This window comes from Centroberyx gerrardi, chromosome 17 (genome assembly GCF_048128805.1).
Source record: "Centroberyx gerrardi isolate f3 chromosome 17, fCenGer3.hap1.cur.20231027, whole genome shotgun sequence".
In the NCBI taxonomy this organism is placed as follows: Eukaryota; Metazoa; Chordata; class Actinopteri; order Beryciformes; family Berycidae; genus Centroberyx; species Centroberyx gerrardi.
The window spans coordinates 16825118-17107050 of record NC_136013.1 but is presented as its reverse complement, the minus strand read 5'-3'; the positions used below and the strand labels follow the sequence as shown (position 1 = coordinate 17107050).

Sequence of the window (281933 nt, the reverse complement as noted above, 5' to 3'; positions counted from 1 at the left end):
TCTCATAAAAACAGAACAATTCTGAAATATATAAAGACCATGCCTTTCAATATACATGTCCTTGCCTTAATGTCTGCGATTAAATGGGACCGCACGGCTCGCAAATGAGTACACTGAGTAATTCTCTGTATGCATTGATTTTCTGTCTTTGCCTCCCTCCCTCTCTTCCTCCTCTCCACCCCTCCCTCTCTGAAGGAAGCCTCGCCTGAGCCTGTACGAGCCCCTGTACGTGAGGCGCTACCGGAGCCTGGAGCTGCCCAGCTTCTCCACCCCCCACCAGGGGAAGGGAGGGTACTGGTGGAGCCCCCAGAGGTACCAGGGGGTGGGCTCCACCTGGAGGGACACACGCCGACGGCGGGTGGTCTTCCCCGGGAACACCGGCTTCTCCGACGTGCCCTCCAGCCTGAGCGCGGGCTACTGCCACCTCCACCCCACCTTGGTGTGAGTGGACAATATAGAAAGAGAGAGGGTTGGGTTGTGGATGGGGTGGATATGTATGTGTGTGTGTGTGTGTGTGTGTGTGTGTGTGTGCGCTCCCACCCATGCCACAGTCTGTGTGTTCCTGCTCTTGAGGAGCCTCTTGGAAAGTAGAAGTTGGTTGTCAGCACTCTGAGAGAAGGAGATGACAGACTGGTTAGGGCTCAGTCACCACTCAGCCGGCTTATCAAGACAGAGGAGAGGCCAGGCATGGAGCCACAGTCTCCTCACTCTGTCACCCTGCTTGTATGTCACCAAGGCCACACTGTCACACGGGGGCCATTAGGCCTGTCAGGAAGCATGTAAGCGTAGGGCAGCATGTAAGGGTCACTCCTCATCTGTGACCACCTCCTGTCAGAAGGTGTCCAACTGGCTTATAGTATGTTCCAAACAGGAGTAGTAATATCGCTAAAAGTAGCAATATTGTAATGTAAAAATACTCCAGTAAAAGTAAAAGTCCTGCATTCAAAATAGTACTTAAGTAAAAGTACAGAAGTATTATCAGTAAAATGTACTTAAGTATCAAAACCAAAAGTATTCATTCTGGAGAACGGTCCCTTTCAGAGTGTTAAATTATTGATGCATTAACCTGTAAGAGGAAGTATTTTAATGTTGCAAGTCTAACTGCTCCATGTACTGGTGTAGTTTAAACTCTAACTATGCAACATATTTTATGAGCTTATCATATGTTTTGCATGTAAAATCTTATTCTGCAAAGTAACTACAGCCGTCAGATAAATGTAGTGGAGTAAAAACTACAATATTTCCCACTGAAATGTAATGCAGACTGGAGGGAAATATGGTAATAATATGCTGATGAGGAGCACAAGATTTCTTCCTACTACCGCTACAGTTCTAGCCACCATCAGTGCCCTTACACACACACACACACGCATGCATGAACACATACACACATGGGCAAGCATGAACACACACAGCCCTACCATAACCAAAGCGTACGTCCCCCCTATGCTCTCTGACTCCCACCCCTTCAATCCATCACATCACAGTATCCACTTCACCACTCTCCCCCAGTCCTCCTCTGTCACCACCACCACTATTCCCAGTCCCACTACCCCCAACACCAACCCCCATATACTGTATATATACGCTCTCTACCCCTCCAGCCAGCCTGCTCCACACCCCACACTCTCCACACACACACACACACCCCCCACTCCCCCCAGGGGTTGATATCCCCGAGCACACTGACCTAAATGGATGGGCTCGGTAATGGCCGCCACTCCCCAGTGCATCATGTTGTCACAGCTGTAGAATGGTAAGTGACCGTCGGGGCATTTTCGCAGTATACTCACTCGGTTCCTTAACGGGATCTGATTTTTGCCACTCTGTCAATCGAGTTCGATCGGTATAAAAGCGAGGGAGGAAAGGAGGCAGGGGGATGAACGAGTGGGACGAGCTGGTGAGTCCTATAGGGAGGGAAATTAAAACAACTGAGGTGAAGACCCAAGCACTGAGAGCCATTTCCCCCCCGCCGGCTGCAAGCAGCCTCTCCACTGGGAAAAGGAGACAGAGAGAGAGAGTTAGAGATCGAGATTAAGAGAGGAAGAGTGAGAAAGAGAGATGGACCTATAGAGAGAGAAGGGGAGGAAAGTGATGGGACACAATGGAAACTCAGGAGTGTTTAGAAAGGAAAGGAGAAAGATCAAGAGAGACACTTAAGAGCAAAGAGCGAAGGATGGAAAGCGATGGTTTTGAATGAAAGGGAGAAAGATGGATGGTCAGGAGCAAAAAGAGAGAGAGTGAAAAAAAAAGGAGAGAAGTGGAAAGAGAGAAAAAGCCAGGGGGCTAATGGGCCCCATGGCCAATCAATCCTGAGTGATGGCCACTTTAGAGTGGGCCAGTCTGACAGATGGAGACCATCCCTCTGCTTTAGCTCTCCCCTGACTCCGCAGCTCCTAACTCACCGCACTGGAGCACAGCACCCAACCCGCTGACCCCCAGAGCGCATCTGACATCACACACTCACACACACAACATGCACACACATTAGGTCCAGGGATTGACTGCTACTGCTGTCTGTCACATCAGTAAATCCATTTATCATATGAAAAACGGCCATGTCAAGGGTTCATACAGCACGTGGCCACTGTTATTCCTGACATGGATGAGTTTGAATGAGTGCAGCATCAGTTGTAGATTGATTCTCCATAAGCATTGATTGGACTAAATGAGCGCTGGGATCGATTGCTCTGGGTTTGCTGGGTGGAGGGGGGTGAATGAGAGTCACTGCTCAGGAGACCACATGCTACTCTTAGCCACTTGTTCCCACTGAGTTGAGAGAGGGAAAAACTGTTCCATTAAAGTCAGTAGATTACTGTATAAATCAGTGATGGGCCAACACAAGAAACAAGTACAGATTTTGCACAGCACTGTACAGCCACAGTACAGATAGATAGCTATGCATGTACTGATAGTAGGCTAGATAGTCCCACAGATAGTGATGATGTCTTTCTGAATACACAAAGAGGACTGTAGGAGCTGTGTAAAAATGTGGTTTACAATGAAATTATCACAATTGTTAATTAGTTATTGCTCAATAAAAAACAGATATGATTTGTAATGTTTGAAAACAGTTTTCTCATGTGCTGTAAACTGTGATGAAGTTTGATAGCACACAGGTGTAGAGGAGTGAAGTGTCCTACCACTGACTGAGTAAACATGCATTGCAACAATAGTGGCAATGTAATAATGTGAAATTTAACAAACAATTCACAACACAGCTTACATTGTAATCTTCCTGTATTCTCCAAAGCACCAAAAGCACCGGCCTGACATTTAGAATTAGAGCTTGTTTACAACCTTGCACTAAAACCAAGCCAAGGTCCAAAAGAGGGCCAAACAAGAAACCAGTGTCATAAATTGCTCTGCACTGCCCCTGTTAAAAAAGATTAAAGGGAAGACATTGCGATTCGGTGACAGGCTGGTTGGACAGGGGGTGGATGGAGGGCTGCTATCAGCAGGGGGGGAGAGGAGAAGGACAGCGGTGAGGTTTCCACTGACAGATAGATACTCAGCAGACAGCCTCTTTCTGCCCACACTATCAGCAGGGATGCTGCCACTGTGTCATGCTCACACATGCAGACACACACACACACACACACACACACACACACACACACACACACAACCTCTTGTTAAGCTGCAGCGTTAACAGCTGCAAGACTCAAGTTGTTACTGTGCGCTTGTTTGCTGCTGCATCGCCCGTGTGCGCTCATCTCTGTACACATGCATGTGTCACTCATATACATGTTTTCTTTGTGCGTACTAAACCAACGCTTCACACAATCCAATGCATTGTCCATTATGACTCTTGCAAATCCTCTTGCTAGTGAACAGCTCTGTTTTCCCACCCAGCTGCCATGTCAACAGTCCGCCAGGCAGGCAGGCAGTCAGTCAGTGGTTTAGTGGGGCTGCGACGCAATTCTTCCAGCAGACCTCGCTAGGTCTTAGATCCTTCACTTCCTGAGCCATGGAAAAGGGTCAAAGCACAAGACACAGATGGCAGAACCCGGGCTGAGCTTTGGAGAAATCCAACTCTGCTCAGGGGTGGAGAGACAGAAGGTCGAAAAGGCAGAGAGAGGGGAAAAAGAAATGGATCTGGCTGGAAGTGAGGGAGGAAATCGAGCAGGGACAGGCCATTTGTTTCCACAACCCAGCACACACAGACTGGAACACATCGATTCGGATTAGGCCAGAAACCGTATCACGTTATAGGTCATGAGGTATTCTTGCAAAGCTTCATTCATTTTCATACCTATTCATAATGTCCAGAGTCGAGTTTTAGCGGTGTTGACTTTGCAGTGACGTGTGCTGGCAAGATTACAAGTGCCTCAAAGATTGGATTTTTTTTTTCTTTCCTCGGGAGTCCACAGCACCTTAGAGAAAAGCAGCTTTTAATCCGTTGACATTTTGAAAAGTAAAGTCTGGTCCTTTGGTGCTGTGAGAAAATCACCTACTGGGCTTGGTAATTGAATGGCGCTGTTCCGCTATCATTATCCCAGCTCACCTCTGAGAGGCTGACGTGCTCAATAATGAAGTCTTTGGTAATTAAGTTAGCTGATTAGAGAGCTGATATATAATTAAATTCAGAAGGAATAGTTGTAAAGATTGTCTCTGTTTCACTGTTAGCCCTTTTGGCTCTTAGAAGAGACGAGAAATCTGTATTCCTGGCTCTTACAGTCAAAGAGATCAGATGAAATCTAGAAACCTATATTCACTCTCACCTGATGGAGGTAGCAGAGTTTCAACACAGCTACCTGAAGGCCAATTTTTTAGTGCAGAATCTCATTCAAATCAACTGTGTAATTGTGAAAATACTCCAAATCCATTCAGGAAATTTGTAACACCTTTCCTCAGGGAAATGGTGCAAGTTTATATTGAACAAGGCATTCAGACTCCAAGACATGAGCTGGTCATTAAGAATTGAAAATCAGATAAGTGGAGTGTTGATGCCGGACCCACCCCTTGTCGACACGCCCTCTCCCTCGATGCGCGGAGCGTCCGGTGAAAGGCGATCCCCGGCGGCAGAAGGCGGCGTGTTGAACAGGTGACAACACAGCCCCCCGTCCCTCCCTCAGACAGCCAGCCAGGCTCAGTTTACTGTAGAAAGTCACACAGCAGATGGTGTCCAAGGAAGTGAATTAGCTCCGAGAGGCCGTGTCCACACACACCAGATGGGGGTAGAAGAAGAGACAAAGAAACCCGGGGAGGAAAACAATGACATTAAGACAAAACAGCCAAGGTGGAAGGAGGGGAGCGGGGCTTCGCGTGGGCTCATTTGTTTGTTTGCTTGTGTGTGTGTGTGTGTGTGTGTGTGTGTGTGTTTGTGTCTTTGTTGACATGGCCCAATGTAAGCCTTGGCCAAGTTCATGGGCCTCTCAAGCGTGATTATGCCCACTGATCCATTAATAGGCCAGATCTCACATGTAACGCTGCTTACTTTGATGAACATTTTGTACAACAGTAAATATTATACGAAACAACATCATTCAAATGTGATAATTGTGTTTTTTTTCTTTTTTAAAAGGTGGAGATATCGCTGGCAAAAACTGAGGGAGAGGGTGCCTCAGGTGCTGAAGAGGAGAGAGTAAGAGCCTGTGAAATACAGCTTTCCTAAAAGAAATAACAGTAGTGTAATCCTTGGCCTGTTTCTAATATGGTCTCTCTTTCTGTTTTCGTCTTTCTCTGTCTGTCTTTCAGTATCTTTCTTTAGTAAGCGAGGTTCCTTCGACCCTCACAGCGAAGCCTGACACTTCACATGTACATACTATATGGGTGACAAATCGCTCTTTTGAAAACATAAATGACTGGTCCAATTTGCATAGGAGCAAGAGGGGAAACAGCCATATTTTGGTCAAGGCAATCTCCCAATGTCAGTGGTTCAAGAATGGCCTGTGGAATGTTAATAAGAGGAAAAAAAGGGGAAACACGACTTAAATGCCACACAGATGTGGCCTATCGGTGATGCAATCTGGCAAGGAAATGAGTTGTCGCACTTCAGCCGCAGTATTGTGTTGGAAGCTGTTAACTTTATGAAACGGTGTATCGACTGTACATACGGCGTTTGTAATTATAAATGTCAGAATAAAGTTGTGCTGTAACCCGACTCTGAACATGTCCCATGCTATCTTGTTTTTCAATCTCTCTCTCTCTCCGTCCACGCCCCTCCACAGCCCATCTGGCTGTGATTATTGGCCGTGGCCTAATCCAGCACCTTGTCCCTTTTGACACAATGGGGAAGGCCAACTTTCTGTTGTTTCACACTCGCCCTTCTTCCTCTACCCTTTTTCTTCTCCCTGTCTTTCTCTCTCTCTGTCTCTCTCTCTGTCTCCTTCTTTCTCTCCCTTTTCCTCTGTTCCTTTTCCCTCTTTGCCTGACTGCCGCTGCATCTGTCACTAGCCGAGCGGCAAGCGCCTGTGTGGCACTCTGCCAACGCTGACAGCTGGCAGAGAAAGGGAGGAGGGAGAGAGAGAGAGAGAAAGAAATTAACCGTGGGGGAGAGAGGGAGAAGAGAAAGAAAGAGAGGGGCAAGGGGGTGCGGTCGATGAATATCAGAAGTCAAAAATTCCAATATCTCTCCTACTGCACACAACATCACAAAAGTGGCAAAGGAAATCAATGATGGTGCAGCAGATAAACAACATAAAGGACTGACAGAAAAAACCTGCAGGTGGGAGGGAACCTTTTGTCCTTTTACTTTGGAAGGGTAACTTTTATTGCGCTTATTTTCTCTTTTTCTAAATATTTGTTTCTTTCGCCTCGGGCGATATTGCAACTGGTTTGAAGAAGTTCTGGGGCCTTCTGTCCCTCTGTTCTCTCCCAGTCGCCGCCGCTGTTGGCCGGCGGCCACGTTTGGCGACGGACGGTCCGCTCGGGAAGAGAGAGCTCTGACTCGACTATTCTATTTTATTGACCTTTGTTTGTTTACAGGAGGAAATAAATAAGCGGCCGATGGATTTTGTGTCGAGCCGAGAGGCAGCAGAGGGACCGTTAAGGCTGGAACTCAGCTCATCGTTACAAAGAGGGAGGGGTCGGGGGGTGGAGGTTGGTCTGTCAGTTAGATGTGACCGGGAGAAGTCCCAGGATGCACTGCTTCACTCAACAGTGTGCCTGCTGAAAGACAGACTGCAGGCCAGGGTGGGCTCACAGCACTTTAGGGTGGTCCCAAAAAAACAACACACACAATAAACACAATTACATAGTAGCGATGTTTTGATGATGGTGAGCCGCACTCTGCTTACGTTAGCTAATGTTGCAAAGAGTCTGTCGCCACCTTAAATCTCAACAACTGTGAGAAAATATGAGAGACTACTTTGGGTTTGTATGAAGTGGAGAGGCCCAGCGTGCCAAAAGCCCTTCAAAGGGGACCGACTAGTAAATCGCCCACTCTCCTGATGCATCATCATTCTTGTGTTGGTTTTTAATCCTGCGTGCAGCATGGAGTGAACGCACTGGGCCACCGGCCTTATAAATATCTACAGTGTGTTTATTTGGCAGCATAACGCGTTTCTTTCACCTCTCCGCCCGCGGTGCAAAAACAACAGTGGCATGTTTATAATGTATACATTCCGATATACGACAGCCCCAGCGGAAAAATATTTCTTATTTCACAGCCTGGAATCTCAAGAATCACAAGGGTCCTTACTCTGACAACAGAGACGAGGACCACAGAGGGGATTTGGGGGAGGGACGAACCAAAAAAAAAAACGCAGCATTCCAGGAATGAAGAAGGCTTGTTATCCGCCTTTTAGACTGTGTAATGACAGAATGTGTGACAATGAAAACAAATATGATTCTAGATAGATTAGATGAGATTTATTGGAAAATTAAAAAGCTGAGAACAGAACCGTAGGATTAATGCACGGTGCAAAACCTGCGAGGATGAAAAAAACAGAAAAGCCTAGATTTAATTTCCACTGTGGTCTTCTAACATACAAGAATACTCAGAGACTGCAAAAAATGCCCCTAAAATTTGTTAGGTGGTTTGTTAGGTGGTTCACACACACACTCTCTCACTCTCACACTAAGGAATGAGCTTTTCGTAGTAAGTCTGATTAAAGGAAGAGGGGGGCAGAGGGTGAGAGAGGGAGTAAATTCTCCATTTTTCCATCTGGAGAATGTATGTCAGTGGGCTGCACTATCTGCCTGGCCCAGATCTCTCTCTCTCTCTTTCTCTCTTTCTCTCTCTCTCTCTCTCTCTCTCTCTCCCTCTCTCTCTCTCTCTCTCTTTGCTCAGCCTTTGTGAGTGGGACTGAACCAGTGCAGTGTAAAGTACAGTAGTTTGTTGCCAGTGCAGCCAATTCATATTCAGAGAGTGTACTATGCTCTCTCATACAGCACACACTGCACACTCCTATTGACTGGGTAATAGAAGTAGTCAGACAAATTGAAGAGAGGGCTATTTGGGCAGCGCACATTCACTTCATTTAAATCACAATCACACTGCAGTTACCTCTTTTTTCATATACTCAAATGCCATGAGGGAATTGCATTGTGGGTTACATGAAGATATGGCATGACGTAAATGCTGCTAGATTTCAAAGCCAGACCAGATTCTGTGCACGAACATTTGATTTTGTATTCAATTTCACAAGGCATTCATAGAGTTCTTTGAACAGGCTCCAAAAATGGTGTACAAATAAACCGAAAAAAGAAATTATTAGACATCAGGTGGTGTATCGACACCGGAGACAGTGGAGACATTCATCCGCTCAAACAGGAGCGTGGATTCAGAGGCATGCCGAGCATGAAGGGGTGGAACGCCGCTCCTCGTTAGCTCGAATTATCCGAGCGTCTACGCGATCAATAAGACCTTGGAATGTATTTCCTGGATAGGTAATGGAATTTCAAACTTTTTAGATTATGAACAGCGCTTAGGGGAATATCCCCTGGCACAAACACAATTATATGCACCCCCTCACACGCCAAATTGAATTAGAGCTTAAATTAATCAGTTATTTACCTCATCCTGCATAACCCTGAGCAAGAGGGCAAAGACAAGACAGAGCAGTCATTTCAACATTACAGCCCAGGTCCGTCAGATATAATGGCTTGGCATGGCCAGTTTCCATACAGTTTAACCCCTTATCTATGCAACGGTCGATTTCCATGCTACTGTGTGGCCTATGTGAGATAAAGAGAGAGTGATAGGAGAGGAGAGGAGAGGAGAGGCGAGGAGAGATGGGGAGAGGAGGGGTGCTTGTATGTCTGAAAACTTTGCTCGTCTTCAGTTTCCTGTGTTGTGGTCCCAGTGCCCACAGCTGTAGGGGAAGTCAGAATAAACACAGGGGGTGTGGGGGGTTACAGACACTTGTTTGTGAGTGTGAGCGCATACGCGGCCTGTTTCTCCACCACCCTGCTGGGGCTTGCTCTATTTCCTGGTTGCAGGTGCTGCAGTGAGATCACTTCCTGCCCCCCCACCCCCCCCACCCCTCTGTGCGAATCCGTGGGCTCCAGCCTTTTCCTGCCCACAGGGAAGAGGAAACCATATGGAAACAGGATGAGCATCCCGGGCGGGAGGGGTCAGAGAGGGCTGGGAGAGGTGGAGAGCGAGGGAAGAGGCGGGTGATGACCCTGGAAATAGGGAGAGGACCACGGATGCAGCATATCAGGAGTTGTTTGCCTTCTTGAGGGCAGATAGTGATTATTTTGAGAGCCGTGTACAATCAACTATAAGATTAGGCGCTCAGGAGAGACGCTCATTCCATTCTTGTTTTTCAGAGGGGAACAGCATAACCTGTCTGAAGTTCACCTCTATTCTGAACCCATCATTCCATCCAATATGAAGGTACTTATTGATATGAAACAGGGTGGCATGACCGTATCTTTTAAATTGCTCAATAAACCCTCTGAATTGAGAAAGCTTGACAGCTAGGCAACTGCTGCCTAGCTGTCAAGCTGTCCTTCTAAATGGCCATAAATGAGGGGCAGGCTTTGGTACCGTGGCCCAAGAAATAGTGAGTGCAGGATGCGTAATGGTCAAAAGTCACGGATGATGATGTAGCGGGCCGTCCTGTCTGTTTCCTGTCTTCAACTCTGTCATATTTCCTCTAACTGACAAGGAACTTCCCCTTTCACCTCAAAACGCCCTGTCACTCATGAAGAAAATCCTAAAAAAATGCAGCACGAGACAGATGTTATTTGTGCATACTCATATGTAGTCATACATACAGTCTGACACACACAGGCCGATTCATTACCCAACACCATGGGCCAGGTGAGGGGCAAGCCTAGGCAGACACCTCTCTCTTCTGACACTTCCGCTACACTTCTCTCCATCTGTCTTCCCCCCTTCAGGGTAAATCAGACTCTCGTGGAAAACATTTCACGCTGTCATCCTTACTGTTTTACTTCAGTGAGGGTCTGTTTGTGAGTGTTGATGTACAAGGATGTAGCTTCATATTTTTTTTTTTTACAAGGATATGTCTCCACCACCGATGGAGGATATATCTGTCCTTGTTCCCTGTAATAGGCGGTCAGGGTTAGGGTTAGAGCTCCCGCATGCAATATAACTTGGAAAGGGCCCTTGTGATAGGAGATTTTTTATTATTATTATGATCCACTGCTGTGTTTGCACAGTAAAATGTGTTTCTGGAATAATCCTATTAGGGGTCACCTTCACACGGCTGTCTATGTGTGTGTGTGAGTAAGACAGAGAGAGAGAAAGAGAGAGAGAGAGAGAGAGAGATGGAAATAGCTGAAAAGATGAGCCATAAAGACAATGTTATCTGTGTCTTCCCGGGAACTCTCTCTCTCCTTTACGGCCTATCTCAGGTCCATCTGAAGATGACGAGGATAGATCCCGTAGGTCGCAGGATGATCCCAATCCTATTTTTGTGAGCTCCAAAACCTCCCACAGAGATCCCGGCTTAAACCCAGCTGACCTGTGACCTTTCCATATCCTGCCAGAGGTTTTCGCGCGTTAAGGGTTTTAAACGTACGGCCGACAAACAGATCTTCATCCGCTTGGCTCGCAGGTTATGCTATGTTTGTGTGTGTCTGTGTGCATCCTCAAGATTTATGAATGATGTGGCGGGCCGGTCTGGCTGGGCTTCCTGACTCACTGGCGTGTGTGTCGTTGGGACGTCCTGTCAAAAGATATGCGACTTCCTGTCCTCGCGCAGCTGGGCTCAAAGCGCTCTGTGAAAAACACCCTTCGCTATGGGGAATGCTCGGCTAAACTGCTGTGAATATGGTTGCGTTGTACATTCCTCTCTTATCAGCGGCTGGAATCGATGTGGCATGCTTTGCGACAGGCGTTGGGAAATGGGGTGAAAAGATGGGACTGCAACATGCTGCATTCCATGTGTCCAGATCGATGGATGAACTAGAGTGGAGCTCTTCTGTGGGAGCAATGAAAATTCCCCTCTTTTTCCGAATGCTGACGCCCCCCCTTGGTTTTTCCTCGTGTTGGAAAAAGGCCCGGAGGTACATGAGGAGCGAGACATACGGGAGTCCTTTAAACACTCTCAGCCGGCATTCTTATCGGCGCGTGTCATCAGCCTCCTCAAGCATGCCAGGAATGTAAAGAAAGAGAGAGAGAGAGAGAGAGAACGATGGAGATGGCCTAGACAACTCAATCTGGGAAACAGCTCAATTTGTCGGAGCATAATGAAATCATGAGAGCTTGTTTGCCGCCGCCTCGTCGCCTGTATCAATTCTCTGCTGAACAACAATTAGGCCGGGGTGTTGCCGGCCTGGGATCGACTGAAAGGCGTGTTGTTTTGGGCCTCAGTGTCAGTTTGGTCACGCCTTAATCTAAACAGTGCATTGACCCCTCGCCCCTTGATTCACAGTTTTGCCCTTAGGAAACCCTGTAGCTCCCTCTGGGAGAACATAGAGAGAAATCAGATAAAAACAAATCTCAACATTTCATTTCAGCCAAGTCAGTGTGTGTGTGTATTTGTATGTGTGTGTGTGTGTGTGTGTGTGTGTGTGTGTGTGTGTGTGTGTGTGTGTGTGTGTGTGTGTGTGTGGTAAGATGACTTGTGATAGCCACGTAATTTCCATTGTGAAAGAATGTGGTCCAATCATTTGTAGATTGTAGATAGCTGACATACTCATACAAAAAACTCATACCCAGACTATCTTGTGTTAATGTAAAAAATATATTTTCTACAATTTCTTACTGGTAGTGGACCTCATTCAGTTTGTCACAGATTATGGATGGGGAATCCAACCAATATTATCTTTTAGTCTGATTGCTGAGAACTACTACTGGTACACGCTGCCTGGCCTATTTCACAGACAGCCATTCCCATCCCTTCAAGCACACCCGTTCTCCTTATTTATGGGGTCCTAATTGGTGGATGGCTGCCTTTAGGAGTCAGTCGGGATGCGATGGGGCCACGGTCAAGAAACCCTCTCCTCTGAACTCTCCTGGGGGTGGCTTAACGGGCCAGGATCAGGCACTGGTCAGCCAGTTAGTCCCCGGGACGGCTGTGTGTCGCAGGGCCATTAACACTTCTGCAAAAATGGCCGGTTTATACGAGGTGTCAAACCTGGTGGGGCAACACGCTGAGAAGGCGCTTCTAAACTAAAGGGAAAACGCACAAAATGTGGCCAAACTGAGACGGTATGCTGCTTTAGGCTTTTGGGCATAGTCTACCCTACTAGACTAGTGTGAATCATGAAGCCTGAGAAATGCTGAGCTGATGAATCTACTGCCCAGGTGTTGGACTGTGTTGTTAGTCACAAATGGGGGCTCATTGGTTATGAAAGGATTTCCTCTTTCCTCCCAGGAGCCATGGGAGGAAGCACTATGTCCAACATTAACTGCGTATCCCCATCCTTCATATCTGCCACTTCATGGACTTCCCACTTATCTGGGTGGTTAATTTCTTTTGTCATTGAGGATAAATGGCCCGCTATCAGTGTTTGGTCTGGAGAGTCCCATTAGTTAGTGACTCAACTTCAGCACATGAGCCACTATTACCCAATATCCTCCAGTCCTGGCTCCAGGAGATCGAGAGGCACTGTTGTAAATTCCTGGAGAGTTTATCAGCCTGACACTCACCGACTCTCTTTCTCTCTCTCTCTCTCTCTCTCTCTCTCTCTCTCATTCTTTCACATATGTGTCAGCCCCCCATGTCTCTGGGGCAGGAGGTAAAAACATGTGAGGGCGCTTCCTGTGGGATGAGCGTCCCGGCATCCTGCTCACGCTCAGTCGCCCAGCGGGGCACCATGGCTTCCTGTATGACCCGGGGGCAGTGGGAGCATTTCGGGGAGGCGGAGGAGGAACCAATAGTAGCTGACAGCTGAGCAGTAAAACCATGAACATCCTCTAAAGAATGACCAGCACTGCAAGTCCCGGGCTTGCCTGAATGCAGGTCCTCATTGTGATATGATGAAGTGATCATTCGCAAAGCCCCAGAGATGCTCAGACTGAAATTAATGAGTTTTCAGTGCCTCCTCATTCAGATCCGTGTGGGTGATTAGTAAGTTCATTTGCATTCAGCATCAGTTCCAGTGCTTTTGTCCCACTTTGTAGCTGCCATGGAGCTACTTAAACACTGACTGGAAATGCTTCCAACTGGAGAAAAACATAAAGCCTTGCAGCAATTAGCAATGTAATAACTGCCCGATAATGTAATAGCTTGACAAAATGAAATATAATGTCCCTCTGAATGGGTTGAAAATGTAATGAAAAACAATTCATATAATAAATTCCAGGATAATGTAATAAACGATTAACGAGTGTTACTTCATAAGGGGTGTAACATTTAACTGATGATGTAATAACATTGACTAATAATGTAATAACTCATAAGGATAAGAAGAATGCGATAACTAGTTATTACATTATTAGTCAAGATTGTTATTACATCATCTATTGAAAATATGCTTATGATGTAACGAGTAAAGTTAATGCAATAATATGATGTTATATCATCCAGGATAATATAATAATAGTTATATTACATTTTTGGCCCATTTAGAGAGATATTTTTATTACATTTTGACATTATCAGCTGCTACAAGGCCAATTAAAACAGCAGTGAGCGGCAGGCACAGCGCTCCTCTTCACCTCTGTGACTAAGCGTTCAAGGTAAACAGAGCGACGACTGCTGTTTCTGTTGTTTCACTCGAGCAGCGTCTACTGACACTCCAAAACAAAGAAAGAATGCAGTTACAACAGTACAGTATAATTACGACACGCAGACAACAGGCATCCTCTCTTCTCCATTGTGAAAGCAAGCCTCTATGAAGCGAGTCAAGATTACAGATTTCCATTCCGAGCGAGGAAGTTCTTCAAAGATGACACTTATTTTAGCTTCGACACAAACATGAAAAAGAATGCGGTCAGGCACGCACATGCCCGCTGTGAAAATTGGCACCCCAAAAGCGGTGGATTGAGGATTGTTTGCAGTACATTGTTATCAGTGTGTGTATGTGGTGTGGCGTGTTTGTGTGTGTTTGCATGCGTGTGTAAACAGTACCTAACCCATAGCTGTCATAGCTCAGATTCCTCTGGCTCTCCATGTTTACAAATAGCAGATAGAGATTCTCTTCTCTGCGTTTCTCTCCATCCTGAGCTGAAGCCCAAGGAATGTTGGGGTTTAAATAGAGAGTTTAAACCGGGGGACGACGCCTCTCGTCTGAGTCGAGGTCAGTGAGTTTGATCCATGGCTGCCAAACTTATTTCTCCAGGTGTTTGGTCCAGTTGAGGATCGCATTCATGCAGGACTCAGTCACTATCTTATTCCTCCCCTCACTCACACACACACACACACTCACACACATTCTCTCTTTCTCCCCTAATCCCCCTTCTCAGTGTCCTTCTTCTCTTTTTGTCTTTTTTTGTAGCTCTTTCACTCCCATCCTTTGTCTGTCAACAAGGGAAGAGGATAGTATTTGAGCCGGAGCTCACGTGCCAAAGATAAAACACACAATCAAAAAGATTCCACAGAAACTCATGCACATGTATGTGCAGAGTCCAAGACATACAGGAACTTCAAATATTAAACCCCCTCTCCCTCCCTCCCTCCCTCCCTCTCTGCATCAGATATGCAGGTCTAGATCCCAGTTAGGGATCAGAGCAAAGAAAAGGATGGAAAGAATACAGAGAAAAAAGCATTCTCATTCAGTGCTGAATGTTTCTTCCTATTCTCTTTTCTAACGGAATACTGATCAGAAATGCTTACTGGGACTTATGGATGAAAGAACAACAACAACATCTATGGAATAGCATTATCTTATTTACAAAACATGAGCGAGTGCACATTTCTAAACCATTTGTGACTGAACATTACTTAACAAACTGAATTACTGTTATGTGACAGTCAGCACAGCACATATGGTCCCTTTTGAAATGTGCACTCACAGGATGCACTGCTATGATATATGGGCCTACATGGCAAAGACACAACACATGGAAGAGGATCTGGAACGTCCTGTACGGAAAATATGGTGGAAACATGTTCACGCATACGCATATTGATAGCAATGTATTGCACAAGCACATAGAAGACTGCATGTCAAGAAATTATTGATTCAATCTTGTTTCTTATATATCTTGTTATATCCAATTCTCTTGTTTTCAATAAAAATGTCCAAATGGTTTCCAAAGTTGGACCGTTCAACAGCGACAGCTGAGGACTCTTGTTTGCCAAGCTGTAGTTTTTAGAAAGCCTAATATCAGTAATACAGTATGTTTTATCCATACTGTTACACCAAGGTTTTTGGTGAATGGAAACCTGGCATGGATACAAAACTTTGACCCATGTGTTTGTTGCCTTTTAACATACAGGTGACATCACAGTCCACACAACTCATGACCCAGTGGCAACCAATCTTCAAACAGGTTTATGATGCTTATAACTGTGTTTTCCTAAATGTAGGGTTGGTTTACAAGGCTGAGGTTGGCCTGCATGTGTATCCCTGGTGTCAGAGAGGGACAGTGTGGTGTTGGGTATCGGTCCTCCTCAAGGGCCAAAGTTGAGCTTGCAGTGGGGGCCTGAAGGGACTCGGGGTCCTTGGAGGGGTGGGGTGGGGTTGGGGGGGACCCTGTCAGGGCTTATTAAAAGGATCACATTCCCTTCTGAAGACCCGGGGGACTGGCTGCTTCCTGTGGCCGTGCGGCCAGCGCCCAGCCCCATAAAGACGAGACCAAACAGATGGGCCCAGCGGAGTCCAGAGAATTGAGTACTTCCTCTGAAACCGTAGCTCTTCTTCTGCCCCACCTCCTCCTCCTCCTCTTCTGCACCCCGCTTACACAGGCTCCCCTCCCTCTGTCTGTGTTTACACTTGTCCCATATGCCATCTTTCATTTTCTCTACACTCGCGCACTCCTTTTTCGTTTTGCTTCTCGCTCCTTTGCTTCGCGGGGGCTCCTATTAGTGTACACAGCTATTTGTTTTTTGCGCCGCTCACTTGCATTCAACCCCCTCTGTCTTTCCCTCTTTCTCCCCCTCTCTTCCATGTGATTTCATGCCTTCCGTACTCTAACCCTCAGCTATTTTTTTCTTTAAAGCTCCCTCTTCATTTCCTTTGAACGTGCTCCAGGTCCATCTCACATGTTCGCTTGTGTTCTTGCTGAGGTACAGCATTCCCTCTCAGCTGTGACGAGACACAGCCTTGTGTCTCTTCAGCCTCTGAGATGAGACAGTTGTTGGACGGAGGTGTCAGATCTCTCCGTATGAACATCTGGAGAATGTTAATGTAATCAACGCAAATCAGATTCCTCTAACAGCCATTGGCAGGAGTTCAGGGCTTCGGGGGGAGAGATGGGACTGGGAGAAACAGAGCAGTGGAAAGGGAGGGGTGGCGGTGCAGTAGAGAGAGAGGAAATGGTCGCTGGTTCGTGTCCCATGGAGATCTAGATGGACATGCTGTTAATGGGGTGACACATTCCCTTTCTTTTACTGATGCCGTGCTATTTTGTCAAACCGTTCTGCTCATGCACCCAGCCTGAGAGATTAAAGAGGAAACACTTTAGATGGTGAGAAAATGGGGCCCATTACACAGTCGCAAAAGAAATCCCAACCCGTGAGATATATGATCGCACACCCTAGCGGGAGAGAGGGGTTCAGGGTCACACTGTGTGCGAGAGTGTGATTAGTGTGGCTGTTGAATGGCTGAACGTGAGAGTGAGCCATTTGTAATGGTAACCTTTGACCTCTCAGTGCAGGGCTGTTGTAACTACGTTTCCTCTCCCCTGGGTATGTGTGTGTGTGTGTGTGTGTGTGTGTGTGTGTGTGTGCTCTCACTGGGGTATCGGACGTATTTCCTGGTGCAGAATCTCCCTGAGTCCCAGTGGAGTGAGTGACTGGGAAAATAATGATAATGCAGGAGCAATGAGGTCAGCCAGCCGGAGTATGGCCACAATCTCTCTCTCTCTCTCTCTCTCTCTCTATCTCTCTCTCTCTCTCTCCTGACCCAGATTGCAGTAACGGCCAAAGCAGACCCTGGTACCCCCCCACCCCCAGTCTACATCGACAGAGTGCGGCCCCCAGGCCTGCGTGTGAGCCTCAGCTACACACACACACATGCCCACACACACACACAAGCTACTCTCTCTACACATGCCTACTGGGTTTGTCATTGTGAAACTGTCACAGAATACTACTCCACTGTCCGTGAGTAACTATAACCGTTGATGGCATGTGCACATGCTGCTACAGTGTGTTTTCTTTGCCCTGTGCTTGTTGGCCCTACTGCATGTAGAAATGTAAAAACATGCAGCAGTGCAGTGTGTTTTTTGCTTTGCATTACTTGTATTATAATGTTTGTGAATATCTGTGTTGTCTGTATGTGTGAGTATATATAGACACATACAAAAACATATAGTATGTAAGAGTCACGTCTCAGTCGTACCAACTGCGGCTGTTTATTGTCTTTTGTGTAACCTCCTAGACGTCTTCCTCAATGCAGAAAAAAAAGAGACTTGAAAGGAAGGAAGGGAGACGAAAGAAGAATCAAGCCAAGGGAAGGATGTGAAGGACAGGAAGAGGTAAAGAAAGATACTGGAGGAAAGCCTGTAAAAGGTATTTATACCCTTCTATTGAGCCAGCAAAAGGATAGACGAGGAGGCAGACAAACAAGCGTGTGTAAATCCACTTGCCAAGATACAGGCAGAGAAATAAAGGCAGGTGGCCGAGCCAGACGGTACGCAATCAAAAGTGAAGATTGAAAATCCGAGGGTGAAATTTCGAGATAGTTGGAGGGGCCTCTGTGATTTGAACCAAGGCCAGGCATCATGTAACAGATGTCAGCACCAAGGACCAGGTAAAGTGTGTCTGACACGGTCTGGACAGGGTGGGTTAAGGCCGATATTGGGAGCTGGGCATTTGGGTGGAACGTGATGGAGGTCTTAACTCCACTGAGTACAGCCCAGCAGGTGGGGAGGGTCAAACTATCACCTTTCTGCCCCCGAGTTCTCCCACAGCTGCCACCTCCATCCCAGACAATTACTGTCAAAAGGCCCCGCTATATACCCCACATACTGATCTCTCTCTCTCTCTCTCTCTCTCTCTCTCTCTCTCTCTCTCTCTCTCTCTCTCACTCATACACACATCAAAAACACACCCAGGCCTACAGCACACCAACAGGGGGTTGAAAGATGTTGGTTCAGGCCTGGAGTGGCCATAAAGGATCATTTCACAGGAATCGCCACACACACACATCCCTTCTCAAACCCACAGACTTCCACCAGCCCTCTTCCTCATACAGTAATCTGAGAGAGTTTTTGTGTGGTCCCAGAATTGACTGAGGGACAGTTGTGTGGCTCTTGCGGCGGGCCAGATTAACGCAGGCATGCTGTGTGGCATTCTGTGTTGGCACAAGGCACTTAACCTACTTCTATGAAAGCATTAAGACTCAGTCCTGTTAGAGTGTAAGCCTGTAGCCAGGAAGCCATGGAGCGTTTGATTTGATGGCCTGCTTAATGAAATTCAGCGCTTCTATCTGTATAATAACATAATGTCAACCCCGGTTTTCATAGATGGAGACGCCAAGGTGTGGTAAGACTTGACTGATGAGCAGAGGCCAATTGTAATGGCCCATAAACTTAGCGCGGGGCAGGGTAATCAGCTTAGAAGTTCACGGCAGCTCCTAAGGGTTAGATGGCGGGGCGCGCGGTAAAACCTCGATGCATTATGAAATAAACAGCTCAGGCCAGCCCCTAACAGAGTAATGTTATTGAGTTATCCCTTAACTGGCTCAGCCAAATCCGCCTGCTGCACTTTGCTTAATGTACAACAGCTGGTGGCAGCTGGGGCCTGAGGCCGCCATGATGGATGTGATGTCACTTGGAAACTCCCACCCACCCTGACCTCCTGCGATTCCTCAGCTGCTCCAGGAGAGTGGTGAGTGTGGTGGATGAGCAGTGAGCGCCTGTGGGATGCAGATCTTCCTTCCTTGGTCTGCCACAAGCGCAGCGGAGAGTAATTTATCCCCGCAAAACCTGTCTCTTTTCACAGGAGAAGACGCACTGTTGCTAGCATACGAAAAATCATCCCTTCGCTATAGTTAATCATATCTGTCCTATATATAGTGTAGCCTTCGCCTTCCCTCCATCCCTCCATCCCTCCCGCCTTCTCACTCTGTTTTCAACCAGCTCCACTGTGAAACACACTCAAAGCGAGTCTTCATATTAGTATGCAACAGAGCGCAGCATGTTTAAAATGGGATCGTGCTGACTCTGTCTCTCACTGCCAATATGTCTGACCATGTGTTCTGACATTCTAGCTGACTTCATCTTCAGCTTGAGTGCACAGCCGTGGGGGACGGTTGGAGGAGTTGGACTGAGGGTCGGTGACGGAGGTGCGATGCTTATTGTGCCTGTACGTATTGTATTTGTGCTTTGTGGGCGGTTGGGGTCTATTTTCTCCCCGTCTACAGACGGCTATCGGACGTGAGGTTCCTCAGGTTCAAACCCCTCCATTCATGCGATCCCCGAGCCGAATGAATTCCATCGCTGTTGTCATGGCATTGTCATGGCAACCGCTTAGATCCCTGTCATTGTTGCCACTGCTCAGTCAACAGGGAAAGAGAGAGCAAGACAGAAAGAGAGAGAGAGAGAGAGAGAAAAGCAATGTAAGGGAAGGGGGAGGGTGAGAGGGAAAGACATAGAAAAGCGTGAGAGACGGAGAGGAATGGAGACAGGGAGAGATTTAGAGTGAGGGGCAGAATGACAGGGAATATTTCACATCATGATTTGACCATAGAAAATGAAAATAATTGAGGAAAGCTGCGAGCACCGACCGAAACGAGTGTTTCCAGTGACCCAGGGCTTTACACAGATCCAGTTCTGTTAACTGGCAGAGACTAGACCCACCATGGCTGTCCCCCTGCTCTCCTGCAGGGATGCTGGAAATGAGCTGTGATGTACAGCAGGTACATGCTTTATTAATGGACATGACTATTTTGGGACTCCATATGAGGCGCTGGCGTTTTGCCTAAGAGGGTGAAAAAATGTACAGATCACATACTTCACACTGAGTATGGAGCATAGCTTGGAGCATAGGATTTACTCAATGTCTGTTCAGTCTCAGTCAAATTTCTTCTACCTATCTCTCTGCTCTCTCTCCCTTTCGCTAGTCTCTCTGCTACAGAAACGCACCAACACACACGCAGGATAGATGCAAATTTTGCCATTCCCCAAATACACACTGTTTCCTCTCTCTTGCACAACTGCTCCTTCTTACTCACACAATGTCCCACTCTAACACACATGTGCACACATACATCCAGTCTCGCTTTCTCTGTCTGTTTCTCTCTTTCTGTCTCATTCTCTGTTTCTCTCTCTCTCACACACACACACACGCACAGCAACACATGAACACACACACACACACTCACACATGCATATTTCAGTCTGCCTCTGACGCGAGCGCACCACTCTGCCTTCCCCTTAGACTGGGAGCTACAAGATTAATCCATTTGCACGGCAGCAGAGAGGAGAGAGGAGAGACCAGGGGGACAAACAGAGAGAGGTTGGGTGTGTGTGTGTGTGTGTGTGTGTGTGTGTGTGTGGTTGAGGAACAGAGTAATGAGCTGTTAGTTATAATTTCACGGAGACCCCAGTCTGTATCTTGTACATTTAGACGGACAGACAGATATACAGTGTGGCAGATATACAAAAGGAGTCATGGCACTCAGAGAAATATGGTAATAACACATTCCTATGGCCCACAGGCCTGAGGCCCAACATCTAGTGTCATCATACATCTCACTCACCAAGAATGTGGCTCTCATAAACAAAATGATTAACAAGCTCCACTGGGTCAACAATATATGCACGGACTGAAAAGAAAGACATTGTTATTTGTTTTTGTGTTTGTACAGAGTGACATGACTGCCACTCTTTGATGTATCAGCAGAAGATATGCAATATGTAGTGATGCAAGCTGATGAAAAAGTGATGGGGGATTCAGCAAGGGTGGGTGGCTGACAAGAGCTGTCTTCTTCTATATGAGGATGTATCTGAGCCTCTGGGAGGTGGAGAACACATTTCGCGAAAGGGTTACACCGGCTGGTTCCCCCGGAGAAAGACAGCAGTCGATTGGGCAAGTGATTGTGTGGATCACTGTAAAGCTGCTGTGTCTGTTCGCAAACCTCCACGCATTCAAAGACACCAGTGGTCAAACATGTAGTTCGTTCATTTGAAATTCTTCAAGTTATGGACTGGGTTTCATCACCGCTGTGTCATTACTGTCCTCACTGTCTGTGCAGAGCTGGCTGTGCACTTGCTGGAGAGACTCGGGCCAAAGCAGAGATGGGTATCTTTCCACTACACTGCTCCGCTCTCATCCGTTACCCTCATCTGAAAGGTGCGTCTTCATATTGATTTCTTCCGCCCGCCCAAAGCTTGGTGAACAGCTGCGTGGTTGGACAGCCGCATTACTCATCCTGGACACTCAGCAGATATCAATAATCAGCCGTTTCCCTCTTCTCTATTTGGAATAACAAGGCCATACATCAGCCCCAACAGTCACAAGAATGCTGCCACACTGCTTGAGGCTCCAAACACTTTCAGCCCTTATAAGGTGATTCAGACTCCTCACTCATCTTCAGTCATCTTCGTGTCCTCCTCTCCTGGAGATGGAGGGGGAGATGAGTCTATAAGTTTTGACCTTAGATACATGCTCACTGCCTCCCAGCAGTGAGAGCTCCTGCTCCTCTGTGCCGTGTTTATGTTCAGCTCTGAATACCAAGGCATTCAGCTCATTAAGACTTACTGCTCTGCCTATAGCTGAGGCATTGTTGCCCTGAAACAACCTCTTGTTTTACTGTGACACAGCACTTTGGAAACACACACACATGTGACATGCTCATCGATCAAATTCAAGACTGTGTCCCTGAATAACCTTGAGTATGTCTGTGTGAGTGCATATGTGCAAGTGTGTGTGTGTGAGTGTAGCAGAAATAACACACACACACTGGTGTGTAGCAGGTAGCTGTGTTACCTTGGAGCAGTGCGGGACCTTCTGAAGGTAAAGTGTTTGATGACAGCGCAGAAGCCGAGATAAAGCCGGTCACAGCACCTCGCTTCTAGTCGTTAATTACTACAGATCACCCTGACCTTGAGGAGACCAGGGTCACTCGGCCCATTAGGAGGGACAACTTGCCTCTGCCCAGGCAACTTTCCCATGACACCCCCATAAATCTCCCTAAACGAATCTCCCTAAACGAATCTCCTGAACGCTCTGCACAGAGCATAAAACCAGACAGGACAGTTAAATAAGACACAACGCCCTTTCAAGCTGTTTATTACCTGCCCATCTACCACCGCTGATTGAACTCTTTAGCCAGTGTGTGGACATGCGCACATGTGTCTGTATGTGAGCATACGTACATACATGTGCGTGTTTCCTACAAGTTCAGCAGACCCGGGCTAATATAAGTGATTTTCTATGATTCTGGTCCACAATGGGAAAAATAGTGTGTGGAGAAATACATTTTCATCAGCCTGGGTCAATTTTCCTTTCCCTGGCCACTGTCAGACAGCTGGAATGTAAGAGTAAGGTGGTTCTGGTTACCTCCATGCTTACAAGTTGGGGGGAAAATTGGATACCCTGGAATGTTTGGGAATGAGCCCCTCTTGGGCAAATTGTTAAGCAGAGGAAAATGGAGCTCCCCCATAACTAGCCACATCAACATCCATCATACGCTGCAGGGACAAATCACGACACCAAATAGCCTTGATAGTTCAACATTCTTTGCTTTCCAGAATGAATCCACCATTATCCCAGAGGCACTCAACACCAGCAGGCCTCAGAAATCAGGCCACAATGGACAGTGATCAAATTGCTCCTGTTGTGCATGCACCATATCAGTCCGGTCCTCTCCCCATGGCACACGTCATGTGATTATGTTACACATCCATAGGCCTAAATCCTCCAATGACATCAATAAAGAACGGCCAGTCTCATCATATTATGGCCTTCTTTATATATCAAAATCATTGTCATTGGGTTCAAGCAGATTATCTCCCACACCAGTCCTGGATGGTGCCTGATCGGCTTATGGGTGCGTGGCCATGGGCTGAGTATGTTATAGAGGTCCACTAGAGGTCCACTGATCACAGCTCGCACAACCTCCTAAGGCCTGAGCTCTCTACTCCACATGACCGACCCACCAACTAATGCCCTTGGCCCCAATACTGTGCCTGCAGTCACCCCATTGCTCCTGATGGCAGCCCCTCCATTGGTTTCTGTGGACGGATACGTAGTCTTCTAACTGCTTTCCCATCGATCTTCAGTCCCAGCACATCACTAACCCATGATAACCTTGTTGGTAAACCCCAAGGGGAAGACTCACAAAGGAACCGACGCCGTCTCCCTTTGCAACTGACGAATGGCTTTTGCTTCCCCCAACCGTTCTTGGAGCAGGTGTCTTTCATATTGTACCTGTCAGCGGGAGATATATTCATCCCGTTTTGTTTTTAATGTATCTCTGTCAGGGCTGTATCTCAGGCTCTGACAAGGAGTGAATGTACGAGGGAACAATACGGGCAGTAACAGTAAATCCCGGGCTGACCTGACTGCACCCATTCCCTGATGAGCCACAAACGTAAATAACTGCCTATACCTCCCTCCACCCTTACCTCACTCTGCCACCACCCTCCCTCCCCATTCTCTGTTTCAACCAATCAATCTCTAATCAATCACTTGCAATCACTGTCAGACGGTAGCCAGTAGTATTATGAGCTAACCAGACCCAGGCTAGAGGTTAATGCAAGCTGAACTGGGCAGGTTGGTCAAGCTGCCATAGATCAATGCTAGCTGTCTCAGCAGACCAGCGGAGATGAGGTCAATGCTACACTGCAAACACTGTCAGGCTCTAAATTAGCCAGGGCAGAATCACCAGCCACCTCATGAGATCAATTAAAGCATTTATGAGCAGGCGGTAATCATTGCTGGCATAATGGCGACAGAAAGCTAGCCATAGTCGCCTAATGGAAGTCAATGCAAGCTAGGTTGCCAGCAGTCTTGGTGAGTGCAATGCTACTGATAATGTGATAATAAAGCTGCGAAGGCTGGCGAGGCTGGCAAGCAGAGGTCAATGCTAGCTTGCTGGGTGAGATTTTGACAAGCCGCGGCTACTGTCTTGCAGCCTCATAGTCATTAATCTAACGAGGAGAGGGAGCCGAGCCTTGCGCCCTCCAGGCTGGAGACTCCTAACCTCATTTGCATGACTGACATCTGAGGTCTCCAGGCGATCGCCCAGCCCACAGATACAGCAAAGACATTTAACACAGGGGAGGAGAGGGGATGCAAATACCAAGACTTTGTCAGATTGAGACCGAGCTGATATGCCACCTTTAGCCTCAGCAGCTTTAGCCTTATAATATTTCAAATCAGCTGCTACAATCGAGTTACATGTCTCCATCGTGCCACTTTTGAACTGAGAATATCTCTTGAGAGTGAAGTTTAAATAACCCGAGGCCAACCCCCCACCCCACTTCTTCTTCTGAATTATTTAATAAATCACAAAGATATTCATGCCACATTGAAGACCCACTGCTGGTTCTGAGGGAGCTGCTTTTATGTAACCATGTTTTGATAAACTGGAGGAGGACAAGAGAGGGAATTGGGGGCAAGAGATAGAGGGGGTGGGTTATAAATAGGTCACTCACAAACAAGCTCAACACACTGCCATGATGCTCCATGACAACCCAGCTGCAATGGCAGATGGATAAAATGGAAAACTGGAGCAAAATGACAACCAAATAATGAATCACGGCAAAGCTGAGCGAACTACAGTGTCCCCTTTGAAATGTTTCCAAAATGTTGAAATGTTGACTTAATGTCATCTTGTGTTGTGGGGTAGTGAGTAGGGAGACCATCCTTTAGTTGGAGGACCTGGATTCGTGTCAGCAAGCATCTGCCCTGCTGAAGTGCCCTTGAGCAAGACACTGAATCCCTACCAGCTGAATCTCTTGTAGCTGACCCTCCGATCTGACCTCCCTGTGGAGGGGAGAGAGTGACACCAGAAGAATAAATGATCACATTATTATTATTACAAATGTCTGTGCACACGAGTTAACAGCCTTATTTAAGCAGGCGTGTTAAAAAGCCTAATTAAACCACCCATGTGTCTGCTCTGCACCTTTATGTTTGTGTGGTTGAATGCAATTCAGTCTGATGAAACTGTGAATGCAGGGTCAACAACAGAAGTGGCCTGGTTGTCTTTTTTCAGTGCGATAAGAGTGTGTAGAGTCAATGAATCCATCCCACACACGGTTCATTAGTACACAATGGCCAAGTATTGACTCTAGACATTTATCGGCTTTTTCGCTGGGGGGCTTTCTCTCTTCTCTATCGTCTGTATTCTGCCCTCCATTCTGGTGAGGGGTTGTTGGTGGTGGTGGTGGTGGTGGTGGTGGTGGCGGGGGTGGGGTGGGGGGTCGGGGGGGTGAGAGATTGAATTAGAGGAGGGCAGGCATTCAGTAAATAGTCAAGGTTTGACTTCTCACCACTGTGCTCTGAGAAAGAGAGAGACAGAGAAAGAGACTGGATTACACTCTGACAGCTGGGAAGAGCTTGGCCATAGTTTAAGCTGCAGACATTATAAGAACTAGACCCCCCCCACCCCCCCACCCCACCCCACTCACACACACACAGAGTCATTATACGCATACAAACACACCCTGACACACTTGCAGACAGTCAGACACATGCAGAGGATCTGTGGCATGAGTGCACGCAAACCCAAAATCACAACAATGTCTCTGACTAGCACAACAGCTGAACAGTCTGTGTTGGCTTCCCTTTAAAAATACATACAAGGGAAATCCTCTGATCTCAGTATCAATACAATTTCAGCAACACTTAACAATGGCCTTGTTCCAGAGGGCACAATAATACACAATGAGATGTATGAGGGAGATTTTCATACCTACAGAGAATTACTGTGTATTTACAACACTTCTCCATGGGTAAATACACTGGAATAAGTATCACCACTATTCATTTTCCAGTTAGCTTGATATGGTATTAGCCCAAAAAGAAGGAACGACAACATGACCTCAGTGACATTAAGCTCATTATGTCTAGACCAGAACAAAATGCCATCAAACATCCTATTCTTCTCCGCTCCTCGATAGAGATAGAGATCACTGCTGAATTAAGATACGTGGGGTGTCTCTGGAGTCTTTCATTTCAAGATGAGGCAGGGATTTTGGCTCGACAAGAGTGATATTTGATGTCTGAGTCATGTAAACAGACTGGTGGATAACCCTAGAAGCTCTCTCTCTTTCTCTCTCTCGCTCTCTCTCGCTCTCCCCTCCCCCCAGCCCGCGCCGGACCCCCCGCTGAGGCACAGCAGGCCTGCCAGGTCATACTTAACACCATCCCCAGCCTCTCCACAAACCTCCCTCTCTCCTCTCTCCCCATCCCCCTTCTCCCATCCCCCAATTCCCCATGCAGCCCAATACCTAAAATCTGCATTACAATGAAGTTGGAGGGGGGGAGGATGCTCAGCGAATCAGAGAGAGGAAAAAACGGACGGGGGGCTCAGAGAGAGTGATGATCTCACAGATCTGCCGAAAAAAGCTAGCAGATAACACAGAACTGAGCTAATGAGTATGTATGTGTGTGTGTGTGTGTGTGTGTGTGTGTGTGTGTGTGTGTGTGGTGGGTGGGGGAGTGCATGCATTTGCGTGTGATTGCATGCAAGCAGTTGCTCCTGAATATATATGTCTGGCTGGAATGTGTGCATTTTAAACAAACGACAGTTATGTTGCCGGCTATTTCTGAGCAGGCGGACATGGGCGTGTTGGTCTTATATCTTCCATTCCTTTTCATGATATGCAGGAATGCTAAGCTGTCATGAAATATAGCCCATTATGGTTTATTGCTCTGCTTTTAACAGTAGGGAGTGTGTCTGGGTGTCTGTGCATCGACTCCCAGAGCCAGGGCACACTGATCTCTGCCTTTCACAGTGCATGAAGAAGAGAAGCTTTGTATCTTTTGATGGAAAGTAACACACCAATTTGATAAATAGTAGAATCGAAATGACTTGACTTCTCTATATTGACTGGTATCTTATTTCAGAGGTGCTTACGCTATTCTGTGCTAAGGACCCTCGGATTTAAAAGCATTTTACCAGTAACAGTACAATCCTCTTATTGCCTTACACCTCAGGTAACCCTACCTGGAACATGGAGTCAGACCACACGGATCTACGTCTGCTCTGTCTAGGTTTATATTTCCATTCCCATCCTCCCCTATCTCAATCCCAGCATCTCTCTCGCTACGGTGTGTGTGGGAGGAAGAGAAAGACGGCGAGAAAGCGCGGGAGGGATGAAGAGGGAGAGCGGAGGAGGAAGAGCAGGCTGTGATAATGATGAATGAGATGATGGCACACTGACCCAGTAACGCCGCAGTGCCGCTGCCAGTGGGGATGAGCTGCCCTACTACTGTACGCCCCTGTCTGACACATACGCACACACACACATGCGTACACATCAACTCTACCCATCCCAGCCCCCATTCTCCCTCTCTCTCTCTCTCTCTCTCTCTCTCTTTCGCTTGCAGATTCTCCTCAGCACTTCGCCCTCTCCCTTTACCTCTCTCACCATCTGTTTTATCTCTTGCTGCTTCACAAGCAGCACAAAGGAGTGAGCTTCATGCTATTGGGTTCATACTTGGCCCCGATGTTATGACAACAGATGCAAACAAGTCACAGTAGGTTGGATTTGCATATAATGGCCCAAGCCTCGATACCTGGGGGTAAGAGAGAGAGAGAGAGAGAGAGAGAGAGAGAGAGAGCCACGGCAAAACATAGATGACTGAAACAGAGGCAGTAAAAGAGATATGTTGTGATGAAGCTAACAGAGAAAGAAAAGAGAAGGGAAGGAAGATAGACAGGCAGACAGTCAGCCCGTAGCCTGATGGGGAAGCGGAGGGGGTAAAGGTTAAGAGGAAACCACAGTCGATTTCCCTGTGGTCACAGCGTTCTGGGAGAGAGAGAGAGAGAGAGAGAGAGAGAGAGAGGAGAGTCTCTGCTGTGTATAGGATGGGAGTCACAGCCATCTCAAATAAACAAGCCCAGCACGATAAGGCAAACAAAACAGAGCGCCAAGTCCATATCCTCTTCCACCCCGTCCCCCCTTGACCGGCTTCTCACCAAACCACGTCTCCTCGTAACATGGACGGCAGCCGGTTACACTGATAGATGCAGTAGTTGCCATGGTAACCGGCTCTGTGGCATGTCTGCGCACACACAGCGATGCGGGGTGGGGTATGTCGCGTCGCGGGGACGAGTGTGTCTGCCACCTTAGGCAAAGAGAGACGGAGATGGAGAGACACAGAGAGGGAGGGAGGGACATGAGGAATATCCACACGTACCAATGTGATTGCCATCAGTTTCCCTCCATCTTTGGGGGGGTGGTGTTGTGTTTCCAAGCCCCCCCATGCAAGACTATTTTATCAATGAGGCAAGAAGCATGTCAGCACAGGCCTCTGTGGGGTTGGCGCATGCCTGGCTGAACATTGGACATCCAGCTAGCATCCCATCCTCCTCCTCCTCCTCCTCCTCCTCCTCTGAGAGCCACTGCCAGAGCCGTGGCAGACAGATACGTCTCTACAAGCCCCCGGCCAAGATGGCTGCCATGTGCAGCTTTGTGGTTGCCTGCTGGTGAGGGCCTTTTCGCAGTCAATAAGCCAGTTGATCGAATTAATTAGCATTACAAAGGGCTTTCTTTTAAGTCAACGCACCCCTATTCATGCCAGTGAAGATGGCTGCTTTGCACCTGATTCTCCTTGTAATTAGATGCTTGGCAATTCAAATGCTCTGTTTGTGCCAGACTGAATCAAATATGTAAAATCAGACTCACATCTCAGCATATACAAACAAAACTTCTATGGTAGATTTATGATGAATTACAATGAAATGTATTAGTTTCTACATATTCCACAGCTTGGATAATGCTTTTCTCATTCCCTATTATAAAAGCTGTTTTATAAGAGTGCGCCTCACAGGATGGGATTCCAATAGCTACTGTGGTATTTGGCCATTAGCTGTGCAGAACTGCGAGAAATTTGTAGTCATCTATGTCTCACAAAACCATGGGAAAGGGAGACAGGAAACAGCCTGCTCTCTGTTGTTTTTGTGATTCTGTATGCATGAATTGTTGACAAAGTGTGGAACCCTGGGAAATTACATATTCATCGAGCTGATATGCTCAAGTAATCTGTTCAAGGTGACTGTCAAAAAGATAACTTTCCTCCTCCCTCCAGCAAAAGGAACCTCAGAGACATCTTTCTGATTCCTGCTTCATTCCTCCTCTCCCCCCTTTCCTTTCTCTCGCTCTCTCTCCTCCTCTACTTGTGATGCTCATCAGTTGGCTTGCCGAGAGAGAGACAATGGAGGCTTTTAGCGGATTTGAGAGCTCATCCTGTGTCAGGGCATGAAATATGGGCAACCACACAAGCAGTGGCATTGACGGGCTCCGAAAAAAGGGTGTGAAGAGAAGAAGAAGCGGCATGTTAAACGTGACAGAAATAAGTAGGCAGGTCGGGGCCAGAGGAAGTCCTCCAGCCACAGTCTCATTTTTCTCACAAGGAAATCGGGCCTTGTCATTGTGTGTGTGTGTGTGTGTGTGTGTGTGTGTGTGTGTATATGTGTGTGTGTGTGTGGTAAAGAAATGGTAAAGCTTTCATTCTCAGTGTTCATTCAACTTTTCTCTGGAACATTTTCAATGGTAGGCCACTGGGGCCAAAAATCAACGCAGCTACAAGTCTTTCTGATGCCATGACATAACATGCATCTAGGGACAATTCTCGCAATTCAGTCTCTTAGCACTGCACTTTAATGTCATACCATTTGCCCACTAAAACTGGATCCAACACAAACCTTAGGTCACAAACCTGGGCCAGAATGTGAACTTCTCAGCTGGGGCTAATTGTGGCACGGCTTCCACGCTGTGAAAGACATCTCTTTTCTTTCTTCATCTACAGACCAGAAACATCCCTTTGATATCTGACATGAGGGGAAAATGTATAGGCCCCGGCAAATTGAGGACCCGATTCAGACGTCCCACATCAGAAAGCAGCGAGGAATTCCAGAGGCATGATTGTGGTATGCATGAGTTTTACACTGGATGATGAGATGGGAGGAGGAGGGGGTGGGCGGATTAAAAGGGGAGTGGGCGACTTCCAAACATCTTTCAAGCATTTGTTCTCTCTCTTTTCTCAGTTTGGGAGAATGTATGGAGTGGTGGTGGTGGTGGTTGAGGGGGGGGGGGGGGTAAAGATTTTTAACCCCTGAGGGTGTATTCCACTCTGGGAAGCTCAGCCCAGTGAATGGAGAGAGATCATTCTCTGGGTGGCGTATGCATGCCACACATACCATGGCTGTGAGTATGTGTGTGTGTGTGTGTGTGTGTGGGAGGGGGGTTGTGGGGGGGGCTGTGTGCCATCAGATTGGTTGTGTGGGAGAGAGAGAGTGAGAAAGGCAGAGAGACATATGGACCCACAAAGGGGTTTTCATTTTAACAAGGAGCCTCAGAAGCATCTATGGGACTTTTAACAAGAGGAAATCATAAATTCCACTTAATGAAGTCCTATAAACATGACAAGCACAGAGAGGGCCTTTCTGTTAACATGGATTCATCTCTGGGACACACTTGTGGATGAGGGCCTTGTTGATGGGAAAGAACAGATAATTTGGTTGAGGTTGCCAGAATTAAGAGTAATGGCTTGAAAATGGGGCAGCTGGCATTGTATTTCCATGTGCAAGCCCTCCAGGCTCTGACACGGAGGCATCCATCTCCGTGTCACATAGGTGACCCGGTCCACAACCGGCTGGGCCGCGGCCAGAAGTCCGCTGGCTCTCATAACTCGACTTGAAACACATCACCCCTGACCCCTCCGAAACTCAGAAGAGACCGTGAGCTTTGCACTCGCTGAAAATGCAATGTCATGGCCGTGATCGTGGGATTCGGATGTCTGGCCAAGAGACCCCATGACTGGCCGACAGACTGATTCACTGTCTTTCTGTCTCCGTTAGTGACAAAGCAGCCCCAGTGCCATCATAAGGTCTCCACTGACTGCTACACCATGCTACGTGTTATGTAATGAGTTCACTCTTGGAAAAGCAGGAGCAGTCATTCAAAATCTGGCAATTAAAATTCCTGGCTGCTCGTTCAAGTATTGTTTTTCTCCACAGAACGATCTGATCAACAAGATCATCTGAGGATTTGTTTCAGTCGAATAGGATCTTATGAATGGTGCGATGAACCGGATGATTATTTTGACATGAATTATACTTTTATGTTTGTATGAAAGAGTTGTCATTAACTTCAAAACGAAGCCGGTGCTGGTCTGAAACAAAGGAGCGAAGGATGTCATCTGCTCAGAAAGCTGGCAATCATGAACTTGGAATGATTGACCCTAAAGAAAAAATACTATTAAATAACTATAATATTCACATAGGGCTTTACAATGTGTCTGTGGTACTCATGGGTGAGTTTATAGTGACCTTATTGTACTTTGTGGTTAGGGTTAACTTTATAGCCCATTAAATATACTATAAAGTTTTGTTGTGATATTTGTACGGTATCCTTCTACATTTTACTGTATAAGACAACCGTAGTTCTTTATCATGAGGATAGTTTCTGTGTCCTGTATGATAACTACTCCTTCATTCAATATTTGCAACAAGTGCTGTCCAAGTTAAGGAGCAAAAAAGACATACATTTTCACAATATTCCTAACATATGAAACAGGGGGGAAAGTCTCGCTGAGCGCTGAGTTGAGTGGGTGTCTGTTGCAGTGACAGGGGGCGAGGGAGGCCCAACCCACGGCAGCAGATTGGACAAATGCTGACTGTCACGCCCATAGGTGGAGACTGTGGTCGATTTTGAGGCGCGGTTGAAATACTCACAGTTGTACCCCAGACATCCTTTAATTTGAGCTCAGCCACCGTGAGGTTCGCTCTCACAAAAGGGGGATCTTCTCGCTTTCCAAACCTAGGGAAAAAAAGGGGGTCCGTCCGGATTTTTTCCTCTTTGGCAAGATCTACCTATCCCTGAGCTGGATTTTTAAATCTCAAAACTCCTTGAGGTTTTTCTTTTTAGATTTTATTTTTTTGTTCAGAAAACCTAAAGGAAAACATGGGAGCCCAGTTGTCCAAGGGTGGAGTAGCTGTTGAGGGGAAAGCCGCCGCCGCCGACCCTGCTGCTGCCAAAGCCAATGGCCAGGTAAGTAGGCCTACCTAACATCTCAGGGATCCACATGGCACCCAACGCCCACTTCCAGCATGGGTGCCACGGTAGATCTCAGGGCAGCGATAGAAACCGAGTTAATCCTCTTTGTATATAAACTAAACGCAGCGCAAATACCAGCCTCAATTAACAAACCACCTGTTTCTTATGGAAGGTTGTCGAATTGAATTAAAACGGGCTTGCTAAAAACCAGGGGACATCTAGACTAACCGGCGAGTGGCTCCTAGCCCATCGGTGGTCGTCCCCACACAGCCGTGCACCAGACCTCCCTTTGTTAATTCCGTCTGACGGTCGCACAAGTGAATGTATATGCAGGATTTATGCAAAAACGGCAGATCGGGGTCTGCAATCGTTAATTCGGGCGTGTTTTCTCTCATGGGTTTACTGTAGCGGGGCAGTTAATCGCTCGCACGTCGAACAAAAGATGCGAGGCGAACGGTGCAAAGGATGCAAATGCGCTCTGCTGGAGGCGCATTCTGCGGAGTTGCAAACAAAGCGAGGACAGGCGCCAGTACAAATCCCTCTGGCTCCAACTCATACAGCTGGTACATTCACACATTTTCACCAATAATTGGATGATTTCGGTTTAAAAAAAAAGTGTAAATGCATGGCGTGTTTTGATGATCGACGCGTAATTATTCAATTAATGAATTGGGTTGCGAGTTTAGTTGACGGCTTGTTTCAGCCTGATCCCAAATCAGATGATGCCCATTCAGAGACGATCGTGAACTTGCATTCTCGGATAAAATAATTTGATTCAAACAGTCACTCCCTTATCACTGTGCTTGCAGTTGTTTTATTGGACATGATTAGGATGTCCAATAAGGCGATATTGGTTAGATTAACATGACTGTGGCTTTGTCAGTGATTGGAAACGGTGTTTGCTCCACTGCGACCAGACATGAAGTGCATGTTGAGAGCAGCGGTAGATATGAACTGCAGCACTTGCATGAGAGCAGCAACCAGGTTTCTCGGGGATTCCTTTGTTCCCAAACTGCTTGGTGGACTGACATCTTCATGCACCACTACTGCCCCCATGTGTTTGGAAAGAGTCACGCAAACAGCTGTTGAATTCCCCAGTCTTGAACATTACCCAGGCAAGCATCTTTCCTCAAATACAACATGGAGCAACTGTTGGGCTAATGCTAATCAGTCATATGCCACAAGTCAAATAACACATTTCTTCAAAGCAGTATGGTTTCATCTTCACTCAGTCCATCTGAATAGGTCAGCGGTTGCCCTTGCCACAGGCAACATGTTTATTTGAGCCACTTTCATTATCTTGATGCTAATGAGTTCTCTTTTTCACAGGAGAATGGACATGTCAAAACCAACGGCGATGTCTCGGCCAAGCCTGATGGAGATGCGGCCGCCACAGACGGAAACGGGACAGCCGAGCCAGCCAAGGAGGGCGAGACCGGCGCCGGAGACGCCATAGAGCCCGCTCCCGCAGCTGAGGGCGAGGCCGCCAAAGCGGAGGGCGAGGCGGCCAAGGACGGCAAGAAGAAGAAGAAGTTCTCCCTGAAGAACTCCTTCAAGTTCAAGGGCATCTCGCTGAAGAAGAGCAAGAAGGCCAGCGAGGAGGGCAAGGAGGAGGCCACCTCCCCCACGGCGGAGGACAAGCCTGAGGAGAACGGCCACGCGGCCAAGGAAACCAAAGAGGAGACGCCGGCTGCCGAGGCCAAAGAGGAGGAGGAGGCGGCCGCGGCCCCCGAGGGAGAGGCCAAGGCAGCCGAGGAGGCCCCCGCCACAGAGGCGGCCCCCGCCGAGGAGGCCGCCGCCGCCGCCCCGGCCGAGGACACGACACCCGCAGCCTCCGAGGGCGAGGCCAAGGCAGAGTGACTGCACCCCGTCACGGCACCTGAACTGACTTTCCAAGATTAAAGTATATAAATATATATATGAGAGACTCGTGCCACGTTCTTAAAGTTATAAACAAAACTACAAAAGAAGACAAAGAAGGATATATCACGTTTGCTGATTCAACCACCAGTTCACTGCCTTTTATTAGTTCTTCGACAGACGGAATCTCACCGGGCCCTCTCATGATGAAAGTGTCGGCGTGTGTCGCCCCCTCATGGTACACACAGGGACTGGCGTGTGGCGAAGGTAATGGATTGGATGTGGAGCGAATCAGGAATACTGACTTATTTTCCCAATTCATGGAGAAGCATCCTTGTAACAGCGTGGCAGCCCTATAACATTTTATTTTTCTTTCTCATCTTTTTGGGATCTAAAAATCGACAACGGTTATGGAGCGGGGCAGACCATCTCCTTCACTCGAAATGACTGTTATATGGACACATAAACCTTTCAAATGATCTTATTAATTTTTAGAATTCTACATTCCTATGTTTTACCCCCAAATTTCAAGTATTTTGTGCTGTATAGAAAAGTGAAATTCAAGGAGGGGAGGCGGAAAGAGCTATGTCTTTGTTCGTGCATTTTGATTCTTTTCTGGCTAAAACCACATTCAAGCTTTGAGTCTTGCAGTGTTCACATTTCAGAGTTTATGATGCAGGGGTTGGGATTGTGTACAAAATGTGAGCTTTTTATCTGCAAATTGTCTCTGTAAATATGTTTTGGCCAATATTTTTGGTTCTCTTTATTTTGCTATCGTTTAAAGATGTTAATGGTTTTATTGTAACTTTTAATAAGGGTAAATAAATGTTTGATCCCCTCTGTCTGTGTTTCGCCTTGTGATTTGCACCTCAAGACACACTGCTACAAGACGGGCGGGTGTTGGAAAGGACAGATTTAAAGTGTAACATCCCTCAGCACTTTGGTTGGGGCCAGCCGAAGTATCTTCTCATAGATTACATCATTTTTACACATGAACTTGAGCATATTTGTGCACCTTTCTTATATATATATGTAGGTAATATTGAAATCAGCCCCGAATTAGTTGAAATATATATATATTTTTTCCCCCTAAGAAGTATACACAACATAGTTTCCACATCACTGCAACAGCCAGATGATGGGGAAATCGCTGAGCCAGTTAAAACAATATGACTTGTTGCTTCCGAAGGCACTTTAGACACAGAAACCAACATAGGAAATGAAACCTAAATTAAGTGGAGCATTAACTATTCAGGTTGCAAGGGCCTGAGTCATATTTTTAGTTTTCTCTGTTCTGCTTCTGCATGGTGTAATATCACAAGATGGCAACACCTGCACTAATATCCTGGAGAAAATTAATTCTGAACTGATTTTCTTGACAATTCTTGCAGCTGGAAGTAACAGTTTCTCCAGCACAACAAAGTGGGATTTGTCATAGTAGGATCTCTGTCTCATTTTTTCTAATATAATGGACACAAGCTATTGGAGCATATTTGACACTGAGTCATTAAAGGCCACTCTTGTCCTATTGAAAACAGAATAAATTCTTTGTCAGGCATTTTAAACAGTATCTGCAACAGTATCTTAATGTGAAGCTGGTTGACTATGATGGTCTGTGGCTCCCTCTGGTGGAAAGACAACACATTGTATGTGTGGCTCCTGGCCATTCCAGGTCAGGAGTGTGGGCCTGTTTTCAACCATTTTTTAGTAGGACGTAACACTTAAACAAGAAAGTTTCAAGAGATACCAAATGAACGATTGGTTGAAAAGGCAGCCTTGTATCCTTGTCCAAGATCTTGTATTATTTAGTGCCTTGAAGTATTTGAGCTTTGGTACAATAGCCTCTATGCACTAAAGGATTTGTTGGCTGATTGCTTCTGTTGAAATCAGGCTTGCATGAACTCTGAAAGATGATTATTTCTGTGAACTGATCACATTTTTGCAAACAAAGCCTTTTTCTTCAAAGTTGCAAAACCTGTGGGTCTTGCAGAATGTACTGGACGAAAAGTTTAATGATCTCTTAGCATATGTACTGTAGGCTTTTTAGTTGTATTTTTTTCAGGTAAATTCCACTCATTTGTAATACTTTTAGGCTACACCTACATCTGATATCAAATGATTTAATAATGATCAAGAGCTATAGCTCAGATGAATATATCTTGTTTTTAAGGAGCAGTCGGGGGGGGGGGGGGGGGGGGGGGTCGTTGTCATTTTTCACCGTATGTTGCAACAAATGTCTTACCATGCATGTTAGTGTAGTGTCCTGTGCCTGCTGGCCACAGCACCGACCAGAAGACCGACTGTCCATTGGGATGAATGGATAAAGTGCTCCTCTGGCGCCCCCTAGTGTCCAGATGTTGTGACTTAGTTTCATTTCCCAGGAAACGATACTCTGAAACAGCTCTTCAAACCCAAAACTGTCGTCATGGATCTGGGTGCGTATTTGACAAATAGCCTATGTATAGGCCTATATGTGTTTCTTAATGTTCCTTCTTACTGTTTAATGTTTGTCATCACAGCGTGTGTTTGATGGGCCAGCTGAAAATGTAATTGTAAACGGATTAGATGCTCATTTTGTTTTCCTCTTCCTCTTGTGTTTTTAGTAACCGCCGTCGCGACTGCAGCAGGTGCAGGTAAGGCACTACGAAAATCCTTCAGGAATCAGTTGACATCATCTGTGTTTAGTTTTCAACAAATTTTAACCCACTTTGATGTTTAAAAGGACTTTACGGAGCCCCTAAAGTCCCGAAAGGTGATATTTTTTTATCTTGTGCGCACAAGTTAATTATCTTGTGGGAACAAGTTATTATCTTGTGCGCACAAGATAATAACTTGTTCCCACAAGATAAAAAAATATCACCTTGTGCGCACAAGTTATTATCTTGTGCGCACAAGATAATAACTTGTTCCTACAAGATAATTAACTTGTGCGCACAAAATAACAAAAAAAACACTTTTCGGAACTTTAGGGGCTCCGTAGGACTTAAACATTTAAATCTTTCCATATTAAAATTTTCAATTTTGCGTACATCTACCGTGTTGCTCTCGCCCCTCTCCAGTAGGTGCCGTGGCCCTGGCCCCTGTCGCCCTGGGGGCCATAGGTTTCACCTCAGCTGGAATAGCAGCAGGCTCGTACGCTGCCGGCATGATGTCGACTGCTGCGATTGCTAACGGAGGAGGAGTGGCAGCAGGGGGTGTGGTGGCTGTTTTGCAATCAGCAGGTAAAAGCAATAGCTGAAAATGTTCCACATATTTTATCCAGTTGTGTCATCAGTTATATCATAGTGGTGAGACGATGAAACCAATGGAATGATAATTAAAGGGGCACTATGATCTTCATAGGAGGTTATTGGGATTGGGAGTGTCTTCAGGTTGGCAAGTTTTTGTTCCAAAACAGAGGACGGGCTGGAAAGATGAGTTTTGAAAACCAGAAATCTCAGCACCTGGCGAAGCAATCATTGAGACATTGGCATTGATTAACAACACTACTATCAGCCCCATGCACATATATCATGGTCATTTTAGGCCATTGGGGCTGCAAAAATCTTACTTATTGCACCTTTAATTTACCAGTTGGTAATCAAGAGAATGATCTTCTGAACATACTTTGTCCCAGTTGTGTAATGTTATCCGACGACTGGTGGAAGGACTGCCTCAAACAGGATGTGATGCTGTATTTACGCTCTGCTGACACTCTCCTGCCCTGTTGAGGATCCTAACCTCTGTGTAATCTCACTGTAGGTATGGCGGGTCTGTCAACAGCTGCCACTGCAGCTGTGGCCAGTGTTGGAGGAGCTGTGGGAGCTGTGCTGGCTGAGTCCACTTAACCCATGAAGGAATGAGATGAACATTTACATAATGCCAAATGAAGAAGGCAGTTACAAATGATGTTAGTTCAGTTACTAAAGCAGATTTCAGGAAGTTTGAAAGTTACCTTGTGTGATAAATCTGAGTAACCTGAGTTGAATTTTGTTTTTATTTCTTTGCTAAACATTCAGCCTAAAATGTCCTTCCAAGAACCCAGTTTGATGACACAAAAATGATGGCAATGTGGAAGGTTCAGCGCAGGTATCATTTCCGGACGCTGATTGGCCCTAAAGCATAGTCATTTTGACACCATGTAATCTGAGGGCAATTAAAATTGCATTTTGTTTTCTTGCACTTGCAAGGTTGAACACTTCTACCTTATTCTACTGTGTCAAATTTGAAGAAAATCGAATTAAAATGCATTTGAAAAGCTGTTTCTTGGTTTATTAATACATTATGACCAACCAGGTCGCTGCATTCAAACACTGTTGGGCTGAAGTGTCTGTGATACAAAACATAAAAATAGAAATATTAGAAGTGATTTTTCATTAGTGATAATGAGGGGAGGCTTTAACTAACCCAGCATGTCCCCAGTCCATGTGCACAGCAGCATGCGGTCTATGTATGGCCAAAAGAAGTCTATGAAGATTCCAGAAGATGATGTTGTGTTTTGCTGTCACAGCTAGGACTTTAAACCCCACTACATCACATCTGTATCTGCTACTTTCCAGTCAGTCCTAGCATGATTGGATGGATGGCTGTTGTGAATGGGAAAGAGAAACCATTTTTGAAAACCTTTTTTGAAAAAAAAAAAAAATATATATATATATATATATAAATTGTTAAACTAATGATCCACAACTTTTTCATACAAATAAATGTCGATCCAGTTCATGAAAGCTTTGATACTTGCTGTTCTCATCATGGTCTAAATTACAAGTTCACAAGTGTCTGTGTATCTATGCTCATGTGTGTGTGCGTGTGTGTGTATGTATGTGTGTTTTCCAGTCCAGCTAAATATATTGATGTGAATGATTGTATTTATAGGCTACAAAGGAATGCCCAAAAGTTTGTAGGAACAGTGATGGTCATTTGTTGCCACCTAGTGGTTGAATCAGATTCACTGCAGACAGAGTAGTGACAGACTCCTTTACCTTCACGCGACTTATTTTCTACTCAAATACTGTTACTCTGACTTGAGTAAAATGTATATAATTAGCAGTACTTCATCATAAATAAAATATTCCACAACTCTGTCCACCAGTAAATGCTAACAAAATGAAAAATCTAAGTTAGTGCAAACACTTTTATTGAAGCACAGATAAGCACTCACATTCAGCTCTATGGGCAATTTAGAGTCTCGAATCTACCTGCACGTTTTTGGAATGTGGGAGGAAACCGGAGCGCCCGGAGGAAAACCACACAAACACAGGGAGAACATGCAAACTCCAGACAACAGTGTTAACCACTGAGCCACCCTGCCGCCCCTATTGCATTCATCTTGAAAAAGAAAATTCTCCAGATTTTCTTGTGATGACGAGATCTTCAGTAGTTATGAGAACTTTTCTCTGTGTTCAGAAAAGGATCAAAAGGTTGAAGTTGGTTTCTCATTAGCAGCTTCTCATTTAGAAGTGAAGGGAATCAATTTAAGGGCAATAGGGTATTGGTTCCAGCTTGGTCCGATAAAGTTTTCTATCTCAAATCAGGGGCCTATAATGGTGCTGTGAACAATCTGACAGAGGCCTTTTAAGGGTTAAATGTTTTTAAGGGGAAAAGGATGTCTGCTCTCCTAGGAGATAGACTTGGACAATGCAGATTTCGTGCTGTTCTGGACAGATGAAAATCTGCATTCCAATTAATTTAACATTGTCAAAGTTATGCCATATTGCGCTCACAATTGCACCACCAATATGTCAGATGTCCTGTGTTATAGACCTGCCACTTTCTGAGGGTTCAAGGTATGTCACTGCCCCATCTGTAGGATCGCCCTGCCAGGATTTTGATGTTGTAGTCTTGGAAATGCATGTGCAATGGAGTGCTGAGAGTCTGCAGGTTTTCATTCCAACCAAAGACCACAGCAGCTGATTTCACTGATCAGCTCCTCCTCTCTGCTTGAACGTGTGTTAATCAGTGAAATCACCTTCTGTATCCTTTGGTTGGAATGAAAAACCTGCAGACTCTTGGCTCTCTGTGGCGCATGCTTGGCTATCCCTGAGCAAAAATGAGGCCCTGGCCTTAGTGAAACACATGATGTTGCCTGGGTCTGATGCACCGAACCAATGCTGATATCCAGAACAACATTATCAAACATTCTGTGGCTGCTATCTTGAGGAGTACCAGTCAATGGACCATTCAAGAGTGCTGATTTGATTACATATGGCCATGGCTGCCATTAGATATAAAGAGTCCATACTACTGATTGTTCCTTTAATAACAATGATGGCTGGTCATCAGCAGGTGTGACTGAACAAAAGAAATGGAGGTGACAAATTAGCTATGAAATCTAAATGACAAATTAAAAAAAATAGAATAAATAAAGCAGCAAATGTGCAAAGTAGCAAAACAATTGTAGATGTTTTTTGGTCCTGGTTGAACACATCATGCAGTTTGGGAGCCTCTGCCTCCTTGCTTGACGAACAGAAACACTCCTAGAACAGAAACAGAAAGACTTTTAGGTAGTTTCCCAAGATGAATTAGGTTACATGATCCATTATGTTTTTAAGAGCAATCAGGACTATATCAGGTTAGAAATTATATGTTCTGTAGTTTTTTGTGATCGTTTTTTTGCAATTATACTGATGTCTCATCTCAGAAATGGCATGTTTGTGTCTTGTGCCTGCTGGCCGCAGCAGCAGCCAGATGTGACTTTCATTTTGTGACTTTAATTTCTCAAGAAGTGATACTCTGCCCTTAATAAAGCCAGATTCATTCCGAATTGCCAGAATACCAGAAAATAAGACTTCCTGTTTGGGTGTTTAGCCTTCAAAATAAAAGCCCCAGATTTTAAATGTGCAGAAATACCGTTTTAAACCAGTTCATTTGTACGTAATCGACAAATCCAGTGAGAACCCAGATTCATATTTGATGCCATGTGTCACACTCTGACTCTGAGTGAGGGTAGTGAGCCGAAAGGCAGAGTGAAAAAAAGATGGTAACAAAAAATACTAGTATAGGGAAAAACCTCAAGACAAACATGGCAAGCAGAGATGTGGTTGTTAAGTGAGTTCCCATTTATTCTGGTCGACCACAACAAATCCAAAATAGTGTTTCACCTCCTCCAATGTGACAAAAAACAAGCAATGCTTACATATAATACACAGACTCCTGCAAAGAGACAGTAACCATAGTCATCAAGGTTCACACTGCACAGCAGCTTTTACCTGATTGCCGCTTTGGGCTAGATGCAGCCAATAAGCTCCTCCTTTCGACAATAATTACCCTTCTTCAGCAATTAATTAAATACAAAATACATTTCCAAACAGTCATAAATGAGACTTAATTAGTTGCTACAGTGCAGGTATTACCACCTGCCTAAACACCCCCCCTCACAGGCACTACAAAGTGCAGCTTGAGGGCCCACTGGGGTCTTTTCTACAACCAGACCAGCAAGTACTGTAGTAAGAACAATTAGACAGAACAGTTGTCGTCCTCTTTCTTTAAACATTTCACCTTTAAGCATTTCACCTGATTTTATGGCACAGGAGACTGAACCTAGACTAGACCTAGTGTGTGCACCCACTAGCCGAGCTTTAGCAAGTTACCTGGCTGTAGGCTACTGTGAATTAGCTGTGTTTGTCATGAATGGTTGCAGTGTTAGGGTAATAATCTGCCACATCATGATAATAAAAAATGCCATAAAATTAACTATAAAGGCTGCATATATTACACTGTGCAGAATACACACAGAAGACTGACTAAAGTGGGCTGTACCAGTTCACCTTTCATTACTGCATATAGGTTCTATGGCAACAGACCTGTACTTTCACAACACATAACATTTAGGCCCAAACTATTTATAACCAGATCACAAGTGTCCTGTGCCTGCTGGCCACAACACCGGAAGACCGACTTTCCATTGGGATGAATGGATAAAGTGCTCCTCTGGCGCCCTCTAGTGTCCAGATGCTGTGACTTAGTTTCGTTTCCCAAGAAGAGATTCTGCACTTCTCTATAAAGCCCCACCTCAGATACAGCTCATCACAAGAGAGACTGATCCCAGAGGAAGACGGACCAGACCAGAGCTAAACTGACATGGGACTGTGTGAGTATAGCCTAATTGTTCCTTTAACAAAAAATATAGATTTATTTGACAGATAACATTTCTATGAGCATATGACCATTGCCGAATGGATGCAAAAATTGGTTGAGATTCAAGATGGGCACCGGGGAGGTAGGCCTATGATGCTGTCAGATGAAAACCTTCTGCCACCAGCTTGTTGTCTGACATGATTTCATATTTAAATAAACCGATGTAAGCAACAGTTTGTTCATTTTTATATAGCCTACATAGTATGTTTATGAGTAGTCTCGCTATTAAAAGAAATAGATTGCTTCGCTAGCAAACTGCGCAGCTTTTCTGGGACTGAATTTTGTTTATGTTGGTACAAACAATATTAGAAAATTAAATACACCGCATTCATGCGTGTAACTGCGGTCAGGAACAGGAACAATAGAGATTAACTGAATAACAACCCCTTGTGTAATATTGCTTAAACATAACCAGTTGTGGCTGCAGATTTGCAAGTTCAGGCTTGACGTTTTGTTTTCCTCTTGTGTTTAGTAACTGCTGTCGCGCTCACAGCAGCAGGAGCAGGTAAGGCTTTATAGGAAAATCCTTCAGGAATCAGTTGTCATCTGTGTTTAACATCTTTGAACCCACTTTGACGTCAAAGTCTTTAAACATTTGTTTTCATCTTTGAATATTAAATGGTAATGCATAATGGCCTGATCAGTGACAACTACCGTGTTGCTCTCGCCCCTCTCCAGGAGGTGCGGTGGTCCTGGTCCCGGTCGCCCTGGGGGCCATAGGTTTCACCTCAGTCGGAATAGCAGCAGGCTCGTACGCTGCCGGCATGATGTCGACTGCTGCGATTGCTAACGGAGGAGGAGTGGCAGCAGGGGGTGCGGTTGCTATCCTGCAATCAGCAGGTAAAAAGCAATAACTAGGAGGCAATCACATCAACGTGTAAGCAGAGCTTGATTTAGAGGTCTCTGATTGGCCGTCTCACCAAGTTCACTGCGCCTGTGTTGCGCTCTGTGATTGGCTAAGACGAGCATCGCTCAGCAGCAGCTAAACTTGTTATTGTCCTCCGTTATGCTCTAAGTTGTAAGGATTTGTGGTTGTGAACTCGGATCATTATCTCCTCCCATTTTGTCCCTATTCTCAATGACTCATTTTAGGAAGTCTAATGCAGAAGCAGGATTTGTTGTCTAGCCTGTGACTGTTTTGTCTCTTGTAAAATAAGGAAGGGCAAGTTGAGGAGGATGTTTTTGATTCTGCCCTTTGATTCTGTTATCCAAGGACGGGTGGAAAGAGTACCTCAACCAGGTTGTGATGCTTCATGCTCTGTTGAGGATCCTAACCTCTGTGTAATCTTACTCCAGGTATGGCGGGTCTGTCAACAGCTGCCACTGCAGCTGTGGGCAGCGCTGGAGGAGCTGTGGGAGCTGTGCTGGCTGCACTCATCTGAGACCAAATATTAACCCATGAAGGAATGAGACCAACATTTACATTATGCCAAATGAAGAAGACAATTACAAATTATGTTGGTTCACTTACTAAAGCAGCCTAAAATCTCCTTCAGAGTAGTCAGTTTTATGACACAAAGTATCATTTTCAGGATGCTGATTGGTCCTGATGCATCGTAATTTTGACACTATCTGAGGGAAATTAAAATGGCATTTTGTTTTTTTGCACTTTACGCTAAGAACACTATTGCATTCGGCCAATTTTAAGAAAATCAAATTAAAATGCATTTGAAAAGCAGTTTCTTGGTTCATTCATATTTTATGACCTACCAGGTCGCTGCACTCAGACACTATAGGGCTGGATTTTCGATGTGATAGAAGACAGTCAGGCTTTTCCACTGGAGCCGCTTTTGTAGCTTTGTAATCCACTTTGCCGACTGGAGGACCAGTCAAATATTACATCACCAGCAAAGGTGCTGTAATTTTTCAACTGATCATTTACATTGGCTGCAAAATATCCTTCTAATGACTATCTGTATTTGCATGGATATGTCGATGAAATGTATTTAAATTATTTTTCTTCACCAGACCGTTTTCCCATTTAGGGGAAAAGTTTCCACATTTGTCCTCCAGTTTCTCTAAAAGTACTTGTTTGTATTTATGGTATTCTACATTGAAGCCATCAGGAACAATGAACTGAAAGCACCTATCGCTGCCCCATGGTTTCAGTGTACAATGCTAGCAATAACAAGCCAGAATATTGACCTTATAACAATGTGACTTCATCTTGTGAGATCATTTTTACAATGTCAACCGTAAACAAAACAATTACATTAACCAACAAAATCAAGACACATTGAGGAAAAGATTTTTAATTGCCAAGGCACAATTGGCAGTGTTGGTGATGACTGTGAAAGAAAGTGGGTGAAGCCAATGATAAAAAAAAAGGAACATGTCCATTTAGACTTTTATTATTATTATTATAAACTTTATTTATAGCACTTTTGAAAACAAAATTACAAAGTGCTTTATAGAAGCATTAAAAGAGAGGACCAAAGATAGCAGAAACAGCATAAGAAGACCACAACAAGCAAGAAAACACCTGAATAAAAATTTAAGATAAAGATATAGGACAAGGAGCAGAAGAGAGCCCTCTAGGATCAAAAATTAAAGAAAAGACACAGCTCAAAAAATAACAAAACACAAAATGAGGAATTTCAACAGGACATTATGCACATTATGGCCTTAGTTTCTCTGGCAGGACATTCCAAAACAGTATTCATATTATATTTCACAGAAAGCATAGCTCCTGCGAAGTGTCAGAAATATGAGTTTGATAAGGGTGGGCATAACATGCAGACATTAAGCAAGTGCTACTTCTCACATGAGCGCATGCCTCACGCCTTATCAAAAGCAGCCAAACTGCACCATGGTTCAGTGCCAAGAGGTCTTTTCCTTATTGCTCCCCAATTTTCCAAGAGAAACAGAATCATGTATAATAAAATTAATGTAATCATGCAATTTAATGTATTACATCAACAGGTCTTATAAAAATTTCAACCCATTTAGAAGGACATTTCCAACAGTTATTACATTATCAGTTGCTACATGCCTTAACTACATGTCCCTTTATTCTCCAGTCTTCTGCACAGACTGGGGCTTTGCAGTAATGTCCAGGCTACTTTGGTGTTGAAGAACCTTCGGTAACGCTTTATTTTACAGCCCGCTAATTACGTTGTAATTATGGGGTACTAATAAAATAACAATGCTGTAGTTACAGGGTAACAAAACAAGAAGTCCAGGAATTAAGGGGTAACAATTATGTAATTATGAGAGATTTATGAGGTAGGCTAATTATGGTGTAACTATTTTCGTAATTACCGCATACTTAAAAAATAATTACAGGATACAATAACGCAATTAGGGGGACAAAACAAATGTTATCGGTGCCTGTTCCCTGTAGTTATGGAGTAAGTACAAGGTGTGCAGGCTGTAAAATAAAGCAGTGCTTGTTCCCCTCTTGTTCACAGTAATTATAGGGTAAATACAAGGTTGCCTCACAGTAAATACAGTTCAACAGAAAATCACATATGTCCATCTTACTAATCAATGTTAGGAGAGGAGACCCTAGACCAGTTGTTTGGTGACATTTCTGTAACAATATAGCATACACAAAAAATATGGAACATCAACACACAGTAACAGACTTAATTGAACATACAAGAACTTTATTGAATTTAATATACAATATGTTGAGATTAAATATCAAATATGTCAATTTTATAATATATGATGTAATAAAATGTAAAATAAAAACCTTCATAATCCTTTTATAAAACAATTTAGGGTCTAAATTTGGCTTTTAGGGGGAGAAGCTTCTGCCTTTTCTTCAGGTCTTCCATCTTCTCTTGCAGTTCAGGGCAGCCTGGACAAAAGTCCTCAGCTGAGCACATAGTCCTTCAATGTTGTCCCAGCCATGAACTTAGGGACCGCAAAATCCTCCCCCTCCGAAGCTAGTGCCACCTGTAAACCACACAGTTATTAAATGATATGGCATTACAATCATCCCTCAAAAGAAAAAAAAACGTTTGAATTGTCACGAAATAAAATTCATTAAATGTTCCCTTTTAGGACTGGATGGTCAATTTATTTGATCAATTTTTAATAGTTAATATAAAAATGGGGAGTAGTGAATAAACAAAAATGTGACTACAACTGATGTAGGACAGCTGTCAGACACACAAGTGCCATTGCATGTTCTCAACAACATCACAGTAGTGATGCGCAGAGGTGGTAGAAGTACACAAATTCCCTACTCAAGTAAAAGTGCAAATACTCATCTAAAAATATACTCTGGTAGAAGTTGAAGTACCATTTCAAATCCTTTACTCAAGTCTAAGTATAAAAGTACATGGTCTTAAATTTACTTAAAGTATAAAAGTAAAAGTTGTTCTATAAAAAAGTCATTTCTAATGAACTAAACTGGTTCTCTATTCAGCGTTCCTCTGAATCCCAGATGAGAAAGAGTCTGCAGCTCAAATCACTAACGTTAATTCTAGCAGCTGAATTCACTATGTTAATTCTCTCTCTCTTGTTGCTTCTCTCTTCTTCGTGTTGCTTCTCTCTCTGTCCCTTTCCTTCCTTTGTGGTGGCACTTTGCTGAACAAGCAGCCAATCACATCTGGCTCTTGATCAGCTGCTTCCGGGATGGAAGCTGTCTGATGCACAAAATACATTTTTTTTAGAAAATCAGTTGATGATTTCCAAAGAGTAACGAGTCTGTTTTGAAAATGTAGTGAGTAGAAAGTACAGATTTTTCTTTTGAAATGTAGTGAGTAAAAGTAAAAAGTCTTCAGTGAAAGACAGATACTTGAAAATCTTACTTAAGTACAGTAATGAAGTATTTTTACTTTGTTACATCCCACCTCTGGTGATGCGTAAGATTAACTAGATAACGTTTGCTAGCTTGATATTCTATGCAGCCAGCTTGCTATCGTAGCAAATGTTGGCTTACCCTAATAATCAAAAATGTAATTTTCGGAGAACAGCCATATCCTTTGTTCTTCTTTGCACATTCACTGTGAGCAAATTCCTCTATGAACCGACTAATGTCGCCACTTGGGAGAGCTGGAAGATCATTAAGACGTTAAGTTGTAAAACACCTTGTTTCCATTTTGAAGAGGACTGGTCCGGACCAGATCCGATGTTACCTGGTTATGACATCACTTCCTGTTAGCGTATCACAGTGTGAAAAGGCTCATTGGGGTCATTTAGATCCCATTATGTAAGCTGCAGATTCCAGACACAATGCATGTCATAACTCATCAATCTTTATTTTCTATAGATTCTGAGCATCATACATACATATGTACATACATACATACATACATACGTACATATTTTTCCACATGTTCGGTAAATACCGATGTCCATTAGCTGACATTAGTTCTCTGACAAGAGGGGAACAAGCACTGCTTTATTTTACAGCCTGCACACCTTGTACTTTCTCCATAACTAGAGGGAACAGGCACCAGTAACATTTGTTTTGTCCCCCGTAATTATGTTATTGTACCCTGTAATTATTTTTTAAGTATGTGGTAATTACGAAAATAGTTACACCATAACTACCTTATAAGTCTCTCATAATTACAAAATTGTTACCCCTTAATTCCTAGACTTCCTGGACTAGTTTTGTTACCCTTAACTACAACATTGTTATTTTATTAGTACCCCATAATTACAAACTAGTTACACCGTAATTAGCGGGATGTAAAATAAAGCGTTACCGAACCTTCTTTGTCCTGGGCAACTCTCTAAGCTATCCCATAGGGCACGTGACACGCCACCACCCCCAACTCCACAGCCTGCTTGACATGACTCTTATTATCATCAAAGAAGATGTGGGGCCTGATCTTCTCCAGCATGGGGCCCTTGGGAGCCCCCGCCAGAAAGAGAGCCTTATCAGTCTCCAGATCCCATGACTGCAGAGTTTTTAGCGCTCTGAAACCCGAACTGCCTGCATTGCGGGCCGTCACCAGGTAGGTCAGAATGGGGCAGTCCATGCGCCGGCCTTTGCTGTAAAACTTCTTCTGTAGCTTCCTTAAAGCCTCCAGGAAGCCCTTCAATGGCCCCTGGAGAAAGAAGGCAGGGAAAAGGAGAGTTAGCCAGGACTCTCTACAGTCTACATTTAGTAACACCTGAATTCTGGCTTGTAACATATTAAGATCAAGAGCATAAAATGTTGCAGTATGTTTCAGTTAAAAATTGTGATTGCCAAAAGGAGTTTTATTTCAAAACTTCAATTGAAACTTGAACTTGAACATGAATAATGTGTGATGTAAGCTGACATAAGGGTTGAATTAATCTTCATGCCTGCACCATAGCTTCAGCGAAGGCATTGAGAATGTGTTTTAAACCAGAGTATACAGATGACCATTACCTTGTATTCTATAGGCAGAGTTTGTACAGTTTTTTTGGATGTATGCGCTACATTTTCATTATCAATATGGTACTGAATATACTGAATATATTGCTGTGCACATACGTGGTTCAGTGGCTGGTTCTTGTGTTCGTCCTCGTGCTCTAAGAACTTGTCCAGTCCGTGAGCCTTGAAGACGCGCTCAGACTCATCAGAGAAGAGAACAGCATCGCCGTCAAAGACAACACACAGCTGGGTCTCCGACACTTCCTTCATCTTCTCCAGGGTGAACATGGTGGCTGCTGCTATACCTGATGCACAGACATTAGTTCACACACACATGTTGTCATGTTGTCACGCACAATTATAGAGATTACACCTTTGTAGCTTCATAAATAATTCAAGTTTTCCAGAAACTGCTCAAGTTTCTCTGTTTAAATTATTAGCGTTGCAAATCGGTTATGTATCAGCTCCATATTAATGTTATTACAGCACATTCCACAGACTATGATAAACATTTGCCTCCTTAGTGTTGAAATGGTGTAATATAGTCTCTTAAGTGATATGTGGCTTCTCTCACTACACTGACCTTCCTCCAGGGCTTCTTGAACTTTGACTGGGTCAGCAGACAGGTACAGGTTGGTGTGGTAGGCCTTTAAGAAGCCTATGGGACTGTTTCCCCCAGTCATACAGAAGCGCTCAATGAACAGTTCTGCAAGAGGAAGAATAAAAAGCTCAGTGAACTATTGATGTGGATAAAATGTTAGGCTCTGTGTTACAGCAGATACTAATGCTGACACAGAGATACATGAGAGACAACTGATTTATCTCACACTGCTGTGAATTAATCATATAGAAACAAAAACATCAGCAATGAGATTTTGTTTGTATTTGTCACTGTGGTTGTTATGTGAAACCGAGTGGTATGATGAGGGAATAGTTTATAGTGTTGATATATGTTCTTGTCATACTTTTGGCTCTATAAAATCAGAGTAGCACACTACCCGGCTGCGTAGGGCCCCGCGGCTGCTAGGGGGCCCCGTTGTGCCACCGTTCTGTGTTTGTTTTTGTTTTGTTTTTAGCATAGACTGTAAAAAAAGATCGCCGCCATGGTGACATTTTTTGGAGCCTGTGCAGCTAGAGTGAGCCTGAGGTTCGTCCACAGAGCCGCAGCGTCGCCTGCTATTGGCTCGTAATCGCCAACCTGTCGATCACTAGACAGGCGACCTGTCAATCACAAGGAAAACAACCCCATTTTATAATCGTTATATCCCGTTAATGACGCAATTATCCTGAAAATCGCCATATGGACACACAGAAGAAGTGAAATTAGCTATTGACACCATAACCTCTTGTCGAAAAAATTTATTGACTTGACTGAATTTGGGTTGTGGTCCCATTGACTTGCATGGAGTTGAGTCTTGACTTTCATTCTGTGTTAAGATTATTGTGAAATTCAAACACTAAATATAGTTTTGAAGCTCGTAAAGGTATGGTGACAAGCCAGCCCAGAGGGAAACTACTAGCTAGTGCAGGGCCAAAAAGAACGTACAAATCTTTTGAATCATTCTCAAGCTCGAAACATACCAAGTCTGTAGTAGTACATACTGGTTCCTCTCACTTCGAGTTTCCATCAAAGCTCATTGAACAAGTCCGGCTAGTTGCCTTTCTCCCCACCCGCTCTCTCTCAAGCCTATGCACTGAGACAAGTGGCTACATGCTGCAGTGAGCCACAGTACCACTGTCAATGATCGCCGTGTACCTTTACAAAGACTTCGCACTTTCAAACTGGCTCTTTGAGGAAGTAGTACATTGTTGAGCGAGCCGTTCATTACTTACGTAACCCGTATACTGAATACTGGAACTCGACTCAACATGGCAGCGGTACTGAATGCTGGAGTTGCCTGCAAATCACACTGTGCCTGCGGTATTTACCACAAAAGAACTACTATTCTTTGTAGGGACGATTGATAGACATGTTTCCACTGAAAAAACAAATAATATTGTTTGTGTTAGTATGACAACCTAGTGTATTTTCTTGTATTGAGCAGTTGTATTGAGTCGTGTGCCGACTTGTGGTTTTCCCCTCGGGGCTTGCCGTACTGCTTTGTTGAATGACTCGTTCATGTGCCAGTATACTGAAAACTGCTGCTCGTCTCGGACAGTTTGCAGATACTGTGTCTGCGGTGTTTGGCGAGGCTCGCGGCTGCAGTTTTCAGCTTGGTTTTTAGTTTTGCATATTGGTGTAAGTAATCTTTCAATATTATTGCAAATAATCTTAAATAAAAGTGTACTTTTGTAGTTTACAAATTACTTTCTTAATAACAAACACACACACCAATTAGAAAATTACTATTATAGTGTTTCTTTCAACATATAAAATAGACAAGCAGAACCAGTAAAACTAAAAATAAAACACTTTGCATGACTTCGTAGGTTATTATTTAAAAGTGGTATGATAAAATAATGAAATAAATAAAATTTTAATGGATTCGGCATGTGCTGTCGCCATGCATGTATTACATTGACTCCCTAACAATACTAGCAAATTAGCATGCCCTGCCCTCTGCTGGGCTAAAGGGTGTGCAGCATGTAATGACAGTAAATGCGATAAGGGACACAGGACATTGACCGGAAGTTATGAAGAAGGTTAGAACAAGGTATGTCATGCTGTTAGATCTTGGTTGACGACACCCCCAGACAGCTCAACAGTAAGTTCTGGTATCCCATAACCACCCTCTACACACCCAGTCTCAACACTGATCTGAACCTAGTAAATGAGTAAAGTATCTACACTTACGCTTACACATAGTTCAATTCCTAACCTTGTTATTGTCCTCAACAACAGGCTAATGAAACAGCTGACCCTACTGGCTTGAAACGACTTACTCAGCAGTTCAGAATTCAAAGTGTATCAACAAATATCGGGTAAAACACGGCTGAAAAGCCCCCTCAGTAGTTCAGAAATTGAATTGTATCAGCGAAAGTAATTTTAAGTAAATCTCACGAAAGTTGTTATTTAATTAAGTGGAATCCAAATCATTGACGTGTGTGTTTGTGTCTCTGTGCATGCGTGTTTGCATGTGTGTGCTGATATTGTTGCTGACTTTGTCTACCATCCCTGAGGCTGTCTGCATTTCTGTGTATAAGCCACTCACTGTGATGTTTAATGGTGTTGATCAGCCTTTGGTCGTGTGATTCATTCTGATGGTTGTTGGTCATGAGCACGACATCAAAGAGCTCCTCGCTCTCGGGGTAAAGCTCCCTCAGCTGAGTATTCACCGCCTCCAGAGCCTGGGAACACGACCAAACACATCTGTGTTACAAGAAAGGTACTGACAATACTCAATCACTGTGCGTTGGGGTTGGAAGTGTGTGTGTGTGTGAATTAGTGTTTGTGTGTGTGCATCTATGAGGCTCTGTCATGTGTGTGTGTCTGTGTGTGAGTTAGTGTTTGTGTTAGTGTTTAGGGCTCATTATTCATTCACTGCCAAGCCTGGGAACACAACATAACACATATTGTGTTAAAAAAAAGGACTGACAATATTGAATCGCTCTGCATTGGGTTTGAAAATGTGTGTATGCATCTGTGTGTGTTTGTGAAATTTCTTTGTGTGTGTGTGTGTGTGTGAGTTAGTGTGTTTTTCTGTGTGTGTGTGTGTGTGTGTGTGTGTGCATGTGCCTGTGTATGTTTCCCAGCCTCTCTCTCCACAGTGTCTGACCTTGACAAAAGAGAAGGCCGGGCCGGGGCTGAAAGGCTCAGCCTCATGCTCCACCTGGTACTTGATGTACTCCTCCATGCCCTGCTGCTCGTAGATCTGCTGCTCCTTCTCCATGTTGAAGAGCACGCGTGACGACACTGCAATGGTGATGGCATTCTCTGGCTTGGGCTGGAGGATGAGAGGATAGAAATGCCTCATATTCTAACCCACATCCAACTTTGGAGTGACTACACAAACTCAATGCAGGCACAGATCAAGGGCGGATATTTCATTTCACTGTTGGGGGGGACAATAAACAGAAAAATTTCTCAAGAGCAATTCCTGAAGGGGACACCAAAGGTGCCGCCAAAAGTACTGTTGTATTAAATGTATATAGAGGTCCATTATGAAACATTTCCATAAGCACTTCATTCCTTTCTTATGAAGATTTTATCAAATTGCCTTTGATATTACTGGGGTCTTTCTACTTACTTGGCGTTTCGGTGCACTGAAAAATGATTGGATGTCTGTTTTTCTTTTCTCTGCCATTTTAACTGACCTGGCTGGCTGATAAATACACACACACACACACACACACACACACACACACACACACACACACACACAGCATGCAGGTTATTTACAGTAGTAGGTGAGATGCAACACCCATTAACTGAACTAAAGCTAATATATGCCTAATTAGATTTAGTTTTCCCGAAAAAGCAGATCTTTAATGTTTTGCTGTCAATGTGTAAAAGTCCAGAACACTATGAAGCCTGCCAGAAACTTACTTCAGGGTCTTTTTTAAGAATTAAGTCTTCATTTATTTCCAAAATTATAAACAAAATTACATAGTGGCAGCCATTTTACATGCAGTAAGAAAAAAAGAATATACTTAGAACCTAATTACGTAGGGTAAGTTAATCTTAAATAGCCTATTATATTATAGAAATATTACTGTTACCATCTACAAAAGATAATTTTGGTATGAAAACCCGCATTTTAATTTAACCAACTATCCTGTATCATAAATACATGTCTGGCATTTGTAACAAACCAAACCGCTTGAAAATCGGTCGAAAATTCAGTGAGTTATGATGATTTTAATTGTGGACAGACCTCCTGCCTCCATACACATACATGCATTAGGAGACGCGGCTGCTCCGTACCAACACGCTGACGCACAAGATTCAACCGCGAGGTAACGGAACAAAATGTAGTCTGGTTACAATTGTGAATGTGTTTTATTCTATTGAGTGGTAGAAGTAAAGAAAAATGTCTGACACATCCTTTGTTTTAAGTTAACCTTTGCGAAGCAGCTACTTACTGGAGGTCTGCCACCACTGACACACTTCCAGAGATGCGTCTATAATTAGCACAAGTGCTTTCAATGCATATTATTATATTATTTAAAATCATATAGTTATGTTTACAATGATATATTGAGGGGGACAACTCTCTGTTTTTCCCAGGAAGGGGGGGTCCGGACCCCCCTGCCCCCCCCCCGTAATTTCCGCCCATGGCACAGATGGAGCGATCCCCCCAAGGCCTTTAGCCATGAATCCGGCAAGCTGACTGTATGACCATGTGACTGTATCAACAAGTAGATAATGCATTAAAATTCCTATCATAGGTATTCAAATTTTCCTCTATTTATATACTTTACAAAGTATATAGGCCCTTGGTTTGGTATGGGCGGGAGTCCCTTCCCTTCAGGTCACTAACCCAACCTTAGCTCCTGTAGGCCTAGAAGCCGGAAAAGGGATATTCCCTGAGTTCCCCCAAGAGAGAAGGTTAGTAGTTTTAAGTTTGCTAGATTTATGACCTATCTTTGTATCTAGACTTTATTTTAGCCAACCAAGTTTAAAATACAGGCCACCCTGGCGAGAGCAAACTATTACCCCTGAAAAAGTGTCTGCAGGCTTACTGTTAAATCACAAGTCTCCACCCCACCTGCATCATCACATAGACTGCCACTCCTGACTAGCCACAGGTACCATTGTGTGTGTGGCGGTCGCAACGCGTGCGCGTCGCGACCGCATCGGCCTCGCGTTTGCGTCTGCCGCGCGCCCCCATTGAAATGAATGGATTTGAGCGCGCAAAAGGCGCGGCATGTGAACCGGCCCACAGCCATCATGATCACTGATCAGTGAAAAAGATAAAAAAAGAAAACTATTCACTGTATGGGTCACCACGGCTCAGCATGCGCTACGGCGCTACTGCGGGTCCCCCTTTCACCCCTCCCCTCCTCCTTCGCCCTCTCTCTCTCTCTCTCTCTCTCTCTCTCTCTCTCTCTCTCTCCCTTCTCTAGCTGTAGCGTGCATGCGTCCGTGGGCTTAGGGGGGGTAAACCAGATTTGGGATTCTGACGGCAGCGCAATGAGCGTACATGCGCAGAGTCAGATCAGCCCCTGCTATAGATAAAAATTTGAACTTAATCATCAATTTGAGTGGGGGGGACAATTTTGCCTACTTTGAACATTGGGGGGGACGCGTCCCCCGTCCTCCCCGCCGATTACGCCTATGACAGACCCACACACCAGAATGACTGACACCTGTTAAGTCTTTGGAGGCCTAGACAGCAGCCTACAGGCCAAAGTTATTATTAAAATAATCTGTATAACAGTTCTTGAATTGTCTTATCCCATTCTGATCAATTGTCCTATTACAATGGTGCAATTTGAGATCTTCTTGTTTCATAATTAATAGTCTATTGGTCATAAGTATGTTGAAATGTATAAGTTCAGCAAGTTTTAATTAATTCAAAATGAATCTATACTGCATTCTCTTAGAAACTGACAGACATTTCAAGCTGAAACCTTGGTAAGATGAATAATTATTTAGAGGCCCTTGCTAATTTCTTCTGGTTTTAAAAATAATAAAACAAACAATTCATACCAGGATCATTTGTGCCACACTTACCGCTGAGACACCTCCCTGCATCTTGCAAGTGACTGAAGTTGTAGATGTATCTGTGTTGGTGTTTTGATGCATCCTCGCCGAACTGGCAGATAAGAAAGGCCCAGTGAGGTGACTATTATATACTATTACTATAGTGAGGACTATTAAAATGAGCTGAATCAAGAGCCCTCTATACTTGGTTTCCATTTGAGTCAGTAGTTAATCCTTGGCAGATTCCTCACTCAGCTCTTTTTGCGTCTCTGTGTCTGTCTTTCTCTGTGTGTGTTCTTCTCTCACTCTGATTGACACACTCTCATCTTTTTATTGACTGCCATTCTGTATCTTCCCCCTTTTCAGTGTCCACTTAGAGAGCAGCAGCATTGCATGTGATGTAATGTATGAGGAATGTGTTGTAATTTTTCAACTGTTCATTTACATTGGCTGAAAAATACCCCTGTTATGACTATTTGTATTTGAACTGATATCTTGACATTTTGAAATATATTTAAGTTATTTTTCTTCACCAGACAATTTTCCCATTTAGGGGAAAAGTTTCCACATTTGTCCTCCAGTTTCTCTAAAATTACTTGTTTGTATTTATGGTATTCTACATTGAAGCCATCAGGAACAATTAACTGAAAGCATCTATCACTGCCGCTTGGTTTCAGTGTACAATGCTAGCAATAACAACCCAGAATATTAACCCTATAACAATGTGACTTCATCTTCCAAGACCATTTTTACAATGTCAACCGTAAACAAAAAAATTACATGAACCAACAAAATCAAGACACATCTAGGAAAAGATTTTTAATTGCCAAGGCACAAATTTAGTGTGTTTGAGGATGAGTGTGAGTGACGAGAGAGAGAAAGACAGAATGTGTCCATTACAGTCAAAGTGTCATGTGGAGTCACAGATGAAAGCAAGCAGGTGAAGCCAATGATAAAAAACGGAAAAAACTAAGTGCTTAACAGCAGTGGTTCTCACAGTGGGGTCCATGACACATGGCCAGGGGGTCCGCAAAATAACTGATAAAACCTAAATAATTGATAAAATTGTGCTACGTCATTAAAAAGTGCATATCTGCATGTGGGGACCACTTGCGCCACACTGTGCAATAAAACAAGCGTACCTTTAAGCCAATTACTCCCACCAATATTTTCAAAAGAATGTTCAGTAACGTTTTGACATGCAGTAGCCTAAAACCAGACATGTGACCATTGTGCGTCTGTTGTGGTGGCGTCGCCCAGACAGCAATGTTGTGCAAACACCTGAACAGTGTGTCATTAAAACTGATGCATGTCTTGATCAGAAAGCAAAAGCTATGATATGAATCATCACTCCTAAATCTGAGGCTTATTAATTTTTACTCGAGGGCAAATATCTCGAGCAAAAGAAAAGACAAAAGCATACATTAACATTAAACCCACAAACATACTGTATGACTATTGCATTAAATGAGATAACAGTTGGCTGTAAGCTTTCTACAGAGAATTTAAATGTCTGTGGCGATTCAAAGCATATATTTGTTTCTGTTGAGTATTTCATTTTTGTTTAGTAGCCTCTTTGATGTTTTTGCACAATATCACATAACTTAATCCGTTATTAGGAAACCAAGTCAACAAACACTTCAACAGCTTTCATACTGACAGCGTCACAGTGGCTTTAAAGCCCCTATGTGTAGAATTTGTATATGATTATATCATCCTCAAATTAATTTTGATACCATAAAAGTTTGTCAGTAGAAAAATGAGACCATCGTGGAGAAAATTGGTTTAGTCTATGTGTTGCTTTCAGTCTGTTCGTTCTCTGTCCCCGGACTGCGGCCACTGCTACTATGCTATGTAACCTAACCTAGAAAGTTCGCCTCACTTGTAGGTACACAGCCGGCTGCCAACAGAGAGTGGGGGTACAGAAGGGAAAGAAACCATAGCGACTTTAAGTGTGATTTATACTCGGTTCTTAAAGGGTTTCAGACGTTACAGTGAGCAGACCATGACGTTCCTCCTGTCCAGTGTGTGTGCAGGTTGTAATCGCGTCTTTTAGTCCACATTTGGTGTCTGGTTCCAACATCCTGTGTCGGTTCATGTGTCCTGCCTTCTACCAGCTTGATCGGCCGTAATCGCCACATTTAATACAACTCCTTACTCCGATTGCGTTACTTGATTTGTGTTTAGTCTAGTTCGTTAGAGGTAGCATTTTCCATTAGCTGCAGCTCGTAGCATCAGAATAGTAAATATTGGATAGGCTATGTTCACAATGACAGCGATCTCCCAAACACCTGTTAACTTGAATTCTCACAATAGCAAACTACTTCATAGTACAATGCTGTGATTAGGAATAATATAGGAACTAATGTTTGAGCTACTATCTGCAGCAGTATTTTGTTTACATATTTTAGCTGTATGGAGCGAGGTATCACAAACGCCGCTAAGAGGTTGCAAAGACGTTTGCGACAGTGTCGTTTTTTGGCACTACCACTAGGAGTCGCCAAAAGCAACAATTTTCAAATCCTACACATAGGGGCTTTAAGATACACTTAACTAACGTGGGCGCGCTCTCGCTTTAAGTGCTGCTTTGAGAAAAGCACGTAGGTAATGAACGATCCTTCGTAGGATCACACTTAAAAACACTCTTTACCTCTAAGAGCGATCGTTATTGGGAAACGAGGTCATGAAAATTTTAAGATAAAGATAGGACAGGGAGCAGGAGAGAGTCCTCTAGGATCAAGAATGAAAGAGAAGACACATAGCACATAAAACATAAAATATAAAACAAGAAGAATTCAACAGAACATTATCCATAATAATGATAATAATAATAATAATTACTTTATGTAGCACTTGTCAAAACAGAGTTAAAGAAAACTAATAATAGTATGGAAAGAATACATGACAAAGTAAAATACATACAAAGTTCAAAAGCAACAGAAAATGGGGAAAAAAAAGTCTTCATGTGCTGAGGGAACCCTGAAACAAGAAACAAAACACAAAATTTGGGTGTCGGCAATTGCTGCAACTGGAGTGGTGAGCTTTTGGAGAAGGGACAGGGCGGGGAAAAAACATTTTCAAAAGAATGTTCAGTAACGTTTTGACATGCAGTAGCCTAAAGCCAGACATGGAGGCTATTGTGCGTACACCTGAACAGTGTGTCATTAAAACTGACGGCTGTCTTGAACAGAAAGCAAAAGCCATGATATGAATCATCACTCCTAAATGAAACGAAACGAAACAGGACAGACAAACCACGTCTTTATTTTGTCACATGCAACCATCAACGCATGCACACACGTGCACGGTGGCCGGCACACACACACACACACACACACGCTTCGGAATGGCGCCGTGAAATTTGTCCTCCGCGTTTCTCCCATCCTGGCTCGTCCTTCCTCCACGGGGCAAGCCAGGAGCGGTGGGCAGCTTACAGCGCCTGGGGACCAACTTCTTTTTGACCATCGCTGGTCAGGCGGCGATCTTCTTGCATGTTTTTAGTGGGGGGTTCTTATTGATGCTATTAGAGGGAACCCCAAGTGAGCACGAGCATGCAAACTCCACACAGAAAGGCCCCTTTTTACGAGATAACCCACCTGGGCACTAGGCACCGAAAGAACATGCGGGAATCGAACCCAAGACCTTCTTGCTGTGAGACAGCGCTACCACTGCGCCACCATGCCACTAAATCTGAGGGTTATTAATTTTTACTCAAGGGCAAGTATCTCAAGCAAAAGAAAAGACAAAAGCATACATTAACATTAAACCCACAAACATACTGTATGACTATTGCATTAAATGAGATAAGAGTTGGCTGTAAGCTTGCTACAGACAATTTAAATAATGTCTCTGTGGCGATTCAAAGCATATTTGTTTCTGTTGAGTATTTCATTTTTGTTTAGTAGCCTCTTTGATGCATTTGCACAATATCACATAACTTAATCCGTTATTATGAAACCAAGTCAACAAACACCTTTCATACGTCACAGCGGCTTTAACATACACTTAACTAACGTGGGCGCGCTCCCGCTCTAAGTGCTGCTTTGAGAAACACACGTAGGTAATGAACGAACCTTCGTAGGATCACACTTAAAAACACTCTTTACCTCTAAGAGCGATCATTATTGGGAAACGAGCCCGATCGATCTCCTCAGGCAGGTCATTCTAGAGTCTAGGGAGTCTAGGCGAGAACATAGCAGAGGGATACATGCCTCCGCTATGTTCTCGTGGCAGAGGGATACATGCCTCCGCTATGTTCTCTTCTATCAATAAAAATGCTATTTGGCGAAATTATGCTTTCATTCAAATGAAATGGAAGTAAAAATCCAAACGCTACAAACTCGTCCCAGCTGCATCCAATCTTGGTGAGTAGTTTATATTCTGGTTTTCATGGCGGTCAAGTGCCAAATAACCTGCATGTTAAAACTAAGTGGAATATTGCTTTAAATGGTGCAGTCTTAAATCAGCATACTTGTTTAAACCTAATTGGAATTATAATAGGGATGCGATCTAATGAGCGCATGTTATGCTGTGTAGATGACTGTGTCACTTTGATCTTGGAGCCGGTTCCAGAGAGAGTCTCGGTGGAGCCATTCTGTGCGCAAAATGATAAGATGTTTTTCCTAGGTCTTAAATTCGTGCGCAATCAACAGATGATACCGGCCACCGCCTCTTGATAAATCTCCTCCTTTCCACACTCGCTGAGCTTGGCTTCTCAGGATCTGCTCTCTGCTGGTCTGAGTCCTACCTCTCAGGGAGATCCTTTAGAGCAGGGGTCTTCAACCTTTTTCAGCCCAAGGACCCCTTGGTCGATAGAGAAACAGAGCAGGGACCCCCTAGATTTAAAAAACATAAAATTGTGTTGCATTTTAAGCCTGGCCTATAATAACATATTTATAATCCCTTATTAACCTATTTATATACTCAGTTATTATGCTTACGTTTGCTAAAACGTTTATACATCATTATTATTGATGATTATTATTATTATGATTATTATTGATGAGGCTTATAATTTTTTTATTTTTTTTTTACAATGAAACATTTAGCTTAACTTTAGCTTCAGGATGACACATAGGCCTGCCTCAGTGAGATGACTGACCCTGGTGAGTGGCACACAGCTTGTCTATTCTGGGGGAGATGGAGGTTGTCAGGCAGAGCATCATATCATCCTCAGGCTGCAGTCTTGAACGGTATTTACTCTTCAGGTAGGTGAGGGAGGAGAATCCACTTTCACAAAGATAAGTTGTTGCAAAAGGCAAAAGGCTCACCATTGCCTTTGCTGTCAGCTGGTGGAAGGCTTTCTGGCAATAGATCCAGAACTGGATGAGAGGCCTTGACTCATACACATTCTTGTGCGTACTGTCTGTGGATAGGTCGATCAGCTGATCTTCCTCCGAGGCTGTCAAGTTCGAGCCGTCCGATGAATTGTATCCATGTCTTGTCCCTTCTCCAGGACTCAGCCTCAGAAAAGTATTTTTCAAATTGACTTTCGAGTGCCTCCAAGTGTCCAACAATTGCACGTTTCACGTCAGGCGAGAGCACCGCAGAATCAGCCAACTCCTCCATTGACGGAAACATGGAAATGTTACCTCCCCTGATTCGCTCTCTCCATCTTTTTGTTTTCTTCAGAAAGCCTTCCATCTTGTCATACAGCTGAATGGCATGTGTATTGCGGCCCTGAATAGAACTGTTCAGTCTGTTCAACTCTGAGAAAACGTCCGCCAGATATGCCAGTTTAGTGACCCAGACATTGTCATTGAAATTGAAATTGCAGCCAGCTCCGCGCGGTTTTGACCAACTAAAAACTCGTGGATAGCTGTGCGTAACTCAAACACGCGTGCCAATACTGATCCACAAGAAAGCCATCTGACCTCAGAATGGTAAAGGAGCGCATTGTGTTCCTCTCCCGTAGCATCGCAGAGAGAAGCAAAGAGACGCGTTTGCAAGGCACTCTTCTTAATAAAATTGACAGCCTTCACAACAGTGTCCATAACGTCAGCAAATTCAGCACTCATTTCTTTGGCAGCGAGAGATTCTCTGTGTAACATGCAATGAGTCCACAGAACGTGTGGGGCGACTTTTTTGACAAGCGCAATCAGTCCACTTTTTTGACCAGTCATAGCTCGCGCACCGTCAGTACAAATCGCAACACATTTTGCCCAGATTATGTCATTTTCTCTGAAAAAGTAATCAATCACTTTGAAAATTTCAGAACTTGTTGTGCGTTCAGGAAGCTTCTTACAAAACAAAAATTCCTCACACATTTCATTTTGGTCAACAAAACGCACAAATGCCAAGAGCTGTGCGTCTTTGGACATGTCCACAGATTCATCCAACTGTAATGCAAACGCCTCCGCCAATTTTAGTTTCTCGATTAATTGCACCCTCACATCAGATGCCATTTCACCAATTCGCCGAGCAATCATTGTGTCTGACAACGGGATAGTCTTCAGTTTATTTACATATTCATCATTCCCAAACATTGTCTTGCACATATCACTGGCCGCGGGCAATATCAAATCTTCTGCAATTGTATATGGTTTTTTACATTGAGCAATGCAAAGAGCAACTTGATATGAGGCTTTCAAAGCAAGCTCTCCAACTTTCGCTGATTTTCTCATCATTGTCTGTTGGCATTGGAGAGAGTTCAGACGAGTCTGAAAGTATTCCAGTGTTTTATCTTGCAAGTGGCCGTGATTCTTCTCCAAGTGTTGCTGCAGCTTTGATGGCTTCATGCTTTCGTTTGAGAGCGTCGCCGAACAAACAACACACACCGGCAATTCAATCCCTTCGGTTTCTTTGAAGGTAAATCCAAACTTTAGGTAGGTTTCTGAATATTTTCAGGACTTCTCTCTTTTGCGTTTACCCTCTGCCGCTGGGGCAGGTTCACCTGTGGTCTCGGACGAGGTGGAAGGAGTAACGGTAGGATCCCGAGCTCGAGGCCTAGTTACTGTTACAAAGCGATCCATTCTACTTCACATATTAACCTAGTAGTAGGCTAGTTATTAATTATTTTAGCACCGAACTGCGTTTTAGCCAACACTTAGCTTGCTAGCAAGCCAGCTATTTTTTTTCAATGGCTGTTGGTCACGTGTTAGGCTTTGCATCACGCACCGTAGTTGCATGGGAATCATTCATTTTGTAAATCGTTTTTGTCAAAAGTAGCTTATTATTGTCTATTAATGCTTGGAGTTTACTCAATATTATTATTTTTGTCTAAAATACATTTTTAAATTTTTCACATAAATTATTTTAACCAAAATTGGCGGACCCCGTGCAGTACCTCCGCGGACCCCCGGTTGAAGACCACTGCTTTAGAGTGTCTTGGAGGGGGGAAGTGTCTAAATACCACTGCTTGTCCACAGGGGTACCTCAAGGGTCAGTGCTTTGACCTCTTCTCTTTTCAATATACACCACCTCACTTGGTGCAGTCATCTGCTCACATGGCTTCTCATACCATTCATATGCTGACGACACCCAGCTCTTCCTATCGTTCCCGCCAGAAGACCCCACAGTCTCGGCACGGATATCGGCATGCCTCGCCGATATCTCGGCATGGATGAAGGAACACCACCTTCAGCTTAACCTGTCAAAGACTGAGCTCCTTGTCATCCCAGCCAGTCCCTCTGTACAACAACAGATCAGTATCCGGCTCGAATCAGCTCAGCTCATTCCTGCAAAGTCTGCCAGAAACTTTGGTGTCATGACTGATGACCAACTAACCTTGAAGTAGCATGTGGCTTCTGTTGCTCGGTCATGTCGATTTGCCCTGTACAACATCAGGAAGATCAGACCCTACCTGTCTGAACATGCAGCACAACTCCTAGTACAGGCCCTTGTAATATCACGCCTTGACTACTGCAACTCCTTACTGGCAGGGCTCCCGGCATGTACGCTCAAACCTCTGCAGATGATCCAGAACGCGGCGACGCGTCTGGTCTTCAACCAGCCCAAAACAGCACATGCCACTTAAGTCCTTGATGCTCGCCTACAAAGCAACAACCAGAACAGCTCCCATCTACCTGAACTCCCTCATTCAGGTCTACGTCCCTCCCGCTCACTACGCTCTGCCAAGGAGTGGCGCCTGGTGCTGCCACCACAACAAGGCCCTAAGTCTCTATCCAGACTCTTCTCTTCTGTGGTTCCTCGGTGGTGGAACGAGTTACCAAACTCCATTCAATCCGCAGAGTCCCTCTCAATCTTTAAGAAAAGGCTAAAGACCCAGCTCTTTGGTGAACATCTTCTCACCTGATGGACTGTGTAATCCCAAAAAAAACTCTATCTGCCTCTATGCACTCTATGCATTGCCTCTATGCACTGCCTCGTAGCACCTATGTCCTGTTGGACCAGAACTTAGCTTTATGGCACTTACTCTCGTTGTTCTCTCCTGAATAGATCCTTGCTTGTGTTGTATTAAAATCTCATATGTACATCGCTTTGGATAAAAGTGTCTGCCAAATGGGAAATTGTAAATTGTAAATCACGTCCACTGCCAGTTTCCATAAATCCCTCCCTTTATTTTGCACATCAGCCTTGGAATACCCACAAACGCATATCCAATTAGACCAAAGCGCAAAAATATATATATATATATATTTCAGGCGCAAATGTAAGGCTGGGACACATTACGTTTTTGAAGCCCAATTTGGCAACGATTTGAGATCAGGCAGAGTTGCGGGTAGGCCAGGGTAGTCGCGCTGTTTAGTCGCACCTGTAATCGTTATGTGTGTGGAAGTGAAAGATTCAAATCTCTCTCTTATGATTCCAATCGGCAACGTCACGATTAGATCAAATATGTTTGATTTTATCGGAGCTCGTCTTTGCATGATCATGTGGTTTGAGATCGTCAAAGACTCAAATCTTAACGGCAAGTTTCAATCGCCAATGAAAACGGAGATTGCGACAGACAAAGCAAGAGGGAAAAAATACGGCAGTGCAAACACAAGATCCAACGTGCATGATGGCTGAGCCGGGAAAGAAAAAGAAACCTGAATGTGTTCTCAGTCTTTTTTCCATGCAAATCGCAGCACAAACCACAGTTGCTGCAAGCCGTATGGGCTGCATGTTTGTTTTGGTATCAAAATATCGCGGAAAAATGCATTCTCGCGAGTGCAAGTGTACGACGAAAAATTACATTCTCGCGAGAGAACTGCAGCCGCTTATTCTCAGTCTTTTGTATAGAGAGCCTAAGTCCCTCCCCTTCCGCTGTCCCCCATGGGACCTTATTTCGGAAAAAATATGTACGGTAGTCAACGGCGAGAGACAAATAATTGTTTGATCCCGTTTGAATTGTGCCATGACTTACACATATGATGTTTTGTCAATTTAAAAGATAATTTTGCAAGTCAAGAAAGTCGCAGTTTGTTGTAAAACAGTACAGTAACGTTTAGTTTTGTGTGAAACCGCTCAGTGAACTACATCTCTCGTCTCGCACAATATACGTCACCAACACCAACATGGAACGAAACATAGGAAACACACACAGGCATCGCGTTAACGTTAGCCCCCACTGTACTAAAACTATCCTAAACCAGTTTAAATCCATTCTTACTGTCTACCTTCCAGGTTGTGTATAATACTCCTGCTATCTGAGAGGGACTTAGCTTCAGCGGCTCTGGGTAGCTTGTGGAGAGAGGAAGTTACGTCACTTGCGCGACTTTTGGGTGTGTAGTCTTTCTAATTACGTATTTTTACAGTCTTATAGTTCAACAGTTTTACCACAAACTGCGACTTTCTTGACTTGCAAAATTATCATTTAAATTGACAAAACATCATATGTGTAATTCATGGCACAATTCAAACGGGATCAAACAATTATTTGTCTCTCGCCGTTGACTACCGTACATATTTTTTCCGAAATAAGGTCCCATGGTGGTCCACCGGAAGGGGAGGGACTTAGGCTCTCTATACGGTCTATGGTCTTTTGATTTGTGCTCCTCAAAGACAGCCGTTGTTGTGTGTGTGCATCACAAGAGACTGGAAATCTGCAACGTTTAGTTGTTAAATGTGCGCTGTTCAATCTTTTCATTGTCGTTAATGATTGGACAAATCTTTTAATGTTTCCCCAGCTTTAGTAGATCAGATAACAAGGATTTAGCACCCGCAATGCATTTTTCACTGGCGCAAACCTTTAGTAGATCCGGGCTATATGTATATATGGCTGACACCATGTACTTGCAAATCTCAATTTATTGAGACGTTTCGGTCATTGACCTTTTTGAAAGCAGCAAACATGGAAATTATATCACCAGTAGGCTACATATAGGTTAGGTCGTCATTGACAACAGGTGCAGGACAGTTGACAATCAACATAATAAATTAGCCTATCAACATTACACATTACATCAATAAATAGATCAGCTTTTTTCACATTAATACATCACATTAATAATTAAAAATCCATTAGTATAATAAGAGATAAAGTTTAAACCTCTATCTATACAAAACGGCCTACATTGAGAAAATATATGTAAATACATATAGTACAAAAAATAGAATAAATAAAGCAACTTCAGTTACTGGAAATGCAAAGTGTGATGCAGACATAGGCTATATATATATATATTTACAATAGTCAAGACGAGATGTGATAACAGCATGAATGACAGTTTCAAGGTTCTTAAAGGATTAAAATGAACTAATTTTAGAAAGCCTCCTAAGTTGTAGAAAACAAGACTGCACAACTTGGAAAAAAAGCCTGCTCATAAAAATTTGAGAAGTGATTTAAAAGGTAATGGGACTATTGATTTGGCTACAATGTTCACTATTCATGCACTTCTCAAGAGCTATGTTTCTGATTAAATACTGTTTCTAGGTAACAACAGAAAGATATTAAAATCAGTGCAAAGCTCCAAAAGAGATCTGTCCATTTGGACATTTTGTCTTTTCAAAAACTGGATTAACCGGATTCAGCTAATGGTATCATTATAATTTATGTGTTAGAGATGTTATGCTAACATTTTGTATTTCTGTATTACATACTGGACTCGTTTGCCAAGTTTGTCTGCCTGCATGTTGGTCTCTGTCTCCCCCTGCTGTAAGGAGGAGCATGCACACTGTGTGGGGCCTGGACAATGGTTGGCCACTATTTATGAATTACATCCTATTTTAATTACTTTATTTACTCTTGGGCTCGGCCAGAGTTCATTCTTGGCTACTTGCTAATTCCCCACTTTAATGTGCAGTTGTCTATTGCTTGTTTATTGTTATACCTGCAACATTCCTCAATTTTTTTTGGGGGGGAAAGACAGGGGACAGTGGAGACCAGTGAAATGTTTTAAATATAGTCATTTTTCAGTCCTGAAAGAGAGCAATCACATTGTATAACAGTTCACAGTATGTATTTATTCATTTGGCCTACATTTTCCCAGAATTGGTTCTCTGAGCAAGCTTGGTCTTGTTCAACAATAATCTGCTTCACACTCATTCAGTTACACAATAGTGCAGCAGTAGCAATAACAACATCAAATATACCTAAATAACAAAATAAAGACAGACAGAGACAGAGAGACAGACAGACAACAGTGCATTCAAAGCAGTGGCATTATCCAGTGGCTTCATCTTCCATAACCCTAAAGTAGTTCCTGAAGTTTCAAGGCTTTCTGCTGCAGGCTATTCTACACTAAAGACTAAACATCATAAAGGCGTTTTTTTTTTTGCATTGTATACTATGTTCCAAAGACGTGTATTGTGTCAATGTTTAATCAGATATGATGCATAAAAAAGAATCTGCCAAAAATGTGTCATATTGTCTCAGTAATCAGAAAAAATGCCCTTATTTGTCTCCAGATTGTGTTCCATTTCCCACAACACCTTAAATTTGCAATGTTAAAATACATATGAAGACAATAATCAATCAACCATATCTACTATATCAACAAGAAAGACATACAATTAACACATACCACCTACATGCCAGACTGACAAATGAAAAGTTAATAAAGGATTAACATGCGGTATCAACATCAAATTAGATAAAGGCACCAGTTCCAAAAACTCTTAGACAAAGCACAGTGACATAGTGAAATTAAATAATTCTTAGTGGTGATTCTGTATCTAAATATAAAGTGATTGATTGCTAAGCAGCAGTATTGTATCCTCTCACAACACATCGAGGCTGCATTCAAAGTCACCTGCCAACAAGAGTTCTGAAGTAACTTTATAATAATTGATTATCTAATAATTTACATTTCCTAAGGAATCTGACATCTAATTAAATATCTTTTAGAATTTATAGAATTTCTTTTTTAAATTACAAATATTCAGTTCTGTCCGATTTTCGAGTTAATAATATATAGGTGGTTGGTGTGATGTCATTTCCCTCCACAAACGGAAATTTAAAGCACAGACAATATTGCTGCCTTGTAGCAACTGATAATGTAATAACTTGTTAAAATGTAATAAAATGTCCCTCTATATGGGTTGAAAATATAATAAAACCCATTAATGTAATTAATTGCTGAATAATGTAGAACCTCACATTATTACACTAAGCAGCAATATTGACTAATAATACAATAACTTGTAAGAATAAAATGTAATAACTTGAGTTGTTAGTAAATGTTATTATTGCATCATCAGTTAAAAATATATTATAACAAGTAGTAATCACCGGTTAATGTAATAATGCAATTTAATTTATTACATCAACAGGTTTTATTACATTTTCAACCCATTTAGAAGGACATTGTATTACATTTTGAAGTTATTACATTTTCCAGCAGTTATTGCATAATCAGTTGCTGCATGCCTTAGTTAAATGTCCCTTTATGCTCCAGTCTTCTGCACAGACTGGGGCTTTGCAGTAATGTCCAGGCTACTTGGGTGTTGAAGAACCTTCTTTGTCCTTAATTTGCTTCTTCTGGGCAGCTCTCTGAGCTATCCCATAGGGCACGTGACACGCCACCGTCCCCAACTCCGCTGCCCCTGCGACATGAAACATCTGATCATCAAAGAAGATGTGGGGCCTGATCTTCTCCAGCATGGGGCCCTTGGGAGCCCCCGCCAGAAAGAGAGCCTCATCGATCTCCAGACCCCACGACCGCAGAGTTTTTAGCGCTCGGGTCCCCGAACTGGCCGCACTGCGGGCCGTCACCAGGTAGGTCCGAATGGGGCAGTCCATGCGCTGGCCTTTGCCGTAAAACTTCTTCTGTAGCTTTCCTAAAGCCTCCAGGAAGCCCTTCAATGGCCCCTGGAGAAAGAAGGCAGGGAAAAGGAGAGTTACCCAGGACTCTCTACAGTCTACATTTAGTAACACTTGAATTCTGGTTTATAACTTATTAAGATCAATATATTTATTAGAATCTAGGAACTTCAAATTTGCAGAATTTGAACTGCCATAAATACATGTCATATTCCACATGTGAAAACCCTCATGTGAATTCAAAGCACATGTGCTTTTTGGACACATGTTGGGGGAGATATATCAGTTTTCAAATGTGAACTTTTTTCCAGGTTGTATTCTGTCATCACGTGACAGTTTTTACTTCAGATGTGAAAATTTCAATTCATAGGTGAGGTGTTTTTTCCACATGTGGACTTTTTTCCACTTAATTTCACATGTAAAAAGACATAATTCACAGGTGAAAATGACATTTTCACGTGGGAAAAATGAAAACCAATATGTGTCCAAAAAGCACATGTGCTTTGAATTCACACTTGGGTTTTCACATGTGACTTTTTTGTAAGGGGAATAATGTGTGATATAAGCTGACATAAGGATTGAATTAGTCTTCATGCCTGCGCCATAGCTCAAGAGAGAGCTCATAGAGTTCAAGACAAGCATTACCCTGCATTCTATGCAGAGTTTGAACAGCTTATTTTGATGTATGCACTACATTTTCATTATCAATACAGTACTGAATATACTAAATATATTGCTGTGCACATACATGGTCCAGAGGCTTGTTCTCGTGTGCCTTCTCGTGCTCAAAGAACTTGTCCAGTCCGTGAGCCTTGAAGATGCGTTCAGACTCATCAGAGAAGAGAACAGCATCGCCGTCAAAGGCAACACGCAGCTGGGTCTCCGACACTTCCTTCATCTTCTCCGGGGTGAACATGGTGGCTGCTGCTATACCTGATGCACAGACATTAGTTCACATTCTCCATTTTATGTTACTACAGCACATTCCACAGACTATGATAGATATTTGCCTTCTTTGTGTAGAAATGGTGTAATGTAGTTTCAAAGTAACATGTGGCTTCTCTTTGTTTGCACTGACCTTCCTCCAGGGCTTCTCGAACTTTGACTGGGTCAGCAGACAGGTACAGGTTGGTGTGGTAGGCCTTTAAGTAGCCTATGGAACTGTTTCCCCCAGTCATACAGAAGCGCTCAATGAACAGTTCTGCAAGAGGAAGAATAAAAAGCTCAGTGAACTATTGATGTGGGTAAAACTTCATGTTTTGTGTTACAGACAGAGATACATGAGAGACAACTGATTTATCTCACACTGCTGTGAATTAATCATATAGAAACATAAACATCAGGAATGATGGGAGTTTGTATATGTGTTACTGTTGTGATGAAACTGAAAATGTTATGATAATGTATTGTTAAAAGCAGTTGTTTGCAGCACTCAAATGTAAGGTAGCAGTTCCAGCATAGTCTGAGAATAGCTGGCAGTGATGGGCTCATTACTCAAAAAAGTTTGAGAGGACGGCAACAAATTATGCAGAAAACATTATGGATAACTTCAATCTGACGTTTAGAAGGGGGTGAAAACAAAAGTAGCTACCTATTTTTACATTGGTAATTGAAATAGTAATTTGCAAGTGTGCCACCACCAAACACTGATAGCTGGTGGCAAGAGTCTCTGCAGCTAGGTGAGAGAGCCAGATGTAGACTCAGAGAAAAGGAGGCAGAGCAGGAAAAAGGAGAGCGAACCGAGAGTGACATGAAAGGAAAGAGCCTGAGAACCCAACACCACTAACACCAGCAGCAGTCCCTGTTCAGCCACAGGGAGGAGAGTGACCCCTTTAACTGAGTGGGAATCTGAAGTAGCTCAGGACTTAAGAGAGGAAACAAACAAAACCGCTTGAGCTGAATAAACCAGGACCACAGGAGGAGTTATTAGATTACCCTCCAGTTCCTTTCCCTTCTCTTTTCTCTCTGTCTCTCTCTTTATCTCTCTTCTTCACACACACACACGCACACACACACTGAGCCAGCAGAGGATGTGAGTCTGTGATGTCTTGAGCAGACATCATGTACGCTCATGTTTCTGTGTGTCCTGGAGAGGGGAAACAGGGTCATAAAGTCACTTGCAGTGTGGGAATGGAGAGGGCCAGCTGTGCGGAGCGGCTAGAGCATCAACAGGGCAACTGCACATCACTAGAACCCAGCCCACCCTCAGTGTGTGTGTGTGTGTGTGTGTGTGTGCACCCATGGGCACCCTAGCTTGTATGTTAGAGGAAAGAAGGGTTGGTTAGAGCAAGTATGTCATGCTGTCAGATGAATGAGACCCACAACACCCCTAGACGGCTCAACAGTAAGTTCTGGTATCCCATAACCACACCGCCCTACACACCCAGTCTCAACACTGATCTGAACCTAGTAAATGAGTAGTATCTACACATGGTTCAATTCCTAACCTTGTTATTGTCAACAACAGGCTAATGAAACCGCTGACCCTACTGGATTGAAACAGCCCACTGAGCAGGTTAGAATTTGAATTTTATCAACAATTAAAGGGTAAAGCACGGTTGATCCTCCTGGCTCAAAAAAGCCCCCCTCACTAGTTCAGAAATTGAATTGTGTCAACAATCTTAGGCTAAAGGGACGGCTGACTTGAGATTTGCTCTGCTTCCTTATGTTTGTCTTCCATAATTCTGTTCTATGATTGATTGTTGATCAGTTAGATCTAGTTAGGCTCATTCTCTGTAAAGTCCTTTGAGACATACTTGTGATAAAGAGCTATATAAATAAATGAACTTGAACTAGAAATTGAATTGTATTAGATTGTTATTTAGTTAAGTGGATTCCAAACCAGCCATTGGCATGTGCATGTGTTTGTGTGTCTGTGTCTGTGTCTGTGTGTGTGTGTGTGTGTGTGTGTGTGTCTGTGTCTGTGTGTATGTGTGTGTTTACATATGTGCGAGGTTGTCAGGATCTGTGTGTATCAGTCACTCACGGTGATGATTGATGGTGTTGATGAGTCTTAGGCCGACGTACGCGTGGTTGTTGGTCATGAGCACGACATCAAAGAGCTCCTCGCTCTCGGGGTAAAGCTCCCTCAGCTGAGTATTCACCGCCTCCAGAGCCTGGGAACACGACCAAACACATCTGTGTTACAAGAAAGGTACTGACAATACTCAATCACTGTGCGTTGGGGTTGGAAGTGTGTGTGTGTGTGTGTGTGTGTGTGTGTGTGTAGTGTTTGTGTGTGTGTGCATCTATGTGGCTCTGTCATGTGTGTATCTGTGTGTCTGTGCCCATGTGTGAGTTAGTGTTTGTGTTGGTGTTTAGTGTTCATTATTCATTCACCGCCTCCAGAGCCTGGGAACACGACCCAACACATACTGTGATAAAAAAAGCTTTTTTCAAAGGACAATATAGAATCGCGTGTAGAAGGTGTGTGTGAGTTACTGCTTCACTGCAAAGCGTGGGAACACAACATAACACATATTGTGTTAAAAAAAGGACTGACAATATTGAATCGCTCTGCATTGGGTTTGAAAATGTGTGTATGCATCTGTGTGTTTGTGAAATTTCTTTGTGTGTGTGTGTGTGAGTGAGTTAGTGTGTTTTTCTGTGTGTGTGTGTGTGTGTGTGTGTGTGTGTGTGTGTGTGTGTGTGTGCATGTGCCTGTGTATGTTTCCCAGCCTCTCTCTCCACAGTGTCTGACCTTGACAAAAGAGAAGGCCGGGCCGGGGCTGAAAGGCTCAGCCTCATGCTCCACCTGGTACTTGATGTACTCCTCCATGCCCTGCTGCTCGTAGATCTGCTGCTCCTTCTCCATGTTGAAGAGCACGCGTGACGACACTGCAATGGTGATGGCATTCTCTGGCTTGGGCTGGAGGATGAGAGGATAGAAATGTCTCATATTCTAACCCACATCCAACTTTGGAGTGACTTCTTATACACAAACTCAATGCAGGCACAGATGGAGCGATCCCCCCAAGGCCTTTAGCCGTAAATCTGGCTAGCTGACTGTGTGGTGGTGTGACTCTATCAACAAGTAGAAGTCAAATTGGTGGCCAATTCAGACAAAGCAGTGAGCTGTTATGAGTAGATAATGCATTAAAGGGGCCCTATTATAGGAATTCAAATTTTCCTCTATTTATATACTTGTATGTTCAAAGATGTTTAGTGTACACATTGTTAAAATTTGATTTTGTTTGAGTGGTCAAATATAAGTTAATGCATTTCCAAAAATCCATCCAGGCAGTTTCAGACTAGCGCAGCAAACAACTGGACTTTGTCTTGATTGGCTCCCCTCATTAAAGAATTGCAAAAATTCTTCCAGCAGTGCTTTCAGCGCTCATGACCTAATACAGGGAGCTGACCTCTTTTCATCAGCCAGCGCTGTGGGCACTTCACCTGCTGTCAGAGTTGAACATTTGTTTTACTTTGGCTGAAGTACACAGCTCATCAATGTCACTTTGAGTTCCACCAACCAATCAGGTTGAAGGGTGGGTGGGATAACATCACAAGCAGAAAGGACGGCAACACAAAACGACGACAAAAAAACAACAAAGATGGAGCGACTCATTATGCTAGTAACAGAAAATCCATGTGTATATATAAGAAGTTCAGACTACTTATGGGAGTCTCGGAGGAGTAAGTTACTATTGGCAAGTAACATTAATAACCATAAACGGCCCCATTTCGCATCTTGTTAGCGTACGTTAAAATACACTATGTATTTTTTTTGTGCGTAGTGCAAAAAATACAATAAAAATTAAAAAGCTCTGCAACGAAAACAAACTATAAGCCAGCCAGCAACACAGCATCAACACTGCTGCTTCTGCATGTCGTGTATTGCAGCAAAAGCACGTCTCCTCCAGCGCTCACCACCTCTCTGAGCACCTGGTGCTACTCAAGCGCTCACTGCCAGTGCTAGCAGTGCAAGAGGTCAGTGGTGGACACAGCCCCTTAGTCTTCACATTCATTCAATAAATACTTTTTTAACTAAACTATATCATGAAGAACATATTATGACAGTGTGATATGAAATACTTTCCTCTGCAAGAGACTGATAAAAGACAGTGCAGACCCACATACCAGCATGACTGACACCTGTTAAGTCTTTGGAGGCCTGGACAGCAGCCCATACAGACCAAATCTATTATTTCTCCCCAAAAGAATAATTTATATAACAGTTCTTGAATTGTTTGATAAGATTGTAACCAATTGTCCTATTAAAATGGTGCTATTTGAGAATTTTCTTGTTTCATAGTGTGTTGGTCATGAGTGTGTTGACCTGTACATAGGTCTATGAGTTCAGCAAGATTTTGCTTCAAAAGTAATCTATATTGCATTCTCTTAAAAACTGACAGACATTTCAAGCTGAAAAAAAAGCTGAATAATTATTTACAGGCCCTGGCTAATTATTTAAAAGTAATAATAAAACAAACAATTCATACCAGGATCATTTGTGCCACACTTACAACTGAGACACCTCCCTGCATCTTGCAAGTGACTGAAGTTGTAGATGTATCTGTGTTGGTATTTTGATGCGTCCTCTCCGAACTCGCAATAAGAAAAGCCAAGTGAGGCTACTGAGCCTTTACAGAGGACTATCCAAGTGATCTGAAACTAGAGTCCTCTATACTTGGTTTCCAGCTGACACCGCATCCCGCTGATCCTCCATGATCTCATTGTCCTGTTTCATTTCCAATAAATCACCTCGTCACTTTCTTTTCGTTTAACCGAAAGCTTAAAATGCTGCAAGCTGCATGCTGTAAACCTACCCGAAATAACCCTCCAGCGTTTACCAGGCCTTGACTTTGATAAAGTTGAGTGGTCAGTGTGTCTGTCTTCTCTCATCTGTTGTTCAGTGACATCAGTCTTGGCCACTGTGATTATGCAGCCTCAAGTAGTGAACACAAGCCTGACTTGACAGGCTTTTAAGTGTTGATCCACGGCCAGCCAAACATGATTCAGTTCCACAATTGCTGCAATATTCAGTGATGATGAGAAGATGCATTTAGAATGAAATTAGTCCAAGAAAGGAAAAATATGACAAATACCTTGCATAATGGAATAAGTACCCTTCCTAATATTTAAAAAGATGGAAAATCCTTACCAGTACTGACCAATATATGTGCTGTGAGCTGTCTTTCACACTGTCAACACACCAATTCAGGCACTTTACTAAGCAGAAAGAAACTTTCAAAATTATGGCACAGGCTTTTTTAAGGATGCTCCATAAGGTCGTAAGTATACTCACCGATTTTGGTTTCCTAGTGGGGGTGGAGGGCTTCAGCACCGTCCTGCCATCTTCCCATGGGGCTCGAGTGGTGCTGCCATTTCTGGCCAAGTCCTGTCCTGTGACGGTCCGAGTTTGACAGTTAAGACTCATCTTACCTCTTCTGCTCACTCTCCTCACTCTCTTAGGTACACACTGTTGTAGTACCCTGTTGGCTCTTTTTTATAGTCTCTCTCTCTCTCTCTCTCTCTCTCTCTCTCTCTCCCTCTGGCAGGTAGTACCAGCAGAGTTCTTGCTCACTCTCACTCATTCACAAATTAAATTCAGCCCTGGCGCACTCAGGAGACGAGATCAGGACGACTGCCACTGCAGAGCCACTCTGCAGCCAAATGCTCAGAGCGGGGGAGGAAGTGAGACGTTGTAGAATGGGGGAGGGATGGAGAGAGAGGGAGAGAGATTCAGAGAGAAAAATCGAGATGCAAGGTGTTGACATGCGCCGTTAATTCTTGCTCTTTGCATGGGCTAATCCCCGGCGTCACGCGTTAAGATTCCTCGCTCAGTTCTTCTTGCATCTCTGTGTCTGTCTTTCTCTGTGTGTGTTCCTCTCTCACTCTGATTCACACACACACTCTCATCTTTTTATTGACTTCAAGCCATTCTGCATCCTCCCCCTTTTTAACCCTTTCAGTGTCCACTTCCCTGAAGCAGCAGCATTGCATGTGATTTAATGTATGTGACAACTGGTTGTTTATGCACCCTACTGGGCAGGAGCATGCCTGTGTGTCAAGGCACCCATGCAAGTGGTCAAACATGCTGACCCAATCTTGCAGGAGGAGCACCGCTGTGTCATGATGCTTGTAATGAATTCATGCATCAACACTTTTAAACAGGGGCAGAGTTTGATATTTGTCCTCATAGAAGCAAAGCCTGTTTCAGCCCGTGTTAGGTCACCAAAACTGAAGATGGCAATTCAGGTACATTTTTATCCCATATGTTATCTCCACTCCCTGTCGATGAGTTCACTGCCACTGGTTTTGATGGTCTTCCTGCTTAGTAGCGTGGGAAATGGAGTCCCTCCTGGGTCATTTGCTCCCCCTGTGCATTTAATGATGATTTCTTCTTGCATCTCTACATCCAAACCCCTGCAGGATCCTTCCATGGATCGAATTACAGAGCAGCAGCCACAGTTGCCAGGCAACGGCAGAGGACTCAGACTGGTCGGGACGCCCACACCTAGGTTCTGATTGGCTGCGGTGAATCCAGACTGTATATATAGCCCTCCAAATATGGTATCAATCAGAAAGACAGACAGGTGATGCAGGGAACAAAGATGAAAGTGCATGTTTTGCTTTGAACAGCAAAAATGAATTATGGCTGATATCAGGGATGGCTTTTGTCACAACAAACAGGCAGTTATCATCTAGAACTGGTTTATGGCAGGGAGATATTGAGATATTGACTCAACCAACGAACAAAAGGATAATAGAGACACACAGCCTCAGGGGCACATGCTGGATACAGCTACCTGCACTACTGCCATCATCTTTTTATGCCTGTAAGCATTACAAAGTTATCAAATCCTACCATTTTACAGTCTCTTGACTGCAGAGAATGGCAAGTAAAAGTTAACATTGCAAACATCATGACAGACCAATAAAACTACCAAAACAGTTGTTTAAATTTGGTTCTCCGACATTCAGAATAGGAGTTACTACCTACTACTCGCCCCTCTCAGCATGTAGTGTTGCTCCATCAAGCCCCTGTACTGGACATGCACTCACACCAGAATGATATCACATTACAAAACATATCGCAAATGACTGTATACATTGTCCCCCAACGCATCCCTGTAGCAGTAGCGGTCGATTAAACCAATCTGTCCAGTACTCCTACAGACAGCACACATGAAACCAACAGTGCAAAGTGCCATTTGCCATCGTGGCCATATAAACAGCAGGATAATGTGTCATGCTGTGACCCCTCTCCTCCAGGCTCCCCAGGCACCAGACGCAGAGAGCTTTCATCGATTGGCTGGGGACAAGCTGTAGGCTTGAGTGTCTTTTATTGTCTGGAATCTGAGCAGCTGCAGATGCATGGAACCTATCTGCTTTCTTCAGTGTTCATGTGTGGATATGTCGACCATATCATTCAATATTAAACATGCAAACTCATTAGTGTGCTCAAATAATGGTGTATGTATAAGAATGAGCATTGAACAAACTTGAATCCTGTAGATTTCTGCAAAATGTTTAGATTCATTTGGTAAAACACTGGAAAATTAAGTTGCTTTTTTTACTTAGTCTCTCAATAATATGGTAGGGTTGAAAACTAAAGCAGTCGTTTCTTGCATTTCACGCTCACAGCCACTAGAGCGTAGTAGAGGATAAGTAAGCCCTTCACCTCCTGGTGTGAGTACTTCACTGCTTCATTCATTCCTCGAGGCCTTTTAAACAAAGAGGATGTGAAAGAGAAGCAGAGCTCGTATGAGAGAGGAAGTTGATCTGAGAACTGAGTGTTCTGCTTCTTTAAATACTGTAACTTCGAAAGTGTGGCATAGGTATCACCCTTAAAAAGTCACTGCAATATTCCAATAACATCTGTAAATGGACTTATAGTGTGTCTGTGATACTCAGTAATGAGTTATCGTGATCCTGTTTCCTATGGTATCACTATAATATTCCTAATATTCCCAGAGTTTATTATAGGATGACTATGGTTCTATTTCATAAGGGAAAGGATGATAAAATGTGACAATACATATAAAGCTTCACCTGAAGAACACTGCATATCATTCAGCCACACTTTTGTCCCTTGTATTGAAAAATCTGAAAGAAAAAAAACACATTAACATCAACATTTTTTTTTTATTGAAAGCATTTTTCTTGTGCCTGTTGTAGGAAGTGCAGACTGTATCTGTGGAACATCAGTGATACATTCACCACTTATCTGGCGAAGCCCTTAGCCCAGAGAAGTGAAGCAGTTTGCCTCTGCCTTTGTGTTCTGCTTGCCAGTCTGAAGCTCTGAGGGGGTTAACAGGACATGGAGACAGTTGGGCCGCACCCACTGAGCTGATTTGAATAACGCCGGCATTTGGCGCGAGGCTCTGAGGAGCCAGCCTTTCTTCATACCGGCTGTAGCTCCTCCTCCCCCCCCCCCCCCCCCCCCCCCCCAATGCACCCTGGAGTGGCGGGAAATGCTAGAGAGAGAGAGAGAGAAAGAGAGAGAAAGAGAGGGAGAGACTGCATTGACTTGAAGGAGCTTTTGCACACCTACTCTCTACCTGCTGTCACTGGGTTGCCCTGGAAACGTGCCAGACATAGTGTACCTAGCTGGGAGGAAGAAGGGGAGAGAAAGAGAGAGCAAGGAAGAAGAAAAGGCAAGATACCAGCAGCGGCCCCAACACACACACACACACACACACACCCACCCCCCCTCCCTGTTTTGGCGCGAGACGGATAGAGAGATAATGCTCTCTCAGTGGTAGACTGTGGGTGGGGACAAAAGCAGGCATGAGTGGAGTGGGCCAGAACAAAGAGGGTAGCAGCCCGGACAACCCCCTCCACCCCTCCCCACCACCACCACCACCACACACACACCCCACCCACCCCCACCCACCCGGCCCCACCCCCGCTCAACGCACACTCACAAGCACACAGCCTGAAGGGTAGAAGCAAGGCGGATGACTATTATAACCTTAATCAGTCCTTCAAAGCGACCAGCCAGGCTTGTCTGCCACCACCAGCCTCTTTGTTCTTACTGGGATTTTTCTGGGTTTTGGCTTGGCCTTCCTCATCCTGCATACACGCACAACAAACACACACACACACACATACAGTATATCCTCCTTTTATCATACACAAGTGTTGGCTTCCTTTTTCTTGCTTTATCAATGTCAAGATAAGAGCTGGCGATCATCCACTGCCAAGGTAAAGGACTCCTATAAAGGTCATTTGCTGAAGTGGCGTCCCAGACATTTTATAGCATCCACACCGCACTCAAGTGGCATAATTGGATTTCTTGTTATTGGCTTTCAAAGAGGCAATGATCTCGATTCAGCCTTCCCAAATCTTTAGTGTGAGTGGGTGGCAGCGGACCTAGAACCAACATCCTTTCTAGGGGCGAAATTCAACCTCAGAGAGCGAGAGAACAGAGCCGCGGTTCCCTGCACTTCCTGCCTCCAGTGGGCCAACACAAAACACAAAAACAGGAAGTCTGTGCTGCCTGTGTGCTTCCTAGGCCTTATAACAGCGTCGTTCTCTCTCTCTCTCACACACACACACATAGTGGGGAAGAGGAAAGGAGGGCATTGATTATTACATAAGCACCACAGTAGTGGTCACTCAGGCCCTGACGGCAACAGCAGCCACATTCAGACGCGGGCTGAAAAGAGAGAATTGTGACCATGCTGCTCACTGGGGCAGGACAAAGAGAGGCTGGTCCGAGCGCACAGAGGCATCTACACACTATACATTCCCCATCTGATAACGGACAATCTGATAAGACACACACGCACTGTGTGGGGCTGTGTATGTGAGTGTGTGCGCGCATTTGCGGGGAAGCATTTAAATGCGTATTGACGCACATTCACGCTCCATGTGCACTCACACACTGCGGTAATTAGTCGATGAATTGGCTTTTGATATGTGTTGGGGGGGGGGGGGGGGGTGGTCGGGTAGGCGGTGGGGGGGGAGGTGATTAGTGAAGGCCTGACCAAGGCTTCATGAAGAGACAAAGAGCAGAAGCACTAAAGTGGTGATCCTGGAGGGGTTATGGTGTGTGTGTGGGGTAGAGAGAGAGGGGGGGGGACTATGGTGTCTGCAGGGGGTTAAAGGGGACTGGGACGGGGGAGGGGTAAATACCCCTCTGAGTAGCTTGGGGGGCAGTGGGAGGTGGGGGTTGGTGGCGAGGGTCCTCAATGGGACTAAATTCAAAAGATGCAGCAAGTGTCCCAACTTCAACTGAAGCAACCTTATACTGCGGAGCCCCGGGCCGAACAATGGAACATCTGCTGACTGACAAAGCAGGCAGTTCACAGCGAGACCAATGGCTGCGTCTTACACTGCTACTCAGTGGCATAAAGAAGCCTCCAACAGCAGCAACAGGTTCCAACAACTTTTCTGAGAACATATAAAGCTCGGCACTACAACTCGCTGCGTTTGGCACTTCCGAACGGATTGCTTTACCTCCATTTGAAAGCATAACAAAAAGTATTTTCATGTTTCAGACTTCAGATGTTTCAGATACGTCGATTCCATGAGTGTTAATATTCACGCACAAACCATCTCACACTCTCTCACCCGTTCTGTGTGTGTGTGTATGTGTGTGTGTGTGTGTGTGTGTGTGTGTGTTGGGTTGCCAGGGTGAGGGTAGCACAGCAGCTGTCAGTGTTGAGGCCCTTTCCCCCCTCTCTCCTCCTGTAGCCCTGCTTATCCATTAACCAGTACCATGGTTACATCACTGCAGCTAAAGCCTCCTCTGACGTCTCCAGTGGTAGAAGACCCTATAGGAACGGATTACTCATGCACTCACTTCCACAGAGCCCAACACTAAATGGGGGGGGGGGGTTGTTGCCAGTCGCCTGTCTTAATTGCCTTCCTTAACCTCGTCTCATGTTTGGTGCTGGCTATGTGTCAGGTAAAAAAAAAAGCGAGTTGTTTACCCAGCAGCTGTTAAACTGTTTGTCTTCAGCATGACTGTGTTGTAAACTCGGGTCAGAGAGTTTAGGGCTAGCCACTAGCAGCTCACATGTTGTGATGGCTTGAAGACCTTTTGATGGGTTCATTATAATCAGAGCTGTAGTGTGTCTGGGCCCAGATGGCAGCGGTGTTTACACTAACGGGATTAGGATTAGCTCCAGATTAGACAGGCGAGCTGAAAGGCCTGCTCCACCGACACGACATGGCCGCCTGGCCCCACGCTAACTCGCCCAAATTCGTCTCAGATCCTACTAACCCATAATGGACAGAATAGCTGTCTGTCAAGTAGGCCTGGTGTAATGGAGGTGTTCGTTGAAAGTGTGGAAAGGGATGACTCAAGACAAAACATAACAAATATCTTGTAAATGTTTGTGTTGCACAACAGGTGCACAGGAACTGGTGAGGCTTCATGTGTTTATTTTGTTTTATGGCAGAACAATGTGGTGGATTGGCTGAGCTTTAAAGCAAAACACTGGTATGACACAAGTCAGCCGGGGCCAGATGTAGACGGAGAGAGGAACATATACAGCGTGTTCCAACTGAATCATCGCTGTTATGTAACACTGGCCTTAGGATGGGGAGGGAGAGAGACAGACAGAGAGAGAGAGACAGAGAGAGAGAGAGAGAGAGAGAGAGAGACTGAGCTGAGGAGACTGACCTACATCAGCAAATGGCAGAGATAAGTACCTGAGGGAAGGGCAAGAGCCAGCAGACCGTTTCTAAGGGGGACTGGGTTCAGGGAAGAGGGGATGTAGAAATGAAGAGAGAGATAATAGGAAAAACAGGGAAACGAGAAAATAGTAGGAAAGACACAGAGAGACAGGAAGACAGTGAGTAAAAGAATGTGTTTGCTATCCCAGCATGCGTATGTGCATTTGTGTGTGTGTGTGTGTGTGTGTGTGTGTGTGTGTGACTGTAGGCCCATGGCCTCATTAGGATCAGATGGACAGTAGCTGCCACAGGCCCGGCTGAGTTCCAGTGACACAACCGGGATGGAATGTGGGTCAGTGGGCAGAGAGATGGAGGACTGCAATCAGGGAAAGTTTCTGCGAGTGTTTGTGCGTGCATGTCTTCCCGCTTGTGTTCTCCCCTCCTTCCTTGACCGTCAGGCGCTTGAAAATAGAATAAGGGGAAGGGTGTGTGTTGAAGAGCATTGAGTAAGAAGAGGATCACAGTGAGTTCACTTCTCCTCTCTCCAGCTCACTACAATTCCCTCCGACGGGACGTGTAGCCACCAAAAAGGAATCTGTTCGCACAACGCTCAACCTGAATGAAGTCTCCTAATGGGAGATTATTCAATTCTACTACAGCTCATTCTCATCCCTTAAACAGGAGATCATAAGCTTATCATAAGATAAGCCTGTCTCTGTTCAACCTATATTATACGTGCTATATTCATCCTCATGTCAGCCGCATGTAGGTCAGAGATAAGCAGCCAGTTCAACCATGCTCTTAGAATCACAAACCAGTGCAGTGTGTTTGTGGTCCGTTTCCTCTTCTGCCTCACTATGTAAACACGCAATGTATACACGCCATACAAACCAGGCCAGTCAGAGCACAACCAGTTAACATGGCGGAAATATTGCTCAATGTTTCTGCGCTTGGGAAAAAAAAAAAAGTGCAGAGGTAAGAGATTCATCACAGCGACAGCTAGGGATGGTCCAGTTGCGAAAGTTTGCCCTCTCTCTTTCCAAGAACAGAGATGCACTTGTTCATACGTTGCTCAATTATGAGACTGAGCTGTGGTTGAGATATGTTGCAATTATCACACCGGCTTTTCTAGCTTTCATTTGATCATCTCGTCGGCAGTTTATTAGCAAGAAATGCCAGAGTGATGAGTAAGATCAGAGATAAGACGCGCTCATCTGCTTGTTTGTTGCCGTGATGTTCGGAGGTTGAGTCATGCTAGGGCGATGCGGTATGTGGTTGAGGTAAATCAAATGCACATTGGACACACATAAATAGGCTGGATTATACTAGGTCATTCTTTGGTCACAGGAATATCTCTGACTATTGCATTCCTCAATCTACTACTGGCTGCTTGTGATTTGGTGTTCTTCGAATTCAATCAGGATAAGAGTGACAGTAAAATGCCCCCCAAAAAAATGTAATACAGTGCATGAGGGAGGCTAACACACCTGAACACATTAATCTGGCTGTTCTGAGGGTGTCAACGCCGGATTCCCTCTGAGCTGGAATTACACTCTTGACCCTTGGACAAAAGAGCAGATGTACTGTACATGCGTAGCCTTGCAGGGGCCTCTACTCTCTGATCTCACCGTCTACACCCAGTTACGCAGCTCTGTTCTCCCTGTTAAACACAATTTAACTCAATTAACCCATCAATCATGTTAGCAAGTTATTCAATCGAAGAATTTCCCAGGCAGCCAACAGATGCATTCCCTATTGTATCTAGGTTAAAGTGAGCTATAGGGGTCTTTTTACTACAATGTCAACTCCACTGTGTGGCTCATAGTGTCACAGCGAGGAGATGTATATCACTGTGTATGCACAGAGAGGCAAGAAAAGACTGCTGAGTGCAGTGATGGAAAATACTTATGAAGGGAGACGGAAGGAGAGAGTGTGTGAGGAGGATATATAAATCAGAGAGGGGCTGCCCTCTATAACTCCACCCAGCCGAATCATCAATTCTCCACAGCCCCACCCTGATCACACACATCACACACTTCTGTCTGGCCACCAGTATAGCTCTCACATGCTTTCTCGCACCCTGGGAATATACAGAGCTTGATGACACAGCTATGCACGGATCTCCACTTATGCACACCGGATACATATAGGGGAGAGCAACATGTTGCAGCAGTTTGGGACTAAAAAGGCCCTACTTTATCATGGAAAATAAATGCAGCGCGCAGATGTGAGAGAATGAAACACACATGGGTCTAACGGCAGACACCAGCCACCCACATTCCCAACATGTGTGTGAAAGTGATCGCACATGCAGTTTCAGAGGTTGGTCCGTGTGGGCGTGGTGTGAGCCGGGGAGCAGAAAATCTGGTCAGGCGAGTCTGTGGAGTTTAACCGTCAGGGGCCTCTAACAGAAAAGAGCAGCCCACAGGACAAAGAGATCCTCTTACCTCATCGTTTCCTTCAGGAAAAGATCCCATTTTCAGAAATAGGGAGCACCAGAGGGTACACTTAACCCCTGAGTAAGTTCCCAGGTCATGGTCAGTATTAGCACACATGCAGTTAGCCACTTACGTTATACCATATCACTATTGACATGTGAAAACCTGATAACTCCAATTTTGAAGTTCATGTTTTAACTTCAATTGAACAATGATGCTCTTCTCTTTTCAAAACCTCACTGGATAAACTCAAACCTGTATGGTGGTCAAGCTGAAAATAGGGCTGTTCACTTCCCTTTCAGTTCCTGAAAGGTTGGCATTTTGGAGATACAAACTTTTCACCCGACAGCAGCAATATTCTCATTTGCGTCTCCATAACCAAACTGTGGATTGAATACTTTGCATATTTGTGGTGGATGGTTGCAATGTCCTGATGCCAATTTAGCAAGCAGCAACAATGCTAACCGTACACCTCTTAGAGAAAGTCATTGAACCTCTAGTATTAAGTTGATTACTTCAGATGAATTCAGTGGTTGGTAGGTTACAGGAAATATGTCAGGCAGGTTGCTGCTCCTATCTGATCCAAGGCCTAATATCTGATTGTATTGTGCTTTCACTTCCTGATATAGTATAGGAACTGTCATGTCACCACACCAGCTGCAGCTGATGGCAATCTCAGGAGCTATCTTGCAGTTTACTGTCACTAGACTTTATCATGAGTCTCAGTCAAGCCTGTATTACCTGATATGTTGGATGCACTGCGCTCAGTTTACCAGGGGAAAATGTAGGCCTTGGAGCATTCAGTGTTGCAGAAATATTATAGAGATCATGTCATAGAATGCACCAAAATTAATATTGTTATGTTGAATAGATTCATGCAAAAGGTTTCTATCATCTACCCTTCTATTGTTTGTGATTCATTCAATTCCATTAACTGAGCCTCCTGAGACCAAAAGCAGATTTTGTAAGGGAATTACTCTACTGTGCCAGAAAATGGTGCCCTTAGGGCTGAAATGGGGCCCACGCAAGAGTGAATACAGGCAGGTGAAACACCAACCAGTCCCAGCCGTAACAAAGGCCTGTGAGGTGTGGGACGGTTGCAGTTCAGGGTGTGCCTGGCTAGTCTATCAGGCTGGTCTTGAATGAAATTGTTGTTTCAGTTTATTTTTCAAATGACTGGAGCTCATGTCTTAGTCAGCTAGGCTTGCTGAGACTGGTCGTTGAGGTCATCAATACGCATAACATTACTCACTGATTTATATGAGAAATTATTGCAAATGATGTACGTTGCATTGTACATCTAGGCCTACATATTGCATTTAGTTCACTTTTATCCAGAGTAATGTCCACTGAGGGAGCAGATTGGGGCTCAATGCCTTGCTCCAGGACTGAACTCATAGTGGTGCAAAGCCAGTGTGAGTATATACTGTGCATGTTGGTAAAGGTGACCACAGTAGGAATGAAACTCATAAATATGGCAGTGTCAGTGCGTTGCCCACCATAGGGTTATGAATGAGGGAGGAGACCGGAACTGAAACAGGGAACTCTTAATCTGCAGTCAAATGCTCTCCCACTTAGCTTTCATCACCAGGAGTTTCTAAAAAGGTCAAAACTCCAGCAACACTTGTAGTATATAGAACAACTTTATTGTTAGACCAACGCGTTTCGGCTTGTGGCCTTGGATGACCCTGATGAAGGCCACAAGCCGAAAAGCATTGGTCTAACAATAAAGTTGTTCTATATACTACAAGTGTTGCTGGAGTTTTGACCTTTTTAGACCTTTTTCCCTTCTCCATGCACCTTGGAAGTAGGTGAAGTTGTGCCAGAAACCCCTACTCTGCATCACCAGGAGTTTCTCTCAGAACATTCCTGGAAGACAGTTTAAACTGGCCCCAGAGCATCTGCTTATGAGCCTTACAGTTGGGCTATCCCAAATAAAACTCAATCCAGTCGCTCTTTGCTAGAACTCATCGCTACACCAATGGCGGCAGGGTGCTAACTAGCCTCGAGATGGCTTGCTAAGTGCCCTCTCGTCGCGCGAATGGCTCTCAGGGGGACAACAGCAAGACCAGCTGTGTGTAAGGGGGACTGACTGGCCACGCAACACCCACCAATTACATTACATGGACCACAAAGCTATAGATTACAGAACAAAGATCCAGGTCGGTAGCAGGTACATCACAAAACAAATACAAGCCCAGGGGGGACAAACACAGACCAGCAGTAAAGTGAACAGGGACAAATGGGTCTGTATTTAAGACCAAGTTGGTCCAATGATGTAAAAATCATTGACAGATTTTCACTTTTACATGCAATTCAGCGAAGACCTTTTTTACAGCCACTTTATATGAGGCATGTAGTGTGAAGCAGTGATACTCACTGACTGCATACCTGTCCTGATAGCGCTGTACTGAACTCAGCTCAAAGCAGCAGTTCACACAACCCCTCTCTCCGAACCCAGGGGACTGTTCTAAAGATACCGATTGTGTGGTGTGTGTGTGTGTGTGTGTGTGTGTGTGTGTGTCAGTGTAACCTAGTTCAGAGCACATCAGGTGCCCAGCATGCAGCAGCCACTGCAGAGGGGAGGATCCTCAGAGGTATCACACACACTTCAAGGGCAAGTCTCAAGGACAAGCTCACTCTAACCTACTGTACACCTACTGTAAGCGCACAAGATGTACTTATTTTACACACTGCCTGCTGAAGAATGACACAGAGAGAAATAAACCAATTGGCTTATTTTTATGACCTGCCCTCATTTTCAGTTGATGCATGTGATAGTAGCTCGCGTCTCTTGAGAAGCACTACCAAGTCAGCATATGTTCCAAAAGATCTTATTCACACTATCAGTGTGAGGCATGATAAACCAGTGCCATCTGATACTTCAACCACTGACATTTAAATCAGAGGTTGCATCACCATGTGAGTTTTCCCCAAGTTACCATAGAAACAGATAGAAATTGTGCTCATGATTTTGAGGCGAGTACAAATAATTTTGATGGCAAGGTCAAAATGTTCTGAGACAGATGAATAGTTATATCCCTGAGAAATCTTTTATAAAGCTGACACTATATGGTGGAGGAATACAGCAAGTTGTGACTTATTAACTGTGTGTTGCATTGTTAATAATTCTTCTCTTCATTTAGGTAAAAAACAAAGATACACAACGCCAGGATTGTATGCAAATATGGTATCAAAATTTAATGTTGCTGGCAATGTGAGCATGCATCAAAATCAAACCAAGGAGAAAAGCATTGAAAATATCATCACAAAGTGACGTGTGAATATAAAGTACAGTAGTGCTACTTTATCTTTTTTATATTTTTTTTACCCATTTTTATATTTTCTTAACAAAATAGAGGCTCCTCGGTGCCTGGTGGCTTTTTATACAGAAGAGCAAAGTTCAATGACAAGCTTTGATTTTGACTCCTTCACCAGGAGTAATAAGCTATTATTTACAGAACAATTTGTACAACAAAACAATCAGTCATGAAAAACATTAACAAGGGATGACTCACTCATTCTTATATACACAGCAAGGCCTTTACACTTTTACTCCAATGCAAGTGTGCAATGACGAAATGCCAAGACATTTCATTGATAAAACCAAGTTTCACGTGTTCATCCTGTAGGCTACATAGATATTCACTACCACACTCGTAAACTATTAAGAAGACATTTTTGAAAACAGGTTCTTTCATCGCCCATCAAAACATACCAGGAAACACCTTGGTCATAGCTATATGTGTCTATTCCATTACCAACTTTTAAAAAAAAACTGTGCAAAGAGAAAACACGAAATACAGCACACAGAGCTCTAACTTCCAGCCTCCCCCAGAATGGGTTCACAGGCCAGCAAAGAGTCAACTCATAGGAAGCCCATAGCAATATGAATGAGGCATTGATTCAAAATGAAATCCATTGCTCTTTACATGAGGCATGTTATCATATAAAGTCCATAGCTTTTCAAAAGTGACAGGTAACTTGAGATTTAAGTCTTTGACTATGAATGAGGCAGTTTATTCTGGAACCACACTTGTTTGGGTCTCAAGAGCGTTTCAGGTCGGCTAGCCGGCGGAGAAGTTGCTGCTGTCGGGCTTTGAGGCGTTTCCTCTCCTGGATCTGCTGCTTCTCCCTGGTGTGCAGCTGCACGAGGTACTCTGTCGCCTGGGTCAGGATGGCCACTTTCGGAGTCTTGGCCGACTCCACCAGACCAGGGATCTCGTCCCGCAGCGCCAGGAAGCGGGAGCGCAGGTCATTCCTCCTCTTCCTCTCCAGGAAGTTGTGGTTCCGCCTGCGGTCAGTGTCCTCTGTGTCGGAGCTCTGGGGAGTGTCTGAGGAGGAGGAAGAGGAGGACTGGGAGACGCGCCCGGAGGAGTCCGGGCAGGTACGCTTGCTCTGAGGTTCTTCCTCGTGTTCATCCTCTTCATCGTCCTCATCCTCGGGTTCTGGCTCGCTGTCCGGGGAGCGGGCGGCGTAGTTGTGCTGTTGCCGGTGGACAGACATGTGGAAGCGTTTGGGGCAGGGGTCGGCGCGGACCGTGATGGTCACCGGCTTTCGGCCGCTCACCAGCCGCGCCCGATTCTGCTTGCTCTCCACTGTGACCACGTCGATTTCCTCCTCATCATCTGTGATGACACAGAGAAAGACAACCGTACACCCATCAATACACATAGCAAAAGGTTTCCCCAGTTGCACAGATGGCAAGTATGGTTGAGTCTCAGTGGCTTCTTTTACATAATGCTTCATACAAGACCAAAAGCTTTAAGGTTCACATGCAGGTACATTAAGAAAGAGCAAACACTTAAGTGTCACTGTGTCAAGAAAAATCTAAATTTGACTGAAATTGGGTATCTTGCATTCCACAGTCAAGTATGCAAATGAACATTCCTCAGCCTGAGGAGGGCAGAGCAGAGGCTGAGGTGTTAACAGAACAGCAGTGGTCATCCATGTCAATGCTTGCAGGAATTCAGGCTTTTGTGAGTGAGCACTGAGCATATTCATCAACAATTTAAATGAGGAGATCTGCGGGCAGCAGGCTCTCCCTAATTTGGGAAGTCTGAAAGAGTTTCTCTCACGGTCTGCCGCTGTGTGTGTAAAAGTAATAAATCATCAGGACTCCCATCACCCCGCCCCTCTACCGCACTCTAATTGTAATGCAAAGCCAGTGGAAGATATTGTAAGAGGGGAAACTCAAGCAAAACCGATGGGGGCGCGGTTTTTGAAAGAATGCCGGTAGTAGCAAAGCATTCAGAACAAGCATGTGGCCAGGTATACTAGCAAAATGAGGATACAATTCTAGCACAAATGACTGCATTGCACATGATAACCCCTCTGCACCAGAGACCAGACCAGTTATGCAACACCATACTTTGGACTCAGAAAAAAAAGGTTGCGCTTTGCAGCGCAGCTCTCCAAATTACGCATTGTTAGAGGGCAATATAATCCCGAGGCAGGGGCAGGGTGGGGTAATTTAGAGCATGGTCGCTTCCTTACCAGAGGAATCGGAGCGAGACTCGGAGCCAGACGACGCCGGCTTCCTGCAGCTGTTGGCCGGGATGGTGAGAACAGCCGCGGGGTCGACGCAGTCTGTCGCCGAGGTGGCCAGTGGTGCACCGGGTGAGACGCACTGCGCTTTGCTCGGTCTCACGGAGATCTGGGCCACCGGAGAGACACCGGTCTGGGCTGCAGTTGACAGTCTCCCATTGACCTTCTCCAGCTGCTTGCTGGCAGAGAAACTACTCCACATGCAGTCCTGGATGATGATGGAGCTGAGGTTGCCAAACAGCTCCTCAGTGTCGTTAATGAACTGACCCTCGCACTCCTCGTCCTGACCGAGGACCTTGGACAGCCAGCTGAGCTTGTCTCCCGGGGAAAGGTGCACGGCGGCACCGCTCAGTGTCCGGGTGGGAGACATGGGAGGGGTGGGTAGCAGCTCGAACTTTTTCCAAATGTCCTCGCTTGGTGCGGTTGACTTGTAGAAATCTTCCTCCGTGTCGAAGTCGTCGAAAAAATAGTGCTGATAACAGTCGAACTCCATCTTCCTGCTAATATGATCCTCTAGTGTTTATTCCAAGAATTGATAAAGGAGCAGAATGACACCAATAGCCTCAGCAGAAGGGTCCTCACACAAGCTGAAGGGACAAATTGCAGTAATTAGCAAACATGATCTTTTTGAAAGCATTTAACGTCACTTTCCAGCAGACATATGATCATATTTCAAATATCCACCTAATGGGCTATTAGGATATCACATCCCTCTAATAGCCTACTTTCTACAAATGGGACCACATTAATAATTGATTGCATCTTGCGGATGCTCGCTGTGCACTGATGGACTCAAACTGTCCAGGCACACAAGGTTATTACATAATCTAGTTATATATGGGCTACAGTTTTATTGCAATACAAGTTCTTTATGTAAAGGGAAACGTTTCATGGGGTATTTTCAGACGTAGTTTTATAGGAGTAGCCTATCCGGCGTAAAAGTAACATTCGGCTATATGTCCTGAAATGTAGGCTGTGCTTTGTTCCACATGCATCGCAAAGAGCAGACATCTGAGCCGGGTAGAGACAAAAGTGCACTGCTTCGCATTCACGTTGTACAAATGGGCACGGCTGTTAGTCGGCTAGACTGGCCCCTATTTCCTCCTTTGAAACTTTGATAGATCGCCAGAATAAAACTACTCACCGGGTCCGACTCTCCACACAATCCCAATGCGCAACTCAGGGCATGGAAAATCCCTCCGTGTAAGAGCAAACTCCACAGTGTGAGATGAGAGGAAACGGATAAAGCTGTCCCGAGTTGGAGCTGGAGATGAGGGCGTCACTTGGGAGAGAGAGATGTTGGATTTCGACGCAGTGAGTCTACTTCTTCAATCCAGCAAAAGCGCCGCCAGGGCTCAAACAACAGGCAATAGGTCCGCCCCGCAATCTGTAATAGAAAGCCACACAGTGCGTTTTTCGCGCCAGTGAGATATCCTGTTATAAGGTGATAAAGTGCAGGGAGGAGCCTCGGAAATATCTGCAGCGGTAGATCCGGGTAAGCCCTTTCATTTGCATAAAAGGCGGGGGAAGGTGCTCGGCCACGCCCAGCCTCAGAGCCATTTATGGTCATGACTGAAAATATTATTATTAGGGTTAGTAGGGTTAGTTAGTAATTTTCTCAGTAAGAGAACCTCCTCATATAATAATAATAGTAATAATAATAATGATAATGATAATAGGATAATGATGATTATGATTATAAAATTATCCATATTATTATTCATAGTACTCCTACTACTACTAGTACAACCGTAGTAGTAGTGGTAGTAGTAGTAAGGAAATTAATTAATTCATCATTCAAATTCACAGTGTCCCTGGAGCTGGTGGGGATTTAGTGTCTTGCTCAAAGACACTTCAGCAGTGTGGATGCTTGCTGACGGGACCTAAAATCTTTCTAACCACTAGGATTTTTATTTTTTAAAAGAAATCTCTCAGGAGTAAAATTCTAGGGCTAACAATGTAACTCAGTTTGTCCCAAGACTCAGACTCATCCAATTCTGTCATGATGAAGCCTCTGCTATGGATCAATAATTTCCTTTCAACTGAAAGGATTCAATTCCATCCAGTCCCTAAGTGAATATTGCTCTCTATGTACATGGAGAAGTCCAATTGACTTCTTCGTTCCAGCATGATTAACATGATATCCCACATATTACTCAATTAATATTTAATTATGCCATTATTATATTCAGTCAAGATATTCCACATAGTAGTTCTGTTCAGACACTGTGGCTGTTTCCACTCAAGACAGATGTCTGTGTGTCTCCCATTGTTTCAAGATTGCACAATGATGTCTTAACCTTGACACCAAACACTGGTTTTAGCTGATCCTCTTTTCCATTAATCCCATCTGTTAGTGTGACATAACTAGGGGGCATCAGGAGCCTCGCTTGGTCTGTTAAAACGCACAGCGCATATGAACAAAAGTGTGTGTCTGAATTGTACACGATTAATCAGTGTGACTAATGAACTGAAGGTTTCAACAATTTCAAAACCCACCCAACAATGTTTCTGTCTTTTCATTTGGTCTGAAAGATGGCTTGTTTCTGTTTCTGTTGATTCTGGCAGTTTCTGTCTGTTGACAGGTTGAAAAAGGAGTGTTGTCTGAGAGCATCCGGATGAACTCCTGACCCTCACTGATCATTTTTTATGTCTGTGAAGCATTTGATCATTAAGAAACAGCTGAAACGCAAATATTTCCAAATCACTTAGAAAGGCAGACAACGCAGCTGTGCAGTAATTTCCTGAAGGTGCATCAGTGTATAATGTTGAAAAGTTGTTGATTTGGTAGCACTATTGCTGATCTCTTAATTTGCATTACAAAAGATAAGAATGAGGCACAGATAGCCCTTCATTTGCATATTCACCAATGTGACTCAGAACAAGGTATATGGTTATGAGGTGTAATCAGGGAAGATACTTGAGAGCAAAGCATTTTCACAGTGAAGGGGGGAGGGTGCAGTGCGTCTTTGAATGGCATGTGTTTTAACACAAAGGAGCACAAAGAGTACACAAACAATAGAATTTAGAGCTGAAATGTCCACAGTGAAGTTAGTGATCTTCTCAGTGAGGAAGCCTCCTCATCAAACAAGATAATGTCTGAAATAAACATTACTGTATTTAGTTTTAAAAGGATGTTTACAGGCAACCTGAGAGGCATTGTGGAACAGACAAACCCCTGTGAAACTCATCTGCACTCATTGACCTCGAACATTCAGCATAGCAGCTAAAACCATTTGAACACAAAACATGGCATAACCATATTGAGTCAGGCAATGATTAAGTGGAGACATAAACTAATTCCAGCATTTATTGTCTGGTCTGGAGTGCGGTCAGAATGGATTCTGTGAAAACGAACGCTTTGTGCTCGCTGGCCTCTGGCTAGCGAAGGGTCAAAGTTCGTCAACGTCTCCTGACAAGAAGAGGCAAGACGAGACAAGGTCACCGTCACACACCGCTGTCCGCTTCTCTCCTCCACCTCCCTCCAAGCAGCTCTATTGATCAGACTGGATCGTAGCGTGCCGGTCTTCGCCTTAATTAAGCATCTCAGTGGCCGAGACAAAGCCCCCAGTAGCCCCGGCCATATTCCGGCCAAGTTAATGACACTGATTAGCGATGGACATCTGTTGTCAGAGATGGGCCTGAGGTAAAACACACGTATGGCTTGAGAGTGGCGTCCCTGCTTGGAAGGCCTCTCCGGTTCGGTCATAGTGTGGGTTTCTGATAGTGCTAATACTGAACCGCCTGGCAGTACAATAATCAATCCAGTTCAATCCAAATCAGTTCAACATAGATATGTTTTTATTTCAATCATCATGATAATCCAAGTTCTTTTGCAGTAACACTCATCATTCTCCACAGTTAGTCAACCAGTCCACAAATATAACAGCTAGAACCCATTGTCTATATTAAGTTGCAACTGTAAGTGTGAACTCAGTGTTGGGACTAGAGTATGCACAACTTTGTGATCTCAGTTGTGTGATATTTGTCTTATGAAACTGAAAAAATAAAGAGAGGGATGCAGCTTCTTGAAAGTTTAGAAGGGAGATTTAGGAGTTCTTTCACCCACAAAGCAATGTCTGATTTCACACCACCTCACAGGCCATAGGTCCTGTAACTTCACGTCCCATATTGTGAAGTGGACGACCCCCCAATCTGCGATGTCAGGAATACTTCATCCCCGCCAATAAGAAGAAAAACAAAACCTTTGGCCCCATAAAATTCAGATGAGGGCCCTGCTTCTCCTCCTCTGTCCTATTCCTTCACCAGGAATGAAAACTTGGAAATCTTTTCCTCAGCAGGGACATTGTTGGGGGTAACAATGCTTAACACCAACAATAGCCGGCTCCCCAAGTCATCTCCAGCTTAACTTCAAGTATCCGCCATTGTCCCGCATTGTTTAGAGTAGCATATGTGTGAGGAGGAGAAAGACACTGGTGAGGGGAGGAGGGGTGGGGGGTGGCGGTGGGGGTGGGGTTGGGATCCACCTTTTGGGAGAACTCATGCAGGGCACATTAACACCCACTCTGTCGCTGAGGGACTATGGGACAAAATGCACTGGAGGAATTTGGAGGTTTTTCGGGGACTGTCCCTGGAATTGTCCCCATGTAAGATAGTAGGGGTTCCCCTCCCTCTCCCCATGACCTCCATGACACAGGAACCCCCGACCTCTGACCTTGTCCTCCCATCTAAAGAAAAAAAACCTGAAACAGATTGAAATGAGCCCTGTCACCCTATGCTCAGAGAAAAGCTGATGGGAGCAGATGAGAAAGGAAAGAAAAAAAAACCCACACTCACAGAAAAGTGTTATTGCTCCCCAGGGATGTAAAACGCCATATTCTGACACGGCCCTCGAAACACAGTGAGATTGTGATCAGCAGCGTGTAAACATTACCGCTGTGACATAATAGATGCATATCCATGGTCTATAATTGCCTTGCTTACATTGCGTCAGGCTTTTACTGTTGATTTTATCATATGTGTTTTTATTTATTCCTTTTTAAAGCGCTTTGTAACTGTGTTTTGAAAAGTGCAGTACAAATAAACATAATGATGTATTATTATATACAGTATATGTGTACAGGTTATTGACTTAAGTTAATACTCCAATAACAAATATATGTCTGAATTTATAATTCATTGAGGAGGAGCTCATGCCATAAATATACTGGGTAGTTCTATTAGTACAAAGTTCATTAATGGTAAATTACAATTACCATTCTATATGTATTTTGTTCAACCGAACAACACTAGTCTACTATAGTGCAACTTACAGCAAGCTGAAAACAACATGTATGTAAGTGTAAAAGTACTGAGCACTTATGTGAAGTATTTAACATGATTGTAACATATCACAAAGAGACAAGCCCTTGGACAGAGTGTGCAACTATTCAGTGCCAGGATGAAGAGTGCCGCTTCCTTGTAACAATATGGATTGAGTTTGGCTGCCACCTGGTGTCGGCTTCATGTAAGCAACTGTTGGGTGTGAGAAGGAAAGATGTTTTAGGGAAGCAAGAACCAGAATCACTTTATTCACCCAGTAATACAAATGTATTAAAGAGTTTTGGTGAGCTTGGAAATATAAGGCTCTATGTGACTTTATATATATATATATATATATATATATAAAATTTGAGGTATTCACATATTCATGATTGTGGAATGTTACTATATGTTATTTTAGGAAAAAGAACGTTGAAATAACAGTTTTGCATCTGGGATGTCAAATCTTTGATGCTCATTATCTATGAACTGCACTCTACCCAGATAGATATTTATAATTCCAAGCTCATGTTGTTTAGACATTATAATAGGCTACACATAATATAAAACACATTATAATAAATACAGTGGACCAGACAGTAAAGTAACATCTAATCAAAAATGCAGTGAAACACACATAAGACTTACAACAAATGAGCTGTTACTTCAAATTACAGAGAAATGTCTTTCAATTTTTGAGGATACATTTTGTTTTATATTTTACAGTGTAATATTTTTGAATATTACATTAATGTCCAGGAGATGGCGCCATGACACCATTTTCCTCAGTAAAAGTTTTCTACTATAATAGTGAAGCTGTGTGAAAAGGTTGGGGTTAATTCGTTTTTACCTCAGTCAGTTTCAGCTATATATTGAAACCGCCATTAATTTATAAATGATAGAGCATTGTGCATGTGTGTGTAACGTTTTTACCATCTGACACGATCCAAGTATCCCAACAAAAATAGAAAAAGCTAAGTGGTCACTTATAAGGAGAAAAAAAGTTTATTTCTAGTGTACATACAGCATTGATGAGGATGAAGGTCACAGTTAGAGTTTAGGAAATTAATCTAACTCAACAGGGTGTGTGTGTGTGTGTGTGTGTCTAAGATGCCTTAGGTTGCTGTGTGTCATAAGACCAGCTGAGTTCCCTGTGCCACCACCATGTGTCCTTTGTTTCCACCACTCTAGCTGGGTCAGTATACAGTAAAGGGGGGAAACCACAGAGGGATATAATTAGCCCTAACTTTAGCCCCACAGTACTCTAGCAAGAAAGAGCCCATATTTTATTAAAAGTCTCAGAGAACGAGGCTTATCTGGGATCAGCTCGGCCTGTCAGATAATGACTGAGATGGTCCCGAGGTCATATTCAGTAATGTGAGATCAGCGTTTCTCTGAAAGGTTAGTTATAGCCTCTGAAGACCTTAAAGCATCTGTCTGCTGAGCTATAATGGATTTGATGTTATGGCCAGGATATGATATGAATCCAAAGGCAGCGACCTCACCTCACTAATTAGAGTCGGGTGTGATTTGGTCGCTGCACATCTCTAAAACTCACTGGAAGGGAGTTTCCATCCGTGGGTTTACGAACAACTCATGAACTTAAAAGTAGGACATGCATGATCTCACGCCATTTCTGGATTCCCACAGCCAGGCTTATGAATGTTTGCCAACAGAAGATGTGTGACTCAGTGACTCATGAGATCCGGCTGTCAGCTTCACCCGCCATGCTGCACACACTGACCCATGTGCGTAAAGCAGACTCCTCCTGCAGGGTCGAATGGAAACAGTATGCCCAGCGGAGCATGGTGTCTCAGCACAATAGGAGGCATTACATTAAACACTATGTGATTATGTGACCAGCGCTGCCTGGCCGGCCTCCTGTCTCGGCGGCCCCTCACTAGGATGAAGCGCTGCTATTTCAGACAACCAGCTGATATGGAGGTCAAAAGCAGAGCGAAGGACACATCAGGTCAAATTATGTAGGGAGAGGGGAGGGGGGAAGGGGGGTCCAGGAAAGTGGTAATGACAGTGGAGGAGGAGGGGCACGGCTTTTTCTGCTGTGTGTGTCTGACAGGAGGGGATCAAGTGTGTGTGTGTGTGTGTTTTCTGTATTCAAATAGTGGGAAGGGTGTGTTTTTGTGTATGTTTGGCTTTCACAACTGAAACCATGTGTGCCCTCAGCTACGACAGTTTGCCCATTAATCCTTTTTGAATAAGAGGCCAGACACAAGTCACAGGGAAAAGTTTTGCATAAAGGTTACCAATAAAAGCAAAGATGTTTAAGCCTTATCAGAGATGCCAAGCTCAGGATACTGACAGTATGAGTAAGGCTCCGTTGTGACAAGGAGATAAAGCTGGTACTGTATGATCAAAAAGTAATAGGATACAGATGAAGAAATCAAACACAGTTCTTTTCAAGGCAGCGTTTATGCAACTTTGTCCAATACACTGACTAACTGTATTCTTACTTAACCTACTTAACATACACTCACTACATTCAATCTACGACCCAGAAGGAGATTGCTCCAGCTATGCAGGACACTGTCATTATATAAAATGCTGCACTGTGAGCCTCCATGTTGCATCGCCGGGGTGTTAGTGAAGGGGAACAGGTGGTATCTTGTTTCAGAAGTCCCCAGTTTACATATACACACAGGCACACGCACGCACACACACATACACACACAGACACACACACAGGGTGGGAACTAAATGCCAGACTCAGGAATAGACAGCAAGCTGAGCCTCCCTCTCTCCACTTCACTAATCTTGATATACTGTCCACAGTGTATAGTATACAGGCTACTTTTACTGGCACCTTCTTTTAGAAGGGCTAGTTTTAAACGCTGACAACCAGTTTAACTGTAACTGTGACACTGATTGAAAGCTCAAAATGAGGAGAGGGGATCAAGAAAGCCGTAACACCCGAGCTACAGGAGTTTCTGAAAGTTACAGCGATGATATAGCAGAGACATTATAGTGGTTTCCTCAACCTCCAAAGGAAACTGACAGCCTCGCAGATGGTGTTAAAAAGTAGACTGCTGTTGTTCTGGTTTTACCCCCTGGTTCATTTGCATGTCATTTGCATAGACTGGTTCTCCATCAAGTGGTGCACACAGCTGCTGCTATGTGTCAGTCACTTCAGATAGCCTGCAACTATAATAATATAATAATGTTTAACTGCAGCTGCCTGGCTGTATGTCGGCAGAGGAGAGGGGGAGAAGGGGGGGGGGCTAATAACCGTCATCCACTTTAAGCTACTCTGTGTGTGTGTGTGTGTGTGTGTGTGTGTGTGTGTGTGTGTGTGTGTGTGAGCTTTTGGGGTTAAATTGCCTACTTAAAAAAAAAAAATAGAAAGCACATAACAGATGCCAAATCTTTGAAGCTCAATATCTCGGAACTGCACTCCACCCAGATAGACCAGATAGATGATTCCCAGCTCACGACTCTGGCAGATACACACACAGAAAAAAGTCTCCCAAAGCAGCGATAGAGAGATAGAGAACCCTTCCTGCTCTGAGTCACCAAACCAGCACGAGTCTCGTTTTAGCAGGTCGTTTAAATGCGGCGTTGCTTTGGGTGGCGTGTCTTTTGCTGCCTTTAAGGGCTTCTCGTAAGCTCCGAAATTGAAACTAAACTAAACTTGAAATTAAACTCGATTGTTGCGCGTCCAAGTGCCTTTGGCTTGATATATAATAGGCATACCAAAATGTGTCCTGTATCCTAATAAATGTAGCTTTTTGGTGGCTGTTGATTCATTTCAGAAATCATCTGTCAAAGAGCTACTTTGTGCTGCAGCGGCAGATTGAGTAATCAATGTTTTAATTGATTCATCAGGGAAATACAGTGTAATACATCGCTTTTGCCAACAATTATTGATTGACAATAATTGATGGCGGATGCTTCTATGTTCTCCGCCCTAAAGGTGATTTTTCCAATCACATTTTTGGCTACCACTTTTTACCACTTCGCGCGCGCTCAACTGGCAATCGCGACAATTCCGACAGCACTTGAAGGCAGCATGTGTTCAGCGCTGCAAGTGTCAACGTCAGCACAGTGACATTGAAGGGGTTAAATGACGTCGGAGGCGTAGTACGGAGGATGAATGAGCAGGGGAGGCACGGAGGGAGCCGAAGTGGAGAATAGACAAGCGGAGAGGACGCAGACACGCTCTGAACCGGCTTCTTTAGCTCTGAGAAATATTCCTCACATCGAAAAACATCTTAACTCTCTCATCGTCTTGAAAGCAAATTAGGCGATGGCGAGAGGAGAGGGCGCCGAGCAATACGCGGTGACAAGTTTATTACCAGTTAAACCGATAAGCGCAGATGGAATCAAAATATCAAAGGTAAGTGAAAGGCTTTAATAATTAATTTCGGTGGTTATTATAACGAAATGGATTTGGATTTGTGTGTTACCCCTATTGATGGATTTCCTCTGGGATGTTTTGGGGGGTTCGGGGGCGCACCTTAATACTCGGCAGTTTTCAGGTGCTAGGAGCCAATCTGAATTTGGTTTTGGCGTAATTGTGCAGCCGAACCACAGATTACATCCACTGAATCGGTTTCACACCGCTCACATCGTGGTCTACGGGGTTTGAATTTCACCCGGCTTGTCCATCTGTCTACAGGCAGCTGTTCGCTCATACCACGTTTCCTGTTTTAAAGGGGCCACGTCTTAATTAAAGCTGCCCCTTAAAATAATGTGCTGAAACTGCTCCGTCTTGTGAAATAAACTAGTTGACTGACGCGCTATAATGTGTTAAACAAAGCTGACAGTTAAGCCTTTGCATGCTATTATTTTATTATCTCCATTACTGTCATATTGTAATATTTTATCATGGCTTGCTCAGTTAATAAGTCTCTTCATGCATATGGAGCTGTTCAGCTGCTTCTGAACATCAGTGTATTCAACCTGCCTAACACAGAGGTGCAATACACCACCACCTTAACCACCTGCAGTACAATTTTTGCTGTGCTATTGCTTTACACTGTATAGGATTTTCCTTACCAGCCGTTAAAGGACGCCTACAGGCTGCATTCCTGAAGTTTTAGATGATCACCTGAGTGGTGCCTGTCCTGTGGGACACAGTGGACTTAGTGGGCGTGGGTGTGGATGAACGGAGATAAGGAGACAATATGATGATGATCCCTGATCATCCCTGCCATCATCTTTTCCTCAAAGCAGCAGCCAATTTTCTGATAAGGCAGAGCTCTCCTTTCAACATCAGGAGATGCTGCAGTTGTCTGTGTGGATTTGAAACTGGCTGTATAAACCCCACTGGGTGACATCATCAAAGCGATACAGCTGATTGGCTGTGGGCTGCAGGATGTGATCAGACTCCTGACTGTCTGCTGACTGTTGGCTGCTCAGCCTGAAATGTCACACTACCTACAACATCCTATTGCCAGAGCCAATGGCTGCGCTCGAGCCAGGCGGAGTTTTATGATGTGGGTTGTGTGTGTGTGTGTGAACTAAAGTGACCTAACATTCTCACACCACTTCCTAAGCGGAGTGTAGGGCCAGATCGCACCGTCGCAGGGGATTTGTTTCTAATCTGACATTCTGAGCAGTGGGGTGAGGAGAGTTGGCCAATCTCCGTCCCTCACTGTAACAGGTTGTTTAACAGAGAATGACTTTGGGTCTCAGGGCCACGTCGGCGAGGCAGCCAGGATGTTTTGGACAGTGTGGGATAGAGGAGGGTAATTAAGGCACAAAGCAGAGATGAGATAAACTGTAGAGTGCAGTGAAGAGCGATGACAGTGTGATCACACAGCGCACCACTGCTCACATCTCTTCACATTAATTCATAGCTCCCTTTGGAATGTGAGCATTTTTATTTTCAGACGCACAAGCTGTTCAGAGCTGTCAGCCATAAGTGAATCACAAATCCGATCCGCTGCATATCTCTACGGCCCATAATAACACAACAGCCTCTTATCTTCTCTGCTCGTCTTCTCTCCCTCCCCTCTCCCTCTCCCTCTCCTTCTCCCCTCTCCCTCTCTTGCAGCAGAGGGACCAGAGAAGCCGTCTGTCGGTGTGCAATAAACTGTGCTATGCCATCGGCGGGGCTCCCTACCAGATCACCGGCAGCGCTCTGGGCTTCTTCCTCCAGATCTACCTGCTGGATGTGGCCCAGGTGACTGAATAGAGCTTCAGAAAAAGGGGAACACCAGGATAGTCGAATCACAGGGTTCGGGCCAGAAAGGTTCCAGAAAGTTGATCCAAAAGACTATGAATATCTTTGAGCACTTGCCTACACTCACTCATCCTGAAAGCTAGAGTAGGTAGATGGTGAATGTTGCTGCCTGTCATATAGTCTTGTAGATTTATGACAGTATAGCCTGATGATGAATATGGCACTTATTTGCATGGTAGTTAAACTCCTAATTGGGCCTCTATTTGAATGCTCACCTTGGATTATGGCACAAGGGATAGTAACATCTTATCCTGTGTATTGATGAATGCATTTATGTTATAGTTATTAACAAAAAAGACTGGCATAACTGGCAAGATTTGTAAGATGAACCATAAGTGGCAGATGAAATAGAAAACTAAAATCTGTCAGAGTGTGTCCTTCATATTCTCTATTCCTCAAAAGGGAGTTCATTCATTTGGGAATTAGTACGTACTGATAAGGTTCAAGGCCAAAGCTCGTGCTCGCTCTCCAGTGTCGAGTATCATTTTAACAGTCTCCAGCATGCAGTAGCCAGTCAAGCGCATTAACCCAGACTCCTACTGTTTTGCTTTGTCGCTCAATTAGTTAGTGCATTAGCGAGATCCACTGTACACTGTGGGAACCTAAATAAAGGCCATTCAGCCCAGGGGATGAGATCATTGAAGCGGTCTTGAATGCTACTTTGTTCTTAAATGATTTACGGTGTTGCATATTTGGCCGCTGTGGGATACCAAGCACTTACATAGCCTTGAAATGTCTCCAAGTCCTATTTGAGACATATTCTCTGCTAAATGTAATCCACCAGTGGTGTCACGGCCCTTTTGAACCCTTCACAAAGGCCAGTCAGTGGTGCTGTATGAGGCGGTGTTTGGCGTGTTCCATGTGTTGGGCTCACTCCCTCCTTTTCCTCCTCACAGCTGGATCCATTCTATGCCTCTATCATCCTGTTTGTGGGCCGGGCCTGGGACGCAGTGACAGACCCAACAGTGGGTTTCCTAGTGAGCCGGACCAAATGGACCCGTTTTGGCCGCATGATGCCCTGGTAGGTGTCCACGTAACGTAGCAGCACATGTGTTTTAGGTGGGGTTTACATGTTGTTTTGCTGATAGGAAGGGGGAGAGGAACTCATTTAAAAATTAGTCGATAGGATATTGAAAGGCGGATCTTTCTGGGAAATGTGAACCACATGCGCTCACGGTACAGTAACCATGACAAGGTGGAAGTGGATAAAAGTGAGGAAGAAGAGGCAATAATGTGTGAATGTAGTCTGTGTGAGTGTGTGAAATGCGTGCAAAAGCAAGTGCATGTTATGCCTGCACCAGTTTGTGTATGACACAAACTACTGAAGCTACAACAGTAATTACACTGTTAATACGCAAACAGCAGCTGAACCATCTCATTGCACTGGTCTTTTTTAATTGGTCCTCGCCTCTTCCTGGGTGCAGATGAGGACTGCCTTTTAACTCCAGCACACTCCATTAGTAATGGGATGTAATACCCAGGTTGTTCACTTTTTGTAGTGAGTTGGCACTGTGCAAAGTTCCAGGAAAAGCTGCTAGAGCTAGAAGCTGTTGGCTAAGCCGGCAGGAGACGGACTCTCAAGCTTGGCTGTGGGTGCCAGAGGGCAGAGATGGTGAAGAGGTAAATCTCGCTGAAGTGATCAGTGGTCGGGATTAACCTGAAAACATTCAAAACAAACACTCACATAAGACACCGGGACCTCATCATGAAGCACACTGAAGTATATACATTTTTTAATTGAAGCATTGCTTTGCTATATATGTGGCACAAATGCACATGAAATTTAGCAAGGAAAAGTGTGGGTTTTAGATTGAGATTACTTAGAAGAGTTGGTGAATGAGCTAAGCAAAAAGGCTTTTTCAAATGTTAGTTTAGTCTGAGAAATACTCTACTGCATTTATCACCATATAACCAAGATAACATGGGTGCCTTATGTTGATATTCAAATTCATGGAGGAAGTATGTTTGTAAAGAGAGACTACCTTGATATGTTGTGCATTCCCCACCGCTACCACCTTACATGACCAGGCCAATAAGCTTCCTTTCACCCATGTATGTAACTCAGTATGCCGCTGCACACTGAAGGGCAGCACTGATCCCCATCCCTAAGTCTGGGGTCCCCAAACTTAGTTCAGCTACCGCTGCTATATAATATGCTGAGCTACACCAGATAGTGTTGAGGTGGGGTACGGCTCCCTGTGTGTGTGTGTATGTGTGTGAGAGAGAGAAAAGGAGAGAGAGGGAAAGCATGTGATATTATCAGTGAAAGGGTAGATTAGAAACCGCTGCTTGTGGACGAGATTAGGTTATTTTCATTTGCTCGAGGACAGATCGAAATATTCTTCGAGCAATTTTCACACGGGAAATTAGAGTCATATCTAGTCTGGGTATGCGAGGCAGAATGCCGGCTGTGCATGAGCTGCATGTTGTGTGTGTGTGTGGGGGGTGGGGAATTTGCCGGCTTCTCCTGCTGGGATTGGTCCAACCCACAACACACCATGAGCTTCAGACCAATAGGGGTGTGAGAAGCGTGTGTGTGTGTGTGTGATTTCCAAGAGTGACAGTTTGGGAGGGGGCTTGGTAGCATTGGAGAGAGGTTACCTTGGGTCAAGAAGAGGCCTGATGCTTGGCAGAATGTCAAAGAGGTCATTGTTATACAGAGGCAGTGTGTGTGTGTGTGTGTGTGTGTGTGTGTGTGTGTGTGTGTGTGTGTGTGTGTGTGTGTGTGTGTGTGTGTGTGTGTGTGTGTGTGTATGTTCCTCTACAGCCGATTTGGCTTTTAGGCCTGAACAAAGCTAAACCACTCGCTGTCATATGAGGTCCCGTCCGTCCATGAACAAGAGACAAGGACGTCTTTAGAATTATTTATGTCGTTAGAACTGTTCTCAGAATTTGAGGACTTGCTATTTCTTTAAAATGGGCTGAAAAATATTTTACATAGACAGAAGTTCATTGTTGTGGGGAAGCATAGACTGTAAAAAGGGGAAGGAGACTTGTCTGTTTGACAAACACTGTCACATTTTACCATGTGTTTGTGTATATCTGTGTATTTTTTATTTTTTTTTGCAAATGTGTTTTTATTTGGAACACATATTGACGAAAAAAAAATTTCAGAGTATGCATTCTGTCAGATGTTTTCTTGACAAATGAACATTTATAATGTGTGTGTGTGTGTGTGTGTGTGTGACTTGAATCAAGGTCATTACCAATGCCTTACTGACCTCCAAATGTGGCACACGCATCTGTGATCCGTGTGTAATCAGCCATGGCATCAGTGTGCAAAACAGAGCCAATCAAAATGCAATCTGACCTCTATTTCCAGATAAATGAACCTCTTAGCTCTCATTAACCTGATTCAGTCAGCCAATAGAGAGAGACGCAAGGGCTTTTTTTTTTTTTATTTCCACGTGTGTGTCACACAAGAAGGGTGGGGGCTTCAAATGACTAGCCAGGCATGAGTGGAGAAGTGTCGTGTTCAATAAACAAGCATCTCTGTGTGTTTAGTGAGACGATGCGCCCCTCAGGGAGGGTCAGCTCAAAAACAAAGCAGAGGCAAAAAATATTGACTTAGACATTGTTATGTTATATTTGCTTTTCATTTTTACAGCTCTTTAAGAGTGGAGGATGAGTTCAGAGACTGCAGCTCTTAACCTGTTAGTTTGTGTTAATGATAGTGTGTCCTGCTGGCACAGAAATGTCTTAGTCAATGCATGTTTCTCTTCACTGCCCTGCAGCAAAGCCCATGTCTGGCTCCTACATGGAGAGGCTTGTATAAAATTGACCATCATTGACTATTACAGCTGGTTTGGACCTGCCTGGTGGTCACAGTCTATCGTGATCCCCTGTTTCCTCTGTCCATTTCACACAAAGTGAAATGCGAAGTTTCTAAACTCAGACCTCTGCCTTTAACAAATGCTGTGAGCGAGGTCAGCCGGAGGACATACAGAGCTAAGGAAAAGCCTTGTTGAGATTCAACCATAGAGCGATTGTGAGCAAAGAGTGGGGTGAGGGCGAGGTGGGCCAGCGTGGCTCCACCGTAAGGCCAGCCCACCCTCCTCTCCCGGTGCAGTTCAGACTGAGCCCATTCTCCACACACAAGCTCTAACAAGGCAGGATTAGGGGGATTATTCACAAAAGACCCGCTTACAAAGCATCAGGGAGAGAGTAGGAAAGAAAGTGACTGTAAGAAAAGAAAAAAAATGAAAAGGGGGGTTAAGCTACAGTAACAGTTGGCAGAATTCATTAAACAAACTTTAGCAGAGAGCAAGGCTGGCACACTTTTTGTATGAAAGGTCTATCAATGGACTGTGCAAGCTGTTTCTACTGGGACGCCCCGCCCCAGCATGGCACCTGGATGTAAATATAACTATCAGTAAAGTACATAAACTTTGCCACCATGGAGTGAAGAAAGACATGACACAATATTGCACCAATTCAGCAACATCCTCCTAATATAAGGTGAACCCCAATCTGTCTGTAACTGTAGTGACCCAAAAGAAAAGTATTCTCTCTAAAAATGGAGAATATCTCTGTTTGTTTTACAATACAGATACATTAACATATCACCATTGACATGTGAAAACCTTGTAACTAAAATGTTTCATGTTTTAACTTCAACTGAAGGATTGCACGTTCTTCTATGGGCTGAGAAAATTCTTCGACCTCTTGCGCTTTTGAAACCCTTTCAAAACCCATTGGATAAAACCAAAAACACGTGGTAGTCAGCTGTTTCTCTTAGTTCCTGAAAGGTTTACAGTTTGGAGATACAATGTTTTCACCCGACAGCGACGATATATTCAGCACACTGAAAATGTATCATTCTGTCTCCTAAACAATCCTCCACCCCTTTCTTCCCAGGATCCTTTTTTCTACTCCGCTTGCGGTGCTGAGCTACTTCCTGATCTGGTGCGTTCCTCCGGTGGAGCAGGGGAAGGTCTTCTGGTACCTGGTCTTTTACTGCCTCTTCCAGTCACTGCAGACGGTCAGTACCTCATGTTGATACTCTCCAATTCTGTGTTCCCTATGGTGTCATCAAACACACACACCTCACTGTGGTTTCTGTGTGTGTGTGTGTGTGTTGGCAGTGCTTCCATGTGCCCTACTCAGCCCTCACCATGTTCATCAGCACGGAGCAGAAAGAGAGGGACTCTGCCACTGCTTACCGTAAGTCGAGCCTCCTGCGATCAAGAGCTTTTTACGTTAATGTTGTCATTCGTGCACCGACACTCTGCTCCGTCATCTGCGTTGTTCTCAGGTATGACGGTGGAGGTGCTGGGCACCGTGGTTGGCACGGCGATCCAGGGGCAGATAGTGGGTGGAGCCATCGCCCCCTGTCTCCCCACTGAGTACGATGTCCTTGACAAGGGGAACTCTTCCCAAATGGGGTCCGAGGTCAACGTATCCCACATCTCGCTGGATGAGACGGTGAGGCTTGGAGTCTGTTGGCTGGTGTCACATAAACGATAAATATTGGTAAATGTTAGATACAGCTAATACATTCAGGTACTTTGAGAGACTGAGGACACGTTGTGATTTAGTCTCTTGGTCTATCGGATTGCTGGTTTTGTTTGACAAGGCTGTGTGTTATTCTGAGCTAACGCTGCCTCTTCTGTCTTCTCCCCTCATAGAAACGGGCTTACATGATCGCCTCAGGGGTCATCTGTGCCATCTATGTCTTTTGTGCCGCCATCTTATTTATGGGTGTGAGAGAGCGAGAAGGTGAGAATCCATTAACTAATAAGACAAGTTTCCATTTACCCAATGGCAAGTTTTGAACATTTCTATTCAAATATTTTAAATTCAGTATCAGTATCAGTATCAGTCTGTATCAGTTGTCCTCGGCAAATAGTTTGCCCCCGGCCATCACCCTTCAAATTGTTGAGGCTTTTCTGTTGCAAAAAAAGAATGAGACGGCCACATTCTGGCAGGCACTAAATGTCTCTACAAAATATACAAAATAAAAATTGTTTCTGAACATAATGGCTCAGTATTCCGCTTTGGATTCCACAGCAAAGATTTCCCGCTGGTATTTGGGACAGAGGGTGCAGTGAAACTGATTTTTGTTCTGTTTTGCTCCTCCTGGGTTCTAGAGAGTGGGCGAATAAAGTCAGAGCCCATCACCTTCTGGCAGGGCATGAGGCTGGTGATGGGTCACGGGCCGTACGTCAAACTGGTCATGGGCTTCCTCTTCACCTCTCTGGCCTTCATGGTAAGACTGTATTTCATAATCTATTTTATATTTTATACTAAATGAATATGAATTTCTGAAATTCACATGTAAGGGTGCCTATCGTTTGATTAAAATGTCTTTTATTCCTCTGTCTTTGACAGCTACTGGAGGGTAACTTTGCCCTTTTCATCACCTACGCCCTTGGCCACAGGAACGACTTCCAGAATATCCTCTTGGTCATTATGGTGAGTGTTCCCATTTCCACTGAGGAACTCAATACCTCCTGTGCCGTAGACCTGCAAGTAAAATCCCAGAACACAATGGGAAGGACATCAGTACAATCAGCAGACATCATTACCATACCTCTCTGCTCTACATAATTAAAACCTGTTAAGTTCTCCTTGTGGCATAGAGTAACTCTTCAGGATGTATGGGGTTTCCGGCAGTCAGTTGGGGGGCTTTCCTCACGCGAGGAGATGCATGGCCTCAGGGCTGAAAGGGCAGATTTTCAGGGTGAGAGGAGGTGTTGTTTGGGCCCCTGGGAACCCGTCCCCTGCCCACACTCTCGCTCCACGATAGCAGGAGATCCAGGGAGAGACAGGCACACAGTGGAGCTTTTGTTGCCCGGGCGATACTTCACCGCCGCCATGGGAACGGTGCTTTGGTTTCCCCCTCCTTTCCATCATTCTCTCACTGCTTTCTGCTCTAACGCCTTTCCCTCTGATTAAAAAAGGAAAAAAAATAGAGTGATAACTGTTACACTAGGAGAGGTGGGAGTTGGAAAAAAAGAAATACATTTCCCCTGTATTTGGTCACTTTTGGTCATCATGTGCTGTTTCTCTGCTGAATCCTGAGCTTGTTCTTGTGCGGTCATTTGACACTGGTTGACCCTGGAGGTCAAAGGTTGTCCGCCCCCTGCAGGGTGCAAGTCAAGACCCCATAGAGCACACTGTGCCCTTATCCCATGACCTTTTCCGCCATTGGTCAGGTTATCCTTTCCGGTTCCCACATTTTCCACAATCCTTAATGAGATCCACTTAGCACAGAATTTAGATTGATTCCTATGGAAAACAAATATATATGTTGTTGTTTTTTTCATTCTGTGAGCTTGCATGATGATAATAAATAATAAATGAAAGTAATACTGACATTCTCCTTTCCAGCTGTCGGGAACTCTATCCATACCTTGGTGGCAGTGGTTCCTGACTCGGTTTGGGAAGAAGACAGCAGTTTACATTGGCATCACGGTTAGTAGAGGACGCTTACTTTTGGCGCACCAAGGCATCCTTTCAAAGATGTGCTGGTGTGGAATGGATTCTCTCAAGTCATGCAATCACAATCTTCTGTCCCCCCACAGTGGGCGGTGCCCTTCATGATCCTGATCGTCTCCATCAAGAGCAACCTGATCATCTCTTACATGGTGTCAGTGGCTGCAGGTGTGAGTGTGGCAGCAGCGTTTCTCCTACCCTGGTGAGCCCTAGTTTATCTTCCGAATCCCTCCCAGAGTCTCTATATGTATCACTTTTGGGCTTTTTTTTTTGTGATTGTTCCTTATCTTTCCATCGTTGTGTTTGTCCTCTCAGGTCAATGCTTCCAGATGTGGTGGATGACTTCAAGGTGCAGAACCCAGACATCCACGGTCATGAAGCCATCTTCTTCTCCTTCTATGTGTTCTTTACCAAGTTTGCCTCTGGAGTGTCCCTGGGCATCTCTACCCTCAGTTTAGAGTGAGTCGATTGATCTATATTTAATTTCACAAAAGTGTCAATTAACCAGCGCAAATGGCATCTGTGTGTGGTGAGAATTGAATCTTCATCATACATTACTGTACTATGCAATTCGACCTTTCTTCTTCCTCTCCCTCCTGCTCATCATCGACATCGTCCTAAAAAGACATTGTCAGCACTCAGATTTGTAATTCCTTCTGCAGGACTGGGAGCTTAGAGCGAAAGAAATGTATTTGAGTGAGGATTATCTTGGTCTATACGATCAGCGTATGAGATTAGCTCCACATTTACAGTCCAGCAGTCCAGTGGTCATGTGGCCAACAATCGCATAATCCCTTCAACTCATAATCAAGCCAACCTGTACTCACATCAGCTCTCTTTTCTCCTCCCTCCTTCTCTCCGCATTTTTGCGCAGCTTTGCCGGGTACGTGACCAGGGGCTGCTCACAACCCGAGGCGGTCGTTTTAACCCTAAAGATGCTGGTCTCTCCTGTGCCGGTGGCTCTTATTGTTCTGGGACTGTTGATATTCAAGTCCTACCCCATCGACGAGGAGAGGAGGCAGGGCAACCGCAAACTGCTGCAGGAGATGCTGTGAGTGAGGCCAAATGCACACACAAACAAGCACTTGTACACACACACACACACACACACAAGAACACAGAGGTTTATACTTGATTTGGGGTAACCAAACAAGGCCAGACACCTATTGTTGCGCAGCAGGACTCATGCATGACCAGAGCTGTCTCCCCTACTAAACAGGCCAATAAGCACCCCAAGGAGGTAACAGGCCCGGTGTCCAACAGCTTCACACCGAGATGCTAAATTCAGTTCCATTCTGGCATCTGATTGTACCTGAGCTAAATTCAAATGAAATCCTCAAACAAACTGTTTTTGCCCTGTCACTGTCATGTATTATGCGCCCTGTTTGGGCAAGCCAAGTCCTTTGTGTGTGACTCTTGGCTGTTCTCCCATCTCGAAACAGGGACATTGAAGCGGATTCTGAGTCGGACTCTGCGGAGCTTGGGAGCGTTGTGTAGCGGAGCGAGGAAGAGGAGGAGAAACCAACCAAAAGGCCACCGCTGTCTTGCGTGTTTGCACAGGCTGGCAGGAGGGACGAGACCACCAGGCGGGCTGGACAGGCCTTGTGTGTTTTGGGTTCAGCTGGACTAACAGAGGAGAGACCACAGACCGCACTGTGGCTGGCTGCCCGACGCTACCTGAACACAACAGGCCTCCTCCAGCGGATCACACAGGATTACGGGGCCCTCTAGTGGCTAACCGCTGTCGTCTTGTGTGTCACCTGAGTATTTTCTATTGGCCTTCACCTGTGGTTTGTGGTACATTTATGTTTGTTTGCTTGTTTACAAGATTGGACTTTTACCCATGCAGTCTAAGATTGGAATGGGAAGTTACCTAATCTGAGTCTTAAGTCAGCCGAGGAAAGCTGCACTATTTATACTTTCCATTCAGATGGTCCTCTGAGGGAAATATACGGTATCAGCCCTTATTTACACTAGGGCATATCAGCAACGTATTCCATCTAGATTGGAGTTGTATGAAGCTGTGCTAAATTTATGCTTATGTTTGTTTTGGTGTTGTTGTTGTTTCCTGAAAATGAGAGATACCGGATACAGTTAAGTTCTGCTAACATAAAGGCAATTCTAAATGTACTTGAATTTTCTGGTGGGAAAGAGCAAGTTTCCATGGCATCACAAATGGGGCAGTGATGCATCTAGGTCAACTGAATTACTGCCTTACAACCACACATCTTGTATAGTTAGTTGCACTGAGATTTTCTGCTGAACTTGTTTTTAACCAGATTCTTTATTTGGTTATTTGATTGATGTTTATTTTTTTGCTACTGAAAATGGTTTCCCTTATGAACTTTTGGGGAAAGTGCTTTAAAAAACTCCAAGCTATCTCCATCAAGGTTGACAGCCATTTCTGAATCTAATGTGCTTTGCCTTGACACAGAGGTCGACTCCACACTTTGAAGTCATTTCAGCTAAAAGCATGTTGCTCACTTCCCAAGGGAAGAGACAGGCTTTATGTAATTATTTATTTTAACTAATTAATCCAAGGGATTATAATTTTCTAATAAAAATGTGTATGGTATACTAATTTGTTAACATTTATAACAGATAAATCTAAATATGAAGTTATTTGTAACTATGTGAATATGGGGGTGTGCAGCAGTTTGTGTAGGTATACTGTTGACATGCATGTCAGTGTGTGTGTGTGTGTGTGTGTGTGTGTGTGTGTGTGTATATATATAAGCAATCTGTGAATGGACCTATATGGTGAGTGATTTTCAAGTCCTGGGGAAAACTTCTTGCATCAAAAAAAAAGATAAATCTCGACTTGTTCTGATGTTATAAATGTATTCCATCTCACAAGTAGAGCAGCCTCAAGCCAAGTTTTCTATTATTAGACATATCACAACACATTTTTCCTCATTTTAGATGCCTTTATTATTTATTAGTCAGCTTTCAAATGTTCCTATTCTCTTAAATTATTAAGTTTACACTATAAATCTCTAAATCTTAATATATAGTCAACCCACATTTTTCAACTCATTTTTTGTTTTTCGGGCATTTAAATGGCACTGAATGTGACAAAGCACTTGGCTTACATGCTTCACTCCTTGGCGTTTTATCTTGCTGTATATAGTGTAAATTGTTAATATTTCTTTCTTAAGTTTGACCATGATGTGACAATGATCAATGTTATGTAAATTAATAAAGTGACAAATTGATGTACTGTAAATTGTAATTTGGGACTAAATATAGCAAACAGAGAAACGAGTCATTTCACTGCTGACACTAAATTTATCGTAGAAATCACTGTGAGTAGTGTCAAATTGGTTTAAGTTAATATATGAGGACAGGGTCTTTTAGAGAAAACAAATTCCTGAAAATTTCCTGAAAATATTATTTATTTTGTTTATAATGGTGGATGTCTACCTTGCTCTGATCACTGATTGGAGGTCATGGTTTACCAACCTTTTTATTACATCACTGCAACTAGTAAGGCACTAGCCTACATCCTGACTCACATGAAACAGGAAGAACAGGAGCTCACATCCAGTGCACAGGGACACAGGCCTGCAGTAGACAGTGGACTGTATCACTCTTCAGACAAAAACGATTCATCGTAGCAAGCCATGTAGTCTACCACTGCTTCTTGAAATCTTGTTTTTCTTAAAATGAGTGGAAAAAGAATTCAAATGGGGTGAGATAATCTCACTTGCTCCCAATGCAAATCAGAATTTTAGAATTTCCTTGAAGCAAGTCTATGTTCTAGGGGAGTGATCTGTTTTATATCAAGATACTGTCACTTGATCCAAGAAAATGGTTGAAACTGGTGAATCTGTATTGGAAACAAACGGAATTATCTCACCCCACCCAATCACGTCAATACTAGATTAAATAAATGACTTGTTATGAATTATTCTGTAAAGAAAGGACAAAATAGGAATAACGGGAAGATTCCCTCTGCTGGAAATGTCCAATTTTGGTGTCATTTAGATATTAACTAAACTGTGCTGGGTTCCTTCCAGTGATGCTAAAATCAAGCTAGAGGAAGCCCGCAGCCTGCATGTTTGAGAACAAGGCCTCGCCACTAATTATCTCCAGCTGTGACCGACGCGCAGATCTACAATCAGGTAGAAGGACACCAGGCTCTTGCGATGAAAACAAAGTGGCGTCTCTACATTTTGTGGAGTGTTGTATCACTTAGCCTAGCCAGCTCCGCAGTAGATAGACCTACTAATGAATCTGCACGACATCCCGTTAGAAGGAAAAAAGTTTTCAAACTGGGCGCTCCTAAAATCATCGCCGACGCAATCAACCTGTCAACAACAGGCGACAGAAAATCCGCCCAGAGGTTTCCTACCGACACCCCGTCACATCAACTCAACTCTGAGCTGCGACCCGCACCTACAAAGTCATTTCCATCTCCGACACCTGAAAAACCTAGATTCCTGCGTCCAGAAAGGCCTGAGGCAAACATCCAGTCGGACTTTGCTTACCTCCCAGACGTTTCTGTAACCTGCTCCACGTCTGACTTTGTCCTGCGGGTCAAAACGGCCTTCTATGGTCTTGGCGCAAATGCCGAGGAGCTGAACTTAGGCAGCACCTGCAAAAGCAACGGGGTTCTCAGGCCCTATGGCGACCTGCTCTTCACTTATCCTTTGACAGAGTGTGATGCCCAGCGTGAGGTAAGATTGCCATGGATGTTATGTGTTCTTTTGAATTGTCCTGCATCTTGGATCCTAGAAAATCACAAGGTGCGACCCCTCCCGACAGATGCCCCCTGGTTATCTGGTGTATAAATTCGTGCTCCACTATGCGCCCTCGTCAAAACGGTTCCCAAGCAGAGCGCATCGGATCGATGTCAACATTGAATGCCGATTTCAAAGGTTAGACTGGTGTATTACTTGTTTTCAGCATGTTGTGTGTGAAGGATACTGCCTACTAAACCTCCATCCTGCCCAGGTATCATCATGTGTACCAGCTGGCTGTGCGTCCCACCTGGCAAACTGCTATTGTGCGTAAAAGGCTGAAGGGGCGTCCGAACGACTTCCAAATCCAGCTGATGGATGGTATGCATCAAGACCTCTGGACAGTGGTGGTTAAGGGTTACTGTAGGGTTCAGTAGAATGTTTTAAAACTTTGATAAATGCTTGTAACAAATAGATCTGTGAGGTGGGTCCATATTATGTGATACTTTGTAATGGACTGTCTTAGATTCATGGACCAGGCCTGCAAAGTCCCAGGTGTACCAGCTTGGGCAGACTGTTAATTTCCAGGTTTCTGCTCCACACCTACCATCTGGAGGAAAGCTGTACATCAATAGCTGCTATGCTGCACTTTTCAGTGGCTCAAAGTCATCCCTCAAGTACACTATCATCGACAACTTTGGGTGTGTACTGAGGACAGTCATGTTTTAAAAATGTTGTGGTTTCACCCTTGGGTTCTGACCTAGATTGGAGGCACAATTACCTTACCATGAACTGACGTAAGTTCACTATCATACTGTTGTCCTCCACAGCTGTTTGTTGGAGAGCCAGAGAGATCCAGGGGGTGCTCGGTTCCTCTCTCCTCGGACGGACAAGACCCTGCGGTTCTCCCTCAGTGCCTTCCAGTTCACTGCTGACCCCGACACCCAGGTGAGCAAGGATTCCCTGCTAATTGTTAAATATTTAGTCTGTTTCACTGTCTTACATCACTGGTAACAGTGATAATGTCTTTATTTTAGGTCCACATTCACTGCAAACTGTTTGTGACGTCAGAGGACCCAAGTCCTGCATACAAATCCTGCACCTACAGAGAGAACAGGTGTGCTTAAGCACCACTAATAAATTCCCATACCTGGACTATGATTTACTTCTCTGTCAGCTCTTTTCAAGGGGCATGAGCATACTTGTGCCTCTGCCATGATAGGTGGAAGGCCCTTACTGGTGACAACTCCATATGTGAATGCTGTGATTCACAATGTGTGACCCCTAAAGCCCGGAGGGCCATGATGGAAGGTTTGTGATGATGTTGTCCTGTCTGAATAACTAGCCAGACCATTTTATCTTCAATGGTAACATTTATGCATCCAGTATTCCGACTCAGATATGTTGCCGAAGTTTTTATGGTGGTTTTAACTTCCACTAACATGTCATCCCTCTAGCAGTCTACTTCTCTTCTTTTGGCTGTGGGTTAAATAAAACTACCCAAGTCCCTAAACTGCCAAGTTTTTCCTGGAAATGTTGTTGTTTTTGTCATATCTTCTCTAATTTGGTTCTGTCTCCTTAGGCTCTGCCAGCAGTGGGCCGATGTTGGTCTCAGATGAGCCACACACACCAGAAGACGGCTTTCTTCCAGTCAATCCCTCCCTGGTCAGCATGAGAAGAGAGGGCGAGCTTGAAGACATCCTGGTGTTTGACACCAAAATGAATCACCAAATCGATGAGCTGCACAGTCCTGAGGACCAGTGGGATAACACTGATGAAGAAGAGTATGATTATGATGATGGTGATGACGACCAGCAAAGCTACACGTACTTGGAGGAGGAAGAGGAGGAGAAGCAGCTTGAAGAAGAAAGCAGGGTTACCCTTGAAGAGGTAGAAGAACCCGGGTCAGACAAATTGGGTTTCAGAGGTGGGCTGTTTGTGGAGGAGAGGGAAACGTCTGGTGTGAGGGACTTAGAGGAGTTTGGAGAAGATGGTTCAGGGTATATAGTTACAGAGGAGTTTCTAGAGAGAGAGGAAGAAGAGTCAGGATCCAAGATTGAATCTGAGAGAGAAGGATCAGAGCTGAGAGCGTTAGAGGGAAGGGAAGGTGAGGTCTCTGATGAGAAGCAGCTGGTCCATCCACAGGAGGATGCAGAGCCACCTCATGGGGTGGAGGAGGTGGAGCAAATATTGGTGCCAGAAATAGAAGTCAACTCACAGCTGATTAAGACGTGGAGAGAGGATAAGGTGCAGCCACCGGAAACTGAAAGTAAGGAGGAAGAAAAAAGAAAGAAGTACATAGGAAGAGGTGAAGAGGCTGAGAAGATGATAGTCTCTAAGATTGAGTGGAAGGATGATGATGGTCTGTTAGAGGCAGGAGCAGTGGATGGTAGGGAGATGACTTGGTATTTCACATGGAGGTAGTATTAGTGTGATGAGCCAGTGCTCCCTGTTTAAAGACTATTCTAGACCACAGTAGGCTATTCTACTGACCAATTTCAATAAAAATATACAACACTGAAAAGCAGTCAACTGTCTCTCCTTCATGCCATAACTTGGCTAACATCAGACTAAGAAAACCCATTATGGGAACCGGTGCCACACCATTTACAAAGGACAATATTACAATTACATTGGACTCTGTTTAGGTTTTCAAAAAAAGTCAAAAGGTTGGACAATACACATATCAGCATCACACTTCAAAGACATTCCTCACCTGGTCAACTAGTAAGAATGTAGTAGTGTGGTATAGCAACTGTAACATTGTGCTACAGGTTACACTGCTTCTTTGTGTTTCAAATAAAACAAGTTCAATAAAGTAAGACCCACAAGTCAGCAAGGATCAGTAAATGTGATAAATAAAAAAACAACAATCTTGGCTCTGCTTAGGTACAATGAAACATGCCTCATGTTTCAACCTAAGATGTACTGCCTGAAGAAGACATGTCTGGTTAAAAGGCAATGTGTGTGTATTATTGTCCAGTACTCAAGTTGTACTACATTTGCTGGTCCTTGTTTAAGTGTGGATTTTACTTGTTTTATTTGAAACATAAAACACATTAAATGATGATACAAAAATGACAATGCTGTTTGTGACTCACAATGACTTCTAAAATTGTAACAACCCTGTCCCAGATAAATTACTGATGTTCTGATGGCCTTATCAATATTTGTATAGTATAACATTGACAAATACTACAATCGGGCTGAAATGCATCTAAACATGCATGACAAATGTTTTAAGATTTTTTATCATGAAAGATTTAAAAAAAACGTGTATGTATATTACTAAACGACTCACTTAATTTAATGACATGTCTTGGTCTTTAATTACATTATCCTGACTCATACTCTATAGACAATTCATGTCTGATCTTTGACTGATTTAAATTAAAACTCTGGACAGGGTTTCTACTCATTTTCCATTTCAAAATTCTGTTCTTTTTCCAGTCTTAATTTCTTAACTAGATTTGAAGATTTTGTACGTTTACAACTACAAATCTCAAAACCTGAAATGCAACTGCAGCAACTACATAAATGTGTGCATCAGGCCTGAACAATACTTTCCTTTTTTTTTACTGACTTTGATGGAAATATGAAGGTTCTGCTGACTGTTCTGTGTAGACTCAGAGTGCAGGAATTATATAAAATTTAAATAAGGCTCAGGGTAGAAGGCTGCAGTATGGAAATGTATGCAAATGTCAGGAAAGAAATACAGGCAACATTGGATTTCTTTCATGACTAACACTCAGGTTCCATAAGGGAGAGTTGGACAGTCATCTTGAGAAGAAAAAAGGAATCCTCCTCTCAATACTCCGCTCAACAGTCATTGTGACAATTTTATCTGTTCATAAATGTTTATTCTGATCACTATACATAATCATTTATAAGATTACAATCACTGAAATCAGTTTGAAATATTTTATAGTTTCAAAACATAGAAGAATCTCCCAATCTTAATTGTGATGTAAAACATAGCTCTCTGTTATAAGTAACTAAAAGCAATTGAAAATGTGCTCCAAAATCATGATGCTTAACATTAAATTACACGTCTCCTCAGAGTTTGTGTGATATTGATTTAAATTAAGGGCCAAACACATCAATAGCTTTGAATCATAAACAGAAATATTAAACTATGTGTCGGGTTTCTAACATTCCAGAAAGATTTTGACATGACACAGGTGTGGGATTTTTGAGAAAATAAAGTTTGGATGACATCATGAGGGCTTTACACAACATTGTAAAGAAGGTATCATGTCTTTGTAAAGAGACACTTATCAGAATGGAACAAATTCTCTCAGAACGGAACTGAACATGAAAGGAAAAATAACTTATGGTAAATCATATTTTTTTTAACAAATATAAATGGGTGTAGTACCAACTTTGGAAAAACACAGAACAGAATTCCATAGCACACATCCATAATGATTGGATATATTAAATATACAACATTTAGTTATATTTACAGATGAGTGCCCAAGACTCCCTTTGTCAGAAGTAGCCTACTAACTAGAAGCATTCAGCCAAACTCCTCTCTGTTCAGTAGGAAAATAGTGGTACAATCATTATTAGACACTAGAGGGCGGTATATCCCCATCTCTTACAGTGGACCTCCATGAACCAGCAAACACTATGAAGGTAAAGCTCAGAAGACCCTCTGGCAAAGGAAATACGTATATTTACTCTTAATATAATACAATACTTGAGAAATTTAAGACCCACACCATTAACATCAAATTCAAAGGATCTTTCTTTAAAACCCAAAACTCTTCAAAATGCCATTTCTGAAATATGCAACTCTTCCACCCAACTCCGGTTTCTTCTCTCTCTCTCTCACACACACACGTCAGCTTGCAATTCAGTCTTATGATTTAGTCCTTCCTAGGTCAATTATTCCCAGGTCTTCTTCAGTCTCCAATCATGTCGACGATGTCTGTCCTCCTTCAGCACTACCTGCAGTCCCATTTGGTTCTTCTGGAGTATCTGGGGTTAGGGAAGGGGGCAGAATTAAATTTAGAAGGTGGGAGAGGAGAAGGGTAATACATTAAGATAAGAACTTAATGGATTTTCCATACTCTTGTTTCCCCAGGGTAAACAAAAAAGTGAGTCATTATAGGTCTAAGTGTGATGTGTATTAACTACAGTGGATGGCCTCTTACCCTTGATGCTCTCTGGCTGTGCTTCCTGTCCCGCAGTCTGCATTTGCTCTGTCTCTCCACTGCTCTCCATCTCTTTGGCCTTCGCTTTGGGTTTCTTTGCTACAGGTGGTGGCACCTTGACTCCCTTCTTCAGTGACTCTGCTTCATTTACTGACTTTGTTACAGAAGAAAGCTCTGCTACCACGTTCTTCTGGAAGTTTGCCTTGCCGTCTGGCAAGGGTGTCGTCTCAATCACCACCTTCTTGGTGCTCTTAGAAAAGATAAAGCTGGCAGTGCTGGAGGGAGACTTGTGTAAGTCTCCACCTAGTGGTGATAATGGGGAGTGCAGGCTGAGACGAGAGGGAGGGGCATCTTTCGTTCTAGCTGCTGTCCTCAGGCGGATGGCCTCCTGTAGGTTCATGGAGGGAGAAGTGATTGTGGCAGGAGGAGACTTCTTTGTAGGGGAGACTGTGGATGAAGAGGTGGGTAGAACCATAGTGGCCTGGGACTTGGGAACGGCTGGTTGTGAAGTGACTACGGCAGGTGGAGATGTGCATGTGGGAGAGGTCATAATCAGAGACCTTCTGATGGGCTTCTGAGGAGCCTCACCACTGGCAGATGGACTTGTAACCGGATTACTGGGCTGCTGGGTCCTCATAGTGACCTCAGGCTGGGTTTGGTCCTGAGGTTTGGTAGGTTCAGGACTGCTATTGACTGACCTCAGTTTGACCATCTGCAGAAGGGAGGGGGTGACCACGGGAGTGGGTTCCTTTTGTAGGGCAGGGGAAGAGGTCTGCACTTGGCTTTCCGTCTCTGTGCTCACTGGACTAGGCTGGTGCTTAATGTTGACAGGAGCCTGGACAGGTAGAGGTGGAGGTAAAGGAATGTTTACAGGTGGAGAAGGAGCATGTTCTTGAGCCACTTGTGGTGCAGGTGAGGTTTCAAGAGGTGGAGGAATGGGGATTTCAGAGGGTGGCGGAGGGAGCTCCTGAGCAGCTGGATGACTACCATCAGTGTCTGCAAGTACAACCTGTGAAGGGTGAAGCTCTGAGGGAGGAGGTGGTGGAATACTCTCTGGTGGAGAAAGAGTACTCTTAAGTGAAGGAGGGATAGTTTCAGATAGAGGCGGAATGCTCTTGGGTGGCAGATTAACTTCTTGGACTGATGGAAGGGGTTCTGACTGTTGTGGTGGTGGAGGGGTAGGTTCTTGGGGTGGAGAGAGTATGCTAAGTGGTGAAGTAGTAGCCTCTTGAGAAGGTGGAGGAGCAACCTCTTTAGCAGATAGAGGGGAGACATCTTTAGGCAGTGGAGGGGAGACCTCTTTGGGTGGTGAAGGGGAGACCTCTTTCACTGGTGGAGGGGAGACCTCTTTAACCAGCGGAGGGGAGACCTCTTTCACTGGCGGAGGGGAGACCTCTTTAGGCAGTGGAGGGGAGACCTCTTTAACCGGCGGAGGGGAGACCTCTTTCACTGGCGGAGGGGAGACCTCTTTAACCGGCGGAGGGGAGACCTCTTTCACTGGTGGAGGGGAGATCTCTTTAACCAGCGGAGGGGAGACCTCTTTCACTGACGGAGGGGATACCTCTTTCACTGGCGGAGGGGAGATCTCTTTAGCCGGCGCAGGGGAGACCTCTTTCACTGGCGGAGGGGAGACCTCTTTAACCGGCGCAGGGGAGACCTCTTTCACCAGCGGAGGGGAGATCTCTTTGGGCGGCAGAGGGGAGACCTCTTTCACTGGTGGAGGGGAGACCTCTTTAACCGGCGCAAGGGAGACCTCTTTCACCAACGGAGGGGAGATCTCTTTGGGCGGCAGAGGGGAGACCTCTTTAACTGGCGGAGGGGAGACCTCTTTAACCGGTGCAGGAGGAGCTGCATAGGGTGGTGGTGGGGGGATACTCATGGGTGGAGGGGGGATTCCTTGGGATACAGATGCAACTAATTGGGGTGCAGGTGGTGTTTTTTGTGGAGCACTGACTACCTCCACTGATGCAAAACAGGTAGTAGGTTTCTCCTCACTGGGCTTCAGTGCCGCAGCCTCTGTGGCCACCCTAAAACATTCTGTATTCACCACTGATGTAACAGACGTGGTTGTACGAGTAGAGTCAAGCTGCTCACTGTTTGACTTAGGAATGGACTGCTTTGGTGGCACCTCAACCGGTATAACTAACCCTTCCTCACTTAATACTGGGGGTGGCGGAAGGGGAAAATCCATTTCATCAGGCCTGTTGAGAGTCCCAGAGGCTTGTTCCATTGGCGGAGGCGGTGGGGGCCAGGATGACTCACTTGTGGGGGATACAGAAGGTTGTGGTGCTGCAGCAGAAGCAGCGTTTGGGGTGCCTAAATGTGTGGTCTGTTTCGTGGGGGGCTGGGGTGGATGGTGTGCCGGAGGAGGAGAGGGAGCTGGGGAGACACGTACTAATGAAACGGCAGATAATGTATCCATTTTAGTCTTTACCTCCGTAACTGAAGTGTGAGTGTGTGTTGCCATCTTGGCCTCTTCTTGTTGCATTGCTGCTAGCCTCTCTCCACGTTTCTCTACGGCTTTCACTAACATCCCATTTAATAACTCACTTACTCTGACCTTCTCATCTTTTTCTGTCACTTTGCCATTTCCTTTCACATCCACATGCTGCTCCACATGAGCCAGTCTTTCATTGTTTTCTTTGTGAACCTCTGGATTCAAACACTCACTTTCTTGAACTTTCCTTGTCTCCACCACATAGAGGGATCCGTTAGTCGACTCCACTGGGAAAGTCTGATTCTTCTGTTTTCTTTCTCCTGACAAGTTCTTCACAGAGCCCTCTCTAGATATGGAAGGAGATTGCCTCTGCTGTCTCCTATCTTTTGGATTCTTCCTCACAACAGCATATGTGTCATTGGGAGCTGGGGGTCCCAGCAGCAACTCAAAGGTGCGTTTGTTGTGGGCCCATACCTCCGGGGGAGGGGGTGGAGGTGCATGGACCTTAGGTGGGGGTGGGATGTTGAAGAGCTCTCTCAGGGCCCTGACTGAGGGGCTGGCAATGACCGTGTCGACTGGAGGGTTAGGCTGAGGCTGGGCAGGCTCAGTGGACTTTGTGTTCTCAGGGGTCTCTGGCTGCGTGAGAGGGGATGGAGCTAAAACTGTAGGAGCAGAACTAGACCCAGGAAATAAGCTCTGAAGCTTGGCCAGGATGCCTCTCTTGTGCCTCGGGGAGGAGCTATGGGGTTGTTTAGAGGGCTGGGTTGGTGTTCCATCTTGGCTGGAGTAGCCACTGGAAGGGGAGACTATTTTCTTTAGCTCCTTCTCCTGAGGTGGTTGCTGCTTCTCAGGTGAAGTGTCTTTGGCAACTGGTTCCTCTGCCTTTACAGAGTTCTCTTTCTCTGGTGCCTGCAGATGGGATTTGATTGGGCTGACTGCCACAGAACCTGTAGAGTCATCCAGAGAGCTGGTGTCTGCAGTGTAGCCAGGGCTGTCTATGGTCCTGGAGGACATAGGAGAGGATCTAGCCTCCTTAATCTGTCCAGGTTTGTTTTCCATTCCATCATTTTCCTCACCTGAGGCTGACATGCTCTGGGGAGAAGATTTCCCTGTAATCATCCTGGCCTCTGCCAAGTCACGTGACCGCCTTTTCATCTTATTGTGGAGGGAATAGGAGCGGCTTGGAGGAGGAGGAGCTCTCTTGGACTTCATGACAGAGAGGCTGCGTGCAAAGGCCGCCTCTTTATTGACCTCATCTCCTTTGGTCCTGGGCTTGCCATTGGAGGTGGACTTGGAGGCCTTGCTGACGGAGGAGTACACACTGATTTTGTCCTCCTTAGCAGAACCCTCCACATCTCCGTCCTGTGACCTTCCCTGTCTGGGGGTGCTGCTGCTGGAGATGGTGGAGGAGTCAGACACCAGGGTCTCTGAGGAGTCAGAGTGGCTCCAACAAGAGCTGTCGGACAGATGGGGGGGTCTGTGGCGGGAGGCAGAGGAGAGGGTGGAGCCTCTGGAGGAAGAGGCTCTGGAGGAAGCACGGGAGGAGGCTGGGCTGGCCAGCAGCAGGCTGCTCTTGCTGACAGTGCGGAGGCTGCTGCGGCTCCGTCCACGGCTGATTTCCACCACCTCAATGGAGGGTGGCATCACGGCATTGGGAATGATTTTTGACAGGTAGGTGGCCTGGGGGGACATGGACATGACAGGGCTGGGCGGCTGCTGCTCGAGGCTGTTGGCAGTGGTCATCCAGGGAACAGCCAAGGACCGGGGCCTCTGCAGGGCTGATAGGTCAGGGCCCAAGCGCTGCAGCAGGGCCAGGTCATCCTTGTGGCCAGCTTGAGTGGCATTGAACTGCTGGACTTGGCCTTCGCTGAGGGGCTGAAGGACCTCCATGTCCTGAGGGCTGACGCTGGATCCCTCTTGGGGCTCTGCCGCCTGGTGTGGCCCGACAATGGTGGGGATGTCAACGGTCTCACCGTTAGGGAGCTGTTCCTCATCTACCATCGGATTCATTGTCCAGCCTATTCTGTCCAGCCCTAATGGAAGACAGGAGGACAAATTAGGACAGATCTATATCAATAATTAAAGGACTAGACTTAAGCCTCTTCAATACCAAGTTATTCCAGTATGTAGTTCATGTAATTCAAAGAGAGATGTATTTTATAAGTAATGCATGTTAAGGGATAGCTTCATACCCAGTTCTCTCTGGACATGATGTGGGATCCCCGTAACAGTCTTCCTGTTTCTCCGCCTGGTCTTGGCCTTCTCTGGCTTCTTCCCAGAGTTCAAGGGTCTAAATGTTGATCCTGGGTAGACGGATGCATGGGAGAAATGAGGATATTAGCTAAGCACATCACTTTTGGTAATACATAAATTCTTAAAACATTGAAATTAAGCTGAATTCCAATCCACACCCATCAAATGTTACATCTGTCATTTTATATATGTACATCGCCATACATTGTATGAGGAACTCAACAATAGTGGATACAAATAAAGCATCAAATTTAGGGTTGTGGTTAAATTGAGTTACCTTGTCTGGTGAGTCCAGAGCGGGAAGACCTTGTGGAGACGGTTGACTGTGTAGAGACAGTAGAGGAAGCGATGGTGCTGTCCGACATAAACCCTCCGCCATCCTCCTCTGGTTGGACCGTCATCATCGACTGGCAGAACCATAAAAAATGATCTATTAATCTTTTAGAGGATAATAGTTTATAACAAGAACTGTATATTTGTGTCCAGAAAACACAGCAACGTTGGATGTGATGCATCACTTACAATGCTGCTTTCGTCATCTTTGTAGTCCACCCCATTATTGGTTTCTGGAAAGTAACATTTAACACTTTTTGTTAATATATAGTCATTTAAAAATTCTTAGTAGTGTTTATATCCTCATGTACACACCTTGTTAAGCAATACATGGACAGTAACAGACATGTTGGCATGGAACACCCCTAATCTAGTACTGAAGTATAAGAGTGTACTGTGTATAATGGAAGGAGAGGTTTAGTACCTTCCTGCTGCATCAGTTTCAATCCCTCCTGGGCCTCAGTGTGCAGGTCCTCCAGGTACTTGGGCCTGCTGGCCTCAATGAACACATTCTCCTGGAACAACGGGGGCACCAGGGCCTTCTCCCCATCCTCTTGCTTTGGGACAGCTAGAGGGAGAAAGAGGGGAGAGGGGATCAGCCAGGATCAACTCAAAGCTTTATGTTACTGTAACAGTCGACAAGGTAGCCATATGGACGGGACAGGAGCATTCGGGTATCTGCCAGAGATGTTTAAGCATATGAACAGTACAAATGCATGTAAGAGTTAATAGATGAGAGTGCAAGTGCATTTGAATGCAAGTGAATTTGCAAGAGAGCCATCAGGAAAAAAAGAATATATGAAAAAAAAAATCACATGGATAAGTTGGAAAGGTTGAATTCCAGTTCCACTCACAGAGGATTAAACTCCAATGACTTTGACAATGACTTTTAAGAGGGGATTATCACATCAAAAAGCCACCACCAACAACATATGCTCTGTTATTACTGTGTTTAGTCTAGCCAAACTGTCATTATATTAGACAGTAAAAAGGACATGAATTAAATCGCTGTCACATCATGTTGCGCACATAATACATCATCTTCTCCATCTTCGTTTAATTAATTATCAAATGTCTGAAATAGCATGCCAGAAAAAAATAGGCAACTATCCAAGGAACTGGCAATTTGCCATGAGAAGCAACTTGTATTCAGTCAAATGTGAGCTTCAAGCACTACAAAAAAGAAAACTGGAATAATCTCTTCGGATGATACTTGACTGACTGTCATACAATATTAAGTTCTCTTACTGGTTTAATACTATGGGGTCTTTTGAAAGTGGAAAATGAAAGAAAAACTCAAAATAGAGTAAAGTTATTTTGACTTTTCAGCTGTTGCTCATTTTTAACTCAAGACTCTGTTATGAAGGATTTCAAGTAAGAAACTTAACCTAGATATAAATGTAAATGCTGGATGTTGTTAAGTTGTTTGTGTGTGTAAATGCTGTGGACGAAGAGGACAATAAAGAAGAGGATAATAAATAATCTATCTATCTACAGCTACATTAATGAAGATAATGTTACAGTAGCTTTTTGTTCGTGGTTAACTGGCATATTGTGGGTGGCCTGCTGACCACCTGGCATGTTATGCGACCCTGTAATGCATGTGGTGCCCTCACACTTACAGGGCACAACCTGGGATCAGTGGGCTAATAACCTGCTAAGACACTTTTATGTAATGGTGACAGCTGCCCTGCATTTAGCCACCTACTGTACTCGCTGTCAGTATAAGACCATGCTGGAATTAGCCTTGACAGCCATGTGCTCAGGGTGATCGCTGCTATAGTTACCGCTGTCTCTTCTGTAACAACATTAGTGGTGGCGTTTTCAACCTGGAAATAGGCATTATGTGACTGACTGCAGCACATCTTGTTAAAGATAGAAATTCCAATAACCCATATCTATAAATACACAAAATTCTAAATCCCTGTGAAATTCAGAGCATGTGTAGGCTACTGTCACTTATCTATGACAAGCAATCAATTATTATGCATTGCCAGACTAACATTAGCAAATGACAATGGCTTTTACGATTTATAGCTACAATGAATGAGCACACAAATTACTTTATTGCCTATTTTAGATAAGCCAGTTCACCCAGCCCATCCTGGTCACTTGAAAGTAGTCATACCTGAATGGCAAAATAAATCTCTACAATCAGGGCAGGAACCAATGGTTTGTGTCATAAATCAATCAAGCTTATTGTACTGGTCTGACATGTATTTTCACTCACCTTTCCTCTTGAAGATTGTTGGAAAGCAGTAGAAATTATTACTGAGGCTATTACTCAGAAGCACCACCATGGCTTCTCTTATATCATGTCATGTATTCCAAAAGTTGCGTAAAAGAAAAAGACGATGAAAAACAAAACACTGACAGATCAACAGGAGTAAGTCTCAGTCCGTCGATTCAATAAGATCCTGGGAAGATCAAGACAGCATCATAATCTTGCTTGTTTGCTTGTTTTTGATGAAGTTGTTTTTGTCAGGACAGGTCCATGTGCAGTGGAGAAGGATTCAACCACCAATAGACAATCAGAGCTCAGACACTAATCCTCAGCAGCCTAATTCCTGCCGTCCCTCTCTCACCGCCCCCCCCCCCCCCCCCCCCCGGTCCCCTCCCCTTTACCAAGATACCCAGCATCCCACTGTTGCTCCCCATCTGCATGCAGGCTCCCCCCGGATTGGTTAGTCAGTACACGGATCACGCTGTGATCATACACGTAAACACTCAAAGAAAGAGAAAGCTGTTGTCAGGGATTTGAGGTATGAGTAAAAGGAAGTAAAAGGGAATCAGGGCGGCTCCCTCTTACTTGAGCCACTGCTTTATCTGCATTAATAGCACTGATGATGACACACCACCACATACTGCCGTGTTGCATCTTAGTGTTTTCTTTGCTTAATTAAAGTCAGTCTGGAAATGTAGTAACTCAGCAAATTAACTTCCTCTGACTTTTCTAAGAGTCTTCTTTATTCTTTTGCCACAAGGGGGAGTAAGTGAATTGAAATGATTGATTCATTCCTCAAACAAGATTAGAAACATGTTTAAAAAGAACCCTGCAGCTCCACTGCACATGGTTGCACATGTGAAAAATGTTCCCTATTGTTTCTACCAGCAGGACATAAGAATTCTTACTGCAATGTAAGATTTAAGAGTATAACAGAAAATGTTAAATTTCCCACAGATTCTCAAGAACCCTAAGATTAATTTTCTAAACTCCAGAAACATTGAAAAGCCTCTTTTCTGCTTGCTTCTAATTCATATTTCTATCGCTGAGACTTCTCCTTCTTCACCTTAAGGAGAAGTCATTTCTCTTTTCCCTTCTTCTGGTTAGGACACCTCCAGCTTAACTGGGGCAAAGGGGTTTTTTCACTTCCTGGTGTACTGAGCAGACATGACATGGAATGTATGACATCTGAACAAATGGAAAACATTCCCATAGTCATGATGTTGCCGAATGACTCAGACAAAAGCAGTCTGAAAAGAAATGAATCACATGTGTTGCCAGTTGCCATTTACAGTACCTAGTATTGAGCAGAAAGTGACACTCAGATTATCATATGAATACTATTTCAATAGAATCTATTGCTGAAGTGCTTTAGAGATATGTACAAAACAGAAACAGAAAGTTGATGTGTATGGGTAAAATAATAAGAATAGGACAACATTGATCTTGTTACCATCACAGCACAGCAGACATACAGTCACACACTTGATTAGAGAGGCCTAGAGTTGGGGGGAGGGTGACTGCATGTTTGTTAATGAGGGTCCCATATTATCACTGGCTATGTGATCACATTGTAATTATGTCCATATTAATCTCTGAGATATTAGATACACCATCTGTCACTGGTGGACTATGAGGGTATTAACAGGCGGGTAGTGATTGTGTATGAACCCCAAACTGATGTTTACATCAGGGATTTGGATAAACATACCAAATCTAATGGATGTGATACTGGGTGTCCAGCTTAAAGTCACGGACATGGTCAACTTCAGCCTCCAGTGAGGAAAAACGATGTGTAAAAAGTCAGATTAAAGGGGAATTATGATTACATTTTATGACATGTAAATAATAGCGGATTTGAAGTAGAACATTTTAAGTAAGCAAACATCTGTTGGCAAGTTTGTTTTGGTAAAATATGGATTCTGTCTCAGTAAACAGAGCGATGGTCAGAGGAGTTCAGGCGTTAGGTTGCCTCATCAACTGCTGTAAACAAATCACAACCAGTAGAACAGATGGCAGTCAAAAGAGTTTATCAAATGCAACCATGGCAAAGCGTTTTGACAAAAGCATGTAATATTTATTTCTCCTCAAGCTACATTAACTGCATTGTTTGGTGAATTGATTTAGGTACAGTAACCAAGCCATGAATTTATTATGGAGGTATCAGAGCCAAAGTATCCGTTTTTTGATCCAGCTGGCAGATGATGAAGGGCATGTCAGAGTAAGAGTGTGTGTGTGTAAGCCAGAATCTTACTCTAAACTTACTCAGAACAGTCAGAAGATACACTGACAGGTATACAGGTAGTGGCTTCAGATCGAGGTCCACACACATACACATCAACACAGACAAACTGTAGCTTTCATGTTGTGACTAGAGGGACTTTTGATGGGGATTACACAGATGCACATACCCCCACACACCCCACGCTGTCCCTGCCCTAACTTGCCCCTCTCTCTTGTTTTGCACCGCCAGGCAGACAGCCATGCAGAGACATTCACTCCGGCTCTCAGGGTGCCGTCTGCCAGGTGCTTAAGCCTCTCCAAGCAGCACAAACCCAAATGAACACAATACGATGACAGTGGGAAAGGCCTGGAGGCTCGGTGTGTCAGTGTGAGTGCGAGTACATACGGACGCTCGTCTGCCTGCGAACACACATGTGCTAATGGGTCCGGGTCAAAGCTTGCGTGTTGAATTCTTCACAACTCTTGGTTTTCAATGAATTAAATATAAACTTCCCTCCATCAGAGCTGAAAGAAAGGAAGAAGTGTGGTGTGACGATGATAACAGCCCGGGTAACAGATATACCTGCAGATGTCTGGCCCGCGGGGTTACACTCAATTTCACCGTTGGACAACACAATCTATACCCCAGCAAACCAGCATACATATACACACATTATCAGATACCTTCAAAAACACACCCAAACACACACGAAGGGGTGCGTGCATGCACATGCAAACACACCGACACACATTCCTTATTATTCTTGTACTCAATTGCAATATTAGCAGCAGGTCACTCTTCATATCACAATTAAGGTCATTACACCAATTTAAGTCCTATACCTCCCCACAGCATTCACCTGCCACTTCACTGATCAAACACACCTAAAAGGTCAGGAGTGAGCGAACTCTCTGCTCTGAAAGTCACTGCCAGCTCCTTAGTAACTACTGTAGGCCTCCCTTGATAGGCTTAGCCACAAGCAATGAATCAAATCTCATTAAAAACTGTGCAGGAGAATGTAAAATATTCAGGCCTGCTAGCGCCTGTAGTGCTGCTTTGCTACAGGCTCATATTAGACAATATTATAGACTCAATGAAATAGTTCTAGATTCTCATTAGCAGAATAAAAGTGACGAAAGACACTGTGCACCCAAGGTGAAATGCTAAACAAGTTAGTTCTAATACTAAGATCGTTGTTTCATCGCAGTTCCTTTTAGTTACGTAAGACACCGCATAAAAACACCAAAGGCATTCCATGTGCCGTGTCTGTTCTGTCACAACAGAAACCAAACTGAAACCAAACTGAAATAAAAGTTGCGGCCAACTTCTTTTTTCATAAATTCTACTTTTTCAGAAACGGTAGATCACCAACCTACCGCCACTGGGCACTAAAACACCAGGTTGTGTTGGTGTAAACTGGGCAGGTCCATCTATTACATACAAGCAGAGTGCAGGGCTTATCACAACCCCAGTCCTTGAATACACCCGGAAAGAACAGTGCGTTCTGGGATGTTCAAAACTACATGTCAACGACTGGCACTAGACCACCTCGACTCTGACATTACCAAAATTTGTCACACTAGTGGAGTCAATCCACAAAGTTCTTCAGTGGTTGTACCATGCATTTCTATAGTATACAGTAATCTCCATTAATCCAAAACAGCCTCACTCAACTGCCAGAGTTTAATGACTCACAAAATTTTCCAAGCACACATTTATCAGTCTCTTTGTAGACTTGCCACAGTGTGTTTGCAACCACTTTCTTTCCGTGACAATAACCTGTGCGGTGTGTGCAAAGCCGTTGTAACCTATCTGCATTATCTTGACAATAAAACGATCTATGATTTCATAAATAATAACTGTAGCTGATGGCCATCGTGCTTGGCTTGGTTACACCAAGACGAAACCTTGATGAAATGTAACCCTAGCATATAATACAAGGAGGACTAGAGGGCATACTGGCACTTAGTTTAGCTCTTCCACCTTTTGAGTGACCTGAATACGATCTCCTCTAATATTAAGGTGTGGCGACTGTTGTTTCACTCATGGAAATAAAGTCTTATTAAGTGCTCATGAAGCCCAGTGATTTTAAAGAAGCATCTGTGAATTGTTGTTTATTGTGCAGTTAACTCCTCTAACCTTATTCATCCAGCGGCCATTTTGAATTTACATCTCAGTGAAGGAAACCACCTGCAAGAGCAAGTAGCTACAGCCTACTGTGTACCAAGAAGAAAGGTCGGGAACCAGACAAACATTTATCATTTCACAGATACCCTACTTAAACATTAGAAACAAATGTATCTCAGAGGGATAGGTTCACATTTTAAGGTAATATATTTAACTCACTATATAGCTACCAGAATCTAGCCTAGGCAGTAGCTAACTAGCTAGTAAGCTAGCTAACTGTCCCACTAAATTCAAGCAGTAGTAGTTGTTATTCCTGGTTGCTTGCTAATTTGATAACTGTTAAGTCTATCTGATGTCCTCACTTAAGTCCTGCGCTGGATATCAAAAGCATATGATAGCAGTAACTGTCCATGCCAGTCATATATCTAAATCAACATGGTGAGTGCCATTCCAGGTCAAATTAAAACATCTTTCAGAAGGAAGTCAAGTTCACCTGAGGCAGTTCCTATAAAAGAGGACAATGCTGAGGTTGATTGCAGGAAAGTGAAACTTTATCAGTCAGTTTCTCAAACCTGTTTGCCTGCCCTCCTGTTATTGTGTGATCATCCCAGCATAACTGAGCTTAGCCACCCTGTGTCCCACACAGACATTGTGAAACAATGTTATAAAAGGTGCAACATGTAGCATTTTTTAACATCAATATATCATTGTCAAATTAACTGTGATACCTTGATATAATTACTGTAAGCAAAAAAGACTATGGTCGAGACTGTTAGCCTCTATCTCACGCCAGTGGTCTCGTTAGTGCTTGTGTTTGTCAAAAATAAGACCACATTTCCCATAAACCTTGAAGCTTCCTGTTGCAAAAAGGACATTGCTACTTTCCCCTTACCTCCATGGCAGTGCTACACTTGCATTTGTTTTCCCTTTCACTTAAACCTGTTGGAAGTGATTTTTCTATTGGCCTTTCACTCATGCCACCATCTGCCATTGTAAAAAACTCGGAAAGCTTAGCTGTATTTTCACTGGAAGCCATATTTTGTGCCATAAAGCAATCTCCCTTTGTGCTGTAAAGCAATTTGGCAGATTTCCTGTGAAATCTGACCTGGTGGCACACAATATAACATGCAGTATAGAGGCCAGTCTTCTCTGCTAGTGTACAGTGTATCAAAATTAATGTTGTAATGTATTATCGATGTTCAAATGTAGCACCTTTAAGTGAGAGGGTTTCACACCAGTAGACCACCTGATAAGTATATATAGTATACTTATTTTGTATCTAGTTTAAGTATAATTTTGCAGTCCTGCTCCTTCAGAGTCAAGTAGTGTCTCTTACAAAATATTCACAAAAGACATTGCCAAATCTTTAGGAATCAATTCTTCACAATCTCTAAACGCTTTTGCACAAGGAGATCAAATAAAATGACTCATATGATCGGACCATGGCATGCATGCCAGCACACCTTAACACCAAGCACACACACACACACACACACTCACAAAGGGCCCCCTATCTCTAGCTTCCTCAGAGAAATATCTTTCAGGAGTTCAGGAATGTGAGGAATCTCAGAGGAGTGTATGGAAAGACCAGGTGACCTTCTGCAGGTACCATGTTGGACTGTATGACTTAATCACTCTTCCCTCCATCTCGCTACTGCTCCTTCTCCTCTACTTGTGCTCTTGTGCCATTTCACCAATCCGAGGGAATTCCTGTTCAAGCCCATGAGAAGCTAAAACAGGATATGAGAGGCCGGAGTTGCCTTAGAGAAGCCTGCCATCTAGTTTTACACAGGATCAAGTAAACCAAGAACACCGCAGGGGCATAAATCACTGTTGAGACAGGTACGCAAAGACACACAGACACGGTGAAGTGAAGAGTGTACACACACATACACAGACACAGACTAAGAGGTGTACATAAACAAACAGAATTGAGGTTGCAAAGACTCATGACCTCTTCTCATTGGCCTAGGATGAAACGCTGTCCATGTGTCGATGCAGAGTTACTGGGCCAGTGGGTTTACCACACTGAAAGGTCCAGGAGGCCAGAGTTTATCTCCACAGACTAGCTACTGTGCAGCTCCCTTCGCTCTGGTCAAACTCCATGGCCCTTGTTTACAAGATTTCACGCAAGAGCAAAGGGCAAAGTAAACCTACACAGGGGGTTCACACACTCACCCTGAATGGGAAGCACAATTAACCTGCATTGTCATCCTTAAATGAAATGGAAAACTAAACACATTAGGAGATTAAATTCTCTGAATGCATCAACAGCAAGCTACTTTGTATTGTTTATTATCTGACTGAAGACTAGCGCGTTCCCATCACACGGACACATGCACACAAGCACTCGCGCACACACACACACACACACACACCCCATTTGAGCTTCTATGGGTGCCAGTCTAATCTCATTGCGAGGAGGAACAGTGTGAGCGGTGGGGTCAGGAAAAACAGAACCCCTTGTTCCTCCTTACTGTAACGGTCCTGGCATGGCCTTTAATTAACTGGCACAGGGCCAACCGCTCTGCCCATACCAGGCATGCGGTGGGCAAGAGGCCCTTCTGGCATCAATACAAATCATCATCAGGGGCTCAGCTGGAGGTATTCAATTTTCAGGGGAGGTTTGTGTGCTTCCACAGTGTGTTACATTGCGCTGTGCTCTGCCAATAATAAATGGCCTCTGAACGCAGCTTGGTAAACAGTTAGTCACTTTCTAATCTGAGGAAGCATCTGCCGAGGAGTTTTGTGAAGTTCTTGCCAGCACCAACCACCAGTCTGCATGCCATATGACATTTTCATTGCTAAGGGCTCAATAGCAGCATATGTTAACACCTGACATATAAATCATACTTAATAGTTGTCACTTCCTCCTTTATGGTGATATCTATCACCTTAAGGCCTATGAAACACTAACAATTCATATATAACATTCAATAGATAGTCATTTTGGATTCACCATTCACGAATGTTTGAAGGTTTGTTCCGGCTTAAACCAAAAAACAAACTGAAATTTATACTTTGCACTAGTTCTTTTCAAGTTGGTGAGTGGAGAAACCAAGGAGAAGAAAGCAAAGCTTGTGTCCAATGTGGGAGGCAGCCTCTATGCTGACCTTGGCAGGGAGAAACACCTTATCTCTCTTCACAGTTTACTTTCTATTACAAAACGTAACTTCACACTTCTGTCGTAACCAACCATAAGTGGCTTTGTGTGCATGCGTGCCTGTAGAGGTAGCGTGATGATTGTGTAACGCTGTCTGCGTACACATGCGCTAGCCAATGCTGATGTGATGTGCGGGATTTGTATATGCATTCATCATGTACCAGTACCGCAAAGATGTGACTCAAGGCGTGTTTATACATATTCATCTTCTCATGTGTTGGACCCGGTGGAAATCCCCCAGCACCCTTCCAGTTGAACTACCAGCTCTGGGCTTCCACTTGGAGAACAGGCAGCAACAGAAAGAGGTGTGGCCTCTTCTGTCTGTAAAGCAATCAGCCAAGACTGCACAAGCACTGCCAGACAAACACACATAAAACAGCCCTTACCAAACAGTGCTGGTTGCACTTTTGTGTTCTTGCATGAGCCAACTCAACGGGACATGCTAGGACAATTAGCTCTGATAAAAAAAAACTGTTTGTCTGATGTGTTTGCATTTCCAGAGGCCTGATTGCATCACTGAGAAAAGGGTGTGATTTTTCAGACATTTGGTTTGAGGGTAGGAAACTGAAGATAATATTTACAATTCACAGTACACTGAACTTAAAAACTCGTTCACACAACTCGTTGCACAGAGCGCACAGACACAACCGATATTGTTCAGCATGCCGACATAAATGCACATGAGCAAGCTCCAACAAGATCTGCCTAGCACAACACTGTGAAAAGTCAAACTGCTGCTGCAATGTTCATGTGAGTGTGTGGATTTGTTTCTATGTGTTCAAATATACACTACGGGTTTTAATAAAGTTTTGCATGTGTGAGCGTGTGCAAGTGTGCGGGTGCTTATTAAAATACACCATCCCCTTCACGTATATGGCCATAACAGCGCAGCACCTCAACCTACATGTAACCTGAAGACGAGGTAAGTGCTAGTATCACAGAACAGGACAGACGGAGATTTCTTCGCAGCAAACAAAGGCTGCTGAAGGTCAGAGGGCAGGTAGTGAGTCACAGTCTGTTCAAACATCCCTCCAGTGAACAAACACACATGCCTGGGAGCCAAGGAGCAGGATATTCAACTGGTTCTCAGGGTTACTAAACTCTTCTTTCTAGAACCTTAACAATACATTTTTACATACTTACAAAGAGCCAATTGCTAAACTATGATAATTTAGCAAGATTTAGTCTACTTTCCGAGTCATTGTTTGACAACTGATATCACGTAACATATGTAAGGGCACGGTCAACTGAACCTCAGAACAATGGAAAAGATGTAAACACCCTTATATAATACTGGGGAAAAGAAAATGGACCATCTTCAAAGGCAATCAATCATAAGGTATAGAAGGTTTCCGCTCAAATTTCCCGTGGGCTCTTACCATGGCTGTTGCCCTGTTGGTGGGCCTGCTTGCCCGCCTGCTTGCCTGCCTGCCTGCCCGCCTGCTTTCCAGCCTTCTGGGCTCCCTTGTTTCCACCCTGATGCCCAGCAGGGTGCCCGTCCAAGGCCAAGTCAAGCCCAGGACCCAGGCCCAGGCTCTGTCCATTGGCATTGACATCCTTCCTCTTCTTGCCTTTCAGCCAGCCCAAAGCCCGGCCCAGGGAGTTGCTGCGCTTCTTCCGGCCCCTTTTGGTGAGCCTTTCCTGGGCAAAAACCTCAACCACATCCTGGGGGATCAGGTCCCCCGTCCCCAGCGAGTCACGACTTGACATACCACCTCACACTGGCGCTATGCCCTGGAAGTGAGAGAGAGAGAGAGCGAGAGAGAGAGAGAGTGTGGGGGGTGGAGAGTTGGGGGTAGAAATAGAAATCAAATTTAGTCATCATCCAAGCACCACAAGTAATGGCAGGGCAGAGTAATCATTGCACAGACACTTAAACATTGCTGAATAAAGTTGCAGTTGAAATAAATACTACAGCCGACATTCATTTTAAGTGCCGCCATTCAGTGTGTGTGTGTGTGTGTGTGTGTGTGTGTGTGTGTGTGTGTGGGCACAGCTCAGCCCACACGCCCAGCCTGCACAGACCCCCTCCTGCCTCTAAACCAAACTTCACTGTTCTGCAAAGAACTGGCACCGCTCCCTTCATTCCATAACATGGAGTCATAATTCACAAAGCCCCACCCGTAGGCTCATACACTTTCACACACACACCTCTACCAGGCACATCAGAACTACAACCTAGAACACTAGGAACGGCAAAAGAACAGGAAAATAAACATTCACCCATGTGCATTTTTGCCATATGGTCTCCATTCATTTGTACTTTTTCCCCTTTGTGTCTGCTCCTTATCTTTCATTGCCTTTTCATGCTCTTTCGTTCTCATCATAATGAGCTCATCGCCATCCCTCTCTCCAAACTCCTCTACTGTGAGGCAGGTTTCCCAACCTAGCTCCTGGGGATCTGTAGCTTACACCGGGCTCCTTCCAGCTGAGCGCTTTATTAGACACTTATCTCCAAATCGTAAGGTTAAAGTAGGAACAGGCCCTTGAGATGACAGGAGTCAAAGCTTGTAAATAAAGCAGATGAGAAAGAGTTTGGGAAGGTAGACGGGGGAGGAGACAGAGAAGGAAAGCAACTATGAATCCCTTCGAACATTTGGACATGGAGCATGATCGTCATTTGGTGACAGGATGATGAGACAGTTAACACAAAGTTTTTGGCAGCCACAATGGAGGATCCCTGCGGCACTGATATGTATGAAAAGCACTACAGACAAATTTCAGTCCTTGCAGTGTATGAGGCATGCAACCAAACAAACAGCTTCCCAAAACACTGTCTCTAGGAACAGTTTCCTGCGTACCCCGCCAACACATGCAAGCTAAACCACACAAACCTATGCCATGTTCCCCAAGACTTGGAGATCCCAAATGAGACTTTTCCAAACAACATCTCATCATCAAAGCTCTACATAACGTTGAGAGGGAATTGCGATGAGAGGTTAGAGGTTTGGACGTATCGCATGGAGCATTTTGCGGCAGATGTGCACTTCCCAGAGCCAGACGCCCCACACACACTAGTCGTAAATTAACTTTTTATCAGTCAAATCTTCTCTAGACTATGTCAGGATCTCGCCGCTGGAGTCTGCAGGCTGTTAAAGAGGACATGGGGAATATCATTCCCAAACCAGGCAGTGGCCATCACTGTGTACACATGTCAAAAGAGACTAGAGTTGAATTTGATTCTGGCCTCTCAAGGAAGGGAGGTTTGCATCCAAACTAATTTCAGGGTGTGCAGTCTAGTATGAATGTCTTGGGGCAATGCTGAAAGCTCTTGAGTGCGTTCCCAAAGATCATCTGTGGGAATTTTTGAAACGGCTTGTTAGGATCTGAACGTAGGCCCGGTCGAACTTGTTAACAGCAACAGCTCAAGTGACACGGCTTGTATGGAGGAGACGCATGTGTGAGTTGTAGTGAAAGGCCGATCACAAGCATGAGCATCCGTCTTCTCCAGGGAAAAGTACCAGACCCTCTCATCTCCCGGCCCTAAGCCCTGTGTTTCTCCTGCTGCAAATTACAGTCATTTGGGCATGACTAAGACCCGTGCATCTGTATTGGCTACAGCCGACAATATGCAGACGCCTCCCTTGGGAAGAGGGGGCTGGCTCATTCATTTATAGCCCAAGGGCGGCTGGGAGTGAGCTAACTCGCCGTCTTATTTCCATCACAGAGGGACAGCAGTAATGCTAAGAACCCTGGGACGCAGTGGAGGACCACCCACTTGACTGCTGTGTAGTCCGGTCACAAGCAGTTGACTCACGCCATCATTGTCATGGTTACAGATAACAACCAGCAATTTTCGGTTTTGCAAACTGTTGATACGAATTTAAGGAGGTGACGCACGCAATAGAGTGCCCTTCAAAGTTCTCACCGCTCTAAAAATATCAGTACTTTGATCATCTTCATTTACTCTGTTTGATGGTGTCTCATAGAATTTGTCCTAAAGTAACCATCAGAGCTCTTAGGCTTATTTGAGTAAAATGTTACTATAGCAATCCTCTCCCTAACACACATAAAATCAGCCTTGGACACACGTAAACTCTTTCCAAACAAAGTTAAAGTAGCCTTGCCGACGTCTAAATTACAGAGTTGCTTCATTGGCACAGTAATTACTTTACCCTTAACCACACCTCTCAATTTGTGCCTGTTGATACACAAACAATGCACGCACAGAAGAGGAATTAAAAATCTGATCTCTTGTGAGGCTTTCTAGGACAAACCATATCAAACATAAAGAAAATATCCCAGCCCAGCCTCCACTACTGTACATCAAGAGGTATCATATTATCAAAAAGTACATCAAGCTTTCTATAGCATGATCAAGCCACATGGCTGAGCCAATTCACACACATAGAAGTAGTGCTGCTCTCTCTCTCACACACACACACACACAAACACACACACACACAAGTACTCACTCACCCCACTGTGGTTTTCCAGCCCAGCCCCAATCCTGCTGGAACAGGCATGTGTTCCAACACGCTGTTTACTTATCCCTCACAAAAGATGTGAGGCTTTGACATTGAACAGGAGGCACCGTTCTCTACAGCAAACCTCAACATAGTGTCAATAAATGCAGCACAACAACAGCGACTGATCATCTGACATTGACAGTAGTGTACACAGCGTCGTGAAATATACTGTGGGACCCAATATAGCTGACACTGACGTTTTTAGACTGAGTACTTTGGATAGCTTTATGTCATGGAGCTGGAGGACATAAATTCCTGAGGAAATCTGGGTCTTCTCTCCGCTTTTACGCAGTAAGGTCAACAGAGTTGAAGCAACGCAAAGCACAGACACCTGTCTTGCCTCGAGCAAAGCATAGTAACACAGGTTACTGTACTTACTAAGCTAGGACCCAAATCCAACCCCAAATCCAGGAAAAGCCAGTTCCTGTTATATTCAACAACTGACTTTGGGTCTAGTGGCTTTAGCACACACTCCCTCACCAGACCTGGGTCAAAGAGAAGCTGCAAATAATTGTCAGTGTTTGTTTTAACCTGCTTGGAATACCAGATAGGTGGGGTTTACACCATCAGGACAAATTCAGATTGTATCGGATAAACTGCTAAGAGCCGTACTAAATTGACTTTGAAACGGTTTCCTGTCATTCTCTAAGCTTTCTGACACACATTGTATTGTCCTACGTGGCAAACCCCACCCATATGGTAAAGAAGTAGGTTACAAAACATCCTAAAAAGTATATCAAAGTACTACTTGACCTAGGTCTGATCCTAACTCCTAAAAATTCCACCAACGCATGTAGTAGCCCTCTTTCAATGACAAAACTCATGGGAACCTCACAAAAGCGCAATCGCCCCCTTATCTACTCTGACAAATATGAACAATGTGAATTTTGCAGGTAGGGGGGAAGTTCGGGCTCCAGGAACAGTGAGTCAGAGAGGGAAGCTGACGGAGCAGACTCCGCTGGTGCACTGCCCCATGGGGATAAGGCCAAGCCAAGAGGGAGTGGCCGTGATACAGGCTGCCACCTTTGTTTGAACTAGGACTGGCTTAGTTTAACCAGGAGGCCATTCACTTCTACTTCAGGGCTGCTGGGTTTAACATGGCAAGACTCAACTGTCAGTAAGCAAGGTTAAAGTTAGGCTGAAGTGTAGAAGTTAGTCTCTGCAAGGGGGAAACGACTCCTAATACTGGAAAAAGTGATTAATATGGTTAATATTTTCCTTTGTGGGGAAAAAAACGATGCATTTTGAAGTCAAAGGTTAACAGATGTTCGCCAATATGTCTTCCTAGATATCACTGGAATAAGCTCCACAGTAACAGTCGGTTTTGACAATTACAGTTTTTAAACTCCACTTGGAATGAGCGTGCAACTGTGTAACCAAGTAAACGGCAAGTGTTTAGCGGTGTGAAAGCTGGTGTTACTGTACGGCACCTGTAGGCATCAGTCAGGGCGTTGCCTGTCGTCTCTGAGCATTGTCAAACAAAGGAGAGTACTGCTGATCAAGAGCATACTTAGGCAACCTTGTCTGGGCTAGAACACTACACATTCATCCACACACACATTCAGTATACAAGATATCTACTGTGTGACTTAAGGTGAGGCCACCGAGGGAAAAACTGGAATGACTCAATTCCACGTCTTGAGGAGGTTTCCAACTGAAACCAGTGACAGTCTATGGAATGTGCTTGACTTCATGGTTTAGATTCTGGACAGTGATATCTTCAAATAGTAACAGAACTTTTACTGTGAAGCCAGAAATAGTTTTGAGAAGAGCTCTGTGGGCGTCAAACATCAATAAAAGAGTTCAGTTCTTAAGGGAAGGGAGGGTCATTTTAAAACCATTACACTTAGTAGCAAAGCACTTCACTCAAGGAAGCTCTTGGTCTCCCCATTCACAGCAGACTTATTTATATATTAACAGAGAAGATTACCAGAAATATCAATAATAACACCAAACGGCCCACGGAAAGGTCCTTTAAGAGAGAACCGGGGGTGCCCAGAAGTTTCCTAGAAGTTGGTTTGGTACCAAGATGTCAGCATAAATACACAGTGGCAAAGCACTTGGGCTGAAAGACAATCCTTCACTGACATTATGTGGTCCCTTTGTTTGCTGCTGGAAGGATACAGTTTCAGAAAAAGACTACGTAGGTAATGACAGTGATAAAAATAAACACCGCATAAACACCACAACACTGTAAGACAATAATGACATAAATAAACCAAAATGCTATGTAACTGAACTCAACAGGGCTATACAGGCTGTATGTATATGTGTGTGTGCGTGTGTGTGTGTGTGAGTGTGTGCGCGCGCACTGGTACCATGCAGAGACCTATGGACGGGGCAGTGCGAGTTAGCGTGCTGCTAGGCCACTGTAGCCATGCAGCAGCTTGTCTGGTAAGAGCAGAGGCTGCATTCCTGAGAGATTGATAATTACTGAGGAACTCTTCTCTCCAAATCTCCTTCATTCCCCCCCTCCTCCTCCTCCCCCATGCCCTCCTCTTGTTCTCCCTTTCACTCCCTCCTCCTCCTCCTCCAGCTCCCCCCCCCCCTCACCGCCGCAGCCTAATACAGTGGCCTAGGACACCGAGCCATAAAAGAAAAAGGATAATGGCTGCCGCATGAGAGTCATTTTCAGATAACATTATAATATGTGGCATTATGCACTGGCCGAGGTTATTGTTCATTGTGTGTGCTTTTCGGCGAGGAGTGACTAATATGTCAGCTCCCATATGAAAAAAATAAAATACATATTTCTCATATATTACATTATGTTAGAGATATGTTTTGAAATATACAAACATTTGCCAAAACAAGGTATTTGTACATGTAGATGAAATATATTTAGAGTGGCCAAAATATAGTTTGGATATGCTGATGTATGTTGTCAAGAATGCATCAGAAGTGCATTTCCAGTATCCAAATATGTGTCCATATATTTCAAATGAATGTCGTCTACATGTACAAATAAATTTTGCACTTTTTTGCATATTTTTTGCATATTTTGACACACACATATTCTGAAGTACATTAAATATGAAATGTGTTTTTTGCTTTAAGAGGCTACAGTGTTTTTGGTTGAATCCCACTAGTCTTGATTCCTGATATTTTTTTTCCTTTCTTTCTTAAAACAGAGGATAGAAGAGCAGAGAAACCTTGGATCCTCTCTTGCAATGCATTCTGGGATGGCAGCCAGCAGAGACAGTGGAAGAAGCTTTATAAAGACTATTGGGATTCCAGTATTGTTTGCTGTGCTTCCCAGGGTTGCCAGGGGTCTAAGCCTGGACCGCGGTCTCTGTGGAGCTAAAGCCCCCGGCCCTGACGGGGCAGCCTGGGGGCAGAGGAGAGCGACCAACAGTGGAGACAAACACAGCTGGACAGTGGGGTTTAAAAATACATCCTGGCTTCTCAAAGTCTCTCTTCTACCCCAGTCAAAACAAAACCTCCACGGCTCGACTGAAATAACAATTTCACTCCAAAGCTCATTCACTCTGACAGTTGCCTAAGTAGACAAGGGACTGGGGTCAAAGAAAAATGTAGGATAGGACTTCAGGGCCTTCAGGTTAGACAAATCTTTTTCTGTGCGGGCTTATAAAGACAAAAAAAGTAAAACCTCTCAGCTATAGGTGGAACTATAACAGAAACTAGTAGAAAATCACGACAATCAGAAACGAGCATGAATGTTCCACCGCCCCATAAACGTATTGATTAAACTTTTCAATGGTGCTGATAACGACCCAGTGATGAGTTACTGATCAGCTAATCGCCTTGATTAACAGCTCTCTGTGTTCTACTAATCAGCCAGGAGTCTCTTCTCACTGCGGGTCTGCATGACTCGCATAACGTCACTCACTGCCAACCCAGGTCCCGTCCCCTTCACACATAATCATGTGTCTTCACCCATTATAGCACAGCGCTTCTTTGTCTCTCTGCGTCACCACTTGTTCCTCCTGTTGCCCTTTCTTGACCAACAGCTTTCCTCTCTCTTCAGTCACCAGTCAACACAGCGGGGACACGTTCTGCAGCCCACAGCGGACAGGGTGACGTCTCAAAAAGGGGAGACTTCAGCCTACCTGGGCTGCCCTGAATGGCAAACTAGGTGCACCATATCACCATCTGGCTTCTTCTGCCTCGAGTCCAGACTACGCTTTCCTCTCTCTTCCCAGTCACATGGTTATCCCGCTCCATCCCTCATCTCTCGCGGCTGCTGTGTCACCGCCCCGTCTCTATCTATCCGTCTACCTGCCTTTATCTTCCTCCCTAATGCCAGGATATCTACCAGGCTCTGCTGTGCCTCTGGTGCTTACATAACACACCTGTAATCGCCATGGGTACAAGCCCTGGCATGGCAAAGAAGGAAGAAGGAGCACCAGTATGAGACACACCCTTCCTAAACAAATGCCTCTGTCTCCACCTCGACAACCAGAGGGTACAAGAGGTCAGCATGAGGCCGTCGAGCTAAAAACAACGGTCATCGGATATTGCAAAAGCTCACCAAGCCCCAGAAACAACAGAACAGGCGAGTCTGACTGCATGCAAGCAAAGCATGCATGAGGAAGTCCATCAGATCACTGGAAGTGCTGTAACAAAGTATGGATTTGGAACTGGATTCCGGTCCAAAGTCCATGTAAGGTGGCAGACAAACAGTGGGGGAAGACCCCAGGAGGTCCTGAGATGGTGAGGTTATCTCCTGCCAGGTTAATCAACAAGCGGTGGGTCTACATAAGGGCACAGGGTCGATGAACTGCACACAGACTGTCATTGACTGGAACAGATCGAACCAAGTGTCACAGTGCTATACTGTCACAAAGTCATTTGCTGGGTCACTGATGAAAAAAAAACACAATAGTCTTCATTGTCACAAGCTCCATAGTTGAGAGGAACATGGGTTTTAAATTACCTTTGCTTAGGATCCCTCAAGGCCAAGCAAAGCAAATCTCCCACACCTATTTTTCCATGCATGCCAATACCCAACCTGGATCTCTTGCCATCTATTTACTTTATTTGATTATGCTTTACATTACTGAAATTGTATTGTGGCATTGATTTTATTTTGTTATCATTATATGTGTTTTCCTGTCAAAACAACTGTAGTGATTAGACAACATTATGCAACTGCCTCAGCTGAATCCCTTCACCCTCTGTAGATTTGGGCTAGAAAAGTACAGATTTTACATCACTCGGTTAGTTGTACTCTATGATTTTAACAATTTAACACATTGATGTTAAATTGATCAGGAGAAAATTACGAAAGTCCTTCATGAGCCAAAACTAACTTTTTTTTCCTCCAAACTTCAGACAATGGCAAAACAAACCAAACAACTGCTGATCATACCTTAACTAAACTTTTATGATCCAGATGGGTAAATTCACCCTCATCCGCTCTCCATTTGAAGCGTCTCCCCGCCGCTGCGTCCTTCCTCTCCAACTCCAAACTTTGCAGTTCACCGTCCCGAGTGAAACTTCAGGTAAACCATTTCCGCGAAAAGCACTTCAGTTCAGGAAGCGACCGGAGACTGGATTAGTTTATAGCCTACCCGCCGGTATCCGTTTGTAAGATGTTAATTAAAAGGACTCCCCGCTCCCAGTCTGTTTGCTTGTAGACGCTCCAGTGGTTCACCGAAAGTGAGAGAAGTTGCGCTGCTGCCGCCCTGAAGCTCCCACCTGGAGGCTGGGAGCGCTCAGGTGAGGAGGCGGCGCCGCGGTTAGTGTGTGAGGCCATCTAGTGGTGGGACAGCGGAACTACCGCTAACATCTTGGCCGAGTCATGAGGATATGAAATAATTTTCCCACACTTCGTTTGCACTTTCCATTTTTACTGTATGAACATCGCATAGAAATGTATCGGTATATAATTTGTTTTGGATGCTGCAAATCAAAATTAATTAAAGTTTGGTAAAGGTTCTTGTAGATATGCACAACATGCTGGCCATGAGTTCCGTGCTTGGAGGAAGGCCCTGAATAAGTGCATGTAAAAAGTATAAGAAAATGTATTTCCAAAATATATTTTGAATGAATGTCATCTGCACATACAGCAAAATGTTTGGCCATTTTTTGTATATTTTGAATCATAGTATATTCTGGAGTACATGTGTAATGTATTTGCTTGCAGTATGGGTATGGGTGAGAATTGCACTATCATTGCCACAGTTGCAGGTGATGCAGGTGATGCAGTCATGTTATCCTAAAGGCACTTTGGATGAACACACATAACACCAAATGGCATATTGGTATGCCAGAGACAAAATAGGCCTTATCAATTGTAAGATCTTCTCTCATTCATGAAATTCCTCATTGCATGTCATATGGTTGTATTAACATTAAAGACTCTTTAGTGCACTATCCAAAACAATTTCCATACAACTACATGTACCACACAAACAAACTTTATGGATAGTTGAGGCCAATATTGCATAAAACTATTAATGGGAGAGTTTACACAGTCCTGCTACAGAGCCACCTTTGCTTGTAATCTGAGGCAAAATGTGTCTGATAGAATAGAAAATGTATCAAGTTGAGTAATGTTACAAGTCAAATAAAGCCTGCTTGGTCTGACAGCTTGCAGGTGTGATGTGCATACCTTGTTAGATGTGCGTAAAACACAGGTCATAAAGCTGTCTAAATATATCCAAGCCCTCTCTGGCACTGGCACACACACCGGTCCAGACGTGTCAGCTAACACATCCAGAACATGTAGGCCAGTCTGCCCCAGCGTCTGACACAGTGTGCGATCCCATGTGGGGGTATGAGAGAGTCTCCCTCAGAGCCCAGAGATAGTGTTTCCCTCCTGCCTCCCGTGTTATTAATAAACACAAAGTGTATCTGTGTTTTCCTGGAGACAGGCACACAGCAGAGCGGTCCTGAGCTAAAAGCAAACCGCTTCCATAGCTGTCTGTACCTGCTGGGGCTGCCATCCGTCTGGATTGTCGTCTACAAACAAAGTGAGTAGAAATATGAGTTGTTATGAGTTGATACTGACAGGCATACATTAGTCTTTTACTATGAGCTGAAGCTTTTCAGTGGTCTTTGGCTTGTCCTTGTATGCTTTGCCGGCACATCATCAGAAATTAAAAGTGATTACATTTACATTACATTGCTCTGGTTCTGGGTCATCAATACTGATCAACTATAATTCTCTCAGTTTCTCTCTCTTATTACTCTTAGTTTGCCTCTTGGCTGGTGATGGACACTCATAGATCTGCGGAGGATTCCCAGGATGGGACTGGCATGGCATGTGCAGAGGTCTCATACACTGAATTTAGATGTGTTGAGGATATAATTGATCCTGAGAACAGCCATATTGACTCTGAGACGGAGATAACTGGCTGTGAAAGCACATGTGACACTGGGTGCCTGGGTCAAAGCCCCGCTGCTGGAACAATCCATCCCTTAGAGAGGTGTACACAAGTGGACCAGGCAGACATGGACAGCTTGGGGCAGCTTTTCGACCAGCACATCCAGCGAGTGTCCCGTCTGGAGACGCAGAGGGACGAGCTCATACAAGAGCTTCTCCAGCTGCAGCAGCCCATGCTGCGAGTGGTGCAGCACCTGAGAGGGAAGCTCGGGGAGGCGCGGAGGCTGCTCACCCTGGTGCAGCTGGATTACATTGCCGTGCACGAGGATGTGCAGCAGGTGAAGAGGAAGCTGTTCACCACTGCTAGAGACTGCATTGAGAGCCAGGTGGCACTAGCTGCGCAGGAGTATGAGGTGGCTCAGTCTGCTGTCACACAGGTAGGATCCACTTGTTACAATGCAGTATGTTAACTTCTCACCTTGATTTATTTACTGTGGTAGGGCAGATCATTCCAAAGGGGTTTGTTCTGCCATTTGAGTGGTATAATTATTTGATATCTACGATCTAGGTTGATGGATATTTCCTTTTTAGTTTTGTTGTGGTTGGCGTTCAAGTTCAGGTTTCAACTTTATTTGTTCCAAGTGGGCAATTGGTTTTGCAGCAAGCATTCATCCCAACCCTAACATTACATAAAACATGATTAACAAGCACAACAAAGAACAGATAGACAGCAATGCAAGGTGTCAAAGCAGAATTTCAGGCATGCAGCGCAAGTCATTATCATCGTCATCACTGTCATCCTCAACATCATGATATCATGATCAACAATCATCTTCTCCCTTTATGAACATGTAGGAGGCTTAAGGCAGTAACCAGTTTTTCATGGTAGTAATGAGATTGATGGCACAGTCAGAGACAAAACCATCTGCAAAAATGACAAAAAACACTAACCTTGTTCTTAGCTTTGTTCAGTTGTGCCATACATGTTTTTGTCATTCTCACCTCTGCCCATAGGAGGAGCTCAAGGCCCATATCCAGAGTCTGACCCAGGAGTTGTCCCAGCTGCAGGAGGCCCAGCAGAACCAGCTCAACTCCCTGAGGGACCGGGCCAGTAAGCCCTGCCGGCCCAGGGCCATGAGCGACATCAGCCACTGCCGCCGGGCCTCTCTCAGTCTGCAGCGGCGGCTCAGCGGCAGCATGAGGGCACTGGAGGGTTGGTACGAGCCTCGGCTCATGGCCTTGCTGAGGAGGAGGCAGGCCGGGGAGGAGGCCTTGAGAAAGAGCAGGGAGCTGGGTCAGGACCTGAGGGCCCGCCTGGGGCCACTGAGACAGGACATCCAGAGGCTGGTGCTGCAGAGAGCCTGTCTGGAGGAGAGAATCGCCCTGATGGAGCAGGAGAGGGAGGAGAGCATCACACAGCACAAGGTACAGTGACTAGAGTTGGGGTACAGGTCCAAGTAGGACACATCAGATTTCCACGATGTATAATAAGTGATAATATTGAGCAAACATCCAAAGATGCTTCCTCACTCTACCTCAGGAGACTGTGGAGACATTGGAGGAGAGCCTGAGAGAACTGAACATGGAGTTTCAGATTCAAAGAAAATCAAAGAAAGATTTGGAGGAACTTAAGGATGGCCTTTTAAGAGAGCTGGACTTTCTCAGGTAGGCTCTTATGATCCTCTCAGTTTTGACAGTGTTTTGACTTAATACTGTATATATTGCTGATATCAGTATAGAAAAATGTAACCACAAAATGCCTTACTTTCTTATAGAGGCTGTGATGAATCCAGTGAGACCACTGCAGAAGCGGATCCATAATTTTCTATACTTGTCAGTGGATATCCTTGACTGGGATATCTACATTGCCAGACCAAAGTATGTCATTGAATGTGTATTTATCGTATACAAAAATGTCTACTTACTAATATCTTCACAATACACAGCATAATTTCAACATGGTACTCAGATTCTATATCAGAAAAGCTCATTTAACATTTTCTTATCAAATCATATTGTATAGGAACTTAGTCTAATGTACAAGCGTAACATCTAACATCTGACTGTGCCAAGAAACAAAGCAAACATATCTACTGTAAATATAATTTTATTATGAATACACTTACAAAGTACATGAGGAATCAGATGCAGCACAGAAAAAGAGAAAGAACGCAGACAAAACACATACAGAGACACTACACAGTTTGGAAAATTCATACTATGGAGATCAGGCAAATAAAATGAAAACCTATGTACATTTTTTAATATCACCAACCAATTCATAAAGATGAAAGAAGCAAAACCATCAAAATGTAAAAATGGACGATGATCGGCAGGTCTGTGATGCTCGTTTCTGTCCAACAAACGCTGAGCAATGGGTGTTTCAAAAACGTAAAGACCTAAAATCTGACCAATACAGTCCTTTTATAAATACATGAAACACACCATGGTGACAACGCAGCATGTCTTTTTCTTTCATTTTTCTACAAAAACACTGCTGCCCAAAATGTATTTTAAAAAGACATTACTGCTTATGTGTCCAGCATTGAAAAATGGATCCATTTTTAACAACGAGGTCAAAGGAAGAGACTTGCAGGGTGGCCCACTCACGCCTGGACCTCTGAATCTGCAGCGCCTTCTGGGTCCTCGTCATTGTAGATATTTTCAGCCTGCAAAGAAACAATATGGAAATATTTTACGCCATAATTGGGATTCAATGTCATATTGAGTGCATTTTAACATGAAAAGAGCATACTATGACGTGTTTCATCTTTACTCAGCTTTTACAAACATCACGTGCATCCACATAATTAACTGAACCTCTGGCACTCCCACCACAGTGTGGCAAACTAGGCTCTTACCATCTGCCAGACTTGCATGATGTTGTCTTCTGACACAGAGCAAATGACCCACGGCTCGTTGGGGTTCCAGGAGAAGTCTGAGATCTTAGCTGTGTGTCCTCCGTGGATGAACTAGAGACAGAGAGAGAGAGCAACAGGGATCACAACAGCACCTTGGATTCACCTTAAAAAAAAACACACGCAGTCACGCACTCTTCAAGTGTTCATCCGTCATTTGTGACAACTCACCAGCAACTCAGGAGGGCCATCCTCAGCATCTTCTGGGGACTGTTCCTCTCCGATTTTACTGAGGTCCCAGACGTTGAGCCGCCTATCTGTGCCACTGGAGGCCAGGATGGTTTCGTTATGGGGTGACCACTGAACCTGTTGGGAAGAGAAGGGCATCAGTTCCAGAACCGGGAGCGAAATGGACCAAAAGTAATTTTTCTAATGCCCTTTTCAAACAAAGATACAAAGTGCTGAAGAAACATACAAAACTTAAAATGCATAATCTTAATAATAATAATTACTATAAACAAGTTTAAGATATCTCCAGATCAACCGAAGAATAACCCTACTACCAACTATATAACACTGTTAATTTAACAATTGAATTTGTTGAAACCAGCACTGGTACTGGTACTTATCCTACCAGATCCTACACCTACTTCTTACCTGGAAGATCTCGTCTTTGTGAGACTCAAAGGAGTGCAGCTTCAGCTTCAGGTTCCTCAGGTCCCAAAGAGCCACAGTCTAAAAACAAAACACAGAGGAGTTAGCTTCCGCTGATTCGAGTCACTATACGAATGTAGAGAAAACTAAGAACAAATCCTGCATCATTAGAAAGCAACGTGCTACAGGGACCAGACCCACCTTGTCTGCAGAGCCAGTGGCCAGGATGAACTCGCTGTAGGGATTGAAGGACAGGCAGTTGACTTCTGCGGTATGGGCGTCCACCGCATGGCTGGGCTTGGAGGTGTTGTTGGACCGTGTGTCCCAGCTGTTCCCCGAACAGACAAAGGCACCGTTGTGTGAAAAGAATGTTAGAAAAGAATGACGACTCTGTTTTCTCATGAGTCATCTCTGAGGTTAGCGAATTCTGTTGTCAAACGAGAGTTGCTTACATCATGAGTTTCTGGTCGTCGGCCACAGATCCAAAGAGCGATTCGTGCAGCAGGTGCCAGGAGACGTCCTCCACCACAGCCGTGTGGCCAGTGAAGATGGTCTTGGCGTCCACAATCTTACCCTCCTTGGGCACTGTGCTGATGTCCCACAAGCAGATAGTCTGTAAACGAAAAGAGGAACTTTAGTCAGAAAGGAAGGGAAACAATGCTAGATAGCGAAAGCCAGGTATTCTGTGATGGGACACTTACGTGGTCATCAGAAGCACTGAGGAGGCAGCCACTAAGGTTTGGGTTCCAGGAGAGGCCGTAGCCTTCCTTCTGGTGGCCTCTCAGGCGCAGGTCTGGGGTGCACTCTCCAGAGGGGTCTAAAATTAAAATAATTATAAAAATAATGCAAAAATGGCACTTGTTATAGGCTAAAAAGTCAATTAAAAATGTGTTTTAATTGTAATCCCACCTGGCTTGGAGGGGTGCTTTGTGTAATCAAAGACCAGCACGTCGCTGGTGGGGGTCTTGGTGGCGATGATGCAAGGGTTCTGGGGCATGTAGCGGGCTCGGTTCACTTCTCCCTCGTGGTTGATCTTGATCTCGATCTCTATCTTACCACTCACAGATCCAAAGCCTCCAAACTCTGAAACAAGTTATAACAGAAAAATAAAATCACTGTTACAGAGGACATGGCCAGATGTCAAGCAAGTAGTGCTATTCTGTTAAGTGTGCGGCTCATATTACCAGTCAAGGCTCCAACACGTCTTTTCTATCAAAATGCCATGAGCTGGGATATATGGATATGTGACTGTCACCTAGCCCATATCACTCTAAAGCTGAAGATTATTTTTCTTCACAATAACAAATCTCACATAAAATGTGTCTATGTGAATTAAGACGGAATAGTCTTTTTCCATAGGTTTACAGAACTTTATGTGCAATTGTCAAACTTTTCAAAACTCAGAAATGATCAAATTTATTTTCTTAGTAAAGCACTCCACAAATGCTTTTTGCACCAGCTGATATGTGGACTCTCTGCAGTCAGTCTACATCATGTAACAATGTTAATGGTAATAATGATGTTGTGGCAATGTTAATTTGTTAATTAGTTGTGATGGTGACAACTGTGTTGGTATTGGTGGTGATGATGAAGGTGATGTCAATGTGTAATCTACACTCTTGCTGACTGTGTTTCTGTTTTTGATTTTTGGTGGCTGTGCCTTGTCACCTGGCATTGTGTATTCTAGTTGTCATATTATTATGCTTTATAATCCTGTGACAACCTACTTGCCCCCTCATGCATTCACCCATCTATTCTCAGTAAGAAGAGGCTAGGGCACAATTTATGCTACAGTTTTAAACAATCAGCAAGGCTTCCTCTGCACAGATCTCTTCTCACCTCCTTTCTCACTGTCATAGTGTGACGCATCAAACTGGGCATCATCATTTGGAAGCTGGACACTCGCGATCACAAGGTGATTCTGTTCGTCAGAAGTGTGTGTCCCAAGAACCAGCCTGTGCACGCTGTAGTCTTTTCCCTCTGGTCTGCGAAGAGGGAGGAAACAGAAAACATACATCATTCACATCATGTGCCATATTTTGGTGTGTGTGTGTGAATGCTGTCACAGGTGCAGCAGGTAGTTGCTCACCTGGAGACATCGGGCAGCCACTGGGCAGTGAGGCTGGGCCACTCCAGAGCGTGGGTCATCACCAGGTCATACAGGAAGGGGGTGTTCTTCTTCCAGATCTTGTACTCTTCATTAATCACCCTCTCCTCCACAGCATCATCAAATGCGGCTGCACAGTTAACATTTGCCAAAAACAACACAAAAGAGTGTTAGGATTATAATAATCAAAGGTAAGTCATGCAGCAAATATCCAGACTGAACAGGGAATGCTGGAGCACTCCCTAGCCAGCCAAGCCTGGTCCTTGTTATGAAGTTAGCACCCAGACTTTATTTGGGTGACACGCTAGCAAGCTGGGTAGTGTTTAATTAAATACTGCAGTCTTAACTAGTATGTAAGCAGACGCTAAGCTTTGACGTATACCATATCCAGCTGCACCCAGACTGCCCAACCGTAACGTGCATTAGTAAATTAGCTAACCATGGAGGTATTATAGGCTATTAACCCAAGCTAGCTACTCAGCTAACAGCTAGCCGGTTAGTTTGTAACAATGAAAGGTGATGCTGGCCGGCGCGCCAAGAACCACCGGTCTAACCTGAGTCGTATGCTTATAATTCCTGACAAAACACACACACACATTTAGCCGTCTAATTCAGACAAGTGAACGCCGTTACCTTCTTTATCAGCCATGGCGTTGTAGCTGAACAGCTAATACTGGAGTAGAGGAATAATTTTACAGACAACGCTCTGAGGAGACAGCGCGGAGGCTTGCTATGGCGCCAACTCCGTAGAACGCGATTAGCCAATCACCGTTCGCTGAAACCGACAGGAAGTTGTCACCGCAACACACACAACTACTTCCTGAATCTCCTTACATGTTGTTGCAACATTGCTGTGAAAGATCAGGTTTGTTCGTCTTGTATAAAACTAAAAAAGCGTCACATCTGCAATGGATGACCGTGAACTGGACCTGACAGAGGAGCAGAAAGCAGTCAAGGCAAAATACCCGCCAATCAACAAGAAATACGAGTGTGAGTCTAACTTATTATGATAAAATGTAGCTTAGCATTTTCCTTTCCTCTCTTACTTCACTATGGTGTTTTGTTGTTAAAACAGTCATGGCAACTCAGCGTGGTTTGAACTCTTCATTGATTCATCTATTTACCTAAGTTAAAAGTTAAATGACATATCGGCTAATACTTACACTTTGAAATCAGTATAATTTCTATCCAGTTGTTCTGGTTAGTACTTGGCCAAACAGCATACAAGCCAGTTACCCTGTCTAATCGCACGCCTTGTGTTTGACCTTTTCAGATCTGGATCACACAGCAGATGTACAGTGAGTACATGTATCACATAAACTTACTGTCAGATCTCGTGTTTGTCTGCTGTTCAGCTGTCATCATGGTCACATGGTCTGCTCTCTATCCCAAGGATCCACTCCTGGGGAAACTCTCTGGAGGAGGCGTTTGAGCAGTGTGCCATGGGCATGTTCGGCTACATGACGGACACAGAGACGGTGGAGCCCACTGACACTGTGGAGGTGGAGTCAGAGGGTGAGATCCAGTCTGCAGCACAGAGGAGAGGATCTGTCTCTTTCTGTTTAACACATACGACAGTCATTGCTGTTATCAGTTTAGATAAACTAAACTCTGTCCATGTTTTTTCCTCCCTGTGTCTCCCGAATAGGTGACGACATGGAATCTCTTCTTTTTCACTTCCTAGATGATTGGTTATTCAAGTTTAGTGCGGATCTTTTCTTCGTGCCCAGGGTAGGTGTGTTAAGAGGACATGAATGCAGTGTTTCCTCTGTTATTTTATGCAGCTGTGGTGCTTGGGGAGCTAATTCTTGCTTTGTCCCTGTCTGTCACTGTTTGTTATGACTGTCTGTCATAACACATACTATAGTTATTTGTTAAATCATAACTTCTCTTATACCACAGTGCATTGTTTGCTTAAAAAATCTCTTTCATTCTTGTATGATGCGCAGACTATTGTAAGACCATGATAATCTTCTTATGCTATTTTCATGATGGCTAAATGTTCTTTCCGTCCTCCAGGAGGTCAAAGTGTTGCACATCGACAGGATGCGCTTCAGGATCCGTTCCATCGGGTACGTTTGTCCTAAGTTCTACAATTAACCATCATGTTGTTGGGTTATTGTCCAAATGTTTTGGCAGGATGGCCATATGTTGAAAACCTACAGTATGTTATCTCAAAATTACCCCCCAGTCTGAGATTAAACTGAGTTGCTTGACAAAAGCGAAATATGCCAATTACAGAAAATACTATGAACCAGAAGTCCTTTGTTGGGCCATAACATTTTGGAGGACCAAATGTGTATGACAGCCGTGCTTTAAGAAATAGGTTGATATATTTTCTTATCTGGTTGCATGTTTCTTTTGAGGAGGGGTTCGGGTCTAATAGAAGAATATTCAATGATTCTAAACTTCACCACGATCTACTGGAGACAGTAATGACAGTAACACTATAACCTGGGCACCAGCCTGCCTCCTTCTCTCCTCTATCTTTTGTTTTCTATTCATGCCAATGGCGTCCCACACATCAGCTGATTGGGTGAAGTCAGTAGAGGTTTTATTGTGACTGTTGGGCACATAAATCCAAAGCAATACAGAGCAATATAAAGGGTTTTAGCTGAAAGCTTACACTGCTGTCTGCATGATCTAAATGATGAGATAGTCATGACTAATCAGATTTTCCCTGAGAGATCAATTCAATTCAATTCAATTGGATTTTATTGTCATTATACCAGTCCAGTATAACAAAAAGTCTTGTTCGCCAGTCTCTCCAGTCTCTCCAGTCTCTCTCAGCCTTGATTCATATTACGATACTGTCCAGGGTTAGACTGTAGTGTTTATTTATCAAGAAATCTCTTGAGCTCTCTATTCATTCACATAGATTATAGACTGTAGAGTTGTAGGTGGGTTGATTTTTGGATGCTCTCCTATACCTGAGAGAGACAAAGCACTTTTTGTTATCCTGCCTATCTGACTTGTTTTCCTGTGGCTGCTCTCTTCATTTCTCTCTTGTTTATTAAAGGTGGGGTGAAGAATTCAGACTGGCCAAGCATCCACAGGTAAGCCAGTGGAGGAAATGCGTCTTATTTTATTACACCAACAACACCAACACCATTGTTATTAACACCATGATGAAAGCCTGTTAATGTAACATAGGGAATATTGGAAGAATGAGTCTTTTTATCACTCTTGAAAATATAATGCTGTGTAAGTATGGAATAAAAGTACAGAATGACATGAATAATGAAAGATACAGAAAGCCAGTGACTACTACTTTTTTTTTTTTTAAGTATTATGTACTGTGTCGTCGTTCCAGGGAACCGAGGTGAAAGCCATCACATACTCTGCAATGCAGATACACGATAAAGAAAAACCAGAGATATTTGTCATTGTCGATATTTGAGGATACCATCAGTGGCAGATCACACCAGGGACGCAATGGAACTGGACTGCAAAAGCGGCCATCTTGGACCTTCAGGTGGTCGTTTGATCGAAGGCACTGACTATGAACTTCTATAATCGGGTTTTTTTACTTGTGTGTTGAACTGTTTTCTAAGAGGAACATTTCCCCAAACTGTCCTTGTGATCATGGAGGCAGGAAGAGTCTCAAAGCTTTCAGATGGGTGAGATGAAGTTGGTATTAATACCTAAGTCTGGCATTATTTCCGAAATCACAAAACTTTCAACATTAATGAGCCATCCAGGAATATTATTGACATCCAGCTGTAATTCTAGAACTCCTTACTGAGAGTCATCACTGAATTGAAAAACTCTATTATTTATATATATATATATATATATATATATATATATATATATATATATATATATATATACATATATATAATAAATGAAATGCGTGTGTAGCATTTTTAACACACTCAGTTTTATTTGAAATGCTTTAGCGAAATCTGTTTGAAATGACATTTTACAACGTTAAATTCTGTTGATGCTTTATCCATTATTCGTTGTAAATAATCACTCAATTCAAATTATGTTTATTTTGTGTGGGATTGATTAAATGGTTGCTCTCAAATCCAATTTTTTCCCCCCCACTTTTGAATAATTCTGAGGAGGAACGGCCATCTGGAGGGCAGTGTGGTAAACAGGAGCTATAAGCTATAGTTTCTAGGTTTCAGAAAGAAGTGACATAGCAAACACTGTCATAAAGACAAATCATCCATGACATGATCTTAAAATCTAGAATATGCAAACTGATTTTGTTTGAAATTTTGATTTGATGCTTTACAAAAATACCCTGAAATATATAAAAAAAAAATAGCATCTGGAGTTTATTTTCAGTACACTGCAGTGGTGTATACAGTATAGCAAGACATTACATAGGGTGATATACTGATATACTGGAATTTCTTTGAACCTGCTTCTGTGATAGCAATACACAAGGATATACACATAAGTCCCATAATCACAGAGAGTGCTTGGACTGTTCTTTTACAAACAAAGTATACAAAGTATTCACGTTCTGTGATGTCTGCTGCTGTTTTTAAAAGCAGCGCAGCTATGGTGTAGACCATTACAAAGGATCGTAATTCGAGACTGTAATCTTAAAAGGAAGAATGCTTCCTATGAGTCGACACAGCTGAATAATGGGGGATTTTCTTTAACAATACTTGGTTGAATACCAAAGTAAACAGATATAAAAGATAAATTACAGGTTTCCCATTTTGGAAATGTATATTGTAGCTGTCTAAGAGGCTGGTTTGTCATGGTGTTTACACACAGTTAACACTGTGTTTACACAGTAGTCAGTGTAGACACTGACTACTGATTTCACTTCAAGTATTTATTAAGCAAGTTTGTATGCTTTGTTCCTTCCATTTCACTATTCAAATACCTCCATAATTCAGCACTAAACATTTCACAAATATTCAGCATCTGGTTATGTGTTCTTTATGATTGGAGTTTTCATGGTCAGAGGGTCAATTATTTTTGTGACTTTTTTTTGCCAAATAAAGAGTATATTTTGTATCGGTTTTTGTTTTTTCTGTATATTTTTAAAGTGCACAATGTATGGACAGCCATGTTGCAATCCTTCACATAGTGTTGGAGTGACCTGATCGAAAGCTTTGTCTTGGCTCAGATTAGAATAGGAAGAAAAGCATAGACACTCCCTTTTATCAGTGAAGTGCAATTCAATTGAGTGTTAGAACAAGTGTTTTGCTCTCACTGGAAAGATTCATGAAGCATATCCCACAGTTTAACCTGCATGCCTGCCTTGAACTCAGACTTGGAGAGCTCTCTGTCTGTCTAACTGGTCGTAGCACAGTAGAAGCTGTGATCACCAGGACCAGGGGGGTCAGGAGGGAACTTGCACCTCAACTCAACAAGCCTCCCATCAAACCACATCCACTATCCCAGCTGCAGTGGGCACCTCAAAAGCAGCCACAGCAGAACAATGGGACTCGACAAGCACGATCACAGTAAATCCTGCACAGTGAGACATCAAACATAAGATGAGCACATTTTACAAAACACTTTTGTGTACTAGAGAATAGAGGGAGTTCACGTCTGAGCTTGTAGCTTTTTTTTTTTTTTTTTTCCAGTGATTGAAACCAAGCTTTCCTGACAGACAACTATACTCACAGCTGTTCTATATGAATGAATACCTCGGAGTATTATAAGTGGAAATAGCACACAAGAAAAAGTGAGATAATGGCCAGAGGGAGAGAAATAATGGAAGGCTCACAATCTGCTAAGGTAGTGAAGAGAGAGTGAATGGTTTCCCAGAGAGAACATTCATGAGAAAGCACTAAGAATCACAACAGTATATAGGTATTCATTGTACGTTCATGTAAAGCGAGGGGACTGACAGCAGCTGGCTACTCTAGTTCTTCAGGTTACACAGCAGAGGATCTGCCTCCTCTTGTTGCTCCACCCAGGATGGGACCTGTCTGGATTAAATGATGTTTCAAGGTTCTTTTGTCAGGTTCGGATTCAGAAAGAAACATGTGTGCTTGCTTTTTTGCTGAAGACAGCCAATACAAAATCATAGCAAATCATCTTATAGAGAAGAAAAGGAAAAACGTAAATGGATTTGATGGTTTCGACAAGTACAAGTGGATTTTTTTTTAATACAATGGGAGGAACTGGATAAACCTGAAGACAAAGTGTTCACCATGATCTGGGCACACAGCAATAAACTGGTAAGGATGTTTTAATAGTAGATAGACAAAGTACATTTTCTTAAAATGTGTTTGCAAGCAGGTAGTTTATGTACACTGCTGTCAAGTTTAACAAGCATTTGAGCACTCTGCTCTGTCAAAGAGGTGAGCAGATGTGAATGGTGTGTCATGTGATGAAGTAGAAAAGAAGAGGGGACAAGGAAAGAAACAAAGGAAACAACGTTTTAAATAGTTATAAAGACACTGGAAGCTGTTACAGTAGCATTTCCACTGGGTTACTCCCAGTGGAAATGCTACTGTAACAGCTTCCAGCTTTAAACCTTACTGAACGCTAAATGCTGTTTAGGGAAAGATGAAAAGGCAAGAAAGTAAAGAAAAATGTTTCATAACTGTTCCTTTATTGCTCTCAAACTGTGAAGCTGGGACTGACAGTCGGGAATATTCACTGTATGGCGCTGAGTAGAAACAATAAATAAGCCTATACATGTCAGACAGCATAAATGCAATTCCTTTTCAAATATGTTACAAATGAAACACAAAATGATTTCACAACAAAATATATGAATTCGTTACACAGTAGCAGGTCAATAATACAGTGCGGCTTGTATAACTAAGTAACTAAACCAGTTGTTGCTGTGATAAATTCAGCCGCTAGGAGGCAGTATGCCGCCAGTAACTCTGCTCTGCATTTTAACATACCGGTATTGCTGAAATTCTAGATTTCCGTTTCTTGGAGGTTTTTATTGAATGTACTTTTAAAATTAAATTCAGCTATTTGAATGGCTGGTGGAATGCATATTAAGTCATATCCATAAAGCATTGTTGCCATTCAGTCAGACTGTAAACCCTGAGGCTAGGTAGCATGGGAGTATTATATGGGTATCATCCAGAGACGCCCATGAGAGTTTCTGAGCTCATGTCCACTGGCCTTGAAGCCCATAGCTCCCTTCAAGCAGCCCTTTGGGATCACAACAAACCAAGAGGTCAGCTCAACAGTGACCCATTTGGTCTGCCATTGACTATTAGTGCAAGGGAATGTTTTGCTGAGAACATGCATTCATTTTCACTAAATTGGCCTCGATTGCTACATTTGATTACATACTGATGCCTTGCTTGGATGCCGCCAGTACCACCATTATCTATTTATCCATCTATCCATCTATCCATCTATCTATCTATCTATCTATCTATCTTACACGTGGCGCGCCTCCTCCTTGGCCTCCACCCACCCCAGCCACTAAGAGGAGACTGTAAATAATAAGTGCTGAATGCAGTCGTCTCAGTGCATTTTTACGACACCTCCATCTTATAATCTATGCACATGATTGGTGCTCTCAATTCCGATTTGCGGTGACGTCACTGTCTACTCCTGCGTCTCTTCCTCCTACCAGAGAAGCCATTAGCCACTAGTGAAAGCTGGCGACTCTCTCACACAAGCAGCTGCGCCATCCTTCCTTTGTCCACTGAGGCAAATCTAGAGTGCAAAACGAGGTGCAACGAAAAAGATACCGGAGGATTTTTCAACTGAATTATTTACTTTACCACATTCGGTGAACTATCTACCTTTCTAGTTAGCTGCAGTTTCGCCCGGGAGGAAGCGAGCTAACGGCTAACCTGACGGAGCGAGTGCATCATGAGCAATACGAATGCTAAGAACAAGTCTGAGTCAGCCTTAGAGTCAAGCCCAGCACAAAAGAAAATCAAAATGGAAGACAGCAAATATCTCCCGGAGCTCCTGGCGGAAAAAGACAGCCTGGATTCATCGTTCACACACGCCATGAAACTCATTTCTGCAGGTAGTGTGATTGCTTGCTAGCTTGTTGGACAATAGCATAGCTAACGGTAGTAGCGCGTGCGGCCTAGGGTTTTGCGGGCCCAGAGAGTCGCTGGAAAAAAGGCCTGAACAATGGTGCCGGAGCCTCCGGTATACACGTGGCTATCGGTGGATTTGATCAGTTATTCCAATATGTCTCACCTCTTCGATAATTTGTTTTTCCTCTGCGTTTTGTATGCAAAAGTCGTAGCAATATTGGATATTTGTTTTTCATCACCGCGGTTGTTGACCTAATTTCAGCTCAGAGGAAAGCACAGTATATTGAATATTCAAACGTTATGGCTTGTTTATGATACTGCATCCACCTTTTGAAAATTGTAGTTAATTAAATGCGCCTCACAGATTCAGACTCGTTTCTTCTAACATTATATATCTCTCTGAAGAAATGCAAGTGATTTGTGTGTGCAGAGCTGGTCGTTAGATTTGTGTATGCCACATGCCTGAAAAAACGTTTCTCCTGTCTGCAGAGATCGAAAGGATTCAGAAAGGCGAGGTCAAGAAAGAGGCAGAGAAAGAAACATATCTGGACCTGTTTGCTACCAGGAACCTCAAACTCAAAGAGCGAGTCCTCATTCCCACCAAGCAGTACCCAAGGGTGAGTCTTCTGCCCTGAGTTCAGCCATACCGTGGTCTACCTGGCTCAAATGCTGTTTATGGATAGTTTCATAGTTGTTCTTATTTCAGTTGAACTTGTGTAAGATGCAGGTTATTTCTGCTTCTGTCAGAGACGCAAAAGACACCATATCATACTACAGCTGACCCTGCTGGGTTACACAGAGTGAATGGAGCCGAGGCCTTTCACTTGCTTTAGCACTAGGCATGTTAAACCCATTCTCCGTCTTTCATTGAAGCGCCCTCTGTGCTGCCCCAGTTTTAGTCACGTTGTGCTTCAGTGTCCCACTAAGCTTTTTTTCTGCATGAATAAGTGTGTAGTCGTCTAAATGCAGCAAGCGTGACTGTCGCAACCACCCTGGAGTCGAGAAATGAACTGAAATGTTACCCGTCCTAACCTGGTTTCTCAGTGTTGGAGCAGACTATGGTCCTATTATCTGCCTGTACCTGTAGTCTCTCCTTTCAAATAGCGATATGAGATAGGTGTAATGCAATTAAGTTTTTTTCACTGTTTCATATTTTGTGCACAGGTCAACTTTGTTGGTAAGATTCTGGGACCTCAGGGCAACACAATCAAGAGACTGCAAGAGGAGACTGGCGCCAAGATCTCAGTTCTTGGAAAAGGTTCCATGAGGGACAAGAATAAGGTAAAAGTGGAATAAAGTTTCTCTGGCTGCAGTGTTCAAATGAATTTATTTTAGCCTGTGCTATTTCTATGTAGGACACAGTTGTTTATTTGATGGTTTTTACATTTGATGTCTTCCTCAGGAGGAAGAGCTGAGGAAGGGAGGTGAGGCTAAATATGCTCATCTGTCCATGGAGCTGCATGTGTTCATTGAGGTGACGGCGCCCATACCAGAGGCCTACCTGCGCATGGCTCATGCCATGGAGGAGGTCAAGAAGTTCCTTATCCCGGTATGTGTGCAGAAGAACCTCTTTATCTCTGTGACACACACACACACACTCTTTGCACCATTTGAGATATCCAAGCAGTTTCTGCCCTGGCCTCTCCTGGTGAATCCCAGACCTAATACACTATTTTTGTGTGGTCTGTAGGAGCCTGGTGAGCAGGACCAGTACATGGATCCCCACTTCCTGAATGGAGCTCAGGATGGTTCGGGCAGGGGACGGGGTGGTCCCCCAGGCAGGGGCAGAGGCGGACCGCACAATGCTGCAGGACCCAGGTGGGTCCTTCTAACTTGTTCTCTAGTCCCTTCTGTTGCTAATTTAATTGTCTTAATGTGGATCATATTTTGAAACAAGGCTAATGTTCCACAGGGGACGAGGAATGCCACGTGGGGCCCCTCGCGGAGCACCGCGCGGTGGAGCTCCACGGGGAGGACTAGGCAGGGGCGGTGCCCCTAGAGGAGCACCATCCGGTAGGGGCGGACCACCTGCTGCGCCTTCCAGAGGAGGTGCAGCTCCCCGCTCTAGACCCCCCTCCGCAGGGGCACCAAGGATGCTCCCTGCCTCGGCCCTTTCCCACCAGCAACATCAGCTCCCGCCCCCCCCCACTTCACAGCCCAAAGCTGAGCCCTATGACGAATATGTAAGTTGCTTAGCTGTCTGTTTCCTCAGTTCACATCATTTGTCTCCTAATGACAAGTAGTAAAAAAGATTTCTGGCAGTTGTTATCCTGGTTCCTTTCATCATGGTAGCTGTGAAGTGACACTGGTTAATGATTCCCCTCTCTTCTAGCCTCCATATGAAGAATCCTATGCAGAGCCAAGCTACGAGGGCTATGATAGTTATTACAGTCAACAACCTGCACCCGCGTAAGTCAACAATCTATTGATTTTATTTGGTGACTGGGTCTGTCTGTTTCTTATGTCTAAATCTAAATTTGAGGCTACTGTCCTGACGCTTCCTTGACATTCTCTCCTCAGGGATACTGAATACTACGACTACGGCCACGGAGAGCCCCAGGAGGCGACATACGAACCTTACAGTAAGATTGCATTGACGCCTTTTGTGTTGTTTTCTGCATGCAAGAAATTAGCATTTTTCTGTCATGTAGTTACAGACTTTGCCCCATAACCATGTGACACTTGAATCCTCACTTGGGACTCCTGTGTGTAGTATGTTTGAGCAATGATTAGACCTCCTCTCACTGAATGCATCCAGAAGTTGACAGGTGTTTTGTGCATGTGTGTTTTTTTCTTTGTGTCCTTGCAGCTCAAGATGACTGGGAGGGCGCATGGCCCAGCAGCGGGGCCGGAGGCAAAGCCCCCCCGACCAGGCAGCCCAAGGGATCGTACAGAGAGCATCCATATGGAAGATACTGAATGGCCTCTGGTAGAGAGTTGCCGTGGCAACTGTCTCCGATTGTAACTCACTTAACTTTTCAAAAGTAATTTCCCTCTCGTTTGTTCCCTTTTTTTAATGTTTGTTTTATGTTGACTTTTTTTTAAACTTGAACGAGACATTTTGTTGGATGTATCGTAGAGTGCCAGAGAAATACGTGAACGCAAGAATTTTCATTGTTTATTTGTTTCCATTTAATGTTTGTTTAGGTTGCATAGTTGACAATTAAGCTGCTGGTTACATAAACCTAGCAGGAAAAAATGATAATATTTAGTGATATTTGTTGATGGTTATCATTTCAGTTAGCTGTTCTTAACAAGATGTAATTGTGGCGATTAACTTTCTCACTTAGGTTGCATTTCAAATGTCCTTCATGACTGGACAAAAATTATCCGTAATGCCTCAATGTAACTTCACTAACTAGAATAGATTTAGTTGCAAATCCAAATACTGAGCCGTTTTGATTAAAAAACAAAAATCAGAAGTATGCTTTATCACATTTTTGTTTATACTATTATCCAATCTAGTCGTGTCTGACTGAATTTAGATAATCTCCTAAAATCTCTTTCAAATCCATTTAATTTGACTTCTACAAATGCATCTAGTTTCGCCACCCTTGCAATTGGTATACTCTGATCTGTCGTGTATTACTTGCTAAATGATCACTGATGATCCACTATTTGTTGTGAAGATTGAAGGATTAAGTAACAGTCCTTACAGTCTGTAAGGAAAGCTGCAGCCAACTCAATATTTTGTACATAACCTTAGGACAACTGTATGTGCTTAAAGCCGTGCCGTCTCCAAAATGCATAATGCTTGTGTACTCTTGGCTAAATAGGATACTAAATATATCCCAAAATGTTTTGCTGCAGTGCGTTGTATCAATAAAGTTTCTAGTTTCTTTTTAATCGATCTAAACATGGTATTTTGCCTTTGTTGTGCCAGAGGAATGCCTTCAGTTTGTGAAAGTGGTCCTCGGTGGTTCTCAACAATACTGAATAAGCTATTCAACTGTATGTATACACGACATCAACCTGATTTTAAAAAACAAAATTTTATCTATCTTGACCATGAGCACATCCTCTTCGTCTCTGTATTCAAAACTTATCTAAATGACACTTGTCATGTCATCCTCCAAAAAAATAAAGCCATCATTCCTTGAGGTAATGTATTGCCAAATACATGTTTGACATTTGAGAATGATATAGTGCTTGAACGTGTATTATGTCATCAACCTTTAGTTAGTATATCTCTTCAAGCTCCAAGAGCCATGTATCTTCAGCCATTTGAAATAACTGAATTTCAACAGTATTTCAAATCAAGCTTGCAGGGATCTTACTTGACTTTGATGCAAAGTCATGCTGGCTGGTTTTTATAAAAGAAAAAAATCGCAGAGGAGAGGATTCTAAAAGCCTAGAGATCGCCACAAGAAGGTAAAACTAACCCCAACACTCATTTGTTAGATTATTTGTTTTGTTTTCTGTACAAAATATCAAGTAATGCAAGTCATCCAAAACATGTTATCAAAAACACTCAAGTACATTCAAGTACAAAATCTGCTATGAGTAGTTTTTCCGAGCAAAATTAGCCGTACAAAACAATCAGAAATGGTTGTAATGCAACTCTTGCTCTAATAAAAATAATGGTCCATTTATTTCACTCACAAATATTATGTTATCAATTTCCATCTTGATAATTTGTTATAGACTGTAGAATGCTGAAAATTTGCAATTGCACTAAAACCGTAAAAAAAATATATATATATTGGCCGACAAAAACCCTTCAGCTTGAGTTGCATGATACTTTAGTAGTTTAACGATAATCTTGCATGAGCGTGTTGTCCACTGTGTGCATGTCGCCTCTTGCATGTCCAAGGTCTCATATGTTTTTCTCCTCTTAGGTTGTCACAGAGTTGTCTAGGGGAAGTTGAGACATTGAACACCAGCTTGCAGGTCCTCACGGTCAGTTGAGAAGTAATGGCAGTGTTGTTTAAATATTAGCAGTCGTTTTACCTAATGCACTTTTTGTCTTTGTATGGAACATTTGAAGGAGCATTGACAACTAATCCAAAAATGTCTAAGAACCACCCAGGGATAATTTGCTGAGCATGAATGTTGAAGGCTTGAGTACTGCTGTGTCATGATTGTTAAATTCTACCCTCCATCTTCACAGGTTCACTGGAAACGGCAAAGGGCTTGCAGTGTCTCTGAGACTGGTGGCTGCTGGGTATCACACAAGGGAAACCTGTTAAATTGATAGAAATGATGTACACTGAGCATGCTCCATCACTAATTACCAATGCTCTGCTGTTGCCATTGTGGCAGTTGAAGTGCATAAATAATTGAAGAGGATGTACACTGCTCATTGATCTGTAGCTATTTTCTCCTTTGTCAAATATCAAGTTTTGTATTTTTTATGCTAGATTGAAGACTTTTTATAAATTGTTTTTAAAAAAAAAAAGATTTTTTACTACCTCTTATGAAATGACAAAATAAAGTTTTTGTATTTAAATGGTTGCATATCTATATGTCATTTGAGAGACAACTGAGGCCTCTGTCTTTACATTTCACTAAAATGCCCTTTGGTTTGGTATTTGTTGCAAAGTCGTTAACTACTGCCAGATGATGCCAAGACGTTGCACAGAGAGCCTGGCAGTTTAGCCTGTTAGTGGTGTTTGAACTGGAGGTTTTAACCACCAAAGGAAATAATCATGGCATTTGTCTATTTGGCTGTTGTGTTACTTTCTTCCCACATTAGCATAGACACACTTGCCTCATATTTGCCATACTGATTTGCCTGCTGTTATCCTGTTAACCTGTATCCAGACCATTCACTTATTTGAATGTTATCCTCTTCATATGCACCAATGAGCTGACAACCAGTAGAGTGAGGAGAGAATTAAGAGGTTCACCAAAAGGACCAGTGCATTTTGATTATATAGGAATTTGAGATTTACCATAGATTATTGTAGACCAGTGGTTCTCAACTACATGCAGGTTTCATTCCAACCAAACGCTGCACCAGCTGATTTCACTTATTCACATCAACCAGAGAGGATGAAGTATTCAGTGAAATGAGCCGCTCTGCTGTTTTGGTTGGAGTGAAAGCCTGCAGTCTGGTTCTCCATGGACCATGAGAACCACTGCTGTAGAAAACAATAGCCAACCTGTCAGCACTATGGAGGAGTCTTAACCTCGACTCTGACATCCAGTGGTGAGAAAACTGCATCTGCAGCTCGATGCATCTTCCCACCGTGTTCCAGTTATACAGACTGGCCGAACGGGGGCGCTGTAATCAAAGGTCAAAATTGTGAACTCAAACCTGATACCTCACACCACTGGTCCGATGTTGACGACACTGTGATGGATGACACAGTTTGACGGTGTTATGTTTTTAAAAAATTACACTGATTGGTCTGATACAATTTAATCTAATTTACATGATTTTGACGATGTTTTTAACAGAGTCTGTTTGTGTCATGGCTTTAGAGCACTTTCTTTCAAAATCTCTTTTATTCCTGAGTAATTGTGATCACTGTTTTGAGTATCAGATTACATTTAGCAGAGTTTGTTAGAAAAATCCAATAATTTTGTAAAGTAGGTTTAGGTTATATCTGTTCCCCCTCCATGTTTAGGGTCAAGAGGACAGTTCTCTGAGTTTGTATGACCGCCCTTTCAAAATAAGAGCTATATTAATCCTGGAAAAATAAATAGAAGGGTACTAGGCTATACAAATATCACAGGAAATCTCTTAAATTCCTATAAGAATATTGGAGGAACATTATAGTGATACCATAGGACATTAAAAATTCCACAAAGCATGATAAAGTCACCATAAATTCATTGAGTACCACGGACATTTAACTATAGGAATATTATAGTGATTTTTGGTTAGGGCATATTTAAAAAAATGCATATTATTTCCTTTCCCATGCTAGAGAAACATCAAATAATCATATTTGCTAAAATTCTTCTTTTCTGTCTTTTCCTGTTGAAGCAACATTCCCTTTATTTTGCCCTCTATCACATATTGTGTGGTTATTTTTTATAATGCATTACCATTAAAATCCTGCTAAAGAAAACGGATTGCATGCTGAAGTGAGCATTAATTTTCTTAGGTTGTTATGGAGACTTGGAAGGTGAGCAGTTTTCTGGCACTTTCAAAATAGGCTGAAGAAGGAAATGCAGCTGGATGGGTGCTAACGTTGTTATCGTTTTATTTCTTGTTGACGAGTCACAACTGAGTCATCACTATGTGACTGTAATCCAGTTGCTTTTTATGGTCTGACATGTTATGTTTCATGAGTCTGAGGTGAAGGAAAGGGGGCTTCTTAACCTCGCTTCCGGGTTGGAATTGCACTTTTCTGACTGTGAAAATCTGCGGATTATCCCTTTAAAAGACTCTCCTCCCACATGTGGTGAAACATATCCGCGCCCCCTATCCAACAGCGGCAGCTAGTTTCACATCAACAATGAGTACCTTCGTTTGTTACAATGAAAAATACGCTGTTATTTCAAGGAAGAATCTGAAAATATATTGCGTGTAAGCTAGTGCTGTATGCTACACAGCAGCGTCTGATAGAGAGTATCCGCACCGACATCGGTAAGATGAACATTTCTTGTGGTTGTCTAGCCTGTTTGGTTGGATTGGAAGCTAGCTAGCTAGCCAGCGCTACTGTTAGCTAGGCCGCAGTCTTTTGTATTTTGTCGAGCATGCATTTTCCTGTCTTGGCGGAAAGATTGGGGTCGGTGGCTCATTGTAGGTACACGCTGTTTTCGCCTGCAGCCTCATGCCTCAAATATACACGGCTCTCAAGAGAGATATTTGACCTGGCAAGTGAGCAAATGATGAAACTAGCAAGCTTGCTTGCTAGCTACTACTGTCTGCTTCCGCAAAACTTATTCCATATTTAGGGGTGCGATGCAGCCAGTGCAAACTTGTTTAGCTGTTTCTGCTAAATATTTATGAGGGAGCATGTGATAAAGGCCAGCTTGTCCTATATCAGATTGTCCTATTTGAACAATTTGTCCTTGCACATGTTTTGTTTTGCAGCAGATTCCTGCCAAGATTGCAAAGATGCATCTTTTGCTTGTTTTGGCTCAGGGCACCACTTTTCATTATCAGCTCTTTACCTTACTCTAATCCAATTATTGGCCAATATATCATTTCATTGCTAATTGTTGCTCAATGCTGGGCCAGTGAACTGTCCTGCTTGACACATCACAGATTGGTTTAAAAATGTACAGCCTATTACTCAATCAGCATTATCACACAGTTGTTAAATGTCTGAGATCAACCCTCCCAATCAGATTGTCTGGCCTTTCTTGATGCAAACAGGCAGGAGAACAAAGAAGGAAAACAAACAAGACACACAGCTGAGAGAGAGTGAGCCGTGGGTGTGTCTGCGATGGCTGGTGGAAGGAGAGGGGCGAACCGCACCACTTACTGCAGATCTCCACTGAGCAGTGAGCCAGGCTCGGTCAGCAACGGCAACCACTCCACCAGCTCCCCAGTCACAGGGGTGCGATCACGGACAAGGTAAGTGGGGCTCCAACACACTGACTGCTCCTAACCAGTCACTGTGAGAGGGTGAAGAGATGTACATTGCAACCTGGGAGTCAGTAAGGAGGAGCTCTGATTGGAGCGTTCGATCGAATAGCGTTGGGTTATTTGAATCACTCCCCACGGCAAGTAGAGTAGACTCTGTTCCATTATGCCGCCTGTCAGTTTGGAGCGTACATGATAAGGTGAGATGATTAGCCCTGGTTCAAAGTGCGCTGTGTCTGCAGGAATGGCTCAGGAACCTGCATCTCCAGCCCCCCGCTGGCAGCCCAGACGGTGGTTCCCCTGAAGCACTGTAAGATCCCTGAGTTGTCCGTGGACCGCAACGTGCTGTTCGAGCTCCATCTGTTCTTCTGCCACCTCATTGCCCTCTTCGTCCACTATGTCAACATCTACAAGACGGTGTGGTGGTATCCCCCCTCACACCCCCCCTCACACACGTCGCTGGTGAGTACTCAGTGATGTTAGCTGTGTGGTTAGGAAGATTTGTTTATGTTGAGCTCATTAGCTAATGGTTTTGCCTGTGGGCTTGTTTGATTGTGATTACTGGATTGCTATTGTGTTGGGGTTTGATTATATATGTCAATGTCATGCTGTAAAAAAAATTCTATGTGTGTTTATGTTGGCAAAACAATTTTAGGTGATGTGTGTGATAGCACTGTTTGATTAGTGTTGGGGGTGGGGGGCTGCAATGATGCTGAAGCATTTTATTTTTTATTCTTTACAGAACTTTCACCTTATTGATTATAATATGCTGGTGTTCACAATCATCATACTGGCAAGAAGGTTAATTGCAGCAATCGTTAAAGAGGTAAGCGTTCTTTTTTTTCACTTATTCTTTTGTGTTTTTTAGCATGACCAGTGTTTCCCCTACACTCATTCAGCAGCGGTGGCTGAATCAAAATAAAGATAATGAAAATTCATCATCTGCTAGCCTTATTGCTCACCCAAAGCAAGCAAATATAAAGCAGTTGAAGTCCAGTTATGCTGCATATCATCATGCAAGAGTCCAAAATAAAAGCCAAATTTAAACTCCCACAGTTACTGGAACTTAGTAGAAAATTAGAGGAAATAGGTCTTGTGTGTAAACCTCTGTCTGTTTCTCTCACACAGCTTTGGTTGTTTCTGTCTTTCCATGGTGAATCAAACTGTATTGGCATAGTAGAGTCCGTGTAATTCACTCTTCTGTCTCTGCCTCCCTCCTTCTCTCCCCTGCAGGCATCACAGAGTGGGAAGCTGTCCTTCCCTCACTCCATCTTTTTAGTGATGGCGCGGTTTGCTGTGCTAACGCTGACGGGCTGGAGCCTGTGCCGCTCCCTCATATACCTCTTCAGGACCTACTCTGTCCTCAGCCTGCTCTTCCTCTGCTACCCGTAAGTAGAGGAGTCCCATGTAAAACAAAGGAGTCAGATTCACACCAGCCACACTCATAAAGTCCAGGGTGCTGTCCGTGTTGCTTGTTATGTTTGGTATTTGTTGTCTCTCCAGTGTCTCTCCAAATATGAATGCACTTAATGTAGCTGGATATCGAACTTCAATAGTATACTCTTCATTTCCTAGAAGTCTTGATAGCCTATGCTGTTTGGATGCTTTTATCCAAAGTGCCTTATAGGTCCGTAAGTGCTAACAATTGTTGGTTGGCCCCAGTGGGAATTGAACCCCTACCCTGGCAATATTAGTGTCATGTTCTACCCATGGTGCAACAGGACTACTATACCTGAGATATTCCAGAAATCAGTAACTCTTACTCTTGCCCTCCCACAGATTTGGAATGTACATCCCCTTCTTCCGGCTGAGCTGTGACTTCCGGCGGGCGGGTCCGCTCTCGCCCATCGCCAGCATCGGCTCCAAGGAGGTGGGCAGCGTGGGCCGGGGCAGGGACTACCTGACGGTGCTGAAGGAGACGTGGAAGCAGCACACCAGCCAGCTGTACGGCGTCCAGGCCATGCCCACTCACGCCTGCTGCCTCTCCCCGGACCTCATCCGCAAGGAGGTGGAGTACCTGAAGATGGACTTCAACTGGAGGATGAAGGAGGTGCTGGTCAGCTCCATGCTCAGCGCCTACTATGTGGCCTTTGTACCTGTCTGGTTTGTCAAGGTGAGAAACTCGCATTTCGGTTTTGTTTTAGGACTTAATGTCTATCTTTATGTCTCTCTGCATGGTGTCATGCAGCACAATAACAGAGGAATCCTTCAGACATAACATTGTTTTTGCCAGGTATCTCAATCAGTTAATTGCTTTTGACATCTCTAACGTCTTTCTCCCCTTCCCCTGTCCCACAGAGTACGCAGTACGTGGACAAGCGCTGGTCTTGCGAGCTCTTCATCCTGGTGTCGGTCAGCACCTCCGTCATCCTCATGAGGCACTTGCTGCCGCCTCGCTACTGTGACCTGCTCCACAAGGCTGCGGCTCACCTGGGCTGCTGGCAGAAAGTCGACCCCTCGCTCTGCTCCAACGTCCTCCAGCACATGTACGTACCGCTGCGGCGGAGGGATGTTTGTGTTTGGCCCTGGAGACGGCTCTCTTTGAGATGCGGTTTATTACTGGGCTCAGGTGAAATGACTCACCAGCCCACTCTTTTTAGCTGTAGAGGAATTGCTGAGTTGACATACAAAGATAGTTACAGTGGATGTCTTTGCAGTTATCAGGGTTTAGCTCCATTTGGGCTGATTGGAGTAAAAATCTCACCTCCCTCTTCTCCCTTTCTTTGCATAGATGGACAGAAGAGTACATGTGGCCCCAGGGTGTCCTGGTCAAACACAATAAGAACGTCTACAAGGCCATGGGCCACTACAATGTGGCGGTCCCCTCAGATGTGTCGCACTATCGTTTCTATGTGAGTATTACCGGCTGAAACCACAGGCCCAATAAAAGAGAGCTGGCAACCGCAAATGACTCCAGGGGGCTTGTGCTCTCGCTGCACTCTCATTTGAATCACAAAGCAGCAGACCTGATTTAATCAGTGTATCTTGAAGATTGATTAAATGAGACGTGTTACTGCGTGGTTGGAATGAGAGCCTGCGCTGACACGGCCTCTTTGTAGCAAGTATTTGTCACGACCCTAAAACGCAGCGATTTACAGAGAAGACTTTGTTTGATCACTGACAGTGCATCTCTGTCTTTTTCCCTCCCCCAGTTCTTTTTCAACAAGCCTTTACGAATATTGAACATACTCATCATTCTGGAGGGCGCCATGATATTCTACCAGCTCTACTCATTGATATGCTCAGAAAAGTGGCATCAGACGATATCCCTGGCTTTGATCCTCTTCAGCAACTACTACGCCTTTTTCAAGCTTCTAAGAGACAGAATAGTCCTAGGGAAGGCATACTCGTACTCAAACAGCTCTTCTGACCAGAAAGTCAGTTAAAAGACATAAGTTATTATCGGTCACCTTCACCATGGAACAAGAAAAACATGCATGAGAGCTTTGTATTTTTTCTACAACTGCATTTTGTGTCACTGTTGGTTTTTGTTCTGATCTGCCATAATAAAAAGAAACATATTTTTGTATGACTTTAAATGTTTCCTGTTGTTTTATGTGGTTTTTAAAATATTTATCTGTCCTGGCCACAAGAGGCCCTGTCTGTCTCAAAACTCAAACATTATCTCCTATTTCCCAGCAGATAAGTGTGTTATCACTCATGCATTGCCTGTCTGTTGACAAGATGAACTCAGTGGTTCTATCATAAGGAACTTTGTCACTTTGTACATTACCTTGTGACAGTGAGTGCTGAATATAAGATGACTGCGAGGAAAGTCAGCGATGAAGTTAGAATATTTGCCCTGTGTGACCCTCAACATAAACTGCCACTGATTGCGGTATTTCAAGTTGTGGCCCATGAAGGAGGATGGAGAAGATGTCAGCATCTCCAGATCCTGTAACTGTTACTTTATGGCAAGCTTTAGAAAAATAACCCCAGTAGGATCCAAGACTGCAGAGAGCTATCCGTGTCATTAATGCGTTTGGCAGCACGCAGCATCCTGCTATCGCACTTGCCTGACAGGCCGCTGAAGAAACATTTGCATCAACATCTCCACCCCTGCTCCGTCCCTGGCACGCGGCGCGGTGAACTGGCCCTTTAAGAGGGATAAAGACGAGCTCCGTCCGCACAAGCCGAGCGCATTGATGCCGCGCTTTACATTTCATCGGGAATTTCTAAGGGTGTAGAAGGAGCAAATTCACGTCTACGCGGTCTCTAATGGTTCATTCTGCTCAAGTGTACTTATACGTTTTAAAATGTTGGGAGAAGAGATGTGATCCCGTGTCCAGCCGGGCTTGCTCTTTGTACGTAATTGATTCGGTAAGTCTTATTTGTGTCATCCGAGCAACGCTATCCGTCTTGTCTGCACGTCATTTCAGATGCCGAGTGTAACCATAATGCATAATAAATTACCGTCTGCACAGCGTTCATGTATCCGGCTTTCTACAATAGGAATAAGCGAGGTGAAAGAAGGGATTTGAGCGTGTAAAGTTCGCATTGTGTGACTAGTGGCCATCTTTGGACAGAGAACCTTTGATTCTACTTCAGCAACAGACACTTGCGCAATATGGACAAGATAACAGCTATTTTCACAGTGTGATTTCATCTATTATGATATGGGGTGATGCGTTATTCAGGCCCGGTGTCCTAGAATAAACACGCCGAGCTATTGGACGTTAATGCGGTCGCTGGGTCCAATAACATACCTTACTACAAAGATCCATAATGCTGTCATCAATTTTAGAGTACTAGATAAATATCGGGGGAAACCAATAAGTCCCCATAGGAATATTAATAGTTATACCACAAGATATCAAAATACAATAAGGTCACTATAAACTTGAGTACCACAGACACTATAAGTCCCAATAGGAATATTATAGTGGGGTTTTTTTGTTGGCTGTTTCAGTGAGATCAAGGATACTCACTCCATCTGTCTGAAAGTGGTTGATGTAGGTCTATTTCTATAATACAGGCTCTTCTATCATTTTGGTGCCATAATCTGCCCAGTGAAGTGTATATTTTCTGGTGTGCTTGATGGGAAAATGTCTTCAATTCAGCACTGCACACTGCTCCAGCCCAGCACGGGTTCTCTGGAGTCCTGTCTCAATCAGGCTGCTCTAAAAATATCCCTGCTACTGTGTCACTCCAGCTTGTTCCACAGGGGAAGCATTCTGAGATAAATCAGAAAATGTTTCCATCAAAGTCCTGTCATCTGCATGGAGATGCTGTTCCTCATCTGACCATATTTGAAAACTTAAGGATGGCTTCTGTGACTGAACTGGCACTTCCTCCCACCTCCTTTTGTTTATCTGCAGATGCTGTTAAAATCCTTAAAGCATCACCAGATCCTTTCCTGCAGGGTGGAGATCCTGAGCTGCAACACTAAGTTTGGCACTGTTTTTGCAGACTCACGGTCAGTATCCTCCACAGATCTAACACTACTGCTGACTTTGAACTTCCTTCCTTTTTGTTGTTTCAGGACGTCCTGTACATCAGCCAGGCTTCACCCCCTCATCTTGCCCCGGAGAGCTTCACTTAAAACAACAGCGACGACGACATGGAAGACAAACGCAAGAAGCGGAGCCCGAAGGTGTCTCTCCCCCAGCCCCCTCCTCCTCCCATCAACCCCCGCAAGCTGCCCGTCCTGCCTGCCAGCAAAAGTGCCACCTTCTCCCTCGGCCTGCCCCAGCCGCCCTCCCCCAAGAACAGAGGCAAGTACAAAAGGTCCATAGGAGCTCCAGGACAGTCCAAAGAGGTGCTCGCTGCAGTCGTAGCTCCACCAAAGACCACCAGGTGTGTACCTTTAACACAGTCACAGTATCACAATATGTCATACTTAAAGGACAAGTGAACAGCTGGATGAAAAGCCCAAGCTTTAAATATACACCTGTATTTTTACAGTATAAAAATAACCGTGTTCTAACAATATTCTATTTGCCCAAATTAAATTCTGGTGTTGGTCACCTCTCCGCCTAGAGGAAGTGATGAATCATTTGAAGGAACAATCCAAAAACAACAGCTATTGGCTATTAGCAGTGTACTCTGCATTTGTGGGCCCATTTTGTTGTTTGGTGGTGTATTTTTCTTATTCATGCGGATAACTGGCCAAATGTAGACAGACATTTCCAGTGCAGCTACAGTGGATCTAATACATCAACAGTAAATGTCAGGTTTTGGTGTCAGTTCCTCAGAATCAAAGAGTGAGGGCTTCTTTCTAGACTCACCATTTTGCGCCAATTCCCAACAATCATACAGGGAGAAATCCATCATAGAAGAGGAAGAGAGACCAATTTCACCACCCACAATAGACCAGAATGCAATGCAGCCACAAGACATGTTGTGTTTTCAGTAAGGAGTGCAGCTCTCGCCTTCTATGGGAAAAACTCTCACTCTCTTGGTCGTACTATCTCTAAGACATTCTGTGGGAATTATAGGAAATCACTAACTGAAGCAGAAGTAGATGAGGCAGGTTGCATTTCAGCTCCATGTTAAAGAACTGGAAAGACACGAAAGACGATCAGCTCTAAAAGATAAGATCTTCAATGCAGTGTATGATGAGAAGATGGAAGGGTGGGATGTGTTCAGATGTTGCCACGAGTCTCTAGACAAGTAGACCGTGTGTGATCCTGATGTCTCCTGCCTCTCCGTGTGTCTGCCAGGCCCCACAAGGAGAAGCCCCGGGCCCCGCAGCCGGCAGGGCCCAGCAAGGTCGTCCAGTCGTCCCCCCTGCAGCACTCCTTCCTCACGGACGTGTCGGACGTGAGGGAGATGGAAGGAGGGCTCCTCAACCTCCTCAACGACTTCCACTCAGGCAAACTGCAGGCCTTCGGTAAGACGACCTCGACCGGCCGGGCCGCCCCGGGAATATTGCATTACTCGGCTGAAAATAAAGCCGGCTGGAAAGTGGCTTTTGTCACACCGGACAGAACGAAATCGAATCGGCGTGCCGCTATTTCTGTCCATCTGTCTGTTTGACTTTGCTATAATCCCCCTCAGTACCCAAAGAGGTGACACTTTCTGGTTTAGTGAGGGAGGGAGCGTTGCGCCCGTCTGGCTAACTTCCCTCCCCTCCCCTCCCTCTCCTTTCTAGGCAAGGTGTGCTCCTTTGAGCAGCTGGAGCATGTGCGCGAGATGCAGGAGAAGCTGGCGCGACTGCACTTCAGCCTGGACAGCCATGTGGAGGAGCTGTCAGAGGACCAGAGGAAGTGCGCCTCAGACCACAACCTGGAGCACCTGCTCTGCAATGTAAGTCCAAGCAGGAAGAAATGTACGCTCCAAGTCTGACAGGCTTCTACTCGCTCTTGTAAGAACTTCTCAAAAGGTCATCCTCAAAGTCAAAGTCAAAGTGTTTTATTTATCAAATGCACAGCATAATACAAGGTCATTTTGAACATCAGGTCTTTTAAGAGTTACAGTATCAGATCAGGGTTCCCCAAACAGCATTTAGACCATCATGGGACTCTAAAACTCTCCTTTGAAACCCATACTAATTAAATTCTTTTCGGTGGATTAACCGCTGCTTAGGGCAAGGTGAGGCAGGTTTTACAGACTGCCACCTCTGAAGCTGTTGAGTAAAATATGTATTCCCTAGCTGTGGTCAGGGAGGAAATTCCATCATATCAGAGATAAAAGGCCAATATCAGCCCCATATATCGGCAAACCGCTATATTGGTCTAACCCTAGTTCCCACTTCTCATGGAATTCCTGGAATATCCTGGCATTTTGGGAGGTGTATTCCTGTATTCGGGGAATTGTACAAATGGTTCACTTGACAGGAATATACCAGAATGTACTTACCAACTTGTTCCACACATTGATTGCATTAGATTTCAGCTGGGTTTTTTTCCACAGCAGGCCCAACTGTAGTGGAAACCAGACTTGTTTACCCCTTTAGAAAAACAAAGGGGGGAAGGGGAATAACATTTTTAGGTCATGGAAGCGCTCCGACTTCGTTAAAGACAGTCATGGAATATTGCATCGGAGGTGGGAACCCTGCAACACGCATCCGGTTTTGCTTATGTTGCTTTTCTATAACTTTTAACAGCAGTAAGCACTGTTGTGCTCCAAGGCTCAGCAGACTAAAGCATTTACCATGCATCTGCAACGTTATGAGTCAGGCTCATGACCTACAGTATGTTGCATGCCACCCCCACCCTCCCCTTGTTTTCTTTCACTCTTAGCTGTACACTTTCCATTAGCGCAGGCATACCATAAAATGTAAAAACAATATAGTAATGACTAATGTCTGAGATGACATTAAACATCTACAGGTGTAAATGTTTAAATTGTCATATGCTATGCTGAGCTACTAGTGTGTGTAAATGTAAAATTTTTGTCCAGCACAGTACGTGATATGTAGTCCAAGAATGACTTGAAAGAGAGTCTATTGTTAGTCTGTTACCCTCTGCTGGGCTTGGTATGTGTGCTGGGGGCAGACTGCTGTGCTATGTGCGAGGGTGGTGTGAAAAACCCTTCAGCTCATTACAGATAGCGGTGCCAAGAATACTTGGTAGCTGTAGCAGCGCTGGATAATTCTGCCGCAAAACAGACGGGCTGTGAAATGACTTTCCTTTTGTGCGGAGAAGAAGGGAACTTGAAGAACAACTGCACATCGGCCGGCAGAGGGGAATTCGATTCAAGTATTGATGTGACACGGGGCTGTTGTGTAATATGATCCCATTTAATGATTGTTTGCTTGTACTACCGCATCACTTTCTATTTCTAGCTGTTTCTATTTGTGTTTACACCTCTCATCCAATCATGCCTTTCGTTTGTTCCCACAGCTGGAGGAGCTCAGCACCTCCATGTATCCTTTTTCTAATTGAATGGCTGGCTATTTATGGGACTCACCTGGCAGTCTGGATGTGAATAATCTGTTTTCAGTTCACAGCCCCTCGTCTTTTGGTGTGAGTCCTCAATGTGCTTGTGCTCAGACAAAAGCTTCACTTGGCTGAGAACCAGGACCTGCCCAAGACATCTGGTCCCTGACGAGCGAGGTGCGGACGATGGCGACCACTCATCTTCTTCTCACGACATCCAGCCTGGCCAGGTTGCCATGACATTGATCCAGCTGCCTTAGCAACAGAATGGAAAGGTCCACAGGAGGAGGAGGGGCTCGGTTTTTCCATTTTGTCAATGAAGACGAGGGAATATCACAATGACGTCAAGCAGCAAGGCGCTACATGAACTCTCAACCAAAATCATAAATCCCTCATTCACAGCACACAAGACGATCAGTGCGTTTATTGTACAATTATGTGAGAAGAATACATTTTGAGGACAGGTTTTTTGCCCGTTCATCCCATTTTGGTATCAATTAGTAGTACGACTAAATCCAAAAGGTTAGTATACTCCTAAGTCCACTATTTGTGTTCCAACTTCCATAACTAGAAGCACATCTAATGAGAGTTTAATTATTATTATTATTATTAGAGCAGGCCTAATCTTTCATATTAGGCCTGCTCTGTTGCATCATTTGAGGAAGGTATTTGTCTCTATTAGCAAACGATAAGAAAAATTGAGCCATACTGAAGTAGCAAACGCGTTCGGCCCTTGCGTTGACAAAGCCACTGTGGGATGCTCAGGACCTTTGAGGGATTTTTCACTCTTTTGCTATTATTCAGAAAGCTCTCCCTCATTTTTATATCTTTGCTAAAAGTTTAATACTGGAAAACGGTTCGGATCTAATAGAAGCTGGATGACCCTTTCTTGAAGGGAGAATATTGGACATTTTGCAGCACTAGTAGCGAGACACGGACTACACAAGGAGACCCAATGTACAAAATGTATATTTGATGAAATTGAAATATGTATAGGAATGTGTGAAACTGTTATATGTCTTGCCAATGTGCGGTTTGAGCTACTGTATTTACTGACATGGATGATTTGATATGAGGAACTGGATTTTGTTAGTGCTGCATCAGGAATGCCTTGGCTTTATTTCTATGAATGCCTCTGAGGGCTCAGTAGCAGTTTTCCCTCGAAGCACAAGCCAGCCCAACCTGCTGCTGCAATGCTGTAAAACCACCTACTGTAACATTTAGGTCACAGGGATTCTCTCCAATCAGACACTGGAAGACATTCACTTGTTCCTCTTTCATGACACTCTCACTGTGTTCGATAGCATATTCACAGAGTATAATGCAGCAGGCATAAATCTCTGTTTGGTACAATTTCACAACGGCAGCTACTTTCATAATTGCATTTTTTTTGGGGGGCGGGGGGGGGGTGAGATCATAATTTATGTTTTATTTAATACCAAACGTGAAAGTAATGCACCTCAGCCATGACATATAAACGCTGAGAAGGCAATTAGAGTGACGTTAGTGTTCAATTGAAACATCAAAGCATGTGATTAGCAAGAGCAGCTTACTTTGGGTCGTTAGAAATCTATTATAGGCCTTTCGTTCTACTGCTTGCTAAGCCTACCTCTCTTTTCTTAAGGCCTGGGCCTGCGTAGCCTCTACAGCGACATGGTACATTTCTGACATTGGTTTCTCTCTCAAAGATGCATCAGTTTTCCATAGTCCGGCTTTTGCCTTGCTATGTTTTTGCATTCTTTTACATGTCAAAGAGATAATTCACCTCAAGACTGATGTTTTCATAACACTGTTTTAGAGATTTGGACATCATGCCATATAAATTAGACACTATCAAAGAAAACAAACTTTGGGTGAAATATGTTTTTATGTGTATTCAGTAACTGTGCCCATAAATAAAAGCAAATTATGAACCTGAAAATCATACAATGTGTTTTTCTTCTGCATTTTCACTTTATTTCTTGAAGACACTGATCAAAATAGAATGTAGCTGTAATAGTCATGACCATGCAATTTTGCTGAATGTTGAGCTATTTTATTAGACTAACATTTTACTGGGCTAATCCATGGATGATGTGACATTTTAACCTATTAAAAAAATAAAATAAAATACACATCCAGGTCTAGATACCTTGGAGAGGGCAACGGGTGAAAATGAAGAGAGCTTGCACACCTTCATGCCTCCATGACCAAGATCCACCTCAGATCAAATGTTTGGAGCGTGTGTTAATGTTTTAACATTAAATTGTGGAAAACACAGTAAGCTGTTATATTTTCATATTCCGCTGTTTGTGACTCTTGTGAATCTTTGATGTTTATTTACAGCTTTGGTGTGAATGAAAAGTCCCTTCTCCACTCAAGAATGTGGTCATGAGGCTAACCACATGTAATTTGTCCAATGACAGGAGAGCACAGAGAGTGTGTGTGTGTGGGCCTTCTTTATGAAACAGCTGTGGTCAAAACCCTCTTCCCGTATCCAATCTCAACATTTGAATGAGGCAACTGGAGGCTATTTTTACAGAAATAAAACACTTTATTTATATATAATTCTGTCTCTCCACTTGTTCACAAACAAGTTCAATATAATTTAATGATAGAAGAGTGAAAAGGCTACTTTAAGACTGGCACTATACTGAGACAGAATCACAGATCGGGGCTTCACCGTTTCTGAATCAACCATTTGTGTAAAGCTAAATCCTTTCCATGTTATATCAGGAGAATTAGTTCGAACCCAACCTTGATTTAGGCATCAGTGTACATAGATATCTCCTTAACAAAAATATAAACATTAATTTTGATCCCCTGTCAGTAAATTTTGGTCATGCAGAAAAAGGACTGTACCTACTCAGCACATCATTAAAATATTTCATACAATAGGACTTTAAAACCATAACGTTACACAATAGATAAATTATATACTGTAACATCATACAGCATACGATTACAGATTAGGCTAATACTGTGCAATTACACATTTGAGCTGTACAAAAGTATTTTGTAATATCCTTGTTAATCTCAATTCACAAATCTTCAAAACAACTATGTAAGACACATCTTAAAAATATCACATCACATTTGATGAACCAGCAAAAATATACACCTTTCAGGTCCCTTGCTTCCTCTTCTTTTTGTGCATTTCAATGTTACATTCTGCAATAGTGTCTCTGATTTGTCTACAGTACATATGTTAAAATTCTTAAAACAAAAAACAGCAATGACAATCATAGGACGGTACAATGTAAATCTCATGATGTCTATCATGATAATGAGCTACCTTTTCAAAGTGCAAAGAGAGCAGGTTGTTGAATGTGTGAGACCTGATGCCAACGTGTTAAAGTCTGCCCAAGCTTCTGTACCAGAGGAAATCTCGCTGAGATAAGGATTGAGTTAAGAGCTCCTAATTTTTAAGGACTTTCTCTTTAATGATATAAAAGTGCAGGCACTATTAGAAATGTAGAACATCTCTGTCTTCAAGTAAGGTCAGTGTTAGTGTTCTTCTCTTCCAGCGTTTGGTTTCGTTTGGATTTTGTCTTTACTCCTCACGGGTAGGACAAAGTCCTCAGGACCTCATTGAGGCCCTTGTGGACATTGGCAGGCTGGGAGGCAGCACACTCGGCCAGGCTGGGCCCCATCTGAGCATAAAGGGCTTGGCACAGATTGGCGGTGGCCCCCCGCACGCTGCCGCCCCGGCCGTGAATAGTGCCGCTGTGGCTGGAGGTGCCCAGGAGGTGCCACAGCAAAGGCAGCACTTTTTGCTCCACCATCTGGGGCTTGCGAGGGTAGAGCGCCGTCACAAGATCTGGATACAAAAAACAGTAAATGAGAGGAAGTGGTCAAACAACAATAACCAGATCAAAGGCTGAGGCCATAACTGATTGACCATAGTGTCCAATGTGGTGCCAGATGGGACACAATTATTGCAACAGACATACCTGCAACCTTTTCGATAAGATCCACCTTAGCTTTGCCACTTAGGAACTGGGCCTTGGTGCAGAAAGGCTGGAGGAGGAGGATGTTATCTGCCATGGAAACAAAGAAAATGACATGGTCAAATATAGACTTACCATCGCTCAAACTCTGACTGAACCTCACATTTCAGCTATAAAAGAGATATTTGGACGTTAATGCCAGAGACAAGTACCAAGATTTAGGATAAGTGCGTTAATGGCTCCAATAGCAGCGGAGTAGATGGCGTTGTTCTTGGAGTTGAGGTGACTGTCCACGATAGCCGGGACCAGGATGTTGACCACCTGGGACAGGTGGTCTTTCATCAAGTTGGTGATTTTCTGCAGAGACTCCAGGGCATACAGGTTGACCTTGCTGTTGGATTCCTGCAGCCTTGCCTTGAAGGCATCAAACACCTGACAGAAGGGAAGAAGGGAGAGGAGTGAGAGGAACAAAGAAGGAGTGGAGGTACAAGAGAGAAAGTTCAGAGGTGCTCTCTTGTCTAAACAGATGTGTATGGTAATTAAGGGACTAGCTAGTCAGGTACATGGCAAAGGAATATTGGTATGAGTAGGAAAATATTTTTAAAAAAACTGCTAGTAGTTACTAACCGGGAACATGCTATTGATGACCATGTTGGGGTTGTGCTGGCAGTCAGTCACTAGCTGGTCGATTCCCTTGATCCGCTCTCGGAAGTCCTTTGAACCCAACAGAGCTGAGATCTGCTTGATGTATTCAGTCTTGTCTGCAATACTGTGTACCTGAGATCTGCAGCTGTACTGGCTATGGGACTCCCTGTAGATGGTGCAAAATACATCAAATACTATACCTTTATAAACCTGTGGGCAAATTGTAAATAATATGTGCACTACACAATATTTGCAAATTACATCTTTGTGCACAAACTACAACAGTTGCTTAATCTGAGGCTTATACAGAGGGAGTCGACAGCATCATACAAAGACACTGAACTCAGTGTAATGTTTACAGAAAGTCTGGTGTTCTGGCGGATGTGGATACTCACCTGTTGGTCTGGTGGAGTGGCTCTCTGGTGAGAGACGAGGCCCTGACTGTGCCACTGCCTGGGAGGGACCGTCTGCCCCTGGCTGACGGTGTGTCCTGGGGCATCTCACCAAGACCCTAAAAAACACACAACCCCCATGTAATAACGCCACATTTTTTGCATTATTTGTACAGCGGCAGGGTTTGGCCTCCACTGAAAAGGTTTGAATCCTGACATACACAAACAAACATTGCACCTTAGTCTGGAGAGTGAAGACAGTGTCTCTGACAGTTGGCAGGTCTTTGGTGGGGATGTATTTCTCCAGGATCTTGTCAAAGTCACGGTGGGATGACAGGAACAGCAGCATCCGCCGCCCAAAGTACCTATGGATTGGACCAGTATAATAATGACAACTCAGACACTATTACCGATAACAATGATTTGGAGCAACACGAAGCCACTCTCTACATACCGAGCTTCCTGTGAGGAGTCTTGTGCCAGTTTGGTGACGGCGGGTAGGATTCTGTCGGTGAGATCTTTCCCTCCAGACAGGAGGCGGGCAGCACCAACCTTCTCTACCAGATTGGCCAGGTGCTGGGCTGTGCATTTCCTCACCACTGCGTTCAGATGACTAACAGCAGAGGGAAAAACAGTTATAAAAGTTGATAATTAGGCTGCCAATTGTAATTCTGGTTAAACAACACTTTCTTGTGCGCGTATGTAAGCGTGCACCCTGACCTGAGTCCCCCAGTAAGTAGGGCATTGATGCCACGAGTGGGGGTGCAGTGCTGCACCATGCAGTCCAGTGCTGCATCCACGTCCTGCCTGATGAAGGCGTTGCTCTCTCCGGCCTTCTGCAGCAGGGCCTTGGCTGTCCCCTCCAGCTCCTGGTCCATCGCCTTCTGCAGGTGGCTGTACAGGTCACCCAGCGTACACACCGCAACCCTCGAGACGCCCGACCGCAGGTTCTTCACCTGGATAAGATTAACTTTATTGCAGCAGCAAAGAACTAACAAAAGAAAAGCGCTAATGAAAGGTCTGGAGTTGATTCTAGGTGTGACATTAGCATTTGGAGTCTGTTGTGGTTCTCTCTCAACATGAGGACCAAAGAAGTGTCAATGCCAGTAAAGCAGGTCATCATGAGCCAAAACAAAAAATGTGTCACTGTCCAAATACTTAAGGATTGCACTGTAGATAGCACTACAATCAAGTAAAAATATTCAAGATTAAAGATACGTTAAAGATAAACATTAACCTGAGGAAAGCAGGAGTTTTTTTTCTTTATCTATCTAGCAATCAGGGCAGAGAGGATGCATGATTACTATGATAATGACAAATTACCAAGTCAGATATCAAGAGATCAACCAAAAGAGATGCAGATCAAAGAAGTAACTGATGTAGCTGAGGTCAGATGGTCAGTAGGATGAGGGAGTGTGACACTGTGTGATGTGCTACCTCTTGAATAAGAGACAGGCAGACGTCGTGCAGCCTGCTGTGGAGCGTGTCCGAGTGGTACTGGGCCAGACTCCGCAGGAAGGTCAGACCCTCGATCTTCTTCTCCCTGCATTCAAAAATGACACAGCTGACAGACAGCTCGTCTTGCAGGGTTCCTACATTTTAAAATCCCATGTTTTTTCAAGACTTCAATTTCTTGTCTGAATTTGAAGATTTTGGTTGGTGTTCAATATGATGTATGCTGATAGTGGCTGGTCAATATGTCTGTTTATCTACTAACGTGTGTGAATGTATGGCCAAAGATTCTGTTTCAAAACATCAAATATCACAATATATGAAATTACTAATTTACAACTATATAAAATAGGAGGTCATTGTGTATTGGCACATTTTCAGTCTTTTGTAATGCAATTCCTAAGCTTTTCAATACCTGGAACTTATCAAATTAATTTCCCATTTTATTCCATATTTTCTAGACCTGCGTGGGAACCCTGGACTTGAGTTACCAGTATGACGGATCAAAACTATTAATAACAAAAACTGTTCAGTGCGTTCTCCTCTGAAGTAGTGTGGCCCAGATAATGTGTGACCGGACTCACCAGTCTTCTGAGCTGAGAAGTTTGAAGCTCTGCGTCAGCGCCAGGTCGGGTTTGGAAAATGGACGGAGCTCTGGAGGCTCTGACGGATCTCTCTTCTGACTGAGAGTACCAGGGGACAACTCATCTGGATGGCCCCACAGCCGCCACAACACACACACACACACACACACACACACAGATTCAGTCTCATGTTACATCTCTATCAGTCTGAAAACAAGCAGTGTGTGTGGGTGGAGGCGCATTAATAGTAGGTTGTCAAAACAAAGCATTGTGGCACATTACCCGAACAAACATCTTGTTCACCCATGCTCTGTTAGCTTTGATGGTCTAATTAATGTGCCAACATGCTCTATAAACACAGACCTGTTAAAGCACAGGTTTATTCATAGTGCAATGGAATACTGCTGGATTGTAACACTACATAACCAAGTGTGAAGGCCTATTGAGAGCTGGAGAAACAGAGCATCACGATAATGATACAGACGGATAAAGGGATCGTTTGGATGTTTAAGATGTAGAGGATGGAGCTTTATGTTGGGTGCAGCGTGTAGAAGATGTCTTGGGTTGTTAGCGCCACTGACCTGAGCTGTGGGAGAGTGATGGTCGGGTCCTGCTGAGGCTAGGGGCCCTCCTGAGGCGGGGCAAGGTTTTGGGGTTGGGGGGCACCGTGGGGGGGCTAGGCTGGTGGGGCGGAGTGAAGCACTTGATGGGGCTCTGGGGTCCAGGGGGGCTGGTAGGACTGGTGGGACTGATGGGGGACTCGTCGGGGGAAGGGTCTGCCTTGGTGGACGGCACCGTGTTGCCGTTCAGATGCAGATCTACAACAGAGAAGAGCATCCATTCAAGTCTCTGGCTGCAAACGGTGTGAGCTGCACACATGGGTTATTTCCTTTGCCTTAAAGAGCATGAAGGAAAACCAAATGCAAATCAGTTAAAGGCCGAATCCAAAACTGCAGAGTGGTGACAACATGTTCAAAGACTGTTGTCTTATTACTGGATTTGTTTATAGTGAATTGATATTCTTTTCCCAAATTAAAGACACTTTTTTACTGCAATTAATAACAAGGAATGACAGTATGTCATATCTAAAAAATAAGTTTTACATGTATTTTGAGGCTGCAAAAGATTGCTTACATTTGGTTACTTCAAAATAAAAAAAAATACAAATTTTTTTTTGTTAAAATAAATTTCCAATTGTATCTTTAAAGAAAAATACAATTAGTGAGGGAAGGTTTCCAATAAACTCTCTTGCCTTTTATGACAGATGCTTTATTCTCCTCTGCGGGTGGATTAGACAGCATCCGTTTGACGCGGTGGCGAAGCTCGTCTCGTGCGGGGTCCACCTGACCAACCTGACCCTCTGGCGGATCCAGACGCTGGAGCCGCATCTTATCCCGGCTGAACCTTGCATTCCTCCCCCTCTCCTACACATACACCAACAGAAAACACACCAGGGGGCGCTTTGGTAATTGGAGACTTTTTATGTCTTACAATAGACAATCCTGGTAATGGTTATGGTCATTTCTATTCTATAGTTTACCACTGGACAGGAGTGGGACTAACCTCCTCTGGACGTGGGCTGTCATCATTGTCTAGGTGACTGCCAGACACAGCGTGGCCGTAGATGCCTGCTGGGGGGTCGCTGGGGGGTTTGGCCACCATATCACCCTGCTCAAATGACGGGGCAACACCTGGACGGCTGGAGAAGACTGCAGAGCCAAACACACCTAGGAAGCGTTGCGGGGACGAATGCAGAGAGCTCAAACACATGACTGGAGAGGTGGAGACCATACTGCCTGGATTCATAAACTAATAATGAGAGCCACATGAACTCAGTTGACCTGTGAACTTGATGTGGAGACTATGTTTGCATAAGGCAAGAGCATTACTGGAAAACAAGACCTATTGCTAAAGGCTTTTGGCTGTCTTGAGAGACAGGGCCTTGGGAAGTACGAAGCCTTACCTTTCAATCTGTTGTAAAACACAGAACTGAGCTAGAACATAAAGAAAGAACTGTAGAGACTGACCTCTTCCAAACACTCCTTCAGGCATGTCTGTGGCTGGTGAGGTCCTGCTGCTGTAGCTCTGAGACCCTATGGGACAAGGGAGAGAATTACTGAGTGATTAATTATACCAAGCTTACAAAATATTATTTCCAGGGGAAACCTATGTTCTCTGTTTGATTTAATCAATTAAACACACTTTGATAATGAGCAGATGTAGATGGAAAGGGGTAGAAAGGTTCAAGACAGATTTTCAAGCACACTTTTTTGCATACTCTGTGTATTTATCATTAACCATGCCTATTTTTCTGATAATTCACAGTGGTTCACGATGGCTTCAAGCAGGCCATTGGCTGACCTTTGGCAGGCTTCAGAGCTCTGATTGGTTCGCGGCAGGCTGGTTTGACTGGAGGAGAGGAGGGCTCTCTTGTCCAATTCTCCTCCTCAGTTTTGATTGTACCATTGGAGTAGGTGACTCTCTGGCCAACCACACCCACCTCAGATGAGGTTCTGTCTTTCTGAGAAAATCCTAGAGAAAATGCAAACAAGAAATGAACACCTAAATAAGATACAACACAATGCAACGCAAAGGCCAAAATCATCTAATCTTTACTCTACCTTGAAGGCTGCTGAAGTCCATGGACACAGAAGACCTCAGTTTTGCAGAAGGCACTCTTGCAATGCGAGGCTTTGCTGCTGAAGAGGCAGAGTTTCCAGGACTGTTGACAGATGTGACAAGTGAGAAATGATGCTGGAATACCAGTCAACCCGTCCTCATATAACACCAAATGGATATCAGATCACTGCTTTGCCTAGTCACAGGGCTTGGGAATAACACTTACTCCATTAGCTGAAATAATACAAGAGGCACCTAATGTCCCGCCATAACCCCAATGATATATTAGACATAACCAGTTATGCCAATGAGGTCATTTATTAAGCTAATGAATGCATTTGTTAGCAAATATTTCTATGTCAACATACTTGTCATGGATGGTATTATGAACTCTGTATCTTAAAAGTAAGGTATTAAGGTGTTATAGCCTAGTAGTTTCAAGAAAATCGTTTTTTCCTCATCAGTATGCAGATTGTGTTCACAAGAATGTGTCTAGACACACACACACACACACATACACAGATGCCACCATGACGACAATGTGTGCAAATCCTATGAAAACTTGCTGCAAAATGTGGATCCTTTACCTGGTTTTGATGCCGTTGTGGGTGGAGTTGGGGGGTGAGTACAGACTGGAAAGGCCACTCTCGCTGGCTGGGCTGGTGACCACGGGGGAGGAGCGAGACGGTGAGTCCAGGCCCAGCTCCAGCTTCACGGCTGAGTCAGGGCTGTCTGGGTCCGGGTCCGAACTGCTAAGGCTCACTTTGGCCCTCTTCTTGGCAGCGCTGTTGCGCACTGAGCGCAGCGAGTTCAACATCTTTAAGCAACACACAAATTGGCACACATGAGCATGGAGAGGAGCATACTGTGTGTAAACAGCTGTCAACTGACACGTGAAGCACAGCACAGATCATGTTTCTTGTCAAAGTGCTGGATCAATAGCAATTTACACATGATCAAAACACTTTTCACCTATCTAGTGCTGATACTTTGAAATAGCTCAAAGCAGATATTCAGACTATATCTAACCTATTTTTCTCCTACTGCAGTTAAGGGGAGGGAGCAATAACCCATATTTCATTTCACTGCACTGAAGTAATCAGGGTTTTGGGTACAGAACATTCAGGATTCCCTCATGTCCAGGATGCAAGCTGAAACTTGCAGTGTCCTATATTTTCCAGCTAGCTTTCTAAGGAAAAAACAGACAGTTTTGCTGACCTCCTCCATGTCTAGAGGCTCATCCTCTGGAGAATCTTGCACAGTATTGATGCTCAAAAGATCCAGATCAAGGTTCCTCTCCAGCTGCTGGTTCTGGGGGCTGGATGGAGCTTTGGACCTCTGGCCGTTATGAGACTGGGCCCGCTCAGCTGGAGGGAGAACTGGCGAGACGGAGAGGGTTGCCCTAGTGCTGCTCAGAGCCCGGCGGAACGATGAGGTGGAGGAGGAACTCACCAGGGAGGCACGAAGAGGCCTGGGAGAGCATCTGCTAGAAATTTGGTCTCCTAGAGGGGGTAGGAGATGGAGGAGAGAGAAAAGAAACTCACTTTCAAGAAGATACAGGCACCAAGATAGAGGACACAACATCTTTCATTCCAACATTTTTACTAGATTGCCCCTTCCCGTCCCCTTGCCTGCTGCGTCTCTCCAGGGGCTGGGGTCTCGCTGGTGAGGGCTACTCTCTCTCTTGTTGGGCCAGGTGTTGGACATAGAGAGGGAGGAGTCTGCTCGACGGCGGGACAGTGTTGGAGTGAGCAGGCCTGCTGGGAGTGCAGCCAGTGGGTAGGAGGGCAGTAGGAAGGAGCCGGGTGTGGTGGGGTTAGCGGGCAGGGAAAAGGTGCGCTCAACACTGGGGTTCCCCGAGAGAATGCGTGCCTTGGGTGCCACTGTGAGAGAGAATGACAAGGATATTCGCCCTTAAGGACCCAACAAACAACACCTACAAAGGTAGGTAGGTGGAAAAATGGTTCATGGTTGGCTGAAGTTTGAAGATTGTTAAGGTAAGGATTCCTTACCACTGTCTGGGTCAGAGAAGTTGGTGGTTTTAAAGATGTCGGGGTCCAAGTCGAGGCTTCCGCTTCTCCTGAGGCGTGCTGGGGACTCCCTCCTCCTGGAGGACTGCGGCTTCTGCAGCTCTGCAGAACCTACATGGAAAATATAGTCTGCCATTCTCACTAGAAACCTAGCAGGGTTGCACGATACTTCAATAGTACCTAGTATGACAATAACAATCCCTTGCTATATCCATGATATATACACTGGACAAAGGCATTGTGGGTATTGTGACCATCCAATTATTAAGAGTTGATTACATATGAAAAAAGATAAATCCATTTTTTTAAATGACAAGAGAAAATAGATTCTGTACTATGGACTGCTCCAACCATTGAATATTAACAATAACTTTTCTCTGTTATCATGATGCTACACATATAGTATATCATACACTGTACTTGACCTGGTGGTATCATAGGGTAGAAGTGTAGTATTGTAATAAAAAGTTGCTGATGGTCAGTTCAACTCTTTCCACTGCAGTGATCCAAACCCTTTATTTAGTATGGTATGGTAGTATTGGTAGTATTTGTGACCTTTTGGCTGAGAGGTTTCCATTGTGAGGAGTGCTTAAAGGATAAGGCTGGTGTTTTTTAATGCATTGCTTACCGTCAACAAATCCTATGAAAATAACATAATCAACAATGTGTTTGCTCTACTCCCGTTACTTTCTGACTTCCCACGTACCGTTTTTAGCCGTCAACCCGGAAGTCATTGGCTCCAATTGTAAGCTAAAAACCTTGAAATACAGCTCACAAAGACGTAGTTTCAATTTTAAAAATCGCTAACTGTTACCACGAAAAGTCAGGCTGTTGTAGTTATTACCAAATCAAATTCAAATGGGAACAAATTCTTCATTACGCCGGGGACTATTTTCGGCACTACGGAACTACTTTCCTGAGATCGCAAACGTGTTTACAGCCGGCTTATTAAGTTGTTTGAGAAAAACTTGGCTGGCCCGGTGCATCGCAATGATGAAATATGCTGCCCAGAGCAACGGCATTTTTTTAATACAATGGAGTTCTATGGCTGCTGGGACATGGCTTCATTGGGCATCGGCTACATGAACGAGACTTGTTGGCAAAACAAAATCATTGCTGATTTTGTTATTTTCATAGGATTTATTGACGGTAAGCAATGCATTAAAAAACACCAGTCTTATCCTTTAAGTTCAATGATGATAGAAAAACACATTTTATGAGAATTGGATTGGCTAGATTAGACTGACATTGTTTGTTTGACCTGGGTGGTAAAAACTACTGGCAAATTCTGCAGCCCACAGTTAAAACAGATTCAAGTCCAGTCTTGCCTGGGAGCACAGGCTGTTCCTGTACACAGAGGCTATGCAGGGGGTCACACACTAATATTGAGCACAATTGCAGGCATAAAGACTGGACATTTACACAGTAATGTTACACACAATAGGAAAACTTTAGCAAAACACATTAATTGATTAGTAGTGGGTATGGTAAAAACACCTGAGTTTAAGTCTCTCCAGAACACCTGCTACAGTTGTAATCTTGATTTAAAGATTACCACTAGCATGTGTCCAGATTACATGAGCTATAGTAGTAACAGTGGAAGTGAGCCTAAGCCCTGTGTAAGCAGTGAAAAACAGCCAAGGGATCAAGAAAGGAAAGTCCCATTCAGATCAGGGTTGTAGCCTGCATCTCACGTCAGTGATGTTTTTACTGGATCATCAGAGGGGGATATTGACATGAGGTCATGTTGAAAACACAAAAATGTGGTGATGAATAGAAAGATATAGCAAGTAGCCAACAGTTCCTTTTCTCTCAGAGTAACCCTCGTATCTAGTCTGGACATTCCCCATCATTAGGCCTCTTCTCTTGACTGCTCTGCTCCTAGCTGAGGGCTTGTCAATTTGAGCGAGCTGCTGGTAAGTCGTCTTTAATTGGACTCCACTGACAGGGACCATGAACCCATGATCCCTTGTTACAATTACAGCAGCTGTAACACTGCACATTGGCTGGGCTTGATTCTCTAGTGCAGTTGGCTAACTGCAAGAGCTATTGAGGCAGGGGGAAGAAACACATGTATTGGGTCTACTATATACCACATTCTCTTACCAGTGTATGCAGCAGAGACATTTTAGGGCTGAGCTGATGTTTTAATAATTAGCCTGCATCCATGGCTCATGCTCTGAATCTGTTTATTGAATGCATCTCCCATGGAGAGGACACAGAGTGTCTTTCTGACTCCCACGTCAACAATCCATCTTGTTTAAAATGACAGCCCAGTTGCCACATTTCTACAATATTTCTGGCGCCCACATACATTAAAGCCATTGGACAAATAACTCAAGAAAAAAAGCATCTGTCAAGGCTATGTTTGTAATCTACATAGGCTTAGCTAATTGTACAGGTTTGCAGCTCCACAGATTTAAGAGCAGCAATGCCAGGTGAAATCCTGAAAGACGTTTAAAGACAAACTGTTGAGAGGATTCCTAATGTCCATAACATACCAGTGGGCTAGTCAATGGATGAGTGGTACGGTGCAGAGGATTCTACTGGCATCTTGTGAGACTGGTATGACACTTGTCAGCCAGGCAGCCTAGCAACCTGGTGGCATGCGGCAGCGTGGCTCCTTTGACTCAGCATGTTAATCCAATTCAAAGCTGCTCTAATTTAGAGTCCAGCTAAAGTTGACCATGACAACAACTGAACTGCACTTGTCACCTCATGGTCTTCACGTGAGTATATAAGAGAGGGAAGTGGGGACACTTACCAAAACTGGGTACGTATATCTCTGGACTCAACTTCCTGGAGAGGGACAAGCAGTCTTCACTGGCCAACTATGAGGGGGAAGAATTACATAATACTGTGAAAATAATTTCCTTTGAGAGCAACAAGAAAGGGTTCAAATGACAAATGCGAAGCATTTGAAGTTCAAATGACAAATCCTGAGACAGAGGGAGCCTCAGAGTAATTCCATCCACTGGCCTCAACAAAGGGACGTAGAAGAGACTTTGCCAGCTCAGACAAGAGACACTGGCCTTTGGGTGGGATTCTGCTATTGTAAGGAGACACACCTCAATGTACATGACGTCTACTGTTCTCATGAAACTTTTACTGTCAAGATGCAACCATGGCACCTGTGAAACCTTGGTCTAAGATGAATAAGTGAAGTAGAGAGAGAGTGATGACAGATTTTTGCATCACTGCTCACATCTCATCCTTTGAGGCCGTCTCTGGCTGAGGTCAATCTCACTGCCTGCTATCTGATCAACTCACATTGCAGAGCACTCAGTGTGATTGTAATCAACACTAGAGCAGTAAATAAGCCTTGTTTTACAACCACAACCCTGTGATATTACCAATTATGTTTCACGCCCCCTCCAACAAGTGCGCTGTGTGGTAATGGTGTTGCCGGGAAACAGAGGCTGCTGTAAACAGAAGGTTTTCAAGGGAAGGCTCTAAGCTGGGCAATAGTTCACAGAACAAAATATGGTAAATTCATGCCTCATAAAATAAATCTTGTCATCATGGCCCATGGACATTATGCTGAATGTTCAGTGAATATATAATTATCCTAATGTTTGTTTTCAAGTGATACAATATATGATACAGCTTCCACAATTCACTCCTTAACCAAATGAAGTGGTAGGTTAACCTGGTGTTTATATAACCTGACTGTCACAAGGCTCATTCTTGCAAAAGTGTCCTTGTGCAGGATAATGAGCCGCCTACCTATTCCAGGGATGCCACTCCTGGAAGCCAGTGTGCTCTGACGTGTATAGTTTAACAATGTAACAAATTCCTATTGTGTGTATATGGAGTCTGGACACATTATGTTGCTAAAGAAACGCTCTGATGTAAATAATACAGACAAGGCAGTGATTGTTTGAAGAGGACACCACAGAGCTGTGTGTGGTAAGATATCATCATACCTGTTCAGCATCATGAGAGGTGTAATTACATTTATGTATGTTTTCCAAAACCACCTCTGAGAAAAGTGGCACCTCTGGGATTTCATTAGGCTCTTTAGATCGGTGCCTTTGGTCTTTGGTTATGAGCCAGCATATTCAAGCATTAGGTCTACAGGCAGGAAAGGAGTTGTTCAATATTCTGACTTTTTTTGTTGTCTAACATAAGCGATGGGCAGATTAATGTTTGTCAAGACATCAGCTTTTCGAGGATGAATGAAGTATCATCGAGGTTTCACTTAATCAGCCCCATGTGAATTGTGCAAGACATAAAACAAACAGAAAGCAACCATGTTTCGCACACACAAACAACCAATCTTTTCATGCTCCTTGCAATTACTGCATTTGCTGAGTGATTGGAGACAAATCAACCTAAATGCCTGGCCCCTGAGATCCTAGGTGATTTCAAAGTCAATATGAAAGACACTTTGGTGCTCCTAAAACCTCGGTAAAGGCAGTCAATGGATGACTGATTAAGTGCCAATCGCTTTGAATTTGCATGGTTATTTTTAGAAGCCCTTTTGGACAAAAAAGGTGAACACAGCTTGTTGAGTCAATGACTGCTTCATTAATGACAATCAATGATAAACTAAAAGGGCAAAATATGCGGCAGCTCTCTGGAGAAACTAAACTATACCAGACAATCCCTTTATATGTCTGTAGTTGTGGAAACAGCATCATAGAGCCAATAAAAATGTATCCAGAAATGTGTCCAGATTACATAAGTAGCATGTGAGATAAGTGAGAGTATGGCAAGTCGGTAGTGATGATGGACCCCACCTGTTCAGAGCACTTTCCATTGGGGGCACTGCATGGCTGGTCACTCTCAGTGGATGAGAGACTTGACATCTCCCAGGGCAGCTTGTTCTTCCCTTTACCTGCACTGACAATCCTCCTTTGAAGTGGAAGGTCATCAGTGAGAGAGCCTAAGCTGCCGTAGCCGTACAACCGATCAGAGTCTGCTTCGGTCCTGTGGCTCCTGGCACTGCTTATCCGCCCTCCATTGAGCACCCAGTCCAGGTCCGCTCCAGAAGCAAACTGTGGGGAGGACCGATGTCCTGGTTTGGGCACCACCAAGGCATACTCCACCACCCCCTCTGAGGAGAGTCTTGGAAGGACGTGCCTTGCTCGTCTTGCTTGCACAGCTGCCATAAGACCCTCCGCATCCTCATTGAGCTCAACCATGTCCACAGCTTTCATCAGGGGCTGTTTTTTCCCCATGTCAAGGCAATAGTCAAAAACAGCAAACAGTTCAAGGGCTGCAAGGCGGACTTTCCTTTTGCTGTCTGCAAGATACGGTGCAACTTCAAAACAGAGGTTAGGGATGTTGAAATCCTTCCTGGGATGAGTGAGCATAGCTGCCATGATGATGTTAAGGACATCTTCTCGAACCCTAGAATTCTTGTGTCTCAAGTTTCCAATAACAAGATCCAACACTTGTTGAGGCCCCACAATTTTCATCAGCTGTCGAAACACATTCATGTATTCATTCCTGGTGACAGTGCGAGTGTCTCCTAGGGCCTTCAGAGCAACAAAAGCTATCTGTTTGAAATATTTGTCTACATTGGAATCTAGCCTCTGAATGAGTACATTTATTACTTGTAAAGTGCCATACAATACTTTAAAATTGCTATCATCCAGAAGTCGAGGGAGAAAATTGATGAACTCTTCAATACTGTCCGATGGGACTAACTTCATGTCCAATTCTGAGAGGATGTGTTTAAGTTCTTCCACCCCATTTGTGCGATTTTGGTAATTCTTCAGGTCCAGAAGCTGCTCATGTAACTCCTGGGAGATCAATCCAAGTATCATCATTGATGGTCTTACGGATGTGGTCAAAGTTGAGAATTCAAAGAAATAAAAACAATCCAGCGAGGATAGAGATATTCCTCTTCTTTGCTTTGAGATTCCATTCTGAGTGGCTGGCGATGTACAAATGGTCTCCTGTTACGATGTTAGATGGTCATGCTGTAAATCCAAAATACAAGAAATGAAGTGGAGTTTAGCAACACAGAATAGAATGTAGATCGACTGAATAAATCCCTAATCACCTATAATTTAGTAAAATGAAAACCAACACAGCAAAGAGTGAAAAGCGTCGTGACAGCATCGGTAACAGTGTATGTAAACAAGCTGCAGTAATGAGCCATGAATACAGGATATCTGATGGGGTGTCTTATTGCTAGATAGCATCCAGATCGTTCACGTACAACAAAAGGAAAATAACTACCTTAGGTTAGGCGTCAAAACCACACAACCACTTGTGGCTGTCAGTGGCACCGTGTCTGGCGAATGGTTGAAATAACATTTCTTACTGTGGTCTCATCCTGCTAACGTAACGTTACTTCATAGCAATAAAGTGTGAGAAATGTCGACAGCAACCATAGCTAGTTACACGATGTTACTGCAAAGCCTCCAGTGGGATAATACTTCCCGACTGACGTTAAACAACATAATTAGCTGACTACATAGAACACTGACTGCAGCATTGCTCAAAAGGTGCTAAGCTAGCTAGCCAAGCTAAATACGTTAGGTTAGTATTGGTTGGGCTAGTAAAGTTAGAAAAACAGCAAAAAATTAGACCTTGCATTCCCCCCAAGTCCTCCTTCGGTGACGCTCGACGAGACTAACTACGTCGTCCAAATTTCCATGACATACTCGTGCAGCTACTGTTCTCTAAGTATAGATATTTCCCGGCTTGTTGTAACATTAGCTGATATCTGATGTGTTGAATATTTGGGAGCTACACAGGCATTCAACGAGAAGCCCACACACACTGAGGCAGCAAAATGGCGAATACATGTCGCAAACGGAGCGCTTCCATGGTGACGCGAGTTCCAGTCTCCAGGAGCGAGGAGGGCTGTCACGTGTGTGCAGCGCAGAATGTGAGAAAAAGTGAATCAAACACTAACAAGATATTTAAAAATAATAAGGCCTAAACCCGACTAAAAGTGATATAGCTACCCAGGATTCTGAGTGTCCCATGACAGTGCATTCCCCTGGTTTGGTTTAGAGCTGTTCACAGGTAGTTACCCATAATAACATCCTCACTCATAAAATTCACTGTTTTGGTTTGGTTGTAAACTCTATTTTAGGTAAGGTGCCATACACAAAAAAAAATTATTCAAACATTATATTTTTGCATATTCATATTTCATTCATATTTATTTAGAAAACACTTCATTTAGGTTTAATGATGAAATATCATCTTGTCAGTAGGATGTTTATGAAGCAAGTATATATTAATCTGCAATTTTCTCAAAACTCCCTTCACGCCCTCAACTTTCCCGTGAAATGTAGCCACCAAATTCCACATAACCTACTTTTGGGAGGAATATTTAGCGGTTTCAAACCTGATTGTACACATTCTGCATTGCAAACCTGCTTTATTAGTATGCAGGTTCTGTCTCATTTACCCTGCAGTTAATGTATGACTCACTTGGTTGTGAACTTTTTCTCAGAAATGGAGGTCATCTTCAAATGCCCTCTTCAGCTGGGATGCTTATTGCCCGGATCGCAAACATTTGGATATTTAGTTTTCATAGCCTTCATTATTTTTTTTTCACTGAATACAGGGCTGAACATAACTGAGTGAACATACGACCTAGCAGAAGAAAAAATGAGCTATATGGACTATGTGGATTAAGGGAACATAGAGCAAGAACATTAGTCACAGGAAACATATAATAATAACAATAATAATAATAATAATAATAATAATAATAATGATCTACAAGAGTAAAATACGCTTTTTGTTTTTGTTTTGTCTTGTTTTTTTATTTCAAGATTCAAGATTCAAAGATTCAAAAAACGTTATTGTCTTAGGTTAGGGGCTCACAAACAATATAAAAACATACACCCATGAAAGACTCACATAAAATTACATTAAAAACACAAATAATAATATAATAATATAATATTTAATGCCAAAGCCAATGTTGTTTTGTATTTCCTCTGATTTAAATAAATATTTTTTATTAATCATAACACGATTCATGGCTTGTTCTTGTACGTACATATTTGCTAATATCTGTACACGTGCTTTTATTTTGAAACCAGCGGAAGTGGCTCTGCTATTCTCGGTAGCTTGCTATTATAAGAGCTCCTCCGTAGCTTCAGATGTGGCTAGGTTGGCAGTAGGTTGTTTTCCTGACAGCCGCCCGGGGTTCCTACAGATCGCCGCTGAACTCTGCCACTGCAAAATCAATCTTTACAGCGGCACATCAGACGCACAATAAGTTACAGGTTTGTGTTTTGCACTTGACGTAATATAGGCTAATGTTATATGACAACTAATGTCACGTTTTGTATTTGTCAGCCATGTTACTGTATATCAATCAATGATGCAGCTAGCCACAGTAACCGTGTTTATTTTTAGCAGCTAACCTGCACTGACTGCAGTGCAACGAAATGGAGAAATGGGCACTGTGTATTTGCTGGAATGGAATATCGTTAACGCTACGTTGGAGTAATGTTTGTTAAGTATAGTGTAAATGGGTCATCCGTGTAAGGTGTTTCCGCACTAGCTAAGTTGCTATCGAGCCTTTTCAGTGTGTTAGCTATTTCCCGATGCAACGCTATAAGAAGAAGTGACTTTTGATCTGTGAATGGGCATGTCCTTCGTTCAAATCAAGCCAAGGCCTCAGTCAACAAGCTAACGTTAGTCAGCTATCGTTAACGTGTGAACGTCGGACAACAAAAATGCACAACAGCGTTTGGTCAACATCGTTGGCTCAAGGCTGATAACTTGAAAATTATGATTTGACGTTGCAACGAAATGCTGGAAGGGGCTTTAAATAAACGGTTTGTCTTTGCAAGAAGAGATGGCTAAGTGATGTTGTAGCTAATGTTTTCTAGCCAGTAAGGTTGGTTAACGTTAACCGTTAGCTTTGAGAAGATGCTTCATCCAGCTTGCCACACAGTAACGTTAACCAGCTAACAGAACGGGTCTGACTAATCCCTGGATGGCTCCAAAACATCACTGAACGCATCATACTGCCCAGGCGTGTTTCCGTATGACATGTTGTATTTACGTCATGTTGTGTATGTTTAGTTGACTTTTTATTCGTGCGATCTTCACCGACTAGGTGACAATTTGTGTTTATTTTCGCTGATTAGTGATCACTGTAAGTTACCAGTTATTCAGAGAATCTCAATGAAGCAGTATGCTTTTAACAAATGTCAACATGGCACTGATCTGTGGATTCTGCTCTCAGATGGACCAGCAGGCCCAGTCCTATATGCTTGCCAGTCTGACACGGCCTCACTCTGAGCAGTTGCTGCAAGGCCTCCAGCTCTTGCGGCAGGATCATGAACTATGTGACATTGTGCTGCGTGTGGGTGATGCCAAGATCCATGCCCACAAAGTAGTGCTGGCCAGCATCAGCCCCTACTTCAAGGCCATGTTCACGGGCAACCTGTCGGAAAAGGAGACCTCTGAGGTGGAATTCCAGTGCATCGACGAGGCAGCGCTCCAGGTATGCTCGTAGCCAGCAGAGATTTATTTGTAAAGCTGCTCTGAACAAGTGTTTTACCTCTGTTTTGTTTTTACGAAGCCTTTACAGTAGCTTTGCTCTTTCTCTTCTAGGCCATCGTCGAGTATGCCTACACTGGCACTGTGTTTATCTCCCAGGAAACGGTGGAATCTCTGCTGCCAGCTGCCAACCTGCTCCAGGTCAAGCTAGTGCTTAAGGAGTGCTGTTCCTTCTTAGAGAGCCAGCTGGATGCTGGGAACTGCATAGGCATCTCCCGCTTTGCCGAGACATATGGCTGCCACGACCTGTGTCTGGCTGCCACCAAGTTCATCTGTCAGAACTTTGAGGAGGTGTGTCAGACGGAGGAATTTTTTGAGCTGACGAGGGCCGAGCTGGATGAAATTGTGTCCAACGACTGTCTTAAGGTGGTCACTGAGGAGACTGTGTTTTACGCCTTGGAGTCGTGGATCAAATACGACGTGACGGAGAGACAGCAGCATCTGGCTCAGCTGCTGCACTGTGTGCGCCTTCCTCTCCTCAGCGTCAAATTCCTCACCCGCCTATATGAAGCCAACCACCTTATACGCGATGACCACGCATGCAAGCACCTGCTCAACGAGGCCCTCAAATATCATTTCATGCCCGAGCACCGGCTGTCCTATCAGACGGTGTTGTCCACCCGGCCGCGCTGTGCCCCCAAGGTGCTGCTGGCGGTAGGAGGCAAGGCTGGACTGTTTGCCACACTAGAAAGGTAATGCTAATAGTCTTTAGATAATAAATTAAATCTTTTCGTTTTTTTAAAAGAACAACTTTCTAAACTAATATATTGGAGCTGAAAAATCTATCGATTATCAGAATTATAATAGATTAATTCATCATCATAAATTTCGTCATTTATCAAGTTAAAAAGCCTGGTTTCTGGTTACAGCTTCACAAATGTGAAGATATGCTTGCTTTATTCTATTTCATATCACTATATAATGACAGTTTTTTTTTTTGGCTGTTATTCAGACTAAGTAAGCAATTTTATAATATCACTTTGGGCTCTGGTAACTTGTGATGAACATTTGTCATTATTTTTTACATTTTATAGATTAAATGATTAATTGAAAAAATAATTGATAATGAAAATAATCATTAGTTGCACCTCTATTCTATATTGTTCATGTCTTCTTCCTATTCTGTATTAAAAGCAAAAATTGTAAAACAATGAAAATATGGGTATTTTCTGTCTCTCTTGCAGCATGGAAATGTATTTCCCGCAGACGGACTCATGGATAGGACTCGCCCCACTCAGTGTGCCCCGATACGAGTTTGGAGTGGCGGTGCTGGACCAGAAGGTGTACGTGGTGGGGGGCATCGCCACGCACATGAGACAGGGCATCAGCTACCGGAGGCACGAGAGCACGGTGGAGAGCTGGGACCCCGACAGCAACACCTGGTCCTCGGTGGAGCGCATGGCCGAGTGCCGCAGCACGCTCGGGGTGGTGGTGCTGGCCGGGGAGCTGTACGCCCTGGGAGGCTACGACGGCCAGTATTACCTCCAGTCGGTGGAGAAGTACGTCCCCAAGATGAAGGAGTGGCAGCCCGTGGCGCCTATGACAAAGTCCCGCAGCTGCTTTGCCACCGCTGTGCTGGATGGCATGGTGTATGCCATCGGGGGCTACGGCCCAGCGCATATGAACAGGTACTTCTACTGCTAAGAGTGGTTAGGCTGCTTGTTGTTTCATTTGTGGAAATGTATGTTATCTGCTGTCGATTTTACAAATATTACACATGCTCTATATTAGGGATGGGGAATTGTGAATGCTAATTGAGTTAGTTATCTAACAGACTAATTATCTTGTCAGAGTGCCAAAAACAGATGGAACTGACACTCCTTATGTGTGCATATTAAATTATGAATACCAAAAACATGCATCCCCTGTACTACCAGACAAGAAGTTTAATGTGTAGGTCACACATATATTACAGTGTTACCCAACAGTTAATTGACTAGTCACTTAATCATCCTGATCCCTATTTTCTATTTGTTCAACTTATATTTTATTAATTTAGCCATATTGTATGACATGGTACACCTCCTTTCCTTCATTCCCAAAGTAAGTTTCTCCATGATTTGAAGACATAAAGCCACATAGGATCAAAACATACCTCTAACCTTTCTTTTTTCCTACAGATGACATTTGACATCAATAACATATTTATGGTGCCCTGCCACACCTCTTTTATATATATGGGCTTTGATCCCATGGAAAAGCTTCTAGTCCCCTTTAAGCCCTCCTAACCACACTGTCTTTCTCAAGGTCCTGCGGGTTATCTAATAGAACTGGCAAACAGGTGAAGGATGTTAAGTGTTGCTGAGAAAACGGCCGATGGCCTGCTAATGAGCAGAGAGGAAACTTAACAGACAGAAGTGGCTGCTGAAGTCTTTGTAGAGAAGCTGCTGGTTGGATCTGTGTTGTTGCTGTGGATCAGTAGAGAGGGACGTCTCTGTTGTTGCTAGTCTCCTTGACTCCCCAAACCCCTCAGGAGAATGTGTTTGGACAGGGAATCTTTGGGGACTGTTCTTTCCCCAACGCCTTGTATGCCCTTACATACTGTGAGGCAATCCCCAAATTGCCAGTTTTCCAGTGATGTTGTCAAGGGTTTCATCACTTTGACTCTGGTAGGGTAATTCACAGCCGCCATAGGTGGCCTCATTAAACTAGTTGCACTGGGTGTGTGATCAGACCAACAGCTAGTGCTGACTTGAACTGTTTATTTTCCTTCTGTACCTTAACGAAATACTCCAATATGAGCATGTATTGGTCCAATTTTAAGCATTACATATGTACTGTTCAGTTGAATTGGCATGTTAAGCCTGATGTTAGTATTTTGTTATAATCTCTTGTGCTACAGCCCACACTTCGTAGCACAGAATCGCCCCATTATGCCCCGAGTTCCCCATTACAGAGAAATTGAGCTTTGAAATCAAGCCTCTCTCATGTAGCGCAGACTAGATTTACCTCAGATTGTCCTTTTGTGTTGTAAAGATTAAGACCACAATCTTGCTAACCTCAGTCACCAGATTAAAGAGCCCTAGGGGTTAATTACATGGTCTACCTGTTGTTAAACTGTCATCCTGCGCACCGCTACACACCCACGAGGATTACGCACTTTAACCACGGTGTGTTTTGTAACGTGTGCTGCGTCTGCTCTCCGCAGCGTGGAGCGGTACGACCCCAGCAAGGACGCCTGGGAAATGGTAGCCCCCATGGCAGACAAGAGGATCAACTTCGGAGTCGGGGTCATGCTAGGGTTCATATTCGTGGTGGGCGGACACAACGGAGTATCCCACCTGTCCAGCATCGAGAGGTACGATCCGCACCAGAACCAGTGGACAGCCTGTCGGCCCATGAATGAACCGCGCACTGGTGAGTTGAGATACTAGAGGGTTGAACTGTTGTATTCAGAATTTAGTAATACTAACTATTGCATTTAGACAATGGTGAGTAATCAGCCAAATATGACTGTTGATGTGTCTGTCCCAGGTGTGGGCTCTGCCATCGTGGACAACTACCTCTATGTGGTGGGGGGTCACTCGGGGTCGTCCTACCTGAACACTGTCCAGCGCTACGACCCCATTACAGACAGCTGGTTGGACTCCAGCGGCATGATGTACTGCCGCTGTAACTTTGGCCTGACTGCCCTTTGACCCATGGCCCGGCCGGCTAGGACCCCATAAGAGAACTTAGACGAAAAGACTTTTCTTTTTTTTGTCTCCTGCTCCTTCCCCACATTCATCCTCCGGGGGCCGGGGAGGGCCGCGCACCGACGTGAACACCAGAGAAGAAGAGAGCCTGCTGGGTGGGATGGATGTGCCGGGCTAGCTGTCCGGCACAGGGGACCACCGATATGGCTGGAGAGAGGAGGAAGAGCTGTGTGTGTGTGGATAACAGAGGAAGATGATGAGACGGCTGTTGTCACGGAGATGAGGAGACGACCGCTCTACTGCTGCTGGACCACAATGAGGACTCTGAGCCATTTACCAGAGGATTGTGGGAGAAATCCGTCACTTTGTTTCTTTGAACATTCTGTGTTATGTTGATAGACATTGTCTTTGTTTTTGTTCATGCCATTAATTCTGTGTATAACACTCAAGTCTGTTTTTTTTTTGTTTTTGTTTTTTTATTTCTCTGCTGCAAGCAGAATCACGTGTTCCAATTTTGTAGAACCTTGCAGTTTGCTTGTGTATTTGTATGAAATTTGTGGTTGTTGGCCATTTAGTGTGTATGTCTGCGTGTATGCTCGGGAGTACGTGCATGTCAGATAGAAGGATTGTTTGTTTTGTTGCGTGTCTGTGTGTGCAGAGCTGATGCTCGGGCTCAGTGATTGACACAGGAGTTCGCACACTGAGTTTGAGACTTCTGCATCGAAATCAGTGCTTCACAAAAAGAGAAAAATTGGAATCTTTATATTTACTTAAAAAGGGCTGCCTTTTTTCTCTCTTGTAAATAGTCTAAATGAAATATATAGATATGAATATATCCTCTAGTGCATTGCCTGTAAATGTTCTTCTGCACTGGGTCACTAGTGTGTGTGTGTGTGTGTGTGTGCGCGAGCGTGTGTGCGCGCGCGCGTGTGTGCGCGCAATTTGGTTCAAGGGTCGATACAGAGGTAAATGACAAACAAACCCTGCTGAATTCTCCTGAGAGTGTTCGCCACTAGTCTCTGCTTCATCCTCGGAGCCGTTCAGAAATCTCCATGTTCCAGCTTCTGTTACACCTTCCTGTGGTCGGGTCACGCACTTCGCTCCTCTTCACAATTGTTGAAATCGACCTTGGCCCTCTTTTCACCCCTCGGTCTGTACACAATACTAACTGGTGCTATATTTATGATTCAGGATTCAGCTGTTTGTGTCTGTGTTGCCTCACACAATGAGGTCAACCTTTGTTCAGCCTCTGTTCAGTTACTGTCTTAGCTATTTGATTTGTGTGCATTAAAATGCTCAGAATCCAAACGCCCCCACCATGCAATAAACTAAAGCAGTAAGTCCTACTGTGGTTAGACAGCCACAAACTTCTGTCCTCAGCCCTAATTTCCTGATCCTTTACGTCTGTAAATTAGCACTATGCTTTATGTTTATACTGATTTTATATTGTCATCTCTCCCATTCCTTGAAGATGCCACAAGCAATGGCTCCCCTGACACACTGTCCCTGTTGCAGGATATAAAGATGCTTTGTCATTGTTTCAAAATGCCTATTGCCAGTGCGGTGTCTTGCCAGCTATGAACAAGCCTTTCCCTGCTTGTGATTGGCTCTGATGCCTGCGCTTCACCGCCCTGCCACTAACCATGTGAGCCTCATGTGGCCAAGGTCTTGCTGGCAAGCTCAGGTTAGAGGTAATTTGTTCACAGCCCCATGTGAAGTGCCAAAATAGGACCTCCTTTCTCAAGTCTGATAGAACTTTCCCACCCCCAGTGCTAGAAATAGCCCCGACACCCCCGATTGTGTGCCACAATCAAAACATTCTTTTTTTCTTTTCTTTATTGCTAATGTTACATTCTTCCATGCTTGTCAAATGGAGAGGGATTATAAAGCACCAAGGGCTGTACTAGCCAACTCAGGCCAAGTTGTCACTTTCACCAATCCTGTGGCCCTGGGAGAGAGACCGGACTGGCAAACTGAGTTCTCCCCTGGGTTTGTCTGACTCCAGGCTGGATGAGGGTCTGTACAGCTTTGGGCTAGACTGAGGGACGGGTCAAGCAGTGTGGGGCAATAGATGGAGCACTAGACTAGGACAGACTAGGCGCGACTAGGCGTGTCCTCTTGAGTCTCTTGTTTAGAGTCTAGTTTGAGTTGCATTGTACACTGATGTTTGCACAGAAGTGGAAACTTTAACAGAGCTCTGCATTGCACTTACCAAACTATTTGATACATATTGTAATTTGTACATACGTTTTGATTTAGGCTGATGGCATTTAGATGATGCAATAAGACTTCTGTTTCCTCTGTGGATTAATATATTTTTTGTGTTTTTAATTTAGTCTCTTTTTAAAATGCCAAGGCATCTCATATTGCTGTAATGGAATCACACATGGCATGTCTGTCCATTCACATGTTGACTCGTTAATGCTCGTCTGATGAAACATCAAACGGTACCATTGGCTTTGTCTCATCCTACTGGCATTTTGCGCTATCATTTTAACTTGTGTTTTGCATGCTGGTTCATTTGTCCAAAGCATATTTTGTTGTTTGTTTTAAGCAGATTCAAAGGGATTGTTCACCATTTTATTCATCGTTGGGTAAACGGAGGTATAGACCTTGCCTTGTACTTCAAACACCAGACAGCACATGTGCTCTTCCAGTTTACCCTTTGCACTCTAAACTTAACGTTTCAGTAAATCAATTACTGACAGTTTCTTCTCCAAAACCATAATTACAGATGAGAACTTTATTTTTATGATATTTGTCTTGCAAATCGGTCAGGGTGTCCTTAAATTAGAGAAAATGGAGATTTAAAAAAAAATGCAACTGGTGAGACATTTGCAGTTTATGATGTTGCAGACTGTTTGCATCACTATACAGTACTTTACTCTAAATTCCTGTTAATTTCTAATGATTGTTTCATGTATAACTGAACGCCATCCAAACTTTATTTTACAAATGTATAACTATTTTTTTTTTTTTGAGAAAGATGGGGATGAATGGAGAATTTGATGTTTCATTATATTTATAATTCTAATTTGTATTGTTCATGTTCTGTAACATTATCTAGTCTGATTTTGTTTGCAAAGTCTGTATTTTGTCTCATGTTCATTGTGATGTATATTATTATTTTTAGATTTTATGTGTTGGTCACTTTAAAGCCCAGACGCCATCAGCCAGAGCACAAATCACGCGGGCGTAATTGTGTGCTGCTGCCATCGTTCATCTAGCATCAATGTTGCATACACGCATCACATACTGTATGTTTTTTATTAATTTTAGGAATCCAGTTGATTTCAAAGGTGTATACGGACTAGTTCTTTAATCATTTTTGGAGAGAGCCTGATGAAATCTGCAAACGTGAATCTGCAAAAGGGATGTTAAAATGAAGTTCATACTCCATTTTTCTTATGGCCTAACCAATGTGTTGTTTTGCCACCACTCTCACCAAAGTGCTTGTTTAAAGAAAGCAGAGGGAGGACTAACACCAGGTCTGGACTGGACCGCCACTCGAGTGTTTAGTGTCTGAAAGAAATCCTTTGAAACTGATGTCAATGTTAGCCAAATTACCACTCTGCTTCTTTTACATTTCCCATTGTGTGTCTGAAGTAAGGTGATGATCTTGAATTTTATATCCTGTGGATTATTACTGGAAGTACAAGATAACCTTAGATGTAGAAGCAGTAGCTTTTTTCACATTTTATCATGTTTTGATTGAAGACATTTTACATACATTTTAGTCAGTTTGTGTGGTGCAGTTGTACCCAGTTAAAATAAATAAATGCCTGCCTTAAAAGGTACTGTTTGCTCTTATTTGCCCCTTGTTATGCCCATCCATGCAATGCACAAGTGCAACACAACAAATCAATACGTGTAGTATAAAAATATCTGTATTGCATTTTAAAAACGACAGTGGCTGCATAGAAAAACGGCAATTGAAAACTATTTAACAATTGAACACAAGGATTTTTACTAAACAGGATTTCATTTAGTTTCACAACAACATTTCATTGGCAGAGGCACTGTGTGATATTGATAATTGAGGTTATGTGCAGTATGTGCTGAGCTATAGTGTGAAATTGCTTGAGTTTAATTTGATCAGTATGGAAATGAACCCACTTAGTGCCCCAGAAGGCAAACAAGCTTTTACACAGGTAATGTTTATGCTAAGATACTGGTGTCAGAAATGACTCACATTTCAGACTGTATTAAATGTTATTTATACAATTTTTAAGAATTGAATTTCAATTTAATCAAACATTCATTTATTGTACTGTCTGAAATGTTTACCTCTACCAACTGACTTTTTAACAAAACGCAAGAAATGAACATGACGTGGATGATGAAAAAAGCAAAGTGTTACTTAGTTTGGTTGTTTCTTTTCCTCTAAAACCACAGTGTAAATAGAAAGAGCACCAGTTCAATTTGAGGCAAGGGCTGATATGCATAAATGTAACGCTAAGAAACACTGACTGGCTCACACACAAACCTCTACATCTGCAACTGAGATGGAAATATATATTCCCTGTGCAGTCATCCCAATACACACTCATGACAACCGTTGATACAAGGTTGCTTTATAGCAAATGCACTGTCAATGTAAATCCATTTAACAACCATAAAATTGTTAAAACAATGCGATGACATTTCCCCTGTGAGGGTGGTAACAGTATATGCATACGATGCATACGATTATCATTTGTGCATACCAGCCCGGAACTATTATAGTCCATTATATTCTTGGATTCCAAGCATGCCCAAAAAGGAGAAGCAATTTTCATTTTGCACAGCGAGCTTTCTGCAAGCATTCGGGCAAAATAGAGCACGTGTCATTCAGCCGTAATCTCGGAGCGAACAGACATAGCGATTGTTGACAGGAAGGAAGCAATGTCAAATTCTAACTATGGAATAAGTAGTGAAATGTTTTTTGAGTAATGTGATGCCATCGAAGGGGTCATGAGACAAAATAACCACATGATGGCTGGGAGAATGTTTCAGCTCCTGTGCATGGTGTGACAGTCGCCCGTCTCTCCTCCTTAGTGTCTCTTGTGTATCCAGTTGGCACCAGACGAGCTCACTTGTCAGAGGCTCGGATGTAGACCAGCGAGGAGAGCAGCAGGAGCTCGGGGGGTTTGTGTAACAGGATCAGATTGTCGCTCCTCAGGCCGTCGTAGTGCATCCAGTAGCCGTCTATCTGGAAGGCTGCGGAGTAGTGATGCTCCTCCTTGTTGAAGAGTGTGGCGCCCTCCAGTGAGTACCTGTGGCAACAACAGGCTCAGTTGGACATGCCTGTGTTTTAATACCGTTCCCTCTATGCTGTGGAGGAAGCTCAAAGTAAAACTAAAAATAATAGTAAGCACAAGTAAGCACCCCTTTGGTCTGTGAAAAAGGCATAGGAGGGGTAGAAGTAACAAAAAAATGAAATCATAAAAATAGATATGATGTAAATGCTTGTGAACTGAAAACAACAGCAATGAAAATGCATGTAAAGTGAAAAATGATAAATGGTTTTATCTCAGAAGTTTGAATGATAACTGCCTCGCAGATATTAAATGCTTGATGCTGCAGAATTTTCTACAATTAGATAAAACCAAAAAAAATAGTCCTTTTTGGCCCACCCAACTCCATTAAATTGATTCACCATAAATTAGATACTGTGCCAGTAGCAAGAAACGTAGTAATTTCTGATGATAATTTGAGTCCGGGGAGTTGTTCAATCTTGTTTCTTTCAACTAAAGATTAACAATATTAACCAGTTTTTATCTTTTAGTGACTACTGCAACTCTCTGCATTCCTGTCTCAGGAATGCTGTCTCAGTTTCTCCTTCTCCAACTACAAAATGCAGCCGTCAGGATTCTTACTGGAACAAAAAGACAACATCACATCACCCCAATTAGCACCTTTACACTGGCTACCTGTTTATTTCAGAATTGATTTTAAGATTTTACTGATCACATTTAAGGCATGGATGGGTCTGGCAAGCCTATCCTGGGTTTGTCTTTTGCTGTGTTAAGCGCTTTTGTTTATTTGCGCATATTCAGCTGGAATAAATGTTTACCTTATGCATCTTTTGCATCTATTTTGTTTATTCTGGGCCGTTTTTGGAAGCTCTTTCCCCACTGTTTTTCTAAGTGGATACATGGCTATATCACAGACCATTTAACTCCATATGGGCCAGATCGTAGACTGAGGTCCTGGCAGCCAGATCCCTACTGGCTGTTCCGAAATGTAGATTAAAATGATCGGGCTTTTGCCATCAGGGCTCCTAGACTTTGGAACGACCTGCCTGAGGAGCTCAGTCTGGCTAAATCTGCATCACCTTTTATATCACTTCCTAAAACTCATTTTTATAGTCTTGTTTTATTACCTTTTATTACTGTTTTTGGCCTGCCTTTTATGACTCCTGCCTTACTTTTATATCTCTTACCACATTTTTAATAGCTTATACTTTATTTTGTAGTTGTTGTTTTTTTATTATCTTTGTAAAGCGCTTTGTAACTGTTACAAAGAGCTATATATAAATAAAGATTATTATTATTCAGATAATAAGTAACAAATGAAAGCAAGTGATGACAAATGACAAAACATGGCTCTGTTACCACTTGACAAGTTAGGACTCATTTTTCAATTCACAAGCATTTTTTCATCACTTCTATTTTCATTTCTCTATTTTTATCACCTCCACCCCTCATAAAAGCAGCATGCATCCAGCTGAGCTGAAACTAACAAGCTGTGAAAGCCTGTGCTGTACCTGTGCTGGGACAGAGCCAGATGGTAGGGAACATAGGACAGCTCCTCTGACTTCCACTGCTGCATGTTGAGAATGACAAAGGGTGGGGGTCCGTGGCAGAAAACCCTCTGAGAGAACTCCCTCAGCCCGTCACACCTATCAGGCAGATAATCACACTGTCAATAAACCATGATAACACAGAACTAAATTAGGAGTTGATGTACATCCCCCATATGCCTCACCCCAGTTCTTTGCAGAGAAGGATCTTGGGGCAGAAGAACTCATCTACGGCGGACTGAATGGGATCTCTGTGAGGCAGCTCATGAGGAGGGCTGGAGGAAAAAAAAATGTCAGGGCAAAAATCTGAGAAACAAGAACAGTGTCAATCAACCAACAAAACTCATCAGCCCCGCCTCCTTTGTGAAAGGAAAATCCCTTTAAACAAAGATTATTTGTGGTCATTTAGAATAGACAGTCCATTTTCTAAACAGTGCACCGCACACTGTGGGTGAGCATGCCTTTATATGGCTCTGCCCGAGACCAGAAATGGGTGGAGACAGCTAGGAATGCAGCGCACCCTCTTCATCTCACCTCAATTAGACAGCTGGAGATTCTTAGTTAGGGTTAACATGTCAAGGGGTAGAAATGAAACCCACTTGAAGACGGAGTTGCACACCAGCTGACTTGAACCATTAGCAATATTTTAAGTAGTGACAGGACCCTCCCATTGGGACAAAGTCCATCTGAGCTCTGTTGGACTCAAAAAGTAGGACTTTTGCACTGCTAAATTACAAACAAGTGTTTTTTGTTGTGGAAAAGTCCTAACACACATAGTATCACTGCCAACCAATGCTGGACAGGGTGAGACTGGGTTGCACAAAGCTCACTTTGTTGCATCAGATCATTATGCAGCATGTGTCTGGCTTACTTGATGCTGATTGTCCTCTTGATGAACTCCTGGAAGCGGGCTGGACAGCTCCAGTTGGTGCACAGGCTCTCCTGCATGGTGGACATCAGGTTCTCCAGGTTCTTGGTGAAGTTCTCGTGCTCGTTGCCAAACAAGTCGATCTCTAGGGCTGCCTGGTGGACCGCAGACCGGTACTGTCGCTTGGACATCCTGTCCCAGATCCACAGCATCTTCACCGTGGTGTAGTCATAGGAGTCCATCAGGTAGAGGAAATGCTCCACAAACTGCTTGCCCAGGAAGACGCCCACCTCTCTGGGAAAGCCCTGATTGTCTCGAAGGATCACATACAGGATCATGAGGAATCCATCGATGGTGCAGGTGTTTTTTAGGTTGATCTTGACGTACAGAGGGGTGCATGATATAGCCTTCCGTCCCGCCCTGATGGTGTAGACACCACCCCATGGAAGCACAGGCCTCCAAAAGGAGCGGTCCTCTTCATCATTATTGTTGATTGAGGCACGGATCTCCTCAAACAATGTCTTGGACCTGAGAACACACGTGCATTACAGTTAAACTGTAGCTGACTGATGAGAAGATGATGAGACTGGTTTTGATGTCGGTGAGGTTTCAGCCAGTCTCCTCGCTAGATCTGGACGGGGCTGCTTTAAATTTTGAAGCCAAAGCCTAATGGAGTCTTTAGCATTACAGCGTTTGTCAGAGACTATGGGATGCCCGTACCGCTACAATGGAAACGCAAGCTCTATCGATACATCGACTTAATCGGATAACGTCTATTCCCATTCCAGGGAGTAGACGGAGCCCCACCACAGGCCAGCCTGCTACCAAGCTAGCTAGCAGCTGCAGCCAACCTACCTTTCGAACTGGAGACTCTCCTCAGTGTTTGAAATTAGCGTTTGGAGGTCTTCGGTGTCGTTCAAAACACAGAATTCACTCTCCATTGTTTTCTGTGTTTCTTCATGTCTTATGTCAGGCTTACAGCCTATGTAGCTTAGCAGTGTTTTCTAGTACTTTCTGCTGATCTCTAAATGTTGGCACCTTTGAAAGGTTCAAAACACATCCTCGAGTAAATGTCAAGTTACGCCCATAAACATTGCCGTTTTTTGACAGGAAAATAAACCAGTGTAAATGCAATGCTGCCATCTGCTGACTCGCAACGTAATTCCGTCTATCGAAGTCCCCCAGCCCCACCTCTCCGCCTCACGTGGGTGGGATAGTAGAATTCGTATTCCTATTGGTTAATATAGTCTTCCTATATGTTCTAAGAGGTATACGATTGGTTATCAGGGTTGACATTTTGTCAACAGTCCCGCCCCTCATCATCATCCTGCCCACTGTCGAATCTGAAGTTACGTTCGACGCTATTCCTGAAAGTTAATACGGTAATTTTCAGCGGTAGTGCAGCTTTGTAGATTGAGCGTACGCTACCACCGATTGCCCCCAGTTTCCCCGACGCTTTGGAATAAACTTAGGTTTTTGAGGACCACTCTCTTCTTGTCAAGAGACCGACCTGCATCACACAAAACGGACTGCCAGGCACAACGATGTCAGCTCAAATCATAAGTGGTAAAGAGGTTTCGGCGTGAGTATCTGATTTTATCCATGCATATTTACGCATGCACCACTAACCAAATTGGTCCAGCAGCCAAAAACCATGCGTCTGTATGCTGGCTTACTAGGCAGCTAACTAGCTAACTGAGTGGGCGATATCTGAAGTTCAAGGTTATATTTGTTCTGTATTCTGCACATGTTGCATGCAGCTGTTTGGAGTTGGGTTGGTTTGAAAATAATCTGTTTTAGCTTGTGCTAGCAACAGACAGACGTTAGGCTTCAGTGATAGTCTGAACTAATTGTACATGGTGTTGGCCACGTGCAGCAGGTGATAATCAGGCTAACTAAACCAAACCAAACTTTGTGTTAGTTTTAGATTACTAGCTGAGAGATGAGAGGAATCCCTTCTAACATTGCATGAGATATTTGTATCCTGACAGGTTTGTGGGTTGGTCTTGGAAAGGTGTATCACTTTGACTTTTGACTAACAAAGTTAGAATTTGGCTCTAAATCTATAAAGTCAGGTCATAGTAAACTTTGCCAAGAAAGATTGCAGATCTTGTAGTATTATGTAACAAGCTGCAGTGTGGTCTTTGCCCTGTTGCTTCAGTGACCTCAAGTGGTGAGGCTGACAGAAACTCACTCATGGGATTCAAAACTAACTTTTTCAAAATGCTAACTAAAATTTAATATATTGCTTGTAACTTGAGTACACTCTACAAATAGGTTGGTTATGTTTTTAGCTTGTTAAAAGTTTAACTCAGCCCAAGTGCTGGTGATTGCCAAAAGGTTGGGCACTTTCAAATATGTGTTGAAAAGACAAAACCTTTCCTATGACGTACCAGTGGGGAGAAAAGTGCAACTATGTGCAACTAAAAGAGTAACACTGTGAGTGGAACATGCTTGTCACAAGACTGGACTGCCTGCACCCTGTTAACTGACCCCTCGCAGTACTCATTAGTTAATTATTTCATGCAGCAGGATGACCTGTGGTCTGTTCAGCATCTCCATACATCCACTCTCCCTTCAATAGGAGGATGATTTGCGTTCATCAGCTCAGAAGTAGGAACAAAAGCTCACATGCCAGTGAGTAAGTTGGAGAGAAAAGAAATATAAATGTATTGGTTTACAATGAGTTTTTGTGCCAGACAGCGACCTTTATGCACAGGGTCATTGTTGAGGATGGCCATTCCTTTCAAGAAATGTCGTGTTCTGCACGCAATTAGCCAAAAGTCTGTTTTCCAGACAAGCTCAGTTGACACATTGACCTTAATCAGAGTGCAACTATATTGCATGAATGACCCTTGTTTATAGGGATATGACCTAGTTGATCAGTGACTAGGAATTGAGAACTCCTTTCTAACATAACAGGCTATTTTATCAGCCGTCATTGTCAGGAAGATTGTGGTTATGATGCAAGATGTTATATTGATTGGTTTCATGAAGTGAGGGGATGATGGTCTTTGTCATTGTTTATAGTGTTTTGCTTCTCTTCTGTATGAATAAACAGAAAGCATCTCTGGCGTGGGAAAGCGTAGGTCATATGGATGATTAGGCCTATGTGACAAAGTTGCAGGTATAGGTCTATGGATTGTATTGTTTGGACTATGTCACTTAAAATGACCTATTGCTGTGTCATTGTTTGACAATAGGGGTTAGCTCAAAGAGCAAAACTGGGTTTCCCTCAGATGGTACGCCAGACTGTGTTTATTAGGTTATGGGGGGTTGAAGACACTAAGATCATACACTGTTAGGAGCCAGGCTATCAGAACACACTTTGGACCCTTTCAAGGAAGATTATACACTACTGTACACACACATCATACTGCATATCTTTACATTTTCATTTAGCATCACTGGGGCAAAAAACACACTCCGGATAGGTGAATAGGAAAAAACTGCCCAATTGCCCAAATTGGTGTCACTCCATTGTGTCATGCCTTCGCAATCAATGGTAATCACATGCTGTAGCCTATTTAATCATTACAGCCAATGGTATTCATGTGATGCACAAGGAAAGGATACAACTCCTGTAAGCCCACTTTGTAGTCTAAAGCTGAGTTTTAAACAGGATTACCAGACTACCTTCTGTTCTCCTCTCAGAGTATTGGAATGTTTCCCAATGTCCAAACTGTTAAACGGATGTCGATAAAGCATTACGATAAAGACCAGAGATGGGACCATTCACCTGAACTGACCCCTATAATGACCTGGTTTAGCATGAATTATAATGGCTATCACTGTGTAATACTGCTGTACTATAGAAGCCAAGGTCCATGGCTTGAGATGTTATATTCAAAATGTTTACCATTCCAACAACAAGATGGCCAAATGGCATTTAAATATGCACAAACTGTGGGAATAACCTGTCACTGTACTGAGACTAAAACCACACTTCTATTCCATTCTGTTCTCTTGTGCTCTCAGGCAGGTGAGGGAGAGGCTGAAGAAGGAGGTGCAGCAGATGAAGGCTCAGGACCCCAACTTCAGACCCGGCCTGGTGGTTCTGCAGGTAAGCGCGAGACGGGAATTATTATTACGGGTGAGGCTGAAATCACGTATATGGAGGTTTTTACCGGCTAATTTTGCCATGTGCTTTCCCATGGCTTGCCCCTGCAGACGGTCAGCAGGTAAGGATTTGGATCATTGTGTGTCCGGTCTCAGTGTGTGCTGCATGGATACACAGTGTATGAATGTTTCCTTTTCCACTACCGGAGTAAAGTAACGAGTCTGTGGTGGTAGACGGAGACAGTCTTTTAGCCTGCTTTTTCAGTGCCATGGAGCTAAAGTGATGGGTGTTTTTGCAGGTGGGAGACCGAGATGATTCCAATCTCTACATCAGCATGAAGCTGAAAGCAGCAGCTGAGGTAAACAGATTTAGTGTGCTCATATACACATGTACACCCCACTGTTGGTGGACACTGTTTGCAATCCTCCCAGCTTTTAGGCCTAAACTCTTTCTCTTTGCACACAGATTGGAATAAATGCCACACATATGAGACTTCCCAAGACAGCAACAGAGGAGGAGGTGAGGAGGGATTGGAGGAATAAGGATCTTCCATTCTTCTGTCGACACACACACACACACAGTTAACACTTAGTAGATGACATACTGTGTGTACATGAGAGTGAAAAAGAGTCTTATTTGCCTTCCTTGTCTGTAGGTTCTTCACAGTGTCAGAGAGGTGAACGAGAACTCGTCGGTCCACGGTCTCATCGTCCAGCTGCCCTTGGACTCCATCCACAAGATCGACACGGAGAAGGTGACCAACGCCGTGGCCCCAGAGAAGGACGTAGACGGGTAAGAACCAGCATAAACTGAAGATGAGGGTGTTCATCTTGTAAATTATACTGAAAGTTTGCTTCTTCCTCTTTTGAATCTCGCTTCTCGAGAATATTGGGAGCTGTTCATATTCACACAAATACCACTGACCCAGACCTAATTTGTGAGAGTAGATAATATGTGAAGAAAGGCATTTGGTTTATGGAACTCAGTTCTTCGTTTACACCACTAAATGATTATATTGATTTGTGTTGTTCTGGAGCCGGACTGAAAGGGCTGCAGAAGTGCTTCTCTGCTGCCTTTGGGCCCGGTTAAAGGAAAATACTCAGATCCACTTACATTGTTAGATGGCATCAATTTGCGATGTTAGTGCATTCCAATGTGGCTACATTGCATTCTGGTCTATTGAGCCTAGTGTTGATAGAGAAATTTGTATCTCAGCCTCTTCTACGATGGGTTTCTCCCTGTATGATTGATGGAAGTCTGTGCAAAATGCTGAGTCCAGAAAGAACCTTCGCTCTTTGATTCTGAGGGGCTAACATCAAAACCTGATGTTTATCACTGATGTTTTAGATAGATGAAATGTTTTCTGCTGTTAAGTTCCATTGCATCTGTGCTGTAAAATCTTGATGTGACGTCTAAGTTTGGCAATTATCTGCGGGAATAAGAAAAATACACCACAACAAAATGGGCCCAGAAATGCAATAGTCAAATTCAAAACAACTTTATTAATCCCCCTAGGGGCAATTAGTTACGAGCAGCTTGTTGTACACAGAAAAACACAGTAACATCCAACAACATACAAACAATACACCAAGGAGCTAAAATGTGGAATAAAATCTATAAATAATAAATAATGTTGATAAATAAACCTGGTAAACACAATAAAAAAAATCAGAAAAAAAAAAACCTACGGAGCATTTAAAAGTCGGATTGCAGAGGGGATAGTTGCTTTATAACAACTCCCTCAAGTCCCTCAATAAGAACGATTATACCAGTGATGAGCACATTGATTTCTTTCATCTATTCAAATAGTCATGATTTGCTCTAGGGGTCTTAATGATCCATAGCTTGTATGTAGGCCAAATTTTTTCAAATTTCAAATTGTTCAGTTGTGTGTGTTTCGATGTGTTTACAGACTGACCAGCATCAATGCAGGGAAGCTCTCTCGCGGGGACCTGGGCGACTGCTTCATCCCCTGCACCCCAAACGGCTGCATGGAGCTGATCAGACAGACTGGTAAGTACAACAGGTAACACCCTTAAAGATCTGAGTCTGTGTTCTGGCAATATCTGGACTATAGGGAAGGAACTTGAATATGGTTAGAATGAATTGACTGCACTGGCCGCTTCTTTGCAGGCGTGTCCGTGGCGGGGAAGAGAGCAGTGGTGATCGGCCGCAGCAAGATAGTGGGTGCACCGATGCACGACCTGCTGCTGTGGAACCACGCCACCGTCACCACCTGTCACTCCAAGACGGCCGATCTCGCCGGAGAGGTAAACCAGCAACACCACCGCCCACCTCCACACTGGACACGTCCGATTCGTAATGCCCAAGCAAGCAGGGCATCAACATTGCACACGCAGCTCTCTCACATTCATGATGTGGTTTTGATTTGTCCGTTGCCGTCTCTGCTCAGGTGGGCAAAGCAGACATCCTGGTGGTCGGCATCGGGAAAGCAGAGATGGTGAAGGGAGAGTGGATCAAGAAGGGAGCGGTGGTCATCGACTGCGGCATCAATCACATTCCAGGTTCGCTTCCCGAGGCTTTTCGGTCAACTTCAGTCGCGTTTGTCGAAAGCCAATCAGTAAAAGTGGGTTGTTTGGTATTGACCTCATGGCTTCTCCCTGCCTCTTTCAGATGAGACTAAGCCCAGTGGGAAGCGGGTGGTGGGCGACGTCCACTACTCCTCAGCCAAGGAGCAGGCCGGCTTCATCACCCCGGTGCCTGGCGGTGTGGGACCCATGACTGTGGCCATGCTGATGGGGGTAAGGTCCATCCGTCGAGCGAATCCTGAACTGACCTCCATTTAGACGTTCGTTAAAGTTTAATGTCACTGAAAGTCTCAAGCTGCTGTTTGTATACGACACAGAGTTTCTCACATTAGCCTTATCAGTGCAATTCAGACTCACCTCTCCTTTTAATAGAGTGACACAGCACACAGTGACTGTCAATTGAGCGTGATGTTTTTTTTATGCAGGAGATAAACTGCCCTTTCAAATGGTCATTTTCCCACAGCGCAGCAGTAATTGCATTTTTATCACAACTGACTGAATGGAGAATGACTTTTGATTTGCTTCATTTCATTGCTGGCATGCTTATTAGGCGAGATTAGGGTTGAACATTTATAGTTATTGTCTAGAAGTGGAAATGATGTGATTAATTCCTCTTTTAGTTTCATGCAGTCGGATGTTAAGTCAAAGTGTGTGTGTGTGTGTGCACGTGCGTCTGTGTTTGTGTAGAACACGGTGCTGAGCGCCAAGCGTTTCCTGGAGAGCCATCAGCCGGGGAAGTGGGGCATTTCTTACACCAAGCTCAACCTCCAGAGGCCTGTGCCGAGGTTGGTATCACATTTCCTCCCTCTTGTGCCTCCTCTACCTCAGAAATGTGCTCTGTTCATTTTTCACCACATGGTTGGCTGAATAATTCAACATTACACCTGCAAGTGGAGCCTGTTGAATTCTTTACCTCATGTTAGAAATCTCTGAATGTGCTCCTTGCGTGAACGTCCTTGCTGTTTTCTCCTGTATTCTGATGAATAAGCGATTGTGTGTGTGTGTGTGTGTGTAACTCCAACAGTGACATCGTGATTTCTCGCTCCTGCGTACCCAAGCCCATTGACTGTGTAGCAAGGGAGGTGGGCCTGCTCTCTGACGAGGTGGAGCTGTATGGCAAGACTAAAGCCAAAGTCCAGCTGGATATCATCAAACGCCTGCAGGCCCAGCCAGACGGCAAATACGTGGTGGTCACTGGGTATGCTGTTAGCCTGTATTTATATGTGTGTGTGTGTGTGTGTGTGTGTGTGTGTGTGTGTGTGTGTGTGTGTGTGTTATATTTGTCTTTCCGTGGCCTTTTCACATTTATTTTGAACTGATGGTTTGCGTTCTGTCGATACTGTCGATTTTCTAGTATTTCTGTAGCATTTTGTGGGAAAATTGATGAATCCTCTACACTTTTCTACATGATTTTACCAGTAACAATATTTACTGATGAAGAATATGATCACGGCTGACGAGGTTTTCTGTCCACAGCATCACGCCCACCCCCCTGGGCGAGGGGAAGAGCACCACCACCATCGGCCTGGTCCAGGCCCTGGGAGCCCACATGAAGCTCAACGTCTTCGCTTGCGTCCGGCAGCCTTCCCAGGGACCCACCTTCGGCATTAAAGGTCAGCGCCGGGAAACACTTAGTGGGAGGGTAAATGGATTGCAAGCTGTTAAAATGTATTTATAAGTAGTACTTCTTTCGTCTTCTCTCTACAGGTGGTGCTGCAGGAGGCGGATATTCCCAAGTCATTCCAATGGAAGAGGTACTGCACTGCTTTTTACAAAGTCAGAAATGGCTGTAGTTTATATAAAAATACAAAGACCGTTTCATTTAACGTAATGGGTGTATTGATTTCAGTTCAACCTCCATCTCACCGGTGACATCCATGCCATCACTGCTGCCAACAACTTGGTGGCTGCTGCCATCGATGCCCGTATGTTCCATGAGTCTACCCAGTCTGACAAGGTAATTACTCCCTTTTTGTCAGTGGGTTTACAAAAAAATCACACTGCGTACAAGTCGATCGCTGGGTTGTGAATATTTTGTTCCTCTCCATGTATCCTCAGGCTCTGTACAACCGCTTGGTTCCCCTCAGCGGAGGCCAGAGGCAATTCTCCCCCATCCAGATCAACAGACTAAAAGTAAAAAATCACACCACAGACTTGTGGGTTTTTGTGTATCTCACAGTTAAGATTGCAGGGAACATTCGTTATTTAAGCTTCTCTGTGTTTGTTTAGAAACTGGGCATTGAGAAGACTGATCCCACCACCCTGACTGAGGAGGAGATCACCTGCTTTGCCCGCCTGGACATGGACCCCAACTCTGTCACCTGGCAGAGAGGTATGAACATCAGTACCAAATGACGTCTCCTAGTCTTCACGACATCATGTACCTCACTAGGTCTATGTCTTTGTGAGTGTATTGGCTCATGCTTTATTGATGAAAAACACATTTGGTCTTTGTGTGTCATTCCAGTGTTGGATACCAATGACCGTTTCCTAAGGAAGGTCACTATTGGCCAGGCGCCCACTGAAAAGGGATACACTAGAGAGGTAAGGACATAAAATCCACAAAGGTATTTCTTATTCAGTTCAAGCATGGGTTCCCAAAGCGGGGTCCAGGGGCCTTGAAAGGGTTCCTGGGAGTCCCCGGCAAATTCGGGAATTGTTTAATTTCACTAAAATTTGACTCACAACGAGAGAATAAGAATGACTGTTTCACTGTCCCCACTGTTACCTCCAGTATGCTTATATAATTCTGTAGCAAGTCATATTTAGCAACAAAAAACTGACATAGGGTTCCTTAGGGAAAACTCTTATCAAATGGTGACCAATGGTCTAATACTTATCTATTTAGGGCTCCTTCCTTGACATTAAAAAGTGCATTAAAAAGGGCATTTCTAATCCTTTTATCTTTCTCACCGTATACCGAATGTACCTTCTCTGATCCCTTTTGGCTACATTGTTATTGATGATAATGCGACATGCACTTGCGCTCCCCTCCTCCCTCTGTCCTCCAGGCCCAGTTTGACATCACAGTGGCCAGTGAAATCATGGCGGTGCTGGCCCTCACCAGCAGTTTAGAGGACATGCGGCAGCGCCTGGCCAAGATGGTAGTGGCCACCAGCCGCAGCGGGCAGCCCATCACCACCGAGGACCTGGTCAGTAGCCTGCAGTCTCTTCCCTCTGCAGCTCTAAACCATGTGTCTGTATACTTACATTGTAGATAAACTCTCTCCTACACATGATGTCATTACCGCCACTGGTTAACAGCCATTGGTTTTGTTTATTGTTTTTAGTTCAGTGTTTAATACCATCGTGCCCCTTAAACTATTTGATAAACTTCAGGTGCTGGGAATGAATCAGGCTCTATGCAACTGGATTTTAGATTTTCTGTCAGATAGGAAGCAGGTGGTTAAGATAGGTAACATGTTCTCTAGGCCTATGACCCTCAACGCTGGGGCCCCTCAGGGTTGTGTTCTCTCACCTCTGCTGTACTCACTATATACCAATGATTGTGTATCCCATTCTGAATCTGTGCAGATTTTTTAATATGCAGATGACACAACAGTGGCAGGCATGATAAGGAACGGTGATGAATCAGCCTACAGGGCTGAGGTGGGGGCCCTAGTGGAGTGGTGTAGGGCAAACAACCTGGTTTTAAACATCGCTAAGACAAAAGAAATGATAATTGACTTCCGGAGGGGTGAGGTGGTCCTCCCTCCATTGGTCACCAGTGACCCGATAGTGGAGAGTACCACCAATTCCTTGGTACCACCATATGCCACACTCTGAAGTGGGAAGTCAAATAATAATAATAAGCCATATAATTAAAAAGGCCCACCAGAGGCTTCACTTTCTGCGCCAGCTTAAAAAGTTTGGCGTGACTGGGGAGGCGATGCTGCACTTCTACAGAGCTTCTGTGGAGAGTGTCCTCGCCTTCTCAGTCACAGTGTGCTATGGCAACACAATCGCCCTGGAGAGGGGACAGTTAGAAAGAGTTGTATGCACAGTGTCTAAGATCATTGGCTGTGACCTTCCCTCTGTGTCCTCCATATATGCCACACGTATCAGACGCAAGACACAGAAGGTGATCGCCGACCCCTCTCACCCTGCTAGCTCCCTCTTCAAACCCCTCCCCTCCGGAAGGAGATTACAGAGTTTTAGGTGTAGGACGTCTCGCCTCAGGAACAGTACATATCCTGAGGCTGTTCGTTACTTGAACTCTGACGCACAAGTACTTGTAGTAGTAGAGCAAGCATTAGCCAACATGCACTTTAAAAGTAGGTAGGTAGCAGCACAAAGCAACAAGCACTTTAAAACGAATGTAGCAGCACAAAGCACTTTAGGACTTTATCATATTATGTATGTTTGAATGTATAAATGTATAAATGTGTTAACTGTTTTTGCTGTTCTTATTTCATATATTTTATTTACTTATGTGTGTGTTTTTGTTTTTTTAAGAGCTGTACTGAGGCAAATTCCTATCAACTGTGTTGACATGGCAATAAAGTATTGAATTGAATTGCAGAGGGAGGGTTAATCCACTTGTGTGGAAAGGCGCCATTTTGATCTAGTAACTTTGTGAAGTCATCAGTCTGATGTGATGTTCTCGCTCCACAGGGTGTGAGCGGCGCTCTCGCTGTACTAATGAGAGATGCCATCAAGCCAAACCTGATGCAGACTTTGGAGGTGGGTGAAACGCGCAGCACACACTGTATCACGGACGACTCCTCGGGCCAGAACGCTACTATCCAGAAGGGACAGTGTGGGAGTAGCACTTCAGATCTTTAACTAGGCTGGGAACATGTGTATTTGTGCAGTATTTAGACCCACCGAAAGCCTCCCACAAGCTTCCAAAGGCAGTCTCAGACAGTCTGGAGAGGACAGATATTGTTTGCTGGTGGCTGTTTTTCCAAGTTGCGAGCTAATCCCCCCTCCCATTCCTCATGTCAGGCAGGAGTGGGTAGAGGAAGTGGCTCATTGGCTTGCATTCAGTGAACTGATCTTTTGAAGCCCCTAGTTTCGTTTTAGCCACACTAAAGTTTGTCAGAGATATCGGCTTATTCTCAGTAAAACTTTGCAAAATGATCTAAATTTCAGCGTGTGCCTCAGAGATGACATTGCCTTGAGTTATGTGTTTCGCTGCCGTTATCACATGCGGGTCGTCTCGCTCCACAGGGAACTCCTGTGTTCGTCCACGCCGGCCCGTTTGCCAACATTGCCCACGGCAACTCCTCCATCCTGGCTGATAAAATTGCCTTGAAGCTGGTTGGACCCGAGGGCTTCGTAGGTAAGTTCTCTGGCTGCTCTCATCAACATCTACATTTGTGTGCCTGATCTAGTATTAAAGTGGTCAGGTATAGGCCTACGCTGCAGTGGATCATTTGCCTGTATGTGTTGCTTATGGTAGTGATGCTGTAGCAGATGTATGAGCTTAACACAGCATATGCCATTTGGTGAAGATTTTATCCAAAGCACCTGTTTGCGTGTTTGTGGATTTGAGAAAAACAAAATAAGGCCATAAACATTAAAGTGCTTGCTTTTTTTAAAATTAAAATACAGCACCCAAATTTATCAGTATGTCTCAGCTCTCTGAATAAACGCTTCCCACCCTGAGAAAAAAACCCTGATGGAGATCTGCTGTTTAGAAATGAAGGATTTCATCAGGATTTCTTTTGACAGAAATAACTTGTAAACTTGTAAACTTGAAAATGACTCTGGATTGTCACCAGTGATATTACTCAGTTTTCCTCACAGCTTCAGGTTCTGCTGCTCCTTAAGCTGTGTCTCTGCCTCACACATGCCTCTCCATTGTGTCCAACAGTGACGGAGGCTGGTTTCGGTGCCGACATTGGCATGGAGAAGTTCTTCAACATCAAGTGCCGATACTCCGGCCTGAGGCCCCATGTGGTGGTGCTGGTGGCCACCGTCCGAGCCTTGAAGATGCATGGAGGAGGACCGACTGTGAGTTCACTGGGTTTTCCTCAATGTTCTAATAAGATATATATATATATATATATATACAATATCGATTTAGCCTCTAAAATCACATTTACATACATATTTAGATGTGTCCACGGTTCACTACTGTGCATCCTAATCCCACTATCAGCCTTAAGAGCATGCACACATCACATTAAATATTTCCTGCATTCAATATGGTGTCTCATCCTCCCCCAGTGAATGCCAGTGTGCTGCTGTGAATGCAATTACATTTCCTGCTGTGTGGAGGTCATCAAGCAAGAGCTCATTCATATTCCATACTTCTTCACTCACACAAACAGTTGTTTGCTGCCTAATAAGCACGAGGGAAGCAGTTAAGGAGAAGTGGTCTTTGTTATTAAAGATTTGGTCTGTTAATTGTTGAATATTTGTTTTTTGCTTTAGGTCACAGCTGGGATGCCATTGCCCAAGGAATACGTGGAGGAGGTAATGCATAAGCCATAAGTCACTCACAGCTATACAGTATTTTCCCCTCTTCTGTAGTGTATCTCCTCTATAAGAGCAATCAGCCTATAATGTGTCCCTTCCTCTTTATGGTCATTTTGTCTTGATGGGTTGTGTTTCGACATCCACTCATTAGGAGTCTGATTAAACACACATCTCACGCAATTGGCTGAGTTGAACTTCACAACCCCATCTATAATGCAGAGCAATTCATTCAAGTTCAAAAGCTTTGTTTATGTTTATGCATGAACACTTTATAAGCAACTACATAAAACGCATTCATGTAGATTGAGAATTGCTGCTTTTAACTCCCTTTTAATAGGCTTTATTTAAAAAGGGTATCAGTGTTGAGATGTGTGTGTGTGTGTGTGTGTGTGTGTGTGTGTGTGTGTGTGTGTGTGTGTGTGTGTGTGTGTGTGTGTGTGTGTGTGTGTGTGTGTGTGTGTGTAGAACCTTGAGCTGCTGGAGAAGGGCTGCAGCAACATGAGGAAGCAGATAGAGAATGCTAAACACTTCGGCGTGCCTGTGGTGGTGGCTGTCAATGCTTTCAAGTAAGTGGTGGATGATGATGCGGTGTGTGTGTGTGTGTGTTTCAGAAGAAAAGGCTAAAATTGTTCATGTAAGAAAACGGTAGATAAAGAGAATTTGGATTATTTTTGTTTCACTTTTCACTATCCAAATACGTTATGCGCAAATTAGAATGTATTGAATTTGAAAGACTGAGAGGAAAATGTAAATTATGATTAAAATGTTCTCAGTATCTCAAAACAGCTTTTACCCTCGCTTGAATTTTTTTATGCGTTTCCTGACTACATTCTTAAAGAAACGCACCTAATTCACTTTTTTATTTTTTGTGACATCTTAAACTTTGCTTGACAGTTGGATGGAAACAGCTTCTGTGCTTCTGTGTCTGTCTGTCTCTAACCATGACTGACCCGACCTGCAGGACCGACACCGAGGCCGAGCTGGACTTGATCTGCAGCATGGCCAAGGCCGCGGGGGCCTTCGACGCCGTGCGCTGCTCCCACTGGGCCGAGGGCGGAGCCGGGGCCGTGGCCCTGGGCCAGGCCGTGCAGAGGGCCTCTGAGGCCCCCAGCAACTTCAAGTTCCTCTATGATGTGGAGGTACGGGCTCTCACCTTGACTGGTGCACTTTTGTTTTTCTCTTTTTTTCCTTTTTTTTTTTTCTTCCAATTCACTCTTATGTTCTCTCTCTCCACAAATTACCCATTCATCCGCCTATGTCTCCTCACACTTCTTAGTCAAAGAATTTTACACAATATTCCTGCACTGATATGCCAGGAAATTTGTATTATTATTATTTTGGCTGTGATGGGAAATGGAGATATCAACCAATGACCCCCCCCCACCCAGTCCCACTCTTGGAATGGGGCTTTTTGGTGTGAAAGTGATCTCCACTACTACTTAGTAGTACGACTTACAATACTATTACAATACTACTTGTCAGGGGAACCAGGGCAGACCGGCTGTCTTGCCACCCCCTGTGTCTCTGCATGAGACTGAAGAGTAGTGTCTTAATTTACTAGAAAATACCATGTTGCATAATTCATCAGTCTCTCGGTGAAAATGGATATCTGTAATAAAGCAAAACAGCCTCATATCTTCGGGCCTTAACCAGAATCAAGTCTTGTAAATGTACAACTTTTGTCTGGCTGGCATTGCTGAACAATAACTTCCTCACAGAATACACTGATGCTAGTGTGTGTATGTTTTTAATTCCACTTTAGCTCCCCATCGCCGACAAGATTCGGATCATCGCCCAGAAGATCTACGGGGCCGACGATATCGAGCTGCTCCCAGAGGCCCAAAACAAGGTGGAGCGCTACACCAGACAGGTCAGCACCCCTGGGAGTCGAGATTTATTCCTTAGTCTGTGTATTGTCAAACCTGTTTGTCGGCTGCTCCCGTCAAAAGAGAAGATAAATTAGCCGGTGAACGCTCAAACAGATTTGCGTTTGTAAAATGTGAGGAGAAAGGAGCTCCAGGTCCAACAAACTCGACTGTGCTCGTCGCCCCTCAGGGTTTCGGCAATCTGCCCATCTGCATGGCAAAGACGCACCTGTCGCTGTCTCACGAAGCAGACAAGAAGGGCGTGCCCACGGGGTTCGTCCTGCCCATCAGAGACATCCGGGCCAGTGTGGGCGCCGGCTTCCTGTTCCCGTTGGTTGGCACGGTAAGCACTCATTCACTTACACCAAGAACATGTGTTTACCACGGTGCTGCTGCTGTGGTCATTAAGAAGCAAATGCAGGTCGGTCAGAGCTGTGACCCTTCTCTCCTCTATACCTGTGTGCTATTAAACTGCGTCACAGTGTACAGGACTACATTTTCTACAAACAAAGTCCAGTTTTTAAACTTTGTTTCATTTTTTATTTATCTCATTAATACAATTTCTACTGTGAAAAGTTTACTAGGATCTTCACAACTTGGCTGCAAACCTTCACACAACTTTCATAATCCTCTTATCATATTCAAATGGCATGACATCACTTGATGTTATACAGCATGAGAGCTTTGTTGCAATTACTTTGCACAGACTGCTGCAATACAGTGATGGATGCCTGTGTGTGTATATATAACTGAATCTTTGTATGATCATAAGACAACACATACTCTTGAATCTTAAAATAAAGCACGTTGTATAAACTGTGCTTCTACGTATGTATGTAGTGTGTCATAAGCTGTGTTTGCCAACGGTTCAGTTACTAATGTTAACTAGCAAGCCCAGTATCCTATGTTACTGTAGAAGAGATGAAGACAGGTGAGCAATTAGAGAGTCTGAGATCACATTTAAATACACTGATAATTAAAAAGGTCTATATGTCATCAATGACTGTACAGAATATGTTTAGCTAAAAGGCTGTGTTATATATATATATATTGAAGTGACTTTACACAATGTTGCTATTGATGGAATCTTTATTATTAACACTGCTTTCCCCGGCTGTCTGCTCCTCCTAGATGCCCACAATCCCCGGCCTGCCCACCAGACCCTGTTTCTATGACATTGACCTGGACCCCGAGACTGAGCAGGTCAATGGGCTCTTCTGAAGTGGGACTCTGCACTGTTTACCGGTAAGGAGGGTCATCCATATATATCCATCTCATACTGGAGTCGCCAGTCACTGATGATGACCGTGAACATTTTCATCCTCTCTGTTTGCTCTCTCTCTCTCTCTCTCTGTGTGCAGAGCTGGCCCTCCACCCCACCCCTCCCACCGAGCCTTAATGAAATCTGATGGAGTAATAACTGGAAGCGCCTTCCTCTCGCCTGCCAATGTTTTCTTTTTTTATTTCACAGTTTTTTCACTCAGCCACTGACATCTGTAAATAATTCATTTGCTGCGCCCAGAAGGCCACTGATGGGTGAATTAAGGAACTTAATTAATCACAAAACGGTTTTATTCCCCATGCGATTGCCACTATGTGTTAAACGTCCTATTTGCATTCCTTTAAGTTAAATTGCTGGCTGCACATGAAGTGCTCATATGCTACGTCCCTCTCTCATACATTTTAAATTGGTACTGGGAGAACGAGATCTGGAGTCTTGCATCAGGTGGTTGTTTATATTTGTGTCCTGCAACAGATGTCCACTGTCATTAATAATGAACTGAACTGACTATGCCTTTCAAAATAAACGCACTACTAAAAATGAGGCAAAACACAAAACTGATGCTGCCTTTACAAAATGTTTTGTGACAATCTTTGCGCCTCAGATTTTCTATTTTGCCTGTCCTGTATTCTAATAAAATATTTTCAGTGTCTAACCTTGTTGGAGTAATCAGCACTACTGTGAAACTGAAATATCGTGATGCTGTAAATCAGTGGTTTTGACTTCTCTATCAGGAAAGATTGAATAAAGTCTCTTTGATGGGAAGCCACACGTCAGGCTTGTTTTTCTGATTTGAGAATTCCGTCTTGATGTGTCTGTTGTACCTATTCTTAGAAATGGGTGTTTTTCTCTTTCTCATTTCTCCCCCACTTTCATGTTTTTCTCGGCTTTAATGTTGCAATCTGCATAGTTATGTTATGTGTGGGTGTCTCCAGACAGTGACTGATGACGTACCTTAGAGATGAAGGTGAGTCTGACATGACACATGCTGGGACCCTTATCTGGCAAGCACAACACAAATGTACAATGATGGATCGTGATTGTTTTCAGTATAAATCAAGGACATTATTAGGAGTCGTGTCTTAACTGCAGTTTTAAAATGCAAATGAATCAAGAGTAAATGCTGTCTAAAATACCCTGCACTTCAAGGCATAATCCAGGTGTATTATTTGGTGAATAAAAAGGCTATCCTATTTTCTTACTCTGACTGTTTAGTGACGCAGGAGTGGTTGGCAATTTCTTGCATCGTGTAACACGTCAATCATGGCATCACTATGGAAACCCATGTGCGGTGTTGCTGCTGATGATAACGGAGCTCTGTCTGAAGTGCAGAGCAGCACTCAAAGCATGGTAACCAGCATATGTGCTACGTATTATCAAGTGGAGTAAGAGGAATGAATAGAGAGCTTTGATTTTTGACAGGTAAGAAGCAATTTTACATAAAGGCTACTAAATGATTTATATTCTGCTGAAATAATATGTTAATTCATAGACATACACTCAGAAATAAATTGTCTATAGCCTATATAGAAGAATAACTTATTTTTCATTTCATTGGCTAGTAAGATACTCTTTACATTTTTTAACTTGCAATTTTATTTGAATTATTCTGTTTCCTCAAAAATTCGATGAATGTTATTTGATCATCTGCCTTAATGAAAGTATAAAGTCTATAGCCTACATAGAACAGTAAGTTATCTTTTTAAAACAAAATATTTAATTGGCTGGTAAGATGCTCTATATACCAACTTAAATATTCATCCATCGATGAGTCATGGAGGTAAAATCAAACAGCGTTGCTTGGAATGCTCTAACCAGCAATTTGACCAAATGCTTGTGACTCACTGATGCACAGACTGTCTAATAAACAATACCAGATGATGAGACCAGTGTGACTGGACCAACTGTGCAAAGCAGACACTAACCTCGTTCTTTCTTTTGATATCTAGGGGGAAAAAATCACACTTCTCTTTCACATATGAGTGATTTAACAAATGCTCTTTCCATCAGGGAAGGAAACGCTTTGGACGCTTTGAACGACCTTGGATAACCATAAATGAACCATGTCAGTCAAAGAAACTTCGATTGGACATGGCTCGTTTAAAAAGGTGCTGAGGAGAAAGCTGACCGGTCCTCCGCATCTTCTGCTGGGCAAATCGAAGAGGAAAGATGGAGGTGGAAGCAGGAGCGTCCGGGCCGGCAGACACCGTGGCTTAAATAACAGCTGTAGTATGACAGACATTTCAGAGCGAAGCTGTGGAGAACAAATGGGTGCAGAGGTTGCAGGGAAATCTACCACAGAGCCTCAAAGACAATCAGGTGACAATAAGGAAAAGAAAGAAGAGGCCTTGACTGAAAAACCTGCCATAGCAGCCAAGTCACCCTCCATAGATCAAGATGAAATAGTATCTGACCAAAGTCAGTTCACACAAAAGCTGACTACTTTGAAGCAACTTTTCTCACCATCTGTCATTTGCTTCACATGTAGCCGGAAACCTGGTGAGAGAGACGACTGCGATGAAGGTGAATACCACGCTGTCACGTTCTTCAACAGACAGACCAGAGACTCCGTGGACCTCACTGCTCAGTCAGCTGTGAAATGCAGCAACTCAGAAATACAGCAGCACGGCTTCGCAGAACATAAGTCTGCTGCTGCAGAGGAGGAGGAGGAGAGGGAAACAATTAAAGCCAAGACGTTTCAACTCTTCAAACGACTCATTACCGCTCCTAAGTACCAATCAAAAGCAAAATCTGTGGCACCAGATAATTCCCTACAATATGACGGCATAATTCCCTGTTCCTTTAAGAAGCAGCCCAAGCCATTCTGGAGACACAGACCCAAAAAGCCTTCTCCTTTCTTCCAGGAGCGTATCGGAGAAAACAAGGAGTATATTGAGGAGGAGACGATAGTCCTGGCCAATAAACATGTCGACGACCACTTTGCCAAGAGCTTGACCCTGAGCCCGTACCCTGAAAATGAGGTCAAATGTCATTGCCCTGAGATGCTGACAGTGAGCGTAGATGTGAGCGCTGTGACTTTAGAGATCAAGGGCTCTACCGAAACCAGTGAAGCTGCCAAGACCTCACACGCGAGTAATGACATGAAAGTGATGGTGGAAGCTGAAGGAGATCTGGGAGAGGGTCTGATTGGGGGGGAAGAGATTCAGATGAACCCAGATTCCTTGGAGGAGCGCTGCAGTCCCCAGAATAGCATGGTGAGTCAGGGTTTTGGAGTGTGTCAAAATGTGGACGTTTTACATGGGCAACAAGGCAACAAGGCAAACGTGACTGCGTCAGAGCATCCAACAGGAGGGGAGGAGATCAGATTGTCTGCTATGTGCAACAGTGACTCAAACACAACTCACCAGAAGGCTTCTATAGAGAATGGCATAGATGCAACGGCAAGCAAAATACCAGAAACTGTGACAGGTGAAGGTGCAGTTACAGAGGATTTGCATTTAGACACGTCTGATGATGTGCAGTCATGTATTATGGAACAAAGCAGGCCTGTTTTGAAGAGTTGCGGTGACACTTTTTATGTAACGATGGTTCACTCTGAGGAAAATGCTGTGCAAAGGTGTGATAAAAGAGAGATATTCCTGCTAGAAACAGCATGCTCTGTGGTTCAGGTTGCCATAAAAGCTGCACTGGATCAGTTTAAAGACGAGCTAATGGACTCAGTAACCGGTCTGGATCACTAGGACTGACACTGAAAAAGAACAAGCTGTTATGTTTATGGATACACGCTGTATAACTGGAAAATAACATCAGATAAGTAATAAAAATGATAATTTACACTAGATAGGATAGTTGTATATTCTATATTGTATCATAAATAATTGATAATTTCCCATCTTTTTATCAAATGGGCGTCCCAGACAAACATTATTCAGATATACAAGTCTCTGTCCTCCCTTGTGTAGAAGTAATGTTGTTAATTATCTTTTCAGATGCATTTTCCTTCAATATGTCGTTTTGCAGAGTCAACAGTGTGGAACAAATTGTGCATCATTTTCATTCTGCATTATGTGCTTTATGTGCTGATTAACACACCAAGATTGTGAAAGACTTATTTTTATAATAATGGGTTGTGATAGTTTACTTTATTATGCAGTGTATGGTATTAAGAAAAATCCATTCTGTGATGTTCTATTCATTCAGCAGAGGGACTCGTTTGGTGACATTGTATTACCGTACGTGAAAACTAGGGCTCGTATATAATTTCACTGATGATTACAACATTGACATTTTACACATTAGTCCTTTGGTGAAGTATGAGGTGCTCCCAATTGTGTCCCTGTTGCAGTCAAAATCAGAGATACGACTGGGTGATGAGTTGTTTTCACAAATGAATTTAGTATGCACTGCACTGTATGTGTATTTACTAATTTAGTAGTTTCTTGTTATTGTTGTTACTCATTAAAAAAGATCAGTGTGAAGTGATGAGTTAGATGGACTGTGATAATATAGATGAGAATGTCAGAGTAGCACATACTGTATACAGCCTGTGGAAAGCTCTTGTTTCACATATTAACTTCTGAACAGGGCGTTGTCTACTTCACTGAATTCAGTAGCAATTCAGTCAGTTAGACAAATCATTCCAGGTTACATTATGTGTGAAAGACTGTATGACATTCAAGTATAATAAAGAACAAAAGTCTTTGTAAAACATGGACAGGTTTATTGTATAGCTCTGACATGTTTTATATAGTAATGGTACATTTTCTTGAGTTGTGAACTGAAGAAGGCACTTAAACTGTGAAAGATTACAGGCAACTGTTTTGTATAAATGTGTTATTGTGAAGTTTACCACTGACTTTAGCTAAAACGATCTGAATAAACAATAAACCAGTCTTGCCTTCTTCTGGATTAGTTTATTGGGGATTGATATTTCACAGAGTTTTCTTCTTCACTTGTGAGAATTCATCTACGACCGCCACGACCACGGCAACCATGATCATGACTGTGACCGCCACCGCGCTCATTACCATGACCATGACCATGACGATGATCATGATCATGACCACGACCATGACCTTGTCCCTTGTCACATTTTTCTCCCTCTCCTCTTCTCTTTCCCCCTGTCTTCATCTGTAAACAGCCATGAGAACAGTGAATGAAGCCATTTATGAACAATGAGAGACTGGCTGCATAGTTGTAATTTAAAATAAGGTTGTAAATTTCCTACCTTGTCTTTGCACTCTCCTCCTTCCTGTGAAAGATTAAAAACAACAACATGTCACAGGTGCTGGGAAATTATTGAATCTGTCAGTGAAGCAGAGCAGTATAATAACCAAAGCAAACATCGAGTAAGTTGAGAGAGATCTTACATTGTCACATTCCTCCTCATCATCATCATGCTGCTCCTCATCATGATGATGCTCCTCCTCCACCTCAACCTCCAACTGCTTGTCCGGAGACGGGGAAACATGCAGATCAGATCTCATGAGTACATTTCATGCAATTTCATTCACAGGTCTATTGCACTTTCTGTATTTACAAGCAAACAAACTGACTCACCTTTTCGGCTTCTGTAATGTAATGGAGTTAAATAAAATAAATAAAAAATAAATCCAACTTTGTCAAATGAGGTTGTACATCATGCAAACAGTTTATCCTGGCATCGGATTTATTCCTTGTTGAATTTTAGTCATTGCTGCCTTTCAAAATAAAATGGTCCTTATCAAATCATGCTGACCAACACAAAATAATTCTCATCAAAACAGAATATGCAATGATAATTTCCTAATATTTAGATTATCTTTAGCAAAATGAGCAAAATGTTTTCACTCGCATGTGAAGTATTTGAATTATGTACAGTGAGCATTCCCTGTGATATCACAATCCTGTATGTAGGTACATATTGTAGAAGGCAACATGAATGTAATGGTGCATCATGATGATTCACTCAATATGCGTACATAGTATATATAAAGTGTACAGTGACCATTTCTATAGCAGCACAACACAGTAAAGTGTGTACAAAAACTCAATACATTACACTATTTACAGTAGCAGTCTCAATAGTAACAGTAACCAAAAATGCTGTTGCTATTTCACAAACAGTCATATTAGTTTTCTAACAGCCTTTTCTGTAGTTGTGAAGTGACTGGCAATTGTTTTGCAGGGTTGCTAACCTGGGCAATGTGGTTGGAAGTAGCAAGACATGACTGAAAATGCCTGTTGAGTTGCTTTAGTGAACTGCATGTGTAGTAGTAAGCATTGGAACATTGTACTTATATGCAGTGTGTTTTCTGAGAAGTGAGCTTGTGATTTAGATTTGTGCACTTTGTATCTAAGCACAGCATTTTGAGTCTTAAGGTAAATCAGTTTGTCTCTTTGCCCTTTTAAACTGTGTTGTGAAAATTGTTCCAAAGCAATCGTGAAAAAATTTAAAAAATAAATAAATAAATAAATAAATGATGGAGACTTACCTGGGTCGCTCATTTTGTTTTGTTGTTGACAAGTACAGAAGAAAACACTGTTAGAGAAAATGAAAATTTGAATCATTATGTTCCTCATCATTAGTTGCAGCAATTAATCAACAACAACACTCAATATCAAAATGTATAGATCATACCTGGTTTAGAAATTTGAAAGACTGTGTCTAATCGGTGTGTTTATTCAGTATTTATAAGGTACCATCAGTGATGAAGAATGTGGGTGCGTGAAGTCTACGCCCGAGTCTGGTGTTATGATGTGAGTGATGATGTGATGTGATGTGTTTGATGGTTGCAGGAGAGGTAAGCCCAGGACAAAACTGTCTGACTGAGTGATGGACGGTTCCACCCAAACATATTAAAGTAGATTAAGCTTTCACAGACAGTTGAAACCATGAGCGATATCCTGTTTTGATCCTTTTGTCTATCATGTCAAACCTGAATATCCAGGATGCTAATTCTAACCTGATCAACTAATAGTTGCACACAGCTTGTTTCTACTTTTAACATTTACTGTCCTATACATACAGTATTTTGCAAAAGTGTAGGAACAGATAGAATGTGGCTCTATGTGTAGAAAACTTATGAATTTGTGTTTCTGATTAAAAGCTATTTAGCAAAATTACAGTACACAATCAACTATTAATTATAGGTATTATATGACTTGTACACTCTAAATATAAAAGGGCTCAGAGGTTCCCAGGTGGGGCGTGTTGAGGTTGAGGAACTTTTGACTTATGTGGAATGTTCAGCAACAATAGTTCTTCAGAAGTTAAAAATGTTTTGGTATAGTGATGTTAAAATGCTTTCTGTCTTACATAAGGTGAGCTCTCCCAGAGTGTAGCTAGTGTTCACAGTGTACATCATCATACTGGTTACATCTCTATGTAGCCTCAGATGGATTAGGTGTATGCCACCTTGAATGGCATCATTAATTGTCTCTAAGTGGGCAGAGCCTGCAAACCACAACACCCACTTTTGCCAATTGCAAAACACAAGGTGCAGTTCATGTTGTTGTACTGTTGAAAACTGGAAAGACAACAAATAGCCACCCAGCCTATGCTTTCAACTGATGTAACTGCCATCCTAGTCTGCTTAGTATCCTATTTTAAAATGCATTGTAATGAATTGGCCCTTACCACCACATTTGAAAATTTTATGAAGGCCAATCAGGTCACACATGAACTTCACTGTGACTCCAGGTAAACTCATTTATCAGTTATTCTGATGATTCATGCATACAGATTCTGCAGGATCTAAAGAATCTACAACTAAAGCATAACTGTAGCCAAAACCAAATTTAAATGAACCAAATACCTGCTTGCATTTAATAATCACTGACCAATCATCCTGAGTAAAGTGTTAAATTGTGCTGCCCATGGGCCGCCTAAACATGCTGCAGGCCTGTACAACATCAGTTTTGGCTCAGACTGCATGCAGCCAGGTTACAGTGGAGTGTGAGTGGGTGTGAGCGTGGGAAACAAGGATGCAACTTCACCACTCATAAATGCAAAAGCAATTCCACCCTTACTTGAGGTAAAATAATCAGGGGTTATGCATGTTTAAATAACCTGCAAGGGATGTGCAACATGTATATGTGGAAAACTAGATCCAGCACTGGTGTCATGTCAGGTGAATGAATGAGGTCATGCACTGCGAGACAAACAATAGGTGTCTATGAATGACGGACTGGGTGACTTATGAAGGATACACCCTAAATATTATGGCCTGAGCACTATGGCAGGCTGGTTTGGTTTTTATTTCCTGGGTCTGGAACACATCATCTCATCTTATTTTATCTATCTTAACTTTCATTTTACAAACATATACTTCAATGTTTATGTCTATGGTGCATACCTTGCCCATAGTCAAACAAAGTGTACCTATATCATGTATGGAACTGCCACATAGTCTGAATTTGGGCGAGACACTGTGAACAAAGACATCTCATTTATCTGTGTATAATATGTATCAGTTTTGGGAAAAAAAACAAACACAAAACAGTGCTGCATCTGTTCTAAAGATGTAAAATATCTGAGATCAAAGACTTCATCGATCTATCAACCTGTCTCATAAATGTTGATAATTGCACCTTCATGACTTCATGTTCCTCTAAACCAGATTATGAAATTAACTTCTCCAAACTGATCTCCAGACAGATTTAAACTATGCAGATGAAACTGGAACCCAGAATAAATAGACTGAGTGAATCTCCAGCGCCACTACAGTTGAAACAGGGTATATAGTACCACCTAGTGGACAAAATGTACAACAGCTATTTACCGCCGCTGCTGCTTTTTTCCCCCCTTTTAGCATAATGATGATGGTGAATGTAATGTGAAGGTGAGTGCAGTTTTCATTTGATGCCTTATTAGGGAATTTGCCCAACATTGTTGCTTTTCACTATATTTCTCTATCCCTGTTGTAACCCGTTCGTTTTACGAATGCTTTTCAAAAGTTATACCGATAGATCAATTTAATAAGACCTTTTAATGGCGGTTAGAATATCTTTTAAGACCTGTTTCACATTATAACTACAGCTAAAGAGTAAAAACCATGTAAATCTGTCAGGACATACTAAAGTCTGCGTTACTGGATTGATTTATCGCGAGAAAAATAATGTTACACCAAGCAAGCACAACAATTTTAAGACCTCTGGAACTGTAAAACTGCAATTGGTCAAGGCCTTGATTTTTAGGTGGTTCAATTTACGATGTTTTAAGACTTCTTAATGACCTCCACTGTGTCAGGACAACCTAGCTTGATTTCGTATCGCATATAAAATGTTTATAGGCTAAATAACCCCATTTACAGTAGTATTATGTCCATTTGATTAAAAAAAGGCTAGCTCAAAGCTGCTATTCTCACTGTTTTTTTATCTGTCGGGCGGCCAAAGGCCTGTATTGTATTTAAAACATTTACTAACGTTACAAGTTATTACACTATATTGCTATCTACACATAATTTTCGGTTGATAAAGTTCATCTAAAGGTGAAACACAGACTTCCAGCTGTTTTCAGCCAGCCTATTTTACTTTTGTACTAATCTATCTATCTATCTATCTATCTATCCATCTATCCATCTATCTATCTATCTATCTATCTATCTAAATTCACCTTTTTAACCTTTCAGACGGAGGCACATTTGCAGCTGCTACCAGCAAGCAGCACACACTTTTATCCCAGAAATGTAGCCTGCTAACGTTACTTCTCTAGTATGATTCTAGTATCATTTCTGCAATTTGGTTGAATTTTGATGAGAAGCACTGAACCACATTTCTGTTTGATGTTAGCTCAACAGGGCGCTGCAGTAATAGTTACCATCAACAGAGAAACCTGAGAGTGAGCATGCGAGCCAGACTGGGAAGACAATCAGTGATGGATGGCAGAGGTAGAAAGTAACTCATTTCAGTTACTGTGTGCATTGCAAGTACATTTTTGAATAACATTACTTTCTCAAAAAAAATCACGTGAAAACCCACATGTGAATTCAAAGCACATGTGCTTTTTGTACAAGTTGGTTTTCATATGTGAATATGTACATATGAACATATTTTCATATGTAATGGCAGGTGAAAAAAAATCTTCAGTAAAAAAACGTGCATGTGATGTCAGAATACAACATGGAAGAAAATTGTTCAAATATGAAAACCAGCATGTGTTCAAAACGCACATGTGCATGGAATTCACATGGGTTTTCACATGTGACATTTTTTGTAAGGGCATTATTTTTGAAAATAAGTACTTTTAGTTATGCTTAAGCAGTGTTTTCTTTATATTCACTAAGCTGTGCTGCAAATAAAATATATGTAATGAACTAAAGACCGTAGTGAAAATTATTAGGGGGAAATCAGTTTCATTCATATTAAATATGCAATAGTTTTGAGTTGATTTATTGGTGAAATGCCCCTGTAATGTTTTTTGTTCTTAACGTAACACTTGAGTACTTTTTGTGAGCTAATCTTAAGCTTATACTTGAAATATTTCAGTGCCATTTCCACCTTGATAGCAGCTATGCAGTAGACAGCCTCAACTGCTATGAATTAAGGGTCAAAGCATACAATCCCTGATTATTCTTTTGCCATAAATCTACTTACAAGGTTGACGCTCTTGAGTTTCCCCTTGAGTATGATGACGTCTGATGTACAACTTCATTGTAAGGTATTGACATGTTAAGGGCCTATGCAACATTTTCTTTAGGGATTTCTTAAGGTAATCCTAAAACACCTAAAATGCTTGTAGGCTAAAATAGATTGTAAAGAGCTTTTGTTTGGTAGTAAGATTAATCCTATGCTATGTGGTCTTGAGTGTGCTTAAAACCTACAATGTTGTAGCTCGGACCGCTAACTCTCAAAGATGTGTCTGTTTCCATAATGCTCTGGAAATTGCAGAGTGCTGACATTGAGCCTCACGTGACTGACTTCACTGCTGCTGCTCTCTTTAGCAGCCTGTGGCATTTGTCTGCCAGCTTGCCTGCTTGCTGCATGTCATTAGCTCCTAGACTTGCCTTTGGTAGAGGCAGCATGCCTTGCATGAAGAATTGTGGGAAATCCGGCAGGCAACCCCCCGTCTTTAGGAACCCCCCATAGTACTCTGAACATGCAGTCTGGAGCTCACAGGCAACGCAGCTGTTGAGACGACAGTGGGATTGGGACGGAACAAAACACGCATCTCATTTGTGATGTCTGGAATTATTTAGTGACAGTTTGTTATGTAGTGACATGTTCAAATGAGAATGAGACTCTAGCAGAATGTGAGGGATTCAAGTAGCTTTCCAGAAATGTAAAGATTGTTATTATGCAGATGAGTGTCATTTTCCTTTAAAATTCAGAGTGCACAGTAAGCGTGAATGTATGGGGGGGGGGGGGGGGGGGGGGGGGGGCAATATTTAACTAACCAGCTTTGAGCAGAGGACAAGTGAGGAGGGGAAAGAGCAAGTGCTCTAGAGAGAGAGAGACAGAGAGAGAGGGAGAGAGAGCATGTGTGGAGAAGGGTGGGAGGGTTGGGGAGAGAGAGAGAGAGAGAGAGAGAGAGGACAAGCGGGTGGGTGCTGCGAAATCCGTTAACAGGGGAGCTCTGTGCGTTTGTTAGACGTCTTGGCTGCTTGCCCAACTTGGCTCATTGTAATCAAGGCATGATCGTCGACTCCAGGCAGCCCTCTCTGCCGCCTCGGCTGCCTAGCGCCTGGACCCAGCCCAGCTTTCACCGCTGACATGGAAAGACCCGTGAGTGCCTCCTCTCCTTCCCTCTCCTCTCATCCCACTCTCTCTCGCTCTCTAGCCTCCATGCTCTCGCTCGCTCTCTTTTCTGTCTCAGCCTGTCTGGTATTAGGTTCCCTCTCTCTGCTCTGTCCTCTCCCCGCTGCCGGAGATTTAGCTGTGGCTAAATGCAGCAATTTCACTCAGCCGTTACGTCTCTTCGCCTCCCTGCTGGCTCTCTCCCCTGCAGTAGCTCCTGTAGGTGGCAGGAACGCTGGGCAGGGAGAAAGCCTTGGCAGCTTTCACTCTGCAGCCCACCCCCCTCCTGCCAGTCCGGGCATGGGTGCCGTCCGCTGGCAGGCCCACAGCGTCTCTGTGTGTTTTGTAATTGTGCGTGTTTACGTGAGGATCTGCCTCCCTACCACACAATCAGAGAGACACACACACACAGAGAAAGAGTTACCCCGCCAGACCCAGAGGGGTATCGTTCCCACACCGCAGCTCCCCACACTAAGCTAGCAGTGGGCTTCGCTGGCTAGTGGAGGCCGGCGTTCTTCAGGCTCCGCCATTGGCCTTGCTGAGATTGGGAGTCGGCAGCGTGTCTCTCCCTCGCTCCTATTCTTGGTGGTATGTCCTCATGGTGTGTTGTGTTTGGATACCCTGACAACCAGGAGCCGTGAGGCAGCTAGCCACTTCCCAGCTCTGTGAGTGAGTCCCAACTTTTCTCCTACTGACTGTGTTTTTGCAGGCTTTGACACAGGTTTGAGACGCAGTTGGATTCTGGATGTGGATTCTTTGTTGTTTTTTTTTTTTGCTCTAGGATTGTGCTGACAACAGTCTAATAGCCTCCACCATATTGGGCTTAGTTCACGTCATAGTTGTTTGGGCGATAAGTGTTTGGTTTCTCTGAGGGTGATATTGATGGCGATAGTTAAACTGACAAATCTAATGAACTCAAACTGTCCAACAAAATCTCATATTCCGACACAAGGAAAGTGGCAGCCATTCTTTGCAGGCAGTAATAGCGGCGGCGATGGACAAGCATGGAAGAATCTCATGCAGCCCCAATGTGACGGTCTCTGTGTGCTTGCTAGCCGTGAGTCATCGTTCTGTGCTAGGAATATCACATGGAGCAGCGAGGACTCTCTCTTGTCGTCACTGGGGCAACAGTGGGGGATGACTGACTCACGAACTGTTTGGCACTCTCTCCCTCCTGTCAGGAAGGTCTGACCGCTTCATGTAGTTTATACAGAACTAGGTGAATGGGATGACTCTCAAATGAACACTGAATTATGCTTTTGACACAATGTTGCTGGAAAGGGCCTGACTAGAATTGGTGCAGCCTAGTAGTGTCCTTGCAACGGCAGCGTCTTCATTTTATGATGAATCATCTGCAGTTCTATTCAACTGTCAATAACAATAGCGAGTGTCAATGTCGATCTTTAGTGGGAAACACTTTTTAGAACTTTTTAGAAGAGATTTTGGCGATTGTTGTTTCATTGAATATTGCCCGAGCCCAGGGTTACTAGGGATGAGACGATATATCGAAATTCAATATATCGCAATACAAAAATGTGACAATACGTATCGTGGGGCACAAAAATGAATCACGATATTAGCTCCATTTTATTCTGCTGTAGTAACCACAAATGAGACGGCTTGCTTATCATAATTTCATAAGCTCTCCATCGAAATTATATTATTTGCACTTTGTAATGGCATTTTTAAATTGTTGTTTACATTCTAGCAAGCCAATGCCATCACTAGAAAGATTTGTGGCTCAGAAATAAACATAATTCTGCACAGTCACACTTTGTTGTCATTGAACTTTTATTTATTACATCGCAGCATGGTTGTATCGAATCGTGAAACCCGTATCATGAATCGTATCGTATCGCATCGTGAGATAAACATATCGTCCAATCTCTAGGGGTTGCCCTGCTGTTTGTGTGCGGGATGAAATCTGATATCTTGATCCTGAATCCCAGTGTTGTTGTTAGTGTCGTGTGCACACAGGTAATGTGAGTTGCCATTTCCTCCACAAGCAAGAGCTACACACACGCTGAGTGTGTAAGTGGGCAGTGTGTTTGAAGAGGAAACAGCTGAGTGTTTTTCAGCATTATGTCATGGGACATGTGTCTTTGAAACCATATGTTGCATTTTGCATGAGGAAGGACCTGCCATGTGACCTATGAGTTTTATGTATATCACTTTATAAAAGGAAAGCAGGCTGTACAGTGATTTTATTGCAATGCCAACTGACTTCCAAGAAAGCGGATTATCAGTAGACAGTGATACGTGCAGCATGCTTAGGATGAGAATCACTGAAATGCCATGCTGCGATCTGATGACATTTGCACTTTTGACACGCTGCGATCTTATTCCTTCATGGTATGACATGGCACGAACCTGACCTAGGCCTTCAGTGGCCTTGTGCTTAAAAGAAGGCAGCCGGACTCTCCTGACCCGCATGCTGCAGAGAGATCTTCCTCATTCCCCAGTCTTGTAAGACATGCGCCCTTTTAGTCCACTCAGCGGCCGTTTAAAGGAACCACACCGCCACCACTCACACATCACACCAGGGACTAGACAGACCAGCTCAGAGAGGGCAGAACACAGGTCAAAGCAACTGAGATCTCTTTCTTGGAGTTGGTCTACTTGGAGTTGGTGGTTCCCTGTTATAATCCCTAAAGCATATTAAGCATATTAAGCATACTAAGCCTGGTTGTTATGAATAGTTGTGTTGGAAGTTAGAGTGACCTTCAAGTCGACAGCCCCCATAATCAGTTTGAAGGGAGCTTCTCTTGAAAGTAAGTGTTAACACACACCTAGTTACAGTGCCATGAGAGCACATGGAGGCTTGCAGCGAGGGGCCTCTTGTCGTGTGAGGAGGCTCGCCCTGCTGACTGCATCGGGATGTTTAGGATGCTCTGCATATACCTTCTCACTGTGTAACTGAGCTGCATAATGAATGCTCCATCTGTGGGTGGGAGGCCATGCTGGTGTGTTGTGTGTTATCGCAGCCTACACAGCGGTATAGAAAGACAGGGACACGTTCACACTTCCAATTGTCCTTCTGTAAGTGAGTTCCTCTATTCACAAGGGGCCTGAATTTATAGCTTGATATTATTTTTCTTTGTTGATTTTTCTATGAAGGCCTTTACTCATTCTATGGCTGGTTAAAGTGGCAATAGATATGTGAGTGCTAGCCCAAAATACGAGGCTGCTACAGCTTTACACTGAAGAAAGAGAGCACACTGCAGACCTACTTTAGAAAGGTGAAGGTCACGCTATTGTATAGTGAGCCACTTGTTGCCATGGTGTTGCCTTGTTGGTCTGAATCCTATGTCCCCCCCCTCCCAGACCCCCAGTGACATGATGCCCAAGAGGGATCAGGAGAGGGACGTGGAGCTGGATAAGAAGATCGAGGCTCTCCGCAGGAAGAATGAAGTGCTCATGAAGAGGTACCAGGTAAGGACAAGTGCTTGCAGGCAGAGGAAGAAGCCTCTGTGGCCTCACAAATTTGCCTGGCTATCATTAGGTGCAAGTATGGGGCATGTTTCCTTTCTGTGAAACCCTAGGGCTCGTACAGGCTTCCTGTTGAATTCATGGGTTTCATTGGGTTGCATTTAGGAGGTGGAGGAGGACAGGAAGAGGGCGGAGGAGGAAGGAATGGCACTGCAGAGCCGCAAGGGCAAAGCTGACGACCTCACCATCACTATCAGCAAGTCCACCAGTGTGAGTGTCTACAGTGTGAGGTGGTGGGACTGGAGAACTGTATTTTAACTTGTACAGGAACTAGGCTAGCATTTGGGATTTCGGATGAAGGGATAACATTGCAAACGGTCAAAATGTTTTCTACATGTTATTTGCTTTGGTGTGGAGCAGGATACTCGTGTGGTGGTGACCAAGCTGTGCAGTGGTGGTTCACCAACTGGAAAGGGTCAGCAGGAGGCGGGGCCTGACAGGGGGGGAGATGGCCCCCAGCCGGGCCCGGGCCGAGGCCGCAGGAAGCAGCTAACGGTCACCATGGCTGGAAAAAAGGTAAAAAAACAAACAAAAAACTGCTGGGATTGTGCAATATTGACTTTCATGTCAAGTTACAAGGGAAAGTATGTGAACCCATGCTCTGTAGTTTTTTTATAGCAAATAAAATGATGAACAAAACATTTACCAAAAAAAGCAATTGCCAAAAAAAATGCTGCCTATCATTACTCATTCAAAACAACACTACAGCTAGAGCAAAGATGAAAGCTGACCCAGCAATGAATTAAACATTCAACCAGAGTACAGCTGAGATGAATCATACCACAGCCAAAAAACAGAGGCTAGGCTGAATTGAAAATAATGAATATGATTATTATGATATAATATGAAGAATTCATCTGACCTGTATATATATCAAAGCCAAAGCTGAATCTTCCTTGGCACTATGCAAGACTGATAAAAGCTTGAGTGAAAGACTGAGTCAAAGCTTTATTACTTGAGATTACTGCATATCTGGTACTCAACAGGAGGTTCGCTTAATTTTTCCAGAGTCTACTTAATGTTTAGTTGTGATTAATTATAAACATTGCAACTTTTATTTATTATTTATTATTACCGTATTATTTGTCATATGACATCCTCACCATTAATGGAAGTTATGTAAAGATCTGATTCAGAATCATACATAGAACAACATAACATAACACAGGGGATCGCAGTGGTTACACTGCATGTGCATGGTTTAACTACGACCACGTGCAACTCTTAACATGTGAAACTTTCACAGCATTGTTTTTGAATTGTCAAGGTAGGCCGACCAGGATCACAGAATTACTGCTTCATGAAAAACTTGGAATACAGAGAGGATAAAAAACAATGCTTCCTTTCACTTTCCAGACATCACAATATCAGACATAACAAACTGGTTGATACAGATACATTGCCATCTGAAATGTAGATACATTTCAGTGTACCTTTCATATTACAACACACCCTTCTGTAAGTATGGTGTACTGATATAAATAATTGCCTCTCCAGGGTAAGCGGGTGGTGAGTGAGAGGACCGAGAGGAGGCCAGGCGCTGTGGATGTGAAGAGCCCTACTGATGACGGACAGGGGAGGCGTGTGGAGTCGGCCGGGAGAGGGAAGCAGCCAACTCACATGGCCAAGAGAGACGCGGCAGCACAGGTTCGAACCAGATACTCTTACATAACGCTGTTAGTGTTCATAAGCTTCAGCATTTAAGAGCAGGCTCGCTCGCTCTTGTCTGCATCCTCTCTCTCTCTCCCCCCTCTTTTGGCCATCCTCCGACGCTGCACCGCCGTGTTTTACATAGATGTCAGACATGTCGGCCGGCCACACCCCTCCTGTGATGGAGCACAATGGCCTGTGGACAGGAGGTGGACCCCGCAGCTGTGATTGACTGGTGGGGTGGGGCTGGGAACAGAGCTGTACTGGGGGCTGGAGTCTGGTATTGTTGCCTAAAATGCTCTGTAGAGTCAAAGCTTGGAAAACTGCAGAAATCCTGTTAAGCTGTATAAGACTCTGAGTCTGTGTGGGGAAGGCGTTTATTAATTAAACTGTCCCATATAGCTAAGTACAAGCCACAATTATGTTATATCTTAATCCCATTCTGGTTCTACAGTCCCTCCTAATGTTTTTAGTGAAAGAAATATCAGTTAGCCTCTGGGTGTACATGCCGTTGGTTGTGTAGAACATCCTGTAAAGCTCCCTCTCGGGCCATGAAAGCTAGATAGATGCTGTAATAGGACTTGTCTCGATGACCTCATAGCTGTCCTCATTGTTTGTGTCAGTAGTATTATTATTTTAGTAACACAATCCGATGGCACGCTCTTTGAGATAGAAGATCTCATGTTTAAGACAGATAGACAGAGGCACACATACGCACATGCAGGACCCCCGGTTGCTCTGTGAAATGCCACACTGTCACTGACTTTAGGCCCCCTGGGTATGCAGAAACTCTGGAACAGCTGCTCTGGCTCTGGCACACACACACACACACACACACATACACACAAACACACTCACACACACACAAGCTGTCCAATCAACGCGCTGATGCACAGCACAGACAGCTGATCCTCACCCACTGTAACCACAGACACTGTCATACTCTGGTAGAAGGGAGGGGCCTGGACACAAGGGGGGTCAGCAGTTGTATAGAACAGAGGCCTATTCTAGGTGTGTGTGTGTGTGTATTGGCTGACGTATCGAAAGCTGCTCACTGGCCCATCAGAGTTAATGTGCACTAAATCTCCGGGCTGAACATGCTGTTCCCTTGTCTTTATTTCTGGCCTGCCTGCATTCGGTCAGTCCCCTTTATTTATCATGTGGACTGAATCAGCACTTGAACGGTGGCCAGCGCTCCAGTGCACCAGTCATCTGTGAATCCCAGAGACCCGGTTTCCATGTGGTTGCTGTTTACAGAGCCAGTGAGCAGAGCTACTCTGGCTAATTAGGCAACAGCAGCAGCAAGGAAATGTTGTGAAACTTTGGGACAGGAGGGGAAAATGTCATGTATCTCTTTGGCGAAGGATGTTTGCATGGAAAAGATTCATGATGAACTGCAGGCTGTGGTTTTTCCCTGCAACTGTGTGGTCCAAAATATGTTTTTTGAATGTGTGTGGGTGTGTGTGTGTGTGCGTTGAGACAGTGAACAACAGGGATTGTTCTTCCTGGACACCCTGGATAATGACTCTAGGAAAGGGGCGTGGGTATATGGCAGTGTCCCAGGCAGAGTGGAAGTAGGACTGTCTCAAAACTAGACTGTCACTTCACACTGTGGAGAAGGAGAGAGGATAAAGGGAAGGGAAGGGAGAGGGAGGGAGCAGGGAAAAAAGAGGGAGAGAGAGAGAGAGAGAGAGAGACTCCTGGCTGCCCACCGTCTGTTTCCAGTCTCCATTTCTCCTCCCCAAGCCTTGAGGAGTCTGCTCTCCTCCGCCACATTGTTTCCCCATTCCCACCATCCTGAAAGGGGTGATTTGATCTAATTAACATTCGACTGCCTTTTCACTCTGAATAGGCTCATTATGCTGCCAGAGGAACCGGCCTGGCAAGGTGCCAGGAAAGGGTCCGGGATGGAGGGAGAGGAAGGAGGAGTGTGAGACAGAGGAGAGAGGAAGGAAGAAAAGAAGGAATGGGCGAGCTAGTCAGAGGGGTTTTTAGTGTGTGTGTGTGGGGGGGGGTGTGGGTGTCATTGTCAGCGGGTGTACTAAATCACTCTGCCTAGTTTCTACAGTGTCTTTTTCCCACTGTTCAGGAAAGTGCTGCTGCTAATGGCAACATGACTCATCCGCTGTGTTCGCCGGAGCGTAACCTTACAGTCAGAAATACACCGAAAATTCTACTGTCAGATATGAAATTCACACGATTCTCTCTGTGCAATGAGATGACAGTTTCATTTTCCAAACCACTGAATAAACTCACTTACAGCGTCTCCCCCTGGAAATTGCAGTCTGTTCCGGTGACCCCATTGCAGAAAACTGAGCCTCAACACCAAGTCTGACCATAGCAGCATTTGTCCACTTGGGGGCAGTGTAGGTCTCTCCATGGATGAGTCGGTATCCTCACTATGATTTGCTGTTACTGTTTATGGCAGCAGTAATGGCCCCCTTTACAAGTAGAAGTCATGTTTAATTGGTTGGTAAACAGTTGCTGTGTCACTCGTATTGCAGTTGTGTTCATCTGCCCTTTTTTCTCTCTCTCTCCTCCTCTGTTTCAGGATGAGGTTAGACAAGTGCAGAGGCATACTGAGGAGCATCACAGGCTGTCAGAGCTTTGCCAGGTATGACAAGGCCTAAGACAGACACACACCCACACAAGCACACACACACACACACACACACAGAGATATATACTCATATTGTCGCTGTTGCGTGAAACCTTGTATGTTTTCAGGATTTATGAAATTTGGTTTTTGCTTGACTACCACGCATTTTTGACTTCAGCCAGTGGGTTTATGAAAGGGTTTCATAATCCGAAGGGTATTAGACCCATAGATCACCATGTAATCCTTCCACTGAAGTAAAACATAAAAATCGTCAATTTTGGAGCCACAAGGTTTTCATGTGACAACAGCGATATGTGAGCACACAAACACACACAGAGGAATACATACATGCGCACCCGCTCAACACCAACACACACACATGCAGACAGGCTCAGCACGCCGCCGCGCACGCCCCTTTCTACTGCTTGTCCCCATCTGCCTCCCGCTGGCATGCGTTAATGTTGCCAGCGAGCGTTTGCTGGAGCAGCTCAGAGCTGTCTAACAGATCAGGCGCAGGATAAACAGGCCGACTGGGGAGGCAGGGAGGACGGGCTTCAAAGGCGCCGCAGAATAAGCCACATGACAAGTGATGCTGGTCATGCCTCTCTGTGTTACCTTGCCTGCTCTGCAGTCTGGGCAGTGAGCGCTGAAGGTGATACCGCGCAGCCTTAGCTTTTGGAAGTGTTGCATAAGGTGGGGGGTGGGAAGGTCAGACAGCTCTTAGCTTTGTTAACTGTTTTGGTTAACAAATATAAACGTCTTCTGGCATTTTCAGGGCCGGCCAAGCCAACTCAGCTTCTAGAGCAGTGATTCTCAACCTTTGTCATATCAAGAACCCCTAATTTAGTACACATTAGGGCCACGGACCCCCATTTGATAAGATTTGTAAGATATACAGTACATGTATTGTTAGATATGATTTTGTCCAGAATTCCATGACTATCTGTATTATAGGTAGAGAGATAACAGTGAAACTATGAGGAAAATAGTCACTCTTCTACATTCTCTAACTTCTTGTAAATGAAATAATGGTGAAGTTTAATAATTCATCAATTTGCTGGGGACCCCCTGGAACCCACTCAAGGACCCCTGGTGGTCCCCAGACCCCACGTTGAGAACCACTGTTTTAGAGGACGGCTAGTAGCGGCTCAGCAGTCCAGAGTAAAGACGTGCTCATCATATTTTCACTGTTTACTAATCTACTGTTTAGTCTGCTGTCAAACCGCAGAACGGGCAGTTTGAGTGGTACAAATTAGCGGTACAGCGGATGTTATGCCACCTACATGAAACCCAGTGAGCCTGCTCTCTTGCGCGGCATCGGCCAGACACGGTGTGAAAGTCAGTGTGAGGCCCCCTTCCTGCCTCGGCCCCTGACGGCCTCCCTGGGAAGCCCCATGGAGGCGAGAAATTGAAAAAGCGCTAATTAGCGGGGCGGCTGGGGCGGTGGCGGGAGATGGCCTGTTGGAACATGCGAGACTTGTGGCCCCTTGTGGCCCGCGTGTCCTCCAGGGCCGGAGGAGAGGGAGGAGAGAGGAGATGGAAAACAGAGGGATGAGCACAGATGCCGTGTTCGCCAGTACTGCCTGCAGGAAGGCAACATGTTTACCTGGCTCTGATTGGTCCACAGCCGAGAGGAAAACATCACCTATCATAACCTAGTTTCTCACAGGCACTTTCCTCCTCTCTCTCTCTCCCTCTCTCTCTCTCTCTCTCCTGCATTCATGCTTGCTCTCTCTGTTTCTCTAAACCCTTGTTTTTACTGTTTTTTACAGTTTCTGTGAGAAAGGATATGCGGAGCAGCATACAGATTTTTTCACAGTTTTCATTTCTCTCTAGCCAGCAGCAGGCTGTCCCTGCTCCTTGTACAGACAGCAAGTCCTGCTGGTCTTTTAGGTGCTTTCCCTTGGAGCTCAGCGGTGTTTGCAGTGCTGATTCACTCCAGGGCTTTTTGTAACGAGAACACACAGCCTCTGTCCCCTTTGATGTGTTAGAGAGCGTCCATCTGAACTCCCTTTAATATTAAGGCAAGCAATTCGTTCAGCTTTATCACAATAATCAATACACAGGGTAAGAGGGGAAAGGAGGAAAAGGATTTAATTGCATTTACGTTGCACTGCACTTTTCCTGGAGTACCTTCTCAAAGAATGTGATTGCGTTGCCTTACAGCCGTCTTTGTAGATGAACCACAGGTTTCTATAATCAAACGGAGGGCGACTGAAAAGAACTGACATCCAGAGGCAACGATTAGTGTTTACAGTAATGTGCCGTAACATAAGAACGCATGAAACATGAAAGTACCATGAACGTGAGAGCTAATCCAATATCCTTGTTTGTTCTGCTTCTTTTATGAATCAGTTGCTGTCTGACTCAACCTCCTGCTGCTCGTCTTATTGCCCACGTTGCTATTAATTAATTTGTTTAGAGATGAGAAGCTGTTATTTGTTAGGACCACCCGTGGTTAACGTGAGGGTATATTGTTGGGCTCCCATTAGTGTATAGAGCGATGCTTCAAATATAATATGACACAAGTGGTGCAGGTGTTCAGCGACGGTAAACACCTGATGAGAGCAGAGGTTCCTGATGTAAGCCTGTATTAAGGAAGCCAATCGTAGGTCTTATGTATTAAAAGACAGTCAGCTGTCTTGTGTCTCCCAAGGAGTCTGAGAGCCAGCAGGCCAGCACAGACCTCACCATTCCCACGTCAAAAGAGGAGCAGGAGGAGTACCTGAGGTGGAAGCGGGAGCGCGAGCAGATCGACAGGGAGAGGGTGGCGCGCCACAAGAACGCCAAGGGCCAGTGGAGGCGGGCGTGGGACGTGGACAAAACCGAGAACATGTAAGACTTCTTACCACTCGTCCTCCCCGAGCCACTTCGCCTGAGCATGCTTACTCATCTCCAGCAACGCCCTGCTTCACATTCACACTCATTCTGAGCAGTAGGGGATGAAATGCCTTGCTCAAGGGAACACTGGTGGTAGTCGTTGAAGGAAGGGAGAGTGTTACTCATTCACTTTCCCAACCCACCTTATTCCAGCCAGTTCAGGGATTCAAACTGGAGATTTTCTGGTCTCAAGTCCACTCCTCTAACCACTAAATTTGTGTCACTAATAAAAATGAGGCGGTTCTACATGTTGTTTCCCTCTAACCTCATATAACGCAATTTTGGCATGTTCCCACCGCAGGTTGGTTGCCAAGTCACTTGCTTCATCAACCAATCACGTGCTCTGCTGCCAGTTTGTTTTTTGAGGGTTTATAAAGAATAAGACTTCCTTTTCCTTCGGTCTTTTTACTTGTCAAGTATGTCTGTGAATGGTTTCATTTGCTTTTATTCATGCAGATAACAAGGCAGTCTGGCCTTACAAACAGGCTTTACTATTTCGAGTTAGATTATTCAGTGGAAGAATCCATTAGATCAGGTATCTCCATGCCCAACCTCGTGATCAAGTCACGTGGCATTACAAACTAAATTAAATGATTGGACCATCAAATAATTACATTGTAGGGTAAACAGTAAAGATATGTTTCTTAGAATTCAATCTGAAACAGCATTGCATTTGAAGAGAAACAATATTACATTGGAAATAGCAGTTGAGTATTCTTACATTGTGAAAACTCAAAGCCTCTTATTTTTACATACATGGATAATGATAAAGGTTAAGCCTGGAGGCCCTCATTTAGGCCTAAATATAAACATATACAATCTGTTGAGTTTGAGAATTGCTTGATCTAATTTTAATATGATCTCATAAACATGTTCAGCGTACTTAATGTTCTGCTATCCCATTGCTTAATCAAATCACACAATTGCACTCCAAAGTGCCTGGAGGAGAAAATACAGCCCATTTGTTTTTTTTGGTGCTTGTTAGATTTCAAACAAGCCCAGCTGTAGAGTCCAGAGTGAAAAAGTAGCAGAGTGAATTCATGCGCTGTTTAAAGGAAGCATCGAAATGTAAAGAGACAAGGGAAGAGCAGCTATTTTTAGCAAGGGATGGAATGCCTTGCCTTATTTGGCAAGGCTTAAACAAGGCCCTTGAGTCAGAATACAAGAGGAAATGTCTTTTTGATTCAACAATGTAGATGTTATCAATGGTTGTTAAAATGTAGTGTGAGTCAAACAGCAAAACCACTCTCTCGTTCTGCAAAACATCAAATTCTAGACCCGCAATAAACACACGATGATCCTCAAATGTCAGAAGGGCCTGTTTAATGGTATTTAAATGAGTGGACATTGTTACGTCACCTAAGCAAACAATGAGATGATAAATTGCCCACCTGCCGCATGGATCCCCACTTAAACAATGGACAAGCATCCACAGAATTTGCATGTTTATTGTTAACACCAAACCATCATCCGGCGCTCCCGTTTATGGAAAACACTGCCTGGGCATGTGTGTTCCTGTGTAAACTTAACCTCTGCTTTCAGGTTTTCAGACAAATCCCTTCCTGAGAGAGACCGGGGGCCCCCCAGCAGAGGTGAGACATCCACACCGTCCCAGCTGAGAACATGGAGAATAAGCGCTTGCATGTCAAAACATGAGAAAATGTTGTTCACCAGCCTCCCAGTTCTTCTTTAGTATTATTTATTCATTCATTTCTTCTTTGATTTCCAGGTGGACGAAATGCGAGAAGAGGACACCCCAGGTCAAATGCTGACTCACGAGGTATCTGCCGAGGCTATGCATTTATCCATTATTTACAGGATAGCAATATTGAATATGGCCTTCATTTCAGTGCCTTGAAATCACCACTTACACAAAATGTGGGAAAACTTCTAGAAATTGTCGATAAATATGTCTTGTCTATGTAGTTTACCAATATTTTTCACCCCTAGGTCATGAGATGCGGGGCAAAGACAAGGGGGCTAAAAATGTGCCAGTGGTGAGCAGTAAGGCTAAAGGCAAGGACCGTCTGACTGGGAGGGCGAGGAGGTTAGTAACAGCTCAGCATCATCTGGACTGACACCAGACACACAGCAGCCTGATGTAGTATGCAATTTAAAAGTTGATTCAACCGTCGGAGTGCCAGATGTCTCTTGCCGCAGCCTCAATTAACTGTTGTGAAACAACTTACTGTAACTAATGAAATGCTTAAAATGGATATGGGAAGGCAGTTTGTTTTCCTGCACTGTGCCCCGATGTACAAATTCCCCCGGATGTCATGCGACTTGATTTAGAAGTTGTGGCAGCTGACTAAATAACCCAGAAGGCCTCATTCACATCTCACTGCATTCATATTTTTTTCCCTCCAGCTTTTCTCATTTGTGAAAGGAGCTACTGTCTTGAGTCAGTTAGGGTGGTGAGGAAGCTTTCAGGGTGTTACACATAACCTCCAAAACCCATGAGGTCACAGACCCGGAAGTGAAGCATTTCAGTGCAGAAGTGGTAGCTTTCCATCTCTATGTGCCGGCTAGTGATGGAGGCAGGTAAAGGCCTGGGGACAGTGAGAGAGCACTCAGCTCTGTCCAGGCAGATCCTTGTTATTAGGCTGTGCTGCTGTCACAGATGGCAATAGATCCAAGCGTGGAGAGAGGCAGCCCACAGGCCACTAAGACTACAGCAGCTGTGACCAAACACTCAGGGATGTGAGATGAGCTTCCTCTCTCTGTACCTTCTCCTTCTTACCTGACTGTGCAGTGTTAACCTTTCTGTGCAGTTTGCTTTAATCATGCACGTTGTAGATGTCAAAGGATTAATTGATTCTGTTGCCATCAGAAGCTGCCTGTTGCCATACATTCTGCTATTTACAATTCACTTATTGCTGTGTTATTGAATGCTTTTTGATATAAATCCTTTTGTTTTGCAGATGGGATGCAAATGAGGAAGGAGAACATTTACAGGTGAGAGGGCAAAACTGTGTTGCTTTGAATAACAAGTATGCATGAGGATATAAAAAACATAAAAACACCTGCTTTTCAATCATAAATGTATCATGGGTTAAATTTGATCTGCTAGACTTCTGAGACAACACTGGAAGACTTCTTGGAGGAACTTGATGCCTTGGCTGACACTGAGGTAGATGATCCCAGCCCAGACGCGCTGAGTAAGCCTGAGGAAGCGGTCAGCGGTTCTGGCTCCGCAGAGGTGGAAACGAGCGGTGGATCCACAGGCCCTGAGCCAGCTGAAACCGAGGGAGAGGACGCCGTCACCCTTGAGAAGGCAGAGACCTCGTCCCCCCGAGGCTCGGAGAAGAAAGTGCGCTTCTCGGAGGAACTCATCCAGGGGGCTCACGCAAGGCCCAGCGCGGGCGCTCAGGACACCGCCTGCTCCGAATCCAGAGGATCCAGCTCATTAAAAGCTTCCTCACCCAGCAAAATCAAACATGAGGTGCAGGGGCCACAGCGGCCTCTGGAAAGTGCCAAGGAGGACGTTGGTAGCCTTCAGGACCAGGGGGATCCATCTGCTCCTGTTGCCCAGCAGCAGGCCTCTGAAGCCCTCGACGCTTCTGAAAGCGCATGCACTAAAAAAGACAGTGTGGCCCCCGCTGCTCCCAGCTCTCCCCCTGCTGAAAAGGCCTGTGCCCCTCTTCAGGAGAACTCGGTCCAGCCTGTAGAGCTCGCCAAGTGCAATATCAGCAACACAAACACAGGTATGCTATAGCGTTGGCGGCCCTGACTGCCTTGACAGAGCATCCGGATGGTTTGTTAGTGAACTAATGTTGGTTTTCCTTCATAGAGGAACTAATAGACTCCAGCCTCTCTGTCCTGAGCCTGGAGTCAGGAGAAACACACCCAGCACACACCACCAGCAGTGACAAGGTCAGTGCAAGAGAGAAGAAGAGGGCTGGGTGAATCAATGGATGGGTAAATGGATGGATAGAGGGAAGGGCAAATGGATGAGGAGTTCAATGGATGGACGAAGGGACAGATTGATAGCGAAAGCACAGTCTGCATTGCAGCGGTGTAATACCTGATTTTGGTTTGAGCATGTTCACCCCCTCTGAGGCCTGTTGGCAGTGTTGAAGTGGAGTAGAAATAGCTTCATGAGAGAATGCCTGTTCATCTCATCAGCCGCTGGAACAGGCTGATAATGTGTTACTGCCCACTTAAACCATGCATATAGAAAATCTGTGGGCCTAGCTTTCCGGTGTGTCCAGAGAAAGAGAAATTGCATATGCCTACATATGTGGATTGTACAAAAGAAAGGCACTGTTTTAACTATTAAAATGTTTTGTTTGCAGGCAAGAGAGAATGGGAAGATTGTCTAAAGGACATGCTCAAGATGAGCGTCATTTGGAAGAAATACTGAAACCAAAATCCAGTGAGATAGATCATTGCCTTTTTGTAGTTGGATACTACATTTGCTTCCGGTAGCTCATTTGAGATGCCCTGTTTATGGCTTACCCATAAAGCTGTGTTTTAATTGTGCTGTGCTGTGTCCCACTCGTCGAACACAGTTATCCCATAGCAAAGTCAGAATGCTATGTTTTTCAGCTATCTAAAACTTACATAGGAATGGTGAGAAGTGTTTTTGAACATTTTCCCTGCTCAAATACTTTGCGTCCAAGCACTTTATGAATATTGAAGGTATGAGTATTGGCACATTATTCAGTATATTATGCTGTGTAATGGCAAGCTCATTGAATGTCTGTCTCTGTTTACATTTGTATTAAGATTTCAAGGTACATATCAGGAGGCTAGCTAATCAACCTTACTTAGGCTGCCCTTGACAATAAACTTCAGCAACAGTCAAATTATCTTGTGCCTGATTCTGCCTTAGGGGTATTTTGAATGATGAAATGTAATCTGCATTATATGCTGTTGCCACTCAAAATATTGAGTGGATATTATTTATCAACTGCTTCCAGCATCATTTAGTCAATGGCCTTTCATGAATCAGCAATCAATTCAAGTGCATTACTAAAGGGCACATTTGGGACTCATAAAATCCTATCTTATTGGCCACTGACCAAGACTCTATTAAGTTTCCAAAATGTTATTACTGACTAAAATGTTTTTGTTTTGGAGAGAATGGAATGCTGCAGGTTTTACTAAGTAACAGTAACAGTAAGAATCAGCAATAAAACTCGATAAGAGGCATTAACATTGTCAACAGCTAACAGTTTCTCAAAACATACATTGCTGCCATAAAAACCTTTTGGACGTCCTAAAAGGACTCTTGATAAGTGCTCAATAAAACACAGTAAACTTAAAATCTCAAACTTGCCCTTTAACATATTATGGTTATTGTGTTCCATCAAATCTGTGTGATTTCAAATCGAGGCTGAATCCCAACTGTCTGGTCTTCCTCAGGCTTCTGGACTTTCAGGCGGCTAGTGAAGGCTTTTCAAGCAATGTGGACCTGTAATGTGGGTCTTCAACAAGGGCCTTGGCCACAGTTCAAAGCAGAAGGGACATGATTAGAGAAAAAATAATTTGTTTATGAATGAAATCATTTGTGAATTAAAACTTAACTCATAAAGCTCTAATGGAGTAGCACATTGAGTTCAAACCCATACAAGTGATGCATTTATATATTTTAGAATGTGTGGATTTATTAATTACCTACACAAATATGCTTTGGCATTCTATTTGCATTCATTATTTTTTTTCTAATATAACCCAGATGGTGATTTGCCGATGCTGCATTTGCACAGCCAATGTTAATACTCCTGGTTTAGTAGGGAGGAATGGTGTCAATTTTTTTTCTGAATTCAGACTCTTATCCCCCTTCGGACTGTTGAGAATTTGGAAAGTCCATAGTCCACAGTCCAAACATTGGGATTCAGCTGTAATTCCCATTGGAAATGTCATGTTATTTGTTCTGTTTTATAATTGTGAATGAGAACTAATATTTTTTTAAAGGCTTCCTAATTGAGAATTTAGTCAATTGCTGTGCCTTGCATATTAGATTCTTCAGATATTGAAGGTGTACCTCCTCATTTCATGGTTTGTATCATAACATAGTGTCCATGTACTGTACTAACAAAGAGTTTGCGCAGTGCATTGATTTTATTTATTTGCCTCTCCATTTGGACAACTGAATGTTACCTAGTATAATTCTGCAAACCTAAAACTGTTTTGAAACAATGTTTATGTGCATTAGTGACTGTTTTTTCTCTGTAAAATGTATGGAAATGTTTTATTTATTACCACTTTATTTTTTATCTCACTTTGGTATCAAGTGACAAGTATAATAGAGAGCCTTATAACACGTCTTGTCATCAAAGAAGTTTTTCGGCTTTTGTCAATGCTACATACTTTGATAGTATAGTATACAGTACTGTAATTGTAAGTAGAGAACATAGTGGACATGCTCTGAGCTGCCAGGCTCTGTAATCTTACATGAAAAAGAATAATCAGGAATCTAGTAGAAGCACACTGGGAAAACCAAGAAGCAAGTCACAAGGGTTGAGGCCATTCCAGCTGTCAACAATGGCCTTATTCTATATTTGGCATGTGATTGGATGGTAAAGAAAAACCGCTGTTTATTTGAAAAGTACGCACAGAATCAGGTCACACAGCTTACCTTTGAAATAATTCAAACTCCCTCTGGGATTCAATCAAATTTGGAATTTAGGATGGAATGAGCTACAACCACACAGCTGTGGCCCTCGATCAGCACCTGGTCATTTTGAGGCGCAGTAATGTTTACGTGTTTCAGTAATTAATTTGCACATTCAAGGGTCATTAGACATTTGCATTATCACCTTGCTTAATGACAAATTTAAGAGGTGGCTCTGATTGTGTTGCTCCCATGGGTGTGCACCACTGTCCTCCATGTTCTCACATACTGTAGGATGGAAGGTATCATTGTGTATGTTTGGGTGTGTGTGCGTGCGTGTGTGTGTGTGTGTGTGTGTGTTGTCAATCGAGGTGTGTTTGCAGCTTTTTACTGTTCAGAAATGCTCATGTTAGTTTGAATCTGTGTGCAACATAATTAATTGTAAAACAATTGGAAGGAGGCATACAGAACATCAATAAAGGTTTTCCGTATTTCACACTCGAGTCTCTTTTGTTTTGGCAGCGTCATTTCTGTCATGACTGGCATCGTCACAATCTCTCTCCCTCTCCCTCCCTCTGCATGTTGCCTCTGACTGATGCAGCTGTGGCTCAGGACAACGCCACAGATGTGTGTGAATCAGATCTCTGGAGAGTTGCGGTGACTACAGAAAAACAATGCCACTGCAGCGAGAAAGAGAGAGAGAGAGAGAGAGAGAATGGTAGAACACACAATAGCATCAGCAGCCCGTGAAGTTTGACCTCGGACCGATGGAGGTGTGAGCACATGAGACCAAAGCCGAAGCCAGGTGTTGTCCCTGCAAATCTGCCTCCGCCTTGGATCCTGACTGATTAATTTCAAATGAGCTCTCTGCAGGGCCGTCGCACTGGAAACCGTCCCCTCCCAGCCCTGCAGGTGGGACGTCCCATGGGTGCTACTCTTTTAATCATCTCTCCCCGAGGCTGTCACCATGGCAGCCGTCTGTCCCCGAGGCCACAGTGCTTTGAGCTTGTGACCTTATGCACAGTGGCCTTGTTCCTCCTTCATAATCGGCAGCCTTCTCACTGCACTGAAATGATTTATTTCCTCATGTTACATGCTGCAGCCTCATTAGGCTTTTTATATTTAAAACAAGATCAAAGGTTCTTATTTCCTGTAGACTTTAATTTACGAGCAGAGCCGCCTTTTCAAAGCAACAGCCCATTGTTTCAGCAGCAGTAACACGGCCTGCTTCAGCTAGCTGGCTAATAGTTTGAAGGGTCTGATGCAATAGTACACCACAGTGGGTGTTAATATGGAAATAAGTCCTGTAGGCTGTGGTAGAGGGTTTAAGTGTAGTGTAGGATTATGTCAGCTACACTCTGCAGTGGTGTAAAGCCTCAGAAGCTTCTCTTCCTGAGGAGAAATGAACAGGAGCTCAACTTTTTGCCCAAGCAGCTCTGAAAAGCAAGGTAGTGCTGAGGCTGTGTGCGTGGAACCAAGCCTGTCATCATGGGAAATGCAAGATCCTTTTTGGTGTACAACCATATGCTGTCATTTTTACTGCTGGTTTCAAATCCGTGGCTTGGAGAGAAGCCTCTCTAGGAGTAGCTGTCCCTCTTAAATTCACGTTCACAACTCCCCTGCTGCCCCGGCTGCCTGTCCGCCCAAAATACTGCCTCTAAACCAGGCTGTGAAGATGCTCGGGGGTAATATTAACTTTTCACTGCAGCATGGTTTGGAGCATAAGCCCCTTCAGCTATACGTTCCCTGCTGCTGTGGGCAACCAAGAATTTCAGTTCGAATCTGAAGTGCTAATGTGATGTCCTACTTAACAAGTTTGTGATGGCTTCTTTGAGACAGACACGGTGTGAACACAGTGAGATTACAGTATAGGAGGCTCTTGAGGTGTTTCATTACAGTTGATTGATACAGGTTAAGTGGGAGAAAGGCCCGGCCGCACCCTGTGACCTTGACAGAACCTCAAACAGACAGGTTGACAGTCCCCACTGAGCGTGTGCGTCATCCCCCCGGCCCCGTCACGGTTCAGGATGTAACAACCACGCCTTAGCAGCTGCCCTGATCACAGACAGCGTGCTCTCCCCCTCTGCTCGGCCTGGAGACAGGAGGCTGGGCTGGAGAGGCTGTCCATGTGCTGCCTGCCTGCCATATAGATCTGAGGGCGGCGCCTTTTGCTAGCATCATCAAACAACCCCAGCTGACAGTCGGTCAGTAGAAACTAAATGATTGTGTGATTTTTGATTTGAATAAATGTATGAAAGAACCCAATTTAGCATTCAATTAAAGCGAGCAATCCTGCATCTCATTAGGATGTTCTACTGTCTGTGTGTCTTGGATCAGTTTTATATGAGAGTGCAATCTATTGTATAAAGCTGGTCAGCCTCTAGTGTTACAACAAAAGATGGGCTTCAAAAACCTTTAACCTTTTAACAAATCTCTGCTCATTCAGTCTTGACTTTTGCAGCTAATTCTGCTATCATTATTATTATTTTGCTAGCGTTTTGCTAATAGGCAATAAATACAATTCCAGCTAGCCAGTGACCAGAGATTTGCCTAATATTACTCAGCAACAAAATTTGGCTCCTGGAAAGCAAAAAATAAACCACTAGAGGCTTATAAATAGCACTAGATGCTTTTAAGTGTTCCGGACCACTCCACCACAATGTCACACCTCTTAGATATTTGGCTTTAGGGGAATGTACTACATATTGGTGTTTGCTGATCTTTTGAACCTGGCAAATAGAAAAAATATGTCCTCTCTAGTGTTTATCTGGATCCTACAGAATAAGTACTTTGTAGTTTTGCTTGTTTGATATTTCCCTGCGAGTATATAGACATCTAGATCATAGGCAATACAGCATGAGATCAAAACACTTATAGGCCTACTGTAGTGTCTGTGCTTACTAATACATTATGTTGCACCTGTGTCCCACAATGTGTTTCAATGCTGATGTAATTAATTCATGCAAACATTTACAGTCCTGCGATGACTGGATGGGAGCGTTCCTAGATTTAACAAAGTTACGAAACGAGATTAGTCTCGCAAAGCTGACAATACAGTGCCTACTAAAGCATACAGCTTCCCTTTTGTTTCTTTAATTATGCATCACCCCATAATATTGCCCCTTTCATTAATTGAAAAGGCCACTGTAAGCTGCCTTTATATTGTTTCCATGTTTTGCAAGGCTGCGTGTTAATATTTCATAACTTTTGTGATGGTGTCTTGCTCCAACAATGGGATAATGAAAAGCCTTTGATTCCTCCAGCTTTGCTGTAAAGGTCTCTCTGGTACAGCGTTTCAGCATAACATGACAATGTAGTGCGTTGCTCCCATGCGTGCCAAGTCTGATCAGTAAAACAGTCTTTGGAAAGTAGAACACTTTTGCGCTGAGCATTACATTGTGTCTTTGAACAGACTCTTCTGCCTTATAATTAATATTCTTATCCTCTCTTTCTTCATGGCAAGCTGTCTGTAGTTATTATTGCAGGTAATAGGCCAATAACTGGATCTTATGGATCCAAATTCTGGTACTTTACATGGCCAGCATGAATCTGGATGGACACTGGAATTTAATTTTTTTCATGACAAATCTAACATTAAAGTGACCAGTACAGCTGCAAGACATCATGCTGTCTAACAATGCTTGTCACCCTGTAAAGATAATTGAAATGAAAGCAGCTATAACGACAGATTTTTATGTTTATATTGATGGCTTGGTTGGGGCTGACACTGTTTAAATCAACACTTTTACCAGATGTAGCCATGATCATCTCTGACAACAGGGTAGAAATTTTGCATTAAAGCTTCTCTCATTGGCTTACTCATAGTACTCTGATCCTGAAATGCTGACTGGGTTAATCAATTTAATGTTTTTGTAATGTTTTACTAATTTAAAAAAAGATATCATGCTATCTATTTCCTGGCTTGAGCGAGAAAGCTACAAAACAAATGAATCTTATCTTTGCGTCTTAGTGTGGCTGATTTCACATCAGATAATGTGATCATCTGCCTGGGTGACTGGGTTCAAGAGTCATAAGGTCAGAGGCCGTCTCCTGACTCAGACGTGGCTGCCAGCGATATCTGTCAGTACTGATGGACTCCTTCATCAATAGGTCGGTCATTACTCCTTCCATATATCACAGGAGGCCATAAGAGGCATTGAAAACATATCCGTCAAGGCCCTTCTATATACAGAGAGCACTGCAGCATTGACAAGTCTGTCACAGTGTTATACACACTCTATTACATTTTTCCAGGACACACATGGTTTGTGTTGTGATAGGGGATGTTACTCTGTTGTGCAATCTTCCCTGATGAATGGACATCCTGTTTAGCACCCAAAACAGATGCCTTGGCTTTGGTTCTGAGAATCTGTCATCTGACGATTGATGCTAACAAAACAGTAGATCACCAAACCCTCTCTTTACATCACAGTGTAAAGGCACCGGCTGCTTAGCGGCGATCAGGTGAAGTTTTATTTTCAGTGTAATAGTGAATGATGCTTGTCACTGCCAGCATAAAAACCAAGATTTCAGCCAAACAGTCCTTTCAGGGAGAGTTGGCTCGAAATAGCACCAAGCAGTATTGTGTAATGTGTTCTTGTTTCCTTTGTACACTGTAACAACAGAGCTCTCAAATCAATACACCTCCCTCACATGCTGCTCAGCGCTCAAGTAGAAAGTGCATGGGGCGGTTGGTCTTATTTCCACTTCATAGTTCACCACATGTGACTGTGTGAAGTGCTTCTGTGAGCTGCAGTGACTCGAGTCTGAACTGTGGCAGACTGGGAGATGAATGCTCCTCTCTGCCTGAGGAGCAGACTCTTCCTCTGCTCACATACGTTACAGTTCGCTCAGGGTTTCCTGCTATAACACACACTGATTTGATTAAATGCCCAGGTCACAAGACTGGCTATAAATTGAGGGCTCTTTGTACTGGCATGGTTATTATTAAGTCAGCCTAGTTGGTCAGCCTAGTTTTTCAAATCCATTAAGGCCCAGTGAGAGTTGCGTTAAATATTAAGGTTGGTCTGTACACTCTCTAGCTACAGTCTAATAGCCCACAGTGCATCACAATTCATTATCTGACTTTTTGGAAACAAATGTAAGATATTAGCTAAAAACTAACATTTATTTGAATATATATTTTCTATTATATTATGGCTCTAAATAGCTAAAATAACATTGATAACATACAATATGGCACTGGTGAATTGACAATTTGCATATGATCTATTATAAATCATAGAAATGAATCATTTTCTAAGGATGTTTATTTGTACCTTGTGATATGTATACCTATTATACATACTGTAACCTTAATAAAAAGTATCTAATTACACTAAAAGTTCATCAAGGCCAAAAGATGTACGCCTGCCCTATGTACATTACCAAATACACAATACATTTACATGGTTATATGCACATACCTGAGCGTAACTCAATAATGCAGGTTCCTCTATACTCGGAATCCAGATTTTATCCATGAAAGAAAATATAGCTTATGTAAAATGCAATAATGCAGTATTGTTTTCGACCAGCCGATGAGTGGCAGTGATGTTAAGCGCTGTATGCCTGTGAGTTATATTTATGTCCTGCAAACCAAAAGCATCTCTGGGGGCCTTTATGTTCTATCTGACAAAATATCTATACCAATGTTGTCCATACACAGGCTAGTGACCTCAAGAGCTGTCCAAGGTAAAGTAGACACACATTGACTTAAGGCATACAGTTGGCCTAAAAGAAAAAAAAACGCATAGTTGTTGAAGGGGGAAACAATAATCGTTGAAGAAGCTCTCAGGTCTCATCACTTCTCAGTCATGGCCATTCAGAATAGGATTTCATTTGGACGGGCATGAAGCCTGTGCAATCCAGCATCCATAGGCGCTCTGCAAAACAGTGAGTTTGAAGAAGACCTGTGTTATCCGACCCGCGGCATTGAGTCTGTGAAACACTCCTTCTTGGATCAGTGTGTGTGTATGTGCGTGTCTGTGTGCGTGTGGTTAGAGGCCTCATCAGTCTCCCCTGCGCAGGCCAGCTTGGCTCGTCGCGGAGGCGGCCCCGGTAGGAGAAACAGTGGCAGCATCTGCAGCCGCTTGGTCGGGGTCGCGTTTATTCGCACCGTCAACCCGTCTGCGCGCATCCCTCTCCTCGCCCTCATTATGCGCGGCGCCAGACACCCCGGTGCCCGGCGGGATGTAATGGCTCACTCGGGGCTGTGCGGATGCATGCGTGTCTCTACCCAGAGAGTCTGATCTCTGCGCGGCTCCTGCGGTTGTGTGGCCGTGGGAAGATGCGTAGAGTCCTTCCTCCTGCTGCTGGGAGTGCGCAATTTCTGCTCCGGCACCGTCCGGGGAGAGAGCCGCGCTCTCGGCTCTGTCATCCCACTGAAACGCCTGGCTGTGGGGCTTTGCACCCTGCCTGGTCTGGTTCAGAGAGAACAGCTCTGTCTGTGTAGAGTTCGACTCTGAGACATTGTTGCTGGTGGAAATATTAGTTGAGATGTTTGCGGTGGCGGTGACCTCCCCCGGCACCCCCGGCTTCCCCGCAGAAGAGGATGCACTGGTCGGTTTCCAGATCAAGCTGTAATAAATTGCCAGTATAATGGCTGCTAAGGACACGGACAATACATATGCAAATACAGTGGCTAGTCTCACCCACTTCTTGTTAGTCTTAGCAGCCATCTTAGCCTTTTTGTCCCCCGTATAAGTAGCAGGTTTGCCCCTCTCCATATTGGGCATGAAGTCCCGCTCTCTCATATTGCCCCTATTTTTTCCTCGATGCTCCACCACCCCGTCCGTCTTGAAGGCTTCTTGTTATCCACAATCCAAGAGAAGACGGGAACCAGAAGGTTGAGGGAAAAGATGTTGGACCACCTTGAACCGTACGCACCGCCGGAGTATTTTTGCAGTTAAATTGATCTGTGGTAATTCATTTCATCTCAGGAGCACTGCGCCTAATCTTCGGTACCCAGTGCAGCATTGCGTTTCATCATGGACATCAAGCATCCACTGGCTTATTGCGCGTTTCAGCATCCGACAGCAGCCAAGACCGATGTGTATCCTTACGACATTTCCAGGGAACAGCTGGCTGGAGGCCCACGGCGAATCCGCAGTATAAGATTTGATGTCATTTATTAAAACGATTAAGTGAGATCATACGGTGGACAACTGTCTGTCTTATCCAGCAAATGAAGTGGCTGGCTCAGCTAAAAATACAGGAGAGGGGGCGGGCGGTGGCTCTTAAAGAACCAGCATCTGTGCAGCAGCCTGGAGAAGCTCTGATGAAACCACAGAAAACACACATCACCTTCACATCAGGGGGATGCTGCTGCTGCACATGGAGAGGAGAGGAATGGGGATGAAAACTTAAGTGATGCTGTAAAGAGTTCAGCCTACAGTGTGTCTGTATGCGCAGCCAAGTGTAGAGAAGATGTGGGCCAATCATGTGCAACCAGTCCCGTTAGAGCCACTGAGGAGGTCATTTATGGATTCTGACCCATGAAAGCTTCTATAGTATCTACCCGCGAATACATAGGCATTACATAGGACAAATCAACCCCATTGATACACAAGTAACCATAGCTATACAGCCTACTAGACAGTTAGTTCATTTGGGATCAGCTCTGACCTCATCCTACCTGTGGTCTGGTCAGCTTACATGGCAGCGCATCATTTCAGCACAATGGACAGCGCCTGAGTTGGTACTGGCGCGTTGCCTTCTGGGATACTGTAGGTAAAGCAGGTGAACAAACACTGCTAGAATTTGACCAAGCTACGACCTCCAATTGGTGATCATCATAATTCAGTATTTCTAATAAAAATGTATTTATGCCTGCTTTTGTTTATTAGAAATATTGTCATCAACAAAACAACAAAACACACAGACTATTTTTCTCAGAGATTAAGGTCAAATGCTTAATTTTAGTTCTACTTGTTTTATACTATTGTATCCATGCATATGTATTTCATTCACACTTTTGTTTGTTTGAGCTTGTCCATAGCCTTTTGATATGTAAGAATTATTGTTTACTGTACAAATGTGACATATCTTATTAATATTTCTGCTTGTCTTACATGCTGTGGCCCATGACAAAGTGGTCCTAATATTTGATTTTATTGTATCCTGGTTTTAAACTTTGTGCATTTGTTTTGGATGTATATTGTGTTTTAGTGGGACCCCAGGAATAATAGCTGACACCCTTGTGTACAGCTAATTGGGATCCTTATCAATAAACAAATAAATAAACAAACAATCACCAATCTAAACAAAAAATTGATTATATTTTCAGAAAAACATTAACTTGTATTTTTTTTTTTCTCATTAAAAGACCCTGTCCTTACATAACTCATACTGTTTGCTACTTTTTCTTATGATGTATGGCCTACTAAAAACTTAGCAAGATGAAAAGGTTGGAAGCCACTTCACTGCAAAGGGTGAAAATATATTAATTGCTTAGTCAGGGTGCTGCTAGGAAGAGCGCTAAGCTTGAAAGGACGTGCTTATCCTGCATGTAGTGTGTGTTGTTTTCTTGTTTTGCGCCTAAGCAATTAACACATTTTCACCCTTTGCATTAAAGTGGCTTCCAACCTTTTTATCTTGTTTGCTTCTGGCCTTTTGGAAGTCCTTATTTTTTCTCCACTGTTCTCTAGTGGATACTATGAATGTAGGTCATAAAGATTTATGTCAGCCTGGAAAGGTAAAATTATTTTTAACCTCCGCTACATCCCTGCATCTAACCATTTGCAAACAATGGAGCATCATGTGTCATGTTGGCCAAAGACAAAGTTTCTAGTATCACAAAATCCTCACTGAAATGACAACAAACATGATTACATTGTATTATTCCTACAAAGAGGAGGCCTGAAGATAAAGTACATTGTTGTATCTGGCGGTTACAAAACTAAGCTTTTCCGCAGTGTAGCCAAATTTTAATCCTGTCACTACAAGCTTAGCTATTAGCATAGAGCATGATGGCTGCTCTACAAAGACAGGTGTTTGGAGGATTATTTTTACCTGCTTTCCCAAGATAGTGGAGATGGAAGGAAGGTGGTGATGAGCTGAAGCAGTTTTTTCTTCCTGGCATCCCTGCATGACAGCATAACGTGTATTGATCATGGTTGAGAAAATTTCATGGAAAATATTTGCATTTTCCCCTGTTAAGTGCTAAAGGGTTGTTGCAAAAATCAAATGGGACTTTCCCACATAAACTGAGTCTGTAGTGATTTAGCTGGTGTCACTGCTCTTGTCCCTGCTTGGCTGTGCATTTGCATTAGATATTGCACGGTCTAAAGGTTTATTTGCATGATATCCAAATGACAGGGAGACCTCTGTTGAAACTATCATTCAGCAGTCACCCCCCCCCCCCCCCCCCCTAGTCCCAATAATATAAGACTCTATAATATGACCCTGGACAGGTGGGTGCGGTATCATTTAGCAAAATAATAGGCATACAAGTTGTCCAGCATGGAGTGAATGAAGATGATTTGCTGTTAAGTGAATATACAGTATATATGAAGCTCCATAACTCAGACATTTATTTAGATTCTGTAATAACATCTATTAAGGAAGCAATCAGCTAAGCTAAATGGAGTAATGTTTATGCTTTTTGTCAGAGGAACAGCCTGCCCCTGCGTTGCATTACATCCTGTTCCCTCCAGTTTTAGTTTGGTTGTTTTGATGATAAACATAAACTTAAAACTAGAGGTTTAATGGAACAAGAATTAGGATGTAACAGAGGGAACTGAAAGCAAAGGACAACTGTGAAAACCACGTCTTTAAATCAACGTTAAAACTGTGTTTGTGGTCTGCCTTTTCCTCACAATTTGCTCAATCTAGAGTCCTGACTCTAGGCAGCTTGGCAGCAGCACATTCACCTTTAGTCATGTTACCTATTTTTATTGTCACCTTCATTTGCAATGCATATTTCTCGGGGTGCGTCCTCAGAACAGTCTGAGGTTATCAGCTGAAATCCAGTTTAGTGCGTCCTTTGGACAGCGATGGAGGGGTAAGCTGGCCGATGGTTACGACCATGGTGTATACGCAGATAGTAAATCTGTATTAGAAATAGCATTACACTGGAATAAAAGATCACACTAGAAGGACGGAAAAATGAAGAAAAGATACACTCTGGAGCCTCCAGTGGTCAAAGACTACCTGGTCAAAGGAGACAGGTTCACCAAATGGTCAGAGGTGAGTGGATATTGATAGAAAATGGTTGGTTCATTCAAGGAGGCTCTGATTATTGAAAATCAATCAGGGAATTACCATGTAACCTATGCTGATCAAGTGTGTGCAATCCTAAAAGTGACTCATTTTGCATCATCTGACGAGTAGTAATATGGAAATTTATTTTTCTGTTTCAGTAAAATTCCACAATTGAGATGTTACTATAAGCAACTTTTATGTGTGATAAACTTCTATCACTGATGTTCAGTTCCTGGATTGTACTGGAAAATACAAATGACCCTACAGTCTAAATCATCCAACATTTCAGCATTAAGCAGCTCTAAAACAGAGGTATAAAGCAACCTGATAATAAATTATCTATGTGTATGAAAAAGTGTGATTTCCCTCACTTAAAACCAGGATTCAACAAAGACTGTCCCTGTCACCATGAAGATGGATTCTAAAGGTTATTACGTCTACTGGACCAACCAAAGCAAGGTAACCGACTTTAAGCATCTAGAAAAGACAAAAAATAGCACATACACTACACTATTGCACAGTTGTAGAGCAACCTAGGCTCCCGTACAGTGAATCCAGAAATGAAATGTGTCTTTTTTACGAATGCTGACAGATCAAAACACTCCGTGCCTCACATCCACAGTGTGTGTAATGTGCACACATGTGAATAGGATCTGGCAAAGCGGTGGGATCGCTGAGAGCTGCATTGCGCCTCCCGGTCCCAGCAGCCTGTGGAGATTATTGATTGGTGCTGATGTGGGTTCACCATACTGCCATGCTGTGCAGCTGAACTCTCCCTGTGATGCACACTTGGTTGAGATCCGTCTTCTCTCTCTCTCTCTCTCTCTCTCTCCCTCTCATTGAGGCACCTTCTGGTTTGCAGTACATTAGTCTGAAAAGCAGTGAAGCCTAAATCAAATGTGTGCCTCCTCCAAACACTGTTGGCATGTGTGGTGTTGAGCAATGATTATAAAGTGGTCATACACATTTTAAATAAAAAAAAATACATTTTCCTACAGGATTTTCCAAACCTTCACAGTCAAATACTCTTCACACCAACCAACTAGGTCCCATAGTTTTTTCACGCTGCCAAAAGATGACTTGTATCTCAATCCATATTTGGATTGGCGCCTACATGTTGAATACAGTATTGGAGATGATTTTTCTGCTTCTTGTTTCTAGGAGACAACGTTCCTGGATGTTGCCACCATCAGAGATACCAGAACAGGAAAATATGCAAAACTTCCTAAAGTGAGTATTATTATGTAATGCAGTAACCCTTTCCCTGCTCTCTGATCCGGGGCGAATGGTGTGTTCGTCGTCTCCCTGATTGTCAAAATCTCTGCATGCACTCGATGCACGAGTTCACGCATTAGTAGGAGTGTTGTATTTGCATTGCAAAAATGGCAATGGGCACATGTACCCAGGGCACACACACACACACACACACACACACGCACACAGCCACATGCACGTACACACATAAACAAACATAAACACACAGCACCATGCCATGAGTCATGAGTGTGTGTGTGTGTATCTGTGTTTTTTTTTTGTTTTTTTTACCAGCTCAAGCAGTCAACAGCTGATTGAGTTTGACAGTTTGAGATTCAGTTCCCTTCCACTCCTCGCTCCCACCCATCGCCGGCCTCCACAGAGAGTTGCAGTATGCAGCCGTCCCCACCCCCTACTGAGGGTTCAGAGGTGAAATGTGTTCCCCGGGGGGCACAGAGCGCTGCAACATCCTTGTTGGGGTGCGCTTGGAAGCCAGCGCATCCTCTTTAGGGGCCCCTGAGGACTTTTGGGAAACCAGCTTTCGTGCTGGCTTCAGCTCTGTGTTTTTGAGCTTAGCAATAGACGTGATTGGTGGTCTGTAGTATAGCAGACGTAGGAAGGTAGTGTCTAAAACATTTCTCTGCTCTTGGGTTTCTCTGCCTGTGTGTGTGTGTGTGTGTGTGTGTGTGTGTGTGTGTGTGTGTGTGTCAGTGTGTATGCGCATATTTTTGCATGCCCTGGTCAGCAAATTTGCATGTTTGGAACAAGCTTTTGCTCCCAGGTGTCCAATCTGTAGAGAGAACAAACACTGCAGACTTGACTTTCTCTTGTCTAAACAAACAGAGGGTGAAGGGATAATAAGTCAATTAAAGAGTTAATTGATTTACAATCGTACATTTTCCCCATATTTTGAACCAAGTCGAGTTTATTTATACAGCCCTTTATCACAAGAATGTCTCAAAGATCGCATTATTATTTTACAGTATAATTTAATTGTCTTTCTTTTCCCTTCACAGCACCCCAAGGTCCGCAATGTGTTCAACCTGGATTTCCCAGACAGCAACCATCTCGCTAAAACCCTGACCATCGTCTCAGGTCCAGACATGGTGAATCTGACTTATCACAACTTCTTTGCCTCCAAGGAGAAAGTGACACAGGTAATAAACCACTGTACATTCCCCTTTGTCTGATATTGACACTATATCACTCCCTTATCTGTAGACTATTCTCCCTTTCTATCACTGATCCTGCTTGATTGCTCAAACAGCCACAGGCCATTAGCCAGTGTGCAATGAGCCTTTGCTTCCCCCAACAAGGCGCCCTCTGTCCCTTTAGTCTTTATTGGACTTTATGACTCCAATATCCGGATTTAATCAAATGTAATGAAATCAGAATTGTTCTTTGTTCAAAGGCAACATGCATTACTCTCTGTTACTGATTCTGTCGATGCCCTCTAGTGGTGGGTTTTCTGTTGATATAAAGGCTTTTATAATATGGTTTGAGTAATGAGGTTTCAAGCACAACTCAGCTTGATATTGAGTGTAATATTCCTGTATGTATTTGTGATTAAATTCACTCTAGAACTGGGCAAGTGACATTGTTGCAATTGCCTACAACCCTGCAAGAAACAACGCATGCAGACAAGTCTTTCTGGATAAAATGTAAGTGAACAATTGCCTACATATTGATAAAATATCATGTATAACATAATATTGTAATATCACATGTAATGGTAATCCTCTGTTTTACTTGTGCATTCAACCCTAGATACATCCGCATCTCTCTCCAGACCAACAAGGATGGCAAGATCCCTGTAAAAAAGTGGGTCACAAACCTGTAAAAGTGTTGGATAGCAGACCGTATTCAGTATTTAGATTTGTACCCACTCAATGATTCACTGTGTCTTTCTCAGTATTTACAAGATGTTTCCAGCGGATAAGAAGAGGGTGGAAAGTTCCCTCGCCTCAGCACACCTCCCTAAAGGAAAGGTTAGAAACTAGACCTTCTGGCTATCTGTCACTCCGCACAGCACTACTACCATGAATGTATCTGTGTCTTTCAAGCTTGTTTACTGTATTTCTGCCACCTCCTCCCTCAATGCCCTGGTGTATGTTATGATTCTTGAGTGTTATCTCAGTGAATAAATGAGGTCCTCGCACAGATATTACGCTATAATTCAACACTCCACCTGCATAAATGGGATAAGGCCCACGGTTTCTGCTTGTGTTTTTGCAGTGGTAAATAGACTTTGATGTTTGATATTGTGTGTTTACATGTCAGCATGACACCATGAAGCCTGATGTGTTCACTGAGACCGCCTTCAAGTCCTTCCTGACACATCTGTGCCCTCGGCCTGAGATCTACGAGATCTTCACTTCTTAGTGAGTCTTCCTCCACTGTGTTTCACTCATCATCTTCTGCTGTGGCTCAGTAATCCTCTATTCATCATGGCCTCCCATAGCTTGTCCTACATATAATGCTTAACATTTGTTTTACCTTGCATTTACATTTTCAAGACATTTGTACCAGTTTAGAGACTGTCAGATAAGTTCCTAATCAAGAAAACGTTCACTGAATTGATTTCCAAAAACTGTGATATTCATTGCATTGTCCTATGTGGCAAACTCCATCCATCAGGCACCTAAGCAGGCTAAAACAAGCGAACCAAAATGTTTAACCCAAATCTCTGAACTGTTCTCAACAGCTTAGCTAATATTTTATTTAATAGCCATAAAGCATGGAACACGCTGCTTCACACATATCAATTTGGGAGTACAAGGCCAGAGACGCCCGGTGCAAATTAGTCTACATTATGCCCGCCTCATGCTTGGTCAGTCAGGACCTCCAGTTTATGCATTAGCTACCTGGCACGGGCTCAGGTGGCAGGCAGCGGGCCGTGATGGCCACTGGCAGCGTTAAGTGCGGTGCTGATGTGATTGTCACAGCTCACTGTGCCTCCTCCCAGCTCCACCAAACCCTACATGACCAAGGACAACTTTTCCAAGTTCCTCAACGAGAAACAGAGGGACTCGCGGCTCAACGAGGAGCTGTTTCCCCGTCTGCGGCAGGACCAGATCAAGGCTCTGATCGACAAATACGAGCCCGTCTCCTCTAACTCTAACAGAGGTGAGAGGCATTGATGTTGTTATATGGTAGGAGGGCTGGCATGCAGGACAAATTCATTATAATACATTGTTACTGCATTGTGTCTACACTTAAAACCACTTCTACGCTTGGGTCCCTCATGCGGGACAATCATTACAAACACATGTTTCACGGCCAAGCTTTGTTCAAACCCACAGAACTTTATTTTAAATTCTAGTCAAGATCCTAAGGTTTCCAAAGATACCAAATATGTCATGCTTAATTACACAGACACCTAGATTTTTTTATCCATTTCTTGTAATGGTGCAGCCATAAAAAATGTCATCTTGGGTTTCAATATTTCACTCATAAGTAGGTATAACTTCAATAAAGTGTTGGAACGAGCAGATACAGAATATGTGTGTGACATTGTTGTACAGTTTGGGAAAAAAATGTCTAACTTTGGAGCTACCTAAGGGGAAATTTAAGGGGAAAGTCAGGGTGCAAAGGGTTAATGCTTTAATATGCATTTGTTGGTCATCTGCAGGTCAGATTTCTCCAGAAGGTCTCCTGTTCTACCTGATGGGGCCAGAGACTTCAGTCGTCATACAGGACAGGCTGGCGAAGTGTCAGGACATGACCCAGCCCATACCCCACTACTTCATCAAGTCATCCCACAACACATACCTGACAGGTCAGAGGGCAGACAGATAGGCACAGTGAAAAACATCCTGCAGTACATTGCATTGTCCAAATACCTGTTAAAATAGGCAAATATCACTTTGTGTATGGATTATATAGTCGCATGCACGATCCCCATAATACTTACAAGCAGATTACTTTGTATATTTGCGAGTATGACATGTACGGCGACACCTGAGGATAATTTCTGAGACTCTGGTGTCTTTGCGTCTCTTCCCCCGCAGCCGGTCAGTTCTCTGGCGTGTCGTCTCCGGAGATGTACCGCCAGTGTCTGCTGTCTGGCTGCCGCTGTCTGGAGCTGGACTGCTGGAAGGGTAAACCTCCGGATGAAGAGCCCATTATCACCCACGGCTTCACCATGACGACTGAGATCCTCTTCAAGGTGCCACATGCATAGTTTTGGGGCACTGCTTTAGTGGGCTCTTCACCCATGTAACCAATTCTTAAGTGGGCTTTTTTTTTTTTTTTTTTTTTTTTTTACCAGTTTTTGTGCCACTTTCATTGCTCTGCAAACAGAAAAGTGTATGCCAACCAAATCCCTTATTAGATACCATACATCACCTGTTATTTGCTGAACCCTCCTGGATCTTGCAAACTATAACTTGAATATGTCTGAATATTACTATTATGTGTCATTAATCTTGGACCTGTTACAGTAAATGACTGTATACCGAACCCTAGTCTCCTGTGAATAAGCAAGAGCAGTGTGTTTTGCCTCAATGTGACAGCTTCTTGTGTACACTTGCCAGCCGGAGTCCATTGTGACTGAAGACTGTCACATTGTATAATGAGTATCATGATGAGCCTATATATTCACTTTATTATTGATGTGTGCATTAGTAACAGAGGGCAAAAGGGCATAAAGGCTTAACTGTACACAGAAACACACACACACACACACACACACTCACATAGGCATGTACCCCCGTCATCCTCTCTCACTCAACACTTCCATTTAAGGGCAGCCAGAGCTCCACGCTCCCTGTGGCCCAGACAAAACACCTCAGTTCAGTTTACTGTCAGCCTGTAGATGTGATAGGTTTGGAGCTGACTCCAGGTCCTCTGCATGGAGGCAATAGCTGTGCTGTTTGTCATGTCGTCTCTCTTCATGTTTCGGGAGAATCGTCCTGATTGGCTCTGTCTGTTTGTCCTAGTTTTATGTGATTTTGATGCTTTTGTTTGTATTTTTACTTATGTGCATTGCTGTATGTTGTGTATGTCTACAGCGTTTTCATTTGTTATGATGTTGATTTCTTGGCAGGTCTCCCTTGAAAACAAATTATTAATCTCAATGGGACTATCTAGTTCAAATAAATGTCTGTCTGGTTGAATACACAAAAAAATAAAAATGCCTGTCTCTTTTTGATACAGGATGTGATTGAGGCCATTGCTGAGAGTGCCTTCAAGACCTCACAGTTCCCCGTCATCCTCTCCTTTGAGAACCATGTTGACTCGTAAGACTGAGTTTTTCCATGAACTCATTCAGTGTAATGTTATTATCGTAAATGTAATAATGCTCTAATGCCATTATCGCAAATGGAGTATTGATGGAACATATCCAGGATATGATTTAACCTTTTGCTCTGTAACAGCGAATACTAACAGGTGTTACTGTGCTTTGCTCCAGGGTGAAGCAGCAGGAGAAGATGGCCAACTACTGCAAAACCATATTTGGTGATGCCCTGCTAACAGAGCCACTGGAGAAGTATCCTGTGAGTATGCTGTTGCAACACAGCTGGCCCTCAAAAAGGATTAGATAAAGCTTTTATATAAGGGATATATTAAATAACATTATCATAGCATACTGTGTGACTGTGTGTGCTGAGTTCTTGAGTTGAGTCACATTAGCTTGAAGGCACTATAAGACAAAGTTCAGCACCCTGTCCTGTTTCTCATCTCTGTTAGACTTGACCCTCCTGGGCTCATGTATCCATCCAACTGATTTATGCGAACAGCCAACTTCTGTTCACCTCCTCAGAATTGTGTGTGCGTGTGTGTGTGGGTTTGGAAGTGTGCATGTGTTTGTATCTGTGAGGCAGAGAGATGTGTGTGCAAACATTATATGTGTCCTTTCCTTGTTTTGTCACTGTTTGCCCCCAAGTTTGTTTCACCTCCCACTTTATTTGTCTGTAACATCTAGCTGAAACCAGGCCAGCAGATCCCCAGCCCATCTGAACTCATGGGCAAGATCCTAATAAAGAACAAGAAGGGCAGCCATGAGAAGCCAAGCCAGCCAAAGAAAACCACCGCCCCGACCAGTGACCAGACCCCAGCTGCAGCCGCCCCCACCCAGGACCCGAACACCCCTGTCCAGGACCCTGCCACCCCAGCACCCACTACCCAGGAGAGCCAAGGTGGATAAGATGGAACTCAAGCCAAATCAGATCGCACTCTATCTGATTTCTTAGGCTGGTTTGGTTATTTTTAGGTTATATTGTGATGGTGCGGTTATATAGTATTTTGTTTATATGGTTCATCAGAGGGGGACGCAGCTGTGGAGGACAACGAGGAACAAGAAGACACAGAGGAACAGGATGAGGAGAAGATGAAGACCTCCGATGAGGTAGAGGATGACGATATTGATGACGGTATCGTTGCTCCGCATCGTCTGTGTCCAGCCAAAACAAATCAGACGTCAGCTAACATCCTGTCAATCCCCCATAGGGCACAGCTGGACAAGAAGTAACAGCGTACGAGGAGATGTCTGCCATCGTCAACTACATCCAGCCCAACAAATTCATCTCTTTTGACAATGCCAGAAGTATGTCTTTGCTTCTTAATGTTGCAAATAAATGTAAATATGTATGTATGTAAGTATTATGTGAAAAATGTGATCTGCACGCAGTCCTTCAGACGACATAAACATTACAACATATACTTCTTTTCTAATACATGTGGTTAAAGGGATACTTAAACCAAAACACTGGTAAACTAATGAAAATCAGTATGAGTTATACAATTCTGCCTTTTATTCCTTCTTTCATTCACAGAGAAGAACAAGAGTTATGTCATCTCATCCTTTGTGGAGACCAGAGGAGAGGCCATGATAGCCAAGACTGCTGTGGAGTTTGTGGAGTATCCTTTAAAACTATTGCTGATGCCGTCATGCTCCAAAATCTTGCAAACCGTGTGTAGGTGGATTGAAACCGTTGCAGTCATTTTGAATTTGATCAAAAAGCCCACTAAATTAGCCTGAAATGTGTTGTTTTATGCAGTCAGGTGATTATCAGTTACATATATAAATAGAAAGCAATAAAACCATGCTTCCTAAACCGTCTCCTCCAGATACAACAAGAGGCAGATGAGCAGGATCTACCCCAAAGGAACCAGGATGGACTCATCCAATTACAACCCCCAGCCTTTCTGGAACGCAGGCTGCCAGCTGGTGGCGCTCAACTACCAGACTATGGGTAGAAATGGACACATGTTCACTGATAGCCAGTTAAACTGTCAGAAATATGTTGCATTGCATGAGAGGATGCGAGTCTGACCATTCACAGTTCCCATTTGATTATCATTTCTTAGTGAGTCTGACATATTTCTGTTGGCATGTGCGCTTGATTTCATTTTTAAACTTGAGGTTCTGTTTTTCACCACAGCAGGTCAGTGTTGCACCTTTTTGAGCTGCACAAGGCTCTGCTGTGCTTTGCATGCAAAATGCTCACTAGCAGGGCATGAATGGGTTGTGTCTATTTTCAGATTTCCCCATGCAGATGAACATGTCTCTCTTTGAATACAATGGGAGGACTGGCTACCTCCTCAAGCATGATGTCCTGCGTCGCGGTGACAAGAAGTTTGACCCTTTCTGTGATAGGATTGACACCATTGTGGCGAACACACTGACCATCAAGGCAGGTTCACTGTACTGCAGCACAGCCTTTCATCTGACTTGTTATTTTACTTCTCTCTCTTCAACCATCCCTACAGTATTGTTTGGCATATGGCCGCTGGTGCAGGCATCTGGTCAAAATACAGTACTGTAATACAAAAAAATATGTGAAAGAAAATGGGGAAAATAATCACTCGATTGCTACAGTTTAGCAATTATTCCTGTTTCATAAAATAAGGGTCCATTGTTTATCCTATTGCATTATGGGGCAATGATCAACAAGCAATGTGTGTATTGCTGAGAGCTGTTTTCCCTCTACTTGATTTGAAAGTCAAATAGCCTTGATAGCCTTGGGGCATGTGTGTTTGTGTGTGTGTGTGTGTGCGTGTGTGTGCACGTGTGTGTGCACGTGTGTATATGTGTTTGCCTGTGCTTCTTTGTGTATGTGCATGGGTGTTTGTGTGCACATGTGTATTTGCACATCTGTCTATGCATTTGTGCATGTGTGTGTGTGTGTGTGTGCATGTGCATATGTGTATGTGTGTGTGTGTGTTTCTATGTATGCATAGCCATGTTTGCTCAGCTTCTAATTTGCTGTCAGGATACAGAGTCGCTAATAGTACAAGCTGCCTGCTGTGACTGATACCTGGTTCATGGTATTCAACAGACTCCGCACTAAAACTGAGCCCTATTTATATCCACAGCTCTATGTCCTACACATGTCTATCCACGGAATAGTACGTGCCATTTTCCAGTATGTAGGTCATCGACTCTTGCTCACCTCTCCCACCAGATCTATTCAGGTCAGTTTCTGACTGACAAGAGCGTGAAAACAGGAGTTGAGGTGGAGGTGATCGGGTTGCCAGGAGACCCCAAGAAGAAATACCGCACCAAGTGGTCCACTACACCTAATGCCATCAACCCAGTGTGGAATGAGGAACCTTTTGTTTTTGAGAAGGTGTGTATGTGTGTGACGCATGTACCAGATGAACATGTTCATGTGCACAAATGCATGCATGAGTGAATGTGTTTGAGTATGTATGTGTGTTTGTGTGTACTTAATCAAAAGCGTTCACACAAACAAAATCTGAACTCTAAAGTTTTAGCTATATAGTAACATTTTTATATTTTAAGTTCAAGCACTGTTGTGAATACAAAGAGTTTACGTGTCATTAACTGCTCTGCTGCTGTTGTTGGTCTTAATGCAGTTATTGTTATTATTATGGATAGATCCTGCTCCCAGATATGGCCTCCCTAAGAATTGTAGTCCACGAAGAGAACGGTAAATTCCTGGGACACAGGATCATGCCTGTTGATGCCATCCAGTCAGGTCAGTGAGAGTGAGAAAAAAAAATCATCCATAGATACATATACAGTATATCTATGGTTTTATCTAACCTACACATATTTACTTTTATTTATACTAACTAGTAATGGTTAGGGTTAAACTTCCCTGCTAAATTCAAGCACTTGTTGTGGTTGTTCCCCAGATTGCAAGGTAATTTGATAATTGTTAGGTCTATCCAATATCCTCACTTGTGCTAGTTTTATTTATATGCCAATCTTCCGGGTAGAGTTTCCCATTCAAAATGGCCACCGTGTGAATAAGGTCACATTTCTGAGTCAGAGGAGCTGCTGCCTTGTCTTTAATTCACAAGGTTTTATGCCCTGCAGGCTTCCAGCACATCTGCTTGCGCAGTGAGAGCAACATGCCACTCACGCTGCCAGCTCTCTTTGTGTACATCGAGGTCAAGGACTACATCCCTGCTGCCTTCGCAGGTGCTCCACTTTCCACTTTGTGTTCTCACAAAAAGCTCTGCTGCACTTGAATTTGTTTTGGTAGAGTGACAGTCAGGGACAGGGCTCAAATTTAATTTAGACCAGTGGAGCTTGGTAGAATATTGTTTATTGCTACTCATTTTGACACAAATGTATGCACACACACACAAACACTCACACACCTCAATTTGATTCAATGTTGAATTATGAATTACTGCTGCATTATGCAGTGACGCATTTGATTCTACCTCAGATTTCACGGATGCCTTATTCAACCCAACAAAGGGTACAGAGAAGACCACAAAGACGCAGGAGGTAAAAATAAGCTGCTGAAGCAAATTTCACTTAGCCAGTGGCTGCTAAAACTGATATATCAATAATGTCCCCAGTTCTCCTATAAAACCATAACAGCACTAATTGTTTTCCTGGAACATGATCATACTTGCTAGAATGTCATGTTCCTGTCCTCTGTGTGCCCACACAGTCGTCATCTGACTACATCTCGCCCTATGAGATGCCTATTGTGGTTCAACCCCCCACTGACAAAGCTGGAGCCAAGGACAATGCAGCTGATGCTACAGGTAATGGAGCACAGTTCAGAGAAACACGTTTTTTAATCAGAATATTTTTCATATGTTTTTTATGATTTTGGGCTTTAATATGACTCTGGTGGTAGGTCTCTGAATCATAGTGTCAGTGTTCTGCCAGAATTTGAAAAGGAAGAAGTCAACAGTATAGAAAAAAGCTGATTTGACCACTGATGTGCTGAACTCTCCACCTCCTCCAGAAAAAGCCCCACCAGAACCTCAGACCTCTGAGGACCCTGCTGACCCATCATCCCAGTCTCCAGTGGACACCAGTACAGACACCATTAAAGAACCCAGCGGAGAGGCCGATAACCCATCAGACGCTGCACAGCCTGCTGCAGACCCTCCCCAGACTTCTGATGAGGCCGCTCCTGAAGATCCATCCCCAGATGCAGCCAGTGCCACACCTGAACCGCTTCCTGATGCCACTCCTTCCCCTGACACTGAAGAGGCCGCCACTGTGAAGGAACCGCTCTCAGAACCCGAGGCAGCTCCCGAAACCAATGAAGATCCTGCCGGTGACACCAGTACAAACCCTGAGCCTGGTTCAGACGATAACCCCAGCGTAGATGCTGCCCCCGCTGCAGAGGAGGGTTCAGGAGAGCCCGCCGCTGAGGCTGAGCCCGCCGCTGAGGCTGAGCCCGCCGCTGAGGCTGAGCCCGCCACTGAGGCTGAGCCCACTCCAGCAGTTGTGGTTCCTGTCCAGCCCAATGAGCCAAGTACATCACCGGAGTCTGCTGGATCAGATGACTCATCTCAGCCAACATCTAGTGGAGGTAATGCTAAAATGCTTCATGTGCTGCAATTTTCCCTCTGTCATTGTAGGTCAAGGTGAAAATCCTGGAAAGGAAAATACAGATGAATTTAGAGTGGGTTTTTGTTTTGGTTGAATAGATGTAGCTCTGTTATAAATGCATATCTAGTGCCAACAGAAGTAGGAGGATTTTTGCAAATGAGTTCTAAAGTAGCCTGTGTGTATAAAACCATAGAGCCCTCCACTGTGACTACTGAAGAACTGACGCAGCACAAGAACTATGTGAAGGTGATCAAGCGGCAGGAGAGAGAGATGAAGGAACTGGAAAAGAAGTTTCAGAAGAAAGGAGAGGACCTGATTCAGAAGTACTCGGACTCCTTCAAGGCCATCAAGAAGAAGGCCTCGGTGAAGAAAAAAGAGTAAGAGGATTCATGTCTTCTCTTTGTTGTTTTTCTGCATTCCACCCTCCTTTCTTTGTTAGCTGGTATTTACCTGAAGGATTGAGGGAGATAAACTGGGAATTGTGGAAGGATTCAAATCTGAGGTGAGGCGTTGTGTATGTGCTCCACAGGCAGGGAATGTAATCATTTCAGTGAACTAAGAACAGTGTGTTAACCTTTGTGTTCATGTCTAGTCATTCAACAAAGACCGGTCTATGTTTTCCACAAAGTGGCGGTGATTTATACAGCACAATACTGACCCACTAATCAAGTTGTTGTTGTCTTGGCCAGTGTCATTAATGAGATTATATTTAGAAGCACAGAGAATATTCCTCGGCTAATGTGTTTTTCTAGGTGAAACAGAATGTTGGAGGATGAAAATAACAGCTAAATGAATATGCTTCAAGGGTTGCAGTGCTTTTTGCACACAGTCCTCCAGTAAGCTTTCATTACAAAAGATGTTATGCAAAGCCAAGTGAACATTGCCATGTGATTTTCAGTAACCACATGGTGGAACAATGTTGGGGCTATCACAGTTTAATCCTTCATAGATATTTAGTCTAAACATATTTCTGTACATTGAGGTACAGTGGCTATTTCCCTAATACTCATGAGTAGATCTCATTTGATAAAACACATTGTCCCTCAGTCGATAAACTCCGTTCCCCTTCCATATGTCCTGTTATGTCATATGATGTTATGGCATGACGTGTCTTCCAGGGGAGGGTGCAACACTTCAGATTCCGGTGTCAAAACGGAGCGGGTGCAGGAGCAGAAGGAGAAGCTCCAGGCCGAGCTGCAGGCTCTGTGGATAGAGCAGTGTGACCAGCTGAAGAAGAGGAAAGAGCAGTGTGCCACAGAGGTAGGTACAATACAGCTGTACAGTTAAAACAACACCCGAGGGCCTCATCAAAAAGTTCCAAAAAGTGATGAAGGAGTGGCTCCACCAGTTATTTTGCCTCCCAAACAAAAATAGGTTCATGTGTATAGCAAAAGAGGGGATGCTTAGTTGTGGCTGATTCAATTAGCAGGAAGCAATTTATACTGAATTCCTAAATAAACCATCATTTTCTTGCAAGAATGTTTTCCAAAATTGTTTTCTAAATTTCCAAATTGTTTCATAGTGTTTGATCTCAGATATTTGGTGATAATGTGCATTATTCTGTTATCTTCAAAATAGGTTTTAATCTTTTTTTGTCTTTGTTTTTACATTCCATCCATGTATGAACATTTTAAGATGGGTACCATAAAGGCAAGATGTGTTCTGCTCCTTGTCCTTTTGCAACCTCTTCTCATAACACTCCTCATGTAACCACCGCTCACCTCATACCCAGCCCTTGGCTGTCTTCATTGCATCTATTGATCCACCCTAAAACTAGGACTCATCGGCATGGCTCAGGATGCTCTCACATCTCTCATGGAGCACCTCATCTCACCTCCCTGCGCTGTGTGTCTGGGATCATGGGCGAGCAGCCAGGGCTTTAGAGCCTCTATTGATTATACATCAGCCCTAGGTGCTCTGGGGTGCTCTTAGCATAAGCTCTGAATCTGCATGAGATTGAGAGGTCAATCAGGTAATTTTCCAAGGGTCGCCACCTCACTAGACAGAGTATAGACCGAGCCGCAGAAGTGCAGCCGAGCGAAGTGGCAGTTAGCATCTCGTATTCAGGTGTCGGGCCAAGCGCTTCGACAAACCTGAAGCCAGAGTGCATGCAAATTAACAACAGAGGTCTGATCTTGGAGAATCTCTTGGATTAAACAAAAGGAAATGTAATCACACATCCCTTGGACATTGTTAATGAGAGGCATTTAGTCTCGCTGAAGTCACTCTCTATTTGTGCTCGGGCCATGTGACTGCTTTCACTCTGACTGTGCCACTTCCTTTTTCCTGTGTGACAGCGGCTGGCCAAACTGTTGGAGATGGCTACAGAGAGACACACCAGTGAACTGAAGACCCTGGAGAGGTGTGACCACACATACAACACACTGAGTACATGCTGTACACACTGACAGTGTGCGGGACTTTGCTGAATCTATCCAATCTGTGCCTTGAATTTTTGGTGTGAGACTCCCTGTGTGTGTGTGTGTGTGTGTGTTGCCTGAAGTGAAGCTTTTGACATTTTGCAAAAAGAATACCTCAAGTAATGAATGAGTCACCTCAGCATGCAGGTCTTCTATTGTCCTTGGCTGGCTTATGGTGTCCTTCAGTGTGTGTGTGTGTGTGTGTGTGTGTATGTGTGTGTTTGTGTGTTTGTGCATATATGCTTGTGTTTGAGTGTGTCTAAAAGCGTGTGTGTGTGTTTGAATTTGGGTGTGTACATGCGCTTGTGTTTGAGTGTCTCTAAAAGCCTGTGTGTGTGTTTGTGTGTGTCTAAAAGCCTGTGTGTGTGTTTGTGTGTGTCTAAAAGTGTGTGTGTGTGTGTGTGTGTGTTATCCAGTGTCCCCAGTTGGCAGATGGTTATCTAAGGACAACCATTATCCAACAGGTGTTTAAACAGCAGTAGGGAAGGGAAGACAGCCTCGGTCATCTACTTGTCCACACAGACACTATAACGCAGCATTTAAGCCCTGCTCACTGTAGACAAAAGGTCACACAGCGCTGCATCATATGTGTAAAGAAAAGGGTATTTATAGAAGGTCACTTTTCATAGAGAGTTTCAATCAGGCAGGCATCCTTACATTCAGTCTTTGTCTCGTTTCCAGTGAAACCAACGAAAATAAGAAGAAGGGGCTCTCAAAATGCTCGTCTTCAGAGAAAGCGAAGTGAGTTCACACCACGACCTTGCTGTCAATCCCTTTTTTGTGGTTCCATTCATTTCCATTCTTCTCGCTCACTGATCTTCTTGTCCAATCAAAAAAGAAAGAACGCAAATATGGTGAGGTCTCGCTCTATCCATTTCTGAGAGAAAAGCTGCTTGGATTCTCACCACTGTGGCACATGGCATTGCACATGAAACCTCGCTTGATTTGATGAATTTTTATCAACGTTACGTACAAGAGATCTAATTGAAAATTATAATCATGTTCTCAGGCTAAAAAAGGCAGCAAGCTGTGAGCTGTTGGAGGAATCTGCTCAGTCTGATGTCGCAGTAAGTATAGAGCTAAGGATTTCTGTAAGATTCACCTGGAAATTCACATGGTATGTTCAGTGAAGTCTGAAATAGTTAAAAAACTCATGTACATATGGATATACTATACATGTGTATCTATGTAAGACATTTACCTGTTGTAAACGTGTACTGCATTTATCATGTTCACGTTTACCCTCTCAGAGTAACTATGGTTTCATGGTGGGAGAAAGAATCTAAAGATTTGAACAAAATGTGAGAAAATACCCACCGGAGTCACATGACCACCCTCTCCTTTAGTACATCTGCACACATGTTCACATACTGTACACCTCCATGCCTGCATGCAGACCTAGCCACACAGTGCGTACAATAAGCGCTCTCTCACATACATACCCATCCACCCACCTGCCCACGCACCCACGCACCACACACTCATACACACTGAGTAAAGTGCAGTGGGCCCTGACCATAGTCCAGGCTTGTCCATTACTCAAAGGCTGTTTACAGGGAGCGGGCAAGCCATGTGTGGTCGATGACTCACTGCCTCTGCTGTTGTTGCTGCGTTGGCTCATCAAGATTCAGACCACTTGTGTCTGGGTTACGGGTCCAGCCGCTCTGCCCGGTTCCTCTCAGACCAGCTCAATCTGGATAACAGCAACCCCCCCCATCCACATATTAGGGTTGCATTGCAGCTCATTTTGATCCACTTAATCAGCATTTGCCCATTAATTACTGCAACTATTTATAACACAATCACTTGTTTAATCAGCGCAGCCTTAGTATTGAATGGCTGGCTGCATTAAGGGCTGTGTAATTGAATTGGACAAGTCCAACCTGTTGTGACCCAACACTATCGATCCTCTCTCTCAGGTTGCATCCCATGGGTCCACTCCTCTCTAGACAGTCTCTCACACACACACACACACACACACACACACACACAGAGGGAAACATGAGCAGATGAACTGTTTATAGACATGAAAACGCTCTTTATCTTTCACTTGATAGCATCCACACAGACAAGTACAGACACACACGCACAAACATACACACTCACACAGACTCAAACCGCCGATCGATGGTGTATTTTTGAGCAGCGACATACAGTATGTTTTGTGCTGTTACAGTCCTCAGATTACAGTCCTCAGCAAGAGGCTTTGATGAAGAAACAGGCTGCGACACTGGAGGAGATCAAAGCCCTGGCTAATCAGGTACATACACTTACACCGACACATACGCTCTCTCTATCTCACACACACACACACACACTTGCAGTTACAAGAAAGTGTTCTCCTTATGTACAGTCACACACGCTGGGTCAAGTTTCTAAATCATTAATTCTGTGCCACCTGGACTATTGTTCAACAGTATGGTCGTCTGCATCCAAAACAAATCTCGCAAAATTACAAGTCGTACAAAACAGGGCTGCTAGACTTGTTCTGGGCTGCTCTATTAGAACTAGGACCGAAAAGTTGCACTCCAGCCTCTCATGGCTCACCATTGAGCAAAGGATTTCCTTAAGCATGGCCACATTTTTCAGCTGCATCATTAACTCAAAGATGCCATTATTTTTATTCGACCAAATAGTTTAGCTACTGCAGTAACGTACATAACCACAACACCAGATTTGCCGGTAATGGTCATATTGTGGTACCCAGCCTAAGGACTAACTCGTTGAAAAAAACTGTCATTTACAGAGCCATAACAAATTGGAATAATTTACCTTTTAATAAAGTAATAAAAAATAAATCATCCTTCAAAAAGATTATGTAGAGGCATTTATTGGCATGCAGATGACAGACTGAATAGTAGGAGGTATAACTCTGTACCAGTTTTCAATATTCGTGTTCCGCTTCATATGTGTTGTATAATTCTCATTCTTTTAAATATTATTTATATATTGATTTTTAATTAGTATTCTACCTAAATGTACGTTCAGTGTTGACAGGCTTTGAATTGTATATGAATGTTGTTTTTTTTTAATTATTTCATATCAATGTAAGCTTGCATTTTTTTTATATTAATGTATATTGATGTAATTTAGTGTATATTAATGTAATTTAATGTTTATCATGTAATGTGTTATGTACAGTATGTCAGGTGTGGACCCCAGGAAGATTAGCTGATTGCCATGGCATCAGCTAATGGGGATCCTTTAAATAAACAAAAATAAACACACACACACACACACACACACACACACACACACACACACACACAGTTTTTACAATGGGAGTGATTCACCATGCACACCATGCCAACACATAGCTGCCTATCAGATGCATTGTCTGCCCTGGCCATCTGTTGAGTCAGTGATTGTACGTAACACTGTAATGTGACGCATCCTGTTGAGGCGATTCACAAAGTACAGTCCGAGCTCCCACCGCTGTAAATGATGTCAGAGCACTTTTTGGGCTTGCTTTGATATGGTAAAATCTTGGAAATTGATATTGAGAGTGAGGTGTTAAATATTCACACAATAGTTTAGACATTGACGCGTGAACGCCAGATGGATAGTGGGGTTTTTTTTATGCCTCACCAATGATTTCTTTAGCTGACAAATACAGTTTTTGATATTGAGGGGAATTTAAATGATGACATTAGAGATAAGGGCATAAATGATGCTAGCTCCCTTATTTCAGGAGGAGAGCTAATCTTTACTCTCCATTTAACATTACTGAGTTTGAGCATTGACTCATTTTTCCTCATTAGGCCCCTTTCACAGTACAGGAAAAACGTTTCTATATTTGTGCTGCAGCTATCCTAAAAATAGCTCATTAGTATTCCTACTCGAAATCAGTTCATGCCATTTGGCCTCAAGCTAGTTCCTTAGCTTGTGATTAGCAGAATCTTTCTTTCTTTTTTTTTTTTTTTTGACTTGTAGCTCAACCAGGAGGCCCTGAAGGAGCATGAGCAGAAAATGAGGTCTCTGCCAGGGGAGGTGAGGGAGGCCGTGAACGCCTGTGTGGGAGCCCACTTCCCTGACATGGTGGACCAGGCCGGGGACAAGAAGGTGGATGGAGTGGGCTTCTATGGCGATGTCTTCCTGGGGTAGACGGAAAAGTCTACTGCAGTGCACTTGGATCCACTTTTATATCCGTATGTGCCTTCTACTCCGACTCTACTGCTCCCTCGACCCCCCCAGTCCAGTACTTTCTTTTACTTTTTCCAATTCTGCCTTCCTCTTTCCCCCACTCCCATACTCTACAGCTTAACTATGGAATGGTAGAATATTATTCCATTAGGGAAACACTGCGTGAAATTTCAATTTAGAGGTGCTATTCATATTGGGAGTACTCTTGTAAGTTTTGATGTTTTCATAGATGTCGTGTAGACGAAAAAGTTTGATGATTTGGAGAGATTTTCCACTCTCTTTTCCACTCTCTGTTTCTGTTGCTCGT

The 281933-nt window shown here is 43.7% G+C and overlaps 20 protein-coding genes and 2 long non-coding RNA genes across 27 annotated transcripts in view; 14 read left to right on the top strand and 8 right to left on the bottom strand.

The window, feature by feature from the left end:
- Nucleotides 1–32366: 32366 nt before the first annotated feature.
- Nucleotides 32367–35353, top strand: marcksl1a (MARCKS-like 1a). Its single transcript, XM_071899858.1, has 2 exons — nt 32367–32647; nt 33983–35353. Exons 1-2 carry the CDS (start codon nt 32561–32563, stop codon nt 34511–34513), a joined length of 618 nt encoding a protein of 205 aa, XP_071755959.1. The 5' UTR covers nt 32367–32560; the 3' UTR covers nt 34514–35353.
- Nucleotides 35354–36886: 1533 nt separating this feature from the next.
- On the top strand, nt 36887–38754 carry LOC144542560 (uncharacterized). The gene is made up of 4 exons (XR_013507301.1): nt 36887–36948; nt 37117–37146; nt 37573–37734; nt 38255–38754. It is a non-coding gene; the product is annotated as an uncharacterized LOC144542560 (long non-coding RNA).
- Nucleotides 38755–42459: 3705 nt separating this feature from the next.
- On the top strand, nt 42460–44306 carry LOC139912251 (interferon alpha-inducible protein 27-like protein 1). The gene is made up of 4 exons (XM_071900011.2): nt 42460–42581; nt 43101–43133; nt 43307–43468; nt 43925–44306. Exons 1-4 carry the CDS (start codon nt 42572–42574, stop codon nt 44008–44010), a joined length of 291 nt encoding a protein of 96 aa, XP_071756112.2. The 5' UTR covers nt 42460–42571; the 3' UTR covers nt 44011–44306.
- A 3571-nt stretch (nt 44307–47877) lies between these two features.
- Nucleotides 47878–52846, bottom strand: LOC139911657 (cytosolic 5'-nucleotidase 1A-like). The gene is made up of 5 exons (XM_071899225.2): nt 52649–52846; nt 52085–52220; nt 49516–49638; nt 49053–49237; nt 47878–48639 (listed from the first exon to the last, which is right to left on the bottom strand). The coding sequence occupies exons 1-5, from the start codon at nt 52844–52846 to the stop codon at nt 48322–48324; spliced, it is 960 nt and encodes a 319-aa protein (XP_071755326.1). The 3' UTR covers nt 47878–48321.
- A 15489-nt stretch (nt 52847–68335) lies between these two features.
- Nucleotides 68336–75041, bottom strand: LOC139911767 (cytosolic 5'-nucleotidase 1A-like). Its single transcript, XM_071899385.2, has 6 exons — nt 74910–75041; nt 72363–72530; nt 71649–71778; nt 69741–69863; nt 69411–69595; nt 68336–68710 (listed from the first exon to the last, which is right to left on the bottom strand). The coding sequence occupies exons 1-6, from the start codon at nt 75039–75041 to the stop codon at nt 68336–68338; spliced, it is 1113 nt and encodes a 370-aa protein (XP_071755486.1).
- Nucleotides 75042–86854: 11813 nt separating this feature from the next.
- On the bottom strand, nt 86855–90645 carry LOC139912207 (protein L-Myc-1b-like). The gene is made up of 3 exons (XM_071899941.2): nt 90365–90645; nt 89170–89807; nt 86855–88301 (listed from the first exon to the last, which is right to left on the bottom strand). Exons 2-3 carry the CDS (start codon nt 89711–89713, stop codon nt 87721–87723), a joined length of 1125 nt encoding a protein of 374 aa, XP_071756042.1. The 5' UTR covers nt 89714–89807; nt 90365–90645; the 3' UTR covers nt 86855–87720.
- Nucleotides 90646–98658: 8013 nt separating this feature from the next.
- Nucleotides 98659–110905, top strand: LOC139912079 (sodium-dependent lysophosphatidylcholine symporter 1-B-like). Of its 2 annotated transcripts, none has more exons than XM_071899790.2 (14): nt 98659–98833; nt 100499–100624; nt 101581–101705; nt 105542–105665; nt 105769–105847; nt 105939–106108; nt 106312–106402; nt 106774–106892; nt 107015–107098; nt 108017–108100; nt 108211–108323; nt 108437–108580; nt 108996–109172; nt 109564–110905. In XM_071899790.2, exons 1-14 carry the CDS (start codon nt 98744–98746, stop codon nt 109616–109618), a joined length of 1581 nt encoding a protein of 526 aa, XP_071755891.1. In that variant the 5' UTR covers nt 98659–98743; the 3' UTR covers nt 109619–110905. The 2 variants fall into 2 exon arrangements, with proteins under 2 accessions (XP_071755891.1, XP_071755883.1); XM_071899782.2 differs by having other exon boundaries at nt 100496–100624.
- Nucleotides 110906–111807: 902 nt separating this feature from the next.
- LOC139911650 (uncharacterized) lies at nt 111808–115227 on the top strand. Its single transcript, XM_071899213.2, has 9 exons — nt 111808–111812; nt 112377–112800; nt 112889–113001; nt 113078–113184; nt 113330–113504; nt 113634–113751; nt 113841–113920; nt 114026–114114; nt 114386–115227. The coding sequence occupies exons 1-9, from the start codon at nt 111808–111810 to the stop codon at nt 115225–115227; spliced, it is 1953 nt and encodes a 650-aa protein (XP_071755314.2).
- Nucleotides 115228–116510: 1283 nt separating this feature from the next.
- LOC139912094 (uncharacterized) lies at nt 116511–142800 on the bottom strand. Of its 2 annotated transcripts, XM_071899809.2 has the most exons (9): nt 142525–142800; nt 134103–134457; nt 123410–123553; nt 123175–123218; nt 122930–123059; nt 122592–122702; nt 119404–122432; nt 117963–119355; nt 116511–117786 (listed from the first exon to the last, which is right to left on the bottom strand). In XM_071899809.2, the coding sequence occupies exons 2-9, from the start codon at nt 134431–134433 to the stop codon at nt 117722–117724; spliced, it is 5247 nt and encodes a 1748-aa protein (XP_071755910.1). In that variant the 5' UTR covers nt 134434–134457; nt 142525–142800; the 3' UTR covers nt 116511–117721. The 2 variants fall into 2 exon arrangements, with proteins under 2 accessions (XP_071755910.1, XP_071755902.1); XM_071899801.2 differs by having other exon boundaries at nt 117963–122432.
- A 1616-nt stretch (nt 142801–144416) lies between these two features.
- Nucleotides 144417–146370, top strand: LOC139911638 (syncoilin-like). The gene is made up of 4 exons (XM_071899200.2): nt 144417–144920; nt 145498–145908; nt 146024–146148; nt 146259–146370. Exons 1-4 carry the CDS (start codon nt 144417–144419, stop codon nt 146302–146304), a joined length of 1086 nt encoding a protein of 361 aa, XP_071755301.2. The 3' UTR covers nt 146305–146370.
- A 215-nt stretch (nt 146371–146585) lies between these two features.
- LOC139911951 (histone-binding protein RBBP4) lies at nt 146586–150850 on the bottom strand. The gene is made up of 11 exons (XM_071899588.2): nt 150736–150850; nt 150085–150232; nt 149835–149980; nt 148905–149078; nt 148697–148812; nt 148448–148608; nt 148197–148323; nt 147999–148076; nt 147573–147707; nt 147345–147455; nt 146586–147152 (listed from the first exon to the last, which is right to left on the bottom strand). The coding sequence occupies exons 1-11, from the start codon at nt 150749–150751 to the stop codon at nt 147090–147092; spliced, it is 1275 nt and encodes a 424-aa protein (XP_071755689.1). The 5' UTR covers nt 150752–150850; the 3' UTR covers nt 146586–147089.
- An 82-nt stretch (nt 150851–150932) lies between these two features.
- On the top strand, nt 150933–153871 carry zbtb8os (zinc finger and BTB domain containing 8 opposite strand). Its single transcript, XM_071900054.2, has 7 exons — nt 150933–151092; nt 151376–151400; nt 151496–151617; nt 151751–151833; nt 152122–152174; nt 153122–153158; nt 153416–153871. Exons 1-7 carry the CDS (start codon nt 151011–151013, stop codon nt 153500–153502), a joined length of 489 nt encoding a protein of 162 aa, XP_071756155.1. The 5' UTR covers nt 150933–151010; the 3' UTR covers nt 153503–153871.
- A 3766-nt stretch (nt 153872–157637) lies between these two features.
- LOC139912315 (KH domain-containing, RNA-binding, signal transduction-associated protein 1-like) lies at nt 157638–163503 on the top strand. Of its 3 annotated transcripts, XR_011784658.2 has the most exons (11): nt 157638–158038; nt 158544–158671; nt 159219–159335; nt 159457–159603; nt 159745–159872; nt 159952–160237; nt 160387–160463; nt 160575–160636; nt 160864–161038; nt 162893–162953; nt 163165–163503. XR_011784658.2 is itself a non-coding variant. In XM_071900093.2 (9 exons), exons 1-9 carry the CDS (start codon nt 157876–157878, stop codon nt 160971–160973), a joined length of 1203 nt encoding a protein of 400 aa, XP_071756194.1. In that variant the 5' UTR covers nt 157638–157875; the 3' UTR covers nt 160974–161904. The 3 variants fall into 3 exon arrangements, 2 of the variants coding, with proteins under 2 accessions (XP_071756194.1, XP_071756182.1); XM_071900093.2 differs by lacking the exons at nt 162893–162953; nt 163165–163503 and having other exon boundaries at nt 159967–160237; nt 160864–161904; XM_071900081.2 differs by lacking the exons at nt 162893–162953; nt 163165–163503 and having other exon boundaries at nt 160864–161904.
- Nucleotides 163504–165439: 1936 nt separating this feature from the next.
- On the top strand, nt 165440–170063 carry tmem39b (transmembrane protein 39B). Its single transcript, XM_071899629.2, has 9 exons — nt 165440–165594; nt 166330–166530; nt 166782–167001; nt 167282–167365; nt 167773–167927; nt 168319–168652; nt 168838–169025; nt 169271–169391; nt 169692–170063. Exons 2-9 carry the CDS (start codon nt 166400–166402, stop codon nt 169923–169925), a joined length of 1467 nt encoding a protein of 488 aa, XP_071755730.1. The 5' UTR covers nt 165440–165594; nt 166330–166399; the 3' UTR covers nt 169926–170063.
- Nucleotides 170064–170718: 655 nt separating this feature from the next.
- ccdc28b (coiled-coil domain containing 28B) lies at nt 170719–175530 on the top strand. The gene is made up of 6 exons (XM_071899642.2): nt 170719–170859; nt 172022–172335; nt 173202–173371; nt 173633–173787; nt 175326–175348; nt 175476–175530. The coding sequence occupies exons 2-6, from the start codon at nt 172100–172102 to the stop codon at nt 175528–175530; spliced, it is 639 nt and encodes a 212-aa protein (XP_071755743.1). The 5' UTR covers nt 170719–170859; nt 172022–172099.
- Nucleotides 175531–177789: 2259 nt separating this feature from the next.
- On the bottom strand, nt 177790–193300 carry togaram1 (TOG array regulator of axonemal microtubules 1). Its single transcript, XM_078289688.1, has 23 exons — nt 193205–193300; nt 191755–192942; nt 189777–189843; nt 186995–187123; nt 186596–186865; nt 186201–186481; nt 185570–185799; nt 184985–185085; nt 184725–184895; nt 184391–184456; nt 183927–184090; nt 183616–183787; nt 182945–183181; nt 182364–182487; nt 181765–181870; nt 181048–181283; nt 180782–180940; nt 180566–180692; nt 180331–180446; nt 179918–180101; nt 179503–179722; nt 179294–179380; nt 177790–179160 (listed from the first exon to the last, which is right to left on the bottom strand). Exons 2-23 carry the CDS (start codon nt 192787–192789, stop codon nt 178901–178903), a joined length of 4542 nt encoding a protein of 1513 aa, XP_078145814.1. The 5' UTR covers nt 192790–192942; nt 193205–193300; the 3' UTR covers nt 177790–178900.
- Nucleotides 193301–195114: 1814 nt separating this feature from the next.
- Nucleotides 195115–203906, top strand: klhl28 (kelch like family member 28). The gene is made up of 6 exons (XM_071899871.2): nt 195115–195219; nt 196191–196451; nt 196562–197199; nt 197692–198135; nt 199656–199864; nt 199982–203906. The coding sequence occupies exons 2-6, from the start codon at nt 196191–196193 to the stop codon at nt 200143–200145; spliced, it is 1716 nt and encodes a 571-aa protein (XP_071755972.1). The 5' UTR covers nt 195115–195219; the 3' UTR covers nt 200146–203906.
- A 55-nt stretch (nt 203907–203961) lies between these two features.
- On the bottom strand, nt 203962–208842 carry dorip1 (dopamine receptor interacting protein 1). The gene is made up of 5 exons (XM_071900238.2): nt 208650–208842; nt 207798–208322; nt 207112–207201; nt 206891–207025; nt 203962–205397 (listed from the first exon to the last, which is right to left on the bottom strand). The coding sequence occupies exons 1-5, from the start codon at nt 208733–208735 to the stop codon at nt 205214–205216; spliced, it is 1020 nt and encodes a 339-aa protein (XP_071756339.1). The 5' UTR covers nt 208736–208842; the 3' UTR covers nt 203962–205213.
- Nucleotides 208843–209243: 401 nt separating this feature from the next.
- Nucleotides 209244–224720, top strand: mthfd1b (methylenetetrahydrofolate dehydrogenase (NADP+ dependent) 1b). 2 transcript variants are annotated; one of them, XM_071899396.2, is made up of 28 exons: nt 209244–209376; nt 211773–211857; nt 212153–212212; nt 212320–212373; nt 212510–212646; nt 213767–213867; nt 213988–214124; nt 214268–214379; nt 214489–214616; nt 215091–215188; nt 215428–215601; nt 215880–216016; nt 216111–216157; nt 216253–216360; nt 216462–216536; nt 216633–216735; nt 216871–216947; nt 217415–217555; nt 219018–219086; nt 219576–219687; nt 220222–220361; nt 220785–220826; nt 221295–221395; nt 221791–221968; nt 222592–222699; nt 222885–223037; nt 223826–223939; nt 224056–224720. In XM_071899396.2, exons 1-27 carry the CDS (start codon nt 209339–209341, stop codon nt 223913–223915), a joined length of 2805 nt encoding a protein of 934 aa, XP_071755497.2. In that variant the 5' UTR covers nt 209244–209338; the 3' UTR covers nt 223916–223939; nt 224056–224720. The 2 variants fall into 2 exon arrangements, with proteins under 2 accessions (XP_071755497.2, XP_071755504.2); XM_071899403.2 differs by lacking the exons at nt 209244–209376; nt 211773–211857; nt 212153–212212; ... (1 more) ...; nt 212510–212646; nt 213767–213867 and adding an exon at nt 213869–213880.
- Nucleotides 224721–229058: 4338 nt separating this feature from the next.
- Nucleotides 229059–230724, bottom strand: LOC144542622 (uncharacterized). Its single transcript, XR_013507334.1, has 3 exons — nt 230557–230724; nt 230411–230457; nt 229059–229507 (listed from the first exon to the last, which is right to left on the bottom strand). It is a non-coding gene; the product is annotated as an uncharacterized LOC144542622 (long non-coding RNA).
- Nucleotides 230725–235628: 4904 nt separating this feature from the next.
- On the top strand, nt 235629–250592 carry ccdc9b (coiled-coil domain containing 9B). Its single transcript, XM_071899169.2, has 14 exons — nt 235629–235640; nt 238977–239084; nt 239247–239351; nt 239502–239657; nt 240639–240764; nt 246047–246225; nt 247813–247862; nt 248000–248050; nt 248221–248317; nt 249192–249225; nt 249341–249400; nt 249434–249974; nt 250061–250143; nt 250566–250592. The coding sequence occupies exons 1-14, from the start codon at nt 235629–235631 to the stop codon at nt 250590–250592; spliced, it is 1629 nt and encodes a 542-aa protein (XP_071755270.2).
- Nucleotides 250593–262868: 12276 nt separating this feature from the next.
- plcb2 (phospholipase C, beta 2) overlaps nt 262869–281933 on the top strand; it is a 19557-nt gene continuing 492 nt past the window's right edge. Inside the window, exons 1-32 of the mRNA XM_071899430.2 lie at nt 262869–263017; nt 263414–263491; nt 264194–264262; nt 265303–265443; nt 265868–265947; nt 266054–266107; nt 266199–266274; nt 266567–266667; nt 267252–267412; nt 267918–268064; nt 268297–268454; nt 269444–269526; nt 269700–269784; nt 270213–270426; nt 270553–270635; nt 270737–270833; nt 271063–271147; nt 271358–271482; nt 271772–271923; nt 272695–272859; nt 273132–273231; nt 273576–273680; nt 273934–273995; nt 274165–274261; nt 274468–275043; nt 275257–275440; nt 276182–276323; nt 277361–277425; nt 278165–278224; nt 278493–278550; nt 279660–279743; nt 281417–281933. The exon at nt 281417–281933 is cut by the window's right edge and continues 492 nt beyond it. Of these exons, the coding sequence (XP_071755531.2) occupies nt 262937–263017; nt 263414–263491; nt 264194–264262; nt 265303–265443; nt 265868–265947; nt 266054–266107; nt 266199–266274; nt 266567–266667; nt 267252–267412; nt 267918–268064; nt 268297–268454; nt 269444–269526; nt 269700–269784; nt 270213–270426; nt 270553–270635; nt 270737–270833; nt 271063–271147; nt 271358–271482; nt 271772–271923; nt 272695–272859; nt 273132–273231; nt 273576–273680; nt 273934–273995; nt 274165–274261; nt 274468–275043; nt 275257–275440; nt 276182–276323; nt 277361–277425; nt 278165–278224; nt 278493–278550; nt 279660–279743; nt 281417–281587 (3939 nt within the window). The 5' untranslated portion in view covers nt 262869–262936 and the 3' untranslated portion in view covers nt 281588–281933. The remainder of the gene's footprint in view (nt 263018–263413; nt 263492–264193; nt 264263–265302; nt 265444–265867; nt 265948–266053; nt 266108–266198; nt 266275–266566; nt 266668–267251; nt 267413–267917; nt 268065–268296; nt 268455–269443; nt 269527–269699; nt 269785–270212; nt 270427–270552; nt 270636–270736; nt 270834–271062; nt 271148–271357; nt 271483–271771; nt 271924–272694; nt 272860–273131; nt 273232–273575; nt 273681–273933; nt 273996–274164; nt 274262–274467; nt 275044–275256; nt 275441–276181; nt 276324–277360; nt 277426–278164; nt 278225–278492; nt 278551–279659; nt 279744–281416) is intronic.

Bases quoted from the DNA above. Each gene is read 5' to 3' on its own strand.
- marcksl1a (XM_071899858.1), top strand. From the start codon at position 32,561: ATGGGAGCCCAGTTGTCCAAGGGTGGAGTAGCTGTTGAGGGGAAAGCC. The intron at 32,648-33,982 runs GTAAGTAGGCCT...TCTTTTTCACAG, and splicing joins CTGCCAAAGCCAATGGCCAG to GAGAATGGACATGTCAAAAC.
- LOC139912251 (XM_071900011.2), top strand. The intron at 43,134-43,306 runs GTAAGGCTTTAT...GCCCCTCTCCAG, and splicing joins GCTCACAGCAGCAGGAGCAG to GAGGTGCGGTGGTCCTGGTC. The intron at 43,469-43,924 runs GTAAAAAGCAAT...ATCTTACTCCAG, and splicing joins TGCTATCCTGCAATCAGCAG to GTATGGCGGGTCTGTCAACA.
- LOC139911657 (XM_071899225.2), bottom strand. From the start codon at position 52,846: ATGAGGCATTTCTATCCTCTCATCCTCCAGCCCAAGCCAGAGAATGCC. The intron at 49,238-49,515 runs GTCAGTGTAGTG...TCTGTGCATCAG, and splicing joins TCAAGAAGCCCTGGAGGAAG to GTATAGCAGCAGCCACCATG. The intron at 48,640-49,052 runs GTATGTGCACAG...TTCTTTCTCCAG, and splicing joins AGAACCAGCCACTGAACCAC to GGGCCATTGAAGGGCTTCCT.
- LOC139911767 (XM_071899385.2), bottom strand. From the start codon at position 75,041: ATGAGTCTTAACTGTCAAACTCGGACCGTCACAGGACAGGACTTGGCC. The intron at 69,864-71,648 runs GTGAGTGACTGA...TTCCTCTTGCAG, and splicing joins CAACACCATCAATCATCACC to AACTGTTCATTGAGCGCTTC. The intron at 69,596-69,740 runs GTCAGTGCAAAC...TCTGTGCATCAG, and splicing joins TCGAGAAGCCCTGGAGGAAG to GTATAGCAGCAGCCACCATG.
- LOC139912207 (XM_071899941.2), bottom strand. From the start codon at position 89,713: ATGGAGTTCGACTGTTATCAGCACTATTTTTTCGACGACTTCGACACG. The intron at 88,302-89,169 runs GTAAGGAAGCGA...GTGTCATCACAG, and splicing joins GTCTCGCTCCGATTCCTCTG to ATGATGAGGAGGAAATCGAC.
- LOC139912079 (XM_071899782.2), top strand. From the start codon at position 98,744: ATGGCGAGAGGAGAGGGCGCCGAGCAATACGCGGTGACAAGTTTATTA. The intron at 101,706-105,541 runs GTAGGTGTCCAC...CTTTCTTCCCAG, and splicing joins TTTGGCCGCATGATGCCCTG to GATCCTTTTTTCTACTCCGC. The intron at 105,848-105,938 runs GTAAGTCGAGCC...CGTTGTTCTCAG, and splicing joins GGACTCTGCCACTGCTTACC to GTATGACGGTGGAGGTGCTG.
- LOC139911650 (XM_071899213.2), top strand. The intron at 113,505-113,633 runs GTGTGTACTGAG...TGTCCTCCACAG, and splicing joins ACTATCATCGACAACTTTGG to CTGTTTGTTGGAGAGCCAGA. The intron at 113,921-114,025 runs GTGTGCTTAAGC...CTGCCATGATAG, and splicing joins TGCACCTACAGAGAGAACAG to GTGGAAGGCCCTTACTGGTG.
- LOC139912094 (XM_071899801.2), bottom strand. From the start codon at position 134,433: ATGTCAAGTCGTGACTCGCTGGGGACGGGGGACCTGATCCCCCAGGAT. The intron at 123,554-134,102 runs GTAAGAGCCCAC...TTCTCCCTCTAG, and splicing joins CCAACAGGGCAACAGCCATG to CTGTCCCAAAGCAAGAGGAT. The intron at 123,219-123,409 runs GTACTAAACCTC...GTTACTTTCCAG, and splicing joins GAAACTGATGCAGCAGGAAG to AAACCAATAATGGGGTGGAC.
- LOC139911638 (XM_071899200.2), top strand. From the start codon at position 144,417: ATGGCATGTGCAGAGGTCTCATACACTGAATTTAGATGTGTTGAGGAT. The intron at 144,921-145,497 runs GTAGGATCCACT...CTCTGCCCATAG, and splicing joins CTCAGTCTGCTGTCACACAG to GAGGAGCTCAAGGCCCATAT. The intron at 145,909-146,023 runs GTACAGTGACTA...ACTCTACCTCAG, and splicing joins AGAGCATCACACAGCACAAG to GAGACTGTGGAGACATTGGA.
- LOC139911951 (XM_071899588.2), bottom strand. The intron at 148,813-148,904 runs GTGGGATTACAA...TTTTAATTTTAG, and splicing joins AAAGCACCCCTCCAAGCCAG to ACCCCTCTGGAGAGTGCACC. The intron at 147,456-147,572 runs GTGAGTTGTCAC...CTCTGTCTCTAG, and splicing joins ATGGCCCTCCTGAGTTGCTG to TTCATCCACGGAGGACACAC.
- zbtb8os (XM_071900054.2), top strand. From the start codon at position 151,011: ATGGATGACCGTGAACTGGACCTGACAGAGGAGCAGAAAGCAGTCAAG. The intron at 151,093-151,375 runs GTGAGTCTAACT...TGACCTTTTCAG, and splicing joins AATCAACAAGAAATACGAGT to ATCTGGATCACACAGCAGAT. The intron at 153,159-153,415 runs GTAAGCCAGTGG...TCGTCGTTCCAG, and splicing joins GACTGGCCAAGCATCCACAG to GGAACCGAGGTGAAAGCCAT.
- LOC139912315 (XM_071900081.2), top strand. From the start codon at position 157,876: ATGAGCAATACGAATGCTAAGAACAAGTCTGAGTCAGCCTTAGAGTCA. The intron at 160,238-160,386 runs GTAAGTTGCTTA...CCTCTCTTCTAG, and splicing joins CTGAGCCCTATGACGAATAT to CCTCCATATGAAGAATCCTA. The intron at 160,637-160,863 runs GTAAGATTGCAT...GTGTCCTTGCAG, and splicing joins GGCGACATACGAACCTTACA to CTCAAGATGACTGGGAGGGC.
- tmem39b (XM_071899629.2), top strand. From the start codon at position 166,400: ATGGCTGGTGGAAGGAGAGGGGCGAACCGCACCACTTACTGCAGATCT. The intron at 166,531-166,781 runs GTAAGTGGGGCT...CTGTGTCTGCAG, and splicing joins GGGGTGCGATCACGGACAAG to GAATGGCTCAGGAACCTGCA. The intron at 167,928-168,318 runs GTAAGTAGAGGA...GCCCTCCCACAG, and splicing joins CTGCTCTTCCTCTGCTACCC to ATTTGGAATGTACATCCCCT.
- ccdc28b (XM_071899642.2), top strand. From the start codon at position 172,100: ATGGAAGACAAACGCAAGAAGCGGAGCCCGAAGGTGTCTCTCCCCCAG. The intron at 173,788-175,325 runs GTAAGTCCAAGC...TTGTTCCCACAG, and splicing joins TGGAGCACCTGCTCTGCAAT to CTGGAGGAGCTCAGCACCTC. The intron at 175,349-175,475 runs GTATCCTTTTTC...GCTTGTGCTCAG, and splicing joins GAGGAGCTCAGCACCTCCAT to ACAAAAGCTTCACTTGGCTG.
- togaram1 (XM_078289688.1), bottom strand. From the start codon at position 192,789: ATGATGATACTTGGATTGATCTCCCAGGAGTTACATGAGCAGCTTCTG. The intron at 187,124-189,776 runs GTAAGTGTCCCC...TTTTCCATGTAG, and splicing joins GATATACGTACCCAGTTTTG to GTTCTGCAGAGCTGCAGAAG. The intron at 181,871-182,363 runs GTGAGTCCGGTC...TTTTGAATGCAG, and splicing joins CTTCTCAGCTCAGAAGACTG to GGAGAAGAAGATCGAGGGTC.
- klhl28 (XM_071899871.2), top strand. From the start codon at position 196,191: ATGGACCAGCAGGCCCAGTCCTATATGCTTGCCAGTCTGACACGGCCT. The intron at 196,452-196,561 runs GTATGCTCGTAG...TTTCTCTTCTAG, and splicing joins TCGACGAGGCAGCGCTCCAG to GCCATCGTCGAGTATGCCTA. The intron at 199,865-199,981 runs GTGAGTTGAGAT...TGTCTGTCCCAG, and splicing joins CATGAATGAACCGCGCACTG to GTGTGGGCTCTGCCATCGTG.
- dorip1 (XM_071900238.2), bottom strand. From the start codon at position 208,735: ATGGAGAGTGAATTCTGTGTTTTGAACGACACCGAAGACCTCCAAACG. The intron at 207,202-207,797 runs GTAAGCCAGACA...TTTTTCCTCCAG, and splicing joins AAGAGGACAATCAGCATCAA to CCCTCCTCATGAGCTGCCTC. The intron at 205,398-206,890 runs GTACAGCACAGG...TTGTTGCCACAG, and splicing joins CTGGCTCTGTCCCAGCACAG to GTACTCACTGGAGGGCGCCA.
- mthfd1b (XM_071899396.2), top strand. From the start codon at position 209,339: ATGTCAGCTCAAATCATAAGTGGTAAAGAGGTTTCGGC. The intron at 216,158-216,252 runs GTACTGCACTGC...TATTGATTTCAG, and splicing joins AAGTCATTCCAATGGAAGAG to TTCAACCTCCATCTCACCGG. The intron at 219,087-219,575 runs GTGGGTGAAACG...CTCGCTCCACAG, and splicing joins ACCTGATGCAGACTTTGGAG to GGAACTCCTGTGTTCGTCCA.
- ccdc9b (XM_071899169.2), top strand. The intron at 246,226-247,812 runs GTAAGACTTCTT...CTCTGCTTTCAG, and splicing joins GTGGACAAAACCGAGAACAT to GTTTTCAGACAAATCCCTTC. The intron at 249,226-249,340 runs GTGAGAGGGCAA...TTGATCTGCTAG, and splicing joins AGGAAGGAGAACATTTACAG to ACTTCTGAGACAACACTGGA.